This window comes from Anomaloglossus baeobatrachus, chromosome 7, assembly GCF_048569485.1.
Source record: "Anomaloglossus baeobatrachus isolate aAnoBae1 chromosome 7, aAnoBae1.hap1, whole genome shotgun sequence".
NCBI lineage: Eukaryota > Metazoa > Chordata > Amphibia > Anura > Aromobatidae > Anomaloglossus > Anomaloglossus baeobatrachus.
In genome coordinates, this window is record NC_134359.1 from 11391 (window position 1) to 299748 (window position 288358).

Genomic DNA, 288358 nt, shown 5'->3' on the forward strand with positions numbered 1-288358 from the left:
AGGTGTGGGTTGGTGTGTCTGTGCAGGTCATGATGTGAGGTGTGGGTTGGTGTGTCTGTACAGGTCATGATGTGAGGTGTGGGTTGGTGTGTCTGTGCCGGTCATGATGTGAGGTGTGGGTTGGTGTGTCTGTGCCGGTCATGATGTGAGGTGTGGGTTGGTGTGTCTGTGCGGGTCATGATGTGAGGTGTGGGTTGGTGTGTCTGTGCAGGTCATGATGTGAGGTGTGGGTTGGTGTGTCTGTGCGGGTCATGATGTGAGGTGTGGGTTGGTGTGTCTGTGCCGGTCATGATGTGAGGTGTGGGTTGGTGTGTCTGTGCCGGTCATGATGTGAGGTGTGGGTTGGTGTGTCTGTGCCGGTCATGATGTGAGGTGTGGGTTGGTGTGTCTGTGCAGGTCATGATGTGAGGTGTGGGTTGGTGTGTCTGTGCAGGTCATGATGTGAGGTGTGGGTTGGGGTTTGTGATGCTGATGGAGGTCCTGAGGGAAAAGGATGCAGTTCCCTGTAGCACCCTGATGTATTCAGGGGCGCTACAAAGGAACATGTCCGCCACCGGTGGCGGTGGAGCCGGCATCTTATTTACGCACTGGACTACGCCACGCTGTCACACAAATCGCACGTTCTCTGTCCCCCAAACTTCCAAATCCACAACAATAGGGAACATTTCTAGCAAAGCCAAAATTCCTACTCAAATTCAAAGCTCTCCATGCATCCAGCAATTCACTGGCACCACCTGCCTCTATAGCAGGGGTCCCCAAACTATGGCCCGCGGGCTGTATGCGGCCCCTGAGGCCATTTATCCAGCCCCCGCCGCACTTCTGGAAGGGGCCCCTCTTTCACAGGTGGTCAGTGCATCCGCATCCTGTGCTCCTGGCACTGGCGGACATATAGCCGGTGAAACCGGTGTGGCTGTGTAACGGGGTGCCAGGGGTGCCTCGGGGGTTGTAGTCGTGGCCCCTTCTGCTAGGCTTACCCCTGGTTCCGCCGTCACTATGGGGACGGGAGATGTCATGGTGGGGCAGAGTGTGGTGGTGGTGCAGGTGTTGTCCGGCGCACAAACACTCCTCAGGCAGGGTTCAATGCAATGAACAAACATTTCTTTTATTCTTCACAAGGTTCCAAACAAGGCAATAAAGGTGATGATACGCTTCTTTAGCTGGGGGAAGCCTGTCCTTGCGTCCCCTCCAGTGGGGATGTGCCTGACTACTCCTCTTCGCCCGGCTCCCACTTCTGGCTACCCACAGCCCGGACCCACACCGGACTGCTTCACTCTCTGAGGTTCCGCCCGCTCCTGTCCTCTCCGGCTTCCCTGATTTCCAGCTGCCACACTCTGCCCCGGCTCTGCTGCTCCGCTCCCGTCCCCGAAACAACTGCCCTCCTGATCTTTTCCTTCACCACCCTTGCTCTCTCCTCCCCCTTGCTTCTGCCGGCTCCTCCTCCCCACTGTGGTGACAGCCGTCCCACCCGGCCACTAGGGGTGCCCTAACACAATACACATGTATATACAAATAAAACATTTTTATTAATAACATTTCCGGGTTAACTATGCTTCCTTTGTAGGGGGTCTACCCACCCCCTACAGCTGCACAGGGGCCCAGAGGGGTAGGGGCCCATTACAAGCAGGGTCTGACTGGCCTGGCTAGACAGCGTGGGCTCCAGGTCCTTGGCAGGCTTCCTGTGCTTCTTATAGAGGGGTCCGCCACCGGTAACCACGATTGTTTAAACGGGCCTATGGGCCATCAAACATCACTGCTATGCACCGAGCACTGACGTCAGCATACAGCAGTGACATTTAATGGCCGCCGGTCTATAAAAGGTGGCGCATGTTAGCGAGCGGCCTCTGATAGGCTGGCGGCCATTAAACATCACTGCTATGTGCCTGGAGCTGCTATCAGCGCGCGGTGCAGAGACGATTAACGGCCATCTCTGCCTCCCGCTGTGCCGCGGAGGCTGCAATCCACTGCAGAGAGTGAGTGCACACTGATGGTGAGAGAGAGCAGCGTGGGGTGAGTGGACCTCATGGAAAATGGGGGCACAGTGTTAAGAAGAGAAGGAACAATAAAAAGAATTGGGGAACAATATGGAGAGGTAAGAACAGTAAATGTGGCGCCCCGGTGGCCTGGTTGTCACAGTAGTGTTGCCCCCACAGAGGGGTTAATACTAAGCCTGGAAGCAAGTGTGACGGCCTGGCAAAACCAGGTAGTCGCAGAGCCTGCACAAATCCACCAAAATGCAGGCCATTCTTCTCTTTGGCACCAACACAGTCCCCACACAGGTATACACCAGCCAATCAGGCCCTAGTCACCCCTCCCCCCCCCGGACAATGGGAGGGATCGAGGAGAAGAGCTCAGGAGGTGACAGAGAGGAGTGTGGGGCAGTTTGAGCTGTAGTCAGTGGAGAGCTGACAGGAGGGAGTTGGATCTCCCTGGAGAGGGTGGTAGTTGGGGTTGGAGACCCGGACCACTGGACGACTGGACTAGCTACGCTGACTAGATGGTAGTGAGGGCCACAGGCGACGGAGATCTGGTCACGGGGAACCTGAGGTAGAACGGGACAGGGTTGTAGCCCGCCGGTGCCGAGAGCGGGGATCCGGTCCAGAGGCCGTTTCAAGTGGACTTGTCCAGACAAGAGAGACAGACAGAAAGTACAGGAGAATGGGCCCCTGGCTGTATATCAGTGTGTGGGACCTGAATGCCACAGCTGGAGGCTACCGGTCACTGGCAACTTGGTTTTCAATACGGACTGTGTGTGGTTACTGACCCTCCAAATCATCAGCAGCTCATCCAGCACCACGACTCCCAACTGTGAGTTGCCTGTTCCCTGCAATCCCTCTCCATCCTCTGGGCCCCGGGACTACACCTCCCCTACCCGTGGAGGGGATCCCATCTTGCTGCCCCGCTCCATCAGCCCCGGGCACCCCATACCAAGGCAGCGGCGGTGTCACCAACAATCACCACAACCCACAGGTGTCGTCACAGACAAAGACTCTATCCCCTGTAAATATCCCCTTTTCACTTGTGGGCGACGGACGGCTGCGCGAGCCCCGGATCCAGCTGCCACTCGAGCCACAGCCCCTGCCCGCATCCGAGTGCCTCGAGCGCCCCCCCCCCCCCGGTTGTGGTCTGTCCCCCACCCGCGACCCAAGCGAGGGGTCCCTTGGGCAGTAAGTACCTACATTCAACACAGTTCCTACTCCGGGCCAGCAGAGGGAGCTCTAAACCTGGTGTTCTGGGGAGATTCCCAGAAGCTGTGACCTGGGGCAGGACTTAGAGGAGTGACAGTTGGGAGTTGACCATTGGAGAGAGAGGAGTTGGAGCCAGGAGTTTGAGGAGAGCAGACCGGTTTCTCCTGAGGTTGAGGAGCTGAGAGAAGCTCGGCCTACGGGAACGGAGTCTGACAAAGAGGCAAAAAGGAGGAAGACTCTGGGGAGTGGAGCTCAGCCGGCTCACCTCAGTACGGCAGCCATCTTTGGCAGCACTTGTGTCTGTGAACATCTGAAATCTCCAACCACATCCAGACTGACTGGTGCACACTGGCATCACTGGTCACGGCTAGCAGCGACAAATATGGAACCGGACATTGACCATCTCATTAGCCAATAGCAGACCCATAGCTCCCACTGAGCAGGCACATAGCTCCCACTGAGCAGGCCCATTGCTCCCACAGGGGCCCATAGCTCCCACTGAGCAGGCCCATAGCTCCCACAGGGGCCCATAGCTCCCACAGGGGCCCATAGCTCCCACTGAGCAGGCCCATAGCTCCCACAGGGGCCCATAGCTCCCACAGGGGCCCATAGCTCCCACTGAGCAGGCCCATAGCTCCCACAGGGGCCCATAGCTCCCACTGAGCAGGCCCTTATCTCCCATTGAGCAGGCCCATAGCTCCCACAGGGGCCCATAGCTCCCACTGAGCAGGCCCATAGCTCCCACAGGGGCCCATAGCTCCCACAGGGGCCCATAGCTCCCACTGAGCAGGCCCGTAGCTCCCACAGGGGCCCATAGCTCCCACTGAGCAGGCCCATAGCTCCCACAGGGGCCCATAGCTCCCACTGAGCAGGCCCATAGCTCCCACAGGGGCCCATAGCTCCCACTGAGCAGGCCCATAGCTCCCACAGGGGCCCATAGCTCCCACAGGGGCCCATAGCTCCCACTGAGCAGGCCCGTAGCTCCCACAGGGGCCCATAGCTCCCACTGAGCAGGCCCTTATCTCCCATTGAGCAGGCCCATAGCTCCCACAGGGGCCCATAGCTCCCACTGAGCAGGCCCATAGCTCCCACAGGGGCCTATAGCTCCCATTGAAATACTGGTCAGTTTGTTGATTTACATTCCCTTGTTCTTTAGTATTGTATCTGTTCCCGCTTACTTTGTACTTTATAATAGGATATGTGCATTGTGCAGAGGGATTTGTTCATAGCTTCTTCTATAGTCCGGCCTCCAATGGTCTGAAGGACAGTGATCTGGCCCCTGTGTAAAACGTTTGGGGGCCCCTGCTCTGAAGAAATGCCCAAACCTCGGGATGCAGCAGTATGTACACTGGACACAGCAGGCTGCAGCCACACTGACCGACCTTCATAAGAAAGCAAATCCTCCTCCCGAGGCTCCCGGTCAGCCGAATGCTCCAACGTCAACTGAGCAAAGTGCAGAGGGGCACAATACCTGCCGGAGCCCGCCATTATCAGCGAAACAGCTCTACCCATGGCCAAGAACAAGCTTATGTAAAAAGGATTGTAACTGATGAGACCAAGCTTCTGAGCTTGTGAAGTGTAAGGTTCAGGGTTTCCATGGAACTTGGGGTGTTTTTATTCCCCTCATCCAAAATGGAGTCTGTTGCCTCGTCTTGCCCTTGAACTTCCTGTCTGCCCTGCTTAAAATTCCTGTTCCGGGATTTATTCCTTACCTGAGTGTTTTTTGCTGCTGGACTTCTCGCTGGTGCTTGTTCGTTCTGTGCGCCACCTCTTTACTGCTCAGCTGTCTGCAGTCTACGGTGCATTATCCTGATACTGGCTGTGGTTCACCCCTTCAAGGCTTCTAGGAGAAGAGCGCTAGACTACCTTTTCTGTAAGAACTAGATTTTCTGTTTATCAGTATACTTAACCCTGGACCTTGTCCATACGGGCTATGTGCTGGACTTGTGCGGGACTTGGTCTGTCCTGGAAGTACACTGGTAACCGTTTGTTTGCTGTGCGCACTCCTGCATAGGATTCTGACATTCACTTTTTTATTTGCTGTGTGTATTCCTGCATATTATTCTGGACATAACTTCTGGACTCTCATACATTAGTTCTGTGCGCACACCTGCAAATAACTCCTGGACATTCACAACCTGTTGGAGCTGCTGATAAGTCTTCGGCTTTACCCAGAAAGAAAAGATAGGATGTTGAAACTTTCCATTTCTTCCACATACTCTCCACTGATGAAAACACACTTCTTACATCGGTATTCCAAGTTCTGTAAGCCGAGCAAAAAGAAGGATTTCGGTTGTGCCTCAAACCAGGCATCCGTAGCAGCCATGGCATCAGGAATGGTGTGAAATTTGGTCCCTTGATATGTTTCTTCAGGTTTGGAGTATCATAAACTGGGAGAGGAATACAGGTGTAAGCCGCGCTAAAACTTACTTTACTTGTGCAGAAAGGAGTTGTGACTGGCACAACCCCACCAGGTGAGTGTGTGGCGCCCTGGACTAGCCAGGTCGTCACAGGTACTGCAGAACACACACCCCCACCCCGAGACAGGCACATCAGCCAGACACAAAATCCTTGTTGCGTCCCTCCAGGGGCTGATGTCCACACCAGGTGGGGTGGAGCCAGGCGGTTGGCCCCACCCACCGAGGAGTTCACAGTCCTGGAGGCGGGAAAAGGAAGTCAGATCAGTTAGGGAGGTGTTAGGGAGAGGAGTGAAGGAGTGAAAAGGAGTAAACTAACCGTGTCCGGGTGTGTGGCCCGGGCATTAAGAGCAAGGTTGGCAGACGGTGGTGGCCGTCTGCAGGAGAGGCAAATCAACGCGGAACCGTAGGACCGGGGTCGGGCGGTGGCCCGCCGGTACCGAACCGGGGAGCGGAGTGAAGCCAGCACACACCAGCAGGGCCTGCGGACCCCGACCAGGCTTGGAGTCGCCGTTAAGAGGTCAAATCCGTCAGTGACTGGAACCCCAGGGGTTTCCTAACATCCAAGACCCGATAGAAGGCAACCGTCTGACCAGCAAAAGGAAATACAGCTACCGCCACAGCTAGAGTTCCAAGGGCTAGAGCCTGCGGGCAAAAGGGCTCCTCCGGCACATACACACGCTGGGGAGCGGGTTACCGTTGGGAAGCCATCGGGACCGAACATACACAAAGGTGCAGGGAAAGGCAGCCACCACCAACCGTCCGGGAGAAGCCACAGCAGCCGGTTGCGGGACCCGTCCATCCAGCCGTTTGGTTTACCAGAGACTTTGCGTACATTTGTGGCTGAGTGAGTACAACCGTGCCATCCGGCACCGCGCTGCTCAGTCCAGGCGACCCTGCACCTTGCCAGCCCTGCCTCCCCGTCACCCCACCGGACCCCGGGACCACCAACCCCTACCCACAGAGGGGGAAAACAACATCCCAGCTGCTCCCTACCATCGCTCCCGGGATCCCTGTCACCAGCAGCGGTGGTGCCCAACCTCACCACAACCCGTGGGTGGCGTCGCGGACTAAATCCCCCAAACCAACCACCCCTTTCACTCATGGGCAAGGAGCGCCGCTCGAGTCCCCGGATCCGGCCCACCACTCGAGCCACCGAGCAGCCATCGCAGCAGCGCCGGACCCGAGCGTTAGCGAGCGCAGCGCAGTGGCGTCCTCCCCGCCCGCGACAAGTGCATTTCTAGCACTAGACTAAATACCCCATACCGGGTAAGACCCTATTTTGTGGTTTTATTCCACAGTTACATCATCTTCAGGTTTGGAAACAGATGATAGTCGGAGGGAGCTACAGATGATAGTCGTAGGGAGCTAGATCTGGTGAATATTGTGGGTTGTCACCAGCTGGAAGCCCGGCTCTGCCAGTTTTGCCGTGGTCGCTTGTGCAGTGTGAGCGGAGGCATTGTCTTGCAGGAACAAGATTCCTTTGGACAGCTTGCGCACCTTTTGACCTTCAGAGCTGCCTTCAATTGGTCCAAAAGTTCAGTGTAATACCTTGCATTGATGGTGGAACCCTTTTGAAGGTAGTCCACTAGCAACACGCCCTCCTTATCCCAGAACACAGATGCCATCACCTTAGTGGCTGATTTTTGCACCCTGAACTTCTTTGGACGAGGAGAACCACTGTGCCTCCACTTTTTTGACTGCTCCTTGTTTTCAGGGTTCTGCAAATAAATCCAGGTCTCATCCATAGAGACCAGTTAATCCAGGAAGTTCTTATCAGTCTCGAAACGCTGTCAAATGGACGAGGAAGTTTCCATAAGCAACAATCACAAAAATGTGGAAACATATTAGACCGCTCACCTTTACATCCATAGATATATCCGTCAGGAAACAGCAATGCATCCTAACAGTCTATTTCAAGGCCCAAAACCTTCAATATTGTTGTGGACCCTCAGTTTTTTGCGCGCCGGACACTGAAACGCCTGCCATATTGTGTCAAGCAATAATGAACATACTGAGGACCTCGCTGGTCCAGTATATAAAAAATGATCTAAGTATGGTAATACCGAGTCCAAGCCGGACTCCTTCACCACCTATTCAATGGAAGAGCTACACTGTTCACAATAACCATGAGAAATGGAACAGACCATCGGTAAACAAGCCATCATTCCAGAAACCTAACAGGTGAAAAGTCTCCGGATGAACTGGCAGCCACCGAAACGTGGACTCAACGTCAGGCTTTGCCATCAATGACCACTGTCCAGGTCTATGAACCCACTCCACAGCCTTACCAAAATGTCCGTAAACTGACACCAATTCAGGGCTAATTCCATCATTACCCAACGCCTTAGTGTAACGGGGGGCAGGGGGTGCCTTGGGGGTTGCTGTGATGGCCGCTTCATGAGTCAGGCTAACCCCCGGCCCGGCCGTCACTATTGAGACAGGGGTGTTGTTTGTGGGGCAGAGTGTGGATGGCAGAGGCAAGCTGCCAGACGCAGGAAAACACCGCAGACCGGCATCAGACGAACCAAAAGGCATTTTATTGCACGTAACTTCCATACAGTCTTGGTACACAAATCTTGCAGTTTCCAAATCGCAATTCTCGCCGGGGACTTCTCTTATCTCTCTTCAGCGGGCGTTACCCGGATACTCTTGTTTCTTCAACTATTCTCACACTTCGGCTACTACAGGCTATGCCCATAAACTTCTGCTTCTGTATCTATGCTTCTGCGGGTCTTACCCGTGCACTGCTGGTTCTGTATCTATGCTTCTGCGGGTCTTACCCGTGCACTGCTGGTTCTGTATCTATGCTTCTGCGGGTCTTACCCGTGCACTGCTGGTTCTGTATCTATGCTTCCTCGGGTCTTACCCGTGCACTGCTGGTTCTGTATCTATGCTTCCTCGGGTCTTACCCGTGCACTGCTGGTTCTGTATCTATGCTTCTGCGGGTCTTACCCGTACACTGCTGGTTCTGTATCTATGCTTCTGCGGGTCTTACCCGTGCACTGCTGGTTCTGTATCTATGCTTCTGCGGGTCTTACCCGTGCACTGCTGGTTCTGTATCTATGCTTCTGCGGGTCTTACCCGTGCACTGCTGGTTCTGTATCTATGCTTCTGCGGGTCTTACCCGTGCACTGCTGGTTCTGTATCTATGCTTCTGCGGGTCTTACCCGTGCACTGCTGGTTCTCTCTCAAGGCACTTCACCCTTCCTCTCTTTGGCTATCTGCCACGGTCGCTCCACACTCTGCCCCGTTGCTTCTTCTCTCAGCACCAACAGACTCTCTCTACTACTCTCACTCTGCTCCAGAGTCCTCTAACCCTCCCCCTAGGCTGTCCTGCTCCTCCTTCTCCTGTCACTGTTCCTATGGGGACCACCCTCCACCCTGTACCTAATGGGGACCCTGGTTATCACTATAACCACACATAACATCACATCGCTGACCACCCCACTGTGGGGCATCTTCAGGGGGGGAAAACGTCCTTTTCACCAACAGGGGTCCGTCCACCCCTTACATTAGAACAAGACAACAATTAAACAACTTAAGCCTATTAGACTCCTTTTCCGGAATCACTCCCAAAGGTGAAACACATAAGTCAGACAAAAGAGGGGCAGCAAACGTTCCGGCAATCTGGGCAAGTGCCACTTCCTTCTGAAACTTTTCCCTAACCACATTGCCATGCATACGGGCTGAATGCATGTAGCAAATGACTCAACTAAGGCGGCTTTCACACTACGTTTTTTTAACATGCGTCATGAACGTTTTTTTGCTGCAAAAGCAGATCCTGCTTTTACAGCAAAAAAACGCATGTGTTATTTTGCAGGATCCTGTCACTTTAAGTTTATGGGCGGGCATTGGAGTCATGTGATCGGGAGTGAGGGGAATTGAACGTGACAGACTGGGAGCTGGCATCTAACAGCTGTGGAGGCTCGTAACCAAGGTAAACATCGGGTAACTTGCTTGGATACGCGATATTTACATTGGTTACAAGTGTCTGCAGCTGCTAGGAGCCGGGCTCCCTGCACACGTAACCAAGGTAAACATCGGGTAACTAAGACCGCGGTTACTCGATGTTTACCTTGGTTACGAGCGTCCGCCGCTCTCAGGCGGGGGAGAGAGAGGAGAGAGGGAGGGGGAGAGGGACTGATCACCCGAGGCTGGTTTCTGGGCATGCTCAGTAGAGCAAGCAGGATCCTGTCTATCAGCACGCCAGCGATCACATGCGTTTGTGCTGTTTAGTCAGGATCCAGCAATTTGCAGTATTTGGACGCAGCTCAAAAACGCTACAAGTAGCATTTTTGAAAGAAGTTAAAAAACTGCAACTCGCTGGATCCTGACTATAACGCACGCAAACGCAGGTGAACGCAAGTCCATTGCAAATGCATTGAAATGAAAACGCATTTGCACTGGATCCGTTTTTGCGTTAAAAAAACGTTAATGACGAATGTTAAAAAAACGTAGTGTGAAAGCCGCCTAAGGAATTGCGACTGCCAATAGGTGGCTCTAGAGTTTGTCTCCTTCCTCCCTGGAGAAGGAAGAAATCTTAAAACCAAAACTAAAACCTTGGCTCCACACTCTAGCCGCCTCTGTGTCAGGAGATCTACTTAAAAACTGCAGCGTGTGATCTGTTCTCAGCGGAGTCATCACTTTTTGCTGAAGATTGGCTCCACTTCCCCTTTCCTTTCTTAAACACTTGGCGTGGCCGGGGGAAGCCCCCACATCCAGAGCTTAAACTAGCAGGTCGCTCAAAACGACACTCCTCCTCATTAAACTGTCAGCACACGCCTTTACGCGCTCCTGCCGATGATGGCCCTGTATTGGCAGCACCCGCTGAACTCCCGGGAAAGGACAGTGAAGATGACATTGGAGATGTGTCGCCCCCGCGCGAGCAGTTGGGCTGCTCGGATCCAGATCCGCGGTGGCTCGAGAGGACTCCGGACCCGGGGGTCGCACGGCTCCCCAAACCAAGGGAGGTTATGTACAGGGGATAGTGTGGAAAGTTTGTGACGCCACCCGTGGTGCGTGGTAAGGTGGAGTACCACCACTGCAATTGGGAGTACCCGGTGGCGATTGGTGTGGGCAGCTAGGTGTTTAAGCCCTCCACGGGTAGGGGGGATGCCCCGGGACTCGGTGATGGTGACAGAGAGGTGCCGTTGAGACTGTAAGGGTCACTTGCGTACTCACGCAGCCCAATAATGCTGACACCAACAATTGTAGTAAACCAAAGTTCTGAAAACCGCTGCCGCTGAGAGGGAGCATGCCTGGGTCCCGTACCTGTTGGTGTTGCCTGTTAGTCTGTGACCTTTTTCCCATGGCACCTTGTCTTCTGGTTGGTCCCTTTTAGCCTGAAACTAATCGGCACCCGCTCCCCAGTGTGGCTAACTGGGTGAGCTTGCTCTCAGGGTTCAAGGGATTTTCTGGACCGTGTAGTGGGAAAGTCTTATCCCTCTCGTTGCGCTAGTACCCCGATTTTGGAGCGGGTGGAGAACGGATCTTGAAGGCTTCGTCTTCCTCAGGTAAATTGTCAGGACGCCTGAAGCTACTTCCTGACCTAGGGTCCACGTACCCCGTCGTGCCCTGGCCCCTGCCCAGTGATGGCACAAGACCGCCGGCTGTCCTCCTCGACAGTCCGTGCCCCTTGTCACGATCACCTGCGACCAGGGTCCAGCTCCTACCAGGCCCAGACCAACGTCTGCCACCTAGTAGTTCACGGAGCCCAGCTCCTGACCTCTCCTCTTGAGAGTCACCACACTTCTCCTCAACTGAACTGTCTCCTAACACTACTGACCCCCCTTCAACTAACCCCCCCAAGTGGGCGACCCTATTCCACTAAGGCTGTCCACTGGTGGGTGTGGTGCAGACTGTTCCTAGGATTTTAATTAGCCTGTTCTTGGCAACACCAAAGGTGAGGGACCCGTAACCAAGGAGGAGGTGGATATTGCAGAGAAGGGCAGATTGCACAATACCCTGTGACGACCTGATAGGTTAGGGCGTCACAGAGACGCCATTAAGCACAACCACTGGGAATATTCTTGTTGTCCCAAAGCAAACTCGTCCTAACCTCCTTTCTCTGCAGAATCTACTCGCCATACCCCGACATGCCGGACCACCATAAATGTGGTAAGTGTCCCCAATCAATGCTAGGTAACAAAACAATGCTGAGCAATTCTCAGGAGCCATCTCACCAATAACACTAGACACAGAGTAACCACCTGCAGCCACTTATGAAGAGACCGAGGAATAAGGCCATAATAACGCCTCCGCTCCTCCTCGTCTTTCTTGCTCTCATCTGGCTTAACCCAATCCAAATGAAATTTCTCAAGTGGCAACAACAATAAATCGCTACGTATTCGTCCTTCCTTCTCTTATCCCTAAGTTCCTGTGTCAAATGAGCGCCTAAAGGACCATGAAACCATACATACACTTCTCCTCTAGCTCTACCATCCAAATGCACCAACTCAGCAGTGGTGCTCACAGTGGATCCTGCAGCAGTCTAATGGCTGCCGGCGTGTCCGCTGAAACAGCTGCTCTCACCATGGGAACACCACCCTGCATCATGCTACTGGGTCCTGACCCCATCCCTGAGGGAAGCAAACATCTAAACATCCTTACAAACTTCACATCAGTAGGTCTCACTCTACCACCATCACCAGACCTGGACGCCATCTCACCGTCAGCAAAATCCACACCAAACCCTCACTCACAATACTCCTGCGAGGTGCAGTCAAACTATGTGTCTTACCAGGCTAACTATGAAGGGCCCTTGAAATAACCGTGGCATATCCGTCACAAAGATCTCCGCTCCATTCCTCGCTTCCCGATGACATTTGTCCAACTTCACCCGATGCAGATTCAGGTGGCAGGGAAATGTAATGTAGTCAACCCACCGCTTAGTCTGTGATTGTTGATGGACATGGCAGTGATGTGAGGGCTACCCCACTGCATCTGGGTTCTCCTTCTGCCAGTCCCTGCGCCATTGCACAGGCTGCACTTCTGGTCCACAGCCCAGTCACGTGACCCGCCCACTTGCGTCATTCTACTGGCCTTTCGCTGTGACCCCAACGAGGAGGAGGAACCGATCACCTTACTTACCGCCTCCTGAAGACCAGGCTGGCGCTGAAGATTCCTCCCAGAATGACGAACCAACCATACATGTAAAGGCACTACCTGTGGCCCTGAAGGGGCTTCAGATCCTGAGCTGGTCTGGGAAATAATATCCGGGCTCAGTCTGTCAGGAGGCCTGGACATCCTCAAGCTCTGTGGAGGCTTTGGGTTTACAGCCTCCACTGTAACCCAGTGGTCCACTGGCCTCTGCCCCACCAAAGATCAATGAACCTAACTATATATTCCTCCGCATCAGGCACTCCCATCCACCAAGCAGAAAGCCCCAAATCATATCTTACCTCCCTCCCAAGATTTCCACACAAAATACTGACAATGTAAGGGGGTGTAAGGCTCAGCCGCCCCAAACCTGCAGATGCACTGTGTGTAAAGTGTAATGTGTCCATACGGCCTCTAGGGGGCCACAGCACAGTAACTGCTTCCCTGGTACTCTCGGGCTAGGGAGTGTTAATGGTAGGAAGGAGTTTAGATACTAAAAAGGTTAGGAAGACAGGAGCTAGAAGGAGAGCCCCTGAGGGAGAGTAACAGACGGTGTCTGTGGGAGACGTGGTGGAGGAGAACCCTGTTAACTTTAATTTGGTGTGGTTTGTCCGGGCACCAGACACGCAGGGTCCTAGTGAGGAAAGGACTGTCTGAACTGCGTCCCAAGCTGTGGGTAGAGTCCATGCGGCCCAGGTGGTGGTCATTCCCTGCCAGATGCCGAACGAACCCCTCAGTCAGCGGAAGGTCAGTGGGCTCTTAGGGGAAGAGTAGGCCCTGATTAAACTGGAGAGAGGAGTTCTGTCACAGAGGGCCCCGTCATAGCTTCCAGCTAAATCCTTGTGGGTGGGATGAGGGGGGACCGAAAGGAATTTTTGATTCTGCCATATACAATGAAGCTGAGGGAGAGGACAAGGAACTCGAGAGCTCTACCGGAAGCCCGAGTGCCAGGGAAGAGGTCGGGTGGAAAAATAACAAATTCCTGTTGCTATCGGTAACCCTCTCTGGGGTCATGAGTGCGCGCCCGCCTAAGGCACGATGAAAGACTGTACTGGAAGTCTGCAAGGTTGAAGGAACCTGCGAACATGTCAGTGTTTGTGTCGCAGCAAAAGAAAACATGACACCGGGCTGCGCCACAGCCGAACAGTAGGCCCTGCCACGACTACCGAGGTCCCCGACCGCCCCTTCAACAGCACCCTCGTACCCGACCCCTTAATGGCCAAACAGAGCCCAGCACGCCTCCCAAGTAATGAAGCCATCCCCTTCCGGCCCCAGGGGCTGTTGCTTTCTTTGGGTCTCATTCAGACGGCAGCAGTTTTTCTTCTCCAGTTTTCACCTTCAGCTCTTCACCATGGATCGTCTTCATCTCATAGACTTCTGAGTTATTTGTCATCTCCCCAGATTTTTTTATATACAACTTAATGCACAAAAAAATGGCCACATGAACAGTCACATAAACGGTACTGGGCACAGGATTTATCAGTACAAACCAGGGATAGAGGATGGCTGGGAGAATTAGGCCGAAGCGGGAGCAAAGGCGGCTACTCGCACCATAGAGCGAGTGGGAAAATGCCAAAACATGACGGCATCACAGAAGAACCTAGGAGAATAGCATATGGCGGCCATTACTGGTGCTCCAGGGCAGTAATAACAGTATATGGCAGCCATTACTAGTTTACTGGTGCTCCAGGGCAGTTATAACAGCATATGGCGGCCATTACTGGTGCTCCATAGTGGTTATCATGGGTTTGCCACACTGCTCTTTCAGAGGACCACGCTTTGTTCATTGTGTGGATTTCTTGGAAACCTCGGACTTCTGCTTCTGAGATTTGCTGACTCTGGATGGGGAAACTTCTAGGTGGAGCAGAATGAAAGTGACGGCAGCGGATCGGTGTCTCCAGTGTCTTAGTGGTTTCTGGTTCCTGGTGAGAAGAAGTTGCTGCACGAGACTCGAAGTGGAAGGACCAGATTGTAGCTGGGAAGATGCCGGAGATGAGCTCATTCGAGATAAGTGGTAAGAACTCAAAACCATGACACCCAGAGTCACCTGTCCAGGGTATTGTGCTGCAGGACGTTGTCAAGCGATATATTCAGGGTATTGTGGAGGTTGTCAGGTGATGTATCCAGGTAATTGTGGAGGTTGTCGGGTGATGTATCCAGGTTATTGTGTTTGTAGGAGGTTGTCAGGTGATGTATCCAGGGTATTGTGGGAATTGTTGGGTGATGCATCCAGGTTCTTGTGGAGGTTGTCAGGTGATGTATCCAGGGTATTGTGGAGCTTGTCAGGTGATGTATCCAGGTTATTGTGCTGTAGGAGATTGTCGGGTGATGTATCCAGGTAATTGTGGAGGTTGTCGGGGGAAGTATCCAGGTTATTGTGCTGTAGGAAGTTGTCGGGTGATGTATCCAGGTTATTGTGGAGGTTGTCGGTTCATGTATCCAGGGTATTGTGGGAATTGTTGGGTGATGTATCCAGGCTATTGTGGGGGTTGTCAGGTGATGTATCCAGGATATTGTGGGGGTTGTCAGGTGATGCATCCAGGTTCTTGTGGAGGTTGTCAGGCGATGTATCCAGGGTATTGTGGAGCTTGTCAGGTGATGTATCCAGGTTATTGTGCTGTAGGAGGTTGTCAGGTGATGTATCCAGGTTATTGTGCTGTAGGAAGTTGTCGGGTGATGTATCCAGGTTATTGTGGAGGTTGTCGGTTCATGTATCCAGGGTATTGTGGGAATTGTTGGGTGATGTATCCAGGCTATTGTGGGGGTTGTCAGGTGATGTATCCAGGATATTGTGGGGGTTGTCAGGTGATGCATCCAGGTTTTTGTGGAGGTTGTCAGGCGATGTATCCAGGGTATTGTGGAGCTTGTCAGGTGATGTATCCAGGTTATTGTGCTGTAGGAGGTTGTCAGGTGATGTATCCAGGTTATTGTGCTGTAGGAGGTTATCAGTGTTACGAACCGGCGTCGCCATAGCCGCAAGCAGCCTGCTGCGGTTCCTGTTGCGCCCAGGCGCCGGCTGCCGTTCTTGGCCGTGCCTCGGGTCGTCCAGTTGGGTGTTCCTTCCACCACGTCTAAGTGTGGAGAGGCGGCTAGTGCGCATGCGTGCGCCGATTTACCCCAGCCAGAGTCTAAGCCCGGTGTTTTGCCTAGTGAGCATGCTCAGCCTGATTGTGTTATGTCTGAGACTAAGTCCTCAGTTCAGGCTACTGAGCATGCTCCCACAATTAACCCTAACAGCCTCTTTGCACAGGTACTTGGACTTCGTGCTGTGTCTAAGTTCTGGGATGTGCCTACTGAGCATGCTCAAACTGATAGTCTGCTTTCTGAGCCTGTTGCTCAGGCTACTGGGCATGCTCAGGCACTTAGTAAGGACCTCACTGAGCATGTCCGTGAGGTGGCAGGCCCTGATAGGGCAGAGGGTGTCAGGTGTCCTGATGACGTGGCAACTCCGGACTGGCTCGCAGAGGCCCGCCCCTATGATCTGGCACCTCAGTATTGGTCGTCAGACGATGACTGGTGAAGTGTTTGGGGCGTGGCTGCCATGAGGTCATCAATGACGTGGCGGTTCCGGATAGGTCGCATGTGACGTCACTGATGACATGGCACTCTGCTATTGGACCTTGGTGGTTCCACCCTGGGTTTGGGACGGACCCAGGTTATAAAAGGGGCTGGAGACAACATGGAGGTGCGCAGTCTTCACTTTTGCTCAGTCAGAGCACACCTCCACGTTAGAGCCTCATTGCGGCATAAGCCTATGTTGGGAAGCGGTAGGTAGGGTTAGGCGTACGGAGCCTGTCACGCCAAGATTCGTGGCTCGGCACATCAGGGTCAGGCGCCGTGCTTCCCTCCTGCCGTTCCAGTCTTGCTATAGCAGCTATAGCAGCCCAGTGGCGTTAACTGGGCTGCGGCTGCTGTGCTTCCTGTCCGATTGTGCCCCCTATGCACACGGACAACGCACCTGTTGCGCCACCTGTCCGATTGTGCCTCCTACGCACACGGACAACGCACCTGCTGCGCCACCTGTCCGATTGTGCCCCCTACGCACACGGACAACGCACCTGCTGCGCCACCTGTCCGGTTGTGCCCCCTACGCACACGGACAGCGTACCCCAGGACCCCTGTGGAGTTAACAGGGTGTTCCTTATCCTCCTCGGCTTCCCGGTCAACGCTACTGGTGTACCCATCTGGCCTGACGTGTCCTACACACACGTGGCCAGTTGAGAGGTGGCCAGAAACGCTAATCGGAGGACCGCTCGGCCTGACGTGTCCTACACACGTGGCCGACAGGGCGCTTTCGTGGCGGTCTTCCGGTCAACGCTACCTGGTTACCACCCGGCCTGACGTGTTTCCTGCACACGTGGTTGGTGTAGCGCTAGGTGCACCAAAACGCTAATCGGGTTGTCGTCCGGTCTGACGTGTCCCAACACACGTGACCGGTTCCCAGAGTTCCTGGGTTATCTCAGAGCCATCCAGCTCTATAGTCTCCGCCTAACCCTCAGGTGCCAGCAGCTCCTTTGTCATCTGGAGCACGGTGGGCCCCGACTGGCGATTAGGATATATACCCCCTGGTCCTAATCTGCCGGTCCCCCCGTAACAGTAAGACTGCGCCAGGGTCTGGCTGGCATGGCGGAGATGGAGCAGCTACGTCAGTTCATGCTGCAGCTTGATGCCAGAGTGAGGTCTCTGGAGAAGTCTGCTCTTGCTGCTGATATGGATGATGTGGTGGCTCAAGCGGCTGCAATGGTGTCAGTCACCAAGCCTACTCCAACCCTTCCTCACCTCTCGCTGCCCAACAAGTTTACGGGGAACAGCAAGGCATGTAGGGAATTCGTGAACCAGTGCTCAGTCCATCTAGAGCTGTTGGCTGCACGGTTTCCTACAGAGAGGTCGAAGGTGGGGTTTATCATCTCCTTGCTCTCTGATAGAGCACTGGAGTGGGCTACACCATTGTGGGAGAGGAATGACCCCGTAGTACAGGACTCTAAGGAGTTTTTGGAGTCCTTGCGACAAGTGTTCCTGGGGCCTCAGGTCACTCACGACTCGGCCCTACAGCTACTGACTTTGGAGCAGGGGCGTACCTCCTCAAGTCAATATGCTGTGAGTTTCAGGACACTTGCTGCAGAACTGGGGTGGTCAGAGAGGACTCTCATTCCACTGTTCTGGAGGGGATTAGCCTCGCACGTGAAGGACGCATTAGCGTCGCGTGAGGTACCAACTACCCTTGAGGGCCTCATGACTCTGGCTACCCGCATTGACCTGCGGACCTCCGAACGTCAGCTGGAGCGCAGGTCAGAGGGTCGTTCAGCCACTGTAGTGGTCTCTCCTACTGCACCTCCCTTAGAGGACATCTCTGTCCCTATGGACATCGCTAGGGTTGGTGTTGCTAGGTCTTCGAGTCGCAAGGGCATTTCCTGTTTCGCTTGTGGGCAGTATGGTCATTATGCCAACCGTTGCCCAAAGCGTCAGGGTAAGCGACCGCGATTGGTGACCATAGCTGAAGGTAGACTGGACTCTGCGTCATCCATTAGGGTGACGTTTCCCGCGTCCATTTCCTTTAAGGGGTCAACATGGTCCACAAGGGCAAGTGTGGACACAGGTGCTGGGGATAGTTTCATCTCCTCCTCTTTTGCCCGGCGGCATGCCATCCCACTGGTGCAAATGCCAAGGCCAGTGAGAGTCCGTGTATTGGATGGGTCCTTGTTGCCCAAGGTAATTCACCAGCGGACAGTGCCCATTACCCTTGCCATGTCATCTGGGCATAGGGAGACCATTTCATTTCTGGTTCTCCCTAAGGGTGCAGATGATATTCTGCTGGGTATTCCTTGGTTGAAGCAACATTCCCCACATATCGACTGGTCGTCTGGGGTGATTACGCGGTGGAGCGAGTCTTGTAGCTCCCACTGCATGTCTCCATCTTCCGCCCGTCGCTCAGTGGTATCTGTGGCGACTATAGACCATTCGAGTGGGAGGGCCGCTAGAGGGGGGGATACTGTTACGAACCGGCGTCGCCATAGCCGCAAGCAGCCTGCTGCGGTTCCTGTTGCGCCCAGGCGCCGGCTGCCGTTCTTGGCCGTGCCTCGGGTCGTCCAGTTGGGTGTTCCTTCCACCACGTCTAAGTGTGGAGAGGCGGCTAGTGCGCATGCGTGCGCCGATTTACCCCAGCCAGAGTCTAAGCCCGGTGTTTTGCCTAGTGAGCATGCTCAGCCTGATTGTGTTATGTCTGAGACTAAGTCCTCAGTTCAGGCTACTGAGCATGCTCCCACAATTAACCCTAACAGCCTCTTTGCACAGGTACTTGGACTTCGTGCTGTGTCTAAGTTCTGGGATGTGCCTACTGAGCATGCTCAAACTGATAGTCTGCTTTCTGAGCCTGTTGCTCAGGCTACTGGGCATGCTCAGGCACTTAGTAAGGACCTCACTGAGCATGTCCGTGAGGTGGCAGGCCCTGATAGGGCAGAGGGTGGCAGGTGTCCTGATGACGTGGCAACTCCGGACTGGCTCGCAGAGGCCCGCCCCTATGATCTGGCACCTCAGTATTGGTCGTCAGACGATGACTGGTGAAGTGTTTGGGGCGTGGCTGCCATGAGGTCATCAATGATGTGGCGGTTCCGGATAGGTCGCATGTGACGTCACTGATGACATGGCACTCTGCTATTGGACCTTGGTGGTTCCACCCTGGGTTTGGGACGGACCCAGGTTATAAAAGGGGCTGGAGACAACATGGAGGTGCGCAGTCTTCACTTTTGCTCAGTCAGAGCACACCTCCACGTTAGAGCCTCATTGCGGCATAAGCCTATGTTGGGAAGCGGTAGGTAGGGTTAGGCGTACGGTGCCTGTCACGCCAAGATTCGTGGCTCGGCACATCAGGGTCAGGCGCCGTGCTTCCCTCCTGCCGTTCCAGTCTTGCTATAGCAGCTATAGCAGCCCAGTGGCGTTAACTGGGCTGCGGCTGCTGTGCTTCCTGTCCGATTGTGCCCCCTATGCACACGGACAACGCACCTGTTGCGCCACCTGTCCGATTGTGCCTCCTACGCACACGGACAATGCACCTGCTGCGCCACCTGTCCGATTGTGCCCCCTACGCACACGGACAACGCACCTGCTGCGCCACCTGTCCGGTTGTGCCCCCTACGCACACGGACAGCGTACCCCAGGACCCCTGTGGAGTTAACAGGGTGTTCCTTATCCTCCTCGGCTTCCCGGTCAACGCTACTGGTGTACCCATCTGGCCTGACGTGTCCTACACACACGTGGCCAGTTGAGAGGTGGCCAGAAACGCTAATCGGAGGACCGCTCGGCCTGACGTGTCCTACACACGTGGCCGACAGGGCGCTTTCGTGGCGGTCTTCCGGTCAACGCTACCTGGTTACCACCCGGCCTGACGTGTTTCCTGCACACGTGGTTGGTGTAGCGCTAGGTGCACCAAAACGCTAATCGGGTTGTCGTCCGGTCTGACGTGTCCCAACACACGTGACCGGTTCCCAGAGTTCCTGGGTTATCTCAGAGCCATCCAGCTCTATAGTCTCCGCCTAACCCTCAGGTGCCAGCAGCTCCTTTGTCATCTGGAGCACGGTGGGCCCCGACTGGCGATTAGGATATATACCCCCTGGTCCTAATCTGCCGGTCCCCCCGTAACAGTCAGGTGATGTATCCAGGTTATTGTGCTGTAGGAAGTTGTCGGGTGATGTATCCAGGTTATTGTGGAGGTTGTCGGTTCATGTATCCAGGGTATTGTGGGAATTGTTGGGTGATGTATCCAGGCTATTGTGGGGGTTGTCAGGTGATGTATCCAGGATATTGTGGGGGTTGTCAGGTGATGCATCCAGGTTCTTGTGGAGGTTGTCAGGCGATGTATCCAGGGTATTGTGGAGGTTGGCAGGTGATGTATCCAGGTTATTGTGCTGTAGTAGGTTGTCAGGTGATGTATCCAGGTTACTGTGCTGTAGGAGGTTGTCGGGTGATGTATCTAGGTAATTGTGGAGGTTGTCGGGGGAAGTATCCAGGTTATTGTGCTGTAGGAGGTTGTCGGGGGATGTATCCAGGTTATTGTGCTGTAGGAGGATGTCGGGTGATGTATCCAGGTTATTGTGGAGGTTGTCGGGTGATGTATCAAGGTTATTGTGGGGGTTGTCGGGTGATGTATCCAGGCTATTGTGGGGGTTGTCAGGTGGTGTATCCAGGTTTTTGTGCTGGTGGAGGTTGTTGGGTGTTGTATCCAGGATATTGTGGAGGTTGTCGGGTGATGTATCCAGGATATTGTGGAGGTTGTCGGGTGATGTATCAAGGTTATTGTGGGGGTTGTCGGGTGATGTATCCAGGCTATTGTGGGGGTTGTCAGGTGGTGTATCAAGGTTTTTGTGCTGGTGGAGGTTGTCGGGTGTTGTATCCAGGATATTGTGGAGGTTGTCGGGTGATGTATCCAGGATATTGTGGAGGTTGTCGGGTGATGTATTCAGGCTATTGTGGGGGATGTCGGGTGATGTATCCAGGCTATTGTGGGGGATGTCGGGTGATGTATCCAGGTTATTGTGGGGGTTGTCGGGTGATGTATCCAGGGTGTTGTGGAGGTTGTCGGGTGATGTATCCAGGGTGTTGTGGAGGTTGTCGGGTGATGTATCCAGGGTATTGTGGAGGTTGTCGGGTGATGTATCCAGGGTATTGTGGAGGTTGTCGGGTGATGTGATGCATCCAGGGTGTTGTGTAGGTTGTCGGGTGATGTATCCATGGTGTTGTGGAGGTTGTCGGGTGTGGTGGAGGTTGTCGGGTGATGTATCCAGGGTGTTGTGGAGGTTGTCGGGTGATGTATCCAGGGTGTTGTGGAGGTTGTTGGGTGTGGTGGAGGTTGTCGGGTGATGTATCCAGGATATTGTGGAGGTTGTCGAGTGATGTATCCAGGGTATTGTGGGGGTTGTCGGGTGATGTATCCAGGGTGTTGTGGAGGTTGTCGGGTGATGTATCCAGGGTGTTGTGGAGGTTGTCGGGTGATGTATCCAGGATATTGTGGAGGTTGTCGGGTGATGTATCCAGGGTGTTGTGGAGGTTGTCGGGTGATGTATCCAGTGTATTGTGGAGGTGGTCGGGTGATGTATCCAGAGTGTTGTGGGGGTTGTCGGGTGTTGTGGAGGTTGTCGGGTGATGTATCCAGGATATTGTGGAGGTTGTCGGGTGATGTAACCAGGGTATTGTGGTGGTTGTCGGGTGATGTATCCAGGGTATTGTGGAGGTTGTCGGGTGATGTATCCAGGGTATTGTGGAGGTTGTCGGGTGATGTATCCAGAGTATTGTGGGGGTTGTCGGGTATTGTGAAGGTTGTCGGGTGATGTATCCAGGGTATTGTGGAGGTTGTCGGGTGATGTATCCAGAGTATTGTGGGGGTTGTCGGGTATTGTGGAGGTTGTCGGGTGATGTATCCAGGGTATTGTGGAGGTTGTCGGGTGATGTATCCAGGGTATTGTGTAGTGTGATGGTGTGATATTATGGGTTGTGTATCATTTTGTGTAGGTTCATATTTTAGGAGCTTCGCTCCTTTCATTCTGTGTATTCCTTGTCTTGTCTGCAGGGTAATTAGCTCGGCTCAGTTACCGTTTGTTGCAGTGGCGGACATATCGCCGGTTCAGACGGTGCGGTGAACAGGGGCCCGAAGGTTTAGGGGGCCGTTGCTCCCCGGTCAGTAATGAGGGCAGTCTGACCTGTTGTCCGGAGCTCCAGGCTCTGGGAGGCCCCTGATCAGATCGCCCTGATCACACGCTGCATGCCGGGCAGGGAGCGATCCTGCAGCTCCGCACAGTCAGTGCCGGCAGCGGAACACAGGAATCTGTCCTTTGTTCCCTGCCTGGCACTTTCTCTGTGACATACGCGCGCTCTGATGTCATCAATATGTGCCGCCCCCATGCCAGCAGCCGGCGCTGCATGGATCCGGGGCCTACGGTACGGCTCGAGGACTTCCCCGGACCCGGAGGTCTCGCGGTCACTCTGAATAAAAGGGGGACGTATTTATACGGGATTGATTGTAGAATGTCTGTGACGCCACCCATGGTGTGTGGTGAAGTGGGACACCACCGCTGCTGTTGTGGGATACCCAGGGGAGATGTAATGGCAGCCAGATGTTAACCCCTCCATGGGTAGGGATGGTTGCCCCGGGGCCAGGTGTCTCTCTGCAGGGTATGGCAATAGCAGGGGCTTGCACACCCAGATGGACTGAGGGATAGATGGTTACTCACTATTTAAAGAATCACACGAGTCTTTTGGTAAACCAAGGTGCTAGTGGCTGGCCGCCGTGGCCGGTTGTACTCTGGTCCCCCACCCAGGGTGGTGGTCGCTGTCCTTTCCTCTGCACTGTTTTTGTGTATTGTGGGCTGCCTGGTTTGGAACTCAGGAGTCCGCTCCCGGCTTGCTGTGTGCCTAAGGAGCCGTGCCCGCAGACGCAGACGCCCACCAACATTTATTGAACAGGAACTGTTGAGAAAGGTAAAAAGACAATTACAAGCATAACAACCTATGTACATCGAAGTATACTCTAATTCTTCCCTTACGGGAGGCACTTTTTCTTAAACGTTGCACATGTAAAACCGGGATGGGACGGACCGGGTCCTTCTCACCTCACCCACCCAAAACAACCTAGCCCTGGTGCCACCACTAAAACACATTTTGGTACCCCTTGCCCAAGTCCAGGTTAGGTCCGGGTGTTGCCCATACGGGCCGGGTAAAAAGTTCCTTACCCAGCAGTCCTTTTAAGGGCCCTACGTACTGGGGACCCCTGACCCGGAGGGTAGTCACCGGTTTTGGTAGTGACTGGGCCTCTGCCTACTCTACCGCAGGCCCTTCCTCCAATCAGCCTCTCCAGAGACTGCGGCAGGTGAGAAGGTTGGTCTGGGACTATTTACAAGGCCCAAAAGTTTTTGGGTTGGCTTTCCAGTCCAAAGCCACTGTCCATTAACTGTAAACGGGACTTCAACTGTAAACGGTCCCAATGGGGACTTGCATAACTGGGGTAGCAGGGAACCGCTACCTTAACACTCAATCAGGTGAAGTATTCGGTCAATTGGAATTCATCGACATACATACAAGACTATGTACACAGCAAGCGGGCACCACTCACTAAACGTCAGTTTCCCTATATCTGAGGGGTGGCCGTCTCAGGTTGGGACGTGTGGACCGTCTTAGCTCCCTGCTCTCACTGGGAACTAAGGGGGCAGAGTGAATTACGGGTTCCTCTACGCTAGTGTCAGGTACCGCTGGCAGGGATCTACGGGGGCGTGGTGTAGGTGCAAGGGCTTCCCTGGGTGCAGGTGGTGGTGTATTGTTGACAGGCCTCTCTGGCTCCATATCTTGCACGGGTTGTGGGAACATTATCACAGGAACAATCACCGCTCCATTCTGCATAGGCCAGTCGGCCGGGAAGTCACCCATGACAGTGTGGATCACCCCCTTCACTTTCTCCGCATCCTGCATGGGAATGGTAACCCTCTCCGCCATCTTCAGGGGTTCTGAACACTTCTTCAGGTGCTCCCTGGAAATAGTGGTCGTAGTCTTCCCCTGGTCACGACTGACGAGATACGTTTTCTGATTCCCCCCCCCATCCGGCGGGTTGGACAATATAAGGGGTCTTTTCCTACTGGTCATCCAGCTTGTGCAGCCTTCTCTTTCTTTTTAGCACTACATTTCCGGGTTCGAAGGGGGCAGCCTGGGCTCGCCTGTTGAAACGCTGCTCCTGCTTCTCTCTGCTCTGGCGCAGGTTCCTTTCTACGTACTCCTGGATTTGCCTGGAAACAGCTTGCCCTGCTGCAGGTACAGGCGGCCTCTTTCTTTCCACAGCCGCTGTGCCTCCTCGGGGGCAGTGGGTGGTAACCTGGAACCGTTTTGTGAGATCGTCATCTTGACCAACTGGACCGCTGGCTCCTGGTCTTGGGTCCCCTGCCATCCATGGTGAGGTAACGGATCGAAGGTTGCCTGCTGCTAGCCAACGTACAGTTTTTCGTCTTTCCCATCCTCCGGCTGGTGGAACGCGGGTAGTTCAATCTTTTCCAGTTCATCTTCATCCAACCCCCCATCAGGTAGGTGCGGCATCCGTGACAACGCATCCGCATTGGTATTCTTGCAACTGGCTCTGTACTTGATGGTGAAGTCATAGCTCGCTAGCCGGGCCACCCAGCATTATTCCAGGGCTCCTAGCTTCGTCGTGTCTAGGTGGGTCAGAGGGTTATTGTCTGTATAGGCCGTGAACTTCTCAGATGCTAGGTAATGCTTAAATCTCTTCGTTATCGCCCAGACGAGTGCCAAGAACTCCAACTTGAAAGAGCTTTAATTCTCGGGGTTTCTCTCCGTCGTCCGGAGCTTCCTGCTTGCATAAACAATCACCTTCTCCTTGCCATCTTGTATCTGGGACAGGACAGCATCCAAGCCCACATTGCTGGCGTCCGTGTAGAGGATGAATGGGAGGCCATAGTAGGGGTAGGCCAGGATCTCTTCTCCGGTTAGGGCCGACTTCAGCTGCTGAAAGGACTCTTCGTGCTTCTCACCCCAAGTAAACGGGGGCCCAGGAACCCTTTCATTCTTAGTCTGCCCCACCAAGAGGTCTTGCATGGGGGCTGCCATTTGGTGTAGCCCTTGATGAAGCGGCGGTAGTAGCCCACCAGGCCCAGGAACTGCCTCACCTCTTTAACTGTGGTAGGCTTCGGCCAACTCTGGATGGCTGTAATCTTCTCGGGGTCCGGTGTCACACCTTCGGCACTCGCCACATGCCCGAGGTACTGCACTTTGGGCTTCAACAGATGGCACTTGAAGGGCTTCAGCTTCATCCCGTATTTAGAGAGAGCTTCAAATACTTGAGCAAGGTGTTCCAAATGGGCCTCATAGGTCCTGGAGTAGACGATGACGTCATCCAGATATAACAGGACCGTTTCAAAATTCCGATGCCCTAGACAGCACTCCATCAGCCTCTGGAAAGTTCCTGGCGCATTGCACAGCCCGAAGGGCATGCTATTGAACTCGCAGAGACCCATCGGGGTAGCAAAGGCAGTCTTCTCCCGGTCTTCTTCTACACCTGCCAGTAACAGCTGGTAAGATCAAGAGTTGAGAAGTAATTTGCTGTGTGGCCAGCGACTCTTCAATACGGGGAAGAGGGTACGCATCCTTGTGAGTTATCTGGTTAATCTTCCGATAATCCACACACATTCTCATGGTGCTGTCCTTTTTCTTCACCAGAACCAATGGAGCTGCCCAGGGACTGCAACTGCCACGAATTACCCCTGCTTCCTTCATGCTCCTCAACATGTCTTTGGTGCACTGGTAATGCGCAGGTGGTATCGGCCTGTATCTCTCCTTGATGGGTGGATGTGTACCAGCGGGAATGTGGTGCTGGACCCCCTTGATCCTCCCAAAATCTAACGGGTGTTTACTGAATACCTGCTCCTACTCTCGCACTACCCTGTACACCCCTCCCTTGTGGTGCGCAGGTGTAGAGTCGGTGCCTACATGTAACTCCTGACACCATTCCTCCAACTGCTCTGGTGAGTTGTCACTGTCTGGCTGTGATGTAGGGATTGTAGAGGATGCTGCTTGGATGGCATTAGTGTCCACGGTGAATATTTTCGCAATGGTGGCGTAACGGGGCAGGCTAACCTCTTCCTCTCCGCAATTCATCACTCTCACGGGCACTCTTCCCTTTTTGACATCAATCACCCCTCTAGCTGCCATCACTGTGGGCCAGTGTTCTGAAGGCAGAGGCTCCACTACTGCCAGGTAATCTTGCCCTCGGGGACCTACTGCTGCCCTGCACCAAATCATCATCTCACTCCGCGGAGGTACTACTAGAGGCGCCACATCCATGACCCGCACGCTGCGAATTTCTCCACCTGACATGTTCACCTGTTGCCGCTGCAAGAGGGCCCGGATCTCTCGTTGCAGAGCTCTCTGCCAACCCACTCCTGCTGTGGCGACAGTTGCTGCAACAAATGCAGGGTCCGAGTACCCCCTCTGTGCACGGTTTCCGGTCGGGGTCTCCGGTGTCGTTAGCGGTGGGCTCCAACCCTTCTCCGGTTCTCCTCGGATCTGCCGAGACGTCTTCCCGTCTCCTGCTGATGGAGACCACCGTCTGCCACCTAGCCAAGGTGCCAGGGCTCCTACCCTGGCACCGTTCAACTTGAACTTCCTCTGCTGGAGTTACACCTAGCCCCAGCCCACACTCCTCTCAACTTGAACTAATCTGTTTGTTATCCTGCCCCGGGCTGTCTAGACCCCTAGGTGGGTGTTTCCTTACCACCTGGTCCCGCCCACTGGTGTGCCTGTCTTGCCCTAAGGGGGGGTGACTAGGGATTCAGGTCGGCTGTATGTTACCTAGGTGTGAGGGAAGCTGTTATGCGGGGGCCTAATGTGTGACTACCTGGTTTTTCCAGGGCGTCACAAGTACGGCGCACGCATGTGTCATTTGAAGCGTTCCCGGCAGCGCAGCACAGCCAGGACCCGTACAAGCAGCAGCGGGGGCCTACAGGAGAAGCAGCGGTGGGGGCTCCTACAAGAGCACTGGCTGGGGCACCTATAAGAGCAGCAACAGCGGGGGCCAGTAGAGAAGCAGTGGTGGGGGCACCTAGAAGAGCAGCAGCGACGGGGGCCCCTAGAGGAGCAGCAGGACGGTGGCTGGTACAGGAGAAGGAGCGGTGGGTCACCCACAAGAGCAGCAGCGGCCAAGACCACTACAGGAGAAGCAGCGGCGAGGACCTGTACGGAGAGGTGAGGGGTCACTAATAGCCTGAGGAGGGGACAATAAGGAGGGAGAGGTGAGTGGTGACTAATGTTGGTGTAGTGATGTATATTGCAGGTGTATATAGGGGTGTAGTGATGTATATTGCAGGTGTATATAGGGGTGTAGTGATGTATATTGCAGGTGTATATAGGGGTGTAGTGATGTATATTGCAGGTGTATATAGGGGGTGTAGTGATGTATATTGCAGGTGTATATAGGGGGTGTAGTGATGTATATTGCAGGTGTATATAGGGGGTGTAGTGATGTATATTGCAGGTGTATATAGGGGGTGTAGTGATGTATATTGCAGGTGTATATAGGGGTGTAGTGATGTATATTGCAGGTGTATATAGGGGGTGTAGTGATGTATATTGCAGGTGTATATAGGGGTGTAGTGATGTATATTGCAGGTGTATATAGGGGGTGTAGTGATGTATATTGCAGGTGTATATAGGGGGTGTAGTGATGTATATTGCAGGTGTATATAGGGGGTGTAGTGATGTATATTGCAGGTGTATATAGGGGTGTAGTGATGTATATTGCAGGTGTATATAGGGGGTGTAGTGATGTATATTGCAGGTGTATATAGGGGGTGTAGTGATGTATATTGCAGGTGTATATAGGGGGTGTAGTGATGTATATTGCAGGTGTATATAGGGGTGTAGTGATGTATATTGCAGGTATATATAGGGGGTGTAGTGATGTATATTGCAGGTGTATATAGGGGTGTAGTGATGTATATTGCAGGTGTATATAGGGGTGTAGTGATGTATATTGCAGGTGTATATAGGGGGTGTAGTGATGTATATTGCAGGTGTATATAGGGGGTGTAGTGATGTATATTGCAGGTGTATATACGGGGTGTAGTGATGTATATTGCAGGTGTATATGGGGGTGTAGTGATGTATATTGCAGGTGTATATAGGGGGTGTAGTGATGTATATTGCAGGTGTATATAGGGGGTGTAGTGATGTATATTGCAGGTGTATATAGGGGTGTAGTGATGTATATTGCAGGTGTATATAGGGGGTGTAGTGATGTATATTGCAGGTGTATATAGGGGTGTAGTGATGTATATTGCAGGTGTATATAGGGGTGTAGTGATGTATATTGCAGGTGTATAGGGAGTGTAGTGATGTATATTGCATGTATATAGGGGGTGTAGTGATGTATATTGCAGGTGTATATAGGGGGTGTAGTGATGTATATTGCAGGTGTATATAGGGGTGTAGTGATTTATATTGCAGGTGTATATAGGGGGTGTAGTGATGTATATTGCAGGTGTATATAGGGGTGTAGTGATGTATATAGGGGTGTATATAGGGGGTGTAGTGATGTATAGTGCATGTATATAGGGGGTGTACTGATGTATATTGCAGGTGTATATAGGGAGTGTAGTGATGTATATTACAGGTGTATATAAGGGGTGTAGTGATGTATATTGCAGGTGTATATAGGGGGTGTAGTGATGTATATTGCAGGTGTATATAGGGGTGTAGTGATGTATATTGCAGGTGTATATAGGGGGTGTAGTGATGCATATTGCAGGTGTATATAGGGGGTGTAGTGATGTATATTACAGGTGTATATAGGGGGTGTAGTGATGTATATTGCAGGTGTATATAAGGGGTGTAGTGATGTATATTACAGGTGTATATAGGGGGTGTAGTGATGTATATTGCAGGTGTATATAAGGGGGTGTAGTGATGTATATTACAGGTGTATATAGGGGGTGTAGTGATGTATATTGCAGGTATATATAGGGAGTGTAGTGATGTATATTGCAGGTGTATATAGGGGGTGTAGTGATGTATATTACAGGTGTATATAGGGGGTGTAGTGATGTATATTGCAGGTATATATAGGGAGTGTAGTGATGTATATTGCAGGTGTATATAGGGGGTGTACTGATGTATATTACAGGTGTATATGGGGGTATAGGGATGTATATTGCAGGTGTATATAGGGGGTGTAGTGATGTATATTACAGGTGTATATAGGGGGTGTAGTGATGTATATTGCAGGTGTATATAAGGGGGTGTAGTGATGTATATTACAGGTGTATATAGGGGGTGTAGTGATGTATATTGCAGGTATATATAGGGAGTGTAGTGATGTATATTGCAGGTGTATATAGGGGGTGTACTGATGTATATTGCAGGTGTATATAGGGGGTGTAGTGATGTATATTGCAGGTGTATATAGGGGGTGTAGTGATGTATATTGCAGGTGTATATAGGGGGTGTAGTGATGTATATTGCAGGTGTATATAGGGAGTGTAGTGATGTATATTGCAGGTGTATATAGGGGATGTAGTGATGTATATTGCAGGTGTATATAGGGGGTGTAGTGATGTATATTGCAGGTGTATATAGGGGTGTAGTGATGTATATTGCAGGTGTATATAGGGGGTGTAGTGATGTATATTACAGGTGTATATAAGGGGTGTAGTGATGTATATTGCAGGTGTATATAGGGGGTGTAGTGATGTATATTGCAGGTGTATATAGGGGGTGTAGTGATGTATATTGCAGGTGTATATAGGGGGTGTAGTGATGTATATTGCAGGTGTATATAGGGGGTGTAGTGATGTATATTGCAGGTGTATATAAGGGGTGTAGTGATGTATATTGCAGGTGTATATAGGGGATGTAGTGATGTATATTGCAGGTGTATATAGGGGGTGTAGTGATGTATATTGCAGGTGTATATAGGGGTGTAGTGATGTATATTGCAGGTGTATATAGGGGGTGTAGTGATGTATATTGCAGGTGTATATAGGGGGTGTAGTGATGTATATTGCAGGTGTATATAGGGGGTGTAGTGATGTATATTGCAGGTGTATATAAGGGGTGTAGTGATGTATATTGCAGGTGTATATAGGGGGTGTAGTGATGTATATTGCAGGTGTATATAGGGGGTGTAGTGATGTATATTGCAGGTGTATATAGGGGGTGTAGTGATGTATATTGCATGTATATAAGGGGTGTAGTGATGTATATTGCAGGTGTATATAGGGGGTGTAGTGATGTATATTGCAGGTGTATATAGGGGGTGTAGTGATGTATATTGCATGTATATAAGGGGTGTAGTGATGTATATTGCAGGTGTATATACGGGGTGTAGTGATGTATATTGCAGGTGTATATAGGGGGTGTAGTGATGTATATTGCATGTATATAGGGGGTGTACTGATGTATATTGCAGGTGTATATAGGGCGTGTAGTGATGTATATCGCAGGTGTATATGGGGGTGTAGTGATGTATATTGCAGGTGTATATGGGGGTGTAGTGATGTATATTGCAGGTGTATATGGGGGTGTAGTGATGTATATTGCAGGTGTATATGGGGGTGTAGTGATGTATATTGCAGGTGTATAAGGGGTGTAGTGATGTATATTGCAGGTGTATATAGGGGGTGTAGTGATGTATATTGCAGGTGTATATAGGGGGTGTAGTGATGTATATTGCATGTATATAAGGGGTGTAGTGATGTATATTGCAGGTGTATATAGGGGGTGTAGTGATGTATATTGCAGGTGTATATAGGGGGTGTAGTGATGTATATTGCATGTATATAAGGGGTGTAGTGATGTATATTGCAGGTGTATATACGGGGTGTAGTGATGTATATTGCAGGTGTATATAGGGGGTGTAGTGATGTATATTGCATGTATATAGGGGGTGTACTGATGTATATTGCAGGTGTATATAGGGAGTGTAGTGATGTATATCGCAGGTGTATATGGGGGTGTAGTGATGTATATTGCAGGTGTATATGGGGGTGTAGTGATGTATATTGCAGGTGTATATGGGGGTGTAGTGATGTATATTGCAGGTGTATATGGGGGTGTAGTGATGTATATTGCAGGTGTATAAGGGGTGTAGTGATGTATATTGCAGGTGTATATAGGGGGTGTAGTGATGTATATTGCAGGTGTATATAGGGGGTGTAGTGATGTATATTGCATGTATATAAGGGGTGTAGTGATGTATATTGCAGGTGTATATGGGGGTGTAGTGATGTATATTGCAGGTGTATATAGGGGGTGTAGTGATGTATATTGCAGGTGTATATACGGGGTGTAGTGATGTATATTGCAGGTGTATATAGGGGGTGTAGTGATGTATATTGCATGTATATAGGGGGTGTACTGATGTATATTGCAGGTGTATATAGGGAGTATAGTGATGTATATCGCAGGTGTATATAGGGGGTGTAGTGATGTATATTGCAGGTGTATATAGGGGGTGTAGTGATGTATATTGCAGGTGTATATAGGGGGTGTAGTGATGTATATTGCAGGTGTATATAGGGGGTGTAGTGATGTATATTGCAGGTGTATATAGGGGGTGTAGTGATGTATATTGCAGGTGTATATAGGGGGTGTAGTGATGTATATTGCATGTATATAGGGGGTGTAGTGATGTATATTGCAGGTGTATATAGGGGGTGTTGTGATGTATATTGCAGGTGTATATAGGGGTGTAGTGATGTATATTGCAGGTGTATATAGGGGGTGTAGTGATGTATATTACGGGTGTAGTGATGTATATTACAGGTGTATATAGGGGGTGTAGTGATGTATATTGCAGGTGTATATAGGGGGTGTAGTGATGTATATTGCATGTATATAGGGGGTGTAGTGATGTATATTGCAGGTGTATATAGGGGGTGTAGTGATGTATATTGCAGGTGTATATAGGGGGTGTAGTGATGTATATTACGGGGTGTAGTGATGTATATTACAGGTGTATATAGGGGGTGTAGTGATGTATATTGCAGGTGTATATAGGGGGTGTAGTGATGTATATTGCAGGTGTATATAGGGGGTGTAGTAATGTATATTGCAGGTGTATATAGGGGGTGTAGTGATGTATATTGCATGTATATAGGGGTGTAGTGATGTATACTGCATGTATATAGGGGGTGTAGTGATGTATATTGCAGGTATATATAGGGGGTGTAGTGATGTATATTGCAGGTGTATATAGGGGGTGTAGTGATGTATATTGCAGGTGTATATAGGGGGTGTAGTGATGTATATTGCATGTATATAGGGGGTGTAGTGATGTATATTGCAGGTGTATATACGGGGTGTAGTGATGTATATTGCAGGTGTATATAGGGGTGTAGTGATGTATATTGCAGGTGTATATGGGGGTGTAGTGATGTATATTACAGGTGTGTATGGGGGTGTAGTGATGTATATTACAGGTGTATATGGGGGTGTAGTGATGTATATTACAGGTGTATATAGGGGGTGTAGTGATGTATATTGCAGGTGTATATAGGGGGTGTAGTGATGTATATTGCAGGTGTATATAGGGGGTGTAGTGATGTATATTGCAGGTGTATATAGGGGGTGTAGTGATGTATATTGCAGGTGTATATGGGGGTGTAGTGATGTATATTGCAGGTGTATATAGGGGGTGTAGTGATGTATATTGCAGGTGTATATGGGGGTGTAGTGATGTATATTGCAGGTGTATATGGGGGTGTAGTGATGTATATTGCAGGTGTATATAGGGGGTGTAGTGATGTATATTGCAGGTGTATATAGGGGGTGTAGTGATGTATATTGCAGGTGTATATAGGGGGTGTAGTGATGTATATTGCAGGTGTATATAGGGGTGTAGTGATGTATATTGCAGGTGTATATAAGGGGTGTAGTGATGTATATTGCAGGTGTATATAAGGGGTGTAGTGATGTATATTGCAGGTGTATATAGGGGGTGTAGTGATGTATATTACGGGTGTAGTGATGTATATTGCAGGTGTATATAGGGGGTGTAGTGATGTATATTGCAGGTGTATATAGGGGTGTAGTGATGTATATTGCAGGTGTATATAGGGGTGTAGTGATGTATATTGCAGGTGTATATAGGGGTGTAGTGATGTATATTGCAGGTGTATATAAGGGGTGTAGTGATGTATATTGCAGGTGTATATAGGGGGTGTAGTGATGTATATTACGGGTGTAGTGATGTATATTACAGGTGTATATAGGGGGTGTAGTGATGTATATTGCAGGTGTATATAGGGGTGTAGTGATGTATATTGCAGGTGTATATAGGGGTGTAGTTATGTATATTGCATGTATATTGCAGGTGTATATAGGGGTGTAGTGATGTATATTGCAGGTATATATAGGGAGTGTAGTGATGTATATTGCAGGTGTATATAAGGGGTGTAGTGATGTATATTGCAGGTGTATATAGGGGGTGTAGTGATGTATATTGCAGGTGTATATAGGGGGTGTAGTGATGTATATTGCATGTATATAGGGGTGTAGTGATGTATATTGCAGGTGTATATACGGGGTGTAGTGATGTATATTGCAGGTGTATATAGGGGTGTAGTGATGTATATTGCAGGTGTATATGGGGGTGTAGTGATGTATATTGCAGGTGTATATAGGGGGTGTAGTGATGTATATTGCAGGTGTATATAGGGGGTGTAGTGATGTATATTGCAGGTGTATATAGGGGGTGTAGTGATGTATATTGCAGGTGTATATGGGGGTGTAGTGATGTATATTGCAGGTGTATATGGGGGTGTAGTGATGTATATTGCAGGTGTATATAGGGGGTGTAGTGATGTATATTGCAGGTGTATATAGGGGTGTAGTGATGTATATTGCAGGTGTATATAGGGGGTGTAGTGATGTATATTGCAGGTGTATATAGGGGGTGTAGTGATGTATATTACAGGTGTATATGGGGGTGTAGTGATGTATATTGCAGGTGTATATAGGGGGTGTAGTGATGTATATTGCAGGTGTATATAGGGGTGTAGTGATGTATATTGCAGGTGTATATAGGGGTGTAGTTATGTATATTGCAGGTGTATATACGGGGTGTAGTGATGTATATTGCAGGTGTATATAAGGGGTGTAGTGATGTATATTGCAGGTGTATATAGGGGGTGTAGTGATGTATATTACAGGTGTAGTGATGTATATTACAGGTGTATATAGGGGGTGTAGTGATGTATATTGCAGGTGTATATAGGGGGTGTAGTGATGTATATTGCATGTATATAGGGGGTGTAGTGATGTATATTGCAGGTGTATATAGGGGGTGTAGTGATGTATATTGCAGGTGTATATAGGGGTGTAGTGATGTATATTACGGGGTGTAGTGATGTATATTACAGGTGTATATAGGGGGTGTAGTGATGTATATTGCAGGTGTATATAGGGGGTGTAGTGATGTATATTGCAGGTGTATATAGGGGGTGTAGTGATGTATATTGCATGTATATAGGGGTGTAGTGATGTATACTGCATGTATATAGGGGGTGTAGTGATGTATATTGCAGGTATATATAGGGGGTGTAGTGATGTATATTGCAGGTGTATATAGGGGGTGTAGTGATGTATATTGCAGGTGTATATAGGGGGTGTAGTGATGTATATTGCATGTATATAGGGGTGTAGTGATGTATACTGCATGTATATAGGGGGTGTAGTGATGTATATTGCAGGTATATATAGGGGGTGTAGTGATGTATATTGCATGTATATAAGGGGTGTAGTGATGTATATTGCAGGTGTATATAGGGGTGTAGTGATGTATATTGCAGGTGTATATAGGGGGTGTAGTGATGTATATTGCATGTATATAGGGGTGTAGTGATGTATACTGCATGTATATAGGGGGTGTAGTGATGTATATTGCAGGTATATATAGGGGGTGTAGTGATTTATATTGCAGGTGTATATACGGGGTGTAGTGATGTATATTGCAGGTGTATATAGGGGTGTTGTGATGTATATTGCAGGTGTATATGGGGGTGTAGTGATGTATATTACAGGTGTATATGGGGGTGTAGTGATGTATATTGCAGGTGTATATAGGGGGTGTAGTGATGTATATTGCAGGTGTATATAGGGGGTGTAGTGATGTATATTGCAGGTGTATATGGGGGTGTAGTGATGTATATTGCAGGTGTATATAGGGGGTGTAGTGATGTATATTGCAGGTGTATATGGGGGTGTAGTGATGTATATTGCAGGTGTATATGGGGGTGTAGTGATGTATATTGCAGGTGTATATAGGGGGTGTAGTGATGTATATTGCAGGTGTATATAGGGGGTGTAGTGATGTATATTGCAGGTGTATATAGGGGGTGTAGTGATGTATATTGCAGGTGTATATAGGGGGTGTAGTGATGTATATTGCAGGTGTATATAGGGGTGTAGTGATGTATATTGCAGGTGTATATAGGGGTGTAGTGATGTATATTGCAGGTGTATATAGGGGTGTAGTGATGTATATTGCAGGTGTATATACGGGGTGTAGTGATGTATATTGCAGGTGTATATAACGGGTGTAGTGATGTATATTGCATGTATATAGGGGGTGTACTGATGTATATTGCAGGTGTATATAGGGGATGTAGTGATGTATATTACGGGTGTAGTGATGTATATTACAGGTGTATATAGGGGGTGTAGTGATGTATATTGCAGGTGTATATAGGGGGTGTAGTGATGTATATTGCATGTATATAGGGGGTGTAGTGATGTATATTGCAGGTGTATATAGGGGGTGTAGTGATGTATATTGCAGGTGTATATAGGGGGTGTAGTGATGTATATTACAGGTGTATATGGGGGTGTAGTGATGTATATTGCAGGTGTATATGGGGGTGTAGTGATGTATATTGCAGGTGTATATAGGGGGTGTAGTGATGTATATTGCAGGTGTATATAGGGGGTGTAGTGATGTATATTGCAGGTGTATATAGGGGGTGTAGTGATGTATATTGCAGGTGTATATAGGGGGTGTAGTGATGTATATTGCAGGTGTATATAGGGGGTGTAGTGATGTATATTGCAGGTGTATATAGGGGGTGTAGTGATGTATATTGCAGGTGTATATAGGGGTGTAGTGATGTATATTGCAGGTGTATATAGGGGTGTAGTGATGTATATTGCAGGTGTATATAGGGGTGTAGTGATGTATATTGCAGGTGTATATACGGGGTGTAGTGATGTATATTGCAGGTGTATATAAGGGGTGTAGTGATGTATATTGCATGTATATAGGGGGTGTACTGATGTATATTGCAGGTGTATATAGGGGATGTAGTGATGTATATTACGGGTGTAGTGATGTATATTACAGGTGTATATAGGGGGTGTAGTGATGTATATTGCAGGTGTATATAGGGGGTGTAGTGATGTATATTGCATGTATATAGGGGGTGTAGTGATGTATATTGCAGGTGTATATAGGGGGTGTAGTGATGTATATTGCAGGTGTATATAGGGGGTGTAGTGATGTATATTACGGGGTGTAGTGATGTATATTACAGGTGTATATAGGGGGTGTAGTGATGTATATTGCAGGTGTATATAGGGGGTGTAGTGATGTATATTGCAGGTGTATATAGGGGGTGTAGTGATGTATATTGCAGGTGTATATAGGGGTGTAGTGATGTATATTGCAGGTGTATATACGGGGTGTAGTGATGTATATTGCAGGTGTATATAACGGGTGTAGTGATGTATATTGCATGTATATAGGGGGTGTACTGATGTATATTGCAGGTGTATATAGGGGATGTAGTGATGTATATTACGGGTGTAGTGATGTATATTACAGGTGTATATAGGGGGTGTAGTGATGTATATTGCAGGTGTATATAGGGGGTGTAGTGATGTATATTGCATGTATATAGGGGGTGTAGTGATGTATATTGCAGGTGTATATAGGGGGTGTAGTGATGTATATTGCAGGTGTATATAGGGGGTGTAGTGATGTATATTACAGGTGTATATGGGGGTGTAGTGATGTATATTGCAGGTGTATATGGGGGTGTAGTGATGTATATTGCAGGTGTATATAGGGGGTGTAGTGATGTATATTGCAGGTGTATATAGGGGGTGTAGTGATGTATATTGCAGGTGTATATAGGGGGTGTAGTGATGTATATTGCAGGTGTATATAGGGGGTGTAGTGATGTATATTGCAGGTGTATATAGGGGGTGTAGTGATGTATATTGCAGGTGTATATAGGGGGTGTAGTGATGTATATTGCAGGTGTATATAGGGGTGTAGTGATGTATATTGCAGGTGTATATAGGGGTGTAGTGATGTATATTGCAGGTGTATATAGGGGTGTAGTGATGTATATTGCAGGTGTATATACGGGGTGTAGTGATGTATATTGCAGGTGTATATAAGGGGTGTAGTGATGTATATTGCATGTATATAGGGGGTGTACTGATGTATATTGCAGGTGTATATAGGGGATGTAGTGATGTATATTACGGGTGTAGTGATGTATATTACAGGTGTATATAGGGGGTGTAGTGATGTATATTGCAGGTGTATATAGGGGGTGTAGTGATGTATATTGCATGTATATAGGGGGTGTAGTGATGTATATTGCAGGTGTATATAGGGGGTGTAGTGATGTATATTGCAGGTGTATATAGGGGGTGTAGTGATGTATATTACGGGGTGTAGTGATGTATATTACAGGTGTATATAGGGGGTGTAGTGATGTATATTGCAGGTGTATATAGGGGGTGTAGTGATGTATATTGCAGGTGTATATAGGGGGTGTAGTGATGTATATTGCAGGTGTATATAGGGGGTGTAGTGATGTATATTGCAGGTGTATATAGGGGGTGTAGTGATGTATATTGCAGGTGTATATAGGGGGTGTAGTGATGTATATTGCATGTATATAGGGGTGTAGTGATGTATACTGCATGTATATAGGGGGTGTAGTGATGTGTATATATAGGGGGTGTAGTGATGTATATTGCATGTATATAAGGGGTGTAGTGATGTATATTGCAGGTGTATATAGGGGGTGTAGTGATGTATATTGCATGTATATAGGGGTGTAGTGATGTATATTGCAGGTGTATATATGGGGTGTAGTGATGTATATTGCAGGTGTATATAGGGGTGTAGTGATGTATATTGCAGGTGTATATGGGGGTGTAGTGATGTATATTACAGGTGTATATGGGGGTGTAGTGATGTATATTGCAGGTGTATATAGGGGGTGTAGTGATGTATATTGCAGGTGTATATAGGGGGTGTAGTGATGTATATTGCAGGTGTATATAGGGGGTGTAGTGATGTATATTGCAGGTGTATATAGGGGGTGTAGTGATGTATATTACAGGTGTATATGGGGGTGTAGTGATGTATATTGCAGGTGTATATAGGGGGTGTAGTGATGTATATTGCAGGTGTATATAGGGGGTGTAGTGATGTATATTGCAGGTGTATATAGGGGGTGTAGTGATGTATATTGCAGGTGTATATAGGGGGTGTAGTGATGTATATTGCAGGTGTATATGGGGGTGTAGTGATGTATATTGCAGGTGTATATAGGGGGTGTAGTGATGTATATTGCAGGTGTATATAGGGGGTGTAGTGATGTATATTGCAGGTGTATATAGGGGGTGTAGTGATGTATATTGCAGGTGTATATAGGGGGTGTAGTGATGTATATTGCAGGTGTATATAGGGGGTGTAGTGATGTATATTGCAGGTGTATATAGGGGGTGTAGTGATGTATATTGCAGGTGTATATAGGGGTGTAGTGATGTATATTGCAGGTGTATATAGGGGTGTAGTGATGTATATTGCAGGTGTATATAGGGGTGTAGTGATGTATATTGCAGGTGTATATAGGGGTGTAGTGATGTATATTGCAGGTGTATATAAGGGGTGTAGTGATGTATATTGCATGTATATAGGGGGTGTAGTGATGTATATTGCAGGTGTATATAAGGGGTGTAGTGATGTATATTGCAGGTGTATATAGGGGGTGTAGTGATGTATATAAGGGGTGTAGTGATGTATATTACAGGTGTATATAGGGGGTGTAGTGATGTATATTACAGGTGTATATAGGGGGTGTAGTGATTTATATTGCAGGTGTATATAGGGGGTGTAGTGATGTATATTGCAGGTGTATATAGGGGGTGTAGTGATGTATATTGCAGGTGTATATAGGGGGTGTAGTGATGTATATTGCAGGTGTATATAGGGGGTGTAGTGATGTATATTGCAGGTGTATATAGGGGGTGTAGTGATGTATATTGCAGGTGTATATAGGGGGTGTAGTGATGTATATTGCAGGTGTATATAGGGGGTGTAGTGATGTATATTGCAGGTGTATATAGGGGGTGTAGTGATGTATATTGCAGGTGTATATAGGGGGTGTAGTGATGTATATTGCATGTATATAGGGGTGTAGTGATGTATATTGCAGGTGTATATAGGGGGTGTAGTGATGTATATTGCAGGTGTATATAAGGGGTGTAGTGATGTATATTGCAGGTGTATATGGGGGGTGTAGTGATGTATATTGCAGGTGTATATAGGGGGTGTAGTGATGTATATTGCAGGTGTATATAAGGGGTGTAGTGATGTATATTGCAGGTGTATATGGGGGGTGTAGTGATGTATATTGCAGGTGTATATAGGGGGTGTAGTGATGTATATTGCTTGTATATAGGGGGTGTGGTGATGTATATTACAGGTGTATATAGGGGGTGTAGTGATGTATATTGCAGGTGTATATAGGGGGTGTAGTGATGTATATTGCATGTATATAGGGGGTGTAGTGATGTATATTGCAGGTGTATATAGGGGGTGTAGTGATGTATATAAGGGGTATAGTGATGTATATTGCAGGTGTATATAGGGGGTGTAGTGATGTATACTGCAGGTGTATATAAGGGGTGTAGTGATGTATATTGCAGGTGTATATAGGGGGTGTAGTGATGTATATTACGGGGTGTAGTGATGTATATTACAGGTGTATATAGGGGGTGTAGTGATGTATATAGGGGGTGTAGTGATGTATATTGCAGGTGTATATAGGGGGTGTAGTGATGTATATAGGGGGTGTATATAGGGGGTGTAGTGATGTATATAGGGGGTGTATATAGGGGGTGTAGTGATGTATATTGCAGGTGTATATAGGGGGTGTAGTGATGTATATTGCAGGTGTATATAGGGGGTGTAGTGATATATATTGCAGGTGTATATGGGGGTATAGTGATGTATATTGCAGGTGTATATAGGGGGTGTAGTGATGTATATTGCAGGTGTATATAAGGGGTGTAGTGATGTATATTGCAGGTGTATATAGGGGGTGTAGTGATGTATATTGCAGGTGTATATAGGGGGTGTAGTGATGTATATTGCAGGTGTATATAAGGGGTGTAGTGATGTATATTGCAGGTGTATATAGGGGGTGTAGTGATGTATATTGCAGGTGTATATAAGGGGTGTAGTGATGTATATTGCAGGTGTATATAAGGGGTGTAGTGATGTATATTGCAGGTGTATATAGGGTGTGTAGTGATGTATATTGCAGGTGTATATAAGGGGTGCAGTGATGTATATTGCAGGTGTATATAGGGGGTGTAGTGATGTATATTGCAGGTGTATATAGGGGGTGTAGTGATGTATATTGCAGGTGTATATAAGGGGTGTAGTGATGTATATTGCAGGTGTATATAAGGGGTGTAGTGATGTATATTGCAGGTGTATATAGGGGGTGTAGTGATGTATATTGCAGGTGTATATAGGGGGTGTAGTGATGTATATTGCAGGTGTATATAAGGGGTGTAGTGATGTATATTGCAGGTGTATATAGGGGGTGTAGTGATGTATATTGCAGGTGTATATAGGGGGTGTAGTGATGTATATTGCAGGTGTATATAGGGGGTGTAGTGATGTATATTGCAGGTGTATATAGGGGGTGTAGTGATGTATATTGCAGGTGTATATAAGGGGTGTAGTGATGTATATTGCAGGTGTATATAGGGGGTGTAGTGATGTATATTGCAGGTGTATATAGGGGGTGTAGTGATGTATATTGCAGGTGTATATAGGGGGTGTAGTGATGTATATTGCAGGTGTATATAGGGGGTGTAGTGATGTTTATTGCAGGTGTATATAGGGGGTGTAGTGATGTATATTGCAGGTGTATATAGGGGGTGTAGTGATGTATATTGCAGGTGTATATAGGGGGTGTAGTGATGTATATTGCAGGTGTATATAGGGGGTGTAGTGATGTATATTGCAGGTGTATATAGGGGGTGTAGTGATGTATATTGCAGGTGTATATAGGGGGTGTAGTGATGTATATTGCAGGTGTATATAGGGGGTGTAGTGATGTATATTGCAGGTGTATATAGGGGGTGTAGTGATGTATATTGCAGGTGTATATAGGGGGTGTAGTGATGTATATTGCAGGTGTATATAGGGGGTGTAGTGATGTATATTGCAGGTGTATATAGGGGGTGTAGTGATGTATATTGCAGGTGTAGTATATGAGGATTTTGTGAGATATACATACACACACACACACACACACACACACACCGTATTTGTTAAATATTTGGGTGGAAAATGAGGGGCGGTTCTTAAAATCCGAATGTAGCTTACCGGGAGGTGTAGAATGGATGCTATGCTGGCTGCGGTTGGGGCTGTGTGGAGCAGGGAAGAGCGGAGCTTTGCTGGCTGTGTCAGGTAAGATGCCCTGTCAGTGGGGCTGTGCTGGCTGCGGTGGGTGAGATGCTCTGTTGGTGGGGCTGTGCTGGCTGCGGTGGGTGAGATGCTCTGTTGGTGGAGCGGAGCTGTGCTGTCTGCATCGGGTGATATGCTCTGTTGGTGGGGCTGTGCTGGCTGCGGTGGGTGAGATGCTCTGTTGGTGGAGCGGAGCTGTGCTTTCTGCATCGGGTGAGATGCTCTGTTGGTGGGGCTGTGCTGGCTGCGGTGGGTGAGATGCTCTGTTGGTGGAGCGGAGCTGTGCTTTCTGCATCGGGTGAGATGCTCTGTTGGTGGGGCTGTGCTGGCTGCGGTGGGTGAGATGCTCTGTTGGTGGAGCGGAGCTGTGCTGTCTGCATCGGGTGATATGCTCTGTTGGTGGGGCTGTGCTGGCTGCGGTGGGTGAGATGCTCTGTTGGTGGAGCGGAGCTGTGCTGTCTGCATCGGGTGATATGCTCTGTTGGTGGGGCTGTGCTGGCTGCGGTGGGTGAGATGCTCTGTTGGCGGAGCGGAGCTGTGCTGGCTGTGTCGGGTTCTTGTGAATGTAATACCTTCTGGGGTGTATTGTATGGTAGCCTGGATAGCACTTAACACCTCAGCCCCCAGCAAATTCATAGGAGTATTTTCACTAACATTAAGCTTTGTAAGAATTTCCTGGCTATCTTGTAATCTCAGCTTCATCTGTTTTGTCAAGGGAGTTTCAGACACCAATCCCTCCACCCCGACACACTCCACAGTCTCGTGACTCACCAATCCCTCCACCCCGACACACTCCACAGTCTCATCACTCACCAATCCCTCCACCCCGACACACTCCACAGTCTCATCACTCACCAATCCCTCCACCCTGACTCACTCCACAGTCTCGTCACTCACCAATCCCTCCACCCCGACACACTCCACAGTCTCGTCACTCACCAATCCCTCCACCCCGGCACACTCCACAGTCTCGTCACTCACCAATCCCTCCACCCCGACACACTCCACAGCCTCGTCACTCACCAATCCCTCCACCCCGACACACTCCACAGTCTTGTCACTCACCAATCCCTCCACCCCGACACACTCCACAGTCTTGTCACTCACCAATCCCTCCACCCCGACACACTCCATAGTCTCGTCACTCACCAATCCCTCCACCCCGACACACTCCACAGTCTCGTCACTCACCAATCCCTCCACCCCGGCACACTCCACAGTCTCGTCACTCACCAATCCCTCCACCCCGACACACTCCACAGCCTCGTCACTCACCAATCCCTCCACCCCGACACACTCCATAGTCTCGTCACTCACCAATCCCTCCACCCCGACACACTCCACAGTCTCGACACACTCCACAGTCTCGTCACTCACCAGTCCCTCCACCCCGACACACTCCACAGCCTCGTCACTCACCAATCCCTCCACCCCGACACACTCCACAGCCTCGTCACTCACCAATCCCTCCACCCTGACACACTCCACAGCCTCGTCACTCACCAATCCCTCCACCCTGACACACTCCACAGTCTCGTCACTCACCAATCCCTCCACCCCGACACACTCCACAGTCTCGTCAGTAATCATGTCTGGCTTTATCAGGTCTTTATGTACCACAGTGCCGGCTGCCCCAGTGTCAATTAAAAATTCTGCCTCTTTACCCCCTGGCATTGTTAGGGTCGTAAGTAAGGTGGGACAAGGTCCTGAGGGAACGAAAACAGGGTACACATTTGTCACTGGGTTGCCAGTTTCCTAGGTCAGAGGCAAAGGAGGAGGGAAATCAGTCTGCTCCCTCTCCTATTTGGGGTTTTTGCACTGTCTGGCGTAATGTCCATTCTGTCCACAATTCCAGCACTGTACGGTCGCTCGGTCACCTGGTGCCCCCCTCTCTGCTTCCACTGTTTTCCTTGTGCTCTAGCATACATAACTGGTCGCTTGCATTTTGTCAGTTCAACCCCCTTAGCTACTTGCAGAAGGTCTGTTGGGTCGACATTTCTCCACTCAGGTCTGGCTGTCTGTACTGCTTCTCGTAAAAACTTATTCATATCGTTAACGAATATACTCATCAGTATTTTGTCATTAAGGGAGGTTCTGACTTTGTACCCCACGTCTGCCCACTTCAGCTGTAACCTCCAAAAGTACGTCTCTATACTCTCCCCTTCCTGCTGTATTACGTCAGTCAGGGAAAGAGGGAAAGGTTGGTCTTCAGGGTCAGATAACTGTTTTCTTTCCTCACCATCAGAGTAATGTCCAGCTTCCTCCCCAAAACTCAATTCCTTCACTACCTCTGTCTCAGAGTCAGCGTCCTCTGTCATCACATGTGATCTGCTTCGAACAGGATTTAGTGCAATCTGCTTAGGGTGAGTAACATTACACGTAGCACAAGTACCTCTCCAGTCTGGGTTTTTCTGACTACAATGTTTACAAGTCCATTCATCTGGTCTGGGTTTCTGATCATGTGAAAGTGGGGCGGTAGTGTGACGCCCTGGCAAAGCCAGGTTGTCACAGAAAGAGTTAATCCTCCTTGGTAACCTGATCCCACACCGGTGCAGCAGGACAAACCACATCCCCCAGGGTAAGAGAAAAGCAGAGCAGAGGGGAGGGGCTGGAGCAGAGTGTTTGGAGAGGCAGAGGGAAGAGGAGTCTGGAGTTGTAGCTCCCAGGCTGATAGTGAAGCGTGCTCCGAGAGGGCCGGGACAGGCCGTAGTGAGGAAGGGGCCAGAGGTAGCCGGGCAGGGTAGTGGCCCCTCGGTACCTAGGGTGACCCGGATCACTACAGGGGAGTGGATTCCCCGTTCCCGGCTGAGGAGAAGGAGGAAGAGAGTGGAGAGAAAGGCACCTGGCTGCAGGGAAAGAACAGGAGCTGCTGCACCGTGTGTGGGACACTAACACCCCCCGTACCGAAGGCTGCGGACTCCGGCAATTCCTAGTTTACCAGTGACTCTGTGTGAATTACTTGTGAGTACGCCCGTGCCCTCGGGCACCGCACCGCAGCACTGCGCCCTGCTCCCTGCTTACCCCATCACCGGGCCCCGGGACAACCAACCCCCTACCCACGGAGGGGAGAAATAACATCTAGCTGCTCCATACCATCACTCCCGGGATCCTCGTCCAGAGCAGCGGATCCCACAACCCACAACCGTGGGTGGCGTCACGGACAATCTCCCTTACCAAATCCCCTTTTACTGTGGAGCCTGGGATCACAGACCGGGTCACGCCACCATGATACCCACAGAAGTGACCCTGTGGCCCGGATCTGAGTACCCCTGGTCCCCGGGCGACACAGTAGCAGTCACAGTTTTTGCTCTTGGTGCATTAAAACATTTATAATACACTTTACATAACAATAATATAATAATACATCCCACTGTTATTTCTTTACATCCACAATGCTGCACCTCTTCCTTGAATCTGTGCCATTTCTCAACATCCAAACACCCACACTCTGGCATGTCTGCCTTTCTGAGTATTGGTCTGATATTTTTCACAGCTTCCTTGACTTTCCTTTTTTGCACTATCTGTTTGGATGTTTTGGATCCCGCTGGAGCCCCACGCTGCAAACTGAACAAGTTGCCCATGGCTTCAACTTATTCCCACACAGCCCACCTTTCTGCAAATGCCCTCTCAGTGTCCCTGAACCTTGTTAACAGGCCACACTTCTCCTGGCAAGTCAGAATGGGCTCTCAAGTGGTAGCTGGAAGGCTAAATCAGCATTCACTCTCACCTGCTACACTTGCAGGGCGTATTGGGAAGGGTTAAAAAAAAAACACCTCTCTCACCCAATAGACCAGATGACTAAAGCAGGAAGGACCAGGTGTGATAGTTCTCTCACCTGCTAGACCACCTCCATGTAAGTGGGAAGGCCACACTGCTCTCTAAGGCCGGTTTCACACATCCGGCTTTTTGCCGTTTTGCCGGATGCGGCGCTTTCCCGTACAGTTAATACAGTACAATGTCAGCGCTGTAACTTCCGGGTCACATGACAGCATGTGACCGGCGCTTGTTGCGCTGTCATTGTACTGTATTAACTGTACGGGAGAGCGCCGCATCCGGCAAAACGGCAAAAAGCCGGATGTGTGAAACCGGCCTAATCCACTTCAAACCTGATGTGCAGTTGGGTAGTCCATGCTGATCCTTTACAAAGTATTCCAGCAACGAAGGTAAACTAGAGTTAAACCAAAACAATCCTCAGAGCTGACTTCTCACAGAGGGCAGAAAATCGCGCAGCTGTTCACTTGCCCCCCCTCCCAACAGAATGGCAGCAGCGCACAGTTTGTTTAGCAAGAGTCTTATCTCGTCCAGATTCAGCTTTCCAAAACACAATCCTAGCAGAAAATTGAGATTACTTATATACCTTCATAGTACTAATATTCTACTTAAAGGGAAAAACTACTTTGCTATAAAACCTTCATCCCCATTTTGAGGGGAAGAAACACACAATATCTCACTATAAGGACAGATCCCAGGACCACTTGTCTTACTCATTCATTGATTCCAGAAGCATATGTAACAATGCACCTTCCAAGGATCAGTGAACCTCACATGCAAATAAAATTTCCTAAACCGCTCCTGACACTGATGGATAAATACATATGTCAGGTATCCACTCAAATACTCTATATGGCTATGCCCTGTGACATTTCACACCAGGACATCTTTTCACAGTCCACAGTATGACCTATAACCATTAGACTTATACATACATATTATTTCACCAAGTCTCTTATCTCAATTACTTGTCACTTTGTTATTCAGAGGCTTCTCATCAATATACAACAACCTATTGCCTGCCTACTTTATCTAGGCATTAATATGAAACCACTTATGAACACATATCCCTAGACCAGTGTATTGCCCATCAAAGATGCAAAGATGGCCAAAGCAAAACACAAAACACAGCAACACAGCAAATGTAATTATACAGAGACTGTCCCAAATTCCGTGCTATGCAATCTATGCAATCAGTTAATGGACGGACAACAGATTATCTTATTACTCTATATTTCAACTCTCATTCAGACATGCATGAAAAAAAAAAACAATACTCACTGGTGATGCCAGAGTTCTTGAACCGTGTGTACAGCCTTACCTAGAATATTCGGGAAATCAGAGAGAGTGAAATAAAGTGTAAGAATAAAGCTTCTCACCTTGCTGCAGCTGAAATTTCACTGTCTCAAGAGTCCCCAAAACTTTTTCCGAATAGGCTGGTTGGCCACGGCCCCACGTTGGGCGCCAAAAACTGTTGTAGCTGTTCTGTTTTGTCACAAGTCAGCTTATGGGATCACCAGTGAAGTCCTCTGAATTAGGCCTCTTCAGACCTAATCAAGATCGAGCGCTCGGAGAAAAAGACCTACATTCATGTGGGCATGATCAATTTTCTGTTTATTTAGCTAAGGTACAGTTTATTTATACCATTTATAGATCAATGTGATATTGCAAATAAGGCTTCTAGCTGGACTTTACAAGTTGCTCATATGACCTTTAAGTTTTAGCAAAACAAAAATGTAGAGTCATGCACATGAGATAAGAAGAAGATAAGAAGAACATTTAGAGACAATAATAATCCTTGAGCTTGTCTCTTATTCCGAAGGCTCCATGACTTTGAACTACCACCAGATATACTTACTAATAACAATAAAATATCTTTAATAAAGAAATAGAGAAACTATTTAACCCTTCTATATCAGATGCCCTGTCGGTGGGGCTGTGCTGGTTGCGGTGGGTGAGATGCTCTGTTGGTGGGGCGGAGCTGTGCTTTCTGCATCGGGTGAGATGCTCTGTTGGTGGGGCTGTGCTAGCTGCGGTGGGTGAGATGCTCTGTTGGTGCAGCGGAGCTGTGCTTTCTGCATCGGGTGAGATGCTCTGTCGGTGGGGCTGTGCTGGCTGCGGTGGGTGAGATGCTCTGTTGGCGGAGCGGAGCTGTGCTTTCTGCATCGGGTGAGATGCTCTGTCGGTGGGGCTGTGCTGTGTGGAGCAGGGTGGTGCGACGGGTGAGATGCTCTGTCGGCGGTTCGGGGCATTTCTTTAATGCTGACACCACCGGCATCTGAGACTGCAGCCGCACTGCCCTGCCTCACACAGCCGGCCACACAGCAGCCAGCATCGCCCTACTCCAGCACCACTGTCGCCCCCTACAGTAAGACACCACTGGAGTATGATGGACCCCATTTTTTTATTTTTATGTATTTTTTTACCTTTTTATATCTCTAGATTTGGGGTGCGTCTTATAATCCGGTGTGTCTATAAAATGAAAAATACGGTATGTGTATTTGTATGTATAGTGTGTGTGTGTGTGTGTGTGTGTGTATATATATATATATATATATATATATATATATATATATATATATATATAATCTCTAATCTGCAGCTTTGTTGCAATGGAAGAAGGGGGTGGGGGTGGCCCAGGTACAATTTCTTGCACAGGGGCCCCAAGCTGTCAATGCCACTGGTTTGTTGGTGTTTTGTGTAAAGTTAGGTCCAGAAATATTTGGACAGTGACACAAGTTTTGTTATTTTAGCTGTTTACAAAAACATGTTCAGAAATACAATTCTATATATAATATGGGCTGAAAGTGCACACTCCCAGCTGCAATATGAGAGTTTTCACATCCAAATCGGAGAAAGGGTTTAGGAATCATAGCTCTGTAATGCATAGCCGCCTCTTTTTCAAGGGACCAAAAGTAATTGGACAAGGGACTCTAAGGGCTGCAATTAACTCTGAAGGCGTCTCCCTCGTTAACTTGTAATCAATGAAGTAGTTAAAAGGTCTGGGGTTGATTACAGGTGTGTGGTTTTGCATTTGGAAGCTGTTGCTGTGACCAGACAACATGTGGTCTAAGGAACTCTCAATTGAGGTGAAGCAGAACATCCTGAGGCTGAAAAAAAAGAAAAAATCCATCAGAGAGATAGCAGACATGCTTGGAGTAGCAAAATCAACAGTCGGGTACATTCTGAGAAAAAAAGGAATTGACTGGTGAGCTTGGGAACTCAAAAAGGCCTGGGCGTCCACGGATGACAACAGTGGTGGATGATCGCCGCATACTTTCTTTGGTGAAGAAGAACCCGTTCACAACATCAACTGAAGTCCAGAACACTCTCAGTGAAGTAGGTGTATCTGTCTCTAAGTCACCAGTAAAGAGAAGACTCCATGAAAGTAAATACAAAGGGTTCACATCTAGATGCAAACCATTCATCAATTCCAAAAATAGACAGGCCAGAGTTACATTTGCTGAAAAACACCTCATGAAGCCAGCTCAGTTCTGGAAAAGTATTCTATGGACAGATGAGACCAAGATCAACCTGTACCACAATGATGGGAAGAAAAAAGTGTGGAGAAGAAAGGGAACGGCACATGATCCAAGGCACACCACATCCTCTGTAAAACATGGTGGAGGCAACGTGATGGCATGGGCATGCATGGCTTTCAATGGCACTGGGTCACTTGTGTTTATTGATGACATAACAGCAGACAAGAGTAGCCGGATGAATTCTGAAGTGTACCGGGATATACTTTCAGCCCAGATTCAGCCAAATGCCGCAAAGTTGATCGGACAGCGCTTCATAGTACAGATGGACAATGGCCCCAAGCATACAGCCAAAGCTACCCAGGAGTTCATGAGTGCAAAAAAGTGGAACATTCTGCAATGGCCAAGTCAATCACCAGATCTTAACCCAATTGAGCATGCATTTCACTTGCTCAAATCCAGACTTAAGACGGAAAGACCCACAAACAAGCAAGACCTGAAGGCTGCGGCTGTAAAGGCCTGGCAAAGCATTAAGAAGGAGGAAACCCAGCGTTTGGTGATGTCCATGGGTTCCAGACTTAAGGCAGTGATTGCCTCCAAAGGATTCGCAACAAAATATTGAAAATAAAAATATTTTGTTTGGGTTTGGTTTATTTGTCCAATTACTTTTGACCTCCTAAAATGTGGAGTGTTTGTAAAGAAATGTGACAATTCCTACAATTTCTATCAGATATTTCTGTTCAAACCTTCAAATTAAACGTTACAATCTGCACTTGAATTCTGTTGTAGAGGTTTCATTTCAAGTCCAATGTGGTGGCATGCAGAGCCCAACTCGCCAAAATTGTGTCACTGGCCAAAGATTTCTGGACCTAACTGTACATTGTCCTCTTTGCAGGGTAATCACCCCCTGCCGGGCTTTTGTCCCTTAAGCTGGTGTCACACTAAACGACAGCGACAACGACGTCGCTGTTACGTCACCATTTTCGGTGATGTAGCAGTGACCTTGTAAGTCGCTGTTATGATCGCTGCTTAGCTGTCAAACACAGCAGAAACAGCGATCATAACGTCGCTGTGCTACATGCGCAGAGAGCAGGGAGCCGCGCTTAGCGCTGGCTCCTTGCTCTCCTTGCTACAGTACACATCGGGTTAATTAACCCGATGTGTGCTGCAGCCACATGTGCACAGTGCAGGAGCCGGCGCTGGCAGCAAGAGCGGAGGCTGGTAACCAGCGTAAACATCGGGTAACCAGGGAAAGGTCTTCCCTTGGTTACCCGATGTTTACGCTGGTTACAGCTTTCCGCAGCTGCCAGTGCCGGCTCCTGCTCGCTTCATTTCGTCGCTCTCTCGCTGTCACACACAGCGATGTGCGCTTCACAGCGGGAGAGTGACGACCAAAAAATGAAGCTGGACATTCAGCAACGAGCAGCGACCTCACAGCAGGGGCCAGGTCGTTGCTGGATGTCACACACAGCGACAGCGCACAGAAAATGGTGACGTAGCAGCGACGTCGTTGTCGCTGTGTGTGACACCAGCTTAAGTCTGTTGGAGGGGGTATGGAATCCACCCAACCTCTCTGTTTACATGTGGGATTATTCAGTTAAGCTGGGGTCACACTAAACAACAGCGACGTCGCTGTTACGTGACCATTTTCTGTGACGTAGCAGCGACCTTGTAAGTCGCTGTTATGATCGCTGCTTAGCTGTCAAACACAGCAGAAGCAGCGATCATAACGACACGCGTCGCTGTGCTGCAACATGTGCAGAGAGCAGGGAGCCGCGCACACTGAGCGCTGGCTCCCTGCTCTCCTAGCTACAGTACACATCGGGTTAATTAACCCCATGTGTACTGCAGCTACATGTCACAGTGCAGAGAGCAGGGAGCCGCGCGCACTGCTTAGCGCTGGCTCCTTGCTCTCCTAGCTACAGTACACATCGGGTTAATTAACCCCATGTGTACTGCAGCTACATGTCACAGTGCAGGGAGCCGCGCGCACTGCTTAGCGCTGGCTCCTTGCTCTCCTAGCTACAGTACACATCGGGTTAATTACCTGATGTGTACTGCAGCTACATGTGCACAGAGCAGGAGCCGGCGCTGGCAGCGTGAGAGCGGCGGAGGCTGGTAACGAAGGTAAATATCGGGTAACCACCTTGGTTACCCGATGTTTAGCTTGGTTACAGCTTTCCGCAGCTGCCAGTGCCGGCTCCTGCTCGCTTCATTTCGTCGCTCTCTCGCTGTCACACACAGCGATGTGTGCGTCACAGTGGGAGAGCGACGACCAAAAAATGAAGCTGGACATTCAGCAACGAGCGGCGACCTCACAGCAGGGGCCAGCTCGTTGCTGGATGTCACACACAGCGACAGCAACGGGACGTCGCTGCAACGTCACAGAAAATGGTGACGTAGCAGCGACGTCGTTGTCGCTGTGTGTGACACCACCTTTAGTCTGGAGAAGGACAAGAGACAAGCCGGAAGATTCCTCCTCTGGGGAAGAAGCTGCGGCTCACAAGAGAGACTTGCACATTTTTCGCTTACTGGACTGTATGCATGTTACTGGACTATTTTACCCTCTGTATGGTGGATTATGTTATGTTTGATTTGCTTGCAATAAATGCTCTTTGGATTGTTCCATCTCTCGCTCTGTTGATTGTGTGATATGGGAGAAGGACCCGTGACATGGAGGTTGTCGGGGGATGTATCCAGGTTATTGTGGAGGTTGTCGGGTTTAGGGGAGTGAAGTCACCTTGTTGTGGCCGATGGTGGGAGGATGTGACACAGTGTTGCTGTACGGCCGCAGTATGGTATCTGTTCTTGGTGGTTGTTTCTCGATTTCTCCATTTTATTTGCTGTTATTACTTCCTCTTTCTTCTTTTATTACTGTGGTTTCTTGGGCTCCTCGTATTATGTCTTTCTTGTGCTTCTTTTCCTTCTTATGCTGCATGTTGTTATACTTTAGATCTTGATCACGTTAGTTCTTCTCTCACCGGGTTTTGCCCTCGATTTTCAGAATGATGTTCCCTTCTTATATTGCACTGATTACTTTAATTTATTTTGCCTTGTACTTTAGTGTTTTTGCCTTTTGATATGAATATTGCTATTGTTTACCCCTCTAGTTTTCTTGCTCTTTTTACCCCTCTGGCTTTCTTTCTCTTTTTATCCCTCTAATTTTCTTGCTCTTTTTACCCTTGTAGCTTTCTTGCTCTTTTTATCCCTCTAATTTTCTTGCTCTTTTTACCCCTCTGGCTTTCTTGCTCTTTTTATCCCTCTAATTTTCTTGCTCTTTTTACCCCTCTAGTTTTCTTGCTCTTTTTATCCCTCTAATTTTCTTGTTCTTTTTACCCCTGTAGTTTTCTTGCTCTTTTTACCCCTCTAATTTTCTTGCCCTTTTTACCCTCTAGTTTTCTTGCTCTTTTTACCCCTCTAGTTTTCTTGCTCTTTTTACCCCTCTAGTTTTCTTGCTCTTTTTACCCCTCTAGTTTTCTTGCTCTTTTTACCCTCTAGTTTTCTTGCTCTTTTTACCCCTCTAGTTTTCTTGCTCTTTTTACCCCTCTAGTTTTCTTGCTCTTTTTACCCCTCTAGTTTTCTTGCTCTTTTTACCCCTCTAGTTTTCTTGCTCTTTTTACCCTCTAGTTTTCTTGGTCTTTTTACCCCTCTAGTTTTCTTGCTCTTTTTACCCTCTAGTTTTCTTGCTCTTTTTACCCTCTAGTTTTCTTGCTCTTTTTACCCTCTAGTTTTCTTGCTCTTTTTACCCCTCTAGTTTTCTTGCTCTTTTTACCCTCTAGTTTTCTTGCTCTTTTTACCCCTCTAGTTTTCTTGCTCTTTTTACCCCTCTAGTTTTCTTGCTCTTTTTACCCCTCTAATTTTCTTGCTCTTTTTACCCCTCTAATTTTCTTGCTCTTTTTACCCTCTAGTTTTCTTGCTCTTTTTACCCCTCTAGTTTTCTTGCTCTTTTTACCCCTCTAGTTTTCTTGCTCTTTTTACCCTCTAGTTTTCTTGCTCTTTTTACTCCTCTAGTTTTCTTGCTCTTTTTACCCTCTAGTTTTCTTGCTCTTTTTACCCCTCTAGTTTTCTTGCTCTTTTTACCCCTCTAGTTTTCTTGCTCTTTTTACCCTTCTAATTTTCTTGCTCTTTTTACCCCTCTAATTTTCTTGCTCTTTTTACCCTCTAGTTTTCTTGCTCTTTTTACCCTCTAGTTTTCTTGCTCTTTTTACCCCTCTAGTTTTCTTGCTCTTTTTACCCCTCTAGTTTTCTTGCTCTTTTTACCCTCTAGTTTTCTTGCTCTTTTTACCCCTCTAGTTTTCTTGCTCTTTTTACCCCTCTAGTTTTCTTGCTCTTTTTACCCCTCTAATTTTCTTGCTCTTTTTACCCCTCTAATTTTCTTGCTCTTTTTACCCTCTAGTTTTCTTGCTCTTTTTACCCCTCTAGTTTTCTTGCTCTTTTTACCCCTCTAGTTTTCTTGCTCTTTTTACCCCTCTAGTTTTCTTGCTCTTTTTACCCCTCTAGTTTTCTTGCTCTTTTTACCCCTCTAGTTTTCTTGCTCTTTTTACCCCTCTAATTTTCTTGCTCTTTTTACCCCTCTAATTTTCTTGCTCTTTTTACCCTCTAGTTTTCTTGCTCTTTTTACCCTCTAGTTTTCTTGCTCTTTTTACCCCTCTGGCTTTCTTTCTCTTTTTATCCCTCTAATTTTCTTGCTCTTTTTACCCTTGTAGCTTTCTTGCTCTTTTTATCCCTCTAATTTTCTTGCTCTTTTTACCCCTCTGGCTTTCTTGCTCTTTTTATCCCTCTAATTTTCTTGCTCTTTTTACCCCTCTAGTTTTCTTGCTCTTTTTATCCCTCTAATTTTCTTGTTCTTTTTACCCCTGTAGTTTTCTTGCTCTTTTTACCCCTCTAATTTTCTTGCCCTTTTTACCCTCTAGTTTTCTTGCTCTTTTTACCCCTCTAGTTTTCTTGCTCTTTTTACCCCTCTAGTTTTCTTGCTCTTTTTACCCCTCTAGTTTTCTTGCTCTTTTTACCCTCTAGTTTTCTTGCTCTTTTTACCCCTCTAGTTTTCTTGCTCTTTTTACCCCTCTAGTTTTCTTGCTCTTTTTACCCCTCTAGTTTTCTTGCTCTTTTTACCCCTCTAGTTTTCTTGCTCTTTTTACCCTCTAGTTTTCTTGGTCTTTTTACCCCTCTAGTTTTCTTGCTCTTTTTACCCTCTAGTTTTCTTGCTCTTTTTACCCTCTAGTTTTCTTGCTCTTTTTACCCTCTAGTTTTCTTGCTCTTTTTACCCCTCTAGTTTTCTTGCTCTTTTTACCCTCTAGTTTTCTTGCTCTTTTTACCCCTCTAGTTTTCTTGCTCTTTTTACCCCTCTAGTTTTCTTGCTCTTTTTACCCCTCTAATTTTCTTGCTCTTTTTACCCCTCTAATTTTCTTGCTCTTTTTACCCTCTAGTTTTCTTGCTCTTTTTACCCCTCTAGTTTTCTTGCTCTTTTTACCCCTCTAGTTTTCTTGCTCTTTTTACCCTCTAGTTTTCTTGCTCTTTTTACTCCTCTAGTTTTCTTGCTCTTTTTACCCTCTAGTTTTCTTGCTCTTTTTACCCCTCTAGTTTTCTTGCTCTTTTTACCCCTCTAGTTTTCTTGCTCTTTTTACCCTTCTAATTTTCTTGCTCTTTTTACCCCTCTAATTTTCTTGCTCTTTTTACCCTCTAGTTTTCTTGCTCTTTTTACCCTCTAGTTTTCTTGCTCTTTTTACCCCTCTAGTTTTCTTGCTCTTTTTACCCCTCTAGTTTTCTTGCTCTTTTTACCCTCTAGTTTTCTTGCTCTTTTTACCCCTCTAGTTTTCTTGCTCTTTTTACCCCTCTAGTTTTCTTGCTCTTTTTACCCCTCTAATTTTCTTGCTCTTTTTACCCCTCTAATTTTCTTGCTCTTTTTACCCTCTAGTTTTCTTGCTCTTTTTACCCCTCTAGTTTTCTTGCTCTTTTTACCCCTCTAGTTTTCTTGCTCTTTTTACCCCTCTAGTTTTCTTGCTCTTTTTACCCCTCTAGTTTTCTTGCTCTTTTTACCCCTCTAGTTTTCTTGCTCTTTTTACCCCTCTAATTTTCTTGCTCTTTTTACCCCTCTAATTTTCTTGCTCTTTTTACCCTCTAGTTTTCTTGCTCTTTTTACCCTCTAGTTTTCTTGCTCTTTTTACCCCTCTAGTTTTCTTGCTCTTTTTACCCCTCTAGTTTTCTTGCTCTTTTTACCCCTCTAGTTTTCTTGCTCTTTTTACCCTCTAGTTTTCTTGCTCTTTTTACCCCTCTAGTTTTCTTGCTCTTTTTACCCTCTAGTTTTCTTGCTCTTTTTACCCCTCTAATTTTCTTGCTCTTTTTACCCCTCTAGTTTTCTTGCTCTTTTTACCCCTCTAGTTTTCTTGCTCTTTTTACCCTCTAGTTTTCTTGCTCTTTTTACCCCTCTAGTTTTCTTGCTCTTTTTACCCCTCTAGTTTTCTTGCTCTTTTTACCCTCTAGTTTTCTTGCTCTTTTTACCCCTCTAGTTTTCTTGCTCTTTTTACCCCTCTAGTTTTCTTGCTCTTTTTACCCCTCTAGTTTTCTTGCTCTTTTTACCCTCTAGTTTTCTTGCTCTTTTTACCCCTCTAGTTTTCTTGCTCTTTTTACCCTCTAGTTTTCTTGCTCTTTTTACCCTCTAGTTTTCTTGCTCTTTTTACCCCTCTAGTTTTCTTGCTCTTTTTACCCTCTAGTTTTCTTGCTCTTTTTACCCCTCTAGTTTTCTTGCTCTTTTTACCCTCTAGTTTTCTTGCTCTTTTTACCCCTCTAGTTTTCTTGCTCTTTTTACCCCTCTAGTTTTCTTGCTCTTTTTACCCCTCTAGTTTTCTTGCTCTTTTTACCCCTCTAGTTTTCTTGCTCTTTTTACCCTCTAGCTTTCTTGCTCTTTTTAATAGTCTAGTTTCCTTGCTCTTTTTTACCTGTTTAGAGCAGGGTTACCAGGGTTACCATCGCTTTCCTCCTCCTCCTTCTATCACTATTTATATTCCTTCATTTTAAATCCGTGCATCATTCTTCTTTGTGTGAAGTTTTTCCTTCCTCTTTTTATTGTTTTTTTCCCTTTTTCATCAGTGTTAGTTTCTCTTCTGCTTATTTTGCCGATCTTTGTATATTGTTCGTATAGCTTTGCCTTTATTATCGTTACTATATTAGCGTTCCTTTCTCTTTACTGGTTTAGTATTTTTCTTTTTTTGTCCTACCAATATGTTTGAATTATTACGAATTGTTTTAGCGTTGGCATAGAGAAGTTGTGTGTCCGAACCGCAGAGGTTGGGAGGATGTGTGGAGAGGACTTGTGCATTGTCTTGGCTCTGTGTTCTGCAGGTGCCGGCTGTGTCACACAGGAGACGCCGGCTGTGTCACACAGGAGACGCCCACCAGTAACCTCTGTGATTGGAGCTAGCTATCATTGCAGTTATTTAACCCCTAAACTGCTATAGTGAATAGCAAACACGGTATCTAGGTGAAAACACAGGGGGAACCCTCTGAGCAGGCAACGCCATTATGGGAGTCCAATGATTTGTTAAAGAAGCCTTCTATTAATATTTGTTTTAAATCTGTGTATATGTATAAAGTGTAGTGTGAGTGTAAGGCGGGCTTTGCACGCTGCGACATCGGTAACAATGTGTTACCGATGCTGCAGCGATAGTCCCGCCCCCGTCGCACGTTCGATATATAGTGAAAGCTGCCGTAGCGATTATTATCGCTACGGCAGTTTTACATGCACATACCTGCCGTGCGACGTCCCTCTGGCCAGCGACCTGCCTCCTTCCTAAGGGGGGCGGGCCGTGCGGCGTCACAGCGACGTCACACGGCAGGCGGCCAATAGGAGCGGAGGGGCGGAGATGAGCAGGATGTAAACATCCCGCCCACCTCCGTCCTTCTCATTGCAGCCGGCGGCAAGTAAGGTGATGATCCTCGCTCCTGCGGCTTCACACACAGCGATGTGCGCTGCCGCTGGAGCGAAGAACTACATCGTACCTGTCGCACCATCGGCATTATGGAAATGTCGGAGGCTGCAGCGATGATACGATAACGACGCTTTTGCGCTCGTTCATCCTATCAAAAAGGTTTTACACGTTGCGATATCGACTGCGATGCCGGATGTGCGGCACTTTCGATTTGACCCCATCGACATCGCACGTGCAATGTCGCAACGTGCAAAGCCGCCCTAAGAATATATTCACCTACGGCTGCTCTCTCTGGTGTCCAGCGCCGTCCTCCTCTTCTCAGGGACGTCACCACTCTGCAGACTCTCCAGATCGCTCTATTCTCTATCCGTCACCCAAAGTCTCTTTACAATGTAATAAGTCTATGGAGCCTCGCTCTGACGCTCCATAGACTCACACTGTAAAAGCCACATCCAGGTCATGCAGAGCGATCTAGGGAGTCTGCAAAGCAGTGAGGTGACTGAGGAGAGGAGCAGAAGAGTGCTGGACACCGGAGAAGACGTGCAACTACTACTGCAGTATTTCACTAACACATAATTATACGTATACACTTGGGGTTCTGGATCAGTGAACTACCTCCAGAGGATTGTGGCTAATACACATCTAGAAGATAATCCAGTGACCCCCTTGACCTTCAGAATGAGGTATTGGGACACTGGACCAGCTCCTAGATGTTGCCAAGGCGCTGGACAATCCTCTAGTGCTAGTTATTGGGTCACTGTACAATCTCCTGGAGATTACCAGGTCAATGGATCATCTTCTAATGGTTGCCAGATCACACTGCCATTTTAAGGTAATTGGAAGAGCTTCTAGAGGATGATAGGCCAGTGCACGTTTTCTAGAGGTTAATGCGTCATTGGACAATCTTCTAGAAGTTATCACATCAAAATACCACGATCTACAGATTACTAGGCCACAAGACCATGTTTTCAAGGGTATCGGGAGACTGGAGAATTGTACACCGGTTACTGGGTCACTGGTTCATGTATTTGAGAATATCAAGTCACTGGACCATCTGCTAGATATAACTTTGTTATTAGACCAGTGATTACCAGGCCAATAGTAGCTGCTTCAAGACGTTACCAAGCCGATCTCATAGAGGTTTCCATATTCTTAATGTTACCGGGGAACTGCAGCAACGTCTAGAGGTACTAAGGTTACTAGACCAACTTCTGGAGGGTTTAAGGTTACTTTGCAGATACATTCCTACAAATATGGCACCATGTTCTGCCCCTTCCCCCAGGATACCATGAATAGAGACAAAAGCAGAAACAAATGAGTAAGGATCACAAAGAAAAAAATCACCGGCGGAAGAAAATGGGACTTTCTGGGAAGTCTTAAAAGAACAATAATAAGAAACCCAAAACTAAGAAAGAACAATAAGAGTTGTCAGAAAAAAAGGCGACTCCTAATCTCCTGTGAGGGGAATCCACACCCTTAATGGGGAACATTGAAGTCCTAGCAGACATCTCCAGACCTTGTGAGGATTCAGAGGAAATAATAGAAGATATCTCCAGACCTCATCAGGATTCTGGGGCAGTAATAGAAGACATCTCCAGACCTTGTGAGTATTTGGAGGGAATAATAGAAGACGTCTCCAGACCTCGTCAGGATTAGGAGGAGTAATAGAAGACATCTCCAGACCTCATCAGGATTCAGGAGCAGTAATAGAAGACCTCTCCAGACCTCGCCAGGATTCAGGGGCAGTAATAGAAGACATCTCCAGACCTCACCAGGATTCGGGGGTAGTAGTAGAAGACATCTCCAGACCTCATCAGGATTCAGGAGCAGTAATAGAAGACCTCTTCAGGCCTCATCAGGATTAGGGGGTGGTAATAGAAGACATCTCCAGACCTCACCAGGATTCGGGGGTAGTAGTAGAAGACATCTCCAGACCTCATCAGGATTAGGGGGTGGTAATAGAAGACATCTCCAGACCTCATCAGGATTAGGGGGTGGTAATAGAAGACATCTCCAGACCTCGCCAGGATTCAGGGGGAGTAATAGAAGACATCTCCAGTAGTGATGGGTGAAACCCCCCCCCCCCCCCCCCAATGCTCGGCATGGGGAGACTCTCTCACAAGCTTTTTGTAAAGTCAGAGTTCGGGGTCGGAGATAACGCGAATTTGCATCCGAACCACGAGCTTAGACTTTATAGTTATGGGATGGGGCAGGGGGCTGTAAAATATAGAATATAGCTAATAATAAACATTGTGATTATACTTACTGGTCCTGTGATGTGTCCTGCAGACTCGCTATCTCCCGACAGTTTCTGCTTCCGGGTCCGATCATTAATGTCACTGCACTGTTCATCACTAAGCAGTCTTCGGCTTTTTTAAACATTTACACAGTGACGTCAGGGTTCACCCGAGTCCATGGCTTAGCCTCGATTGAACTTTGACTGTCCTGTAAGTGTCAGCCTGCTTCTCGCTCTATAGAGACCTTTGTCTGTGCACAGTGATGAAGCCGAGCTAACAATGCTCTCCCTGTTGACTACGTCTAAGGATTTTTTTTTTATAATAAAGATGGAGTCTCTAAATTTTTTTTTTGTTTTATGTGTTGTTTTTTTTTTTTACTTTTTACTAGAAATTCATGGTGGCCGTGTCTAATTTGGCGTGACACCATGAATTTCGAGCTTAGTACCAGCGGAGAATACAAAGCTGGTATTAACCCCTTTATTACAAAGCATTCCACTGCCATCAGGGCCGCTGGACAAGCCGGTAAAGCATCTGGAAATGGCGCTAAAATACAATGCGCCATTTCTAGGGGTGGCTGCGGGCTGGGGTTTTTAGTGTGGGGGGCCTAGAAAGCTTGGGTCATACCACGCTGAGAATTCCAGCCCCCAGCTGCCTCGCTTTACCTTGGCTGGCAATCAAAAATCAGAAAAGCCAAACTTTTTTTAATTATTTAAATAAATATTTAAAAAAAAATTTCATTAGCTCCCATCATATTTTGATGGCTAGCCAGGTAAAACCAGGAAGCCGGGGGCTGGAATTCTCAATGCAGGGTTTCCCAAGCTGTCTGGGCCTCCCCGACTAGGATTTGCAGCCCCCAGCCACCCTAGAAAATGGCGCATTCCTAGAAGCGCTATTTTCTGGTGCATTACTCAGCTTGTTCAGCGGCCCTGATGGCAGTGACACGCTGGGTAATAATGGGATTAAGGCCAGCTTTCTATTATCGAGAGCAAAATGGACCTAGCGTCACCTATCACAGGTGCTCAGGAGAAAAAAATCTAGTAGAGGTAAAGTAGCTCCGGCACACCGTTAATTTCCCAATTGCAAATCACACATAAAAACGTGAATGTCTCTTTGAATTTTTATTGAAAAAAAAAAAAAGGGGATGATACAGTTGCAGAAAGTCCACCTTTGACAACGTTTCGGCCTTGATCTGGTCGGACAGACTGACTAGTTGAGTAATGATTCCCAATTGTACAAGGAGACGGTACTGGTAGGGACAGTAGGCTGTATTAACACGTTAGTTGTCTAGTGGTGAATAGACTGATTAACTCCTGAGGCAAAGTCGGGGTCCCATCGATATTTCTGGATTTGTTTATAGGGATTCTCTGCGGTATGTGGGTAATGATTAGCTCTGTAAGAGCGTGAGGCCAATCCGTATATGAGTGGCAGAATGCCAAGCAATCCTTGGGCCGGGGTGCTATGTGGCAGGTTGTTTTCCGGAATAGGTGTCAGAAAACGATGCTTGACTTAGCTCAAATGCACATGACAGGGGAATTGGAATGTATGGATAGTGTCCACAAGATAAATGGGATCCAAGGCTCTATACCTCAAATATCTGATATGAACGGATATGTAAAGGGCTTTTGGGTATAGCGGTTTGCTGGGTAAGGAAAACCTATGCCTCTGGTGAGACGCACAGGGCACACAAGCGGCCTCTTCACATCATGCCTGCCTATACATACGCTAAGCCATGGACTCGGGTGAACCCTGAAATCACCGGGAACACATCCGAAAAAAGCTGAAGACAGCAGTGCAGTGAATACCTCCGAAAGTTAATGATCGGACCCGGAAGCAGAAGTGGCCGAAAGACAGCGGGTCTGCAAGAAGTGTCGTTGCACCGGTAAGTATAATCATAATGTGCTTTCTTTTTTTACAGTCCCTAGACCTTAACTGTAACACGGGTTTCCCAGGAAAACCCGTGTTCGGGACTTTGTGCACTGTGTTCGGGACGGGTCCAGAACTTTACAGTTTGGGTTTGCCCATCACTAAACTCCAGACCTCGTTAAGATTCGGAGGGAGCAGTAGAAGACATCTCCAGAACTCGACAGGATTATTACACGTGTTTTCCTTGTAGGACACGGCATTGTATTGTAAACTGCTGTATACGCTGTATCTTCTCCACGGCATTGTATTGTAAACTGCTGTATACGCTGTATCTTCTCCACGGCATTGTATTGTAAACTGCTGTATACGCTGTATCTTCTCCACGGCATTGTATTGTAAACTGCTGTATACGCTGTATCTTCTCCACGGCATTGTATTGTAAACTGCTGTATACGCTGTATCTTCTCCACGGCATTGTATTGTAAACTGCTGTATACGCTGTATCTTCTCCACGGCATTGTATTGTAAACTGCTGTATACGCTGTATCTTCTCCACGGCATTCCGTGAATAACTGGAATCATCATAATCTTCTCTTTTTGTAGATGTGAAGCCACAAAAAACCCAGAAAGATAAATGTACGCAGATATTTCTATTTGTATATCTCACGCTCCTGACAGGAGGATGCATTTACCTGGCTTATAAAGGTAAGAAGCATCATCACATACCCAAACATGTAGGAGCGACGTGAATCTAGACTTCACATATATACACATGCCACCAGAAAGTAACAAAGGAGTGCCACATAAACAGGAAAGCTGACTGGGCCACTGTATGGTACTACACATATCCAGTATACAGGGAGCGCCCCCTAGTGGTGGCTGCAGACAGGATCTTATCATGTATCTCTGTATACAGGGAGCTCCCCCTAGTGGTGGCTGCAGACAGGCTCTTATCATGTATCTCTGTATACAGGGAGCTCCCCCTAGTGGTGACTGCAGACAGGATCTTATCATGTATCTCTGTATACAGGGAGCTCCCCCTAGTGGTGACTGCAGACAGGATATTATCATGTATCTCTGTATACAGGAAGCTCCCCCTAGTGGTGGCTGCAGACAGGATCTTATCATGTATCTCTGTATACAGGGAGCTCCCCCTAGTGGTGGCTGCAGACAGGATCTTATCATGTATCTCTGTATACAGGGAGCTCCCCCTAGTGGTGGCTGCAGACAGGATCTTATCATGTATCTCTGTATACAGGGAGCTCCCCCTAGTGGTGGCTGCAGACAGGATATTATCATGTATCTCTGTATACAGGAAGCTCCCCCTAGTGGTGGCTGCAGACAGGATCTTATCATGTATCTCTGTATACAGGGAGCTCCCCCTAGTGGTGGCTGCAGACAGGATCTTATCATGTATCTCTGTATACAGGGAGCTCCCCCTAGTGGTGACTGCAGACAGGATCTTATCATGTATCTCTGTATACAGGGAGCTCCCCCTAGTGGTGACTGCAGACAGGATCTTATCATGTATCTCTGTATACAGGAAGCTCCCCCTAGTGGTGGCTGCAGACAGGATCTTATCATGTATCTCTGTATACAGGAAGCTCCCCCTAGTGGTGGCTGCAGACAGGATCTTATCATGTATCTCTGTATACAGGGAGCTCCCCCTAGTGGTGGCTGCAGACAGGATCTTATCATGTATCTCTGTATACAGGGAGCTCCCCCTAGTGGTGGCTGCAGACAGGATCTTATCATGTATCTCTGTATACAGGGAGCTCCCCCTAGTGGTGGCTGCAGACAGGATCTTATCATGTATCTCTGTATACAGGGAGCTCCCCCTAGTGGTGACTGCAGACAGGATCTTATCATGTATCTCTGTATACAGGGAGCTCCCCCTAGTGGTGGCTGCAGCCAGGATCTTATCATGTATCTCTGTATACAGGGAGCTCCCCCTAGTGGTGGCTGCAGACAAGGTCTTATCATGTATCTCTGTATACAGGAAGCTCCCCCTAGTGGTGGCTGCAGACAGGATCTTATCATGTATCTCTGTATACAGGGAGCTCCCCCTAGTGGTGGCTGCAGACAGGATCTTATCATGTATCTCTGTATACAGGGAGCTCCCCCTAGTGGTGGCTGCAGACAGGATCTTATCATGTATCTCTGTATACAGGGAGCTCCCCCTAGTGGTGACTGCAGACAGGATCTTATCATGTATCTCTGTATACAGGGAGCTCCCCCTAGTGGTGGCTGCAGACAGGATCTTATCATGTATCTCTGTATACAGGGAGCTCCCCCTAGTGGTGGCTGCAGACAGGATCTTATCATGTATCTCTGTATACAGGGAGCTCCCCCTAGTGGTGGCTGCAGACAGGATCTTATCATGTATCTCTGTATACAGGGAGCTCCCCCTAGTGGTGACTGCAGACAGGATCTTATCATGTATCTCTGTATACAGGGAGCTCCCCCTAGTGGTGACTGCAGACAGGATCTTATCATGTATCTCTGTATACAGGGAGCTCCCCCTAGTGGTGGCTGCAGACAGGATCTTATCATGTATCTCTGTATACAGGGAGCTCCCCCTAGTGGTGGCTGCAGACAGGATCTTATCATGTATCTCTGTATACAGGGAGCTCCCCCTAGTGGTGACTGCAGACAGGATCTTATCATGTATCTCTGCATACAGGGAGCTCCCCCTAGTGGAGGCTGCAGACAGGATCTTATCATGTATCTCTGTATACAGGGAGCTCCCCCTAGTGGTGACTGCAGACAGGATCTTATCATGTATCTCTGTATACAGGGAGCTCCCCCTAGTGGTGGCTGCAGACAGGATCTTATCATGTATCTCTGTATACAGGGAGCTCCCCCTAGTAGTGGCTGCAGACAGGATCTTATCATGTATCTCTGCATACAGGGAGCTCCCCCTAGTGGAGGCTGCAGACAGGATCTTATCATGTATCTCTGTATACAGGGAGCTCCCCCTAGTGGTGGCTGCAGACAGGATCTTATCATGTATCTCTGTATACAGGGAGCTCCCCCTAGTGGTGGCTGCAGACAGGATCTTATCATGTATCTCTGTATACAGGGAGCTCCCCCTAGTGGTGACTGCAGACAGGATCTTATCATGTATCTCTGTATACAGGGAGCTCCCCCTAGTGGTGGCTGCAGACAGGATCTTATCATGTATCTCTGTATACAGGGAGCTCCCCCTAGTGGAGGCTGCAGACAGGATCTTATCATGTATCTCTGTATACAGGGAGCTCCCCCCTAGTGGTGGCTGCACACATCATCTTATCATGTATCTCTGTATACAGGGAGCTCCCCCTAGTGGTGGCTGCAGACAGGATCTTATCATGTATCTCTGTATACAGGGAGCTCCCCCTAGTGGTGACTGCAGACAGGATCTTATCATGTATCTCTGTATACAGGGAGCTCCCCCTAGTGGTGACTGCAGACAAGATCTTATCATGTATCTCTGTATACAGGGAGCTCCCCCTAGTGGTGGCTGCAGACAGGATCTTATCATGTATCTCTGTATACAGGGAGCTCCCCCTAGTGGTGGCTGCAGCCAGGATCTTAGCATGTATCTCTGTATACAGGGAGCTCCCCCTAGTGGTGGCTGCAGACAGGATGTTATCATGTATCTCTGTATACAGGGAGCTCCCCCTAGTGGTGGCTGCAGACAGGATCTTATCATGTATCTCTGTGTACAGGGAGCTCCCCCTAGTGGTGGCTGCAGACAGGATCTTATCATGTATCTCTGTATACAGGAAGCTCCCCCTAGTGGTAGCTGCAGACAGGGTCTTATCATGTATCTCTGTATACAGGGAGCTCCCCCTAGTGGTGACTGCAGACAGGGTCTTATCATGTATCTCTGTATACAGCGAGCTCCCCCTAGTGGTGGCTGCAGACAGGATCTTATCATGTATCTCTGTATACAGGGATCTCCCCCTAGTGGTGGCTGCAGACAGGTTCTTATCATGTACCCCTGTATACAGGGAGCTCCCCCTAGTGGTGGCTGCAGACAGGATCTTATCATGTACCCCTGTATACAGGTAGCTCCCCCTAGTGGAGGCTGCAGACAGGATCTTATCATGTATCTCTGTATACAGGGAGCTCTCCCTAGTGGTGGCTGCAGACAGGATCTTATCATGTATCTCTGTATACAGGGAGCTCCCCCTAGTGGTGGCTGCAGACAGGATCTTATCATGTATCTCTATATACAGGGAGCTCCCCCTAGTGGTGGCTGCAGACAGGATCTTATCATGTATCTCTGTATACAGGGAGCTCTCCCTAGTGGTGGCTGCAGACAGGATCTTATCATGTATCTCTGTATACAGGGAGCTCCCCCTAGTGGTGACTGCAGACAGGATCTTATCATGTATCTCTGTATACAGGGAGCTCCCCCTAGTGGTGGCTGCAGACAGGATCTTATCATGTATCTCTGTATACAGGGAGCTCCCCCTAGTGGTGGCTGCAGACAGGTTATTATCATGTATCTCTGTATACAGGGAGCTCCCCCTAGTGGTGGCTGCAGACAGGATCTTATCATGTATCTCTGTATACAGGGAGCTCCCTCTAGTGGTGACTGCAGACAGGATCTTATCATGTATCTCTGTATACAGGGAGCTCCCCCTAGTGGAGGCTGCAGGCAGGATCTTATCATGTATCTCTGTATACAGGGAGCTCCCCCTAGTGGTGACTGCAGAGAGAATCTTATCATGTATCTCTGTATACAGGGAGCTCCCTCTAGTGGTGGCTGCAGACAGGATCTTACCATGTATCTCTGTATACAGGGAGCTCCCCCTAGTGGTGACTGCAGACAGGATCTTATCATGTATCTCTGTATACAGGGAGCTCCCCCTAGTGGTGGCTGCAGACAGGATCTTATCATGTATCTCTGTATACAGGGAGCTCCCCCTAGTGGTGGCTGCAGACAGGATCTTATCATGTATCTCTGTATACAGGGAGCTCCCCCTAGTGGTGGCTGCAGACAGGATCTTATCATGTATCTCTGTATACAGGGAGCTCCCCCTAGTGGTGGCTGCAGACAGGATCTTATCATGTACCCCTGTATACAGGGAGCTCCCCCTAGTGGTGGCTGCAGACAGGATCTTATCATGTATCTCTGTATACAGGGAGCTCCCCCTAGTGTGGTGTGTAGGAAAATATTCTCAGTTTAGCTCCTTCTATCCATTCTGAATGAGATTTTGAGGAGTTACAGCAGAGGATTTCAGGTATATAAATTCCTTGTGCTGCTTTTGATGTTTTCTAACAGAAATCCATCTGGAGAATGAACTTTCTGCCTTTAGAGAAGGCTTTTGCAGCCTGAGATGTGTTGAGGGGTCTCACACTGTGGAGACTTTTATTGGCGGTACAGAGGAGTCTTTTGTGGAGTCGAGCATGGAGGAAGCGATCCACAGTGAGAACACGACGTTGTTGTCTGCTGGGTCATTCCTGTTGGTTTTAGAAGAGAAGATCCATCTTATTGAAGCCAAGAACATGGAGCTGAACATGAGAATCAGTAACATCACGTCATCACCAGGTAATAATGACGCAGGTGCGGCGGCGTCTGTACCGCGCGGTGCACTCCGCACCTCTCGGTGAGTCACATAGGAGATGGCATCATGTCACGTGCCGCAGTCGGTTTTATTTTAGACCTTGAGACATATGAGCGTAAAATAACCAGAATAATTTTCAGAGCTCCTGTCACGGGGAGGGTCGGAGCAGCTGTAACGTCATTCCTGCGCTTACCCTGAGTACTTCACGTTTTAGTCGGGTTTTCAGCACGTGTGTAATACAACAGGGAAAGATACATCACAGAGGTCTGCACAATATATATATATATACAAATATACAAGCAGCTGGTTTCTTAGTAATGCAGCTATCTAACATGGTGAGAGTCCAGAGCTGCAGATACCAGCAATGCACTCAGAAAGGAGATAAAATGGAGAATGTCCTCAGTCTGTGAGTTATCAGGAAATGGAGGTTTCCTTCCCAGAATGCACCGCAAAAAGAAGGAGAAAAGAAGCCTGAAATAACAAGGCTGGAGCTGACAACGTTTGGTCACTAGAGGAAGGTAAAGTACAACCTAGGAAAGAAACAAATGTCCAAACAATGAAATCCCAGACTATATGCAGAACATTGTCTAGGTAAGAGAGTTCTCATGGCTGGATATGAAGATCTGTCATGGCTGGAGGACTGGCAGAAGTGGTATTTATAGTAGGTTTATATTATGCAAGGCTTATATCATCAAAATGTTATTGCAGGTTGTGATATATGTATATTACAGGGCGACCGGGACGTGATGGGCATCCAGGAGAGAAAGGACCTCCGGGTGAAAGAGGTGAGATGATCTTGGAAGGCAACGATGTGTGCAAAGTAGCCACCAAATGTGGACAAAAGCCATCTCAACCCGGCTCCACACTCCTCTATACACACATTACTTCCTTATAGGACCCCCTGGCCTGAAAGGAGAGGAAGGAATCAGTGGTAAAGTGGGTCTCCCTGGACATCAAGGACCAACTGGACCAAGTGGACATCCCGGGAATCCTGGTGAGAGTCATAGTATGATCCTGTCAGCAGTAGGGCATGGCTCCCAACCCTCCTGGATAGAGCAGGACTGTCCCGGTTTTGGGTCTACGCCCTTCAGTCTTAGGTGTTTGTGGAATGTCCCTCACTGAAAGCGCCTCCTGTCAGGGTAGAAAGAAATGGCAAAGGGATGTGGCCTGAGGTGTGGCTACTGGCATCGTCAAAATGTGCCGCAGCGGCCGCATAGCTTGCCCCTCTTTCTGTACTTTAAAAAGTTGGGTGGTATGGTGGAAGGAGAAGCATTCATACATGGGTGGAGGCGGGGCATCAGCGTGTACAGTAGTTTGTGCAAGGGCAATTATACTATATGAGCCATGGCAAACAAAATAGTGTTTGCAAGGCCATGTAGCTTTTCCAGAGGAGTTTCTGGGCATCTAGACATTCTGCATACCATGTGCAGGCCAGAAACTGTCATGATGTGACCGCAAGTTTTATGCCTGGTCATGGAATGACTTTCGAGAGCGGCGCAACACAGCAAGGACAGCACGGTAGTATCATGCCAGAGGACAGGAGGACCCCAGCAAACAACGCAACACACACACGACACCAGGGTAGTATCATGCCAGAGGACAGGAGGACCCCAGCAAACAACGCAACACACACGCTACACCAGGGTAGTATCATGCCAGAGGAGAGGAGGACCCCGGCAAACAACGCAACATACACGCTACACCAGGGTAGTATCATGCCAGAGGACAGGAGGACCCCAGCAAACAACACAACACACGGTACACCAGGGTAGTATCATGCCAGAGGACAGGAGGACCCCGGCAAACAATACAACACTCGGTACACCAGGGTAGTATCATACCAGAGGAGAGGAGGACCCCGGCAAACAACGCAACACACAGGCTACACCAGGGTAGTATCATGCCAGAGGAGAGGAGGACCCCAGCGAACAACGCAACATACATGCTACACCAGGGTAGTATCATGCCAGAGGAGAGGACAACCCCGGCAAACAACGCAACATACATACTACACCAGGGTAGTATCATGCCAGAGGACATGAGGACCCCGGCAAACAACGCAACACACACGCTACACCAGGGTAGTATCATGCCAGAGGAGAGGAGGACCATGGCAAACAACGCAACATACACGCTACACCAGGGTAGTATCATGCCAGAGGACAGGAGGACCCCAGCAAACAACGCAACACACACACTACACCAGGGTAGTATCATGCCAGAGGAGAGGAGGACCATGGCAAACAACGCAACATACACGCTACACCAGGGTAGTATCATGCCAGAGGAGAGGAGGACCATGGCAAACAACGCAACATACACGCTTCACCAGGGTAGTATCATGCCAGAGGACAGGAGGACCCCGGCAAACAACGCAACACACACGCTACACCAGGGTAGTATCATGCCAGAGGAGAGGAGGACCCTGGCAAACAACACAACACACACGCTACACCAGGGTAGTATCATGCCAGAGGAGAGGAGGACCCCGGCAAACAACACAACACACACGCTACACCAGGGTAGTATCATGCCAGAGGACAGGAGGACCCCAGCAAACAACGCAACACACACGCTACACCAGGGTAGTATCATGCCAGAGGACAGGAGGACCCCAGCAAACAACGCAACACACACGCTACACCAGGGTAGTATCATGCCAGAGGAGAGGAGGACCCCGGCAATCAATGCAACACGCGGTACACCAGGGTAGTATCATGCCAGAGGAGAGGAGGACCCGGCAAACAACGCAACACACAGGCTACACCAGGGTAGTATCATGCCAGAGGAGAGGAGGACCCCAGCAAACAACGCAACACACGGTATACCAGGGTAGTATCATGCCAGAGGAGAACCCCAGCAAACAACGCAACACACACGCTACACCAAGGTAGTATCATGCCAGAGGAGAGGAAGACCCCAGCAAACAACACAACACAACGGTATACCAGGGTAGTATCATGCCAGAGGACAGGAGGACCCCAGCAAACAACGCAACACACGGTATACCAGGGTAGTATCATGCCAGAGGAGAGGAGGACCTCGGCAAACAACACAACACATGGTACACCAGGGTAGTATCATGCCAGAGGAGAGGAGGACCTCGCAAACAATGCAACACACAGGCTACACCAGGGTAGTATCATGCCAGAGGAGAGGAGGACCCCGGCAAACAACGCAACATACAGGCTACACCAGGGTAGTATCATGCCAGAGGAGAGGAGGACCCCAGCGAACAACTCAACATACATGCTACACCAGGGTAGTATCATGCCAGAGGAGAGGAGGACCCCAGCGAACAATGCAACATACATGCTACACCAGGGTAGTATCATGCCAGAGGAGAGGAAGACCCTGGCAAATAATGCAACACACAGGCTACACCAGGGTAGTATCATGCCAGAGGAGAGGAGGACCCCGGCGAACAACGCAACATACATGCTACACCAGGGTAGTACCATGCCAGAGGAGAGGAGGACCCCAGCGAACAACGCAACATACATGCTACACCAGGGTAGTATCATGCCAGAGGAGAGGAGAACCCCAGCGAACAACGCAACATACATGCTACACCAGGGTACTATCATGCCAGAGGAGAGGAGGACCCTGGCGAACAACATAACACACATGCTACACCAGGGTAGTATCATGCCAGAGGAGAGGAGGACCCGGGCAAACAATGCAACACACAGGCTACACCAGGGTAGTATCATGCCAGAGGAGAGGAGAACCCCGGCAAACAACACACAGGCTACACCAGGGTAGTATCATGCCAGAGGAGAGGAGAACCCCGGCAAACAACACACAGGCTACACCAGGGTAGAATCATGCCAGAGGAGCGGAAGACCCCGGCAAATAACACAACACACATGCTACACCAGGGTAGTATCATGCCAGAGGAGAGGAGGACCCGGGCGAACAACGCAACATACAGGCTACACCAGGGTAGTATCATGCCAGAGGAGAGGAGGACCCCAGCAAACAACACAACACACAGGCTACACCAGGGTAGTATCATGCCAGAGGAGAGGAGAACCCCAGCAAACAACACAACATACAGGCTACACCAGGGTAGTATCATGCCAGAGGAGAGGAGAACCCCAGCAAACAACACAACATACAGGCTACACCAGGGTAGTATCATGCCAGAGGAGAGGAGGACCCCAGCAAACAACGCAACACACAGGCTACACCAGGGTAGTATCATGCCAGAGGAGAGGAAGACCCCAGCGAACAACACAACACACAGGCTACACCAGGGTAGTATCATGCCAGAGGAGAGGAAGACCCCGGCAAACAACACAACACACACGCTACACCAGGGTAGTATCATGCCAGAGGAGAGGAAGGCCCAGGCAAATAACACAACACACACGCTACACCAGGGTAGTATCATGCCAGAGGAGAGGAGGACCCCGGCAAACAACGCAACACACAGGCTACACCAGGGTAGTATCATGCCAGAGGAGAGGAGGACCCCGGCAAACAACGCAACACACAGGCTACACCAGGGTAGTATCATGCCAGAGGAGAGGAAGACCCCGGCAAACAACGTAACACACAGGCTACACCAGGGTAGTATCATGCCAGAGGAGAGGAAGACCCCGGCGAACAACGCAACACACAGGCTACACCAGGGAAGTATCATGCCAGAGGAGAGGAGTACCCCCGGCGAACAACGCAATATACATGCTACACCAGGGTAGTATCATGCCAGAGGAGAGGAGGACCCCGGCGAACAACACAACACATGGTACATCAGGGTAGTATCATGTCAGAGGAGAGGAGGACTCCGGCAAACAACGCAACATACATGCTACACCAGGGTAGTATCATGCCAGAGGAGAGGAGGACCCCAGCGAACAACGCAACATACATGCCACACCAGGGTAGTATCATGCCAGAGGAGAGGAGGACCCCAGCGAACAAGGCAACACACAGGCTACACCAGGGTAGTATCATGCCAGAGGAGAGGAGAACCCCGGCAAACAACACACAGGCTACACCAGGGTAGTATCATGCCAGAGGAGAGGAGGACCCCAGCAAACAACACAACACACAGGCTACACCAGGGTAGTATCATGCCAGAGGAGAAGAAGACCCCGGCAAATAACACAACACACATGCTACACCAGGGTAGTATCATGCCAGAGGAGAGGAGGACTCCGGCAAACAACGCAACATACATGCTACACCAGGGTAGTATCATGCCAGAGGAGAGGAGGACCCCAGCGAACAACGCAACATACATGCTACACCAGGGTAGTATCATGCCAGAGGAGAGGAAGACCCCAGCAAACAACACAACATACAGGCTACACCAGGGTAGTATCATGCCAGAGGAGAGGAGGACCCCAGCGAACAACGCAACATACATGCTACACCAGGGTAGTATCATGCCAGAGGAGAGGAGGACCCCAGCGAACAACGCAACATACATGCTACACCAGGGTAGTATCATGCCAGAGGAGAGGAGGACCCCAGCGAACAACGCAACACACACGCTACACCAGGGTAGTATCATGCCAGAGGAGAGGAGGACCCCGGCAAACAACGCAACATACATGCTACACCAGGGTAGTATCATGCCAGAGGAGAGGAGTACCCCGGCGAACAACACACAGGCTACACCAGGGTAGTATCATGTCAGAGGAGAGGAGGACTCCGGCAAACAACGCAACATACATGCTACACCAGGGTAGTATGCCAGAGGAGAGGAGGACCCCAGCGAACAACGCAACATACATGCCACACCAGGGTAGTATCATGCCAGAGGAGAGGAGGACCCCAGCGAACAACGCAACATACATGCCACACCAGGGTAGTATCATGCCAGAGGAGAGGAGGACCCCAGCGAACAAGGCAACACACAGGCTACACCAGGGTAGTATCATGCCAGAGGAGAGGAGAACCCCGGCAAATAACACACAGGCTACACCAGGGTAGTATCATGCCAGAGGAGAGGAGGACCCCAGCAAACAACACAACATACATGCTACACCAGGGTAGTATCATGCCAGAGGAGAAGAAGACCCCGGCAAATAAGACAACACACATGCTACACCAGGGTAGTATCATGCCAGAGGAGAGGAGGACTCCGGCAAACAACGCAACATACATGCTACACCAGGGTAGTATCATGCCAGAGGAGAGGAGGACCCCAGCGAACAACGCAACATACATGCTACACCAGGGTAGTATCATGCCAGAGGAGAGGAAGACCCCAGCAAACAACACAACATACAGGCTACACCAGGGTAGTATCATGCCAGAGGAGAGGAGGACCCCAGCGAACAACACAACATACATGCTACACCAGGGTAGTATCATGCCAGAGGAGAGGAGGACCCCGGCGAACAACGCAACATACATGCTACACCAGGGTAGTATCATGCCAGAGGAGAGGAGGACCCCAGCGAACAACGCAACATACATGCTACACCAGGGTAGTATCATGCCAGAGGAGAGGAGGACCCCGGCGAACAACATAACACACATGCTACACCAGGGTAGTATCATGCCAGAGGAGAGGAGGACCCCAGCGAACAACGCAACATACAGGCTACACCAGGTTAGTATCATGCCAGAGGAGAGGAGGACCCCAGCGAACAACGCAACATACAGGCTACACCAGGGTAGTATCATGCCAGAGGAGAGGAGGACCCCGGCGAACAACGCAACACACAGGCTACACCAGGAACTGATACAACAGTGGGCCTCATGCTAGGCACAGGGGAGCTGGGTCACCTCCTAGCACTCACCTGAGGCTGAACCCTGCACTCCCTAACATCCCTAGGGGGGTCACCCCCCCACCCCATGCATCATCACGTGCCTAGGCCCTCGCTGACTCTAAACTCACCCTGGCTAGTGAAGGACATCAAGATGCTAGTCTCCACACTGCAATAAGTGTCACACGTTGAGAGTCATGGCGGCATCAGACGCTGTTCACACTGCAGACTCTGACACTCCTCACTGTGCCTTTTCTGGGGCTTCTGAGCTGCACAGGCCCGGGCTCCTTAGTGATGGGGCTAGCAGGAGTTATTTTCTGTTAGTGTTGAAAATAAATGTCCTGCGATGAGGCGCAGGAAAGAACGCGATGAGGCACAGGAAAGAACACGATGAGGCGCAGGAAAGAACGCGGTGAGGCGCAGGAAAGAACGCGATGAGGAGCAGGAAAGAACGCGATGAGGCGCAGGACAGAATGCGGTGAGGCACAGGAAAGAACGTGGTGAGGCACAGGAAAGAACGCGATGAGGTGCAGGACAGAACGCGATGAGGAGCAGGAAAGAACGCGATGAGGCGCAGGAAAGAACGCGGTGAGGCGCAGGAAAGAACGCGATGAGGAGCAGGAAAGAACGTGGTGAGGCACAGGAAAGAACGTGGTGAGGCACAGGAAAGAACGCGATGAGGAGCAGGAAAGAACGCGATGAGGAGCAGGAAAGAACGCGATTAGGAGCAGGAAAGAACGCGATGAGGCGCAGGAAAGAACGCGGTGAGGCGCAGGAAAGAACGCGATGAGGAGCAGGAAAGAACGCGATGTGGCGCAGGACAGAATGCGATGGGGTGCAGGAAAGAACGCGATGGGGTGCAGGAAAGAACGCGATGAGGAGCAGGAAACAACGTGATGAGGAGCAGGACAGAACGCGATGAGGCGCAGGAAACAACGCGATGAGGAGCAGGACAGAACGCTATGAGGCGCAGGAAACAACGCGATGAGGATCTGGAAAGAACGCGATGAGGCGCAGGACAGAATGCGATGGGGTGCAGGAAACAACACGATGAGGCGCAGGAAAGAACGCGATGAGGAGCTGTGAGGCAAATCCCGGGATATGAAGATGAATTATGACTCCAGTCATAATCTCTCATCACTCCCTGGCAGTGCCCCCTCCCTTCTTGTTCTCAATGTCCAGTATCTGTGAAGGTGTTACACCTCCATGGCCATGTCCTGTGATATGGAGATGAGGTGGTGTGGGAACAAAGGACACAGGATGACTCCCTGCCGTCACCCTGTAGTAGGAGCTGCTAGCTAGTTAGCAAGGCTATGGAAATAGCCAGACAGAACGACTCCAGTAAAAAAATGGTTCATATCTCGCAAGCCATATTTCCGATAAATATGGCAACCATAAAAATGGTGTCTCTGCATGCGGACGATGCCGGCACACCCTTTTTATGGGAGCAGGACATTGGGAAATGCCCCAGGCGTGATATCAGCCAATGGGGAACTGGCAGACAGGTCATGAGTCCCCTCGTTCTGTAGCTAAATTCATAACTGTCACAATGAGAGCATTGGCGTCCGCCTACGACGCTCCCAGGCAAAGTTATGGCCATATTCCATGTTGTGGATTTTGTCCATAACTCCAGCCAGGGGTGGAGCAGTGCTCCCTCTGAGGTCACGAAGGTAGGAGGGGACCTGGATCTGCCCAGGTTGATAACCCTACTTCGGCCATTTTCCAGTGTTCTTTCGCTGGGGGTCACGTGTAGGAAACATCTGTGGGAAGGATCCTAGAAACCTGGGTACAGCGCCCCCCTGTGGCCAGACGCAACAAGGTAACTGCTGGAACTGTGTATGCCTGTTTGTAACCCATGCTTTGATTGTAACTGTACTCTGACATATGTATATTCTGTAGATTCCCTATTGTATATATTGTAGTTTCTAGTGTGCTTTAGGCTGATTAAATTATATAATTAATCTTGGGCTGTTCTGTTATCTCGATCTTGAATCCCACGTCTGTGTGTTCGGCTAATAGTTACCGTAAATCGGTTGGTGGCAGCGAATTGTGCCAAGGATTATTGTGGGGAGGCCAGTGAGATTCGGGGAGATTTTATATATTCCGCCCGCGGAGGTCGGGGGAATATATACCTTACTCTCACCGGGGACCCTTCAATAATCGGCATAAGTAGTATAGCGGCCTCCTTGCTTATTGTCGGGCAATTCCATAATTGGCCTGACTATAAGAGGGGCGCTAGAGAGCGCGTCACGTGCTCTGTCTGTCGGTCGGGAGGTATAAAGGAGGGGTGACCCCCACTTGTTACCCCCCGATTGTGACGTACTGGTAGCCAGCGCGGGGGATTTCTGAGTGACCCCCCCCGGTGGTTTGTGACATATTGGTGGCATAGCGGTGGGATCGAGATAATAGTGTGTGTGAGTGTGAGACCCATACTCCCAGACACTAAAGACTGCCTGCAGCAGCTGTGGCTGCTGGGGTCTTCAGACTAGCTCAACACTAGAGTGTCAGAGTGCAGATACTGTAAGGTGTGTGGAGGCATCAGGTGTCAGTTCTGTGTCAGTGACCAAAAGTCTGCAAGAATGGCTGATGGCACCAGGAGCAGAGCTATGCAACTGGCCAATGCTAAGGCAGGAGCCGAAGAGAGGGAGGACGGTGCTGTGGACAGCAATGAGGAGGTTGCCCACGAGTCCTCCAGGAGCTCGACGCCAGAAAACCGTTCTGCCGAGGACATTGCGCAACCTGGCACTGCTGGACAAGATGAGGAGGAGCTCACCCAAGGTTCCTCAACGAGCCAGATGCCAGCCCTCCGCTCTGAAAGGGACAGTGAATCACCAGGCTCCGCAGCGTGCCGCAGATCACCACGTGCCATTCCACCGAGCCTGGGAGGCTCGGATAGCCTTCTTCAAATGGCTATGGCCCTTCTCCAGGCTGGAGACCAGAAGGGCTACAAGGAACTCCTGGCAGAGCGCAGGGCAGAGCGGCACGCAGAGCGTGAGGCTGTGGAGCGAGAGCGGCAGGCAGCGCGTGAAGAGCGAGAGCGACAGGCAGACCGTGACTACCAGCTGCAGCTAGCTCAGCTCCGGCCCTCATCAGCCACATGTGACCTTCGAGACACCAAACTTCCAAAGGTCCGTGTTGAGGACTTCCCAGTGCTGGAGAAGGATGGAGACTTGGACTCTTTCTTGACTGCTTTTGAACGGACTTGCTTGCAGCACCATCTGGACAAGGACCAGTGGGCCAAATACCTGACCCCCCGTTTAAGGGGTAAGGCCCTGGATATCCTTGGGGACTTGCCTGCTGAGGCAGATCAGGGCTACGACACCATCAAGCGGGCCCTGATCCAACAGTACAACCTCACTCCAGAGTCCTACCGCAAGAAGTTCCGGAGCCTACAGAAGGGACCAAAGGACTCCTGGGCTGACCACCGGCGGGCACTTGCCCGAGCTGCCGACCACTGGACCCAAGGCCTGCAGCTTTCCACCGGACCGGAGATCCTGGACTTGTTCATCACGGAGCAACTCTTGTGGAACTGCCCTGAGGATCTCCGCCAGTTCATCCGAGACCAGAAGCCAAAGGGGTCCACGGCTACAGCTGCCCTTGCCGATGACTACACCAACAACCGGGCCCCTGAGGCCAGGAGAGCGGCCACCAGCAGCACCTGGAGAGGGGGTAAGATGAATTCTGCGACTGCCCCACCTGCCCCTAGACTGCAGGGGGTGTCCCCCTCAACTCCCCTCTCCAGGCCCGTGGCAGAGCCAAGACGGTGCCACCAGTGCAACCTACCTGGACACTTCAAGGCCATGTGCCCTCAGCGTCCCAAGGCCCCGGCTCCGTCCCCGTCCCAAGGGCCGCCCAAGGTGTATTGTGTGGGTGGGGGTGGTGGTAGGTCCCTGGACAGCTTCCAACCTGTCACCGTCGGCCGGTCTGTGACCATAGGACTGCGAGACAGCGCCTCGGAGGTGACTCTGGTGCGGCCTGAGATGGTGTCCCCCCAAGACTTGATCCCTGGAAAAACCCTCGCTGTCTCCGGGATTGGAGGCACTGACCCGGCGCTGCCTGTTGCTGACATTTATGTGGACTGGGGCGCAGGGCGGGGGGTGAGGGAGGTGGGGGTAACTGATCGGATCCCTGCAAACGTGCTACTTGGGACAGATTTGGGGCAGATAACCTCCCAGTTTGGGCCCCCCCCAAGGGCTGAACCTTCAGCCCGTACTGACATGCCTCCGGACAATGTTAATGTGTTATCTATGAATGATGTAAGGGAGGAGGGAGTGAACTCTGATATTTCTGCTTGCATAGACACCATAGACACACACACAGCTGCAGCTGTGACAGGGGAGGGGGTCAGAGAAAGGTGTGACAATGCCTCTACAAGTAATCAGCCTGTGAGCTGGGATCTGTTGCCCTCTGCAGGGATAAGCAGAGAGCAGGGTGCTGCAGGGGGAGGACCAGTGTGTGGGGTGGGGGCTACCACAGCAAATGTGGGGTCCCCAGAGATTTCACAGCGGGGTTCTGTTGCTGCAGGAGGGGAACAGGCAGGTGAGATTGGGGCCGGTCCAGGAGCGGAAGTGCTCCCAGGTAAGATCTCGGTGCCTGGTTCCCCCACAACCGGGGTGTCAGGAAGCCAGGTAGGTCTGCCTGAACCGGCGACTTGGTCAGGAACGGAGGAGGAGCAGGCACGACCCACGGTCGCAGCGGCTGTGGCCGCTGTCACCCGCAGTGGGAGTGCTGGAAGCCAAGGGGCCTCCCGGAGGTCCGATAGCTCTTCCCCTTCTGACCAAGTGGCAGCTGAGTCAGGTGGAGGCCAGGACACAGGTCCCGGGGTACTGACCGAAGATGTGACAGTCTCGTCGATTCTGGCCGCATCTAGTCAGGGGTTTCAGGCAGCGTTAGAAGCTGACGACAGCCTGAAAGCTCTTAAGGAGCAGGCGGCACAGCCTCCCTCGGACTCGGACCCGGAGCGAGTGGTCTGGGACCAAGGACGGCTGTACCGGGCCACGGTCCAGCAGGGTTCACCGGAGGCGTGGCCCAGGGACCGACAGTTGGTGGTACCCTATCCGTTCCGGACGGAGTTGTTGCGGATCGCACATGAGATTCCGATGGCCGGACACCTAGGGATCGCTAAGGCCAAGGCCAGGTTAAACCAGCATTTCTACTGGCCAAAAATGGGGGCCGATGTGGCTGCCTACTGCCGTTCGTGTGAAACCTGTCAGAGAGTGGGGAAGGCGGGGCCACGCCCCAAAGCCCCACTGGTATCTCTGCCAATCATCGATGAGCCTTTCAGGAGGGTGGCTGTGGATCTGGTCGGCCCGCTGGCCATCCCCAGCAGCTCCGGGAAACGCTTCATACTGACGGTAGTGGACTATGCCACCCGGTACCCAGAAGCAGTGGCCTTGTCATCCATTCGGGCTGACAAGGTGGCCACCGCATTGCTGGAGATTTTCTCCCGAGTGGGTTTTCCCCAGGAAATGCTCACTGACCGGGGGACCCAATTCATGTCCCAGCTGATGGAGGCCCTCTGTAAGCAAGTCCAGGTGCGACATCTGGTGGCCAGCCCGTACCATCCACAGACTAATGGCCTGTGCGAGCGGTTCAATGGCACCTTAAAGCAGATGCTTAAGATGTTGGTCGACTCCCATGGGCGTGACTGGGAGCGGTATCTCCCACACCTGTTATTTGCTTACCGGGAGGTTCCACAGGCCTCAACAGGATTCTCACCGTTTGAGCTCCTGTACGGGCGACGTGTGCGGGGCCCCCTGGCTCTGGTGAAAGAGGCTTGGGAAGGGGATTTGGCCACCCCTGGAGTGTCGGTTATCGAGTATGTCATGCGCTTCCGGGACAAAATGCAGGCCTTGCCGCAACTGGTACACGACAATATGGCTCAAGCCCAGGCCGATCAGAAGCGTTGGTACGACCAGAACGCTTGTGAGAGGACCTACCAAGTGGGTCAAAAGGTGTGGGTACTGGTCCCCGTACCACAGGACAAGCTTCAGGCAGCCTGGGAAGGCCCATACCTCGTGTACCAGCAGCTCAACCCTGTGACGTACCTGGTCACCCTGGACCCTGCCCGTGGAAGGCGGAAGCCCTTCCATGTGAACATGATGAAGGCACATCATGAGCGGGAGGCATGTGCGCTCCCCGTGTGCAACCTGCCCGAGGAGGGAGAAGCGGAAACCCTCTTGGATATACTAGCCCAGGTTAGGGCAGGCGGATCCATTGAGGATGTGGAGGTTGGCCACCAGCTCTTGGAGGACCAACGGTCCCAGCTGTGGGCCACCCTACACCCCTTCCGGGGGTTGTTTACCAACCAGCCCGGAAGGACTGACTTGGCTGTCCATCACGTGGACACTGGGGATCATCCCCCGATCCGGCGTTCAGCATATCGGGTCTCCCTGGAGGTGCAGCAACACATGCGCCAGGAGATTGACGAGATGCTGAAGCTGGGGGTGATCCAGGCATCCAACAGCGCTTGGGCCTCGCCTGTAGTCCTCGTCCCTAAGAAGGACCGAACCACTCGGTTCTGCGTGGACTACAGGGGGCTCAATGCGGTCACGGTCGCCGATGCGTACCCAATGCCACGCATCGATGACCTGCTCGATCAGTTGGCCGGGGCTCAGTACCTGACCATCATGGATCTGAGCCGGGGATATTGGCAGATCCCCCTGACTCGCAAGGCCAGGGAACGCTCTGCCTTTATTACCCCATTTGGACTGTACGAGTCCACGGTGATGCCATTCGGGATGAGGAATGCCCCTGCCACTTTCCAGCGGATGGTCAACACCCTGCTCAAGGGACTTGAAGGGTACGCGGCCGCGTACCTGGATGACATTGCCGTCTTCAGTCCCACCTGGGAGGACCACCTAGAGCATCTAGCACAGGTGCTCAGGCGGATCCACCGGGCAGGTTTGACCATCAAGCCGGGAAAGTGTCAGCTGGCCATGAGCGAGGTCCAGTACCTCGGTCACCGGGTAGGTGGGAGAACACTGAAGCCCGAGCCGGAGAAAGTGGAAGCCATCGCATCCTGGCCCACCCCCAGGACCAAGAAGCAGGTGATGTCCTTCTTGGGGACCGCTGGGTACTATAGGAGGTTTGTTCCATGCTATAGTAGCCTGGCAAAGCCCTTGACGGACCTCACCAAGAAGAAGCTGCCCTCTGCAGTCGATTGGACAATGGACTGCGAGACAGCCTTCCGGGCCCTAAAGGACGCCCTGTCCAGCCCGCCCGTGCTACAGGCAGCCGACTTCACGCAGCCGTTTGTAGTACAGACCGACGCCAGTGACTTCGGCCTCGGTGCGGTGCTCAGCCAGGTGGACTCTGCGAGCCAAGAGCACCCAGTCTTGTACCTGAGCAGGAAGCTGTTACCAAGGGAAGTTGCCTATTCCACGATGGAGAAGGAGTGCCTGGCCATAGTGTGGGCCCTGCAGCGTCTGCAACCCTATCTATACGGGCGCCACTTCATCGTGGAGACGGACCACAATCCCCTCAGCTGGTTGCACACCGTCTCTGGGACGAATGGGCGATTGTTGCGATGGAGCCTTGCGCTCCAGCAATACAACTTCACCATTCGCCACAAAAGGGGCCGTGACCACGGTAACGCAGACGGGCTGTCCCGACAAGGAGAGGTCGCGGACGGGCGCACGGGGGAACACCGGAGTGTGCTGCCCCCTAGCGCCCTCAAAAGGGGGGAGGTGTGAGGCAAATCCCGGGATATGAAGATGAATTATGACTCCAGTCATAATCTCTCATCACTCCCTGGCAGTGCCCCCCTCCCTTCTTGTTCTCAATGTCCAGCATCTGTGAAGGTGTTACACCTCCATGGCCATGTCCTGTGATATGGAGATGAGGTGGTGTGGGAACAAAGGACACAGGATGACTCCCTGCCGTCACCCTGTAGTAGGAGCTGCTAGCTAGTTAGCAAGGCTATGGAAATAGCCAGACAGAACGACTCCAGTAAAAAAATGGTTCATATCTCGCAAGCCATATTTCCGATAAATATGGCAACCATAAAAATGGTGTCTCTGCATGCGGACGATGCCGGCACACCCTTTTTATGGGAGCAGGACATTGGGAAATGCCCCAGGCGTGATATCAGCCAATGGGGAACTGGCAGACAGGTCATGAGTCCCCTCGTTCTGTAGCTAAATTCATAACTGTCACAATGAGAGCATTGGCGTCCGCCTACGACGCTCCCAGGCAAAGTTATGGCCATATTCCATGTTGTGGATTTTGTCCATAACTCCAGCCAGGGGTGGAGCAGTGCTCCCTCTGAGGTCACGAAGGTAGGAGGGGACCTGGATTGCCCAGGTTGATAACCCTACTTCGGCCATTTTCCAGTGGTTCTTCTGCTCGGGGGCCTGGTTGGGAAAGACCTGTGAGGGAGTTCCTGGAAACCTGGTCTACAGCGCCCCCCTGTGGCCAGACGCAACAAGGTAACTGCTGGAACTGTGTATGCCTGTTTGTAACCCATGCTTTGATTGTAACTGTACTCTGACATATGTATATTCTGTAGATTCCCTATTGTATATATTGTAGTTTCTAGTGTGCTTTAGGCTGATTAAATTATATAATTAATCTTGGGCTGTTCTGTTATCTCGATCTTGAATCCCACGTCTGTGTGTTCGGCTAATAGTTACCGTAAATCGGTTGGTGGCAGCGAATTGTGCCAAGGATTATTGTGGGGAGGCCAGTGAGATTCGGGGAGATTTTATATATTCCGCCCGCGGAGGTCGGGGGAATATATACCTTACTCTCACCGGGGACCCTTCAATAATCGGCATAAGTAGTATAGCGGCCTCCTTGCTTATTGTCGGGCAATTCCATAATTGGCCTGACTATAAGAGGGGCGCTAGAGAGCGCGTCACGTGCTCTGTCTGTCGGTCGGGAGGTATAAAGGAGGGGTGACCCCCACTTGTTACCCCCCGATTGTGACGTACTGGTAGCCAGCGCGGGGGATTTCTGAGTGACCCCCCCCGGTGGTTTGTGACAGGAGCAGGAAAGAACGCGATGAGGCGCAGGAAAGAACGCGATGAGGATCTGGAAAGAACGCGATGAGGAGCAGGAAAGAATGCGGTGAGGCGCAGGAAAGAACGTGGTGAGGCACAGGAAAGAACGCGATGAGGAGCAGGAAAGAACGCGATTAGGAGCAGGAAAGAACGCGATGAGGCGCAGGAAAGAACGCGGTGAGGCGCAGGAAAGAACGCGATGAGGAGCAGGAAAGAACGCGATGTGGCGCAGGACAGAATGCGATGGGGTGCAGGAAAGAACGCGATGGGGTGCAGGAAAGAACGCGATGAGGAGCAGGAAACAACGCGATGAGGAGCAGGACAGAACGCGATGAGGCGCAGGAAACAACGCGATGAGGAGCAGGACAGAACGCTATGAGGCGCAGGAAACAACGCGATGAGGATCTGGAAAGAACGCGATGAGGCGCAGGACAGAATGCGATGGGGTGCAGGAAACAACACGATGAGGCGCAGGAAAGAACGCGATGAGGAGCAGGAAAGAACGCGATGAGGCGCAGGAAAGAACGCGATGAGGATCTGGAAAGAACGCGATGAGGCGCAGGACAGAATGCGATGGGGTGCAGGAAAGAACGCGATGAGGCGCAGGAAACAACGCGATGAGGAGCAGGACAGAACGCGATGAGGCGCAGGACAGAACGCGATGAGGTGCAGGAAACAACGCGATGAGGCGCAGGAAACAACATGATGAGGCGCAGGAAAGAACGCGATGAGGAGCAGGAAAGAACGCGATGAGGAGGAGGAAAGCACACGATGAGGCGCAGGAAAGAACGCAATGAGGAGCAGGGAAGAACGTGATGAGGAGCAGGAAAGAACGCGATGAGGAGGAGGAAAGCACACGATGAGGCGCAGGACAGAACGCGATGAGGAGCAGGGAAGAACGTGATGAGGAGCAGGAAAGAACGCGATGAGGAGCAGGAAAGAACGCGATGAGGAGCAGGGAAGAACGCGATGAGGCGCAGGACAGAATGCGGTGAGGCACAGGAAAGAACGTGGTGAGGCACAGGAAAGAACGCGATGAGGAGCAGGAAAGAACGCGATTAGGAGCAGGAAAGAACGCGATGAGGCGCAGGAAAGAACGCGGTGAGGCGCAGGAAAGAACGCGATGAGGAGCAGGAAAGAACGCGATGTGGCGCAGGACAGAATGCGATGGGGTGCAGGAAAGAACGCGATGGGGTGCAGGAAAGAACGCGATGAGGAGCAGGAAACAACGCGATGAGGAGCAGGACAGAACGCGATGAGGCGCAGGAAACAACGCGATGAGGAGCAGGACAGAACGCTATGAGGCGCAGGAAACAACGCGATGAGGATCTGGAAAGAACGCGATGAGGCGCAGGACAGAATGCGATGGGGTGCAGGAAACAACACGATGAGGCGCAGGAAAGAACGCGATGAGGAGCAGGAAAGAACGCGATGAGGCGCAGGAAAGAACGCGATGAGGATCTGGAAAGAACGCGATGAGGCGCAGGACAGAATGCGATGGGGTGCAGGAAAGAACGCGATGAGGCGCAGGAAACAACGCGATGAGGAGCAGGACAGAACGCGATGAGTCGCAGGACAGAACGCGATGAGGTGCAGGAAACAACGCGATGAGGCGCAGGAAACAACATGATGAGGCGCAGGAAAGAACGCGATGAGGAGCAGGAAAGAACGCGATGAGGCGCAGGAAAGAACGCGATGAGGAGGAGGAAAGCACACGATGAGGCGCAGGAAAGAACGCAATGAGGTGCAGGACAGAACGCGATGAGGAGCAGGAAAGAACGCGATGAGGAGCAGGAAAGAACGTGATGAGGAGCAGGAAAGAACGCGATGAGGAGCAGGGAAGAACGCGATGAGGAGCTGGGAAGAACGTGATGAGGAGCAGGAAAGAACGTGATGAGGCGCAGGAAAGAACGCGATGAGGCGCAGGAAAGAACGTGATTAGGAGTAGGACAGAACGCGATGAGGAGCAGGAAAGAACGCGATGAGGCGCAGGAAAGAACGCGATGAGGAGCAGGAAAGAACGCGATGAGGAGCAGGAAAGAACGCGATGAGGTGCAGGAAAGAACGCGATGAGGAGCAGGAAAGAACGCGATGAGGAGCAGGAAAGAACGCGATGAGGTGCAGGACAGAACGCGATGAGGAGCAGGAAAGAACGCGATGAGGCGCAGGAAACAACGCGATGAGGAGCAGGAAAGAACGCGATGAGGGGCAGGACAGAACGCGATGAGACGCAGGAAAGAACGCGATGAGGGGCAGGACAGAACGCGATGAGGAGCAGGAAAGAACGCGATGAGGAGCAGGAAAGAACGCGATGAGGTGCAGGAAAGAACGCGATGAGGAGCAGGAAAGAACGCGATGAGGTGCAGGAAAGAACGCGATGAGGTGCAGGAAAGAACGCGATGAGGAGCAGGAAAGAACGCGATGAGGAGCAGGAAAGAACGCGATGAGACGCAGGAAAGAACGCGATGAGGAGCAGGAAAGAACGCGATGAGGTGCAGGAAAGAACGCGATGAGGAGCAGGAAAGAACGCGATGAGGAGCAGGAAAGAACGCGATGAGGTGCAGGAAAGAACGCGATGAGGAGCAGGAAAGAACGCGATGAGGAGCAGGAAAGAACGCGATGAGGAGCAGGAAAGAACGCGATGAGGAGCAGGAAAGAACGCGATGAGGTGCAGGACAGAACGCGATGAGGAGCAGGAAAGAACGCGATGAGGAGCAGGAAAGAACGCGATGAGGTGCAGGAAAGAACGCGATGAGGAGCAGGAAAGAACGCGATGAGGGGCAGGAAAGAACGCGATGAGGCGCAGGAAAGAACGCGATGAGACGCAGGACAGAACGCGATGAGACGCAGGACAGAACGCGATGAGACGCAGGAAAGAACGCGATGAGGGGCAGGACAGAACGCGATGAGGAGCAGGAAAGAACGCGATGAGGAGCAGGAAAGAACGCGATGAGGTGCAGGACAGAACGCGATGAGGAGCAGGAAAGAACGCGATGAGGAGCAGGAAAGAACGCGATGAGGGGCAGGACAGAACGCGATGAGACGCAGGAAAGAACGCGATGAGGGGCAGGACAGAACGCGATGAGACGCAGGAAAGAACGCGATGAGGGGCAGGACAGAACGCGATGAGACGCAGGAAAGAACGCGATGAGGAGCAGGAAAGAATGCGATGAGGAGCAGGACAGAACGCGATGAGACGCAGGACAGAACGCGATGAGGAGCAGGAAAGAGACTTAAGATTTAAAAATAAATAGATGTATTTTATATAGAATAAAAGTGATTGACAGAAATAAGCGTTCATTGTATGTTGATGAGTTATAGGAAAGGGAAAGTGGCGCTGTCCTCCAGATCACGAGGTGGACTCGATAATAGCCCATTTCTTTGCTAAATCAGTAAACGTTTCTTCTGTCACTTCTCCGTGCTTGGATCATTATTGCATGGGGTCTGCTGAGGCCTCGCACATGCTCCTCATTGGCTATCTTCCTGCAGCCCTCACACCTGCTGCTGCAGCCCTCACACCTGCTGCTGCAGCCCTCACACCTGCTGCTGCAGCGTTGGCCCTCCAGAGTGAAGCCAGCCCCCGTGTCATGTGATGGATATTTATATGGCTACTAGCACCTTTGTCCATTTTAGAGAATCCTGGTACACACATGATGTAAGCCTTGTTCCAGAATTATACCTAAGCAAAGCAACGTCAGCATATATGCACTCAATACAGACTCAAAAAATTCATGATTAGATTTGTTAGATTTAACAGTTAGCCTGCTGGGTACCTTTTGGATTACATGTTGTGGGAGACAGTTACTCCCTGCCTATTTACGATGGAGGAATCTGTGTTCCCATGCTGACTATAGCTTTTGCTAAACCAGTCCGTGTGATGTTGTGTTCCTATTGCTGGTGATTTATTGTGTGCTGCTTGGTATGCTGTGTAAATCCGCTCATCTGATTATTTCCTCCCTACTCTTTACTTCCTCCTTATCATGTATTGTCTTACATCTCCATGTGTGGTAGCCGTGTGATAGAGTTTTGGTTTTCCCATTTGACTATATTTGTGGGTTCACCACTCCTGTCCCAGTCCTCCCCAAGGAAGGGGGAGAGGGGGTATTAGATCAGGGCTGGCCAGGAGCAGGGCAAGGAAGTTGGATCAGACATCATCACCATTAGCCGTATCTCTGGGAGTAGGGACAGCTAGGACCCCTAGCCTAAAGGCTAGTCTAGGAGCCTTGGTCCCCTGTTATCCCCTCTAGCCCCATGACAATAAAAACAACAGGAGGGAGGTAAGACAAATGGGTGGGGAAAGACACAACAATGAGCTCTCCTAGGTTTTTTCAGTAAGGAACTTCACAGCTGCAATAGAAATGACACCACAGCTATGCAGCTCCACATCTGTACACATGGTCAGCAGATGTATGAGCTATAGCCGACATAGGGAGGAGTGAGGGGTGGATATTTATAGTAAAAGGCAGCAGCTGCAGCTGAGGATACGTCTAACTGATAGATCACTGCAGGATTGAAATGCACCTTAATCCCTTCAGTACTGGATGGCATTAAATATGCTCCAACTGAGGGTAAATGGTGAGCGGGCACTAAAGCGGATCTGTGATCCACAATACACTGTGACATTCTTTCTGATCCAGATCCCCCGAGGTCACATCAGGTCGTGCCACACTCCATTATTGTATGCCCTTCTGGTGGCCGCCTGTGCTGCTGCTTGTTTTACATGTGCTTTGACTGAAGTCAGTAGTCACTGACTATTCACTGTTCTTTAGGAATGAAGGGTGAGACGGGAAAACCAGGTCAAGATGGAGGAAAAGGTGAGCCACCTGGAGAAGCTTGGAAATGACAAGGATCCACTTGTGACAGGAATTTAGTTCTGAGAAGATCTGTGTAAGGACCATGCAAATAAAAGGCTCAACACATACAGCAAAGGGCTGTCCAAGGTAGGGTCAGCTCCAAACATGAGAAGCTGAACGCCCAACCGACATCTTTACGGTAAGAGCGGTGCAGGGGTGGAGGACTCGCCTCAGTGGATCCCTACAGGGGAGGAGGATTACCTCTGATATGAATGAATAACGCACAGGAGCACCCCTCCGGAGTTACAAAGGTTTCAGGCTTTAGAAATAACGGGACTGATTTATTGTCACAAAATGTATCAGCGTGTTCTGGTTCTGTCATGTAGGTTCTGTGGGAGCAGCTGGTCTTACTGGGCCTCCTGGTGCACAGGGGCCAAAGGGAAGCAAAGGGGAAATAGGACTGAATGGAAGCCCCGGTAAGAGATAGTCAAATGAAATTGGTGCAAATCCTCCCCTATTACTGCTTCTCCCACTTCTCGCTGCTCCTCCCTTTTACTTTGCTCCAACACTCTCAGTGCTTCTCCTGCCGTTAGTACTCCTTCCTGTCCTCTCAGTGCTCCTCCTGCCGTTAGTACTCCTTCCTGTCCTCTCAGTGCTCCTCCTGCCGTTAGTACTCCTTCCTGTCCTCTTAGTGCTCCTCCTGCCGTTAGTGCTCTTCCCTCTGTCTTAGTGCTCCTCCCTCTGTCTTAGTGCTCCTCCCACTGTTTTAGTGCTCCTCTCTCTGTCTTAGTGCTCCTCCCTCTCTATTAGTGATTCTCCCTCTGTCTTAGTGCTCCTCCCACTGTCTTAGTGCTCCTCTCTCTGTCTTAGTGCTCCTCCCTCTCTATTAGTGATTCTCCCTCTGTCTTAGTGTTCCTTCCTTTCTTAGTACTCCTTCCGCCCTCTTAGTGCTCCTCCCTCTGTCTTAGTGCTCCTCCCTCTGTCTTAGTGCTCCTCCTACCCTCTTAGTTCTCCTCCCTCTCTTAGTGCTCCTTCCTCTCTTAGTGCTCCTCCCACCCTCTTAGTGCTCCTCCCTCTCGCTTAGTGCTCCTCCCTTTGTCTTAGTGCTCCTCCCTTTGTCTTAGTGCTCCTCCCTCTGTCTTAGTGCTCCTCCTGCCCTTAGTGCTCCTCCCTCTGTCTTGGTGCTCCTCCCTCTGTCTTGGTGCTCCTCTCTCTTTCTTGGTGCTCCTCCCTCTGTCTTAGTGCTCCTCCCTCTGTCTTAGTGCTCCTCCTACCCTCTTAGTTCTCCTCCCTCTCTTAGTGCTCCTCTCACTCTTAGTGCTCCTCCCTCTCGCTTAGTGCTCCTCCTACCCTCTTAGTGCTCCTCCCTCTCTTAGTGCTCCTTCCTCTCTTAGTGCTCCTCTCACTCTCTTAGTGCTCCTCCCTCTCGCTTAGTGCTCCTCCTATCCTCTTAGTGCTCCTCCCTTTGTCTTAGTGCTCCTCCCTTTGTCTTAGTGCTCCTCCCTCTGTCTTAGTGCTCCTCCTGCCCTTAGTGCTCCTCCCTCTGTCTTGGTGCTCCTCCCTCTGTCTTGGTGCTCCTCCCTCTGTCTTAGTGCTCCTCCTACCCTCTTAGTTCTCCTCCCTCTCTTAGTGCTCCTTCCTCTCTTAGTGCTCCTCTCACTCTCTTAGTGCTCCTCCCTCTCAGTTAGTGCTCCTCCGACCCTCTTAGTGCTCCTTCCACCCCCTTAGTGCTCTTCCCACCTATTAGCACTCCTCTTGCCCTATTTCTGTCCATCCCTCTCCCCTACTGATTCTCCCACCCTCTTATTGCTGCACCCACCTTCTTACTGGCTCCTTACTTTTACTGGCTCCTCCATCACTCACTCCTCACTCACTCTCACTGACTCTTCACTCACTCTCACTGGCTCCTCACTCACTCTCACTGGCTCCTCCCTCCCTCACTGGCTTCTCCCTCCCTGACTCCTCCCTTCCTCATTGGCTCCTCCGTCCCTCACTGGCTCCTCCCTCACTGGCTCCTCTCTCACTGGCTCCTCCCTCACTGGCTCCTCTCTCACTCACTGACTGCTCCCTCACTGGTTCCTTCCTCCCTCACTGGCTCCTCCCTCCCTCACTGACTCCTCCCTCACTGGCTCCTCACTCTCACTGGCTCCTCCCTCCCTCACTGACTCCTTCCTCACTGGCTCCTCACTCATTCTCACTGGCTCCTCCCTCCCTCACTGACTTCTCCCTCATTGGCTCCTCACTGACTTCTCCCTCACTGGCTCCTCCCTCACTCTCACTGGCTCCTCCCTCACTGGCTCCTCCCTCCCTGGCTCCTCCCTGCCTCCTCCCTCCCTGGCTCCTCCCTCCTTGGCTCCTCCCTCCCTGGCTCCTCACTCACTCTCACTGGCTCCTCCCTCACTGACTGCTCCCTCACTGGTTCCTTCCTCCCTCACTGGCTCCTCCCTCCCTCACTGACTCCTCCCTCACTGGCTCCTCACTCTCACTGGCTCCTCCCTCCCTCACTGACTCCTTCCTCACTGGCTCCTCACTCATTCTCACTGGCTCCTCCCTCCCTCACTGACTTCTCCCTCATTGGCTCCTCTCTGACTTCTCCCTCACTGGCTCCTCACTCACTCTCACTGGCTCCTCCCTCACTGGCTCCTCCCTCCCTGGCTCCTCCCTGCCTCCCTGGCTCCTCCCTCACGGGCTCCTCCCTCCTTGGCTCCTCCCTCCCTGGCTCCTCACTCACTCTCACTGGCTCCTCCCTCACTGACTCCTCCCTCACTGGCTCCTCATGCACTCTCATTGGCTCCTCCCTCCCTCACTGACTTCTCCCTCACTGGCTCCTCACTCACTCTCACTGGCACCTCCCTCCCTGGCTCCTCCATCCCTGGCTCCTCCCTTCCTGGCTCCTCCCTCACTCTCACTGGCTCCTCCCTCACTGACTCCTCCCCCACTGGCTCCTCCCTCCTTTACTGACTTCTCCCTCACTGGCTCCTCACTCACTCTCACTGGCTCCTGTCTCCCTCACTGGCTCCTCCCTCACTGGCTCCTCCCTCCCTGGCTCCTCCCTGGCTCCTCTCTCCTTGGCGTCTCCCTCCCTGGCTCCTCCCTGGCTCCTCCCTCCCTGGCTCCTCCCTCCCTGGCTCCTCCCTCCCTGGCTCCTCTCTCACTCACTGACTCCTCCCTCCCTGGCTCCTCCCTGGCTCCTCTCTCTCTGGCTCCTTCCTGGCTCCTCTCTCTCTGGCTCCTCCCTCCCTTGCTCCTCCCTGGCTCCTCCCTCCCTGGCTCTTCCCTCCCTGGTTCCTTCCTGGCTTCTCTCTGGCTCCCCCCTGGATCCTCCCTCCCTGGCTCCTCTCTGGCTCCTCCATCCCTGGCTTCTTTCTGGCTCCTCCCTGGCTCCTCCCTCCCTGGCTCCTCCCTCCCTTGCTCCTCCCTGGCTCCTCCCTCCCTGGCTCCTCCCTTCCTGGCTCCTTCCTCCCTGGCTCCTCCCTTCCTGGCTCCTCCCTCCCTGGCTCCTCCCTCCCTGGCTCCTCCCTCTCTGGCTCCTCCCTCTCTGGCTCCTCCCTCCCTGGCTCCTCCCTCTCTGGCTCCTCCCTCCCTGGCTCCTCCCTCTCTGGCTCCTCCCTCTCTGGCTCCTCCCTCCCTGGCTCCTCCCTGGTTCCTCCCTGGCTCCTCCCTCCCTAGCTCCTCCCTCCCTGGCTCCTCCCTCTCTGGCTCCTCCCTCTCTGGCTCCTCCCTCTCTGGCTCCTCCCTCTCTGGCTCCTCCCTCCCTGGCTCCTCCCTCTCTGGCTCCTCCCTGGCTGATGCTTCTCATCCCTCCTCTGCAGTTTCCTCCTCTTTTCTCCCCGCTGTTATGGGGATGGGATGGCGCTGGGCGAGGGCGCGGTGCGTGGCAGGAGGTGACGTTGGTGTCGCTCTGCGCTTTGTCTGATTCAGAACATTTTAACCTGGTTTTGTTTTGTCCTGTGAAGGATCACGAGGAAATCCCGGAGAAAATGGAGCAAAGGGGCAGAAAGGTGAATCAGGTAATTGTGCCGCCATATGGAAAGAATCTGCTGTATACCGACGCTATATATTCACCATATATACAGACGCTATACACCATATATACAGACACTATATATACACCTTATATACAGATGCTATATACACACCATATATACAGACACTATATATACACCATATATACAGACACTATATATACACCATATATACAGACACTATATATACACCATATATACAGATGCTATATATACACCTTATATACAAACGCTATATATACACCATATATACAGACACTATATATACACCATATATACAGACGCTATATATACACCATATATACAGACACTATATATACACCATATATACAGACGCTATATATACACCATATATACAGATGCTATATATACACCTTATATACAAACGCTATATATACACCATATATACAGACACTATATATACACCATATATACAGACGCTATATATACACCATATATACAGACGCTATATATACACCATATATACAGACACTATATATACACCATATATACAGACGCTATATATACACCTTATATACAGACGCTATATACACACACCATATATACAGACACTATATACACACCATATATACAGACACTATATATATACAACTTATATACAGACACTATATATACACCATATATACAGACGCTATATATACACCATATATACAGACACTATATATACACCATATATACAGACACTATATCTACACCATATATACAGACACTATATACACACCATATATACAGACGCTATATATACACACCATATATACAGACGCTATATATACACCATATATACAGACACTATATACACACCATATATACAGACGCTATATACACACCATATATACAGACGCTATATATACACCATATATACAGACACTATATACACACCATATATACAGACGCTATATATACACACCATATATACAGACGCTATGTATACACCATATATACAGACGCTATATATACACCTTATATACAGACACTATATATACACCATATATACAGACTCCATATACACCTTATATACAGACACTATATATACACACCATATATACAGACCACACCCCGTAATATTATGCAATATATATTTAAATACATATAAAACAATATTTAATCATCTGTATTTCTAAGTAACAAAATTCAACAGGATTTTTTTGCATGTAAAAATATTTAAATGCTGCAAAGGTTAGTGCCGATCAGCTGTGCCCGCCCGTCTCCTCCGTCCTCAGTATTCAGTGACTGCCCGTCTCCTCCGTCCTCAGTATTCAGTGACTGCCCGTCTCCTCCATCCTCAGTATTCAGTGACCGCCCGTCTCCTCCGTCCTCAGTATTCAGTGACCGCCCGTCTCCTCCATCCTCAGTATTCAGTGACTGCCCGTCTCCTCCGTCCTCAGTATTCAGTGACTGCCCGTCTCCTCCGTCCTCAGTATTCAGTGACTGCCCGTCTCCTCCGTCCTCAGTATTCAGTGACTGTCCGTCTCCTCCGTCCTCAGTATTCAGTGACCGCCCGTCTCCTCCGTCCTCAGTATTCAGTGACTGCCCATCTCCTCCGTCCTCAGTATTCAGTGACTGCCCGTCTTCTCCGTCCTCAGTATTCAGTGACTGCCCGTCTCCTCCATCCTCAGTATTCAGAGACCGCCCGTCTCCTCCGTCCTCAGTATTCAGTGACCGCTCGTCTCCTCCGTCCTCAGTATTCAGTGACCGCTCGTCTCCTCCGTCCTCAGTATTCAGTGACCGCTCGTCTCCTCCGTCCTCAGTATTCAGTGACCGCTCGTCTCCTCCATCCTCAGTATTCAGTGACCGCTTGTCTCCTCCGTCCTCAGTATTCAGTGACCGCCCGTCTCCTCCGTCCTCAGTATTCAGTGACCGCCCGTCTCCTCCGTCCTCAGTATTCAGTGACCGCCCGTCTCCTCTGTCCTCACTATTCAGTGACCGCCCGTCTCTTCCATCCTCAGTATTCAGTGACCGCCCGTCTCCTCTGTCCTCACTATTCAGTGACCGCCCATCTCCTCCATCCTCAGTATTCAGTGACCGCCCATCTCCTCCATCCTCAGTATTCAGTGACCGCCCATCTCCTCCATCCTCAGTATTCAGTGACCGCCCGTCTCCTCCATCCTCAGTATTCAGTGACCGCCCGTCTCCTTTGTCCTCAGTATTCAGTGACCGCCCGTCTCCTCCGTCCTCAGTATTCAGTGACCGCCCGTCTCCTCTGTCCTCACTATTCAGTGACCGCCCATCTCCTCCATCCTCAGTATTCAGTGACCGCCCGTCTCCTCCATCCTCAGTATTCAGTGACCGCCCGTCTCCTCCATCCTCAGTATTCAGTGACCGCCCATCTCCTCCATCCTCAGTATTCAGTGACCGCCCGTCTCCTCCGTCCTCAGTATTCAGTGACCGCCCGTCTCCTCCGTCCTCAGTATTCAGTGACCGCCCGTCTCCTTTGTCCTCAGTATTCAGTGACCGCCCGTCTCCTTTGTCCTCAGTATTCAGTGACCGCCCGTCTCCTCCGTCCTCAGTATTCAGTGACCGCCCGTCTCCTCCGTCCTCAGTATTCAGTGACCGCCCGTCTCCTTTGTCCTCAGTATTCAGTGACCGCCCGTCTCCTCCGTCCTCAGTATTCAGTGACCGCCCGTCTCCTCCGTCCTCAGTATTCAGTGACCGCCTGTCTCCTCCATAACTTCTTCCCATCACTTGTACACAGGGTATGGATAGTGAGGAGTGAGTGTGCTCGGCAATGCTGCTTTCTCCATTGAGTATCATGTGGAGCTTTAGTTCTGGGATTAGAGTGAAGCAGCTTCTTTCAGTGATTGGAGCCATCACATTCCTAGGGTGAGTGCAGGGACTGCTCCTTCAGCTGGACTCTTACACAGCTCTCTACAACTCTCTATTTCTCTCTCTTGCATTTGACTGTCTCACTCAGATATAGCAGAGCTGAAATTGTCCGATGTAGCAGAGCTGAGACTGTCAGATGTAGCAGAGCTGAGACTGTCAGATGTAGCAGAGCTGAAATTGTCAGATGTAGCAGAGCTGAGACTGTCAGATGTAGCAGAGCTGAGACTGTCAGATGTAGCAGAGCTGAGACTGTCAGATGTAGCAGAGCTGAGACTCTCAGATGTAGCAGAGCTGAGACTGTCAGATGTAGCAGAGCTGAAACTGTCAGATTTGGCAGAGCTGAGACTGTCAGATGTAGCAGAGCTGAAACTGTCAGATTTGGCAGAGCTGAGACTGTCAGATGTAGCAGAGCTGAAACTGTCAGATTTGGCAGAGCTGAGACTGTCAGATGTAGCAGAGCTGAGACTGTCAGATGTTGCAGAGCTGAGACTGTCAGATGTAGCAGAGATGAGACTGTCAGATGTAGCAGAGATGAGACTGTCAGATGTAGCAGAGCTGAGACTGTCAGATGTAGCAGAGCTGAGACTGTCAGATGCTGCAGAGCTGAGACTGTCAGATGTAGCAGAGATGAGACTGTCAGATGTAGCAGAGATGAGACTGTCAGATGTAGCAGAGCTGAGACTGTCAGATGTAGCAGAGCTGAGACTGTCAGATGTAGCAGAGCTGAGACTGTCAGATGTAGCAGAGATGAGACTGTCAGATGTAGCAGAGCTGAGACTGTCAGATGTAGCAGAGCTGAGACTGTCAGATGTAGCAGAGCTGAGACTGTCAGATGCTGCAGAGCTGAGACTGTCAGATGTAGCAGAGATGAGACTGTCAGATGTAGCAGAGCTGAGACTGTCAGATGTAGCAGAGCTGAGACTGTCAGATGTAGCAGAGCTGAGACTGTCAGATGTAGCAGAGATGAGACTGTCAGATGTAGCAGAGCTGAGACTGTCAGATGTAGCAGAGCTGAGACTGTCAGATGTAGCAGAGCTGAGACTGTCAGATGCTGCAGAGCTGAGACTGTCAGATGTAGCAGAGATGAGACTGTCAGATGTAGCAGAGATGAGACTGTCAGATGTAGCAGAGCTGAGACTGTCAGATGCTGCAGAGCTGAGACTGTCAGATGTAGCAGAGATGAGACTGTCAGATGTAGCAGAGATGAGACTGTCAGATGTAGCAGAGCTGAGACTGTCAGATGTAGCAGAGATGAGACTGTCAGATGTAGCAGAGCTGAGACTGTCAGATGTAGCAGAGATGAGACTGTCAGATGTAGCAGAGCTGAGACTGTCAGATGTAGCAGAGCTGAGACTGTCAGATGTTGCAGAGCTGAGACTGTCAGATGTAGCAGAGCTGAGACTGTCAGATGTAGCAGAGCTGAGACTGTCAGATGTAGCAGAGCTGAGACAGATGTAGCGTCTTTGACATTCTCAGCTGTACTACATCTGACCGTCTCTGTTCTGCCACATCTGAGTCAGATGTACGTAATGGTAATGGTAATATTATGTTGGGTCTATACAAATATATAAAAAAATGAGAGGTCTACAATATGACCCTCTCAATTAAAAGAGCAAAAACCAAGTATAAAATAAGTATTTTTTATTAATATATGTTTAAAAAAAAAGAGAATAAAATAACAGAAAAGAAGTGAGAGAGGAATAACCGGTGATGGAAGCAAAGTCTCAGGCAGCAATCGCCTAAGGTGCAAATGGCTCTAATGGCAATTCCTGATAGGTGCAAATAGCACAGACGGGGTGATACAAGGAAAGTGATACTTATGCATATCATACATAATGACCTTTACATGTATATACATATGTTATATATATACATATGTTATAGATTTTGTTTCATGGGGTACAAAAAGCTGAGTAAGGTGACACCAGAAAACAATCCTACCACGTTAGAGAAATTATCAGCTGGCTCAACTGATGGCCGATAAAAGGTGTCTCATTACCAAGTGGCCACACAAGAAACATCTCACGACGGGTAAAACCAGTGAGCCGTTTCAAGATCTTTGCAACTTTATTGTTGTAAATCATCCTGATGACATTGGTTACACAAGAATTTCTAAACTACTGAAGATTCCAGTGACTGTTGGGGCCATAATCTGGAAATGAAAAGATCATCATTTCTATCGGCCACAACCAGGTGCTCCCCACAAGATTTCAGACAGAGAGAGAAGAATTATCAGAAGAATTGTCATAGAGTGAAGAATCACCTGTGGAGGCTACAGAAAGACCTGGAATCAGCAAAGACAATTGTTTCATAGAAAACAATAAGTAATGCACTCCTCCTCCATGGCCTATATGCATACTCCTGTATGGACGCCACCACTGCTGAACAAAAAGCAGGTTCAGGGGGGTTTAAAGTTTACTCAACATTTAGACAAGCCTGTGAAATACTGGAAAATAATTTGGTCAGATGAGTCCAAAACTGAACTTTTTGGAGGTCATAATACACATCATGTTTAGAGCCCAAAAGGCAAAATCACTCCCAAAACACCAACACGAGTGAAATGTGGAGGAGGGAACATCCTGGTGTGCGGCTGGTTTTCAGCAGACGGTGCTGGAATCTTCATATTATTATAGGAAGGATGAATGGACTAATGTACTGAGACATTCCTGATAAATATCTGCTGCCATCCACCAGAATGATGGCGTGTGTGTGGAAGAATGGGCCAAAATCCACCTGAGCAATGCAGGGACTAGTGTCTCCATACAGGATGTGAGGAGTGTGTGTGGAAGAATGGGCCAAAATCCACCTGAGCAATGCAGGCGACTAGTGTCTCCATACAGGATGTGAGGAGTGTGTGCGGAAGAATGGCCAAAATCCACCTGAGCAATGCAGGCGACTAGTGTCTCCATACAGGATGTGAGGAGTGTGTGCAGAAGAATGGACCAAAATCCACCTGAGCAATGCAGGTGACTAGTGTCTCCATACAGGATGTGAGGAGTGTGTGCGGAAGAATGGCCAAAATCCACCTGAGCAATGCAGGGACTAGTGTCTCCATACAGGATGTGAGGCGTGTGTGCGGAAGAATGGCCAAAATCCACCTGAGCAATGCAGGCGACTAGTGTCTCCATACAGGATGTGAGGAGTGTGTGCGGAAGAATAGGCCAATATCCACCTGAGCAATGCAGGCGACTAGTGTCTCCATACAGGATGTGAGGAGTGTGTGCGAAAGACTGGGCCAAAATCCACCTGAGCAATGCAGGCGACTAGTGTCTCCATACAGGATGTGAGGAGTGTGTGCAGAAGAATGGCCAAAATCCACCTGAGCAATGCAGGTGACTAGTGTCTCCATACAGGATGTGAGGAGTGTGTGCGGAAGAATGAGCCAAAATCCACCTGAGCAATGCAGGTGACTAGTGTCTCCATACAGGATGTGAGGAGTGTGTGCGGAAGAATGGGCCAAACTCCACCTGAGCAATGCAGGCGACTAGTGTCTCCATACAGGATGTGAGGAGTGTGTGCGGAAGAATGGGCCAAAATCCACCTGAGCAATGCAGGCGACTAGTGTCTCCATACAGGATGTGAGGAGTGTGTGTGGAAGAATGGGCCAAAATCCACCTGAGCAATGCAGGCGACTAGTGTCTCCATACAGGATGTGAGGAGTGTGTGCGGAAGAATGGCCAAAATCCACCTGAGCAATGCAGGCGACTAGTGTCTCCATACAGGATGTGAGGAGTGTGTGTGGAAGAATGGCCAAAATCCACCTGAGCAATGCAGGCGACTAGTGTCTCCATACAGGATGTGAGGAGTGTGTGTGTGGAAGAATGGGCCAAAATCCACCTGAGCAATGCAGGTGACTAGTGTCTCCATACAGGATGTGAGGAGTGTGCGGAAGAATGGGAGAAAATCCACCTGAGCAATGCAGGCGACTAGTGTCTCCATACAGGATGTGAGGAGTGTGTGCTGAAGAATGGACCAAAATCCACCTGAGCAATGCAGGCGACCAGTGTCTCCATACAGGATGTGAGGAATGTGTGTGGAAGAATGGGCCAAAATCCACCTGAGCAATGCAGGCGACTAGTGTCTCCATACAGGATGTGAGGAGTGTGTGCGGAAGAATGGGCCAAAATCCACCTGAGCAATGCAGGCGACCAGTGTCTCCATACAGGATGTGAGGAGTGTGTGTGGAAGAATGGGCCAAAATCCACCTGAGCAATGCAGGTGACTAGTGTCTCCATACAGGATGTGAGGAGTGTGTGCGGAAGAATGGGCCAAAATCCACCTGAGCAATGCAGGCGACTAGTATCTCCATACAGGATGTGAGGAGTGTGTGCGGAAGAATGGGCCAAAATCCACCTGAGCAATGCAGGCGACTAGTGTCTCCATACAGGATGTGAGGAGTGTGTGTGCGGAAGAATGGGCCAAAATCCACCTGAGCAATGCAGGCGACTAGTATCTCCATACAGGATGTGAGGAGTGTGTGCGGAAGAATGGGCCAAAATCCACCTGAGCAATGCAGGCGACTAGTGTCTCCATACAGGATGTGAGGAGTGTGTGCTGAAGAATGGGCCAAAATCCCCTGAGCAATGCAAGCGACTAGTGTCTCCATACAGGATGTGAGGAGTGTGTGCGGAAAAATGGACCAAAATCCACCTGAGCAATGCAGGTGACTAGTGTCTCCATACAGGATGTGAGGAGTGTGTGCGGAAGAATGGGCCAAACTCCACCTGAGCAATGCAGGTGACTAGTATCTCCATACAGGATGTGAGGAGTGTGTGCGGAAGAATGGGCCAAACTCCACCTGAGCAATGCAGGCGACTAGTATCTCCATACAGGATGTGAGGAGTGTGTGCGGAAGAATGGACCAAAATCCACCTGAGCAATGCAGGCGACTAGTGTCTCCATACAGGATGTGAGGAGTGTGTGCGGAAGAATGGACCAAAATCCACCTGAGCAATGCAGGCGACTAGTGTCTCCATACAGGATGTGAGGAGTGTGTGCGGAAGAATGGGCAAAATCCACCTGAGCAATGCAGGTGACTAGTGTCTCCATACAGGATGTGAGGAGTGGGTGCGGAAGAATGGACCAAATCCACCTGAGCAATGCAGGCGACTAGTGTCTCCATACAGGATGTGAGGAGTGTGTGCGGAAGAATGGGCCAAAATCCACCTGAGCAATGCAGGTGACTAGTGTCTCCATACAGGATGTGAGGAGTGTGTGCGGAAGAATGGGCCAAAATCCACCTGAGCAATGCAGGTGACTAGTGTCTCCATACAGGATGTGAGGAGTGTGTGTGCGGAAGAATGGGCCAAAATCCACCTGAGCAATGCAGGCGACTAGTATCTCCATACAGGATGTGAGGAGTGTGTGCGGAAGAATGGACCAAAATCCACCTGAGCAATGCAGGCGACTAGTGTCTCCATACAGGATGTGAGGAGTGTGTGCTGAAGAATGGGCCAAAATCCCCTGAGCAATGCAAGCGACTAGTGTCTCCATACAGGATGTGAGGAGTGTGTGCGGAAAAATGGACCAAAATCCACCTGAGCAATGCAGGTGACTAGTGTCTCCATACAGGATGTGAGGAGTGTGTGCGGAAGAATGGGCCAAACTCCACCTGAGCAATGCAGGCGACTAGTGTCTCCATACAGGATGTGAGGAGTGTGTGCGGAAGAATGGTCCAAACTCCACCTGAGCAATGCAGGCGACTAGTGTCTCCATACAGGATGTGAGGAGTGTGTGCGGAAGAATGGTCCAAACTCCACCTGAGCAATGCAGGCGACTAGTGTCTCCATACAGGATGTGAGGAGTGTGTGCAGAAGAATGGGCCAAAATCCACCTGAGCAATGCAGGCGACTAGTGTCTCCATACAGGATGTGAGGAGTGTGTGCTGAAGAATGGGCCAAAATCCCCTGAGCAATGCAAGCGACTAGTGTCTCCATACAGGATGTGAGGAGTGTGTGCGGAAAAATGGACCAAAATCCACCTGAGCAATGCAGGTGACTAGTGTCTCCATACAGGATGTGAGGAGTGTGTGCGGAAGAATGGGCCAAACTCCACCTGAGCAATGCAGGCGACTAGTGTCTCCATACAGGATGTGAGGAGTGTGTGCGGAAGAATGGTCCAAACTCCACCTGAGCAATGCAGGCGACTAGTGTCTCCATACAGGATGTGAGGAGTGTGTGCGGAAGAATGGACCAAAATCCACCTGAGCAATGCAGGCGACTAGTGTCTCCATACAGGATGTGAGGAGTGTGTGCAGAAGAATGGCCCAAAATCCACCTGAGCAATGCAGGTGACTAGTGTCTCCATACAGGATGTGAGGAGTGTGCGGAAGAATGGGCCAAAATCCACCTGAGCAATGCAGGCGACCAGTTTCTCCATACAGGATGTGAGGAGTGTGCGGAAGAATGGGCCAAAATCCACCTGAGCAATGCAGGTGACTAGTGTCTCCATACAGGAGGTGAGGAGTGTGTGTGCGGAAGAATGGGCCAAACTCCACCTGAGCAATGCAGGCGACTAGTGTCTCCATACAGGATGTGAGGAGTGTGCGGAAGAATGGGCCAAAATCCACCTGAGCAATGCAGGTGACTAGTGTCTCCATACAGGATGTGAAGAGTGTGTGTGGAAGAATGGGCCAAAATCCCCCTGAGCAATGCAGGGACTAGTGTCTCCATACAGAATGTGAGGAGTGTGTGCGGAAGAATGGGCCAAAATCCACCTGAGCAATGCAGGCGACTAGTGTCTCCATACAGGATGTGAGGAGTGTGTGTGGAAGAATGGGCCAAAATCCACCCGAGCAATGCAGGCGACTAGTGTCTCCATACAGGATGTGAGGAGTGTGTGCAGAAGAATGGGCCAAAATCCACCTGAGCAATGCAGGCGACTAGTGTCTCCATACAGGATGTGAGGAGTGTGTGCAGAAGAATGGGCCAAAATCCACCTGAGCAATGCAGGCGACTAGTGTCTCCATACAGGATGTGAGGAGTGTGTGCGGAAGATTGGGCCAAAATCCACCTGAGCAATGCAGGCGACTAGTGTCTCCATACAGGATGTGAGGAGTGTGTGCAGAAGAATGGGCCAAAATCCACCTGAGCAATGCAGGTGACTAGTGTCTCCATACAGGATGTGAGGAGTGTGTGTGGAAGAATGGGCCAAAATCCACCTGAGCAATGCAGGCGACTAGTGTCTCCATACAGGATGTGAGGAGTGTGTGCGGAAGAATGGGCCAAAATCCACCTGAGCAATGCAGGCGACTAGTGTCTCCATACAGGATGTGAGGAGTGTGTGCGGAAGAATGGGCCAAAATCCACCTGAGCAATGCAGGTGACTAGTGTCTCCATACAGGATGTGAGGAGTGTGTGCGGAGGAATGGGCCAAAATCCACCTGAGCAATGCAGGTGACTAGTGTCTCCATACAGGATGTGAGGAGTGTGTGCGGAAGAATGGACCAAAATCCACCTGAGCAATGCAGGCGACTAGTGTCTCCATACAGGATGTGAGGAGTGTGTGCGGAAGAATGGGCCAAAATCCACCTGAGCAATGCAGGCGACTAGTGTCTCCATACAGGATGTGAGGAGTGTGTGCGGAAGAATGGGCCAAAATCCACCTGAGCAATGCAGGTGACTAGTGTCTCCATACAGGATGTGAGGAGTGTGTGCAGAAGAATGGGCCAAAATCCCCCTGAGCAATGCAGGCGACTAGTGTCTCCATACAGGATGTGAGGAGTGTGTGGAAGAATGGGCCAAAATCCACCTGAGCAATGCAGGTGACTAGTGTCTCCATACAGGATGTGAGGAGTGTGTGCGGAAGAATGGACCAAAATCCACCTGAGCAATGCAGGCGACTAGTGTCTCCATACAGGATGTGAGGAGTGTGTGCGGAAGAATGGGCCAAAATCCACCTGAGCAATGCAGGTGACTAGTGTCTCCATACAGGATGTGAGGAGTGTGTGTGTGGAAGAATGGGCCAAAATCCACCTGAGCAATGCAGGTGACTAGTGTCTCCATACAGGATGTGAGGAGTGTGTGCGGAAGAATGGACAAAATCCACCTGAGGAATGCAGGCGACTAGTGTCTCCATACAGGATGTGAGGAGTGTGTGCAGAAGAATGAGCCAAAATCCACCTGAGCAATGCAGGCGACTAGTGTCTCCATACAGGATGTGAGGAGTGTGTGCGGAAGAATGGGCCAAAATCCACCTGAGCAATGCAGGCGACTAGTGTCTCCATACAGGATGTGAGGAGTGTGTGCGGAAGAATGGAACAAAATCCACCTGAGCAATGCAGGTGACTAGTGTCTCCATACAGGATGTGAGGAGTGTGTGCGGAAGAATGGGCCAAAATCCACCTGAGCAATGCAGGTGACTAGTGTCTGCATACAGGATGTGAGGAGTGTGTGCGGAAGAATGGGCCAAAATCCACCTGAGCAATGCAGGTGACTAGTGTCTCCATACAGGATGTGAGGAGTGTGTGTGTGGAAGAATGGGCCAAAATCCACCTGAGCAATGCAGGCGACTAGTGTCTCCATACAGGATGTGAGGAGTGTGTGCGGAAGAATGGACAAAATCCACCTGAGGAATGCAGGCGACTAGTGTCTCCATACAGGATGTGAGGAGTGTGTGCAGAAGAATGAGCCAAAATCCACCTGAGCAATGCAGGCGACTAGTGTCTCCATACAGGATGTGAGGAGTGTGTGCGGAAGAATGGGCCAAAATCCACCTGAGCAATGCAGGCGACTAGTGTCTCCATACAGGATGTGAGGAGTGTGTGCGGAAGAATGGAACAAAATCCACCTGAGCAATGCAGGTGACTAGTGTCTCCATACAGGATGTGAGGAGTGTGTGCGGAAGAATGGGCCAAAATCCACCTGAGCAATGCAGGTGACTAGTGTCTCCATACAGGATGTGAAGAGTGTGTGCAGAAGAATGGACCAAAATCCACCTGAGCAATGCAGGCGACTAGTGTCTCCATACAGGATGTGAGGAGAGTGTGCGGAAGAATGGGCCAAAATCCACCTGAGCAATGCAGGCGACTAGTGTCTCCATACAGGATGTGAGGAGTGTGTGCGGAAGAATGGGCCAAAATCCACCTGAGCAATGCAGGTGACTAGTGTCTCCATACAGGATGTGAGGAGTGTGTGCAGAAGAATGAGCCAAAATCCACCTGTGCAATGCAGGTGACTAGTGTCTCCATACAGGATGTGAGGAGTGTGTGCAGAAGAATGGACCAAAATCCACCTGAGCAATGCAGGCGACTAGTGTCTCCATACAGGATGTGAGGAGTGTGTGCGGAAGAATGGGCCAAAATCCACCTGAGCAATGCAGGCGACTAGTGTCTCCATACAGGATGTGAGGAGTGTGTGCGGAAGAATGGGCCAAAATCCACCTGAGCAATGCAGGCGACTAGTGTCTCCATACAGGATGTGAGGAGTGTGTGCGGAAGAATGGACCAAAATCCACCTGAGCAATGCAGGCGACTAGTGTCTCCATACAGGATGTGAGGAGTGTGTGTGTGGAAGAATGGGCCAAAATCCACCTGAGCAATGCAGGCGACTAGTGTCTCCATACAGGATGTGAGGAGTGTGTGCGGAAGAATGGACAAAATCCACCTGAGCAATGCAGGCGACTAGTGTCTCCATACAGGATGTGAGGAGTGTGTGCAGAAGAATGAGCCAAAATCCACCTGAGCAATGCAGGTGACTAGTGTCTCCATACAGGATGTGAGGAGTGTGTGCGGAAGAATGGGACAAAATCCACCTGAGCAATGCAGGTGACTAGTGTCTCCATACAGGATGTGAGGAGTGTGTGCAGAAGAATGGGCCAAAATCCACCTGAGCAATGCAGGTGACTAGTGTCTCCATACAGGATGTGAGGAGTGTGTGCGGAAGAATGGAACAAAATCCACCTGAGCAATGCAGGTGACTAGTGTCTCCATACAGGATGTGAGGAGTGTGTGCGGAAGAATGGGCCAAAATCCACCTGAGCAATGCAGGTGACTAGTGTCTCCATACAGGATGTGAGGAGTGTGTGCGGAAGAATGGGCCAAAATCCACCTGAGCAATGCAGGCGACTAGTGTCTCCATACAGGATGTGAGGAGTGTGTGCAGAAGAATGAGCCAAAATCCACCTGAGCAATGCGGGTGACTAGTGTCTCCATACAGGATGTGAGGAGTGTGTGCAGAAGAATGGACCAAAATCCACCTGAGCAATGCAGGCGACTAGTGTCTCCATACAGGATGTGAGGAGAGTGTGCGGAAGAATGGGCCAAAATCCACCTGAGCAATGCAGGCGACTAGTGTCTCCATACAGGATGTGAGGAGTGTGTGCGGAAGAATGGGACAAAATCCACCTGAGCAATGCAGGTGACTAGTGTCTCCATACAGGATGTGAGGAGTGTGTGCGGAAGAATGGGCCAAAATCCACCTGAGCAATGCAGGTGACTAGTGTCTCCATACAGGATGTGAGGAGTGTGTGCGGAAGAATGGGCCAAAATCCACCTGAGCAATGCAGGTGACTAGTGTCTCCATACAGGATGTGAGGAGTGTGTGCGGAAGAATGGCCAAAATCCACCTGAGCAATGCAGGCGACTAGTGTCTCCATACAGGATGTGAGGAGTGTGTGCGGAAGAATGGGCCAAAATCCACCTGAGCAATGCAGGTGACTAGTGTCTCCATACAGGATGTGAGGAGTGTGTGCAGAAGAATGAGCCAAAATCCACCTGTGCAATGCAGGTGACTAGTGTCTCCATACAGGATGTGAGGAGTGTGTGCAGAAGAATGGACCAAAATCCACCTGAGCAATGCAGGCGACTAGTGTCTCCATACAGGATGTGAGGAGTGTGTGCGGAAGAATGGGCCAAAATCCACCTGAGCAATGCAGGCGACTAGTGTCTCCATACAGGATGTGAGGAGTGTGTGCGGAAGAATGGGCCAAAATCCACCTGAGCAATGGAGGCGACTAGTGTCTCCATACAGGATGTGAGGAGTGTGTGTGGAAGAATGGGCCAAAATCCACCTGAGGAATGCAGGCGACTAGTGTCTCTATACAGGATGTGAGGAGTGTGTGCAGAAGAATGGGCCAAAATCCACCTGAGCAATGCAGGTGACTAGTGTCTCCATACAGGATGTGAGGAGTGTGTGTGCGGAAGAACGGACCAAAATCCACCTGAGCAATGCAGGCGACTAGTGTCTCCATGCAGGATGTGAGGAGTGTGTGTGCAGAAGAATGGGCCAAAATCCACCTGAGCAATGCAGGCGACTAGTGTCTCCATACAGGATGTGAGGAGTGTGTGCGGAAGAATGGGCCAAAATCCACCTGAGCAATGCAGGTGACCAGTGTCTCCATACAGGATGTGAGGAGTGTGTGCGGAAGAATGAGCCAAAATCCACCTGAGCAATGCAGGTGACTAGTGTCTCCATACAGGATGTGAGGAGTGTGTGCAGAAGAATGGGCCAAAATCCACCTGAGCAATGCAGGTGACTAGTGTCTCCATACAGGATGTGAGGAGTGTGTGCGGAAGAACGGACCAAAATCCACCTGAGCAATGCAGGCGACTAGTGTCTCCATACGGGATGTGAGGAGTGTGTGTGGAAGAATGGGCCAAAATCCACCTGAGCAATACAGGCGATTAGTGTCTCCATACAGGATGTGAGGAGTGTGTGCAGAAGAATGATGTAAAATCCACCTGAGCAATGCAGGTGACTAGTGTCTCCATACAGGATGTGAGGAGTGTGTGCAGAAGAATGGGCCAAAATCCACCTGAGCAATACAGGCGACTAGTGTCTCCATACAGGATGTGAGGAGTGTGTGCAGAAGAATGGGCCAAAATCCACCTGAGCAATACAGGCGACTAGTGTCTCCATACAGGATGTGAGGAGTGTGTGCAGAAGAATGATGTAAAATCCACCTGAGCAATGCAGGTGACTAGTGTCTCCATACAGGATGTGAGGAGTGTGTGCAGAAGAATGGGCCAAAATCCACCTGAGCAATGCAGGGACTAGTGTCTCCATACAGGATGTGAGGAGTGTGTGCAGAAGAATGGGCCAAAATCCACCTGAGCAATGCAGGTGACCAGTGTCTCCATACAGGATGTGAGGAGTGTGTGCGGAAGAATGGGCCAAAATCCACCTGAGCAATGCAGGTGACTAGTGTCTCCATACAGGATGTGAGGAGTGTGTGCAGAAGAATGGGCCAAAATCCACCTGAGCAATGCAGATGACCAGTGTCTCCATACAGGATGTGAGGAGTGTGTGCAAAAGAATGGGCCAAGATCCACCTGAGCAATACAGGCGACTAGTGTCTCCATACAGGATGTGAGGAGTGTGTGCGGCAGAATGGACCAAAATCCACCTGAGGAATGCAGGCGACTAGTGTCTCTATACAGGATGTGAGGAGTGTGTGTAGAAGAATGGGCCAAAATCCACCTGAGCAAAGCAGGCGACTAGTGTCTCCATACAGGATGTGAGGAGTGTGTGCAAAAGAATGGGCCAAGATCCACCTGAGCAATACAGGCGACTAGTGTCTCCATACAGGATGTGAGGAGTGTGTGCGGAAGAATGGACCAAAATCCACCTGAGGAATGCAGGCGACTAGTGTCTCTATACAGGATGTGAGGAGTGTGTGCGGAAGAATGGGCCAAAATCCACCTGAGCAATGCAGGCGACTAGTGTCTCCATACAGGATGTGAGGAGTGTGTGCGGAAGAATGGGCCAAAATCCACCTGAGCAATGCAGGCGACTAGTGTCTCCATACAGGATGTGAGGAGTGTGTGTAGAAGAATGGGCCAAAATCCACCTGAGCAATGCAGGCGACTAGTGTCTCCATACAGGATGTGAGGAGTGTGTGCGGAAGAATGGGCCAAATCCACCTGAGCAACGCAGGTGACTAGTGTCTCCATACAGGATGTGAGGAGTGTGTGCAGAAGAATGGGCCAAAATCCACCTGAGCAATGCAGGGACTAGTGTCTCCATACAGGATGTGAGGAGTGTGTGCGGAAGAATGGGCCAAAATCCACCTGAGCAATGCAGGTGACTAGTGTCTCCATACAGGATGTAAGGAGTGTGTGTGCAGAAGAATGGGCCAAAATCCACCTGAGCAATGCAGGCGACTAGTGTCTCCATACAGGATGTAAGGAGTGTGTGTGCAGAAGAATGGGCCAAAATCCACCTGAGCAATGCAGATGACCAGTGTCTCCATACAGGATGTGAGGAGTGTGTGCGGAAGAATGGGCTAAAATCCACCTGAGCAATGCAGGCGACTAGTGTCTCCATATGGGATGTGAGGAGTGTGTGCGGAAGAATGGGCTAAAATCCACCTGAGCAATGCAGGGACTAGTGTCTCCATACAGGATGTGAGGAGTGTGTGCGGAAGAATGGGCCAAAATCCACCTGAGCATTGCAGGCGACTAGTGTCTCCATACAGGATGTGAGGAGTGTGTGCGGAAGAATGGGCCAAAATCCACCTGAGCAATGCAGGCGACTAGTGTCTCCATACAGGATGTGAGGAGTGTGTGCAAAAGAATGGGCCAAAATCCACCTGAGCAATGCAGGCGACTAGTGTCTCCATACAGGATGTGAGGAGTGTGTGCGGAAGAATGGACCAAAATCCACCTGAGGAATGCAGGCGACTAGTGTCTCCATACAGGATGTGAGGAGTGTGTGCGGAAGAATGGGCCAAAATCCACCTGAGCAATGCAGGTGACTAGTGTCTCCATACAGGATGTGAGGAGTGAGTGCGGAAGAATGGACCAAAATCCACCTGAGCAATGCAGGCGACTAGTGTCTCCATACAGGATGTGAGGAGTGTGTGCGGAAGAATGGACCAAAATCCACCTGAGCAATGCAGATGACTAGTGTCTCCATACAGGATGTGAGGAGTGTGTGTGCGGAAGAATGGGCCAAAATCCACCTGAGCAATGCAGGTGACTAGTGTCTCCATACAGGGTGTGAGGAGTGTGTGTAGAAGAATGGGCCAAAATCCACCTGAGCAATGCAGGCGACTAGTGTCTCCATACAGGATGTGAGGAGTGTGTGCGGAAGAATGGGCCAAAATCCACCTGAGCAATGCAGGGACTAGTGTCTCCATACAGGATGTGAGGAGTGTGTGCGGAAGAATGAGCCAAAATCCACCTGAGCAATGCAGGGACTAGTGTCTCCATACAGGATGTGAGGAGTGTGTGTGCGGAAGAATGGGCCAAAATCCACCTGAGCAATGCAGGTGACTAGTGTCTCCATACAGGGTGTGAGGAGTGTGTGTAGAAGAATGGGCCAAAATCCACCTGAGCAATGCAGGCGACTAGTGTCTCCATACAGGATGTGAGGAGTGTGTGCGGAAGAATGGACCAAAATCCACCTGAGGAATGCAGGCGACTAGTGTCTCCATACAGGATGTGAGGAGTGTGTGCGGAAGAATGGGCCAAAATCCACCTGAGCAATGCAGGCGACTAGTGTCTCCATACAGGATGTGAGGAGTGTGTGCGGAAGAATGGGCCAAAATCCACCTGAGCAATGCAGGCGACTAGTGTCTCCATACAGGATGTGAGGAGTGTGTGCGGAAGAATGGGCCAAAATCCACCTGAGCAATGCAGGCGACTAGTGTCTCCATACAGGATGTGAGGAGTGAGTGCGGAAGAATGGACCAAAATCCACCTGAGCAATGCAGGCGACTAGTGTCTCCATACAGGATGTGAGGAGTGTGTGCGGAAGAATGGACCAAAATCCACCTGAGCAATGCAGATGACTAGTGTCTCCATACAGGATGTGAGGAGTGTGTGTGGAAGAATGGACCAAAATCCACCTGAGCAATGCAGGCGACTAGTGTCTCCATACAGGGTGTGAGGAGTGTGTGTAGAAGAATGGGCCAAAATCCACCTGAGCAATGCAGGCGACTAGTGTCTCCATACAGGATGTGAGGAGTGTGTGCGGAAGAATGGGCCAAAATCCACCTGAGCAATGCAGGGACTAGTGTCTCCATACAGGATGTGAGGAGTGTGTGCGGAAGAATGAGCCAAAATCCACCTGAGCAATACAGGCAGATCAGCCTGGTGTATTTAGAAGAGCAGTTTCTGCCTGGCGGCCGCCGGTGTTACGTGTTTCATGCTGCTTCTGAAGATGGCTGGGAGTTTTCCTGTCAGTTTCTCCCATTTTTATTCTGTGCCTGAATCTACTCCAGATAAGTTTACTAGTTTCTGTTCTTAATTGCTGAAATTGCACTTAAGGGTGTTTCTGCTTATTCCATTCTGTTCTGTGTTTTGGTTTCTTCTTTGTGAGGATCTGTCTCTGCTTTTGTGAGTAGGGCAGTTCCTCCAGCAAGAAAGGGAGCTTGCTCCCTGTTCATGTGTGGATTATTTGCACTTTAGAATATTATTTGTTCTGTGATTTCGTTCCTTTCCATTATATCTGCAGTTCTGTCTAAAGTGTCTGGCACAAGAGTACCTGATATAGTGGGGGAGAGACCGTGTGGTCTCAGTATTTTTTATTATCAGGAGTTTGGTATTTTTTCATGGTTTTTTGCTGGCCGCAATTAGTTTTCTGTCCTGTCCTGTTCTATCTAGTAAGTCGGGCTTCACCTTTGCTGATCTATATTTTCTATCTGTGTATTGTGATTTCTTAGGTCACCGGTGTTGCATGTTGGGGCTTGCTATTTCTTTGGGGACTGCTCCGAGGCAAGTTATGATTCCTCATTTCTATCTTTGAGGTGTAGCAAGTTTCTCAGGCAGTGACGAGGTGTCTAGGTGTGTTAGGAACATGCCACTGCTACTTCTAGTGTTGTCCGATAGGGAATTGCAGTCAGACGATTTTCTTATTTATTTAGTTTTGCCAAAATCTCAATCACATTGGCCAAAAGCCTGAGGGGAACGTGTTCTGTCTGACTGGTCTGAGGGGTAAGAGCTTGGCCATAATTTCATAATGTGAAAGGTCTCCACTGCGCCTTCCCAGAAGAGCCCCCTTCCCACAGTGAGGCATGGTGGGGGCAGCGTTGAGCTCGAGAGCTTCAGTTATGGGGGAGGGAATAATGAACAGAAGAAATATCAGTCAATATTGAAAGAAAACCTTCTGGCCTCTGCTAAAAAGCTGAAGATGAAGACAACCCTAAGTGACCTCTAAATACCGGCCTCACCAGAAGAAGATGGAGGCTCTTAAACAGTCAAGCCCAGACCTGGGTCAAAGGAGAATTCTGTGGTGACCTGAAGAGGGCGCTGTACACAGAAGACCCCGCAATCATTATTATTAGAGCACTATTAATGGAGCTGTACATGTAAATGTGGATACACACAATATACATACATTACAATGAGAAAATAAGACGCACACACTGGTGCAGATCGGTGGCAGCGGAAAGGGTTAATTGCTGTGCAGTAAGGATGAGTGCTGGATCCTCCTGAACATCTTGAAGATCCAGCACTCATCCTTATGGCACAGTAATTAACCCTTTCCACTCCTACCAGCTACCACAAAGTATCCCTGATACTGGGGCCGCAGCGGCTGATTTCCATGATTTCCCAGTGGTTGTGTCTGACCCCCCGCCCCCCCCAGGTTCGGAGTCTCTGACACCACCTGAGACTTTATACAGTAATGTGTTTTTTCCTTTGGGCATGCACAGGATTAATGTGAGCTTTCTGTCCCCCAGCAGGGGGTGCTGTTATTCCGATTTCATTGTGGAGCTTGGCTGGGGCGGGAGGAGGTGTCCTGGGAGCTGCTCCTGTCCTGTGTTGTTTGCTGTGGAAGTAGCCATGTTGTCTAGTTACTTTCTCCTTGCCCTAGTTACCTCCTGGGCACCTTTTGCAGTCCCCTGGTGTTTGCTTTTGTGTGTGAGTTTTGTTGTCTCCCCTGTCTGTGTTGTTTGTCGGTGGGGTTTTGTGACTACTGTCCCGACCCGAGCCTTGGATGTAGGGTGTTACATCAGGGTCTTGGACTGGAGACAGGGACACACTGGGGGCCCAGACCTCAGTACCATTGTGCGTACCTCTGGATTGAGGGTCAGCTCAGGGTTATACCTACTCTGAGGGCGAGTGCAGGGGTTCCTATCTAGTCACATCTCAGTCACCAGGGTGAAACCTATCCAGACTGGTACAGATGGGAGAGGGCCCTGCCTTTACAGGCTTAAAGTCTACAGGATAAAGGGGAAGGAGACTGAAGGTAGAGGGTTGCCGCCACTCCAGCAGTGCTGAGGCAGCGTCTCCGGTAGTGCTGAGGCGGCAGCTCCAGCAGTACTTATGAGATGATAGTGGGGTCATTGTAAGATTCTTACAGAGCACAGTGGTGGCTCTCTCCTTCTTACAGAGCACGGTGCTGGCTCTCTCCTTCTTACAAAGCGCGGTGCTGGCTCCCGCCTTCTTACAGAGCACAGTGGTTGCTCTCGTGTTCTTACAGAGGATGGTGGTGGCTCTCTCCTTCTTACAGAGCGCGGTGGTGGCTCTTGTCGTCTTACAGAGTGTGGTGGTGGCTCTCTTCTTACAGAGCACGGTGGTGGCTCTCTCCTTCTTACAGAGCACGGTGCTGGCTCTCTCCTTCTTACAAAGCGCGGTGCTGGCTCCCGCCTTCTTACAGAGCACAGTGGTTGCTCTCGTCTTCTTACAGAGGATGGTGGTGGCTCTCGCCTTCTTACAGAGCGCAGTGGTGGCTCTCTCCTTCTTACAGCGCACGGTGGTGGCTCTTGTCGTCTTACAGAGTGTGGTGGTGGCTCTCTTCTTACAGAGCACGGTGGTGGCTCTCGCCTTCTTACAGAGCACGGTGGTGGCTCTCTCCTTCTTACAGAGCACGGTGGTTGCTCTCTTCATCTTACAGAGCACGGTGATGGCTCTCGCCTTCTTACAGAGGGCGGTGGTGGCTCTCTCCTTCTTACAGAGCGCGGTGGTGGCTTTCTGCCTCTTACAGAGCGCGGTGGTGGCTCTCTGCCTCTTACAGAGCACGGTGGTGGCTCTCTCCTTCTTACAGAGCGCGGTGGTGGCTCTCTTCTTCTTACAGAGCGCGGTGGTGGCTCTCTCCTTCTTACAGAGCGCGGTGGTGGCTCTCTCCTTCTTACAGAGCGCGGTGGTGGCTCTCTCCTTCTTACAGAGCGCGGTGGTGGCTCTCTCCTTCTTACAGAGCACGGTGGTGGCTCTCGCCTTGTTACAGAGCACGGTGGTGTCTCTCACCTTCTTACAGAGCACGGTGGTGGCTCTCTCCTTCTTACAGAGCACGGTGGTGGCTCTCGACTTCTTACAGAGCGCGGTGGTGGCTCTCTCCTTCTTACAGAGCGTGGTGGTGGCTCTCGTCTTCTTACAGAGCACGGTGGTGGCTTTCGCCTTCTTACAGAGCACGGTGATGGCTCTCGCCTTCTTACAGAGCGTGGTGGTGGATCCCGTCTTCTTACAGAGCGCAGTAGTTGCTCTCGCCTTCTTACAGAGGACGGTGGTGGCTCTCTCCTTCTTACAGAGCACGGTGGTGGCTCTTGCCTTCTTACAGAGCACGGTGGTGGCTCTCTTCTTCTTACAGAGCACGGTGGTGGCTCTCGCCTTCTTACAGAGCACGGTGGTGGCTCTCCTTGTTACAGAGCATGGTGGCGGCTCTCATCTTCTTATAGAGTGCGGTGGTGGCTCTCGCCTGCTTACAGAGCACAGTGGTGGCTCTCGTCTTCTTACAGAGCGCGGTGGTGGCTCTCGTCTTCTTACAAAGCACGGTGGTGGCTCTCGTCTTCTTACAGAGCGCGGTGGTGGCTCTCGTCTTCTTACAGAGCGCGGTGGTGGCTCTCTCCTTCTTACAGCGCACGGTGGTGGCTCTCACCTTCTTACAGAGCACGGTGGTGGCTCTCATCTTCTTAAAGAGCACGGTGGTGGCTCTCGTCTTCTTACAGAGCACGGTGGGGGTTCTCTCCTTCTTACAGAGCACGGTGGTGGCTCTCGTCTTCTTACAGAGCGCGGTGGTGGCTCTCGTCTTCTTACAGAGCGCGGTGGTGGCTCTCTCCTTCTTACAGCGCACGGTGGTGGCTCTCGTCTTCTTACAGAGCGCGGTGGTGGCTCTCGTCTTCTTAAAGAGCGCGGTGGTGGCTCTCTCCTTCTTACAGCGCACGGTGGTGGCTCTCACCTTCTTACAGAGCACGGTGGTGGCTCTCACCTTCTTAAAGAGCACGGTGGTGGTTCTCTCCTTCTTACAGAGCGCGGTGGTGGCTCTCGCCTTCTTACAGAGCGCGGTGGTGGCTCTCGCCTTCTTACAGAGCGCGGTGGTGGCTCTCGCCTTCTTACAGAGCGCGGTGGCGGCTCTCTCCTTCTTACAGAGCACGGTGGTGGCTCTCGCCTTCTTACAGAGAACGGTGGAGGCTCTCGCCTTGTTGCAGAGCACGGTGGTGGCTCTCGTCTTCTTACAGAGCGCGGTGGCGGCTCTCGTCTTCTTACAGAGCGCGGTGGCGCTTCTCGCCTTGTTACAGAGCACGGTGGTGGCTCTCGTCTTCTTACAGAGCACGGTGGTGGCTCTCGCCTTCTTACAGAGCACGGTGGTGGCTCTCGCCTTCTTACAGAGCACGGTGGCGGCTCTCGTCTTCTTACAGAGCAAGGTGGTGGCTCTCTTCTTCTTACAGAGCACGGTGGCAGCTCTCGCCTTCTTACACAGCGCGGTGGTGGCTCTCGTCTTCTTATAGAGAGCGGTGGCGGCTCTCGTCTTGTTACAGAGCACGGTGGCGGCTCTCGTCTTCTTACAGAGCACGGTGGCGGCTCTCGTCTTCTTACAGAGCACGGTGGTGGCTCTCGCCTTGTTACAGAGCACGGTGGGGGTTCTCGCCTTCTTACAGAGCGCGGTGGTGGCTCTCGTCTTCTTACAGAGCGCGGTGGTGGCTCTCGTCTTCTTACAGAGCGCAGTGGTTGCTCTCGCCTTCTTACAGAGGACGGTGGTGGCTCTCTCCTTCTTACAGAGCACGGTGGTGGCTCTCGCCTTCTTACAGAGCACGGTGGTGGCTCTCGCCTTCTTACAGAGCACGGTGGTGGCTCTCTTCTTCTTACAGAGCACGGTGGTGGCTCTCTCCTTCTTACAGAGCACGGTGGTGGATCTCCTTGTTACAGAGCATGGTGGCGGCTCTCGTCTTCTTACAGAGTGCGGTGGTGGCTCTCGCCTGCTTACAGAGCACAGTGGTGGCTCTCTCCTTCTTACAGAGCACGGTGGTGGCTCTCACCTTCTTACAGAGCACGGTGGTGGCTCTCACCTTCTTAAGGAGCACGGTGGTGGTTCTCTCCTTCTTACAGAGCGCGGTGGTGGCTCTCGTCTTCTTACAGAGCGCGGTGGTGGCTCTCGCCTTCTTACAGAGCGCGGTGGCGGCTCTCTCCGTCTTACAGAGCACGGTGGTGGCTCTCGCCTTCTTACAGAGAACGGTGGAGGCTCTCGCCTTGTTGCAGAGCACGGTGGTGGCTCTCGCCTTCTTACAGAGCACGGTGGTGGCTCTCGTCTTCTTACAGAGCACGGTGGTGGTTCTCGCCTTCTTACAGAGCACGGTGGTGGCTCTCGCCTTCTTACAGAGCACGGTGGTGGCTCTCGCCTTCTTACAGAGCACGGTGGTGGCTCTCGCCTTCTTACAGAGCACGGTGGTGGCTCTCGCCTTCTTACAGAGCACGGTGGTGGCTCTCTCCTTCTTACAGCGCACGGTGGTGGCTCTCGTCTTCTTACAGAGCGCGGTGGTGGCTCTCTCCTTCTTACAGCGCACGGTGGTGGCTCTCACCTTCTTACAGAGCACGGTGGTGGCTCTCACCTTCTTAAAGAGCACGGTGGTGGCTCTCGTCTTCTTACAGAGCACGGTGGGGGTTCTCTCCTTCTTACAGAGCACGGTGGTGGCTCTCGTCTTCTTACAGAGCGCGGTGGTGGCTCTCGTCTTCTTACAGAGCGCGGTGGTGGCTCTCTCCTTCTTACAGCGCACGGTGGTGGCTCTCACCTTCTTACAGAGCACGGTGGTGGCTCTCACCTTCTTAAAGAGCACGGTGGTGGTTCTCTCCTTCTTACAGAGTGCGGTGGTGGCTCTCGCCTTCTTACAGAGCGCGGTGGTGGCTCTCGCCTTCTTACAGAGCACGGTGGTGGCTCTCTCCTTCTTACAGAGCACGGTGGTGGCTCTCGCCTTCTTACAGAGAACGGTGGAGGCTCTCGCCTTGTTGCAGAGCACGGTGGTGGCTCTCGCCTTTTTCCAGAGCACGGTGGGGGCTCCCGTCTTCTTACAGAGCGCAGTGGTTGCTCTCTCCTTCTTACAGAGCGCGGTGGCGGCTCTCGTCTTCTTACAGAGCGCGGTGGCGCTTCTCGCCTTGTTACAGAGCACGGTGGTGGCTCTCGCCTTCTTACAGAGCACGGTGGTGGCTCTCGCCTTCTTACAGAGCACGGTGGTGGCTCTCGCCTTCTTACAGAGCACGGTGGCGGCTCTCGTCTTCTTACAGAGCAAGGTGGTGGCTCTCTTCTTCTTACAGAGCACGGTGGCAGCTCTCGCCTTCTTACACAGCGCGGTGGTGGCTCTCGTCTTCTTATAGAGAGCGGTGGCGGCTCTCGTCTTGTTACAGAGCACGGTGGCGGCTCTCGTCTTCTTACAGAGCACGGTGGCGGCTCTCGTCTTCTTACAGAGCACGGTGGCGGCTCTCGTCTTCTTACAGAGCACGGTGGTGGCTCTCGCCTTGTTACAGAGCACGGTGGGGGTTCTCGCCTTCTTACAGAGCGCGGTGGTGGCTCTCGTCTTCTTACAGAGCGCGGTGGTGGCTCTCGTCTTCTTACAGAGCGCAGTGGTTGCTCTCGCCTTCTTACAGAGGACGGTGGTGGCTCTCTCCTTCTTACAGAGCACGGTGGTGGCTCTCGCCTTCTTACAGAGCACGGTGGTGGCTCTCGCCTTCTTACAGAGCACGGTGGTGGCTCTCGCCTTCTTACAGAGCACGGTGGTGGCTCTCTTCTTCTTACAGAGCACGGTGGTGGCTCTCGCCTTCTTACAGAGCACGGTGGTGGATCTCCTTGTTACAGAGCATGGTGGCGGCTCTCGTCTTCTTACAGAGTGCGGTGGTGGCTCTCGCCTGCTTACAGAGCACAGTGGTGGCTCTCACCTTCTTACAGAGCACGGTGGTGGCTCTCACCTTCTTACAGAGCACGGTGGTGGCTCTCACCTTCTTAAGGAGCACGGTGGTGGTTCTCTCCTTCTTACAGAGCGCGGTGGTGGCTCTCGTCTTCTTACAGAGCGCGGTGGTGGCTCTCGCCTTCTTACAGAGCGCGGTGGCGGCTCTCTCCGTCTTACAGAGCGCAGTGGTTGCTCTCTCCTTCTTACAGAGCGCGGTGGCGGCTCTCGTCTTCTTACAGAGCACGGTGGTGGCGCTTCTCGCCTTGTTACAGAGCACGGTGGTGGCTCTCGCCTTCTTACAGAGCACGGTGGTGGCTCTCGCCTTCTTACAGAGCACGGTGGTGGCTCTCGCCTTCTTACAGAGCACGGTGGTGGCTCTCTCCTTCTTACAGAGCGCGGTGGTGGCTCTCGCCTTCTTACAGACCACGGTGGTGGCTCTCGCCTTCTTAGAGAGCGCGGTGGCGGCTCTCTCCGTCTTACAGAGCGCAGTGGTTGCTCTCTCCTTCTTACAGAGCGCGGTGGCGGCTCTCGTCTTCTTACAGAGCACGGTGGTGGCGCTTCTCGCCTTGTTACAGAGCACGGTGGTGGCTCTCGCCTTCTTACAGAGCACGGTGGGGGCTCTCGCCTACTTACAGAGCACGGTGGTGGCTCTCTCCTTCTTACAGAGCACGGTGGTGGCTCTCGCCTTCTTACAGAGCACGGTGGGGGTTCTCGCCTTCTTACAGAGCGCGGTGGTGGCTCTCGCCTTCTTACAGACCACGGTGGTGGCTCTCGCCTTCTTACAGAGCACGGTGGCGGCTCTCGTCTTCTTACAGAGCAGGGTGGTGGCTCTCTTCTTCTTACAGAGCACGGTGGCAGCTCTCGCCTTCTTACACAGCGCGGTGGTGGCTCTCTTTCTTACAGAGCACGGTGGCGGCTCTCGTCTTCTTACAGAGCACGGTGGTGGCTCTCGCCTTGTTACAGAGCACGGTGGTGGCTCTCGCCTTGTTACAGAGCACGGTGGTGGCTCTCGCCTTCTTACAGAGCACGGTGGTGGCTCTCGCCTTCTTACAGAGCACGGTGGTGGCTCTCGCCTTGTTACAGAGCACGGTGGTGGCTCTCGCCTTCTTACAGAGCGCGGTGGTGGCTCTCGTCTTCTTACAGAGCGCGGTGGTGGCTCTCGTCTTCTTACAGAGCGCGGTGGTTGCTCTCGCCTTCTTACAGAGCACGGTGGTGGCTCTCGCCTTCTTACAGAGCACAGTGGCGGCTCTCTCCTTCTTACAGAGCACGGTGGTGGCTCTCGCCTTCTTACAGAGCGAGGTGGTGTCTTTCCTTGTTACAGAGCATGGTGGCGGCTCTCACCTTCTTACAGAGCACGGTGGTGGCTCTCTCCTTCTTACAGAGCACGGTGGTGGCTCTCACCTTCTTACAGAGCACGGTGGTGGCTCTCACCTTCTTAAAGAGCACGGTGGTGGTTCTCTCCTCCATACAGAGCGCGGTGGTGGCTCTCGTCTTCTTACAGAGCGCGGTGGCGGCTCTCTCCTTCTTACAGAGCACGGTGGTGGCTCTCGTCTTCTTACAGAGCACGGTGGAGGCTCTCACCTTCTTACAGAGCACGGTGGTGGCTCTCTCCTTCTTACAGAGCACGGTGGTGGCTCTCACCTTCTTACAGAGCACGGTAGTGGCTCTTGTCTTCTTACAGAGCGCGGTGGTGGCTCTCGTCTTCTTACAGAGCGCGGTGGTGGCTCTCATCTTCTTACAGAGCACGGTGGTGGCTCTCGTCTTCTTACAGAGCACGGTGGTGTCTCTAACCTTCTTACAGAGCACAGTGGTGGCTCTCGCCTTCTTACAGAGCACAGTGGTGGCTCTCGCCTTCTTACAGAGCGCGGTGGTGTCTTTCCTTGTTACAGAGCACGGTGGTGGCTCTCGTCTTCTTATAGAGCGCGGTGGCGGCTCTCGTCTTCTTACAGAGCACAGTGGTAGCTCTCTCCTTCTTACAGAGCACGGTGGTGGCTCTCACCTTCTTACAGAGCACGGTGGTGGCTCTCACCTTCTTACAGAGCACGGTGGTGGCTCTCACCTTCTTACAGAGCACGGTGGTGGCTCTCGTCTTCTTACAGAGCGCGGTGGCGGCTCTCTCCTTCTTACAGAGCACGGTGGTGGCTCTCGTCTTCTTACAGAGCACGGTGGAAGCTCTCACCTTCTTACAGAGCACGGTGGTGTCTCTCACCTTCTTACAGAGCACGGTGGTGTCTCTCACCTTCTTACAGAGCACAGTGGTGGCTCCCGTCTTCTTACAGAGCACAGTGGTTGCTCTCTCCTTCTTACAGAGCGCGGTGGCGGCTCTCGTCTTCTTACAGAGCGCGGTGGCGCTTCTCGCCTTGTTACAGAGCACGGTGGTGGCTCTCGCCTTCTTACAGAGCACGGTGGTGGCTCTCGCCTTCTTACAGAGCACGGTGATGTCTCTCGCCTTCTTACAGAGCACGGTGGTGGCTCTCGTCTTCTTACAGAGCACGGTGGTGGCTCTCTCCTTCTTACAGAGCACGGTGTTGGCTCTCGCCTTCTTACAGAGCAGGGTGGTGGCTCTCTTCTTCTTACAGAGCACGGTGGCAGCTCTCGCCTTCTTACACAGCGCGGTGGTGGCTCTCTTTCTTACAGAGCACGGTGGTGGCTCTCGTCTTCTTATAGAGCGCGGTGGCGGCTCTCGTCTTCTTACAGAGCACGATGGCGGCTCTCGTCTTCTTACAGAGCGCGGTGGTGGCTCTCGTCTTCTTACAGAGCGCGGTGGTTGCTCTCGCCTTCTTACAGAGCACGGTGGTGGCTCTCACCTTCTTACAGAGCACAGTGGCGACTCTCTCCTTCTTACAGAGCACGGTGGTGGCTCTCGACTTCTTACAGAGCGCGGTGGTGTCTTTCCTTGTTACAGAGCATGGTGGCGGCTCTCACCTTCTTACAGAGCGCGGTGGTTGCTCTCGCCTTCTTACAGAGCACGGTGGTGGCTCTCACCTTCTTACAGAGCACAGTGGCGGCTCTCTCCTTCTTACAGAGCACGGTGGTGGCTCTCGTCTTCTTACAGAGCGCGGTGGTTGCTCTCGCCTTCTTACAGAGCACGGTGGTGGCTCTCACCTTCTTACAGAGCACAGTGGCGGCTCTCTCCTTCTTACAGAGCGCGGTGGTGGTTCTCGTCTTCTTACAGAGCGCGGTGGTGGCTCTCTCCTTCTTACAGAGCACGGTGGTGGCTCTCACCTTCTTACAGAGCACGGTGGTGGCTCTCACCTTCTTACAGAGCACGGTGGTGGCTCTCGTCTTCTTACAGAGCACGGTGGAGGCTCTCACCTTCTTACAGAGCACGGTGGTGGCTCTCGTCTTCTTACAGAGCATGGTGGGGGTTCTCGTCTTCCTACAGAGTGCAGTGGTGGCTCCCGCCTTCTTACAGAGCGCGGTGGTGGCTCTCGTCTTCTTACAGAGCACGGTGGTGGCTCTCTCTTTCTTACAGAGTGCGGTGGTGGCTCTCTCCTTCTTACAGAGCACGGTGGTGGCTCTCTCCTTCTTACAGAGCGCGGTTGTGGCTCTCGTCTTCTTACAGAGCACGGTGGAGGTTCTCGCCTTCTTACAGAGCGCGGTAGTGGCTCTCGTCTTCTTACTTAGCACAGTGGGGGTTCTCGTCTTCTTACAGAGCACGGTGGTGTCTCTCTCCTTCTTACAGAGAGCGGTGGGGGTTCACGCCTTCTTACAGAGCACGGTGGTGGCTCTCGCCTTGTTACAGAGCACCGTGGGGGTTCTCGCCTTCTTACAGAGCGCGGTGGTGGCTCTCGTCTTCTTACAGAGCGCGGTGGTGGCTCTCTCCTTCTTACAGAGCACGGTGGTGGCTCTCTCCTTCTTACAGAGCGCGGTTGTGGCTCTCGTCTTCTTACAGAGCACGGTGGAGGTTCTCGCCTTCTTACAGAGCGCGGTAGTGGCTCTCGTCTTCTTACTTAGCACGGTGGGGGTTCTCGTCTTCTTACAGAGCACGGTGGTGTCTCTCTCCTTCTTACAGAGAGCGGTGGTGGTTCTCGCCTTGTTACAGAGCGCGGTGGTGGCTCTCGTCTTCTTACAGAGCGCGGTGGTGGCTCTCTCCTTCTTACAGAGCACGGTGGGGGTTCACGCCTTCTTACAGAGCACGGTGGGGGTTCACGCCTTCTTACAGAGCACGGTGGTGGCTCTCGCCTTGTTACAGAGCACGGTGGGGGTTCTCGCCTTCTTACAGAGCGCGGTGGTGGCTCTCGTCTTCTTACAGAGCGCGGTGGTGGCTCCCGCCTTCTTACAGAGCGCGGTGGTGGCTCTCGCCTTCTTACAGAACACGGTGGTGGCTCTCGCCTTCTTACAGAGCATGGTGGCGGCTCTCGTCTTCTTACAGAGCACGGCGGTGGCTCTCTTCTTCTTACAGAGCACGGTGGCAGCTCTCGCCTTCTTACACAGCGCGGTGGTGGCTCTTTCTTTCTTACAGAGCACGGTGGTGGCTCTCGTCTTCTTACAGAGCGCGGTGGTGGCTCTCTCCTTCTTACAGAGCACGTTGGTGGCTCTCTCCTTCTTACAGAGCATGGTGGTGGTTCTCGTCTTCTTACAGAGCGCGGTGGTGGCTCTCGTCTTCTTACAGAGCACAGTGGCGACTCTCTCCTTCTTACAGAGCACGGTGGGGGTTCTCGCCTTCTTACAGAGCGCGGTGGTGGCTCTCGTCTTCTTACAGAGCACGTTGGTGGCTCTCTCCTTCTTACAGAGCATGGTGGTGGTTCTCGTCTTCTTACAGAGCGCGGTGGTGGCTCTCGTCTTCTTACAGAGCACAGTGGCGACTCTCTCCTTCTTACAGAGCACGGTGGGGGTTCTCGCCTTCTTACAGAGCGCGGTGGTGGCTCTCGTCTTCTTACAGAGCATGGTGGGGGTTCTCGTCTTCCTACAGAGTGCAGTGGTGGCTCCCGCCTTCTTACAGAGCGCGGTGGTGGCTCTCGTCTTCTTACAGAGCGCGGTGGTGGCTCTCTCTTTCTTACAGAGTGCGGTGGTGGCTCTCTCCTTCTTACAGAGCGCGGTTGTGGCTCTCATCTTGTTACAGAGCACGGTGGAGGTTCTCGCCTTCTTACAGAGCGCGGTGGTGGCTCTCTCCTTCTTACAGAGCACGGTGGTGGCTCTCGTCTTCTTACTTAGCACGGTGGGGGTTCTCGTCTTCTTACAGAGCACGGTGGTGTCTCTCTCCTTCTTACAGAGAGCGGTGGTGGTTCTCGCCTTCTTACAGAGCATGGTGGGGGTTCTCGCTTTCTTACAGAGCGCGGTGGTGGCTCTCGTCTTCTTACCGAGCGCGGTGGTGACTCTCGTCTTCTTACAGAGTGCGGTGGTGGCTCCCGCCTTCTTACAGAGCGCGGTGGTGGCTCTCGTCTTCTTACAGAGCGCGGTGGTGGCTCTCTCCTTCTTACAGAGTGCGGTGGTGGCTCTCTCCTTCTTACAGAGCGCGGTTGTGGCTCTCGTCTTCTTACAGAGCACGGTGGAGGTTCTCGCCTTCTTACAGAGCGCGGTGGTGGCTCTCGTCTTCTTACAGAGCACGGTCGGGGTTCTTGTCTTCTTACAGAGCACGGTGGTGGCTCTCTTCTTCTTACAGAGAGCGGTGGTGGTTCTCGCCTTCTTACAGAGCGCGGTGGTGGCTCTCGTCTTCTTACAGAGCACGGTGGCGGCTCTCGTCTTCTTACAGAGCGCGGTGGTGGCTCTCGCCTTCTTACAGAGCACGGTGGTGGCTCTCGCCTTGTTACAGAGCACGGTGGGGGTTCTCGCCTTCTTACAGAGCGCGGTGGTGGCTCTCGTCTTCTTACAGAGCGCGGTGGTGGCTCCCGCCTTCTTACAGAGCGCGGTGGTGGCTCCCGCCTTCTTACAGAGCGCAGTGGTGGCTCCCGCCTTCTTACAGAGCGCGGTGGTGGCTCTCTCCTTCTTACAGAGCGCGGTTTTGGCTCTCGTCTTCTTACAGAGCACGGTGGGGGTTCTCGCCTTCTTACAGAGCGCGGTGGTGGCTCTCGTCTTCTTACAGAGCATGGTGGGGGTTCTCGCTTTCTTACAGAGCGCGGTGGTGGCTCTCGTCTTTTTACAGAGCGCGGTGGTGACTCTCGTCTTCTTACAGAGTGCGGTGGTGGCTCCCGCCTTCTTACAGAGCGCGGTGGTGGCTCTCGTCTTCTTACAGAGCGCGGTGGTGGCTCTCTCCTTCTTACAGAGTGCGGTGGTGGCTCTCTCCTTCTTACAGAGCGCGGTTGTGGCTCTCGTCTTCTTACAGAGCACGGTGGAGGTTCTCGCCTTCTTACAGAGCGCGGTGGTGGCTCTCGTCTTCTTACAGAGCACGGTCGGGGTTCTCGTCTTCTTACAGAGCACGGTGGTGGCTCTCTCCTTCTTACAGAGAGCGGTGGTGGTTCTCGCCTTCTTACAGAGCGCGGTGGTGGCTCTCGTCTTCTTACATAGCACGGTGGGGGTTCTCGCCTTCTTACAGAGCGTGGTGGTGGCTCTCGTCTTCTTACAGAGCGCGGTGGTGGCTCTCGTCTTCTTACAGAGTGCGGTGGTGGCTCCCGCCTTCTTACAGAGCGCGGTGGTGGCTCTCGTCTTCTTACAGAGCGCGGTGGTGGCTCTCTCCTTCTTACAGAGCGCGGTGGTGGCTCTCTCCTTCTTACAGAGCGCGGTTGTGGCTCTCGTCTTCTTACAGAGCGCGGTGGTGGCTCTCGTCTTCTTACAGAGCACGGTGGCGGCTCTCGTCTTCTTACAGAGCGCGGTGGGGGCTCTCGTCTTCTTACAGAGCGCTGTGGTGGCTCTCGTCTTCTTACAGAGCGCGGTGGTGGCTCTCGTCTTCTTACAGAGTGCGGTGGTGGCTCCCGCCTTCTTACAGAGTGCGGTGGTGGCTCTCGTCTTCTTACAGAGCGCGGTGGTGGCTCTCTCCTTTTTACAGAGTGCGGTGGTGGCTCTCGTCTTCTTACAGAGCACGGTGGTGGCTCTCTCCTTGTTACAGAGCGCGGTGGTGGCTCTCTCCTTGTTACAGAGCACGGTGGTGGCTCTCTCCTTTTTACAGAGTGCGGTGGTGGCTCTCGTCTTCTTACAGAGCGCGGTGGTGGCTCTCTCCTTGTTACAGAGCACGGTGGGGGTTCTCACCTTCTCACAGAGCGCGGTGGTGGCTCTCTCCTTCTTACAGAGCACGGTGGTGGCTCTCGTCTTCTTACAGAGCACGGTGGTGGCTCTCGTCTTCTTACAGAGGACGGTGGTGGCTCTCGTCTTCTTACAGAGCACGGTGGGGGTTCTCACCTTCTTACAGAGCACGGTGGTGGCTCTCGTCTTCTTACAGAGGACGGTGGTGGCTCTCCTCTTCTTACAGAGCACGGTGGGGGTTCTCACCTTCTTACAGAGCGCGGTGGTGGCTCTCTCCTTCTTACAGAGCACGGTGGGGGTTCTCGTCTTCTTACAGAGCACGGTGGGGGTTCTCACCTTCTTACAGAGCGCGGTGGTGGCTCTCTCCTTCTTACAGAGCGCGGTGGTGGCTCTCTCCTTCTTACAGAGCACGATGGTGGCTCTCGCCTTCTTACAGAGCACGGTGGTGGCTCTCGCCTTCTTACAGAGCACGGTGGTGGCTCTCGCCTTCTTACAGAGCACGGTGGTGGCTCTCGTCTTCTTACAGAGGACGGTGGTGGCTCTCCTCTTCTTACAGAGCACGGTGGGGGTTCTCACCTTCTTACAGAGCGCGGTGGTGGCTCTCTCCTTCTTACAGAGCACGGTGGGGGTTCTCGTCTTCTTACAGAGCACGGTGGGGGTTCTCACCTTCTTACAGAGCGCGGTGGTGGCTCTCTCCTTACAGAGCGCGGTCGTGGCTCTCTCCTTCTTACAGAGCACGGTGGTGGCTCTCTCCTTCTTACAGAGCGCGGTGGTGGCTCTCGCCTTGTTACAGAGCACGGTGGTGGCTCTCGCCTTCTTACAGAGCACGGTGGTGGCTCTCGCCTTCTTACAGAGCACGGTGGTGGCTCTCGCCTTCTTACAGAGCACGGTGGTGGCTCTCGCCTTCTTACAGAGCACGGTGGTGGCTCTCGTCTTCTTACAGAGGACGGTGGTGGCTCTCGTCTTCTTACAGAGCACGGTGGGTGTTCTCACCTTCTTACAGAGCGCGGTGGTGGCTCTCTCCTTTTTACAGAGCACGGTGGGGGTTCTCACCTTCTTACAGAGCGCGGTGGTGGCTCTCTCCTTACAGAGCGCGGTGGTGGCTCTCTCCTTCTTACAGAGCACGGTGGTGGCTCTTGTCTTCTTACAGAGGACGGTGGTGGCTCTCGTCTTCTTACAGAGCACGGTGGGGGTTCTGACCTTCTTACAGAGCACGGTGGTGGCTCTCTCCTTCTTACAGAGCACGGTGGGGGTTCTCGTCTTCTTACAGAGCGCGGTGGTGGCTCTCTCCTTCTTACAGAGCGCGGTGGTGGCTCTCTCCTTCTTACAGAGCGCGGTGGTGGCTCTCTCCTTCTTACAGAGCACGGTGGTGGCTCTCGCCTTCTTACAGAGCACGGTGGTGGCTCTCGCCTTCTTACAGAGCACGGTGGTGGCTCTCGCCTTCTTACAGAGCACGGTGGTGGCTCTCGTCTTCTTACAGAGGACGGTGGTGGCTCTCGTCTTCTTACAGAGCACGGTGGGGGTTCTCACCTTCTTACAGAGCGCGGTGGTGGCTCTCTCCTTCTTACAGAGCACGGTGGGGGTTCTCGTATTCTTACAGAGCACGGTGGGGGTTCTCACCTTCTTACAGAGCGCGGTGGTGGCTCTCTCCTTCTTAAAGAGCGCGGTGGTGGCTCTCTCCTTCTTACAGAGCACGGTGGTGGCTCTCGTCTTCTTACAGAGCACGGTGGTGGCTCTCGCCTTCTTACAGAGCACGGTGGTGGCTCTCGCCTTCTTACAGAGCACGGTGGTGGCTCTCGCCTTCTTACAGAGCACGGTGGTGGCTCTCGTCTTCTTACAGAGCACGGTGATGGCTCTCGCCTTCTTACACAGCGCGGTGGTGGCTCTCTCCTTCTTACAGAGCACTGTGGTGGCTCTCGCCTTCTTACAGAGCGCGGTGGTGGCTCTCTCCTTCTTACAGAGCGCGGTGGTGGCTCTCGTCTTCTTACAGAGCACGGTGGGGGTTCTCGCCTTCTTACAGAGCACGGTGATGGCTCTCGCCTTCTTACAGAGCACGGTGGTGGCTCTCGTCTTCTTACAGAGCACGGTGGGGGTTCTCGCCTTCTTACAGAGCGCGGTGGTGGCTCTTGTCTTCTTACAGAGCACGGTGGTGGCTCTCTCCTTCTTACAGAGCACGGTGGTGGCTCTCGTCTTCTTACAGAGCGCGGTGGTGGCTCTCATCTTCTTACAGAGCACGGTGGTGGCTCTCGTCTTCTTACAGAGCACTGTGGGGGTTCTCTCCTTCTTACAGAGCACGGTGGTGGCTCTCTCCTTACAGAGCGCGGTGGTGGCTCTCGCCTTCTTTCAGAACACGGTGGTGGCTCTCGTCTTCTTACAGAGCGCGGTGGTGGCTCTCATCTTCTTACAGAGCACGGTGGTGGCTCTCGTCTTCTTACAGAGCACGGTGGTGGCTCTCGTCTTCTTACAGAGCACGGTGGTGGCTCTCGCCTTCTTACAGAGCACGGTGGTGGCTCTCGTCTTCTTACAGAGCGCGGTGGTGGCTCTCGTCTTCTTACAGAGCACGGTGGTGGCTCTCGCCTTCTTACAGAGCGCGGTGGTGGCTCTCTTCTTCTTACAGAGCGCGGTGGTGGCTCTCTCCTTCTTACAGAGCACGGTGGCGGCTCTCGTCTTCTTACAGAGCGCGGTGGTGGCTCTCGTCTTCTTACAGAGCGCGGTGGTGGCTCTCTCCTTCTTACAGAGTACGGTGGTGGCTCTCGTCTTCTTACAGAGCGCGGTGGTGGCTCTCATCTTCTTACAGAGCGCGGTGGTGGCTCTCTCCTTCTTACAGAGCACGGTGGTGGCTCTCTCCTTCTTACAGAGCACGGTGGTGGCTCTCGTCTTCTTACAGAGCGCGGTGGTGGCTCTCATCTTCTTACAGAGCACGGTGGTGGCTCTCGTCTTCTTACAGAGCGCGGTGGTGGCTCTCATCTTCTTACAGAGCGCGGTGGTGGCTCTCGTCTTCTTACAGAGCACGGTGGTGGCTCTCTCCTTCTTACAGAGCGCGGTGGTGGCTCTCATCTTCTTACAGAGCACGGTGGTGGCTCTCTCCTTCTTACAGAGCGCTGTGGTGGCTCTCGTCTTCTTACAGAGCGCGGTGGTGGCTCTCGTCTTCTTACAGAGTGCGGTGGTGGCTCCCGCCTTCTTACAGAGTGCGGTGGTGGCTCTCGTCTTCTTACAGAGCGCGGTGGTGGCTCTCTCCTTTTTACAGAGTGCGGTGGTGGCTCTCGTCTTCTTACAGAGCACGGTGGTGGCTCTCTCCTTGTTACAGAGCGCGGTGGTGGCTCTCTCCTTGTTACAGAGCACGGTGGTGGCTCCCGTCTTCTTACAGAGCACGGTGGTGGCTCTCTCCTTCTTACAGAGCGCGGTGGTGGCTCTCTCCTTCTTACAGAGCGTGGTGGTGGCTCTCGCCTTCATACAGAGCACGGTGGGGGTTCTCCTCTTCTTACAGAGCACGGTGGTGGCTCTCACCTTCTTACAGAGCACGGTGGTGGCTCTCGTCTTCTTACAGAGCGCGGTGGTGGCTCTCGCCTTCTTACAGAGCGCGGTGGTGGCTCTCGCCTTCATACAGAGCACGGTGGGGGGTTCTCCTCTTCTTACAGAGCACGGTGGTGGCTCTCTCCTTCTTACAGAGCGCGGTGGTGGCTCTCGTCTTCTTACAGAGCACGGTGGTGGCTCTCTCCTTGTTACAGAGCACGGTGGTGGCTCTCTCCTTCTTACAGAGCACGGTGGTGGCTCTCGTCTTCTTACAGAGCACGGTGGTGGCTCTCGTCTTCTTACAGAGGACGGTGGTGGCTCTCGTCTTCTTACAGAGCACGGTGGGGGTTCTCACCTTCTTACAGAGCACGGTGGTGGCTCTCGTCTTCTTACAGAGGACGGTGGTGGCTCTCGTCTTCTTACAGAGCACGATGGGGGTTCTCACCTTCTTACAGAGCGCGGTGGTGGCTCTCTCCTTCTTACAGAGCACGGTGGGGGTTCTCGTCTTCTTACAGAGCACGGTGGGGGTTCTCACCTTCTTACAGAGCGCGGTGGTGGCTCTCTCCTTCTTACAGAGCGCGGTGGTGGCTCTCTCCTTCTTACAGAGCACGATGGTGGCTCTCGCCTTCTTACAGAGCACGGTGGTGGCTCTCGCCTTCTTACAGAGCACGGTGGTGGCTCTCGCCTTCTTACAGAGCACGGTGGTGGCTCTCGTCTTCTTACAGAGGACGGTGGTGGCTCTCGTCTTCTTATAGAGCACGGTGGTGGCTCTCACCTTCTTACAGAGCGCGGTGGTGGCTCTCTCCTTCTTACAGAGCACGGTGGGGGTTCTCGTCTTCTTACAGAGCACGGTGGGGGTTCTCACCTTCTTACAGAGCGCGGTGGTGGCTCTCTCCTTCTTACAGAGCGCGGTCGTGGCTCTCTCCTTCTTACAGAGCACGGTGGTGGCTCTCTCCTTCTTACAGAGCGCGGTGGTGGCTGTCGCCTTGTTACAGAGCACGGTGGTGGCTCTCGCCTTCTTACAGAGCACGGTGGTGGCTCTCGCCTTCTTACAGAGCACGGTGGTGGCTCTCGCCTTCTTACAGAGCACGGTGGTGGCTCTCGCCTTCTTACAGAGCACGGTGGTGGCTCTCGTCTTCTTACAGAGGACGGTGGTGGCTCTCGTCTTCTTACAGAGCACGGTGGGGGTTCTCACCTTCTTACAGAGCGCGGTGGTGGCTCTCTCCTTCTTACAGAGCACGGTGGGGGTTCTCGTCTTCTTACAGAGCACAGTGGGGGTTCTCACCTTCTTACAGAGCGCGGTGGTGGCTCTCTCCTTACAGAGCGCGGTGGTGGCTCTCTCCTTCTTACAGAGCACGGTGGTGGCTCTCGCCTTCTTACAGAGCACGGTGTTGGCTCTCGCCTTCTTACAGAGCACGGTGGTGGCTCTCGTCTTCTTACAGAGGACGGTGGTGGCTCTCGTCTTCTTACAGAGCACGGTGGGGGTTCTGACCTTTTTACAGAGCGCGGTGGTGGCTCTCTCCTTCTTACAGAGCACGGTGGGGGTTCTCGTCTTCTTACAGAGCACGGTGGGGGTTCTCACCTTCTTACAGAGCGCGGTGGTGGCTCTCTCCTTCTTACAGAGCGCGGTGGTGGCTCTCTCCTTCTTACAGAGCACGGTGGTGGCTCTCGCCTTCTTACAGAGCACGGTGGTGGCTCTCGCCTTCTTACAGAGCACGGTGGTGGCTCTCGCCTTCTTACAGAGCACGGTGGTGGCTCTCGCCTTCTTACAGAGCACGGTGGTGGCTCTCGTCTTCTTACAGAGGACGGTGGTGGCTCTCGTCTTCTTACAGAGCACGGTGGGGGTTCTCACCTTCTTACAGAGCGCGGTGGTGGCTCTCTCCTTCTTACAGAGCACGGTGGGGGTTCTCATTTTCTTACAGAGCACGGTGGGGGTTCTCACCTTCTTACAGAGCGCGGTGGTGGGTCTCTCCTTCTTACAGAGCGCGGTGGTGGCTCTCTCCTTCTTACAGAGCACGGTGGTGGCTCTCGCCTTCTTACAGAGCACGGTGGTGGCTCTCGCCTTCTTACAGAGCACGGTGGTGGCTCTCGTCTTCTTACAGAGCACGGTGGTGGCTCTCGTCTTCTTACAGAGCACGGTTGTGGCTCTCGCCTTCTTACAGAGCACGGTGGTGGCTCTCGTCTTCTTACAGAGCACGGTGATGGCTCTCGCCTTCTTACAGAGCGCGGTGGTGGCTCTCTCCTTCTTACAGAGCACTGTGGTGGCTCTCGCCTTCTTACAGAGCGCGGTGGTGGCTCTCTCCTTCTTACAGAGCGCGGTGGTGGCTCTCGTCTTCTTACAGAGCACGGTGGGGGTTCTCGCCTTCTTACAGAGCGCGGTGGTGGCTCTCGTCTTCTTACAGAGCACGGTGGTGGCTCTCTCCTTCTTACAGAGCGCGGTGGTGGCTCTCGTCTTCTTACAGAGCGCGGTGGTGGCTCTCATCTTCTTACAGAGCACGGTGGTGGCTCTCGTCTTCTTACAGAGCACGGTGGGGGTTCTCTCCTTCTTACAGAGCACGGTGGTGGCTCTCTCCTTACAGAGCGCGGTGGTGGCTCTCGCCTTCTTTCAGAACACGGTGGTGGCTCTCGTCTTCTTACAGAGCGCGGTGGTGGCTCTCATCTTCTTACAGAGCACGGTGGTGGCTCTCGTCTTCTTACAGAGCACGGTGGTGGCTCTCGTCTTCTTACAGAGCACGGTGGTGGCTCTCGCCTTCTTACAGAGCACGGTGGTGGCTCTCGTCTTCTTACAGAGCGCGGTGGTGGCTCTCGTCTTCTTACAGAGCACGGTGGTGGCTCTCTCCTTCTTACAGAGCACGGTGGTGGCTCTCACCTTCTTACAGAGCACGGTGGTGGCTCTCGCCTTCTTACAGAGCACGGTGGTGGCTCTCGCCTTCTTACAGAGCACGGTGGTGGCTCTCGCCTTCTTACAGAGCACGGTGGTGGCTCTCGTCTTCTTACAGAGCGCGGTGGTGGCTCTCATCTTCTTACAGAGCGCTGTGGTGGCTCTCATCTTCTTACAGAGCGCGGTGGTGGCTCTCATCTTCTTACAGAGCACGGTGGTGGCTCTCTCCTTCTTACAGAGCGCGGTGGTGGCTCTCATCTTCTTACAGAGCGCGGTGGTGGCTCTCGTCTTCTTACAGAGCACGGTGGTGGCTCTCGCCTTCTTACAGAGCACGGTGGTGGCTCTCTCCTTCTTACAGAGCGCGGTGGTGGCTCTCATCTTCTTACAGAGCACGGTGGTGGCTCTCTCCTTCTTACAGAGCACGGTGGTGGCTCTCGTCTTCTTACAGAGCGCGGTGGTGGCTCTCATCTTCTTACAGAGCACGGTGGTGGCTCTCGTCTTCTTACAGAGCGCGGTGGTGGCTCTCTCCTTCTTACAGAGCGCGGTGGTGGCTCTCGTCTTCTTACAGAGCACGGTGGGGGTTCTCGCCTTCTTACAGAGCACGGTGATGGCTCTCGCCTTCTTACAGAGCACGGTGGTGGCTCTCGTCTTCTTACAGAGCACGGTGGGGGTTCTCGCCTTCTTACAGAGCGCGGTGGTGGCTCTCGTCTTCTTACAGAGCACGGTGGTGGCTCTCTCCTTCTTACAGAGCACGGTGGTGGCTCTCGTCTTCTTACAGAGCGCGGTGGTGGCTCTCATCTTCTTACAGAGCACCCTGGTGGCTCTCGTCTTCTTACAGAGCACGGTGGTGGCTCTCGTCTTCTTACAGAGCGCGGTGGTGGCTCTCATCTTCTTACAGAGCGCTGTGGTGGCTCTCATCTTCTTACAGAGCGCGGTGGTGGCTCTCATCTTCTTACAGAGCACGGTGGTGGCTCTCTCCTTCTTACAGAGCACGGTGGTGGCTCTCGTCTTCTTACAGAGCGCGGTGGTGGCTCCCGCCTTCTTACAGAGCACGGTGGTGGCTCTCTCCTTCTTACAGAGCGCGGTGGTGGCTCTCGTCTTCTTACAGAGCACGGTGGTGGCTCTCGCCTTCTTACAGAGCACGGTGGTGGCTCTCGCCTTCTTACAGAGCATGGTGGTGGCTCTCATCTTCTTACAGAGCACGGTGGTGGCTCTCTCCTTCTTACAGAGTACGGTGGTGGCTCTCGTCTTCTTACAGAGCGCGGTGGTGGCTCTCATCTTCTTACAGAGCGCGGTGGTGGCTCTCTCCTTCTTACAGAGCACGGTGGTGGCTCTCTCCTTCTTACAGAGCACGGTGGTGGCTCTCGTCTTCTTACAGAGCGCGGTGGTGGCTCTCATCTTCTTACAGAGCACGGTGGTGGTTCTCGTCTTCTTACAGAGCGCGGTGGTGGCTCTCATCTTCTTACAGAGCGCGGTGGTGGCTCTCGTCTTCTTACAGAGCACGGTGGTGGCTCTCTCCTTCTTACAGAGCGCGGTGGTGGCTCTCATCTTCTTACAGAGCACGGTGGTGGCTCTCTCCTTCTTACAGAGCACGGTGGTGGCTCTCTCCTTCTTACAGAGCGCGGTGGTGGCTCTCATCTTCTTACAGAGCACGGTGGTGGCTCTCTCCTTCTTACAGAGCACGGTGATGTCTCTCGTCTTCTTACAGAGGACGGTGGTGGCTCTCTCCTTCTTACAGAGCGCGGTGGTGGCTCTCATCTTCTTACAGAGCACGGTGGTGGCTCTCTCCTTCTTACAGAGCACGGTGGTGGCTCTCGTCTTCTTACAGAGCGCGGTGGTGGCTCTCATCTTCTTACAGAGCACGGTGGTGGCTCTCGTCTTCTTACAGAGCGCGGTGGTGGCTCTCTCCTTCTTACAGAGCGCGGTGGTGGCTCTCGTCTTCTTACAGAGCACGGTGGGGGTTCTCGCCTTCTTACAGAGCACGGTGATGGCTCTCGCCTTCTTACAGAGCATGGTGATGGCTCTCGCCTTCTTACAGAGCGCGGTGGTGGCTCTCGTCTTCTTACATAGCACGGTGGGGGTTCTCGCCTTCTTACAGAGCGCGGTGGTGGCTCTCGTCTTCTTACAGAGCACGGTGGTGGCTCTCTCCTTCTTACAGAGCACGGTGGTGGCTCTCGTCTTCTTACAGAGCGCGGTGGTGGCTCTCATCTTCTTACAGAGCACGGTGGTGGCTCTCGTCTTCTTACAGAGCACGGTGGTGGCTCTCGTCTTCTTACAGAGCACGGTGGTGGTTCTCTCCTTCTTACAGAGCGCGGTGGTGGCTCTCGCCTTCTTACAGAACACGGTGGTGGCTCTCGTCTTCTTACAGAGCGCGGTGGTGGCTCTCATCTTCTTACAGAGCACGGTGGTGGCTCTCGTCTTCTTACAGAGCACGGTGGTGGCTCTCGTCTTCTTACAGAGCACGGTGGTGGCTCTCGCCTTCTTACAGAGCACGGTGGTGGCTCTCGTCTTCTTACAGAGCGCGGTGGTGGCTCTCGTCTTCTTACAGAGCACGGTGGTGGCTCTCTCCTTCTTACAGAGCACGGTGGTGGCTCTCGCCTTCTTACAGAGCACGGTGGTGACTCTCGCCTTCTTACAGAGCACGGTGGTGGCTCTCACCTTCTTACAGAGCACGGTGGTGGCTCTCGTCTTCTTACAGAGCGCGGTGGTGGCTCTCATCTTCTTACAGAGCGCGGTGGTGGCTCTCATCTTCTTACAGAGCACGGTGGTGGCTCTCTCCTTCTTACAGAGCACGGTGGTGGCTCTCGTCTTCTTACAGAGCGCGGTGGTGGCTCCCGCCTTCTTACAGAGCACGGTGGTGGCTCTCTCCTTCTTACAGAGCGCGGTGGTGGCTCTCGTCTTCTTACAGAGCACGGTGGTGGCTCTCGCCTTCTTACAGAGCACGGTGGTGGCTCTCTCCTTCTTACAGAGCACGGTGGTGGCTCTCGCCTTCTTACAGAGCACGGTGGTGACTCTCGCCTTCTTACAGAGCACGGTGGTGGCTCTCACCTTCTTACAGAGCACGGTGGTGGCTCTCGTCTTCTTACAGAGCGCGGTGGTGGCTCTCATCTTCTTACAGAGCGCGGTGGTGGCTCTCATCTTCTTACAGAGCACGGTGGTGGCTCTCTCCTTCTTACAGAGCACGGTGGTGGCTCTCGTCTTCTTACAGAGCGCGGTGGTGGCTCCCGCCTTCTTACAGAGCACGGTGGTGGCTCTCTCCTTCTTACAGAGCGCGGTGGTGGCTCTCGTCTTCTTACAGAGCACGGTGGTGGCTCTCGCCTTCTTACAGAGCACGGTGGTGGCTCTCGCCTTCTTACAGAGCATGGTGGTGGCTCTCATCTTCTTACAGAGCACGGTGGTGGCTCTCTCCTTCTTACAGAGGACGGTGGTGGCTCTCTCCTTCTTACAGAGCACGGTGGTGGCTCTCGTCTTCTTACAGAGCGCGGTGGTGGCTCTCATCTTCTTACAGAGCGCGGTGGTGGCTCTCTCCTTCTTACAGAGCACGGTGGTGGCTCTCTCCTTCTTTCAGAGCACGGTGGTGGCTCTCGTCTTCTTACAGAGCGCGGTGGAGGCTCTCACCTTCATACAGAGCACGGTGGTGGCTCTCGTCTTCTTACAGAGCACGGTGGTGGCTCTCATCTTCTTACAGAGCACGGTGGTGGCTCTCGTCTTCTTACAGAGCGCGGTGGTGGCTCTCGCCTTCATACAGAGCACGGTGGTGGCTCTCATCTTCTTACAGAGCACGGTGGTGGCTCTCGTCTTCTTACAGAGCGCGGTGGTGGCTCTCATCTTCTTACAGAGCGCGGTGGTGGCTCTCGTCTTCTTACAGAGCACGGTGGTGGCTCTCTCCTTCTTACAGAGCGCGGTGGTGGCTCTCATCTTCTTACAGAGCACGGTGGTGGCTCTCTCCTTCTTACAGAGCACGGTGGTGGCTCTCTCCTTCTTACAGAGCACGGTGGTGGCTCTCGTCTTCTTACAGAGCGCGGTGGTGGCTCTCATCTTCTTACAGAGCACGGTGGTGGCTCTCGTCTTCTTACAGAGCACGGTGGTGGCTCTCTCCTTCTTACAGAGCACGGTGGGGGTTCTCGTCTTCTTGCAGAGCACGGTGGTGGCTCTCTCCTTCTTACAGAGCACGGTGGGGGTTCTCGTCTTCTTACAGAGCACGGTGGGGGTTCTCATCTTCTTACAGAGCGCGGTGGGGGCTCTCGTCTTCTTACAGAGCACGGTGGTGGCTCTCGTCTTCTTACAGAGCGCGGTGGGGGCTCTCGTCTTCTTACAGAGCACGGTGGTGGCTCTCTCCTTCTTACAGAGCACGGTGGTGGCTCTCGTCTTCTTACAGAGCGCGGTGGTGGCTCTCTTCTTCTTACAGAGCACGGTGGTGGCTCTCGTCTTCTTACAGAGCGCGGTGGTGGCTCCCGCCTTCTTACAGAGCGCGGTGGTGGCTCTCGTCTTCTTACAGAGCGCGGTGGTGGCTCCCGCCTTCTTACAGAGCGCGGTGGTGGCTCTCGTCTTCTTACAGAGCACGGTGGTGGCTCTCGTCTTCTTACAGAGCGCGGTGGTGGCTCTCTCCTTCTTACAGAGCACGGTGGGGGTTCTCGTCTTCTTACAGAGCACGGTGGGGGTTCTCACCTTCTTACAGAGCACGGTGGTGGCTCTCGTCTTCTTACAGAGCACGGTGGTGGCTCTCGTCTTCTTACAGAGCGCGGTGGTGGCTCCCGCCTTCTTACAGAGCGCGGTGGTGGCTCTCGTCTTCTTACAGAGCACGGTGGGGGTTCTCGTCTTCTTACAGAGCACGGTGGTGGCTCTCGTCTTCTTACAGAGGACGGTGGTGGCTCTCGTCTTCTTACAGAGCACGGTGGGGGTTCTCACCTTCTTACAGAGCACGGTGGTGGCTCTCGTCTTCTTACAGAGCGCGGTGGTGGCTCTCTCCTTCTTACAGAGCACGGTGGGGGTTCTCGTCTTCTTACAGAGCACGGTGGGGGTTCTCACCTTCTTACAGAGCACGGTGGTGGCTCTCGTCTTCTTACAGAGCACGGTGGTGGCTCTCGTCTTCTTACAGAGCGCGGTGGTGGCTCCCGCCTTCTTACAGAGCGCGGTGGTGGCTCTCGTCTTCTTACAGAGCACGGTGGGGGTTCTCGTCTTCTTACAGAGCACGGTGGTGGCTCTCGTCTTCTTACAGAGGACGGTGGTGGCTCTCGTCTTCTTACAGAGCACGGTGGGGGTTCTCACCTTCTTACAGAGCACGGTGGTGGCTCTCGTCTTCTTACAGAGCGCGGTGGTGGCTCTCTCCTTCTTACAGAGCACGGTGGGGGTTCTTGTCTTCTTACAGAGCACGGTGGTGGCTCTCTCTTTCTTACAGAGCACGGTGGGGGTTCTCGTCTTCTTACAGAGCACGGTGGGGGTTCTCGCCTTGTTACAGAGCACGGTGGGGGTTCTCACCTTCTTACAGAGCACGGTGGTGGCTCTCGTCTTCTTACAGAGCACGGTGGTGGCTCACGTCTTCTTACAGAGCACGGTGGTGGCTCTCGTCTTCTTACAGAGCACGGTGGTGGCTCTCGTCTTCTTACAGAGCACGGTGGTGGCTCTCGTCTTCTTACAGAGCACGGTGGTGGCTCTCGTCTTCTTACAGAGCGCGGTGGTGGCTCCCGCCTTCTTACAGAGCACGGTGGTGGCTCTCGTCTTCTTACAGAGCACGGTGGTGGCTCTCGTCTTCTTACAGAGCGCGGTGGTGGCTCTCGTCTTCTTACAGAGCACGGTGGTGGCTCTCGTCTTCTTACAGAGCGCGGTGGTGGCTCTCGTCTTCTTACAGAGCACGGTGGTGGCTCTCTCCTTCTTACAGAGCACGGTGGTGGCTCCCGCCTTCTTACAGAGCACGGTGGGGGTTCTCGTCTTCTTACAGAGCACGGTGGTGGCTCTCGTCTTCTTACAGAGCACGGTGGTGGCTCTCTCCTTCTTACAGAGCACGGTGGTGGCTCTCGTCTTCTTACAGAGCGCGGTGGTGGCTCCCGCCTTCTTACAGAGCACGGTGGTGGCTCTCACCTTCTTACAGAGCACGGTGGTGGCTCTCGTCTTCTTACAGAGCACGGTGGTGGCTCTCGTCTTCTTACAGAGCGCGGTGGTGGCTCCCGCCTTCTTACAGAGCGCGGTGGTGGCTCTCGTCTTCTTACAGAGCACGGTGGGGGTTCTCGTCTTCTTACAGAGCACGGTGGTGGCTCCCGCCTTCTTACAGAGCACGGTGGTGGCTCTCGTCTTCTTACAGAGCACGGTGGTGGCTCTCGTCTTCTTACAGAGCACGGTGGTGGCTCTCGTCTTCTTACAGAGCACGGTGGTGGCTCTCACCTTCTTACAGAGCACGGTGGTGGCTCTCGTCTTCTTACAGAGCACGGTGGTGGCTCTCGTCTTCTTACAGAGCGCGGTGGTGGCTCCCGCCTTCTTACAGAGCGCGGTGGTGGCTCTCGTCTTCTTACAGAGCACGGTGGGGGTTCTCGTCTTCTTACAGAGCACGGTGGGGGTTCTCACCTTTTTTCAGGGCACGGTGGTGACTTTCACCTTTCGGTCTGTTCTGGGATATTTCTCGTACCTTTCTGCTGTAAAGAGCCGCACATGGACCTTGGTCAGTCATTCAGGGTAGATCTGCGGCTACAAATGTGATCCCCTTCACCCAGTGTGAACAGAAGGGGCAGCCACCGGAGACGGGGCCCAAAAATAAGGTACAGAAGGGGTTAAATAATTGAGGAGCTGATAGAAAGACTTAGCTGGTTAATCGTCGGAGGATGATGGCGCAGACCTCATGATATGGCCGCAGGTGTGAGACGGCCCCAGATGGTTCTTATTGGTTGGATTATTTAAATGATTGCCATGACCTGGACTTTCGCGAGGGTGTGTAGACTTTTTATACTGACTGCACAATATCTCTTCTTCGATTTCTTTGCTTCAGGTTCAACAGGACAGAAAGGAGATGATGGGGTCAGTAAGGTCGGCCCCCAAGGACCATCCGGACCTCCCGGAAGAGAGGGTGAGAACCGGACCACCAAGGAACCAGACATTACACATCCTTTACTCCGGACCACCAGGAATGCAACAATAATAATATTCACACATATATATATTTATATATATCACCATTCTGCTAAGATACAGTGTAACAGCAGAAGAGTGAGTGCAGCTCTGGAGGATAGGATATGATGTAACAGCAGAAGTGTGAGTGCAGCTCTGGAGGATAGGATATGATGTAACAGCAGAAGTGTGAGTGCAGCTCTGGAGGATAAGACATGATGTAACAGCAGAAGAGTGAGTGCAGCTCTGGAGGATAAGACATGATGTAACAGCAGAAGAGTGAGTGCAGCTCTGGAGGATAAGACATGATGTAACAGCAGAAGAGTGAGTGCAGCTCTGGAGATAAGACATGATGTAACAGCAGAAGAGTGAGTGCAGCTCTGGAGGATAAGATATGATGTAACAGCAGAATAGTGACTGCAGCTCTGGAGGTGACTTGAGGATAAGACACGATATAACAGCAGAAGAGTGAGTGCAGCTCTGGAGGATAAGATATGATGTAACAGAAGAATAGTGAGTGCAGCTCTGGAGGATAAGATATGATGTAACAGCAGAATAGTGACTGCAGCTCTGGAGGTGACTGGAGGATAAGACACGATGTAACAGCAGAATAGTGACTGCATCTCTGGAGGTGACTGGAGGATAAGACACGATGTAACAGCAGAAGAGTGAGTGCAGCTCTGGAGGATGAGACATATAAGACATGATGTAACAGCAGAATAGTGACTGCAGCTCTGGAGGTGACTGGAGGATAACACATGATGTAACAGCAGAATAGTGACTGCAGCTCTGGAGGATAAGACATGATGTAACAGCAGAATAGTGACTGCAGCTCTGGAGGATAAGACATGATGTAACAGCAGAATAGTGACTGCAGCTCTGGAGGATAAGACATGATGTAACAGCAGAATAGTGAGTGCAGCTCTGGAGGATAAGACATGGTGTAACAGCAGAATAGTGAGTGCAGCTCTGGAGAATAAGACACAATGTAACAGTAGAGTAGTGACTGCAGCTCTGGAGGATAAGACACGATGTAACAACAGAATAGTAAGTACAGCTCTGGAGATGACTGGAGGATAAGACACAATGTAACAGCAGAATAGAGACTGCAGCTCTGGAGGTGACTGGAGTATAAGACATGATGTAAGAGCAGAATAGTGAGTGCAGCTGTGGAGGTGATTGGAGGATAATACATGATGTAAGAGCAGAATAGTGACTGCATCTCTGGAGGTGACTGGAGGATAAGACATGATGTAACAGCAGAATAGTGACTACAGCTCTGGAGGTGACTGGAGGATAAGACATGATGTAACAGCAGAATAGTGACTGCAGCTCTGGAGGTGACTGGAGAATAAGACATGATATAACAGCAGAATAGTGAGCGCAGCTCTGGAGGATGAGACATGATGTAACAGCAGAATAGTGAGTGCAGCTCTGGAGGATAAGACGCGATGTAAGAGCAGAATAGTGAGTGCAGCTCTGGAGGTGACTGGAGGATAATACATGATGTAAGAGCAGAATAGTGACTGCAGCTGTGGAGGTGACTGGAGGATAAGACATGATGTAACAGCAGAATAGAGAGTGCAGCTCTGGAGGTGACTGGAGGATAATACATGATGTAAGAGCAGAATAGTGACTGCAGCTCTGGTGGTGACTGGAGGATAAGACATGATGTAACAGCAGAATAGTGACTGCAGCTCTGGAGGTGACTGGAGGATAAGACATGATATAACAGCAGAATAGTGAGTGCAGCTCTGGAGGTGACTGGAGGATAAGACATGATGTAACAGCAGAATAGTGACTGCAGCTCTGGAGGTGACTAGAGGATAAGACATGATATAACAGCAGAATAGTGAGTGCAGCTGTGGAGGTGACTGGAGGATAAGACATGATGTAACAGCAGAATAGTGACCGCAGCTCTGGATGTGACTGGAGGATAAGACATGATATAACAGCAGAATAGTGAGTGCAGCTCTGGAGGATAAGACGTGATGTAACAGCAGAATAGTGACCGCAGCTCTGGATGTGACTGGAGGATAAGACATGATATAACAGCAGAATATTGAGTGCAGCTCTGGAGGATAAGACGTGATGTACATGACATATCTGAATCTTTTCTGCTCCGCAGGTGTGAAGGGAGAGCCTGGGCAGCGGGGGCAGGACGGTCAGAAAGGTGATATGTGTTGGTAGATTCTGGTCTGATTATGATGTCACTGTATGTGGTTGTGACATCACGGTCAGGCGCCATGTATGTACTCTGCAGCTCTCTGTATTATTCCTCTTATCACAGGTGTCGCAGGATCCTCCGGAATCCCAGGAAATCCGGGGCTGCAAGGAGCAACGGGGCAGAAAGGAAGCAAGGGGGACACGGGGGGCTCCGGGGCAGCAGGTGAGGAAAGAGGAATGACAGGAGGGACAACAGAGGGACTGCACCACTGATCCGCTGCTGTTACCGGCTAAGTTCACACTTCCGTTGTTTTGCATCAGTCACAATCCGTTGCCTTGAGGAATTACGGTATCCTGCAAAATATTTTGCAGGAATCTTGTTTTTTCCCATAGGCTTCTATTAGTGACGGATTGTGACTGATGATGCTGCGTTGCATCCGCTGCGTCGCGGTCAGTCATTTTTTAACTGACCGCCGGGCGGGAGCAACGCAGCCTGTAACGTTTTTTGAGCAGCGCGATCCGTAGGATTTCGCTGCGCATGCGCTCTCTGGCTCCCCACCCCCGTAACCAGGATAAACATCAGGTAACCAAGCAATGCGCTTTGGTTAGTTACCCGATATTTACAGTTGTTAAGGGGGCGGGGAGCCAGCGCTAAGCTGGTATCCAAGATAAATATCGGGTAACCAAGCAAATACCTGATATTTAACCTGGATACAGTGTGCAAGGAGGCCGACACTTCACCACTTGGCTCCGCCCCCTCCCGCACTCCGCATGTGTGTACACTCACACTCACACACTTGTCCCCAGCCCTGCAGTCCCCGCGGCACTGACGTCCTGAGCTCCACGGCCCCGTTCGGCTCCGCCCCCTCCCGCACTCTGCATGTACACACGCATGTAGACACACACACACACACCTGTCCCCAGCCATGCAGACTGCGGCACTGACGTCCTCAGCTCCGCCCCCGAACTCCGCCCCCCGCACACAACGGAGTCCGACAAAGAAATTATTTTCTTTGTCACCGTTGTCATCCGTTGTACAACGCATCAGTCACATGCGTCAAGCAACGCATGTGACTGATGCAAAACAACGGGGGTGTAGCTCCAGTATACGGTACTATCCGGCTGCAGGGGGCACGTCAAAAATGAATCAAGTCCAGAATCTCCAAGGTAAGAAAGACAGACTGCAGTCAGCGGCTGCGCCGGTAATATTCATTCCAAAGATAGGTGCGGGATAAAATAGGCGAGAGGAGACCTGGATGCGGGTCCCTCACAGAGCACGACGGCCGTTTCGCCTGCCAATCAGGCTTCCACGGGTCCACATGTGGGGACGTAAAGACACTCCTTAAGGCCTGAATCACACATCCGTGAAACACGTGCGTGTTTGGTCCATTCCGTGTATACTGGAGACACGGCCAAACGTGCACCAATGTTATTGTATGATAAAAGCTCCACGTGCGTTTTTGATGCATGTCCGTTTGTCCGTGTCCGTGATCCGTACCTGTGTGCGTTTTGCACGGAAGCATGTCCGTTTTCTGCACGCAACACGCAGCAAGGACCCAATGAAAGTCAATGGGTCTGTGCTCACGTCCGAGTGACACGGACGCATCTCTGTTTGCTCCCTGTACGTTTTGTGCTTTTTTCATGTGATGTCGGTCTTTTTTCTTTTTCTGTTTCGTTCTCTCCCTCAGTCCGTCGGTCAATCTCCCTGAGTCCGTCGGTCGGTCTCTCTGTCTTATCTGTCCCTCTCTCACAGTCTGTCGGTCAGTTCCCCCCCTCTCTCATAGTTACCGTTCCCCGATCTCCAGCGCGGCGCTGCACGGCTGTTATAAAAACTTCGGCGGCTTTTACTATTTTGAAAAAGCCGGCCGCTCATTAATCAATCTCGTATTCCCTGCTTTCCCCGCCCACCGGCGCCTGTGATTGGTTGCAATGGGGAGATAAGGTATGCACACCAGTGACTATGTAAGGGGAATACATGGAATAGCAGAAACTGCTGTGTGAATACTGACATGAAAAATCCAATAGCTATATGCAAGAGTGAATATGTGAAAAATGGAATCTGCATTACTGCCATGAACATATGAATCAAGAGAATAGCTTGATTCATACCCCGACCCCGACAAAGCCTCCATGTCCGGCGTAATCCACGGACCTCCAGCGTCGCTTCCAGCTCTGCTGCATGCAGGTAACAGGAGCAGCAGAATACACCGCCGCTCCTGTCAGCTCCACGCAGCTAATGAGATGAGTAGCGCGATCAGCTGAGCTGTCACTGAGGTTACCCGCGGCCACCGCTGGATCCAGCGGTGGCCGCGAGTTACCTGACTGACAGCAGCTGATCGCGCTACTCACCTCAGTTGCTGTGTGGAGGTGACAGGAGCGGCGGTGTATTCTGCTGCTCCTGTCACCTGCATGCAGCAGAGCTGGAAGCGACGCTGGAGGTCCGTGGATTACGCCGGACATGGAGGCTTTGTCGGGGTTAATAAATTGGTAATGAGGGAATTTGTTAGTGTTTTTTATTTCTAATAAAGGATTTTTTCAGGTGTGTGTTTATTTACTGTAATTTACAGATTAATCATGGAAGGTATCTCGGGGAGACGCCTGACATGATTAATCTAGGATTTAGTGGCAGCTATGGGCTGCCAATAACTCCTTATTACCCCGATTTGCCAACGCACCAGGGTAAATCGGGAAGAGCCGGGTACAGTCCCAGAACTGTCGCATATAATGTATGCGGCAATTCTGGGCGGCTGCTGACTGATATTGTTAGGCTGGGGGGCTCCCCATAACGTGGGGCTCCCCATCCTGAGAATACCAGCCTGCAGCCGTATGGCTTTATCTAGCTGGTATTAAAATGGGGGGACCGCACGCCGGTTTTTTTAATTATTTATTTATTTATTTTACTGCACAGTATAGACACGCCCACCGGCGGCTGTGATTGGGTGCAGTGATACAGCTGTCACTCAGCGTGGTGGGCGTGTCTCACTGCAACCAATCTCAGGCGCCGGTGGGCGGGGTAAGCAGGGAATACGAGATTGTTTAATGAGCGGCCGGCTTTTTCAAATTAGAAAAAGCCGCCAGAGCAGTGTGAATGCCGTGCAGCGCCGATGATCGGGGATCGGTGAGTATGAGAGAGGGGGGGACACTTCAGTCACTCGGGGGATTAGCGGTCACCGGTGAATCCTTCACAGGTGACCGCTAATCAGTACATGGCACACAGACAGAGCCGCGGCATGACTATGAAGTCGGGTGAAGTTCACCCGAGTTCATTCTCATCCCGCTACTCTGTCTTCCGACATGTAGTAACAACATTTTGCATCACACACGTACATTTCACACGGACAACACATACACATGTCAGTTATTTCACTCACGCACACACGGACATTCCACACGCACATACGACTAGCATATGGGATACACACGCAGGCCACACATACCATAAAAATGGACCTAAAAAACGGAAAACGGACCCGAAAAACGGTCCGTTATACACGGACGTGGTTTTCACGGATGTGTGTTTCAGGCCTAAAAAGGAGTGCATCCAGGTCACGTCATCACCACAATTAAAACAGGAGGAATACATTTTCTTATATTTAAATTACATCAAGACAGACTTGATACATTAAAACATGTATAAATAAATACAGTGAAAAATGCTTAAAATCACATAAAGACAAATAGAGGATATAGTGCAACATTATATACACATGTGCTACAAAAACGTGTTACAAAAACACTGTTACATCATTGCGGTCGTTTAGTTCCAATTCCCCCCGGGCTCTATACTGGATTATTAGCCTGGCCTCCCTTTGTAACAGTAACTTGTGTAGATCACCCCTTGAAAGGGGAGCGTGACCCTTGTCAGGCCAACGAGGCGCAAGATGTTAGTGTTGCCTCCGTGTTCCTCCCGTATATGTTCAATCAGTCTTGTAGAACCTTTCCCGTGTGGATGGAGTTATAGTGCTCTCTGAAGCGCAGGGTGTTGGCGTTGCCTCCGTGTTCCTCCCGTATATGTTCAATCAGTCTTGTAGAACCTTTCCCGTGTGGATGGAGTTATAGTGCTCTCTGAAGTGCAGGGTGTTGGCGTTGCCTCCGTGTTCCTTCTTTATATGTTCAATCAGTCTTGTAGAGCCTTTCCCGTGTGGATGGAGTTATAATGCTCTCTGAAGTGCAGGGTGTTGGCGTTGCCTCCGTGTTCCTTCTTTATATGTTCAATCAGTCTTGTAGAGCCTTTCCCGTGTGGATGGAGTTATAGTGCTCTCTGAAGTGCAGGGTGTTGGCGTTGCCTCCGTGTTCCTCCCGTATATGTTCAATCAGTCTTGTAGAACCTTTCCCGTGTGGATGGAGTTATAGTGCTCTCTGAAGTGCAGGGTGTTGGCGTTGCCTCCGTGTTCCTTCTTTATATGTTCAATCAGTCTTGTAGAGCCTTTCCCGTGTGGATGGAGTTATAGTGCTCTCTGAAGCGCAGGGTGTTAACGTTGCCTCCGTGTTCCTCCCGTATATGTTCAATCAGTCTTGTAGAGCCTTTCCCGTGTGGATGGAGTTATAGTGCTCTCTGAAGTGCAGGGTGTTGGCGTTGCCTCCGTGTTCCTCCCGTATATGTTCAATCAGTCTTGTAGAGCCTTTCCCGTGTGGATGGAGTTATAGTGCTCTCTGAAGCGCAGGGTGTTGGCGTTGCCTCCGTGTTCCTCCCGTATATGTTCAATCAGTCTTGTAGAACCCTTGCCCGTGTGGATGGAGTTATAGTGCTCTCTGAAGCGCAGGGTGTTAGCGTTGCCTCCGTGTTCCTCCCGTATATGTTCAATCAGTCTTGTAGAACCCTTGCCCGTGTGGATGGAGTTATAGTGCTCTCTGAAGCGCAGGGTGTTGGCGTTGCCTCCGTGTTCCTCCCGTATATGTTCAATCAGTCTTGTAGAACCCTTGCCCGTGTGGATGGAGTTATAGTGCTCTCTGAAGTGCATGGTGTTAACGTTGCCTCCGTGTTCCTTCTTTATATGTTCAATCAGTCTTGTAGAACCCTTGCCCGTGTGGATGGAGTTATAGTGCTCTCTGAAGCGCAGGGTGTTAGCGTTGCCTCCGTGTTCCTCCCGTATATGTTCAATCAGTCTTGTAGAGCTTTTCCCGTGTGGATGGAGTTATAGTGCTCTCTGAAGCGCAGGGTGTTAGCGTTGCCTCCGTGTTCCTCCCGTATATGTTCAATCAGTCTTGTAGAGCCTTTCCCGTGTGGATGGAGTTATAGTGCTCTCTGAAGCGCAGGGTGTTAGCGTTGCCTCCGTGTTCCTCCCGTATATGTTCAATCAGTCTTGTAGAACCTTTGCCCGTGTGGATGGAGTTATAGTGCTCTCTGAAGCGCAGGGTGTTGGCGTTGCCTCCATGTTCCTCCCGTATATGTTCAATCAGTCTTGTAGAACCTTGCCCGTGTGGATGGAGTTATAGTGCTCTCTGAAGTGCAGGGTGTTAGCGTTGCCTCCGTGTTCCTCCCGTATATGTTCAATCAGTCTTGTAGAGCCTTTCCCGTGTGGATGGAGTTATAGTGCTCTCTGAAGCGCAGGGTGTTAGCGTTGCCTCCGTGTTCCTCCCGTATATGTTCAATCAGTCTTGTAGAACCTTTCCCGTGTGGATGGAGTTATAGTGCTCTCTGAAGTGCAGGGTGTTAGCGTTGCCTCCGTGTTCCTCCCGTATATGTTCAATCAGTCTTGTAGAACCTTTCCCGTGTGGATGGAGTTATAGTGCTCTCTGAAGTGCAGGGTGTTAGCGTTGCCTCCGTGTTCCTCCCGTATATGTTCAATCAGTCTTGTAGAACCCTTGCCCGTGTGGATGGAGTTATAGTGCTCTCTTAAGCGCAGGGTGTTAGCGTTGCCTCCGTGTTCCTTCTTTATATGTTCAATCAGTCTTGTAGAGCCTTTCCTGTGTGGATGGAGTTATAGTGCTCTCTGAAGCGCAGGGTGTTAGCGTTGCCTCCGTGTTCCTTCTTTATATGTTCAATCAGTCTTGTAGAACCCTTGCCCGTGTGGATGGAGTTATAGTGCTCTCTGAAGTGCAGGGTGTTAGCGTTGCCTCCGTGTTCCTTCTTTATATGTTCAATCAGTCTTGTAGAGCCTTTCCCGTGTGGATGGAGTTATAGTGCTCTCTGAAGCGCAGGGTGTTAGCGTTGCCTCCGTGTTCCTCCCGTATATGTTCAATCAGTCTTGTAGAACCTTTCCCGTGTGGATGGAGTTATAGTGCTCTCTGAAGTGCATGGTGTTAGCGTTGCCTCCATGTTCCTCCCGTATATGTTCAATCAGTCTTGTAGAGCCTTTCCCGTGTGGATGGAGTTATAGTGCTCTCTGAAGTGCATGGTGTTAGCGTTGCCTCCGTGTTCCTCCCGTATATGTTCAATCAGTCTTGTAGAACCTTTCCCGTGTGGATGGAGTTATAGTGCTCTCTGAAGCGCAGGGTGTTAGCGTTGCCTCCGTGTTCCTCCCGTATATGTTCAATCAGTCTTGTAGAACCTTTCCCGTGTGGATGGAGTTATAGTGCTCTCTGAAGCGCAGGGTGTTAGCGTTGCCTCCGTGTTCCTCCCGTATATGTTCAGTCAGTCTTATAGAGCCTTTCCCGTGTGGATGGAGTTATAATGCTCTCTGAAGTGCAGGGTGTTGGCGTTGCCTCCGTGTTCCTTCTTTATATGTTCAATCAGTCTTGTAGAACCTTTCCCGTGTGGATGGAGTTATAATGCTCTCTGAAGTGCAAGGTGTTAGCGTTGCCTCCGTGTTCCTCCCGTATATGTTCAATCAGTCTTGTAGAACCCTTGCCCGTGTGGATGGAGTTATAGTGCTCTCTGAAGCGCAAGGTGTTAGCGTTGCCTCCGTGTTCCTCCCGTATATGTTCAATCAGTCTTGTAGAACCTTTCCCGTGTGGATGGAGTTATAGTGCTCTCTGAAGCGCAGGGTGTTAGCGTTGCCTCCGTGTTCCTCCCGTATATGTTCAATCAGTCTTGTAGAGCCTTTCCCGTGTGGATGGAGTTATAGTGCTCTCTGAAGTGCATGGTGTTAACGTTGCCTCCGTGTTCCTTTTTTATATGTTCAATCAGTCTTGTAGAACCTTTCCCGTGTGGATAGAGTTATAATGCTCTCTGAAGTGCATGGTGTTAGCGTTGCCTCCGTGTTCCTCCCGTATATGTTCAATCAGTCTTGTAGAACCCTTGCCCGTGTGGATGGAGTTATAGTGCTCTCTGAAGCACAGGGTGTTAGCGTTGCCTCCGTGTTCCTCCCGTATATGTTCAATCAGTCTTGTAGAGCCTTTCCCGTGTGGATGGAGTTATAATGGTTATAATGCTCTCTGAAGCGCAGGGTGTTAGCGTTGCCTCCGTGTTCCTCCCGTATATGTTCAATCAGTCTTGTAGAACCCTTGCCCGTGTGGATGGAGTTATAGTGCTCTCTGAAGCGCAGGGTGTTAGCGTTGCCTCCGTGTTCCTCCCGTATATGTTCAATCAGTCTTGTAGAACCCTTGCCCGTGTGGATGGAGTTATAGTGCTCTCTGAAGTGCAAGGTGTTAACGTTGCCTCCGTGTTCCTCCCGTATATGTTCAATCAGTCTTGTAGAACCTTTCCCGTGTGGATGGAGTTATAGTGCTCTCTGAAGTGCATGGTGTTAGCGTTGCCTCCGTGTTCCTCCCGTATATGTTCAATCAGTCTTGTAGAACCTTTCCCGTGTGGATGGAGTTATAGTGCTCTCTGAAGCGCAGGGTGTTAGCGTTGCCTCCGTGTTCCTTCTTTATATGTTCAATCAGTCTTGTAGAACCTTTCCCGTCTGGATGGAGTTATAGTGCTCTCTGAAGCACAGGGTGTTAGCGTTGCCTCCATGTTCCTCCCGTATATGTTCAATCAGTCTTGTAGAACCTTTCCCGTGTGGATGGAGTTATAGTGCTCTCTGAAGCGCAGGGTGTTAGCGTTACCTCCGTGTTCCTCCCGTATATGTTCAATCAGTCTTGTAGAACCCTTGCCCGTGTGGATGGAGTTATAGTGCTCTCTGAAGCGCAGGGTGTTGGCGTTACCTCCGTGTTCCTCCCGTATATGTTCAATCAGTCTTGTAGAACCTTTGCCCGTGTGGATGGAGTTATAGTGCTCTCTGAAGCGCAGGGTGTTAGCGTTACCTCCGTGTTCCTCCCGTATATGTTCAATCAGTCTTGTAGAACCCTTGCCCGTGTGGATGGAGTTATAGTGCTCTCTGAAGCGCAGGGTGTTAGCGTTACCTCCGTGTTCCTCCCGTATATGTTCAATCAGTCTTGTAGAACCCTTGCCCGTGTGGATGGAGTTATAGTGCTCTCTGAAGCGCACATAGAGGCATCTTATGGTTTTACCAATATAAAACCTTCCACATGGGCAAAGAGTCACGGAGGCAACGCTAACACCCTGCGCTTCAGAGAGCACTATAACTCCATCCACACGGGAAAAGGCTCTACAAGACTGATTGAACATATACGGGAGGAACACGGAGGCAACGCTAACACCCTGCGCCTCGTTGGCCTGACAAGGGTCACGCTCCCCTCTCAAGGGGTGATCTACACAAGTTACTGTTACAAAGGGAGGCCAGGCTAATAATCCAGTATAGAGCCCGGGGGGAATTGGGACTAAACGACCGTAATGATTTAATAGTGTTTTTGTAACACGTTTTTGTAGCACATGTGTATATAATGTTGCACTATATCCTCTATTTGTTTTTATGTGATTTTAAGCATTTTTCACTGTATTTATTTATACATGTTTTAATGTATCAAGTCTGTCTTGAAGTCTGTCTCTTTAAATATAAGAGAATTTATTCCTCCTGTTGTAATTGTGGTGATGACGTGACCTGGATGCGCTCCTTTTTAAGGAGTGTCTTTACGTCCCCACATGTGGACCCGTGGAAGCCTGATTGGCAGGCGAAACGGCCGTCGTGCTCTGTGAGGGACCCGCATCCAGGTCTCCTCTCGCCTATTTTATCCTGCACCTATCTTCGGAATAAAAATTACCGGCACAGCCGCTGACTGCAGTCTGTCTTTCTTACCTTGGATACTCAATGTTATGTGTGATAGGTGTGAGGTGGATCCATCATACAGTAATCACCAGTGCAGCAATGTGGGGGAAAAGGCGCATAGATCTATAAATGATAAGCTGTGTATAAAGTGTGATCTCAATGTAGATCTCCAGGATCTGACAGTATGGAGAGATAAGCGGGCTTTACACGTTGCGACATCGCTACTGATATATCGTCGGGGTCACGTCATTAGTGATGCACATCCGGTGCCGGTAGCGACGTCACAACGTGTAAATCCTCGGTGCGACGATGAACGAGCACAGAAGCGTACAATATCGCTGATCTGTGTAACGTCGTTCATTTCCATAATGTCGAGTTGACCGCAGATACGATGTTGTTCGTCGTTCCTGCAGCTCCACTCATCGCTGTGTGTGAAGCCGCAGGAGCGACAAACATCTCCTTACCTGCACCCGCCGTCCACCGGCAATGCGTAAGGGAGAAGGTGGGCGGGATGTTATGTCCCGTTCATCTCCGCCCCTCCGCTGCTATTGGCCGGCCGTCTGGTGACGTTGCGGTGATGGCGCGGTGACGCCGAACGCACCTCCCCCTTGAAGGAGAGATTGTTCGGCGGTCACAGCGACGTCACTGACAAGATATGTGCGTGTGATGCTGCCGTAGCGATAATGTTCGCTACAGCAGCAATCACCACATATCACATGTGCGACGGGGGCGGGAGCTATCGCGCTCGACATCGCTAGCCGATGCTAGCGATGTTGCAGCGTGTAAAGCCCTCCTAAGAGTGACAATAGACAATCCAAACAGTCAGTCAGAATAATGCTAAAGGGAACACACAGCATCCCAATGCGCGTTTCACACGGTGCTTCCGTAGGAGAATATGTATGACATCTGTTCTCCTGCCAGTCTTTCTATATCTAAAGGGATCACACAACATCCCGCTGCACATTTTGCACACAGTGCTTCCTTAGGGCAATATGTTTGACATCTGCTCTCCTACCAGTCTTTATATATTTAAAGGGCTCACACATCTCGATGCACGTTTCGCACACAGTACTTCCTCAGGGCAATATGTTTGACATCTACTCTCCTGCCAGTCTTAATATATCTAAAGGGATCACACAACATCCTGATGCACGTTTTGCACACAGTGCTTCCTCAGGGGAATATGTATGACACCTTCTCTCCTAACGGTCTTTATATATCTAAAGGGATATCCATATGTTGCAATCAAGTGGTGCATGTAACGCCAGTTCTTCACCAATCACCACCGCTCCCCCGTTACCAGTCTTCAGTCCGCCCACATGCGTGCTGGTTCCAGAATACCCCTGTACTTGTGAGTTCCTCCATGCACAATAGAGACACTTTCACCTGTCATGTGCTGCCAGCTGAGCTTAATTGGGCCATATGAAGAGCCCTTTACATATACGGTCTTGGGCGAAAGTATTGGCCCCCCTAAAACTGTTCCAGAGAATGAGGTATTTCTCCTATTCTCATTATTACGATTACACACGATTTCTCACTCGTTTATTTCCTTTGTGTATTGCAGGGGTGGGGAACCTTTTTTCTGCCGGGGCCATTTGGAAATTTCTACTAACCTTCGGGGGCCGCTCAAAATTGTCAATGTTTAAATGACCCTGCTATATTTGGTGAAACAATTAATTAACTCACCCCTACTGTGGCGGCCGGAGCGGCTTCTCTTTGGTGCGGCTGTGATGTTTGGTGATACTAATCATGTTTCTTCTCACAGCTACTTTTTCAGGTTTGTCTCCATCTGGAGCACAATCAACTCTTTGTGATAATAAGATTGGTAAATCATATACATCACATAACAGACGCTGTATATACATCACAGGAGACGCTGGAGGTACATATCACATAGGAGACACTGGAACTGCTGTATATACATCACAGGAGACGCTGGAGGTACATATATCACATAGGAGACACTGGAACTGCTGTATATACATCACAGGAGACGCTGGAGGTACATATCACATAGGAGACACTGGAACTGCTGTATATACATCACAGGAGACGCTGGAGGTACATATATCACATAGGAGACACTGGAACTGCTGTATATACATCACAGGAGACGCTGGAGGTACATATCACATAGGAGACACTGGAACTGCTGTATATACATCACAGGAGACGCTGGAGGTACATATATCACATAGGAGACCCTGGAACTGATGTATATACATCACAGGAGACGCTGGAGGTACATATATCACATAGGAGACACTGGAACTGCTGTATATACATCACAGGAGACGCTGGAGGTACATACAGTCATATGAAAAAGTTTGGGCACCCCTATTAATGTTACCCTTTTTTCTTTATAACAATTTGGGTTTTTGCTATTTCAGCTTCATATATCTAATAACTGATGGACTGAGGAATATTTCTGGATTGAAATGAGGTTTATTGTACTAACAGAAAATGTGCAATCCGCATTTAAACAAAATTTGACCGATGCAAAAGTATGGGCACCCTTATCAATTTCTTGATTTGAACACTCCTAACTACTTTTTACTGACTTACTAAAGCACTAAATTGGTTTTGTCACCTCATTGAGCTTTGAACTTCATAGGCAGGTGTATCCAATCATGAGAAAAGGTATTTAAGGTGGCCACTTGCAGGTTGTTCTCCTATTGGAATCTCCTATGAAGAGTGGCATCATGGGCTCCTCAAAACAACTCTCAAATGATCTGAAAACAAAGATTATTAAGCATAGTTGTTCAGGGGAAGGTACAAAAAGTTGTCTCAGAGATTTAAACTGTCAGTTTCCACTGTGAGGAACATAGTAAGGAAATGGAAGAACACAGGTACAGTTCTTGTTAAGCCCAGAAGTGGCAGGCCAAGAAAAATATCAGAAAGGCAGAGAAGAAGAATGGTGAGAACAAGGACAATCCACAGACCACCTCCAAAGACCTGCAGCATCATCTTGCTGCAGATGGTGTCAATGTGCATCGCTCAACAATACAGCGCACGTTGCACAAGCAGAAGCTGTATGGGAGAGTGATGCGAAAGAAGCCGTTTCTGCAAGCACGCCACAAACAGAGTCGCCTGAGGTAAAGCACATTTGTACAAGCCAGTTACATTTTGGAAGAAGGTCCTGTGGACTGATGAAACAAAGATTGAGTTGTTTGGTCATACAAAAAGGCGTTATGCATGGAGGCAAAAAACACGGCATTCCAAGAAAAGCACTTGCTACCCACAGTAAAGTTTGGTGGAGGTTCCATCATGCTTTGGGGCTGTGTGGCCAATGCCGGCACCGGGAATCTTGTTAAAGTTGAAGGTCGCATGGATTCAACTCAGTATCAGCAGATTCTTGACAATAATGTGCAAGAATCAGTGACGAAGTTGAAGTTACGCAGGGGATGGATATTTCAGCAAGACAATGATCCAAAACACCGCTCCAAATCTACTCAGGCATTCATGCAGAGGAACAATTACAATGTTCTGGAATGGCCATCCCAGTCCCCAGACCTGAATATCATTGAAAATCTGTGGGATGATGTGAAGCGGCGGTCCATGCTCAGCGACCATCAAACTTAACTGAAATGGAATTGTTTTGTAAACAGGAATGGTCAAATCTACCTTCATCCAGGATCCAGGAACTCATTAAAAGCTACAGGAAGCGACTAGAGGCTGTGATTTCTGCAAAAGGAGGATCTACAAAATATTAATGTCACTTTTATGTTGAGGTGCCCATACTTTTGCACCGGTCAAATTTTGTTTAAATGCGGATTGCACATTTTCTGTTAGTACAATAAACCTCATTTCAATCCAGAAATATTCCTCAGTCCATCAGTTATTAGATATATGAAACTGAAATAGCAAAAACCCAAATTGTTATAAAGAAAAAAGGTAACATTAATAGGGGTGCCCAAACTTTTTCATATGACTGTATATCACATAGGAGGCACTGAGACTGCTGTATATACATCACAGGAGGGGCTGGGGCTACAGTATATACATCACAGAAGGAGCTGAGGGCTACAGTATATACATCACAGGAAAGGCTGGGGGTTACAGTATATACATCACAGGAGGGGCTGGGGGCTACAGTATATACATCACAGGAGAGGCTGGGGTTACAGTATACACATCACAGGAGGGGCTGGGGTTACAGTATACACATCACAGGAGGGGCTGGGGTTACAGTATATACATCACAGGAGGGGCTGGGGGCTACTATATACATCACAGGAGGGGCTGGGTGTTACAGTATATACATCACAGTAGGTGCTGGGGGTTACAGTATATACATCACAGGAGGGGCTGGGGGTTACAGTATATACATCACAGGAGAGGCTGGCGGATACAGTAGATACATCACAGGAGAGGCTGGCGGATACAGTAGATACATCACAGGTGGGGCTGGCGGTTACAGTATATACATCCCAGGAGGGGCTGGGGGTTACAGTATATACATCACAGGAGGGGCTGGGGATACAGTATATACATCACAGGAGGGGCTGGGGATACAGTATATACATCACAGGAGGGGCTGGGGGCTACAGTATATACATCACAGGATGGGCTGGGGGTTACAGTATACACATCACAGGAGGAGCTGGGAGTTACAGTATATACAGCACAGGAGGGGCAGGGGGCTACAGTATATACATCACAGGAGGGGCTGGGGGTTACAGTATACACATCACAGGAGGGGCTGGGGATTACAGTATATACAGCATAGGAGGGGCTGGGGGTTACAGTATATACATCACAGGAGGGGATGGGGGCTACAGTATATATATATATATATATATATATATATATCACAGTAGGTGCTGGGGGTTACAGTATATATATCACAGTAGGTGCTGGGGGTTACAGTATACACATCACAGGAGGGGCTGGGGGTTACAGTATATATATATATCACAGTAGGTGCTGGGATTACAGTATATACATCACAGGAGGAGCTGGGGCTACAGTTTATACATCACAGAAAGAGCTGAGGGCTACAGTATATACATCACAGGAAAGGCTGGGGGTTACAGTATATACATCACAGGAGGGGCTGGGGGTTACAGTATATACATCACAGTAGGTGCTGGGGGTTACAGTATATACATCACAGGAGGGGCTGGGGGTTACAGTATATACATCACAGGAGAGGCTGGCGGATACAGTAGATACATCACAGGAGGGGCAGGGGGCTACAGTATATACAGCACAGGAGGAGCTGGGGTTACAGTATATACATCACAGGAGGGGCTGGGGGTTACAGTATACACATCACAAGAGGGGCTGGGGGTTACAGTATATGCATCACAGGAGGGGCTGGGGATACAGTATATACATCACAGGAGGGGCTGGGGGCTACAGTATATTCATCACAGGAGGGGCTGGGGGCTACAGTATATACATCACAGGAGGGGCTGGGAGTTACAGTATATACATCACAGGGGGGCTGGGGGTTACAGTATACACATCACAAGAAGGGCTGGGGGTTACAGTATATGCATCACAGGAGGGGCTGGGAGTTACAGTATATACATCACAGGAGGGGCTGGGAGCTACAGTATATACATCACAGGAGGGGCTGGGGATACAGTATATGCATCACAGGAGGGGCTGGGGATACAGTATAAACATCACAGGAGGGGCTGGGGGCTACAGTATATTCATCACAGGAGGGGCTGGGGGCTACAGTATATACATCACAGGAGGGGCTGGGAGTTACAGTATATACAGCACAGGAGGGGCTGGGAGTTACAGTATATACATCACAGAAGGGGCTGGGAGCTACAGTATATACATCACAGGAGGGGCTGGGAGTTACAGTATATACATCACAGGAGGGGCTGGGAGCTACAGTATATACATCACAGGAGGGGCTGGGGATACAGTATATACATCACAGGAGGGGCTGGGGGTTACAGTATACACATCACAGGAGGGGCTGGAGGTTACAGTATATACAGCACAGGAGGGGCAGGGGGTTACAGTATACACATCACAGGAGGGGCTGGGAGTTACAGTATATACATCACAGGAGGGGCAGGGGGCTACAGTATATACATCACAGGAGGGGCTGGGGGTTACAGTATACACATCACAGGAGGGGCTGGGAGTTACAGTATATACATCACAGGGGGGGCAGGGGGCTACAGTATATACATCACAGGAGGGGCTGGGGGTTACAGTATACACATCACAGGAGGGGCTGGGGGTTACAGTATACACATCACAGGAGGGGCTGGAGGTTACAGTATACACATCACAGGAGGGGCTGGGGGTTACAGTATATACATCACAGGAGGGGCAGGGGGCTACAGTATATACATCACAGGAGGGGCTGGGGGTTACAGTATATACATCACAGGAGGGGCTGGGAGTTACAGAATATACATCACAGGAGGGGCTGGGAGTTACAGTATATACATCACAGGGGGGGCAGGGGGCTACAGTATATACATCACAGGAGGGGCTGGGAGTTACAGTATATACATCACAGGGGGGGCAGGGGGCTACAGTATATACATCACAGGAGGGGCTGGGGGTTACAGTATACACCACAGGAGGGGCTGGGGGTTACAGTATATACATCACAGGAGGGGCAGGGGGCTACAGTATATACATCACAGGAGGGGCTGGGGGTTACAGTATATACATCACAGGAGGGGCTGGGGGTTACAGAATATACATCACAGATGGGGTTGGGAGTTACAGTATATACATCACGGGGGGGCAGGGGGGTACAGTATATACATCACAGGAGGGGCTGGGGGTTACAGTATACACATCACAGGAGGGGCTGAGGGTTACAGTATATACATCACAGGAGGGGCTGGGGGTTACAGTATATACATCACAGGAGGGGCTGGGGGTACAGTATATACAGCACGGGAAGGGCTGGGGGCTACAGTATATACATCACAGGAGAGGCTGGGGGCTACAGTATATACATCACGGGAGCGGCTGGGGGTTACAGTATATACATCACAGTAGGTGCTGGGGGTTACAGTATATACATCACAGTAGGTGCTGGGGGTTACAGTATATACATCACAGGAGGGGCTGGGGGTTACAGTATATACATCACAGGAGAGGCTGGCGGATACAGTATATACATCACAGGAGGGGCTGGGGGTTACAGTATATACATCACAGGAGGGGCTGGCTGTTACAGTATATACATCACAGGGGGGCAGGGGGCTACAGTATATACATCACAGGAGGGGCTGGGGGTTACAGTATACACATCACAGGAGGGGCTGGGGCTTACAGTATATACAGCACAGGAGGGGCTGGGGGTTACAGTATATACATCACAGTAGGTGCTGGAGGTTACAGTATATACATCACAGGAGGGGCTGGGGATTACAGTATATACAGCACAGGAAAAGCTGGGGGCTACAGTATATACATCACAGGAGGGGCTGGGGGCTACAGTATATACATCACAGGAGCGGCTGGGGGTTACAGTATATACATCACAGTAGGTGCTGGGGGTTACAGTATATACATCACAGGAGGGGCTGGGGGTTACAGTATATACATCACAGGAGAGGCTGGCGGATACAGTATATACATCACAAGAGGGGCTGGGGGTTACAGTATATACATCACAGGAGGGGCTGGCGGTTACAGTATATACATCACAGGGGGGCAGGGGGTTACAGTATACACATCACAGGAGGGGCTGGGGGTTACAGTATATACATCACAGTAGGTGCTGGGGGTTACAGTATATACATCATAGTAGGTGCTGGGGTTACAGTATATACATCACAGGAGGGGCTGGGGGTTACAGTATATACATCACAGGAGCGGCTGGGGGTTACAGTATATACATCACAGTAGGTGCTGGGGGTTACAGTATATACATCACAGGAGGGGCTGGGGGTTACAGTATATACATCACAGGAGAGGCTGGCGGATACAGTATATACATCACAGGAGGGGCTGGGGGTTACAGTATATACATCACAGGAGGGGCTGGCTGTTACAGTATATACATCACAGGGGGGCAGGGGGCTACAATATATACATCACAGGAGGGGCTGGGGGTTACAGTATACACATCACAGGAGGGGCTGGGGCTTACAGTATATACAGCACAGGAGGGGCTGGGGGTTACAGTATATACATCACAGTAGGTGCTGGAGGTTACAGTATATACATCACAGGAGGGGCTGGGGGTTACAGTATATACAGCACAGGAAAAGCTGGGGGCTACAATATATACATCACAGGAGGGGCTGGGGGCTACAGTATATACATCACAGGAGTGGCTGGGGGTTACAGTATATACATCACAGTAGGTGCTGGGGGTTACAGTATATACATCACAGGAGGGGCTGGGGGTTACAGTATATACATCACAGGAGAGGCTGGCGGATACAGTATATACATCACAGGAGGGGCTGGGGGTTACAGTATATACATCACAGGAGAGGCTGGCGGATACAGTATATACATCACAAGAGGGGCTGGGGGTTACAGTATATACATCACAGGAGGGGCTGGCGGTTACAGTATATACATCACAGGGGGGCAGGGGGCTACAGTATATACATCACAGGAGGGGCTGGTGGTTACAGTATACACATCACAGGAGGGGCTGGGGGTTACAGTATACACATCACAGGAGGGGCTGGGGGTTACAGTATATACATCACAGGAGGGGCTGGGGGTTACAGTATATACATCACAGGAGGGGCTGGAGGCTACAGTATATACATCACAGGAGGGGCTGGGGATACAGTATATACATCACAGGAGGGGCAGGGGGCTACAGTATATACATCACAGGAGGGGCTGGAGGCTACAGTATATACATCACAGGAGGGGCTGGGGATACAGTATATACATCACAGGAGGGGCAGGGGATACAGTATATACATCACAGGGGAGGCTGGGGGCGACAGTATATACATCACAGGGGAGGCTGGGGGCGACAGTATATACATCACAGAGGAGGCTGGAGGCTATAGTATATACAGCACAGGAGGGGCTGGGGGTTACAGTATATACATCATAGGAGGGGCTGGGGATACAGTATATACATCACAGGGGAGGCTGGGGGCGACAGTATATACATCACAGAGGAGGCTGGAGGCTATAGTATATGCATCACAGGAGGGGCTGGGGCATAGACATTACTGGAGGCATAGACATTTCTGGGGAGCATACTCATTGATGAGGGGCATACACATTACTGGGGGATATACACATTACTAGGGGTGCATACACATTACTGGGGGGCCTGAGAGACTTAGACATCATTGGGAGGCATACTGCTCTGGGGGTGGTTCATGCAGATCTTGGGGGCCCACACTGCTCTGGGGTGGCTTATACAGGTCTGGTGGGGCCCACACTGCTCTGGGGTGGCTCATATAGGTCTGGGGGCCCATACCGCTCTGGGGGTGGCTCATACAGGTCTGGGGGCCCATACCGCTCTGGGGGTGGCTCATACAGGTCTGGGGGCCCATACCACTCTGGGGGTGGCTCATACAGGTCTGGGGGCCCATACCGCTCTGGGGGTGGCTCATACAGGTCTGGGGGCTCATACTGCTCTGGGGGTGGCTCATACAGGTCTAGTGGCCCATACAGCTTAGGGGGAAGTGAGGAGGTGCACATACAGCTCTGTGCCTGCTTCCTGGTGATGCTGCGGTGCGGCTCCTCTCTCTCTTCATCTGTGGGACAGGAGTGAATTTCATGCTAGCTCCGCCCGCAAATGAACTTCAATGCAAATGCACCCAGCACAGCGCTCAGCAGTGAACACTGTTGGAGCAAGTGCAGGGCTGGCAGCCAAGAAAGTGCTGCGCCGGCCTGAGAACTGTGGTCCTCGGAACTCGCCCTGGGACCACAGAACTGATCCCTGCCTCTGACACCGGTGAATGGGCCCCCACGGTGGTCCAGGGCCCTGGCATTTGCCTGGGTGTGCCGTGTTCTGACGCCGCCCTGTATGGGCCCACGCCCATTTAGAATAAATACTGTAGCCTTCCGAGCAGACCCTGCTGCTGTTAGAATCAGTTCTACTCTGGCCAGCCTGGTGGAAGGAGCTGCTGAGGTTTTCTCCTGTGCCCATCCGTCTGCTACTTTAGAGTCCGTCTGCTTCGGTGAAGTTTGGTGTTTTGTATTCTTCTGTTTATTCCCCCCGTTTTGTTTTTTTTTTCCTCCGTGTTTATTAGTTTAGTTGTGAGTCTAGTGAACTCGTCGGCCTACTCACTAGGCATGGTTAGGTGAGTGCCAGCGGGGAGTTCAAGGTATCTTGCACGCCAACAGGTTGAAAGAACCTGTATAGGGACGCTAGGGAGCTGAGGAGTCAGCTTGAGGTGAGTGCCGGAGGTGCCACCTGTCCCATTCCCCCGCGGCAGTGACATACATTGTATCGTGACCCCTTTCTGTGGTATTTTTTGGTAGTGTGTCAGACGCCCGTTGGTCTGATTGTGTGTGTCATGCGTTACATACGAGCATCTTCTATTCCGTACGTGACATTACAGTTGTTAAAATATATCAACAATCTCAAGGTTACATGTCCATATCCAGAGATCTTGATGTTCCTGTGTCCACGGTGCACAACATAATCCAAACGTTTAGAACCCATGGCACTGCAGCTGCAGCTAATCTCCCTGGATGTGGATGGCAGAGAAATACTGATGAAAGGCTGTAGCGCAGGATAGTCCGGATGGTGGAAAAGCCCCAATCAACATTCAGAGAAATTCAAGCCATCCTCCAGCTCAGGGGCATCAATGTCAGCGCAAACTATCCATCCACATCTGAATGACCTGAAACACTACGAAGGAGACCCCAGAGGACCCCACTGTCGACACCGAGACAGAAAAAAAGCCAAAATGTACGTGAGGAACCAAAATCCTTTTGGGAAAGTATCTTTTGGACAGATGAGACCAAGGTAGAGCTTTATGGTAAAGCCATCATTCTACTGTTTACCGAAAATGGAATGAGGCTACAAACTAAAGAGCACAGCACCAATAGGCACATATGGTGGAGGGCAGAGAGGTTTGGGGGTGTTTTGCTGCCTCTGATTGTGTGCATGACATTAAATCTGAATATACCAGAGGATTCTGGGTGACAATGTAGAGCCCAGGGTCAGAAAGCCGGATATAGTTCTAGGTCAGGGGCAGGGCCGTATTTACCACTAGGCACCTGTGGTCCGGTGCCTGGGGCGGCGCTATGCGGGGGGGGCGGCGCCTTCTAGCAGCAAAAAAAAATATTTTTTTTTTTTACCTATCCCACTAAATCCGCAGTCTTTTCGCGGCGGGGGGGGGGGGGTGTTGGGCGCACGGGCGCCCCTCTATTGATTTGTATGTATCCGCGTCTTTAAAGCGGATACAAATACACTGCAGGCAACGGGCACAGGGAGCTGATTGAACTCGGAACTGCCGACAGCTGCATTTCCGGGGTCACAACACGCGCGCTCCAATCAGCTTCTTGCCAAGAGCTGGGGCATCCAAACCTGTGCAGAGCTCACAGCAGGCACCAGTGTGACGTCTGGAGGATAATCACCGGGTCCGGAGCAGGTAATAAGCTGTCTATATGTGAAGGGGGGGCTTTACTGCTAACTGTATGTGATGGGGGGGAGGGGCGCACTGCATACTCAGAAATGCCTGTGCTTACTGCTAATTGTATGTGATGGGGGGAGGGGCGCACTGCATACTCAGAAATGCCTGTGCTAACTATATGTGATGGGGGGAGGGTGCACTGCATACTCAGAAATGCCTGTGCTATCTGTATGTGATGGGGGGGAGGGGCGCACTGCATACTCAGAAATGCCTGTGCTTACTGCTAATTGTATGTGATGGGGGGAGGGGCGCACTGCATACTCAGAAATGCCTGTGCTATCTGTATGTGATGGGGGGAGGGGCGCACTGCATACTCAGAAATGCCTGTGCTTACTGCTAATTGTATGTGATGGGGGGAGGGGCGCACTGCATACTCAGAAATGCCTGTGCTAACTATATGTGATGGGGGGAGGGGCGCACTGCATACTCAGAAATGCCTGTGCTTACTGCTAATTGTATGTGATGGGGGGAGGGGCGCATTGCATACTCAGAAATGCCTGTGCTATCTGTATGTGATGGGGGGACGGGCGCACTGCATACTCAGAAATGCCTGTGCTTACTGCTAATTGTATGTGATGGGGGGAGGGGCGCACTGCATACTCAGAAATGCCTGTGCTAACTATATGTGATGGGGGGAGGGTGCACTGCATACTCAGAAATGCCTGTGCTATCTGTATGTGATGGGGGGGAGGGGCGCACTGCATACTCAGAAATGCCTGTGCTTACTGCTAATTGTATGTGATGGGGGGAGGGGCGCACTGCATACTCAGAAATGCCTGTGCTAACTATATGTGATGGGGGGAGGGGCGCACTGCATACTCAGAAATGCCTGTGCTTACTGCTAATTGTATGTGATGGGGGGAGGGGCGCATTGCATACTCAGAAATGCCTGTGCTATCTGTATGTGATGGAGGGAAGGGTGCACTGCATACTCAGAAATGCCTGTGCTTACTGCTAATTGTATGTGATGGGGGGAGGGGCGCACTGCATACTCAGAAATGCCTGTGCTATCTGTATGTGATGGAGGGAAGGGTGCACTGCATACTCAGAAATGCCTGTGATAACTATATGTGATGGGGGAGGGGTGCACTGCATACTCAGAAATGCCTGTGCTATCTGTATGTGATGGGGGGGAGGGGCGCACTGCATACTCAGAAATGCCTGTGCTATCTGTATGTGATGGGGGGGAGGGGCGCACTGCATACTCAGAAATGCCTGTGCTATCTGTATGTGATGGGGGGAGGGGCGCACTGCATACTCAGAAATGCCTGTGATAACTATATGTGATGGGGAGGGGAGCACTGCATACTCAGAAATGCCTGTGCTATCTGTATGTGATGGGGGGGAGGGGCGCACTGCATACTCAGAAATGCCTGTGCTTACTGCTAATTGTATGTGATGGGGGGAGGGGCGCATTGCATACTCAGAAATGCCTGTGCTATCTGTATGTGATGGGGGGAGGGGTGCACTGCATACTCAGAAATGCCTGTGCTATCTGTATGTGATGGGGGGAGGGGTGCACTGCATACTCAGAAATGCCTGTGCTAACTGTATGTGATGGGGGGAGGGGTGCACTGCATACTCAGAAATGCCTGTGCTATCTGTATGTGATGGGGGAGGGGTGCACTGCATACTCAGAAATGCCTGTGCTATCTGTATGTGATGGGGGGGAGGGGCGCACTGCATACTCAGAAATGCCTGTGCTATCTGTATGTGATGGGGGGGAGGGGCGCACTGCATACTCAGAAATGCCTGTGCTATCTGTATGTGATGGGGGAGGGGCGCACTGCATACTCAGAAATGCCTGTGATAACTATATGTGATGGGGGAGGGGTGCACTGCATACTCAGAAATGCCTGTGATAACTATATGTGATGGGGGGGAGGGGCGCACTGCATACTCAGAAATGCCTGTGATAACTATATGTGATGGGGGGAGGGGCGCACTGCATACTCAGAAATGCCTGTGCTATCTGTATGTGATGGAGGGAAGGGTGCACTGCATACTCAGAAATGCCTGTGCTATCTGTATGTGATGGGGGGGAGGGGCGCACTGCATACTCAGAAATGCCTGTGCTATCTGTATGTGATGGGGGGAGGGGCGCACTGCATACTCAGAAATGCCTGTGATAACTATATGTGATGGGGGGAGGGGTGCACTGCATACTCAGAAATGCCTGTGCTATCTGTATGTGATGGGGGGAGGGGTGCACTGCATACTCAGAAATGCCTGTGCTATCTGTATGTGATGGGGGGAGGGGTGCACTGCATACTCAGAAATGCCTGTGCTAACTGTATGTGATGGGGGGAGGGGTGCACTGCATACTCAGAAATGCCTGTGCTATCTGTATGTGATGGGGGAGGGGTGCACTGCATACTCAGAAATGCCTGTGCTATCTGTATGTGATGGGGGGAGGGGTGCACTGCATACTCAGAAATGCCTGTGCTATCTGTATGTGATGGGGGAGGGGTGCACTGCATACTCAGAAATGCCTGTGCTATCTGTATGTGATGGGGGGAGGGGCGCACTGCATACTCAGAAATGCCTGTGATAACTATATGTGATGGGGGGAGGGGTGCACTGCATACTCAGAAATGCCTGTGCTATCTGTATGTGATGGGGGGAGGGGTGCACTGCATACTCAGAAATGCCTGTGCTATCTGTATGTGATGGGGGGAGGGGTGCACTGCATACTCAGAAATGCCTGTGCTATCTGTATGTGATGGGGGGAGGGGTGCACTGCATACTCAGAAATGCCTGTGCTAACTGTATGTGATGGGGGGAGGGGTGCACTGCATACTCAGAAATGCCTGTGCTATCTGTATGTGATGGGGGAGGGGTGCACTGCATACTCAGAAATGCCTGTGCTATCTGTATGTGATGGGGGGAGGGGTGCACTGCATACTCAGAAATGCCTGTGCTATCTGTATGTGATGGGGGGAGGGGCGCACTGCATACTCAGAAATGCCTGTGATAACTATATGTGATGGGGGGAGGGGTGCACTGCATACTCAGAAATGCCTGTGCTATCTGTATGTGATGGGGGAGGGGTGCACTGCATACTCAGAAATGCCTGTGCTTACTGCTAATTGTATGTGATGGGGGGAGGGGCGCACTGCATACTCAGAAATGCCTGTGCTAACTGTATGTGATGGGGGGAGGGGAGAGCCTAGAATGTATGGGCTCCTTACAGGTTAGTTGATGATCGTTGCGATGTTTCTTTTTGTCCACTATAATCATGCAAGGGGAGGCTGGGGGGAGAGAGGCTGAGGCTGGGGGAGGCTGGGAAGAGAGACAGGCTGGGAAGAGAAAGAGGCTGAGGCTGGGGGGAGGCTGGGAAGAGAGAGAGAGGCTGAGGCTGGGAAGGGAGAGAGGCTTAGGCTGGGGGGAGGCTGGGAAGAGAGAGAGGCTGAGGCTGGGGGGAGGCTGGGAAGAGAGGCTGAGGCTGGGGGGAGAGAGGCTGAGGCTGGGGGAGAGGGAGGCTGGGGGGAGAGAGACACTGAGGCTGGGGGGAGAGAGAGGCTGAGGCTGGGGGGAGAGAGGCTGAGGCTGGGGGAGAGGGAGGCTGGGGGGAGAGAGAGGCTGAGGCTGGGGGGAGAGAGAGGCTGAGGCTGGGGGGAGAGAGGCTGAGGCTGGGGGGAGAGAGGCTGAGGCTGGGGGGAGAGAGGCTGGGGGGAGAGAGAGGCTAAGGCTGGGGGGTGAGAGAGGCTGGGGGGAGAGAGGCTGAGGCTGGGGGGTGAGAGAGGCTGGGGGGAGAGAGGCTGAGGCTGGGGGGAGAGAGAGGCTGAAGCTGCGGGGGAGGCTGGGGGAGAGAGAGGCTGAGAGGAGAGAGGCTGATGCTGAGGGAGGCTGGGGGGAGAGGGAGGCTGGGGGGAGAGAGAGGCTGAGGCTGGGGGGGAGGCTGGGGAGAGAGAGAGGCTGAGGCTGGGGGGGAGAGGGAGAGGCTGAGGCTGGGAGGAGAGAGGCAGATGCTGGGGGAGGCTGGGAGGAGAGAGGCTGGTGCTGAGGGAGGCTGATGCTGAGGGAGGCTGATGCTGAGGGAGGCTGATGCTGGGGGAGGCTGGGAGGGGGAGGGGAGGGTTGGAGGAGGGAAGCTGATGCTGAGGGAGACTTGGAGGAGGGAGGCTGAGGGAGGAGGGAGGCTGATGCTGGGGGAGGCTGGGAGGAGGGAGGCTGATGCTGGGGGAGGTTGAGAGGAGGGAGGCTGATGCTGGGGGAGGCTGGGAGGAGGGAGGCTGATGCTGGGGGAGGTTGGGAGGAGGGAGGCTGATGCTGGGGGAGATTGAGAGGAGGGAGGCTGATGCTGGGGGAGGCTGGGAGGAGGGAGGCTGATGCTGGGGGAGGTTGGGAGGAGGGAGGCTGATGCTGAGGGATGTTGGGAGGAGGGAGGCTGATGCTGGGGGAGGCTGGGAGGAGGGAGGCTGGGGGAGGCTGATGCTGGGAGGGGGAAGGTGAGGCTTGGAAGAGGGAGGCTGATGTTGAGGGAGGCTGGGAGGAGGGAGGCTGATGCTGGGGGAAGCTGGGAGGGTGAGGTTTGGAGGAGGGAGGCTGATGCTGAGGGAGGCTGATGCTGGGGGAGGCTGGGAGGAAGGAGGCTGATGCTGGGGGAGGCTGGGAGGAAGGAGGCTGATGCTGGGGGAGCCTGGGAGGAAGGAGGCTGATGCTGGGGGAGCCTGGGAGGAGGGAGGCTGTTGCTGGGGGAGGCTGGGAGGAGGGAGGCTGATGCTGGGGGAGGCTGATGCTGAGGGAGGCTGATGCTGAGGGAGGCTGATGCTGGGGGAGGCTGATGCTGGGGGAGGGGGAGGCTTGGAGGAGGGAAGCTGATGCTGAGGGAGACTTGGAGGAGGGAGGCTGAGGGAGGAGGGAGGCTGATGCTGGGAGGAGGGAGGCTGATGCTGGGGGAGGCTGAGGGAGGAGGGAGGCTGATGCTGGGAGGAGGGAGGCTGATGCTGGGGGAGGCTGAGGGAGGAGGGAGGCTGATGCTGGGAGGAGGGAGGCTGATGCTGGGGGAGGCTAGGAGGAGGGAGGCTGATGCTAGGAGGAGGGAGGCTGATGCTGGGGGAGGCTGGGAGGAGGGAGGCTGATGCTGGGGGAGGCTGATGCTGAGGGAGGCTGATGCTGAGGGAGGCTGATGCTGGGGGAGGCTGGGAGGGGGAGGGTGAGGCTTGGAGGAGGGAAGTTGATGCTGAGGGAGACTTGGAGGAGGGAGGCTGAGGGAGGAGGGAGGCTGATGCTGGGGGAGGCTGGGAGGAGGGAGGCTGATGCTGGGGGAGGCTGGGAGGAGGGAGGCTGATGCTTGGGGAGGCTGGGAGGAGGGAGGCTGATGCTGGGGGAAGCTGGGAGCAGGGAGGCTGATGCTGGGGGAGGCTGGGAGGAGAGAGGCTAATGCTGGAGGAGGCTCATGCTGGGGGAGGCTGGGAGGAGAGAGGCTGATGCTGGAGGAGGCTCATGCTGGGGGAGGATGGGAGGAGAGAGGCTGATGCTGGGGTAAGCTGGGAGCAGGGAGGCTGATGCTGAGGGAGGCTGGGGGGAGAGAGCCTGAAGCTGGGGGAGGCTGGGGGGAGAAAGGCTGATGCTGGGGGAGGCTGGGGGGAGAGAGGCTGATGCTGAGGGAGAGGCTGCTGCTGGAGGCGGGGGGAGAGAGGCTGCTGCTGGGGGAATGGGAGAGAGGGGCCAATGCTAGAGACAGAGGACAAGGGTTGAGGGATAGAGCAATGACAATATCGATGGGGGGGAGTGTAAGGACTCAGAATAAGAGGGGGGCAGCATTAGGAGCTCATTATGGAGAAGGGGCAGCATGTGTGGGCTCAGTATGGAGTGGAGCAATGTAGGGGAGTCAATATCAAGAGTGGGGTAGTGTGTGTGTGTGTGTGTGTGTGTGTGTGTGTGTGTGTGTGTGTCTCAGCATAAGCGTTAGTGTGGTGGTCTTAGTATGATGAATGGGGCAGCATGGAGGTGTCATTATGGAAAAGAGGAAGGCAGCATTAGGAGCTCATGGAGAGGGGCAGCATGCACGGGACACTGTGAGGAGGGGGCAGCATGCATGGGACATTGTGAGGAGGGGGAAGCATGCATGGGACACTGTCAGGAGGGGGCAGAATGCATGGGACATTGTGAGGAGGGGGCAGCATGCATGGGACATTGTGAGAAGGGGGCAGCATGCATGGGACATTGGGAGGAGGGGGCAGCATGCATGGGACACTGTGAGGAGGGGGCAGCATGCATGGGACACTGTCAGGAGGGGGCAGCATGCATGGGACATTGTGAGGAGGGGGCAGCATGCATGGGACATTGTGAGGAGGGGGCAGCATGCATGGGACACTGTGAGGAGGGGCAGCATGCATGGGACATTGTGAGGAGGGGGCAGCATGCATGGGACATTGTGAGGAGGGGGAGCATGCATGGGACACTGTCAGGAGGGGGCAGCATGCATGGGACATTGTGAGGGGGGGCAGCATGCATGGGACATTGTGAGGAGGGGGCAGCATGCATGGGACATTGTGAGGAGGGGGCAGCATGCATGGGACATTGTGAGGAGGGGGCAGCATGCATGGGACATTGTGAGGAGGGGGCAGCATGCATGGGACATTGTGAGGAGGGGGCAGCATGCATGGGACATTGTGAGGAGGGGGCATCATGCATGGGACACTGTGAGGAGGGGGCAGCATGCATGGGACATTGTGAGGAGGGGGCAGCATGCATGGGACATTGTGAGGAGGGGGCAGCATGCATGGGACATTGTGAGGAGGGGGCAGCATGCACGGGACATTGTGAGGAGGGGGCAGCATGCACGGGACACTGTGAGGAGGGGGCAGCATGCACGGGACACTGTGAGGAGGGGGCAGCATGCATGGGACATTGTGAGGAGGGGGCAGCATGCATGGGACATTGTGAGGAGAGGGCAGCATGCATGGGACATTGTGAGGAGGGGGCAGCATGCACGGGACACTGTGAGGAGGGGGCAGCATGCACGGGACATTGTGAGGAGGGGGCAGCATGCATGGGACATTGTGAGGAGGGGGCAGCATGCATGGGACATTGTGAGGAGGGGGCAGCATGCATGGGACACTGTCAGGAGGGGGCAGCATGCATGGGACATTGGGAGGAGGGGCAACATGCATGGGACATTGTGAGGAGGGGGCAGCATGCATGGGACATTGTGAGGTGGGGGCAGCATGCATGGGACATTGTGACGAGGGGGCAGCATGCATGGGACATTGTGACGAGGGGGCAGCATGCATGGGACATTGTGACGAGGGGGCAGCATGCATGGGACACTGTGAGGAGGGGGCAGCATGCAGGGGACATTGGGAGGAGGGGCAACATGCATGGGACATTGTGAGGAGGGGGCAGCATGCAGGGGACATTGTGAGGAGGGGGCAGCATGCATGGGACACAGTGAGAAGGGGCAGCATGCATGGGACACTGTGAGAATGGGCAGCATGCATGGGACATTGTGAGGAGGGGGCAGCATGCATGGGACACAGTGAGAAGGGGCAGCATGCATGGGACACTGTGAGAAGGGGGCAGCATGCATGGGACATTGTGAGGAGGGGGCAGCATGCATGGGACACTGTGAGAAGGGGGCAGCATGCATGGGACATTGTAAGGAGGGGCAGCATGCATGGGACATTGTGAGGAGAGGGCAGCATGCATGGGACACTGTGAGGAGGGGGCAGCATGCATGGGACATTGTGAGGAGGGGGCAGCATGCATGGGATATTTTGAGGAGGGGGCAGCATGCATGGGACATTGTGAGGAGGGGGCAGCATGCATGGGACACTGTCAGGAGGGGGCAGCATGCATGGGACATTGTGAGGGGGGGCAGCATGCATGGGACATTGTGAGGAGGGGGCAGCATGCATGGGACACTGTCAGGAGGGGGAAGCATGCATGGGACACTGTCAGGAGGGGGAAGCATGCATGGGACACTGTCAGGAGGGGGCAGCATGCATGGGACACTGTCAGGAGGGGGCAGCATGCATGGGACATTGTGAGGAGGGGGCAGCATGCATGGGACATTGTGAGGAGGGGGCAGCATGCATGGGACATTGTGAGGAGGGGGCAGTATGCATGGGACACTGTGAGGAGGGGGCAGCATGCATGGGACACTGTGAGGAGGGAGCAGCATGCATGGGACATTGTGAGGAGGGGGAAGCATGCATGGGACATTGTGAGGAGGGAGCAGCATGCATGGGACATTGGGAGGAGGGGGCAGCAAGCATGGGACATCGTGAGGAGGGGGCAGCATGCATGGGACACTGAGGAGGGGGCAGCATGCATGGGACACTGTGAGGAGGGAGCAGCATGCATGGGACATTGTGAGGAGGGGGAAGCATGCATGGGACATTGTGAGGAGGGGGCAGCATGCATGGGACACTGTGAGGAGGGGGAAGCATGCATGGGACATTGTGAGGAGGGAGCAGCATGCATGGGACACTGTGAGGAGGGGGCAGCATGCATGGGACACTGTGAGGAGGGGGCAGCATGCATGGGACACTGTGAGGAGGGGGAAGCATGCATGGGACATTGTGAGGAGGGAGCAGCATGCATGGGACATTGGGAGGAGGGGGCAGCAAGCATGGGACATCGTGAGGAGGGGGCAGCATGCATGGGACACTGTGAGGAGGGAGCAGCATGCATGGGACATTGTGAGGAGGGGGAAGCATGCATGGGACATTGTGAGGAGGGGGCAGCATGCATGGGACACTGTGAGGAGGGGGAAGCATGCATGGGACATTGTGAGGAGGGAGCAGCATGCATGGGACACTGTGAGGAGGGGGCAGCATGCATGGGACATTGTGAGGAGGGGGAAGCATGCATGGGACACTGTGAGGAGGGGGCAGCATGCATGGGACACTGTGAGGAGGGGGCAGCATGCATGGGACACTGTGAGGAGGGGGAAGCATGCATGGGACACTGTGAGGAGGGGGAAGCATGCATGGGAGATTGTGAGGAGGGGGCAGCATGCATGGGACATTGTGAGGAGGGGGGCAGCATGCATGGGACATTGTGAGGAGGGGGCAGCATGCATGGGACATTGTGAGGAGGGGGCAGCATGATGTGAGGACAATGTGCAGATCATATTTCATAATTGAGGAAGGTGTGGTGGGTATAATTTATAAGGGAGGGCAGTGTGTAGTTTATTAGGGGCAGTGTGACAGTCGCAGTATATAAGTGGGGACGGTGGGAATATTTTATACTCCTGCTATGTTTTGATGTGCCTGTGGTGATCCCCATTGGGGGGGGGTTAGTGCCCTTCGTTTCTCATTGATACTTTTTAAAGTGTTTTACAAAGTAGATTTGCCTTAAACAGATGTCGAGTGCGAAAACTCAGTGTTACGTTGTCACTAAGGGGCGCGACCACTTAAAGTGCCTAGGGCAGCACGAAGGCAAAATACAGCCCTGGTCAGGGGTCTCCAGCAGGACAATGACCCCAAACACTTCAAGAAGCCCCAGAAATGGATGGAAGCAAAGCGCTGGAGAAATCTGAAGAGGCCGCAATGAGTCCGGAGCTAAACCCCATTGTCTCCTATGGAGAGATCTGAAGATTGGGAGAAGAGGAGAGGAGAGGAGAGGAGAGGAGATGCCTTCAGATATGAGAGACCTGGAGACGTTTATAAACTGGATCATTTTATGGGATAAATACTTCATTTTCTGGAACAATTTCAAGGGCATGAATACTTTCGGCCAAAAGAGTATAGAGACCGGCAGGCGAGCGGGTGTCACACGTATCCCCCCGAGGAAGCACTGTGTGTGAAACGGCATCAGAGTGCTCTGTGGCCCCTACCACATTACTATGGCTAACTGTGACTTGGATTGTCCTAGAGGGTGATTGGTGACGGGGGGAGCGGTGGTGATTGGTGATGGGGGGTGCGGTGGTGATTGGTGACGGGGGGAGCGGTGGTGATTGGTGACGGGGGGGAGCGGTGGTGATTGGTGACGGGGGGAGCGGTGGTGATTGGTGACGGGGGGTGCGGTGGTGATTGGTGACGGGGGGTGCAGTGGTGATTGGTGACGGGGGGAGCGGTGGTGATTGGTGACGGGGGGAGCGGTGGTGATTGGTGACGGGGGGAGCGGTGGTGATTGGTGACGAGGGGTGCGGTGGTGATTGGTGACGGGGGGAGCGGTGGTGATTGGTGATGGGGGGAGCGGTGGTGATTGGTGACGAGGGGTGCGGTGGTGATTGGTGACGGGGGGAGCGGTGGTGATTGGTGACGGGGGGGAGCGGTGGTGATTGGTGACGGGGGGTGCGGTGGTGATTGGTGACGGGGGGAGCGGCGGTGGTGATTGGTGACGGGGGGAGCGGTGGTGATTGGTGACGGGGGGAGCGGTGGTGATTGGTGACGGGGGGAGCGGCGGTGGTGATTGGTGACGGGGGGAGCGGTGGTGATTGGTGACGGGGGGAGCGGTGGTGATTGGTGACGGGGGGGAGCGGTGGTGATTGGTGACGGGGGGGAGCGGTGGTGATTGGTGACGGGGGGAGCGGTGGTGATTGGTGACGGGGGGAGCGGCGGTGGTGATTGGTGACGGGGGGAGCGGCGGTGGTGATTGGTGACGGGGGGAGCGGTGGTGATTGGTGACGGGGGGAGCGGTGGTGATTGGTGACGGGGGGGAGCGGTGGTGATTGGTGACGGGGGGAGCGGTGGTGATTGGTGACGGGGGGAGCGGTGGTGATTGGTGACGGGGGGAGCGGTGGTGATTGGTGACGGGGGGGAGCGGTGGTGATTGGTGACGGGGGGAGCGGTGGTGATTGGGGACGGGGGGAGCGGTGGTGATTGGGGACGGGGGGAGCGGTGGTGATTGGTGACGGGGGGAGCGGTGGTGATTGGTGATGGGGGAGCCGTGGTGATTGGTGACGGGGGAGCGGTGGTGATTGGTGACGGGGGTGCGTGGTGATTGGTGACGGGGGGAGCGATGGTGATTGGTGACGGGGGGAGCGATGGTGATTGGTGACGGGGGGAGCGGTGGTGATTGGTGACGGGGGGAGCGGTGGTGATTGGTGACGGGGGGAGCGGTGGTGATTGGTGACGGGGGGAGCGGTGGTGATTGGTGACGGGGGGTGCGGTGGTGATTGGTGACGGGGGGTGCGGTGGTGATTGGTGACGGGGGGAGCGGTGGTGATTGGTGACGGGGGGAGCGGTGGTGATTGGTGACGGGGGGAGCGGTGGTGATTGGTGACGGGGGGAGCGTGGTGATTGGTGACGGGGGAGCGGTGGTGATTGGTGACGGGGGAGCGGTGGTGATTGCTGACGGGGGGTGCGGTGGTGATTGGTGACGGGGGGAGCGGTGGTGATTGGTGACGGGGGGTGCGGTGGTGATTGGTGACGGGGGGTGCGGTGGTGATTGGTGACGGGGGGAGCGGTGGTGATTGCTGATGGGGGGAGCGGTGGTGATTGGTGATGGGGGGAGCGGTGGTGATTGGTGACGGGGGGAGCGGTGGTGATTGGTGATGATTGGTGACTGGGGGAGCGGTGGTGATTGGTGACGGGGGGAGCGGTGGTGATTGGTGACTGGGGGAGCGGTGGTGATTGGTGATGATGGTGACTGGGGGAGCGGTGGTGATTGGTGATGATTGGTGACGGGGGGTGCGGTGGTGATTGGTGACGGGGGGAGCGATGGTGATTGGTGACGGGGGAGCGATGGTGATTGGTGACGGGGGGAGCGGTGGTGATTGGTGACGGGGGGAGCGGTGGTGATTGGTGACGGGGGAGCGGTGGTGATTGGTGACGGGGGGAGCGGTGGTGATTGGTGACGGGGGGTGCGGTGGTGATTGGTGACGGGGGGTGCGGTGGTGATTGGTGACGGGGGGAGCGGTGGTGATTGGTGACGGGGGGAGCGGTGGTGATTGGTGACGGGGGGGAGCGGTGGTGATTGGTGACGGGGGGAGCGGTGGTGATTGGTGACGGGGGGAGCGGTGGTGATTGCTGACGGGGGGTGCGGTGGTGATTGGTGACGGGGGGAGCGGTGGTGATTGGTGACGGGGGGTGCGGTGGTGATTGGTGACGGGGGGTGCGGTGGTGATTGGTGACGGGGGGAGCGGTGGTGATTGCTGACGGGGGGAGCGGTGGTGATTGGTGATGGGGGGAGCGGTGGTGATTGGTGACGGGGGGAGCGGTGGTGATTGGTGACTGGGGGAGCGGTGGTGATTGGTGATGATTGGTGACTGGGGGAGCGGTGGTGATTGGTGACGGGGGGAGCGGTGGTGATTGGTGACTGGGGGAGCGGTGGTGATTGGTGATGATTGGTGACTGGGGGAGCGGTGGTGATTGGTGATGATTGGTGACGGGGGGAGCGGTGGTGATTGGTGACGGGGGGTGCGGTGGTGATTGGTGACGGGGGGTGCGGTGGTGATTGGTGACGGGGGGAGCGGTGGTGATTGGTGACGGGGGGGTGCGGTGGTGATTGCTGACGGGGGGAGCGGTGGTGATTGCTGACGGGGGGAGCGGTGGTGATTGCTGACGGGGGGAGCGGTGGTGATTGCTGACGGGGGGAGCGGTGGTGATTGGTGACGGGGGGAGCGGTGGTGATTGGTGACGGGGGGAGCGGTGGTGATTGGTGACGGGGGGAGCGGTGGTGATTGCTGATGGGGGGTGCAATGGTGATTGGTGACGGGGGGAGCGGTGGTGATTGGTGATGGGGGTAGCGGTGGTGATTGGTGACGGGGGGAGCGGTGGTGATTGGTGACGGGGGGAGCGGTGGTGATTGGTGACGGGGGTGCGGTGGTGATTGGTGACAGGGGGTGCGGTGGTGATTGGTGACGGGGGGAGCGGTGGTGATTGGTGACGGGGGGAGCGGTGGTGATTGGTGACGGGGGGAGCGGTGGTGATTGGTGACGGGGGGAGCGGTGGTGATTGGTGACGGGGGGAGCGGTGGTGATTGCTGACGGGGGGTGCGGTGGTGATTGGTGACGGGGGGTGCGGTGGTGATTGCTGACGGGGGGTGCGGTGGTGATTGCTGACGGGGGGTGCGGTGGTGATTGCTGACGGGGTGTGCGGTGGTGATTGGTGACGGGGGGAGCGGTGGTGATTGGTGACGGGGGGTGCGGTGGTGATTGCTGACGGGGGGAGCGGTGGTGATTGCTGACGGGGGGAGCGGTGGTGATTGCTGACGGGGGGAGCGGTGGTGATTGCTGACGGGGGGAGCGGTGGTGATTGCTGACGGGGGGAGCGGTGGTGATTGCTGACGGGGGGAGCGGTGGTGATTGGTGATGGGGGAGAGCGGTGGTGATTGGTGACGGGGGAGCGGTGGTGATTGGTGACGGGGGAGCGGTGGTGATTGGTGACGGGGGAGCGGTGGTGATTGGTGACGGGGGGAGCGGTGGTGATTGGTGATGGGGGGGAGCGGTGGTGATTGGTGATGGGGGGGGAGCCCTCTCCCCTCTCTTGCCCCCAGGGTCACACGCTCCATGGAGCCCTCTCCCCTCTCTGGCCCCGGAGGTACACACTCCATGGAGCCCTCTCCCCTCTCTGGCCCCGGAGGTACACGCTCCATGGAGCCCTCTCCCCTCTCTGGCCCCGGTGGTACACACTCCATGGAGCCCTCTCCCCTCTCTGGCCCCCGGAGGTACACGCTCCATGGAGCCCTCTCCCCTCTCTCTGGCCCCGGAGGTACACGCTACATGGAGCCCTCTCCCCTCTCTGGCCCCGGAGGTACATGCTCCATGGAGCCCTCTCCCCTCTCTGGCCCCAGAGGTACACGCTCCATGGAGCCCTCTCCCCTCTCTGGCCCCCGGAGGTACACCCTCCATGGAGCCCTCTTCCCTCTTTGGCCCCCGGAGGTACACGCTCCATGGAGCCCTCTCCCCTCTCTGGCCCCCGGAGGTACACGCTCCATGGAGCCCTCTCCCCTCTCTGGCCCCGGAGGTATACGCTACATGGAGCCCTCTCCCCTCTCTGGCCCCGGAGGTACATGCTACATGGAGCCCTCTCCCCTCTCTGGCCCCAGAGGTACACCCTCCATGGAACACTCTCCCCTCTCTGGCCCCGGAGGTACACGCTCCATGGAGCCCTCTCCCCTCTCTGGCCCCGGAGGTACACGCTCCATGGAGCCCTCTCCCTTTCTAGCCCCCAGGTACACGCTCCATGGAGCCCTCTCCCCTCTCTGGCCCCGGAGGTACACGCTCCATGGAGCCCTCTCCCCTCTCTGGCCCCGCAGGTACACACTCCATGGAGCACTCTCGGCTCTCCGGCCCCCGGAGGTACACGCTCCATGGAGCACTCTCGGCTCTCCGGCCCCCGGAGGTACACGCTCCATGGAGCACTCTCCCCTCTCTGGCCCCGGAGGTACATGCTCCATGGAGCACTCTCCCCTCTCAGGCCCCCGGAGGTACACACTCCATGGAGCCCTCTCCCCTCTCTGACCCCCAGGTACACGCTCCATGGAGCACTCTCCCCTCTCTGGCCCCGCAGGTACACGCTTCATGGAGCCCTCTCCCCTCTCTGGCCCCCGGAGGTACACGCTCCATGGAGCACTCTCCTCTCTCTGGCCCCAGAGGTACACAATCCATGGAGCCCTCTCCCCTCTCTGGCCCCAGAGGTACACAATCCATGGAGCCCTCTCCCCTCTCTGGCCCCCAGAGGTACACGCTCCATGGAGCACTCTCCCCTCTCTGGCCCCCAGAGGTACACGCTCCATGGAGCACTCTCCCCTCTCTGGCCCCAGAGGTACACAATCCATGGAGCACTCTCCCCTCTCTGGCCCCCGGAGGTACACGCTCCATGGAGCACTCTCCCCTCTCTGGCCCCAGAGGTACACAATCCATGGAGCACTCTCCCCTCTCTGGCCCCCGGAGGTACACGCTCCATGGAGCACTCTCCCCTCTCTGGCCCCAGAGGTACACAATCCATGGAGCACTCTCCCCTCTCTGGCCCCAGAGGTACACAATCCATGGAGCACTCTCCCCTCTCTGGCCCCCGGAGGTACACGCTCCATGGAGCACTCTCGGCTCTCCGGCCCCCGGAGGTACACGCTCCATGGAGCACTCTCGGCTCTCCGGCCCCCGGAGGTACACGCTCCATGGAGCACTCTCCCCTCTCTGGCCCCGGAGGTACACACTCCATGGAGCCCTCTCCCCTCTCTGACCCCCAGGTACACGCTCCATGGAGCACTCTCCCCTCTCTGGCCCCGCAGGTACACGCTTCATGGAGCCCTCTCCCCTCTCTGGCCCCCGGAGGTACACGCTCCATGGAGCACTCTCCTCTCTCTGGCCCCAGAGGTACACAATCCATGGAGCCCTCTCCCCTCTCTGGCCCCAGAGGTACACAATCCATGGAGCACTCTCCCCTCTCTGGCCCCAGAGGTACACAATCCATGGAGCACTGTATTGGAGTAGCCTCGCTTTTGACATTTTTGCATCAGAAGATGATGTCTTTTGTGAAAGTATTCTTGCTGGAGCAATTCCTCCCACCTCTCAGATTTGGCCCTTTTGGAATAGCCTTTCCAAGGGAGTTGGGTGCCAGCGGCTCCAATGAAGGACACTGCTGGTGGCCAAAGGTTTTTCTATAGACATCTATGTGCACAATGCTACCAGGATCCAGGCAGACACGAAAATGAAGAGCAGGTGAGGAGAGGCGGGGAGTCTGGCCAAGGTTACCGAAGATTGTAACTAAAGGGAGAAAAGTGTCACCATCTGATGTTTCCTCCGGTGCAGGAATCTCCGGAACGCCTGGAAGTAAAGGACAGAAAGGTGAAGAAGGTAATACACAATGTGCCCCCCCCCCCGAGCTATATCCTCACCCCCCCCGTGAGCTCTGCTATATCCTCACACCCACTCTGTGAGCTCTGCTATATCCTAACTCCCCACCCATGAGCTCTGCTATATCCTCACTCCCCACCCATGACCTCTGCTATATCCTAACTCCCCACCCGTGAGCTCTGCTATATCCTAACTCCCCACCCGTGACCTCTGCTATATCCTAACTCCCCCACCCGTGAGCTCTGCTATATCCTAACTCCCCACCCGTGAGCTCTAAATCCTCACACCCCACCCGTGACCTCTGCTATATCCTCACACCCACCCGGTGAGCTCTGCTATATCCTCACACCCACCCTGTGAGCTCTGCTAAATTCTCACACCCCAACCTGTGAGCTCTGCTAAATCCTCACACCCCACCTGTGAGCTCTGCTAAATCCTCACACCCCGTGAGCTCTGCTAAATCCTCATACCCCACCTGTGAGCTCTGCTAAATCCTCACACCCCACCTGTGAGCTCTGCTAAATCCTCACACCCACCCCATGATCTCTGCTAAATCCTCACACCCACCCCATGATCTCAGCTAAATCCTCACACCCACCCAGCACATGAGTTCTGCTACAGGTGCGTCTCAGTCAATTAGAATATCAACAAAAAGATAATTTCTTTCAGTAATTCAATACAAAACGGGAAACACAAATATTATATAGAGTCATTACACACAGAGGGATCTATTCCTATATATTATATAGTCATTACACACAGAGGGATCTATTCCTATATATTATATAGTCATTACACACAGAGGGATCTATTCCTATATATTATATAGAGTCATTATACACAGAGGGATCTATTCCTATATATTATATAGAGTCATTACACACAGAGGGATCTATTCCTATATATTATATAGAGTCATTACACACAGAGGGATCTATTCCTATATATTATATAGTCATTACACACAGAGGGATCTATTCCTATATATTATATAGAGTCATTATACACAGAGGGATCTATTCCTATATATTATATAGAGTCATTACACACAGAGGGATCTATTCCTATATATTATATAGAGTCATTACACACAGATTAATAGATCCCTCTGTGTGTAATGACTATATAATATATAGGAATAGATCCCTCTGTGTGTAATGACTATATAATATATAGGAATAGATCCCTCTGTGTATAATGACTCTATATAATATATAGGAATAGATCCCTCTGTGTGTAATGACTCTATATAATATATAGGAATAGATCCCGCTGTGTGTAATGACTATATAATATATAGGAATAGATCCCTCTGTGTGTAATGGCTCTATATAATATATAGGAATAGATCCCTCTGTGTGTAATGACTCTATATAATATATAGGAATAGATCCCTCTGTGTGTAATGACTCTATATAATATATAGGAATAGATCCCTCTGTGTGTAATGACTCTATATAATATATAGGAATAGATCCCTCTGTGTGTAATGACTCTATATTATATTTGTGTCACTTCTGTAAGGAACCACTGAAATAAATTCACTTTTTAATGATCTTCTAATTTATTGAGATGCATTTGTATGTCTTCACACCCACCCCGTGAGCTCTGCTATATCCTCACACCCCACACGTGAGCTCTGCTATATCCTCACACCCCACACGTGAGCTCTGCTATATCCTCACACCCCACACGTGAGCTCAGCTATATCCTCACACTCCACACGTGAGCTCTGCTATATCCTCACACCCCACACGTGAGCTCTGCTATATCCTCACACTCCACACGTGAGCTCTGCTATATCCTCACACCCCACACGTGAGCTCTGCTATATCCTCACACTCCCACACGTGAGCTCTGCTATATCCTCACACCCCACACGTGAGCTCTGCTATATCCTCACACTCCACACGTGAGCTCTGCTATATCCTCACACCCCACACGTGAGCTCTGCTATATCCTCACACCCCACACGTGAGCTCTGCTATATCCTCACACCCCACACGTGAGCTCTGCTATATCCTCACACCCCACACGTGAGCTCTGCTATATCCTCACACCCCACACGTGAGCTCTGCTATATCCTCACAACCCCACACGTGAGCTCTGCTATATCCTCACAACCCCACACGTGACTGCTATATCCTCACACCCCACACATGATCTCTGCTATATCCTCACACTCCACACATGATCTCTGCTATATCCTCACACCCCACACATGATCTCTGCTATATCCTCACACCCCACACGTGAGCTCTGCTATATCCTCACACCCCGCTCAGGTATAACCTCACACCCCACACATGAGCTCTGCTATGTCCTCACACCCCACACATGAGCTCTGCTATATCTTCACACCCCACACATGAGCTCTGCTATATCCTCACATCCAGCTCAGTATATCCTCACACCCCACACATGAGCTCTGCTATATCTTCATACCCCACACATGATCTCTGCTATATCCTCACACCCCGCTCAGGTATATCCTCACACCTCACACATGAGCTCTGCTATGTCCTCACACCCCACACATGATCTCTGCTATATCCTCACACCCCGCTCAAGTATATCCTCACACCCCACACATGAGCTCTGCTATATCCTCACACCCCGCTCAAGTATATCCTCACACCCCACACATGATCTCTGCTATATCCTCACACCCCGCTCAAGTATATCCTCACACCCCACACATGAGCTCTGCTATATCCTCACACCCCGCTCAGGTATATCCTCACACCCCACACATGAGCTCTGCTATATCCTCACACCCCGCTCAGGTATATCCTCACACCCCACACATGAGCTCTGCTATATCCTCACACCCCACACATGAGCTCTGCTATATCCTCACACCCCACACATGAGCTCTGCTATATCCTCACACCCCGCTCAGGTATATCCTCACACCTCACACATGAGCTCTGCTATATCCTCACACCCCACACATGAGCTCTGCTATATCCTCACATCCAGCTCAGTATATCCTCACACCCCACACATGAGCTCTGCTATATCCTCACACCCCGCTCAAGTATATCCTCACACCCCACACATGAGCTCTGCTATATCCTCACACCCCGCTCAGGTATATCCTCACACCCCACACATGAGCTCTGCTATATCCTCACACCCCGCTCAGGTATATCCTCACACCCCACACATGAGCTCTGCTATATCCTCACACCCCGCTCAGGTATATCCTCACACCCCAACACGTGAGCTCTGCTATATCCTCACACCCCACACGTGAGCTCTGCTATATCCTCACACTCCACACGTGAGCTCTGCTATATCCTCACACCCCACACGTGAGCTCTGCTATATCCTCACACCCCACACGTGAGCTCTGCTATATCCTCACACCCCACACGTGAGCTCTGCTATATCCTCACACCCCACACGTGAGCTCTGCTATATCCTCACACCCCGCTCAGGTATATCCTCACACCCCACACATGAGCTCTGCTATATCCTCACACCCCGCTCAGGTATATCCTCACACCCCACACATGAGCTCTGCTATATCCTCACACCCCGCTCAGGTATATCCTCACACCTCACACATGAGCTCTGCTATGTCCTCACACCCCACACATGATCTCTGCTATATCCTCACACCCCGCTCAGGTATATCCTCACACCTCACACATGAGCTCTGCTATGTCCTCACACCCCACACATGATCTCTGCCATATCCTCACACCCCGCTCAGGTATATCCTCACACCCCACACATGAGCTCTGCTATTGTGAAGCCCCACAGGTGTAGTGTCGGTGCATTACCTTCAGGGACTCCACGCAGCTGGTGCTGGTCACAGGTAGGGAATCTTCGGTTTTGATCGTGACGCCACTCTCAGTATTGCGGTCAGTGGGGACCGCCACTGCAGGTTGAGGGTCGCCTGGGGCTGATGGTGAGTGCAGTCAGTTGTAATAGCCTCCTGAGAGTGAGGCAAGCCCCAGGGCCCGATGTAGGTGCGTAGTACCACAAGGCGCAGAATAACTCCACACAGGCAGAATGTCTTTCAGGGTTTTTACTCACATTTGATGGCAGGGTGAGTAACCCGGGCGTAGCTGGGATGAACCAGGCGGGAACCAGGTATCCCTCAGGCTGACTTTATGAGGGTGACTACTGACTCGCCTTCCTTAGCCCTTGGTGGTTTGGGGTGACCCCGACTTTGAGTCCCTATGGGGGTCACCCAGGGAAGATGCTGCAGCCTCTCTCCCCTTCGTTTGCCGTTTGCTTGTCGCCTGGACCAGGCCACTCCAGCTGCTTGCCTCCTGTGAGCTATGGGCCCTAACTGTGGCTACGTGGCTGCGGCTTTTTGTGGTGTTGTGGCGTGGGCTTTGAGAGCCCCACACCGGCAGGTTTAGCAAAAGAAAGCTGGATCTATCTCCGCTTCGGGATCTGCCGCCCGTTTGGGCCTGGTACTCTCTAGCAGTCTCCTTACTTCCCACTCCGTGCTCTCTCTTTAGCTGAAGATGGATTTCGGGTAGCACTCCTAGTTGACCGTTCTCCCCCGTCAGTAGCCACTGCGCGGACGCTGTCAGACTGCAACAGCCCCACAGGTCTGCTCCTCACTGAGCCCTATGGAGTTCTCCTCTAACTGACTCACTGCCCCTCCTCTCCTGTTCTTGCCTACGCCACCTAGCAACCAGACTCTCCACCACACCCCTTGAGAGGAGATGGAGGCTTTTGGCCCCCTCCACTATTCCAGTGAAGGTCAAGGCTTTTCCCCCTCCTGGGATCCCCAGGGGTCCTCTCATGGGTACATGTGTGAGAGCTGATTACTATGCGCCTGTGTACCACACCCCGGTCAGCCTTCTGGATTACCTGTATTGTACTGTCCCCAGCATGGGTGCAGTACTCAGTGGTGCCTGACCAGGTCAGGGGCGCCACACTATGTCCTCACACCCCACACATGAGCTCTGCTATATCCTCACATCCAGCTCAGTATATCCTCACACCCCACACATGAGCTCTGCTATATCCTCACACCCCGCTCAAGTATATCCTCACACCCCACACATGATCTCTGCTATATCCTCACACCCCGCTCAAGTATATCCTCACACCCCACACATGATCTCTGCTATATCCTCACCCCCCGCTCTACTATATCCTCACCCCCTGCTCTGCTATATCCTCACCCCCCGCTCAGGTATATCGTCACGCGGTGCTAATCCTGTATGTGATACTAACATGTGCTGTAGTGCTTCTGATCCGGGGTTGGGGGCCGGGACCCTCGGGCTCAGCTGCTTCCGGGGCTCTTTCTCATTTAGATTCATTTTTCAGGAATGAGAGGATCCGCAGGAGCGAAGGGTGACACTGGGAGTCCAGGTGAGATCTCTGATCATGGCTTTCTACATGCTGGATCCGGGGAGCCCTTCACCTTGGAGCCCCACTGCCATGTGTCCTGTATACCCTGTGTGGTGTCAGTATACACCGGGGGCCCATTACTCCGGGGCCCCACTGCCATATGTCCTGTATACCCTGTGTGGTGTCAGTATACACCGGGGGCCCATTACTCCGGGGCCCCACTGCCATGTGTCCTGTATACCCTGGGTGGTGTCAGTATACACCGGGGGCCCATTACTCCGGGGCCCCACTGCCATGTGTCCTGTATACCCTGTGTGGTGTCAGTATACACCGGGGGCCCATTACTCCGGGGCCCCACTGCCATGTGTCCTGTATACCCTGGGTTGTGTCAGTATACACCGGGGGCCCATTACTCCGGGGCCCCACTGCCATGTGTCCTGTATACCCTGGGTGGTGTCAGTATACACTGGGGACCCATTACTCCGAGGCCCCACTGCTATCTATGTGTCCTGTATACCCCGGGTGGTGTCAGTATACACTGGGGGCTTATTACTTCGGGGCCCCACTGCCATGTGTCCTGTATACCCCGGGTGGTGTCAGTATACACTGGGGGCCCATTATTCCGGGGTACCACTGCCATGTGTCCTGTATACCCCGGGTGGTGTCAGTATACACTGGGGGCCCATTACTCCGGGGTACCACTGCCATGTGTCCTGTATACCCTGGGTGGTGTCAGTATACACTGGGGGCCCATTACTCCGTGGCCCCACTGCCATGTGTCCTGTATACCCCGGGTGGTGTCAGTATACACTGGGGGCCCATTACTCCGGGGCCCCACTGCCATGTGTCCTGTATACCCCGGGTGGTGTCAGTATACACTGGGGGCCCATTACTCCGGGGGTACCACTGCCATGTGTCCTGTATACCCTGGGTGGTGTCAGTATACACCGGGGGCCCATTACTCCGGGGCCCCACTGCTATCTATGTGTCCTGTATACCCCGGGTGGTGTCAGTATACACTGGGGACCCATTACTCCGGGGCCCCACTGCCATGTGTCCTGTATACCCTGGGTGGTGTCAGTATACACTGGGGACCCATTACTCCGGGGCCCCACTGCCATGTGTCCTGTATACCCCGGGTGGTGTCAGTATACACTGGGGACCCATTACTCCGGGGCCCCACTGCCATGTGTCCTGTATACCCTGGGTGGTGTCAGTATACACTGGGGACCCATTACTCCGGGGCCCCACTGCCATATGTCCTGTATACCCTGTGTGGTGTCAGTATACACCGGGGGCCCATTACTCCGGGGCCCCACTGCCATGTGTCCTGTATACCCTGGGTGGTGTCAGTATACACCGGGGGCCCATTACTCCGGGGCCCCACTGCCATGTGTCCTGTATACCCTGGGTGGTGTCAGTATACACTGGGGACCCATTACTCCGAGGCCCCACTGCTATCTATGTGTCCTGTATACCCCGGGTGGTGTCAGTATACACTGGGGGCTTATTACTTCGGGGCCCCACTGCCATGTGTCCTGTATACCCCGGGTGGTGTCAGTATACACTGGGGGCCCATTATTCCGGGGTACCACTGCCATGTGTCCTGTATACCCCGGGTGGTGTCAGTATACACTGGGGGCCCATTACTCCGGGGTACCACTGCCATGTGTCCTGTATACCCTGTGTGGTGTCAGTATACACCGGGGGCCCATTACTCCGGGGCCCCACTGCCATGTGTCCTGTATACCCCGGGTGGTGTCAGTATACACTGGGGACCCATTACTCCGGGGCCCCACTGCCATGTGTCCTGTATACCCTGGGTGGTGTCAGTATACACTGGGGACCCATTACTCCGGGGCCCCACTGCCATATGTCCTGTATACCCTGTGTGGTGTCAGTATACACCGGGGGCCCATTACTCCGGGGCCCCACTGCCATGTGTCCTGTATACCCTGTGTGGTGTCAGTATACACCGGGGGCCCATTACTCCGGGGCCCCACTGCCATGTGTCCTGTATACCCTGGGTGGTGTCAGTATACACCGGGGGCCCATTACTCCGGGGCTCCACTGCCATGTGTCCTGTATACCCTGTGTGGTGTCAGTATACACCGGGGGCCCATTACTCCGGGGCCCCACTGCCATATGTCCTGTATACCCTGGGTGGTGTCAGTATACACTGGGGCCCATTACTCCGGGGCCCCACTGCCATGTGTCCTGTATACCCTGTGTGGTGTCAGTATACACCGGGGGCCCATTACTCCGGGGCCCCACTGCCATGTGTCCTGTATACCCTGTGTGGTGTCAGTATACACCGGGGGCCCATTACTCCGGGGCCCCACTGCCATATGTCCTGTATACCCTGGGTGGTGTCAGTATACACTGGGGGCCCATTACTCCGGGGCCCCACTGCCATGTGTCCTGTATACCCTGGGTGGTGTCAGTATACACCGGGGGCCCATTACTCCGGGGCCCCACTGCTATATGTCCTGTATACCCTGTGTGGTGTCAGTATACACTGGGGGCCCATTACTCCGGGGTACCACTGCCATGTGTCCTGTATACCCTGGGTGGTGTCAGTATACACTGGGGGCCCATTACTCCGGGGCCCCACTGCCATGTGTCCTGTATACCCTGGGTGGTGTCAGTATACACTGGGGGCCCATTACTCCGGGGCCCCACTGCCATGTGTCCTGTATACCCTGGGTGGTGTCAGTATACACTGGGGGCCCATTACTCCGGGGCCCCACTGCCATGTGTCCTGTATACCCTGGGTGGTGTCAGTATACACTGGGGGCCCATTACTCCGGGGCCCCACTGCCATGTGTCCTGTATACCCCGGGTGGTGTCAGTATACACTGGGGGACCATTACTCCGGGGTACCACTGCCATGTGTCCTGTATACCCTGGGTGGTGTCAGTATACACTGGGGGCCCATTACTCCGTGGCCCCACTGCCATGTGTCCTGTATACCCCGGGTGGTGTCAGTATACACTGGGGGCCCATTACTCCGGGGCCCCACTGCCATGTGTCCTGTATACCCCGGGTGGTGTCAGTATACACTGGGGGCCCATTACTCCGGGGTACCACTGCCATGTGTCCTGTATACCCTGGGTGGTGTCAGTATACACCGGGGGCCCATTACTCCGGGGCCCCACTGCTATCTATGTGTCCTGTATACCCCGGGTGGTGTCAGTATACACTGGGGACCCATTACTCCGGGGCCCCACTGCCATGTGTCCTGTATACCCTGGGTGGTGTCAGTATACACTGGGGACCCATTACTCCGGGGCCCCACTGCCATGTGTCCTGTATACCCTGGGTGGTGTCAGTATACACTGGGGGCCCATTACTCCGGGGCCCCACTGCCATGTGTCCTGTATACCCTGGGTGGTGTCAGTATACACTGGGGACCCATTACTCCGGGGCCCCACTGCCATGTGTCCTGTATACCCCGGGTGGTGTCAGTATACACTGGGGACCCATTACTCCGGGGCCCCACTGCCATGTGTCCTGTATACCCTGGGTGGTGTCAGTATACACTGGGGACCCATTACTCCGGGGCCCCACTGCCATGTGTCCTATATACCCTGGGTGGTGTCAGTATACACTGGGGACCCATTACTCCGGGGCCCCACTGCCATGTGTCCTGTATACCCCGGGTGGTGTCAGTATACACTGGGGACCCATTACTCCGGGGTACCACTGCCATGTGTCCTGTATACCCTGTGTGGTGTCAGTATACACTGGGGGCCCATTACTCCGGGGCCCCACTGCCATGTGTCCTGTATACCCCGGGTGGTGTCAGTATACACTGGGGGCCCATTACTCCGGGGTACCACTGCCATGTGTCCTGTATACCCTGGGTGGTGTCAGTATACACCGGGGGCCCATTACTCCGGGGCCCCACTGCTATCTATGTGTCCTGTATACCCCGGGTGGTGTCAGTATACACTGGGGACCCATTACTCCGGGGCCCCACTGCCATGTGTCCTGTATACCCTGGGTGGTGTCAGTATACACTGGGGACCCATTACTCCGGGGCCCCACTGCCATGTGTCCTGTATACCCCGGGTGGTGTCAGTATACACTGGGGACCCATTACTCCGGGGCCCCACTGCCATGTGTCCTGTATACCCTGGGTGGTGTCAGTATACTCCGGGGCCCCACTGCTATCTATGTGTCCTGTATACCCCGGGTGGTGTCAGTATACACTGGGGGCCCATTACTCCGGGGTACCACTGCCATGTGTCCTGTATACCCTGGGTGGTGTCAGTATACACTGGGGACCCATTACTCCGGGGCCCCACTGCCATGTGTCCTGTATACCCCGGGTGGTGTCAGTATACACTGGGGACCCATTACTCCGGGGCCCCACTGCCATGTGTCCTGTATACCCTGGGTGGTGTCAGTATACACTGGGGACCCATTACTCCGGGGCCCCACTGCCATATGTCCTGTATACCCTGTGTGGTGTCAGTATACACCGGGGGCCCATTACTCCGGGGCCCCACTGCCATGTGTCCTGTATACCCTGGGTGGTGTCAGTATACACCGGGGGCCCATTACTCCGGGGCCCCACTGCCATGTGTCCTGTATACCCTGGGTGGTGTCAGTATACACTGGGGACCCATTACTCCGAGGCCCCACTGCTATCTATGTGTCCTGTATACCCCGGGTGGTGTCAGTATACACTGGGGGCTTATTACTTCGGGGCCCCACTGCCATGTGTCCTGTATACCCCGGGTGGTGTCAGTATACACTGGGGGCCCATTATTCCGGGGTACCACTGCCATGTGTCCTGTATACCCCGGGTGGTGTCAGTATACACTGGGGGCCCATTACTCCGGGGCCCCACTGCCATGTGTCCTGTATACCCTGGGTGGTGTCAGTATACACTGGGGGCCCATTACTCCGGGGCCCCACTGCCATGTGTCCTGTATACCCTGTGTGGTGTCAGTATACACCGGGGGCCCATTACTCCGGGGTACCACTGCCATGTGTCCTGTATACCCTGTGTGGTGTCAGTATACACTGGGGGCCCATTACTCCGGGGCCCCACTGCCATGTGTCCTGTATACCCTGGGTGGTGTCAGTATACACCAGGGGCCCATTACTCCGGGGCCCCACTGCCATGTGTCCTGTATACCCTGGGTGGTGTCAGTATACACTGGGGGCCCATTACTCCGGGGCCCCACTGCCATGTGTCCTGTATACCCTGGGTGGTGTCAGTATACACTGGGGGCCCATTACTCCGGGGCCCCACTGCCATGTGTCCTGTATACCCTGGGTGGTGTCAGTATACACTGGGGGCCCATTACTCCGGGGCCCCACTGCCATGTGTCCTGTATACCCTGGGTGGTGTCAGTATACACTGGGGACCCATTACTCCGGGGCCCCACTGCTATCTATGTGTCCTGTATACCCCGGGTGGTGTCAGTATACACTGGGGGCCCATTACTCCGGGGTACCACTGCCATGTGTCCTGTATACCCCGGGTGGTGTCAGTATACACTGGGGGCCCATTACTCCGGGGCCCCACTGCCATGTGTCCTGTATACCCTGGGTGGTGTCAGTATACACTGGGGACCCATTACTCCGGGGCCCCACTGCCATATGTCCTGTATACCCTGTGTGGTGTCAGTATACACTGGGGGCCCATTACTCCGGGGCCCCACTGCCATGTGTCCTGTATACCCTGGGTGGTGTCAGTATACACTGGGGGCCCATTACTCCGGGGCCCCACTGCCATGTGTCCTGTATACCCAAGGTGGTGTCAGTATACACTGGGGGCCCATTACTCCGGGGCCCCACTGCCATGTGTCCTGTATACCCCGAGTGGTGTCAGTATACACTGGGGACCCATTACTCCGGGGCCCCACTGCTATCTATGTGTCCTGTATACCCCGGGTGGTGTCAGTATACACTGGGGGCCCATTACTCCGGGGCCCCACTGCCATGTGTCCTGTATACCCCGGGTGGTGTCAGTATACACTGGGGACCCATTACTCCGGGGCCCCACTGCCATGTGTCCTGTATACCCCGAGTGGTGTCAGTATACACTGGGGACCCATTACTCCGGGGCCCCACTGCTATCTATGTGTCCTGTATACCCCGGGTGGTGTCAGTATACACTGGGGGCCCATTACTCCGGGGCCCCACTGCTATCGATGTGTCCTGTATACCCCGGGTGGTGTCAGTATACACTGGGGGCCCATTACTCCGGGGCCCCACTGCCATGTGTCCTGTATACCCCGAGTGGTGTCAGTATACACTGGGGACCCATTACTCCGGGGCCCCACTGCTATCTATGTGTCCTGTATACCCCGGGTGGTGTCAGTATACACTGGGGGCCCATTACTCCGGGGCCCCACTGCCATGTGTCCTGTATACCCTGTGTGGTGTCAGTATACACCGGGGGCCCATTACTCCGGGGCCCCACTGCCATGTGTCCTGTATACCCTGTGTGGTGTCAGTATACACCGGGGGCCCATTACTCCGGGGCCCCACTGCCATGTGTCCTGTATACCCTGTGTGGTGTCAGTATACACCGGGGGCCCATTACTCCGGGGCCCCACTGCCATGTGTCCTGTATACCCTGGGTGGTGTCAGTATACACCGGGGGCCCATTACTCCGGGGCTCCACTGCCATGTGTCCTGTATACCCTGTGTGGTGTCAGTATACACCGGGGGCCCATTACTCCGGGGCCCCACTGCCATATGTCCTGTATACCCTGGGTGGTGTCAGTATACACTGGGGCCCATTACTCCGGGGCCCCACTGCCATGTGTCCTGTATACCCTGTGTGGTGTCAGTATACACCGGGGGCCCATTACTCCGGGGCCCCACTGCCATGTGTCCTGTATACCCCGGGTGGTGTCAGTATACACCGGGGGCCCATTACTCCGGGTCCCCACTGCCATGTGTCCTGTATACCCTGGGTGGTGTCAGTATACACCGGGGGCCCATTACTCCGGGGCCCCACTGCTATATGTCCTGTATACCCTGTGTGGTGTCAGTATACACTGGGGGCCCATTACTCCGGGGTACCACTGCCATGTGTCCTGTATACCCTGTGTGGTGTCAGTATACACTGGGGGCCCATTACTCCGGGGCCCCACTGCCATGTGTCCTGTATACCCTGGGTGGTGTCAGTATACACTGGGGGCCCATTACTCCGGGGCCCCACTGCCATGTGTCCTGTATACCCAGGGTGGTGTCAGTATACACTGGGGGCCCATTACTCCGGGGCCCCACTGCCATGTGTCCTGTATACCCCGAGTGGTGTCAGTATACACTGGGGACCCATTACTCCGGGGCCCCACTGCTATCTATGTGTCCTGTATACCCCGGGTGGTGTCAGTATACACTGGGGGCCCATTACTCCGGGGCCCCACTGCCATGTGTCCTGTATACCCTGGGTGGTGTCAGTATACACTGGGGGCCCATTACTCCGGGGCCCCACTGCCATGTGTCCTGTATACCCTGGGTGGTGTCAGTATACACTGGGGACCCATTACTCCGGGGCCCCACTGCTATCTATGTGTCCTGTATACCCCGGGTGGTGTCAGTATACACTGGGGACCCATTACTCCGGGGCCCCACTGCCATGTGTCCTGTATACCCTGGGTGGTGTCAGTATACACTGGGGACCCATTACTCCGGGGCCCCACTGCTATCTATGTGTCCTGTATACCCCGGGTGGTGTCAGTATACACTGGGGGCCCATTACTCCGGGGCCCCACTGCCATGTGTCCTGTATACCCCGGGTGGTGTCAGTATACACTGGGGGCCCATTACTCCGGGGTACCACTGCCATGTGTCCTGTATACCCTGTGTGGTGTCAGTATACACCGGGGGCCCATTACTCCGGGGTACCACTGCCATGTGTCCTGTATACCCCGGGTGGTGTCAGTATACACTGGGGGCCCATTACTCCGGGGCCCCACTGCTATGTGTCCTGTATACCCCGGGTGGTGTCAGTATACACTGGGGGCCCATTACTCTGGGGCCCCACTGCCATGTGTCCTGTATACCCTGGGTGGTGTCAGTATACACTGGGGGCCCATTACTCCGGGGCCCCACTGCCATGTGTCCTGTATACCCTGGGTGGTGTCAGTATACACTGGGGACCCATTACTCCGGGGCCCCACTGCCATGTGTCCTGTATACCCTGTGTGGTGTCAGTATACACTGGGGGCCCATTACTCCGGGGCCCCACTGCCATGTGTCCTGTATACCCCGGGTGGTGTCAGTATACACTGGGGACCCATTACTCCGGGGCCCCACTGCTATCTATGTGTCCTGTATACCCCGGGTGGTGTCAGTATACACTGGGGGCCCATTACTCCGGGGCCCCACTGCCATGTGTCCTGTATACCCTGTGTGGTGTCAGTATACACTGGGGGCCCATTACTCCGGGGCCCCACTGCCATGTGTCCTGTATACCCTGGGTGGTGTCAGTATACACTGGGGACCCATTACTCCGGGGCCCCACTGCTATCTATGTGTCCTGTATACCCCGGGTGGTGTCAGTATACACCGGGGGCCCATTACTCCGGGGTACCACTGCCATGTGTCCTGTATACCCTGTGTGGTGTCAGTATACACCGGGGGCCCATTACTCCGGGGCCCCACTGCCATGTGTCCTGTATACCCTGGGTGGTGTCAGTATACACTGGGGGCCCATTACTCCGGGGCCCCACTGCCATGTGTCCTGTATACCCTGGGTGGTGTCAGTATACACCGGGGGCCCATTACTCCGGGGTACCACTGCCATGTGTCCTGTATACCCTGTGTGGTGTCAGTATACACTGGGGGCCCATTACTCCGGGGCCCCACTGCTATGTGTCCTGTATACCCCGGGTGGTGTCAGTATACACTGGGGGCCCATTACTCCGGGGCCCCACTGCTATGTGTCCTGTATACCCCGGGTGGTGTCAGTATACACTGGGGGCCCATTACTCTGGGGCCCCACTGCCATGTGTCCTGTATACCCTGGGTGGTGTCAGTATACACTGGGGGCCCATTACTCCGGGGCCCCACTGCCATGTGTCCTGTATACCCCGGGTGGTGTCAGTATACACTGGGGGCCCATTACTCCGGGGCCCCACTGCTATGTGTCCTGTATACCCCGGGTGGTGTCAGTATACACTGGGGGCCCATTACTCCGGGGCCCCACTGCTATGTGTCCTGTATACCCCGGGTGGTGTCAGTATACACTGGGGGCCCATTACTCCGGGGCCCCACTGCCATGTGTCCTGTATACCCCGGGTGGTGTCAGTATACACTGGGGGCCCATTACTCCGGGGCCCCACTGCCATGTGTCCTGTATACCCTGGGTGGTGTCAGTATACACTGGGGACCCATTACTCCGGGGCCCCACTGCCATGTGTCCTGTATACCCCGGGTGGTGTCAGTATACACTGGGGGCCCATTACTCCGGGGTACCACTGCCATGTGTCCTGTATACCCTGGGTGGTGTCAGTATACACTGGGGGCCCATTACTCCGGGGCCCCACTGCCATGTGTCCTGTATACCCTGGGTGGTGTCAGTATACACTGGGGACCCATTACTCCGGGGCCCCACTGCCATGTGTCCTGTATACCCCGGGTGGTGTCAGTATACACTGGGGGCCCATTACTCCGGGGCCCCACTGCCATGTGTCCTGTATACCCTGTGTGGTGTCAGTATACACCGGGGGCCCATTACTCCAGGGTACCACTGCCATGTGTCCTGTATACCCTGTGTGGTGTCAGTATACACTGGGGGCCCATTACTCCGGGGCCCCACTGCCATGTGTCCTGTATACCCCGGGTGGTGTCAGTTTACACTGGGGGCCCATTACTCCGGGGTACCACTGCCATGTGTCCTGTATACCCTGTGTGGTGTCAGTATACACTGGGGACCCATTACTCCGGGGTACCACTGCCATGTGTCCTGTATACCCTGTGTGGTGTCAGTATACACCGGGGGCCCATTACTTCGGGGCCCCACTGCCATGTGTCCTGTATACCCTGTGTGGTGTCAGTATACACTGGGGGCCCATTACTCCGGGGCCCCACTGCCATGTGTCCTGTATACCCTGGGTGGTGTCAGTATACACTGGGGACCCATTACTCCGGGGCCCCACTGCCATGTGTCCTGTATACCCTGGGTGGTGTCAGTATACACTGGGGACCCATTACTCCGGGGCCCCACTGCTATGTGTCCTGTATACCCCGGGTGGTGTCAGTATACACTGGGGACCCATTACTCCGGGGCCCCACTGCTATGTGTCCTTTATACCCCGGGTGGTGTCAGTATACACTGGGGACCCATTACTCCGGGGCCCCACTGCTATGTGTCCTGTATACCCTGGGTGGTGTCAGTATACACTGGGGACCCATTACTCCGGGGCCCCACTGCCATGTGTCCTGTATACCCCGGGTGGTGTCAGTATACACTGGGGGCCCATTACTCCGGGGTACCACTGCCATGTGTCCTGTATACCCTGTGTGGTGTCAGTATACACCGGGGGCCCATTACTCCGGGGCCCCACTGCCATGTGTCCTGTATACCCTGGGTGGTGTCAGTATACACTGGGGACCCATTACTCCGGGGCCCCACTGCCATGTGTCCTGTATACCCCGGGTGGTGTCAGTATACACTGGGGGCCCATTACTCCGGGGCCCCACTGCCATGTGTCCTGTATACCCCGGGTGGTGTCAGTTTACACTGGGGGCCCATTACTCCGGGGTACCACTGCCATGTGTCCTGTATACCCTGTGTGGTGTCAGTATACACTGGGGACCCATTACTCCGGGGTACCACTGCCATGTGTCCTGTATACCCTGGGTGGTGTCAGTATACACCGGGGGCCCATTACTTCGGGGCCCCACTGCCATGTGTCCTGTATACCCTGTGTGGTGTCAGTATACACTGGGGGCCCATTACTCCGGGGCCCCACTGCCATGTGTCCTGTATACCCTGGGTGGTGTCAGTATACACTGGGGACCCATTACTCCGGGGCCCCACTGCCATGTGTCCTGTATACCCTGGGTGGTGTCAGTATACACTGGGGACCCATTACTCCGGGGCCCCACTGCCATGTGTCCTGTATACCCTGGGTGGTGTCAGTATACACTGGGGACCCATTACTCCGGGGCCCCACTGCCATGTGTCCTGTATACCCTGGGTGGTGTCAGTATACACCGGGGGCCCATTACTCCGGGGCCCCACTGCTATGTGTCCTGTATACCCCGGGTGGTGTCAGTATACACTGGGGACCCATTACTCCGGGGCCCCACTGCTATGTGTCCTTTATACCCCGGGTGGTGTCAGTATACACTGGGGACCCATTACTCCGGGGCCCCACTGCTATGTGTCCTGTATACCCCGGGTGGTGTCAGTATACACTGGGGACCCATTACTCCGGGGCCCCACTGCTATGTGTCCTGTATACCCCGGGTGGTGTCAGTATACACTGGGGACCCATTACTCCGGGGCCCCACTGCTATGTGTCCTTTATACCCCGGGTGGTGTCAGTATACACTGGGGGCCCATTACTCCGGGGCCCCACTGCCATATGTCCTGTATACCCTGTGTGGTGTCAGTATACACTGGGGGCCCATTACTCCGGGGCCCCACTGCCATGTGTCCTGTATACCCTGTGTGGTGTCAGTATACACTGGGGACCCATTACTCCGGGGCCCCACTGCCATGTGTCCTGTATACCCTGTGTGGTGTCAGTATACACCGGGGGCCCATTACTCCGGGGCCCCACTGCCATGTGTCCTGTATACCCCGGGTGGTGTCAGTATACACTGGGGGCCCATTACTCCGGGGTACCACTGCCATGTGTCCTGTATACCCCGGGTGGTGTCAGTATACACTGGGGACCCATTACTCCGGGGCCCCACTGCCATGTGTCCTGTATACCCTGGGTGGTGTCAGTATACACTGGGGGCCCATTACTCCGGGGCCCAACTGCCATGTGTCCTGTATACCCTGTGTGGTGTCAGTATACACTGGGGACCCATTACTCCGGGGCCCCACTGCCATGTGTCCTGTATACCCTGTGTGGTGTCAGTATACACCGGGGGCCCATTACTCCGGGGCCCCACTGCCATGTGTCCTGTATACCCCGGGTGGTGTCAGTATACACTGGGGGCCCATTACTCCGGGGTACCACTGCCATGTGTCCTGTATACCCCGGGTGGTGTCAGTATACACTGGGGACCCATTACTCCGGGGCCCCACTGCCATGTGTCCTGTATACCCTGGGTGGTGTCAGTATACACTGGGGGCCCATTACTCCGGGGCCCCACTGCCATGTGTCCTGTATACCCTGGGTGGTGTCAGTATACACTGGGGGCCCATTACTCCGGGGCCCCACTGCCATGTGTCCTGTATACCCTGGATGGTGTCAGTATACACTGGGGGCCCATTACTCCGGGGCCCCACTGCCATATGTCCTGTATACCCTGTGTGGTGTCAGTATACACTGGGGGCCCATTACTCCGGGGCCCCACTGCCATGTGTCCTGTATACCCCGGGTGGTGTCAGTATACACTGGGGGCCCATTACTCCGGGGCCCCACTGCCATGTGTCCTGTATACCCCGGGTGGTGTCAGTATACACTGGGGGCCCATTACTCCGGGGCCCCACTGCCATGTGTCCTGTATACCCTGGGTGGTGTCAGTATACACTGGGGACCCATTACTCCGGGGCCCCACTGCCATGTGTCCTGTATACCCTGGGTGGTGTCAGTATACACTGGGGGCCCATTACTCCGGGGCCACAATTTCACATGTCTTCTGTTCCCTCCTCAGGGGGAAAAGGACTTCCTGGGGTAAAAGGAGAACGTGGTGTTCCTGGCGCTCCAGGCGCAAAGGGCGAGATGGGGTCCCCCGGCCAGCAAGGTAAGATCCCCCCCATACCTGAGAACAGCAATAATAGCCAATCACAGCGGGTAGAGACCCACTATCCTCCATGGGGGGCAGAGAGGGGTCGGCTGGGGGCGAGCACAGGAGCTTTTACTTGTGTCTTCTCCTCACAGGCTCCAACATTGTGCGAATCATTGGGGGGAGTCGAGGTCGTGTGGAAGTCAAACACAACGGAGAGTGGGGAACCATCTGTGATGACAGCTGGGACATGAACGATGGGAAAGTAGTGTGCCGCATGCTGGGGTACGCCAGGGTGGTGACCACCTTCACCGCCACTGCAGGTGAGCACACAGCTGCTGAAGACCATTCCAACCAGACTACAAAGGGTGTAAGGGGATACAGGCAGCCAACCCGCCATTACTGGGCAATCCACCGGCCACGTGTATCTGCAGAGCGGGGACCCACCTGCTTCACCATTCTGTGACCCGCGGAGTAGAGACTCCACACACCTAGTGATGGGTGAGGGTGCTCCATCCAGTATCCTTGTGCTCGGGCGCCATGCTCCACCAAACACGCAGGGACTGTCTGCCAATCACAGTTATGTCACATGTTAGCTCCCAGCATTACTGTCAATGGCCGCCGCATCACGTCATCAGGTCTACATGAGATACGGTGATGCCATGCTCAGCGCACTATACCTGTACATTCCCCCACACACAGTATGAAGTCGTCTCAGTACATTCCCCCCACACACAGTATGATGCCCCCACAGTACATTCCCCCCACACACAGTATGATGTCCCCACAGTACATTCCCCCCCACACACAGTATGATGTCATCACAGTACATTCCCCCATACACAGTATGAAGTCGTCTCAGTACATTCCCCCCACACACAGTATGATGTCCCCACAGTACATTCCCCCCACACACAGTATGATGTCCCCACAGTACATTCCCCCCCACACACAGTATGATGTCATCACAGTACATTCCCCCATACACAGTATGATGTCCTCACAGTACATTCCCTCACACACAGTATGATGTCCTCACAGTACATTCCCCCACACACAGTATAATGTCCTCACAGTACATTCCCCCCCACACAGTATGATGTCCTCACAGTACATTCCCCCCCACACAGTATGATGTCCTCACAGTACATTCCCCCCCACACAGTATGATGTCATCACAGTACATTCCCCCATACACAGTATGATGTCCTCACAGTACATTCCCTCACACACAGTATGATGTCCTCACAGTACATTCCCTCACACACAGTATGATGTCCTCACAGTACATTCCCCCACACACAGTATGATGTCCTCACAGTACATTCCCCCACACACAGTATGATGTCCTCACAGTACATTCCCCCATACACAGTATGATGTCCCCACAGTACATTCCCCCCACACACAGTATGATGCCCTCACAGTACATTCCCCCCACACACAGTATGATGCCCTCACAGTACACTCCCCTCACACACACAATATTTTCCCCACAGTACATTCTTCCCACACACAGTATGATGTCCCCACAGTACATTTCCCCCACACACAGTATAATGTCCTCACAGTACATTCCCCCACACACAGTATGATGTCCTCACTGTACATTCCTCCACACACAGTATGATGTCTTCACAGTACATTCCTCCACACACAGTATGATGTCTTCACAGTACATTTCCTCCACACACACAGTATAATGTCCTCACAGTACATTCCCCCACACACAGTATGATGTCCTCACAGTACATTCCCCCACACACAGTATGATGTCTTCACAGTACATTCCCCCACACACAGTATGATGTCCTCACAGTACATTCCCCCACACACAGTATGATGTCCCCACAGTATATTCCCCTCACACACAGTATGAAGTCGTCTCAGTACATTCCCCCCACACACAGTATGATGTCCTCACAGTACACTCCCCTCACACACACAATATTTTCCCCACAGTACATTCCCCCACACACAGTATGATGTCCTCACAGTTCACTCCCCTCACACACACAATATTTTCCCCACAGTACATTCTTCCCACACACAGTATGATGTCCTCACAGTACATTACCCCCACACACAGTATGATTTCCCCACAGTACATTCCCCCCACACAGTATGATGTCCCCACAGTACATTCCCCCACACACAGTATGATGTCCCCACAGTACATTCCCCCACACACAGTATGATGTCCTCACAGTACATTCCCCCCACACACAGAATGATGCCCCCACATTACATCCCCCCCCACGCAGTATGATGTCCTCACAGTACATTCCCCCCACACACAGTATGATGTCCTCACAGTACATACCCCCCACACACAGTATGATGTCCCCACAGTACATTCCCCCCAACGTAGTATGATGACCTCACAGTATATTCCCCCCACACACAGTATGATGTCCCCATAGTACATTCCCCCACACCCACATTATAATGTCCTCACAGTACATTTCCCCCCCACACACAGTATGATGTCTGCACGTATGATGTCTGCACAGTACATTCCCCCCACACACAGTACATTCCCCCATACACAGTATGATGTCCCCACAGTACATACCCCCACACACAGTATGATGTCCTCACAGTACATTTCCCCCCACGTAGTATGATGACCTCACAGTATATTCCCCCCACACACAGTATGATGTCCCCATAGTACATTCCCCCACACCCACATTATGATGTCCTCACAGTACATTTCCCCCCCACACACAGTATGATGTCTGCACGTATGATGTCTGCACAGTACATTCCCCCCACACACAGTACATTCCCCCATACACAGTATGATGTCCCCACAGTACATTCCCCTCACACACAGTATGATGTCCTCACAGTACATTCCCCTAACACACAGTATGATGTCCTCACAGTACATCCCCCCCCCCACAGTATGATGTCCCCACAGTACATTCCCCCCAGACACAGTATGATGTCCCCACAGTACATTCCCCACACACACAGTATGATGTCCTCACAGTACATTCCCCCCACACACAGTATGATGTCCCCACAGTACATATCCCCACACACAGTATGATGTCCCCACAGTACATTCCCCCACACACAGTATGATGTCCTGACAGTACATTCCCCCTATGTACAGTATGATGTCCTCACAGTACATTCCCCCATACACAGTATGATGTCCTCACAGTACATTCCCCTCACACACAGTATGATGTCCTCACAGTACATTACCCCCCCACACAGTATAATGTCCTCACAGTACATTCCCCCCCCACACAGTATAATGTCCTCACAGTACATTCCCCCCACACACAGTATGAAGTCTTCACAGTACATTCCCCCACACACAGTATGATGTCCTCACAGTACATTCCCCCCACTCACAGAATGATGCCCCCACATTGCATTCCCCCCCACACAGTATGATGTCCTCACAGTACATTCCCCCCACACAAAGTATGATGTCCTCACAGTACATTACCCCCACACACAGTATTATTTCCCCACAGTACATTCCCCCACTCACAGAATGATGCCCCCACAGTACATTCTCCCACACACAGTATGATGTCCTCACAGTACATTCCCCCCACACACAGTATGATGTCCTCACAGTACATACCCCCACACACAGTATGATGTCCCCACAGTACATTCCCCCACACAAACATTATGATATCCTCACAGTACATTCCCCCCACTCACAGAATGATGCCCCCACATTGCATTCCCCCCCACACAGTATGATGTCCTCACAGTACATTCCCCCCACACACAGTATGATGTCCCCACAGTACATCCCCCCACACACACATTATGATGTCCTCACAGTACATTTCCCCCCCACGCAGTATGATGACCTCACAGTACATTCCCCACACACACAGTACATTCCCCCATACACAGTATGATGTCCCCATAGTACATTCCCCTCACACACAGTATGATGTCCTCACAGTACATTCCCCTCACACACAGTATGATGTCCCCACAGTACATTCCCCCACACACAGTATGATGTCCTCACAGTACATTCCCCCCACACACAGTATGATGTCCTCACAGTACATTCCCCCCACACACAGTATGATGTCCCCACAGTACATTCCCCCACACACAGTATGATGTCCTCACAGTACATTCCCCCCACACACAGTATGATGTCCCCACAGTACATTCCCCCACACACAGTATGATGTCCTCACAGTACATTCCCCACACACACAGTATGATGTCCCCACAGTACATTCCCCCACACACAGTATGATGTCCTCACAGTACATTCCCCCCACACACAGTATGATGTCCCCACAGTACATTCCCCCACACACAGTATGATGTCCTCACAGTACATTCCCCCCACACACAGTATGATGTCCCCACAGTACATTCCCCCACACACAGTATGATGTCCTCACAGTACATTCCCCCCACACACAGAATGATGCCCCCACAGTACATTCCCCCACACAAACATTATGATGTCCTAACAGTACATTTCCCCCCACGTAGTATGATGACCTCACAGTATATTCCCCCCACACACAGTATGATGTCCCCATAGTACATTCCCCCACACACACATTATGATGTCCTCACAGTACATTTCCCCCACACACACAGTATGATGTCTGCACAGTACATTCCCCCCACACACAGTACATTCCCCCATACACAGTATGATGTCCCCACAGTACATTCCCCTCACACACAGTATGATGTCCTCACAGTACATTCCCCTAACACACAGTATGATGTCCTCACAGTACATTCCCCCCCACATAGTATGATGTCCCCACAGTACATTCCCCACACACACACTATGATGTCCCCACAGTACATTCCCCTCACACACAGTATGATGTCCTCACAGTACATTCCCCTAACACACAGTATGATGTCCCCACAGTACATTCCCCCCACACACAGTATGATGTTCTCACAGTACATTACCCCACTCAAAGTATAATGTCCTCACAGTACATTCCCCCCACACACAGTATAATGTCCTCACAGTACATTCCCCCCACACACAGTATGAGGTCTTCACAGTACATTCCCCCACACACAGTATGATGTCTTCACAGTACATTCCCCCACACACAGTATGATGTCCTCACAGTACATTCCCCCACACACAGTATGATGTCCTCACAGTACATTCCCCCCACACACAGAATGATGCCCCCACATTACATACCCCCACACACAGTATAATGTCCCCACAGTACATTCCCCCACACACAGTATGATGTCCTGACAGTACATCCCCCCTATGTACAGTATGATGTCCTCACAGTACATTCCCCCATACACAGTATGATGTCCTCACAGTACATTCCCCTCACACACAGTATGATGTCCTCACAGTACATTACCCCACACAAAGTATAATGTCCTCACAGTACATTCCCCCCACACACAGTATAATGTCCTCACAGTACATTCCCCCCCCACACAGTATGAGGTCTTCTAAGTACATTCCCCCCACAGACAGTATGATGTCCTCACAGTACATTCCCCCACACACAGTATGATGTCTTCACAGTACATTCCCCCACACACAGTATGATGTCCCCACAGTACATTCCCCCGCACACAGTATGATGTCCTCACAGTACATTCCCCCCACACACAGAATGATGCCCCCACATTACATTCCCCCCACACACAGTATGATGTCCTCACAGTACATTCCCCCCACACACAGTATGATGTCCTCACAGTACATTCCCCCCACACACAGTATGATGTCCCCACAGTACATTCCCCCACACAAACATTATGATGTCCTAACAGTACATTTCCCCCCACGTAGTATGATGACCTCACAGTATATTCCCCCCACACACAGTATGATGTCCCCATAGTACATTCCCCCACACACACATTATGATGTCCTCACAGTACATTTCCCCCACACACACAGTATGATGTCTGCACAGTACATTTCCCCCACACACAGTATGATGTCCTCACAGTACATTCCCCTCACACACAGTATGATGTTCTCACAGTACATTCCCCTCAAACACAGTATGATGTCCTCACAGTACATTCCCCCCACACACAGTACATTCCCCCATACACAGTATGATGTCCTCACAGTACATTCCCCTCACACACATTATGATGTCCTCACAGTACATTCCCCTCACACACAGTATGATGTCCTCACAGTACATTCCCCTCACACAGTATGATGTCTGCACAGTACATTCCCCCCACACACAGTACATTCCCCCATACACAGTATGATGTCCTCACAGTACATTCCCCTCACACACAGTATGATGTCCTCACAGTACATTCCCCCCACACACAGTATGATGTCCTCACAGTACATTCCCCCCACACACAGTATGATGTCCCCACGGTACATTCCCCCCACACACACTATGATGTCCTCACAGTACATTCCCCCCATTCACAGTATGATGCCCCCACATTACATTCCCCCCACACACAGTATGATGTCCTCACAGTACATTCCCCCCACACACAGAAAGATGTCCCCACAGTACATTCCACACACACACACATTATGATGTCCTCACAGTACATTTCCCCCCCACACAGTATGATGACCTCACAGTACATTCCCCCCACACACAGTATGATGTCCCCACAGTACATTCCCTTACACACAGTATGATTTCCTTACAGTACATTCCCCCCACACACAGTATGATTTCCTTACAGTACATTCCCCCCATTCACAGTATGATGTCCTCACAGTACATTCCCCCCACACACAGTATGATGTCCCTACAGTACATTCCCCCACACACACATTATGATGTCCTCACAGTACATTCCCCCACACACACAGTATGATGACCTCACTGTACATTTCGCCACACACAGTATGATGTCCCCACAGTATATTCCCCCCACACACAGTATGATGTCCCCACAGTACATTCCCCCCACACACAGTATGATGTCCCCACAGTACATTCCCCCACACACACATTATGATGTCCTCACAGTACATTCCCCCCACACACAGAATGATGTCTGCACAGTACATTCCCCCCACACACAGTATGATGTCCCCACAGCACATTCCCCCACACAGTATGATGTCCTCACAGTACATTTCCTCCACACACAGTATGGTGACCCCACAGTACATTTACCCCACACACAGTATGATGTCCCCACAGTACATTTCCCCTACACACAGTATGATGTCCCCACAGAACATTCCCCCACACACAGTATGATGTCCCCACCGTACATTCCCCCACACACAGTATGATGTCCCCACAATACTTTCCCCACACACAGTATGATGTCCCCACAGTACATTCCCCCACACACAGTATGATGTCCCCACAGTACATTCTCCCACACACAATGTTTTCCCCACAGTACATTCCCCCCACACACAGTATGATGTCCCCACAGTACATTCCCCCACACACAGTATGACGTCCCCACAGAACAAAATAATAATGAATTTGGGTCATACCCCTTACCTCCTGGGACAGTCTTGCTAGATTCCAGTTGCTTGGGAAGTTGGGTAATACCCCTGACATCCTGGGATAGTCCTGCTTGTTTTTGGTTGGTTGGGAAGTTGGGTCATATCCCTGACCTCATGGGAAAGTCCTGCTTGATTCGGGTTTGTTGGGAAGCAGGGTCTTACCCATGACCTCCTGGGACAACCTTGCTGGATTCGGGTTGTTTGGGAAGTTGGGTCATACCCCTTATGTGCCGCCCCGTGCTCGGCGGTAGCCGAGCTGCTCGGGTCCGGACCTTCAGTGGGTGGTTCGAGGGTCTCCGAACCTGGGGGTCCCACGGTCACTCCGATTTAAAAGGGGTTGGCGGTTTGGGGATGTAGGTGTACGGCCGGAGCCGTGTTTAAGTTCATGACGCCACCCATGGGATGTGGTGAAGGTTGACACCACCGCTGCAGTTACGGGGCTTCCGGGGGAGATGTTGCGCAGAAAGTTGTTAACTCCTCCGTGGGATGGTGGCCCCGGGACCCGTTGGGGGGGTAGTTGGGCGGTGCAGGGAGATGGGCGGCTGGAGGGCACTGATGTACTCACTATTAGTAAACACACACGAGTCTCTGGTAAACCAGAGCCGGCTGCAGTCTGGTCCCCCACCCGGTTGGTGGTCTCTGCCTTTCTCCTGCACCTGTTTGTGTGATGGTGGACTACCTGCGCTTGTAACTACAGGAGTCCGCTCCCCGGCTTGTGGTCGCCTAAGGAACCCTTTGCCCGCAGACACTGACCCGTGGGATCTCACTGCCGTTGTGGTGGCTTTCTATCCCCCTCATTGGGCTGTTGTCATCAGTCGGGACTTTGGGTGGGACAGAACCTATAGTCCTGGCCGCAATCAGTTAATTAGCTAGCCCCCAGTAGCTTCTGGACCTAGCTTCAGGGTCTGAGTACCCCCCTTTGTGCTCCAGTTTCCGAGTCGGTTCCCCGGGTCGGTACCGGCGGGTCACTACCCTGTCCCGGTCCACCACGGTTCCACCGAGCTGTCTTCCCGGCTCCTGCAGGCAGAGGCCTCCGTCTGCCTCCTAGCCAAAGGCGCCCGGGCTTCTACCCTGGCACCTGTCAGTCTGCTACAGGCCTGTCACACAGGCCTGACCTCCTCCACTGAACTTGCCAAATCAACAACTGTCTTTTCCCACCTCAGGCCATCCGAACTCCTCGGTGGCCGTGTCCAACCGCCTAGCTCCGCCCGCTGGTGTGTCCATCAAGCACTGAGGGGGGTGATTAGGGTTTAAATGTTTGGCTGCTGTCACCTTGTTAGGGGACTGGTGTAATGCGGGGCCCTATCTGTGACTACCTGGTCCGGCCAGGGCGTCATACTTACATCCTAGGACAGTCCTGCTAGATTTGGGCTAGTTGGGAAGCTGGGTCTTACCCATGACCTCCTGGGACAGCCTTGCTGGATTTGGGTTTGTTGGAAAGTTGGGTCATACCACTGACCTCCTGGGACAGTCCTGCTGGATTCGGGTTGGTTGGGAAGTTAGGTCATACTCATGACCTCACGGGAAAGTCCTGCTGGATTCCGGTTTGTTGAGAAGTTGGGTCATACCCCTGACCTCCTGGAACAGCCTTGCTGGATTCGGATTGGTTGGGAAGTTGGGTCATACCCCTGACCTCCTGTGAGAGCCTTGCTGGATTCCGGTTAGTTGGGTAGTTGGGTCATACCCTTGACTTCCTGGAACAGTCCTGCTGTATTTAGATTGGTTGGGAAGTTGGGTCATACCCCTAACCTCCTGGGACAGTCCAGCTAGATTCGGGTTGGTTCGGCAGTTGGGTCATACCCCTGACCTCCGAGGATAGTCCTGCTAGATTCGGGTTGGTTGGGAAGTTGGGTCATACTCATGACCTCACGGGAAAGTACTGCTGGATTCCGGTTTGTTGAGAAGTTGGGTCATACCCCTGACCTCCTGTGACAGCCTTGCTGGATTCGGATTGGTTGGGAGGTTGGATCATACCCCTGACCTCCTGTGACAGCGTTGCTGGATTCTGGTTAGTTGGGTAGTTGGGTCTTACCCCTGACCTCCTGGGAAAGTCCTGCTGGATTTGGGTTTGTTGGGAAGCTGGGTCTTACCCATGACCTCCTGGGACAGCCTTGCTGGATTTGGGTTTGTTGGGAAGTTGCGTCATACCCCTGACCTCCTGGGACAGTCCTGCTGGATTCGGATTAGTTGGGAAGTTGGGTCATACCCCTGACCTCCTGTGAGAGCCTTGCTGGATTCCGGTTAGTTGGGTAGTTGGGTCATACCCCTGACTTCCTGGAACAGTCCTGCTGGATTTAGATTGGTTGGGAAGTTGGGTCGTACCCCTAACCTCCTGGGACAGTCCAGCTAGATTCGGGTTTGTTCGGAAGTTGAGTCATACCCCTGACCTCCGGGGATAGTCCTGCTAGATTCGGGTTGGTTGGGAAGTTGGGTCATACCCCTGACCTCCTGGACAGCCTTGCTGGATTCGGATTGGTTGGGAGGTTGGGTCATACCCCTGACCTCCTGGGACAGTCCTTCTGGATTCGGGTTTGTTGGGAAGCTGGGTCTTACCCATGACCTCCTGGGACAGCCTTGCTGGATTTGGGTTTGTTGGGAAGTTGGGTCATACCCCTGACTTCCTGGAACAGTCCTGCTGGATTTAGATTGGTTGGGAAGTTGGGTCATACCCCTAACCTCCTGGGAAAGTCCTGCTTGATTCGGGTTTGTTGGGAAGCTGGGCCTTACCCATGACCTCCTGGGACATCCTTGCTGGATTCGTGTTGGTTGGGAAGTTGGGTCATACTCATGACCTCACGGGAAAGTACTGCTGGATTCCGGTTTGTTGAGAAGTTGGGTCATACCCCTGACCTCCTGGGACAGCCTTGCTGGATTCGGATTGGTTGGGAGGTTGGGTCATACCCCTGAACTCCTGGGACAGTCCTGCTGGATTCGGGTTTGTTGGGAAGCTGGGTCTTACCCATGACCTCCTGGGACAGCCTTGCTGGATTTGGGTTTGTTGGGAAGTTGGGTCATACCCCTGACCTCCTGGGATAGTCCTGCTAGATTCGGGTTGGTTGGGAAGTTGGGTCATACCTCTGACCTCCTCGATAGTCCTGCTGGATTCGGGTTGGTTGGGAAGTTGGGTCATACCCCTGACCTCCGGGGATAGTCCTGCTGGATTCGGGTTGGTTGAGAAGTATGCTGGTGAGATGCTGCTGTACTACAAGCTGACCTCCTGCAGCAGCCCGGGCTCCCCAGATTAGATTTGGGAAGGGCTCATATGACTGGGGACATGACCCATGCTTTTTTTCATTCAGGAACTGGAAAGATCCTATTGGACGACGTTGACTGCTCCGGAAATGAAGCCAGTCTCCTGGACTGTAGAAAGTCAAACTGGGAAGCGCATAACTGCAGCCACAGCGAGGACGCCGGCGTGGAGTGTGCCTGAGAGACTACGGAAGACCTACAACCCCGTCTTAAAGGGATATTCCCACAAACACAACTATTTTCACGAGTAAATGCATGATTCCTATTAATACAGTGTGCAGCTGGTGTCTGTCGCTTCCCATCTCTATTTACCCCTTGGAGCAGCCGGCGTCCTATCATTATCTGCTAAAACTACATTTCCCAGCAGCACTTACTGCAGCCCCTCCCCCTCCAATGTGCTCTTCATAAGCTCCGCCTCCCATTCAGAAAAAATGAGTTCACACTCAGGCTAAGTGAAATCATACCTGCAACAGAATATATATATATATCCTGCATATATACTGTGAGCTGATACTGACATGAATTTCTCACCAGATGTCAGTAACAACCCATCCAATCCACTCAGGAAAGAAATCACCAGAGACATCCATCAATGATGTGTAATAATGAGAGACATCAGAGGGAAAAGTACTGAACACGCTACTGACATGTATGTAATACTTGGTACATTCTCCTTTGTGATAAAGCTCCAGACACATCCTGTATGGAGACACTAGTCACCTGCATTGCTCAGGTGGATTTTGGCCCATTCCTCCGCACACACTCCTCACATCCTGTATGGAGACACTAGTCGCCTGCATTGCTCAGGTGGATTTTGGCCCATTCTTCCGCACACGCTCCTCACATCCTGTATGGAGACACTAGTCACCTGCATTGCTCAGGTGGATTTTGGCCCATTCTTCCGCACACACTCCTCACATCCTGTATGGAGACACTAGTCGCCTGCATTGCTCAGGTGGATTTTGGCCCATTCTTCCGCACACACTCCTCACATTCTGTATGGAGACACTAGTCACCTGCATTGCTCAGGTGGATTTTGGCCCATTCTTCCGCACACACTCCTCACATTCTGTATGGAGACACTAGTCACCTGCATTGCTCAGGTGGATTTTGGCCCATTCTTCCGCACACACTCCTCACATCCTGTATGGAGACACTAGTCGCCTGCATTGCTCAGGTGGATTTTGGCCCATTCTTCCACACACACTCCTCACATCCTGTATGGAGACACTAGTCACCTGCATTGCTCGGGTGGATTTTGGCCCATTCTTCCGCACACACTCCTCACATCCTGTATGGAGACACTAGTCGCCTGCATTGCTCAGGTGGATTTTGGTCCATTCTTCCGCACACACTCCTCACATCCTGTATGGAGACACTAGTCGCCTGCATTGCTCAGGTGGATTTTGGCCCATTCTTCCACACACACTCCTCACATTCTGTATGGAGACACTAGTCGCCTGCATTGCTCAGGTGGATTTTGGCCCATTCTTCCGCACACACTCCTCACATCCTGTATGGAGACACTAGTCGCCTGCATTGCTCAGGTGGATTTTGGCCCATTCTTCCGCACACACTCCTCACATCCTGTATGGAGACACTAGTCGCCTGCATTGCTCAGGTGGATTTTGGCCCATTCTTCCGCACACACTCCTCACATTCTGTATGGAGACACTAGTCACCTGCATTGCTCAGGTGGATTTTGGCCCATTCTTCCGCACACACTCCTCACATCCTGTATGGAGACACTAGTCACCTGCATTGCTCGGGTGGATTTTGGCCCATTCTTCCGCACACACTCCTCACATCCTGTATGGAGACACTAGTCGCCTGCATTGCTCAGGTGGATTTTGGCCCATTCTTCCACACACACTCCTCACATCCTGTATGGAGACACTAGTCGCCTGCATTGCTCAGGTGGATTTTGGCCCATTCTTCCACACACACTCCTCACATCCTGTATGGAGACACTAGTCACCTGCATTGCTCAGGTGGATTTTGGCCCATTCTTCTGCACACACTCCTCACATCCTGTATGGAGACACTAGTCACCTGCATTGCTCAGGTGGATTTTGGCCCATTCTTCTGCACACACTCCTCACATCCTGTATGGAGACACTGGTCACCTGCATTGCTCAGGTGGATTTTGGCCCATTCTTCCGCACACACTCCTCACATCCTGTATGGAGACACTAGTCACCTGCATTGCTCAGGTGGATTTTGGCCATTCTTCCGCACACACGCCTCACATCCTGTATGGAGACACTAGTCACCTGCATTGCTCAGGTGGATTTTGGCCCATTCTTCCGCACACACGCCTCACATCCTGTATGGAGACACTAGTCACCTGCATTGCTCAGGTGGATTTTGGCCCATTCTTCCGCACACACTCCTCACATCCTGTATGGAGACACTAGTCGCCTGCATTGCTCAGGTGGATTTTCTACCATTCTTCCGCACACACTCCTCACATCCTGTATGGAGACACTAGTCGCCTGCATTGCTCAGGTGGATTTTGGTCCATTCTTCCGCACACACTCCTCACATCCTGTATGGAGACACTAGTCACCTGCATTGCTCAGGTGGATTTTGGCCATTCTTCCGCACACACTCCTCACATCCTGTATGGAGACACTAGTCACCTGCATTGCTCAGGTGGATTTTGGCCATTCTTCCGCACACACTCCTCACATCCTGTATGGAGACACTAGTCACCTGCATTGCTCAGGTGGATTTTGGCCCATTCTTCCGCACACACTCCTCACATCCTGTATGGAGACACTAGTCGCCTGCATTGCTCAGGTGGAGTTTGGCCCATTCTTCCGCACACACTCCTCACATCCTGTATGGAGACACTAGTCGCCTGCATTGCTCAGGTGGATTTTGGCCCATTCTTCCGCACACACTCCTCACATCCTGTATGGAGACACTAGTCGCCTGCATTGCTCAGGTGGATTTTGGCCATTCTTCCGCACACACTCCTCACATCCTGTATGGAGACACTAGTCACCTGCATTGCTCAGGTGGATTTTGGCCATTCTTCCGCACACACTCCTCACATCCTGTATGGAGACACTAGTCACCTGCATTGCTCAGGTGGATTTTGGCTCATTCTTCCGCACACACTCCTCACATCCTGTATGGAGACACTGGTCACCTGCATTGCTCAAGTGGATTTTGCTCCATTCTTCCGCACACACTCCTCACATCCTGTATGGAGACACTAGTCACCTGCATTGCTCAGGTGGATTTTGGTCCATTCTTCCGCACACACTCCTCACATCCTGTATGGAAACACTAGTCGCCTGCATTGCTCAGGTGGATTTTGGCCCATTCTTCCGCACACACACTCCTCACATCCTGTATGGAGACACTAGTCACCTGCATTGCTCAGGTGGATTTTGGCCCATTCTTCCGCACACACTCCTCACATCCTGTATGGAGACACTAGTCACCTGCATTGCTCAGGTGGATTTTCTCCCATTCTTCCGCACACTCCTCACATCCTGTATGGAGACACTAGTCGCCTGCATTGCTCAGGTGTATTTTGGCCCATTCTTCCGCACACACACTCCTCACATCCTGTATGGAGACACTAGTCGTCTGCATTGCTCAGGTGGATTTTGGCCCATTCTTCCGCACACACTCCTCACATCCTGTATGGAGACACTAGTCGCCTGCATTGCTCAGGTGGATTTTGGCCCATTCTTCCACACACACTCCTCACATCCTGTATGGAGACACTAGTCGCCTGCATTGCTCAGGTGGATTTTGGCCCATTCTTCCACACACACTCCTCACATCCTGTATGGAGACACTAGTCGTCTGCATTGCTCAGGTGGATTTTGGCCCATTCTTCCGCACACACTCCTCACATCCTGTATGGAGACACTAGTCACCTGCATTGCTCAGGTGGATTTTGGCCATTCTTCCGCACACACTATTCACATCCTGTATGGAGACACTGGTCACCTGCATTGCTCAGGTGGATTTTGGCCCATTCTTCTGCACACACTCCTCACATCCTGTATGGAGACACTAGTCACCTGCATTGCTCAGGTGGATTTTGGCCCATTCTTCCGCACACACTCCTCACATCCTGTATGGAGACACTAGTCGCCTGCATTGCTCAGGTGGATTTTGGCTCATTCTTCTGCACACACTCCTCACATCCTGTATGGAGACACTAGTCACCTGCATTGCTCAGGTGGATTTTGGTCCATTCTTCCGCACACACTCCTCACATCCTGTATGGAGACACTAGTCGCCTGCATTGCTCAGGTGGATTTTGGCCATTCTTCCGCACACACTCCTCACATCCTGTATGGAGACACTAGTCACCTGCATTGCTCAGGTGGATTTTGGTCCATTCTTCCGCACACACTCCTCACATCCTGTATGGAGACACTAGTCGCCTGCATTGCTCAGGTGGATTTTGGCCATTCTTCCGCACACACTCCTCACATCCTGTATGGAGACACTGGTCACCTGCATTGCTCAGGTGGATTTTCTCCCATTCTTCCGCACACTCCTCACATCCTGTATGGAGACACTAGTCGCCTGCATTGCTCAGGTGTATTTTGGCCCATTCTTCCGCACACACTCCTCACATCCTGTATGGAGACACTAGTCACCTGCATTGCTCAGGTGGATTTTGGCCCATTCTTCCACACACACTCCTCACATCCTGTATGGAGACACTAGTCGCCTGCATTGCTCAGGTGGATTTTGGCCCATTCTTCTGCACACACTCCTCACATCCTGTATGGAGACACTAGTCACCTGCATTGCTAAGGTGGATTTTGGCCCATTCTTCCGCACACACTCCTCACATCCTGTATGGAGACACTAGTCGCCTGCATTGCTCAGGTGGATTTTGGCCATTCTTCCGCACACACTCCTCACATCCTGTATGGAGACACTAGTCGCCTGCATTGCTCAGGTGGATTTTGGCCCATTCTTCCACACACACTCCTCACATCCTGTATGGAGACACTAGTCGCCTGCATTGCTCAGGTGGATTTTGGCCCATTCTTCCACACACACTCCTCACATCCTGTATGGAGATACTAGTCACCTGCATTGCTCAGGTGGATTTTGGCCCATTCTTCCGCACACAGTCCTCACATCCTGTATGGAGACACTAGTCGCCTGCATTGCTCAGGTGGATTTTGGCCCATTCTTCCGCACACACTCCTCACATCCTGTATGGAGACACTAGTCACCTGCATTGCTCGGGTGCATTTTGGCCCATTCTTCCGCACACACTCCTCACATCCTGTATGGAGACACTAGTCGCCTGCATTGCTCAGGTGGATTTTGGTCCATTCTTCCGCACACACTCCTCACATCCTGTATGGAGTCACTAGTTTCCTGCATTGCTCAGGTGGATTTTGGCCATTCTTCCGCACACACTCCTCACATCCTGTATGGAGACACTAGTCACCTGCATTGCTCAGGTGAATTTTGGTCCATTCTTCCGCACACACTCCTCACATCCTGTATGGAGACACTAGTCGCCTGCATTGCTCAGGTGGATTTTGGCCATTCTTCCGCACACACTCCTCACATCCTGTATGGAGACACTAGTCGCCTGCATTGCTCAGGTGGATTTTGGCCCATTCTTCCACACACACTCCTCACATCCTGTATGGAGACACTAGTCACCTGCATTGCTCGGGTGCATTTTGGCCCATTCTTCCGCACACACTCCTCACATCCTGTATGGAGACACTAGTCACCTGCATTGCTCAGGTGGATTTTGGCCCATTCTTCTGCACACACTCCTCACATCCTGTATGGAGACACTAGTCATCTGCATTGCTCAGGTGGATTTTGGCTCATTCTTCCGCACACACTCCTCACATCCTGTATGGAGACACTAGTCACCTGCATTGCTCAGGTGGATTTTGGCCATTCTTCCGCACACACGCCTCACATCCTGTATGGAGACACTAGTCGCCTGCATTGCTCAGGTGGATTTTGGCCCATTCTTCCGCACACACTCCTCACATCCTGTATGGAGACACTAGTCGCCTGCATTGCTCAGGTGGATTTTCTCCCATTCTTCCGCACACACTCCTCACATCCTGTATGGAGACACTAGTCGCCTGCATTGCTCAGGTGGATTTTGGTCCATTCTTCCGCACACACTCCTCACATCCTGTATAGAGACACTAGTCGCCTGCATTGCTCAGGTGGATTTTGGCCCATTCTTCCGCACACACTCCTCACATCCTGTATGGAGACACTAGTTACCTGCATTGCTCAGGTGGATTTTGGCCATTCTTCCGCACACACTCCTCACATCCTGTATGGAGACACTAGTCACCTGCATTGCTCAGGTGGATTTTCTCCCATTCTTCCGCACACACTCCTCACATCCTGTATAGAGACACTAGTCACCTGCATTGCTCAGGTGTATTTTGGCCCATTCTTCCACACACACTCCTCACATCCTGTATGGAGACACTAGTCACCTGCATTGCTCAGGTGTATTTTGGCCCATTCTTCCACACACACTCCTCACATCCTGTATGGAGACACTAGTCGCCTGCATTGCTCAGGTGGATTTTGGCCCATTCTTCCACACACACTCCTCACATCCTGTATGGAGACACTAGTCGCCTGCATTGCTCAGGTGTATTTTGGCCCATTCTTCCACACACACTCCTCACATCCTGTATGGAGACACTAGTCGCCTGCATTGCTCAGGTGGATTTTGGCCCATTCTTCTGCACACACTCCTCACATCCTGTATGGAGACACTAGTCACCTGCATTGCTAAGGTGGATTTTGGTCCATTCTTCCGCACACACTCCTCACATCCTGTATGGAGACACTAGTCGCCTGCATTGCTCAGGTGGATTTTGGCCATTCTTCCGCACACACTCCTCACATCCTGTATGGAGACACTAGTCGCCTGCATTGCTCAGGTGGATTTTGGCCCATTCTTCCACACACACTCCTCACATCCTGTATGGAGACACTAGTCGCCTGCATTGCTCAGGTGGATTTTGGCCCATTCTTCTGCACACACTCCTCACATCCTGTATGGAGACACTAGTCACCTGCATTGCTAAGGTGGATTTTGGTCCATTCTTCCGCACACACTCCTCACATCCTGTATGGAGACACTAGTCGCCTGCATTGCTCAGGTGGATTTTGGCCATTCTTCCGCACACACTCCTCACATCCTGTATGGAGACACTAGTCGCCTGCATTGCTCAGGTGGATTTTGGCCCATTCTTCCACACACACTCCTCACATCCTGTATGGAGACATTAGTCGCCTGCATTGCTCAGGTCGATTTTGGCCCATTCTTCCACACACACTCCTCACATCCTGTATGGAGACACTAGTCGCCTGCATTGCTCAGGTGGATTTTGGCCCATTCTTCCACACACACTCCTCACATCCTGTATGGAGACACTAGTCGCCTGCATTGCTCAGGTGGATTTTGGCCCATTCTTCTGCACACACTCCTCACATCCTGTATGGAGACACTAGTCACCTGCATTGCTAAGGTGGATTTTGGTCCATTCTTCCGCACACACTCCTCACATCCTGTATGGAGACACTAGTCGCCTGCATTGCTCAGGTGGATTTTGGCCATTCTTCCGCACACACTCCTCACATCCTGTATGGAGACACTAGTCGCCTGCATTGCTCAGGTGGATTTTGGCCCATTCTTCCACACACACTCCTCACATCCTGTATGGAGACATTAGTCGCCTGCATTGCTCAGGTCGATTTTGGCCCATTCTTCCACACACACTCCTCACATCCTGTATGGAGATACTAGTCACCTGCATTGCTCAGGTGGATTTTGGCCCATTCTTCCGCACACAGTCCTCACATCCTGTATGGAGACACTAGTCGCCTGCATTGCTCAGGTGGATTTTGGCCCATTCTTCCGCACACACTCCTCACATCCTGTATGGAGACACTAGTCACCTGCATTGCTCGGGTGCATTTTGGCCCATTCTTCCGCACACACTCCTCACATCCTGTATGGAGACACTAGTCGCCTGCATTGCTCAGGTGGATTTTGGTCCATTCTTCCGCACACACTCCTCACATCCTGTATGGAGTCACTAGTTTCCTACATTGCTCAGGTGGATTTTGGCCATTCTTCCGCACACACTCCTCACATCCTGTATGGAGACACTAGTCACCTGCATTGCTCAGGTGGATTTTGGTCCATTCTTCCGCACACACTCCTCACATCCTGTATGGAGACACTAGTCGCCTGCATTGCTCAGGTGGATTTTGGCCATTCTTCCGCACACACTCCTCACATCCTGTATGGAGACACTAGTCGCCTGCATTGCTCAGGTGGATTTTGGCCCATTCTTCCACACACACTCCTCACATCCTGTATGGAGACATTAGTCGCCTGCATTGCTCAGGTCGATTTTGGCCCATTCTTCCACACACACTCCTCACATCCTGTATGGAGACACTAGTCGCCTGCATTGCTCAGGTGGATTTTGGCCCATTCTTCCACACACACTCCTCACATCCTGTATGGAGACACTAGTCGCCTGCATTGCTCAGGTGGATTTTGGCCCATTCTTCTGCACACACTCCTCACATCCTGTATGGAGACACTAGTCACCTGCATTGCTAAGGTGGATTTTGGTCCATTCTTCCGCACACACTCCTCACATCCTGTATGGAGACACTAGTCGCCTGCATTGCTCAGGTGGATTTTGGCCATTCTTCCGCACACACTCCTCACATCCTGTATGGAGACACTAGTCGCCTGCATTGCTCAGGTGGATTTTGGCCCATTCTTCCACACACACTCCTCACATCCTGTATGGAGACACTAGTCACCTGAATTGCTCAGGTCGATTTTGGCCCATTCTTCCACACACACTCCTCACATCCTGTATGGAGATACTAGTCACCTGCATTGCTCAGGTGGATTTTGGCCCATTCTTCCGCACACAGTCCTCACATCCTGTATGGAGACACTAGTCGCCTGCATTGCTCAGGTGGATTTTGGCCCATTCTTCCGCACACACTCCTCACATCCTGTATGGAGACACTAGTCACCTGCATTGCTCGGGTGCATTTTGGCCCATTCTTCCGCACACACTCCTCACATCCTGTATGGAGACACTAGTCGCCTGCATTGCTCAGGTGGATTTTGGTCCATTCTTCCGCACACACTCCTCACATCCTGTATGGAGTCACTAGTTTCCTACATTGCTCAGGTGGATTTTGGCCATTCTTCCGCACACACTCCTCACATCCTGTATGGAGACACTAGTCACCTGCATTGCTCAGGTGGATTTTGGTCCATTCTTCCGCACACACTCCTCACATCCTGTATGGAGACACTAGTCGCCTGCATTGCTCAGGTGGATTTTGGCCATTCTTCCGCACACACTCCTCACATCCTGTATGGAGACACTAGTCGCCTGCATTGCTCAGGTGGATTTTGGCCCATTCTTCCACACACACTCCTCACATCCTGTATGGAGACACTAGTCACCTGCATTGCTCGGGTGCATTTTGGCCCATTCTTCCGCACACACTCCTCACATCCTGTATGGAGACACTAGTCACCTGCATTGCTCAGGTGGATTTTGGCCCATTCTTCTGCACACACTCCTCACATCCTGTATGGAGACACTAGTCATCTGCATTGCTCAGGTGGATTTTGGCTCATTCTTCCGCACACACTCCTCACATCCTGTATGGAGACACTAGTCACCTGCATTGCTCAGGTGGATTTTGGCCATTCTTCCGCACACACGCCTCACATCCTGTATGGAGACACTAGTCGCCTGCATTGCTCAGGTGGATTTTGGTCCATTCTTCCGCACACACTCCTCACATTCTGTATGGAGACACTAGTCGCCTGCATTGCTCAGGTGGATTTTGGTCCATTCTTCCGCACACACTCCTCACATCCTGTATGGAGTCACTAGTTTCCTGCATTGCTCAGGTGGATTTTGGCCATTCTTCCGCACACACTCCTCACATCCTGTATGGAGACACTAGTCACCTGCATTGCTCAGGTGGATTTTGGTCCATTCTTCCGCACACACTCCTCACATCCTGTATGGAGACACTAGTCGCCTGCATTGCTCAGGTGGATTTTGGCCATTCTTCCGCACACACTCCTCACATCCTGTATGGAGACACTAGTCGCCTGCATTGCTCAGGTGGATTTTGGCCCATTCTTCCACACACACTCCTCACATCCTGTATGTGGACACTAGTCACCTGCATTGCTCGGGTGCATTTTGGCCCATTCTTCCGCACACACTCCTCACATCCTGTATGGAGACACTAGTCACCTGCATTGCTCAGGTGGATTTTGGCCCATTCTTCTGCACACACTCCTCACATCCTGTATGGAGACACTAGTCATCTGCATTGCTCAGGTGGATTTTGGCTCATTCTTCCGCACACACTCCTCACATCCTGTATGGAGACACTAGTCACCTGCATTGCTCAGGTGGATTTTGGCCATTCTTCCGCACACACGCCTCACATCCTGTATGGAGACACTAGTCGCCTGCATTGCTCAGGTGGATTTTGGTCCATTCTTCCGCACACACTCCTCACATTCTGTATGGAGACACTAGTCGCCTGCATTGCTCAGGTGGATTTTGGTCCATTCTTCCGCACACACTCCTCACATCCTGTATGGAGACACTAGTCGCCTGCATTGCTCAGGTGGATTTTGGCCATTCTTCCGCACACACTCCTCACATCCTGTATGGAGACACTAGTCGCCTGCATTGCTCAGGTGGATTTTGGCCCATTCTTCCGCACACACTCCTCACATCCTGTATGGAGACACTAGTCGCCTGCATTGCTCAGGTGGATTTTGGCCCATTCTTCCACACACACTCCTCACATCCTGTATGGAGATACTAGTCACCTGCATTGCTCAGGTGGATTTTGGCCCATTCTTCCGCACACAGTCCTCACATCCTGTATGGAGACACTAGTCGCCTGCATTGCTCAGGTGGATTTTGGCCCATTCTTCCGCACACACTCCTCACATCCTGTATGGAGACACTAGTCACCTGCATTGCTCGGGTGCATTTTGGCCCATTCTTCCGCACACACTCCTCACATCCTGTATGGAGACACTAGTCGCCTGCATTGCTCAGGTGGATTTTGGTCCATTCTTCCGCACACACTCCTCACATCCTGTATGGAGACACTAGTCGCCTGCATTGCTCAGGTGGATTTTGGCCATTCTTCCGCACACACTCCTCACATCCTGTATGGAGACACTAGTCACCTGCATTGCTCGGGTGCATTTTGGCCCATTCTTCCGCACACACTCCTCACATCCTGTATGGAGACACTAGTCCCTGCATTGCTCAGGTGGATTTTGGCCCATTCTTCCGCACACACTCCTCACATCCTGTATGGAGACACTAGTCCCTGCATTGCTCAGGTGGATTTTGGCCCATTCTTCCGCACACACTCCTCACATCCTGTATGGAGACACTAGTCCCTGCATTGCTCAGGTGGATTTTGGTCCATTCTTCCGCACACACTCCTCACATCCTGTATGGAGACACTAGTCCCTGCATTGCTCAGGTGGATTTTGGCCCATTCTTCTGCACACACTCCTCACATCCTGTATGGAGACACTAGTCGCCTGCATTGCTCAGGTGGATTTTGGCCATTCTTCTGCACACACTCCTCACATCCTGTATGGAGTCACTAGTTTCCTGCATTGCTCAGGTGGATTTTGGCCATTCTTCCGCACACACTCCTCACATCCTGTATGGAGACACTAGTCACCTGCATTGCTCAGGTGGATTTTGGTCCATTCTTCCGCACACACTCCTCACATCCTGTATGGAGACACTAGTCGCCTGCATTGCTCAGGTGGATTTTGGCCATTCTTCCGCACACACTCCTCACATCCTGTATGGAGACACTAGTCGCCTGCATTGCTCAGGTGGATTTTGGCCCATTCTTCCGCACACACTCCTCACATCCTGTATGGAGACACTAGTCACCTGCATTGCTCAGGTGGATTTTGGCTCATTCTTCTGCACACACTCCTCACATCCTGTATGGAGACACTAGTCACCTGCATTGCTCAGGTGGATTTTGGTCCATTCTTCCGCACACACTCCTCACATCCTGTATGGAGACACTAGTCGCCTGCATTGCTCAGGTGGATTTTGGCCATTCTTCCGCACACACTCCTCACATCCTGTATGGAGACACTAGTCACCTGCATTGCTCAGGTGGATTTTCTCCCATTCTTCCGCACACTCCTCACATCCTGTATGGAGACACTAGTCGCCTGCATTGCTCAGGTGTATTTTGGCCCATTCTTCCGCACACACTCCTCACATCCTGTATGGAGACACTAGTCACCTGCATTGCTCAGGTGGATTTTGGCCCATTCTTCCGCACACACTCCTCACATCCTGTATGGAGACACTAGTCACCTGCATTGCTCAGGTGGATTTTGGTCCATTCTTCTGCACACACTCCTCACATCCTGTATGGAGACACTAGTCGCCTGCATTGCTCAGGTGGAGTTTGGCCCATTCTTCCGCACACACTCCTCACATCCTGTATGGAGACACTAGTCACCTGCATTGCTCAGGTGGATTTTGGCCCATTCTTTTGCACACACTCCTCACATCCTGTATGGAGACACTAGTCAACTGCATTGCTCAGGTGGATTTTGGCTCATTCTTCTGCACACACTCCTCACATCCTGTATGGAGACACTAGTCACCTGCATTGCTCAGGTGGATTTTGGCCCATTCTTCCGCACACAGTCCTCACATCCTGTATGGAGACACTAGTCGCCTGCATTGCTCAGGTGGATTTTGGCCCATTCTTCCGCACACACTCCTCACATCCTGTATGGAGACACTAGTCACCTGCATTGCTCGGGTGCATTTTGGCCCATTCTTCCGCACACACTCCTCACATCCTGTATGGAGACACTAGTCGCCTGCATTGCTCAGGTGGATTTTGGTCCATTCTTCCGCACACACTCCTCACATCCTGTATGGAGTCACTAGTTTCCTGCATTGCTCAGGTGGATTTTGGCCATTCTTCCGCACACACTCCTCACATCCTGTATGGAGACACTAGTCACCTGCATTGCTCAGGTGGATTTTGGTCCATTCTTCCGCACACACTCCTCACATCCTGTATGGAGACACTAGTCGCCTGCATTGCTCAGGTGGATTTTGGCCATTCTTCCGCACACACTCCTCACATCCTGTATGGAGACACTAGTCGCCTGCATTGCTCAGGTGGATTTTGGCCCATTCTTCCACACACACTCCTCACATCCTGTATGGAGACACTAGTCACCTGCATTGCTCGGGTGCATTTTGGCCCATTCTTCCGCACACACTCCTCACATCCTGTATGGAGACACTAGTCACCTGCATTGCTCAGGTGGATTTTGGCCCATTCTTCTGCACACACTCCTCACATCCTGTATGGAGACACTAGTCACCTGCATTGCTCAGGTGGATTTTGGTCCATTCTTCCGCACACACTCCTCACATCCTGTATGGAGACACTAGTCGCCTGCATTGCTCAGGTGGATTTTGGCCATTCTTCCGCACACACTCCTCACATCCTGTATGGAGACACTAGTCGCCTGCATTGCTCAGGTGGATTTTGGCCCATTCTTCCACACACACTCCTCACATCCTGTATGGAGACACTAGTCACCTGCATTGCTCGGGTGCATTTTGGCCCATTCTTCCGCACACACTCCTCACATCCTGTATGGAGACACTAGTCGCCTGCATTGCTCAGGTGGATTTTGGCTCATTCTTCCGCACACACTCCTCACATCCTGTATGGAGACACTAGTCACCTGCATTGCTCAGGTGGATTTTGGCCATTCTTCCGCACACACGCCTCACATCCTGTATGGAGACACTAGTCGCCTGCATTGCTCAGGTGGATTTTGGTCCATTCTTCCGCACACACTCCTCACATTCTGTATGGAGACACTAGTCGCCTGCATTGCTCAGGTGGATTTTGGTCCATTTTTCCGCACACACTCCTCACATCCTGTATGGAGTCACTAGTTTCCTGCATTGCTCAGGTGGATTTTGGCCATTCTTCCGCACACACTCCTCACATCCTGTATGGAGACACTAGTCACCTGCATTGCTCAGGTGGATTTTGGTCCATTCTTCCGCACACACTCCTCACATCCTGTATGGAGACACTAGTCGCCTGCATTGCTCAGGTGGATTTTGGTCCATTCTTCCGCACACACTCCTCACATCCTGTATGGAGACACTAGTCGCCTGCATTGCTCAGGTGGATTTTGGCCCATTCTTCCACACACACTCCTCACATCCTGTATGGAGACACTAGTCGCCTGCATTGCTCAGGTGGATTTTGGCCCATTCTTCCACACACACTCCTCACATCCTGTATGGAGATACTAGTCACCTGCATTGCTCAGGTGGATTTTGGCCCATTCTTCCGCACACAGTCCTCACATCCTGTATGGAGACACTAGTCGCCTGCATTGCTCAGGTGGATTTTGGCCCATTCTTCCGCACACACTCCTCACATCCTGTATGGAGACACTAGTCACCTGCATTGCTCGGGTGCATTTTGGCCCATTCTTCCGCACACACTCCTCACATCCTGTATGGAGACACTAGTCGCCTGCATTGCTCAGGTGGATTTTGGTCCATTCTTCCGCACACACTCCTCACATCCTGTATGGAGACACTAGTCGCCTGCATTGCTCAGGTGGATTTTGGCCATTCTTCCGCACACACTCCTCACATCCTGTATGGAGACACTAGTCCCTGCATTGCTCAGGTGGATTTTGGCCCATTCTTCCGCACACACTCCTCACATCCTGTATGGAGACACTAGTCCCTGCATTGCTCAGGTGGATTTTGGTCCATTCTTCCGCACACACTCCTCACATCCTGTATGGAGACACTAGTCCCTGCATTGCTCAGGTGGATTTTGGCCCATTCTTCTGCACACACTCCTCACATCCTGTATGGAGACACTAGTCGCCTGCATTGCTCAGGTGGATTTTGGTCCATTCTTCCGCACACACTCCTCACATCCTGTATGGAGACACTAGTCGCCTGCATTGCTCAGGTGGATTTTGGCCATTCTTCTGCACACACTCCTCACATCCTGTATGGAGTCACTAGTTTCCTGCATTGCTCAGGTGGATTTTGGCCATTCTTCCGCACACACTCCTCACATCCTGTATGGAGACACTAGTCACCTGCATTGCTCAGGTGGATTTTGGTCCATTCTTCCGCACACACTCCTCACATCCTGTATGGAGACACTAGTCGCCTGCATTGCTCAGGTGGATTTTGGCCATTCTTCCGCACACACTCCTCACATCCTGTATGGAGACACTAGTCGCCTGCATTGCTCAGGTGGATTTTGGCCCATTCTTCCGCACACACTCCTCACATCCTGTATGGAGACACTAGTCACCTGCATTGCTCAGGTGGATTTTGGCTCATTCTTCTGCACACACTCCTCACATCCTGTATGGAGACACTAGTCACCTGCATTGCTCAGGTGGATTTTGGTCCATTCTTCCGCACACACTCCTCACATCCTGTATGGAGACACTAGTCGCCTGCATTGCTCAGGTGGATTTTGGCCATTCTTCCGCACACACTCCTCACATCCTGTATGGAGACACTAGTCACCTGCATTGCTCAGGTGGATTTTCTCCCATTCTTCCGCACACTCCTCACATCCTGTATGGAGACACTAGTCGCCTGCATTGCTCAGGTGTATTTTGGCCCATTCTTCCGCACACACTCCTCACATCCTGTATGGAGACACTAGTCACCTGCATTGCTCAGGTGGATTTTGGCCCATTCTTCCACACACACTCCTCACATCCTGTATGGAGACACTAGTCACCTGCATTGCTCAGGTGGATTTTGGTCCATTCTTCTGCACACACTCCTCACATCCTGTATGGAGACACTAGTCGCCTGCATTGCTCAGGTGGAGTTTGGCCCATTCTTCCGCACACACTCCTCACATCCTGTATGGAGACACTAGTCACCTGCATTGCTCAGGTGGATTTTGGCCCATTCTTTTGCACACACTCCTCACATCCTGTATGGAGACACTAGTCAACTGCATTGCTCAGGTGGATTTTGGCTCATTCTTCTGCACACACTCCTCACATCCTGTATGGAGACACTAGTCACCTGCATTGCTCAGGTGGATTTTGGTCCATTCTTCCGCACACACTCCTCACATCCTGTATGGAGACACTAGTCGCCTGCATTGCTCAGGTGGATTTTGGCCCATTCTTCTGCACACACTCCTCACATCCTGTATGGAGACACTAGTCGCCTGCATTGCTCAGGTGGATTTTGGCCCATTCTTCTGCACACACTCCTCACATCCTGTATGGAGACACTAGTCACCTGCATTGCTCAGGTGGATTTTGGCTCATTCTTCTGCACACACTCCTCACATCCTGTATGGAGACACTAGTCACCTGCATTGCTCAGGTGGATTTTGGTCCATTCTTCCGCACACACTCCTCACATCCTGTATGGAGACACTAGTCACCTGCATTGCTCAGGTGGATTTTCTCCCATTCTTCCGCACACTCCTCACATCCTGTATGGAGACACTAGTCGCCTGCATTGCTCAGGTGTATTTTGGCCCATTCTTCCGCACACACTCCTCACATCCTGTATGGAGACACTAGTCACCTGCATTGCTCAGGTGGATTTTGGCCCATTCTTCCGCACACACTCCTCACATCCTGTATGGAGACACTAGTCACCTGCATTGCTCAGGTGGATTTTGGTCCATTCTTCTGCACACACTCCTCACATCCTGTATGGAGACACTAGTCGCCTGCATTGCTCAGGTGGAGTTTGGCCCATTCTTCCGCACACACTCCTCACATCCTGTATGGAGACACTAGTCACCTGCATTGCTCAGGTGGATTTTGGCCCATTCTTTTGCACACACTCCTCACATCCTGTATGGAGACACTAGTCAACTGCATTGCTCAGGTGGATTTTGGCTCATTCTTCTGCACACACTCCTCACATCCTGTATGGAGACACTAGTCACCTGCATTGCTCAGGTGGATTTTGGTCCATTCTTCCGCACACACTCCTCACATCCTGTATGGAGACACTAGTCGCCTGCATTGCTCAGGTGGATTTTGGCCCATTCTTCTGCACACACTCCTCACATCCTGTATGGAGACACTAGTCGCCTGCATTGCTCAGGTGGATTTTGGTCCATTCTTCCGCACACACTCCTCACATCCTGTATGGAGACACTAGTCGCCTGCATTGCTCAGGTGGATTTTGGCCATTCTTCCGCACACACTCCTCACATCCTGTATGGAGACACTAGTCGCCTGCATTGCTCAGGTGGATTTTGGCCCATTCTTCCACACACACTCCTCACATCCTGTATGGAGACACTAGTCGCCTGCATTGCTCAGGTGGATTTTGGCCCATTCTTCCACACACACTCCTCACATCCTGTATGGAGATACTAGTCACCTGCATTGCTCAGGTGGATTTTGGCCCATTCTTCCGCACACAGTCCTCACATCCTGTATGGAGACACTAGTCGCCTGCATTGCTCAGGTGGATTTTGGCCCATTCTTCCGCACACACTCCTCACATCCTGTATGGAGACACTAGTCACCTGCATTGCTCGGGTGCATTTTGGCCCATTCTTCCGCACACACTCCTCACATCCTGTATGGAGACACTAGTCGCCTGCATTGCTCAGGTGGATTTTGGTCCATTCTTCCGCACACACTCCTCACATCCTGTATGGAGACACTAGTCGCCTGCATTGCTCAGGTGGATTTTGGCCATTCTTCCGCACACACTCCTCACATCCTGTATGGAGACACTAGTCACCTGCATTGCTCGGGTGCATTTTGGCCCATTCTTCCGCACACACTCCTCACATCCTGTATGGAGACACTAGTCCCTGCATTGCTCAGGTGGATTTTGGCCCATTCTTCCGCACACACTCCTCACATCCTGTATGGAGACACTAGTCCCTGCATTGCTCAGGTGGATTTTGGTCCATTCTTCCGCACACACTCCTCACATCCTGTATGGAGACACTAGTCCCTGCATTGCTCAGGTGGATTTTGGCCCATTCTTCTGCACACACTCCTCACATCCTGTATGGAGACACTAGTCGCCTGCATTGCTCAGGTGGATTTTGGTCCATTCTTCCGCACACACTCCTCACATCCTGTATGGAGACACTAGTCGCCTGCATTGCTCAGGTGGATTTTGGCCATTCTTCTGCACACACTCCTCACATCCTGTATGGAGTCACTAGTTTCCTGCATTGCTCAGGTGGATTTTGGCCATTCTTCCGCACACACTCCTCACATCCTGTATGGAGACACTAGTCACCTGCATTGCTCAGGTGGATTTTGGTCCATTCTTCCGCACACACTCCTCACATCCTGTATGGAGACACTAGTCGCCTGCATTGCTCAGGTGGATTTTGGCCATTCTTCCGCACACACTCCTCACATCCTGTATGGAGACACTAGTCGCCTGCATTGCTCAGGTGGATTTTGGCCCATTCTTCCGCACACACTCCTCACATCCTGTATGGAGACACTAGTCACCTGCATTGCTCAGGTGGATTTTGGCTCATTCTTCTGCACACACTCCTCACATCCTGTATGGAGACACTAGTCACCTGCATTGCTCAGGTGGATTTTGGTCCATTCTTCCGCACACACTCCTCACATCCTGTATGGAGACACTAGTCGCCTGCATTGCTCAGGTGGATTTTGGCCATTCTTCCGCACACACTCCTCACATCCTGTATGGAGACACTAGTCACCTGCATTGCTCAGGTGGATTTTCTCCCATTCTTCCGCACACTCCTCACATCCTGTATGGAGACACTAGTCGCCTGCATTGCTCAGGTGGATTTTGGCCCATTCTTCCGCACACACTCCTCACATCCTGTATGGAGACACTAGTCACCTGCATTGCTCAGGTGGATTTTGGTCCATTCTTCTGCACACACTCCTCACATCCTGTATGGAGACACTAGTCGCCTGCATTGCTCAGGTGGAGTTTGGCCCATTCTTCCGCACACACTCCTCACATCCTGTATGGAGACACTAGTCACCTGCATTGCTCAGGTGGATTTTGGCCCATTCTTTTGCACACACTCCTCACATCCTGTATGGAGACACTAGTCAACTGCATTGCTCAGGTGGATTTTGGCTCATTCTTCTGCACACACTCCTCACATCCTGTATGGAGACACTAGTCACCTGCATTGCTCAGGTGGATTTTGGCCCATTCTTCCGCACACAGTCCTCACATCCTGTATGGAGACACTAGTCGCCTGCATTGCTCAGGTGGATTTTGGCCCATTCTTCCGCACACACTCCTCACATCCTGTATGGAGACACTAGTCACCTGCATTGCTCGGGTGCATTTTGGCCCATTCTTCCGCACACACTCCTCACATCCTGTATGGAGACACTAGTCGCCTGCATTGCTCAGGTGGATTTTGGTCCATTCTTCCGCACACACTCCTCACATCCTGTATGGAGTCACTAGTTTCCTGCATTGCTCAGGTGGATTTTGGCCATTCTTCCGCACACACTCCTCACATCCTGTATGGAGACACTAGTCACCTGCATTGCTCAGGTGGATTTTGGTCCATTCTTCCGCACACACTCCTCACATCCTGTATGGAGACACTAGTCGCCTGCATTGCTCAGGTGGATTTTGGCCATTCTTCCGCACACACTCCTCACATCCTGTATGGAGACACTAGTCGCCTGCATTGCTCAGGTGGATTTTGGCCCATTCTTCCACACACACTCCTCACATCCTGTATGGAGACACTAGTCACCTGCATTGCTCGGGTGCATTTTGGCCCATTCTTCCGCACACACTCCTCACATCCTGTATGGAGACACTAGTCACCTGCATTGCTCAGGTGGATTTTGGCCCATTCTTCTGCACACACTCCTCACATCCTGTATGGAGACACTAGTCATCTGCATTGCTCAGGTGGATTTTGGCTCATTCTTCCGCACACACTCCTCACATCCTGTATGGAGACACTAGTCACCTGCATTGCTCAGGTGGATTTTGGCCATTCTTCCGCACACACGCCTCACATCCTGTATGGAGACACTAGTCGCCTGCATTGCTCAGGTGGATTTTGGTCCATTCTTCCGCACACACTCCTCACATTCTGTATGGAGACACTAGTCGCCTGCATTGCTCAGGTGGATTTTGGTCCATTCTTCCGCACACACTCCTCACATCCTGTATGGAGTCACTAGTTTCCTGCATTGCTCAGGTGGATTTTGGCCATTCTTCCGCACACACTCCTCACATCCTGTATGGAGACACTAGTCACCTGCATTGCTCAGGTGGATTTTGGTCCATTCTTCCGCACACACTCCTCACATCCTGTATGGAGACACTAGTCGCCTGCATTGCTCAGGTGGATTTTGGTCCATTCTTCCGCACACACTCCTCACATCCTGTATGGAGACACTAGTCGCCTGCATTGCTCAGGTGGATTTTGGCCCATTCTTCCACACACACTCCTCACATCCTGTATGGAGACACTAGTCGCCTGCATTGCTCAGGTGGATTTTGGCCCATTCTTCCACACACACTCCTCACATCCTGTATGGAGATACTAGTCACCTGCATTGCTCAGGTGGATTTTGGCCCATTCTTCCGCACACAGTCCTCACATCCTGTATGGAGACACTAGTCGCCTGCATTGCTCAGGTGGATTTTGGCCCATTCTTCCGCACACACTCCTCACATCCTGTATGGAGACACTAGTCACCTGCATTGCTCGGGTGCATTTTGGCCCATTCTTCCGCACACACTCCTCACATCCTGTATGGAGACACTAGTCGCCTGCATTGCTCAGGTGGATTTTGGCCATTCTTCTGCACACACTCCTCACATCCTGTATGGAGTCACTAGTTTCCTGCATTGCTCAGGTGGATTTTGGCCATTCTTCCGCACACACTCCTCACATCCTGTATGGAGACACTAGTCACCTGCATTGCTCAGGTGGATTTTGGTCCATTCTTCCGCACACACTCCTCACATCCTGTATGGAGACACTAGTCGCCTGCATTGCTCAGGTGGATTTTGGCCATTCTTCCGCACACACTCCTCACATCCTGTATGGAGACACTAGTCGCCTGCATTGCTCAGGTGGATTTTGGCCCATTCTTCCGCACACACTCCTCACATCCTGTATGGAGACACTAGTCACCTGCATTGCTCAGGTGGATTTTGGCTCATTCTTCTGCACACACTCCTCACATCCTGTATGGAGACACTAGTCACCTGCATTGCTCAGGTGGATTTTGGTCCATTCTTCCGCACACACTCCTCACATCCTGTATGGAGACACTAGTCGCCTGCATTGCTCAGGTGGATTTTGGCCATTCTTCCGCACACACTCCTCACATCCTGTATGGAGACACTAGTCACCTGCATTGCTCAGGTGGATTTTCTCCCATTCTTCCGCACACTCCTCACATCCTGTATGGAGACACTAGTCGCCTGCATTGCTCAGGTGTATTTTGGCCCATTCTTCCGCACACACTCCTCACATCCTGTATGGAGACACTAGTCACCTGCATTGCTCAGGTGGATTTTGGCCCATTCTTCCACACACACTCCTCACATCCTGTATGGAGACACTAGTCACCTGCATTGCTCAGGTGGATTTTGGTCCATTCTTCTGCACACACTCCTCACATCCTGTATGGAGACACTAGTCGCCTGCATTGCTCAGGTGGAGTTTGGCCCATTCTTCCGCACACACTCCTCACATCCTGTATGGAGACACTAGTCACCTGCATTGCTCAGGTGGATTTTGGCCCATTCTTTTGCACACACTCCTCACATCCTGTATGGAGACACTAGTCACCTGCATTGCTCAGGTGGAGTTTGGCCCATTCTTCCGCACACACTCCTCACATCCTGTATGGAGACACTAGTTGCCTGCATTGCTCAGGTGGATTTTGGCCCATTCTTCCACACACACACTCCTCACATCCTGTATGGAGACACTAGTCACCTGCATTGCTCAGGTGGATTTTGGCCCATTCTTCCGCACACACTTCTCACATCCTGTATGGAGACACTAGTCACCTGCATTGCTCAGGTGGATTTTGGCCCATTCTTCCGCACACACTCCTCACATCCTGTATGGAGACACTAGTCGCCTGCATTGCTCAGGTGGATTTTGGCCCATTCTTCCGCACACACTCCTCACATCCTGTATGGAGACACTAGTCGCCTGCATTGCTCAGGTGGATTTTGGTCCATTCTTCTGCACACACTCCTCACATCCTGTATGGAGACACTAGTCATCTGCATTGCTCAGGTGGATTTTGGCCCATTCTTCCACACACACTCCTCACATCCTGTATGGAGACACTAGTCACCTGCATTGCTCAGGTGGATTTTGGCCCATTCTTCCACACACACTCCTCACATCCTGTATGGAGACACTAGTCTCCTGCATTGCTCAGGTGGATTTTGGCCCATTCTTCCACACACACTCCTCACATCCTGTATGGAGACACTAGTCACCTGCATTGCTCAGGGGGATTTTGGCCCATTCTTCCGCACACACTCCTCACATCCTGTATGGAGACACTAGTCACCTGCATTGCTCAGGTGGATTTTGGCCCATTCTTCTGCACACGCTCCTCACATCCTGTATGGAGACACTAGTCACCTGCATTGCTCAGGTGGATTTTGGCCCATTCTTCTGCACACACTCCTCACATCCTGTATGGAGACACTAGTCGCCTGCATTGCTCAGGTGGATTTTGACCCAATCTTCCACACACACTCCTCACATCCTGTATGGAGACACTAGTCGCCTGCATTGCTCAGGTGGATTTTGGCCCATTCTTCTGCACACACTCCTCACATCCTGTATGGAGACACTAGTCACCTGCATTGCTCAGGTGGATTTTGGCCCAATCTTCCACACACACTCCTCACATCCTGTATGGAGACACTAGTCGCCTGCATTGCTTAGGTGGATTTTGGCCCATTCTTCCGCACACACTCCTCACATCCTGTATGGAGACACTAGTCCCTGCATTGCTCAGGTGGATTTTGGTCCATTCTTCTGCACACGCTCCTCACATCCTGTATGGAGACACTAGTCACCTGCATTGCTCAGGTGGATTTTGGCCCATTCTTCTGCACACACTCCTCACATCCTGTATGGAGACATTAGTCGCCTGCATTGCTCAGGTGGATTTTGGCCCATTCTTCTGCACACACTCCTCACATCCTGTATGGAGACACTAGTCACCTGCATTGCTCAGGTGGATTTTGGCCATTCTTCCGCACACACTCCTCACATCCTGTATAAAGACACTAGTCACCTGCATTGCTCAGGTGGATTTGGCCCATTCTTCCGCACACACTCCTCACATCCTGTATGGAGACACTAGTCACCTGCATTGCTCAGGTGGATTTTGGTCCATTCTTCTGCACACACTCCTCACATCCTGTATGGAGACACTAGTCGGCTGCATTGCTCAGGTGGATTTGGCCCATTCTTCCGCACACACTCCTCACATCCTGTATGGAGACACTAGTCGCCTGCATTGCTCAGGTGGATTTTGGTCCATTCTTCCACACGCACTCCTCACATCCTGTATGGAGACACTAGTCACCTGCGTTGCTCAGGTGGATTTTGGCCCATTCTTCCGCACACACTCCTCACATCCTGTATGGAGACACTAGTCCCTGCATTGCTCAGGTGGATTTGGCCCATTCTTCCGCACACACTCCTCACATCCTGTATGGAGACACTAGTCACCTGCATTGCTCAGGTGGATTTTGGTCCATTCTTCCACACGCACTCCTCACATCCTGTATGGAGACACTAGTCGCCTGCATTGCTCAGGTGGATTTTGGCCCATTCTTCCGCACACACACTCCTCACATCCTGTATGGAGACACTAGTCACCTGCATTGCTCAGGTGGATTTTGGTCCATTCTTCCACACACACTCCTCACATCCTGTATGGAGACACTAGTCGCCTGCATTGCTCAGGTGGATTTTGGCCCATTCTTCCGCACACACTCCTCACATCCTGTATGGAGACACTAGTCGTCTGCATTGCTCAGGTGGATTTTGGTCCATTCTTCCGCACACACTCCTCACATCCTGTATGGAGACACTAGTCGCCTGCATTGCTCAGGTGGATTTTGGCCCATTCGTCTGCACACACTCCTCACATCCTGTATGGAGACACGAGTCACCTGCATTGCTCAGGTGGATTTTGGCCCATTCTTCTGCACACACTCCTCACATCCTGTATGGAGACACGAGTCACCTGCATTGCTCAGGTGGATTTTTGCCCATTCTTCCGCACACACTCCTCACATCCTGTATGGAGACACTAGTCGCCTGCATTGCTCAGGTGGATTTTGGCCCATTCTTCCGCACACTCCTCACATCCTGTATGGAGACACTAGTCACCTGCATTGCTCAGGTGGATTTTGGCCCATTCTTCCACACACACTCCTCACATCCTGTATGGAGACACTAGTCGCCTGCATTGCTCAGGTGGATTTTGGCCCATTCTTCTGCACACACTCCTCACATCCTGTATGGAGACACGAGTCACCTGCATTGCTCAGGTGGATTTTTGACCATTCTTCCGCACACACTCCTCACATCCTGTATGGAGACACTAGTCCCTGCATTGCTCAGGTGGATTTTGGTCCATTCTTCCGCACACACTCCTCACATCCTGTATGGAGACACTAGTCCCTGCATTGCTCAGGTGGATTTTGGCCCATTCTTCCGCACACACTCCTTACATCCTGTATGGAGACACTAGTCCCTGCATTGCTCAGGTGGATTTTGGCCCATTCTTCCACACACACTCCTCACATCCTGTATGGAGACACTAGTCGCCTGCATTGCTCAGGTGGATTTTGGCCCATTCTTCCGCACGCACTCCTCACATCCTGTATGGAGACACTAGTCACCTGCATTGCTCAGGTGGATTTTGGCCCATTCTTCCGCACACACTCCTCACATCCTGTATGGAGACACTGGTCACCTGCATTGCTCAGGTGGATTTTGGCCCATTCTTCCGCACACACTCCTCACATCCTGTATGGAGACACTAGTCGCCTGCATTGCTCAGGTGGATTTTGGCCCATTCTTCCGCACACACTCCTCACATCCTGTATGGAGACACTAGTCGCCTGCATTGCTCAGGTGGATTTTGGTCCATTCTTCCACACACACTCCTCACATCCTGTATGGAGACACTAGTCGCCTGCATTGCTCAGGTGGATTTTGGACCATTCTTCCGCACACACTCCTCACATCCTGTATAGAGACACTAGTCACCTGCATTGCTCAGGTGGATTTTGGCTCATTCTTCCGCACACACTCCTCACATCCTGTATGGAGACACTAGTCGCCTGCATTGCTCAGGTGGATTTTGGCCCATTCTTCTGCACACACTCCTCACATCCTGTATGGAGACACTAGTCACCTGCATTGCTCAGGTGGATTTTGGCCCATTCTTCCGCACACACTCCTCACATCCTGTATGGAGACACTAGTCACCTGCATTGCTCAGGTGGATTTTGGCCCATTCTTCCGCACACACTCCTCACATCCTGTATGGAGACACTAGTCGCCTGCATTGCTCAGGTGGATTTTGGCCCATTCTTCCGCACACACTCCTCACATCCTGTATGGAGACACTAGTCGCCTGCATTGCTCAGGTGGATTTTGGCCCATTCTTCCGCACACACTCCTCACATCCTGTATGGAGACACTAGTCACCTGCATTGCTCAGGTGGATTTTGGCCCATTCTTCCGCACACACTCCTCACATCCTGTATGGAGACACTAGTCGCCTGCATTGCTCAGGTGGATTTTGGTCCATTCTTCCGCACACACTCCTCACATCCTGTATGGAGACACTAGTCATCTGCATTGCTCAGGTGGATTTTGGCCCATTCTTCCACACACACTCCTCACATCCTGTATGGAGACAGTAGTCACCTGCATTGCTCAGGTGGATTTTGGTCCGTTCTTCCGCACACACTCCTCACATCCTGTATGGAGACACTAGTCACCTGCATTGCTCAGGTGGATTTTGGCCCATTCTTCCACACACACTCCTCACATCCTGTATGGAGACACTAGTCACCTGCATTGCTCAGGTGGATTTTGGCCCATTCTTCCACACACACTCCTCACATCCTGTATGGAGACACTAGTCGCCTGCATTGCTCAGGTGGATTTTGGCCCATTCCTCCGCACACACTCCTCACATCCTGTATGGAGACACTAGTCACCTGCATTGCTCAGGTGGATATTGGTCCATTCTTCCGCACACACTCCTCACATCCTGTATGGAGACACTAGTCGCCTGCATTGCTCAGGTGTATTTTGGCCCATTCTTCCGCACACACTCCTCACATCCTGTATGGAGACACTAGTCGCCTGCATTGCTCAGGTGGATTTTGGCCCATTCTTCCGCACACACTCCTCACATCCTGTATGGAGACACTAGTCGCCTGCATTGCTCAGGTGGATTTTGGCCCATTCTTCCGCACACACTCCTCACATCCTGTATGGAGACACTAGTCGCCTGCATTGCTCAGGTGGATTTTGGTCCATTCTTCCGCACACACTCCTCACATCCTGTATGGAGACACTGGTCACCTGAATTGCTCAGGTGGATTTTGGCCCAATCTTCCACACACACTCCTCACATCCTGTATGGAGACACTAGTGGCCTGCATTGCTCAGGTGGATTTTGGCCCATTCTTCTGCACACACTCCTCACATCCTGTATGGAGACACTAGTCGCCTGCATTGCTCAGGTGGAGTTTGGCCCATTCTTCCACACACACTCCTCACATCCTGTATGGAGACACTAGTCGCCTGCATTGCTCAGGTGGATTTTGGCCCATTCTTCTGCACACACTCCTCCCATCCTGTATGGAGACACTAGTCGCCTGCATTGCTCAGGTGGATTTTGGCCCATTCTTCCGCACACACTCCTCACATCCTGTATGGAGACACTAGTCGCCTGCATTGCTCAGGTGGATTTTGGCCCATTCTTCCGCACACACTCCTCACATCCTGTATGGAGACACTAGTCGCCTGCATTGCTCAGGTGGATTTTGGCCCATTCTTCCGCACACACTCCTCACATCCTGTATGGAGACACTAGTCGCCTGCATTGCTCAGGTGGATTTTGGTCCATTCTTCCACACACACTCCTCACATCCTGTATGGAGACACTGGTCACCTGAATTGCTCAGGTGGATTTTGGCCCAATCTTCCACACACACTCCTCACATCCTGTATGGAGACACTAGTCGCCTGCATTTCTCAGGTGGATTTTGGCCCATTCTTCCACACACTCCTCACATCCTGTATAGAGACACTAGTCACCTGCATTGCTCAGGTGGATTTTGGCCCATTCTTCCGCACACACTCCTCACATCCTGTATGGAGACACTAGTCACCTGCATTGCTCAGGTGGATTTTGGCCCATTCTTCCACACACTCCTCACATCCTGTATAGAGACACTAGTCACCTGCATTGCTCAGGGGGATTTTGGCCCATTCTTCCGCACACACTCCTCACATCCTGTATGGAGACACTAGTCGCCTGCATTGCTCAGGTGGATTTTGGTCCATTCTTCTGCACACACTCCTCACATCCTGTATGGAGACACTAGTCGCCTGCATTGCTCAGGTGGAGTTTGGCCCATTCTTCCACACACACTCCTCACATCCTGTATGGAGACACTAGTCGCCTGCATTGCTCAGGTGGATTTTGGCCCATTCTTCTGCACACACTCCTCCCATCCTGTATGGAGACACTAGTCGCCTGCATTGCTCAGGTGGATTTTGGTCCATTCTTCTGCACACGCTCCTCACATCCTGTATGGAGACACTAGTTACCTGCATTGCTCAGGTGGATTTTGGCCCATTCTTCTGCACACACTCCTCACATCCTGTATGGAGACATTAGTCGCCTGCATTGCTCAGGTGGATTTTGGCCCATTCTTCTGCACACACTCCTCACATCCTGTATGGAGACACTAGTCGCCTGCATTGCTCAGGTGAATTTTGGCCCATTCTTCTGCACACACTCCTCACATCCTGTATGGAGACACTAGTCTCCTGCATTGCTCAGGTGGATTTTGGCCCATTCTTCTGCACACACTCCTCACATCCTGTATGGAGACACTAGTCGCCTGCATTGCTCAGGTGGATTTTGGCCCATTCTTCCACACACACTCCTCACATCCTGTATGGAGACACTAGTCACCTGCATTGCTCAGGTGGATTTTGGCCATTCTTCCGCACACACTCCTCACATCCTGTATGGAGACACTAGTCACCTGCATTGCTCAGGTGGATTTGGCCCATTCTTCCGCACACACTCCTCACATCCTGTATGGAGACACTAGTCACCTGCATTGCTCAGGTGGATTTTGGTCCATTCTTCTGCACACACTCCTCACATCCTGTATGGAGACACTAGTCGCCTGCATTGCTCAGGTGGATTTTGGTCCATTCTTCCACACGCACTCCTCACATCCTGTATGGAGACACTAGTCCCTGCATTGCTCAGGTGGATTTTGGTCCATTCTTCTGCACACACTCCTCACATCCTGTATGGAGACACTAGTCCCTGCATTGCTCAGGTGGATTTGGCCCATTCTTCCGCACACACTCCTCACATCCTGTATGGAGACACTAGTCCCTGCATTGCTCAGGTGGATGTTGGCTCATTCTTCTGCACACACTCCTCACATCCTGTATGGAGACACTAGTCACCTGCATTGCTCGGGTGGATTTTGGCCCATTCTTCCGCACACACTCCTCACATCCTGTATGGAGACACTAGTCACCTGCATTGCTCGGGTGGATTTTGGCCCATTCTTCCGCACACACTCCTCACATCCTGTATGGAGACACTAGTCGCCTGCATTGCTCAGGTGGATTTTGGCCCATTCTTCCGCACACACTCCTCACATCCTGTATGGAGACACTAGTCACCTGCATTGCTCAGGTGGATTTTGGTCCATTCTTCCACACGCACTCCTCACATCCTGTATGGAGACACTAGTCGCCTGCATTGCTCAGGTGGATTTTGGCCCATTCTTCCGCACACACACTCCTCACATCCTGTATGGAGACACTAGTCACCTGCATTGCTCAGGTGGATTTTGGTCCATTCTTCCACACACACTCCTCACATCCTGTATGGAGACACTAGTCGCCTGCATTGCTCAGGTGGATTTTGGCCCATTCTTCCGCACACACTCCTCACATCCTGTATGGAGACACTAGTCGTCTGCATTGCTCAGGTGGATTTTGGTCCATTCTTCCGCACACACTCCTCACATCCTGTATGGAGACACTAGTCGTCTGCATTGCTCAGGTGGATTTTGGTCCATTCTTCCGCACACACTCCTCACATCCTGTATGGAGACACTAGTCGTCTGCATTGCTCAGGTGGATTTTGGTCCATTCTTCCGCACACACTCCTCACATCCTGTATGGAGACACTAGTCGTCTGCATTGCTCAGGTGGATTTTGGTCCATTCTTCCGCACACACTCCTCACATCCTGTATGGAGACACTAGTCGCCTGCATTGCTCAGGTGGAGTTTGGCCCATTCTTCCGCACACACTCCTCACATCCTGTATGGAGACACGAGTCACCTGCATTGCTCAGGTGGATTTTTGCCCATTCTTCCGCACACACTCCTCACATCCTGTATGGAGACACTGGTCACCTGCATTGCTCAGGTGGATTTTTGCCCATTCTTCCGCACACACTCCTCACATCCTGTATGGAGACACTAGTCACCTGCATTGCTCAGGTGGATTTTGGCCCATTCTTCCGCACACACTCCTCACATCCTGTATAGAGACACTAGTCGCCTGCATTCCTCAGGTGGATTTTGGCCCATTCTTCCACACACACTCCTCACATCCTGTATGGAGACACTAGTCGCCTGCATTGCTCAGGTGGATTTTGGCCCATTCTTCCGCACACACTCCTCACATCCTGTATGGAGACACTAGTCGCCTGCATTGCTCAGGTGGATTTTGGCCATTCTTCCGCACACACTCCTCACATCCTGTATGGAGACACTAGTCGTCTGCATTGCTCAGGTGGATTTTGGCCCATTCTTCTGCACACACACTCCTCACATCCTGTATGGAGACACTAGTCACCTGCATTGCTCAGGTGGATTTTTGCCCATTCTTCCGCACACACTCCTCACATCCTGTATGGAGACACTAGTCACCTGCATTGCTCAGGTGGATTTTGGCCAATTCTTCTGCACACACTCCTCACATCCTGTATGGAGACACTAGTCACCTGCATTGCTCAGGTGGATTTTGGCCCATTCTTCTGCACACACACTCCTCACATCCTGTATGGAGACACTAGTCACCTGCATTGCTCAGGTGGATTTTTGCCCATTCTTCCGCACACACTCCTCACATCCTGTATGGAGACACTAGTCACCTGCATTGCTCAGGAGGATTTTGGCCCATTCTTCCGCACACACTCCTCACATCCTGTATGGAGACACTAGTCCCTGCATTGCTCAGGTGGATTTTGGCCCATTCTTCCACACACACTCCTCACATCCTGTATGGAGACACTAGTCCCTGCATTGCTCAGGTGGATTTTGGCCCATTCTTCCACACACACTCCTCACATCCTGTATGGAGACACTAGTCGCCTGCATTGCTCAGGTGGATTTTGGCCCATTCTTCCGCACGCACTCCTCACATCCTGTATGGAGACACTAGTCACCTGCATTGCTCAGGTGGATTTTGGCCCATTCTTCCGCACACACTCCTCACATCCTGTATGGAGACACTGGTCACCTGCATTGCTCAGGTGGATTTTTGCCCATTCTTCCGCACACACTCCTCACATCCTGTATGGAGACACTAGTCACCTGCATTGCTCAGGTGGATTTTGGCCCATTCTTCCGCACACACTCCTCACATCCTGTATAGAGACACTAGTCGCCTGCATTCCTCAGGTGGATTTTGGCCCATTCTTCCACACACACTCCTCACATCCTGTATGGAGACACTAGTCGCCTGCATTGCTCAGGTGGATTTTGGCCCATTCTTCCGCACACACTCCTCACATCCTGTATGGAGACACTAGTCGCCTGCATTGCTCAGGTGGATTTTGGCCATTCTTCCGCACACACTCCTCACATCCTGTATGGAGACACTAGTCGTCTGCATTGCTCAGGTGGATTTTGGCCCATTCTTCTGCACACACACTCCTCACATCCTGTATGGAGACACTAGTCACCTGCATTGCTCAGGTGGATTTTTGCCCATTCTTCCGCACACACTCCTCACATCCTGTATGGAGACACTAGTCACCTGCATTGCTCAGGTGGATTTTGGCCAATTCTTCTGCACACACTCCTCACATCCTGTATGGAGACACTAGTCACCTGCATTGCTCAGGTGGATTTTGGCCCATTCTTCTGCACACACACTCCTCACATCCTGTATGGAGACACTAGTCACCTGCATTGCTCAGGTGGATTTTTGCCCATTCTTCCGCACACACTCCTCACATCCTGTATGGAGACACTAGTCACCTGCATTGCTCAGGAGGATTTTGGCCCATTCTTCCGCACACACTCCTCACATCCTGTATGGAGACACTAGTCCCTGCATTGCTCAGGTGGATTTTGGCCCATTCTTCCACACACACTCCTCACATCCTGTATGGAGACACTAGTCCCTGCATTGCTCAGGTGGATTTTGGCCCATTCTTCCACACACACTCCTCACATCCTGTATGGAGACACTAGTCGCCTGCATTGCTCAGGTGGATTTTGGCCCATTCTTCCGCACGCACTCCTCACATCCTGTATGGAGACACTAGTCACCTGCATTGCTCAGGTGGATTTTGGCCCATTCTTCCGCACACACTCCTCACATCCTGTATGGAGACACTGGTCACCTGCATTGCTCAGGTGGATTTTGGCCCATTCTTCCGCACACACTCCTCACATCCTGTATGGAGACACTAGTCGCCTGCATTGCTCAGGTGGATTTTGGCCCATTCTTCCGCACACACTCCTCACATCCTGTATGGAGACACTAGTCGCCTGCATTGCTCAGGTGGATTTTGGTCCATTCTTCCACACACACTCCTCACATCCTGTATGGAGACACTAGTCGCCTGCATTGCTCAGGTGGATTTTGGACCATTCTTCCGCACACACTCCTCACATCCTGTATAGAGACACTAGTCACCTGCATTGCTCAGGTGGATTTTGGCTCATTCTTCCGCACACACTCCTCACATCCTGTATGGAGACACTAGTCACCTGCATTGCTCAGGTGGATTTTGGCCCATTCTTCCGCACACACTCCTCACATCCTGTATGGAGACACTAGTCACCTGCATTGCTCAGGTGGATTTTGGCCCATTCTTCCGCACACACTCCTCACATCCTGTATGGAGACACTAGTCATCTGCATTGCTCAGGTGGATTTTGGCCCATTCTTCCACACACACTCCTCACATCCTGTATGGAGACACTAGTCACCTGCATTGCTCAGGTGGATTTTGGCCCATTCTTCCACACACACTCCTCACATCCTGTATGGAGACACTAGTCACCTGCATTGCTCAGGTGGATTTTGGCCCATTCTTCCGCACACACTCCTCACATCCTGTATGGAGACACTAGTCGCCTGCATTGCTCAGGTGGATTTTGGCCCATTCCTCCGCACACACTCCTCACATCCTGTATGGAGACACTAGTCGCCTGCATTGCTCAGGTGGATTTTGGCCCATTCCTCCGCACACACTCCTCACATCCTGTATGGAGACACTAGTCACCTGCATTGCTCAGGTGGATTTTGGCCCATTCCTCCGCACACACTCCTCACATCCTGTATGGAGACACTAGTCACCTGCATTGCTCAGGTGGATATTGGTCCATTCTTCCGCACACACTCCTCACATCCTGTATGGAGACACTAGTCACCTGCATTGCTCAGGTGTATTTTGGCCCATTCTTCCGCACACACTCCTCACATCCTGTATGGAGACACTAGTCGCCTGCATTGCTCAGGTGGATTTTGGCCCATTCTTCCGCACACACTCCTCACATCCTGTATGGAGACACTAGTCGCCTGCATTGCTCAGGTGGATTTTGGTCCATTCTTCCGCACACACTCCTCACATCCTGTATGGAGACACTAGTCGCCTGCATTGCTCAGGTGTATTTTGGCCCATTCTTCCGCACACACTCCTCACATCCTGTATGGAGACACTAGTCGCCTGCATTGCTCAGGTGGATTTTGGCCCATTCTTCCGCACACACTCCTCACATCCTGTATGGAGACACTAGTCGCCTGCATTGCTCAGGTGGATTTTGGCCCATTCTTCCGCACACACTCCTCACATCCTGTATGGAGACACTAGTCGCCTGCATTGCTCAGGTGGATTTTGGCCCATTCTTCCGCACACACTCCTCACATCCTGTATGGAGACACTAGTCGCCTGCATTGCTCAGGTGGATTTTGGCCCATTCTTCCGCACACACTCCTCACATCCTGTATGGAGACACTAGTCGCCTGCATTGCTCAGGTGGATTTTGGTCCATTCTTCCACACACACTCCTCACATCCTGTATGGAGACACTGGTCACCTGAATTGCTCAGGTGGATTTTGGCCCAATCTTCCACACACACTCCTCACATCCTGTATGGAGACACTAGTGGCCTGCATTGCTCAGGTGGATTTTGGCCCATTCTTCTGCACACACTCCTCACATCCTGTATGGAGACACTAGTCGCCTGCATTGCTCAGGTGGAGTTTGGCCCATTCTTCCACACACACTCCTCACATCCTGTATGGAGACACTAGTCGCCTGCATTGCTCAGGTGGATTTTGGCCCATTCTTCTGCACACACTCCTCCCATCCTGTATGGAGACACTAGTCGCCTGCATTGCTCAGGTGGATTTTGGCCCATTCTTCCGCACACACTCCTCACATCCTGTATGGAGACACTAGTCGCCTGCATTGCTCAGGTGGATTTTGGCCCATTCTTCCGCACACACTCCTCACATCCTGTATGGAGACACTAGTCGCCTGCATTGCTCAGGTGGATTTTGGCCCATTCTTCCGCACACACTCCTCACATCCTGTATGGAGACACTAGTCGCCTGCATTGCTCAGGTGGATTTTGGTCCATTCTTCCACACACACTCCTCACATCCTGTATGGAGACACTAGTCACCTGCATTGCTCAGGTGGATTTTGGCCCAATCTTCCACACACACTCCTCACATCCTGTATGGAGACACTAGTCACCTGCATTGCTCAGGTGGATTTTGGCCCATTCTTCCACACACTCCTCACATCCTGTATAGAGACACTAGTCACCTGCATTGCTCAGGGGGATTTTGGCCCATTCTTCCGCACACACTCCTCACATCCTGTATGGAGACACTAGTCGCCTGCATTGCTCAGGAGGAGTTTGGCCCATTCTTCCACACACACTCCTCACATCCTGTATGGAGACACTAGTCGCCTGCATTGCTCAGGTGGATTTTGGCCCATTCTTCTGCACACACTCCTCCCATCCTGTATGGAGACACCAGTCGCCTGCATTGCTCAGGTGGATTTTGGCCCATTCTTCTGCACACACTCCTCACATCCTGTATGGAGACACTAGTCACCTGCATTGCTCAGGTGGATTTTGGCCATTCTTCCGCACACACTCCTCACATCCTGTATGGAGACACTAGTCGCCTGCATTGCTCAGGTGGATTTTGGTCCATTCTTCCGCACACACTCCTCACATCCTGTATGGAGACACTAGTCGCCTGCATTGCTCAGGTGGATTTGGCCCATTCTTCTGCACACACACTCGTCACATCCTGTATGGAGACACTAGTCACCTGCATTGCTCAGGTGGATTTTGGTCCATTCTTCCGCACACACTCCTCACATCCTGTATGGAGACACTAGTCGCCTGCATTGCTCAGGTGGATTTTGGTCCATTCTTCCGCACACACTCCTCACATCCTGTATGGAGACACTAGTCGCCTGCATTGCTCAGGTGGATTTTGACCCATTCTTCTGCACACACACTCCTCACATTCTGTATGGAGACACTAGTCGCCTGCATTGCTCAGGTGGATTTTGGCCCATTCTTCTGCACACACTCCTCACATCCTGTATGGAGACACTAGTCGCCTGCATTGCTCAGGTGGATTTTGGCCCATTCTTCCGCACACACTCCTCACATCCTGTATGGAGACACTAGTCACCTGCATTGCTCAGGTGGATTTTGGCCCATTCTTCCGCACGCACTCTTCACATCCTGTATGGAGACACTAGTCACCTGCATTGCTCAGGTGGATTTTTGCCCATTCTTCCGCACACACTCCTCACATCCTGTATGGAGACACTAGTCACCTGCATTGCTCAGGTGGATTTTGGTCCATTCTTCCGCACACACTCCTCACATCCTGTATGGAGACAGTAGTCGCCTGCATTGCTCAGGTGGATTTTGGCCCATTCTTCCGCACACACACTCCTCACATCCTGTATGGAGACACTAGTCACCTGCATTGCTCAGGTGGATTTTGGCCCATTCTTCCACACGCACTCCTCACATCCTGTATGGAGACACTAGTCGCCTGCATTGCTCAGGTGGATATTGGTCCATTCTTCCGCACACACTCCTCACATCCTGTATGGAGACGATAGTCGCCTGCATTGCTCAGGTGTATTTTGGCCCATTCTTCCGCACGCACTCCTCACATCCTGTATGGAGACACTAGTCGCCTGCATTGCTCAGGTGGATTTTGGCCCATTCTTCCGCACACACTCCTCACATCCTGTATGGAGACACTAGTCGCCTGCATTGCTCAGGTGGATTTTGGCCCATTCTTCCGCACACACTCCTCACATCCTGTATGGAGACACTAGTCGCCTGCATTGCTCAGGTGGATTTTGGTCCATTCTTCCACACACACTCCTCACATCCTGTATGGAGACACTGGTCACCTGAATTGCTCAGGTGGATTTTGGCCCAATCTTCCACACACACTCCTCACATCCTGTATGGAGACACTAGTGGCCTGCATTGCTCAGGTGGATTTTGGCCCATTCTTCTGCACACACTCCTCACATCCTGTATGGAGACACTAGTCGCCTGCATTGCTCAGGTGGAGTTTGGCCCATTCTTCCACACACACTCCTCACATCCTGTATGGAGACACTAGTCGCCTGCATTGCTCAGGTGGATTTTGGCCCATTCTTCTGCACACACTCCTCCCATCCTGTATGGAGACACTAGTCGCCTGCATTGCTCAGGTGGATTTTGGCCCATTCTTCCGCACACACTCCTCACATCCTGTATGGAGACACTAGTCGCCTGCATTGCTCAGGGGGATTTTGGCCCATTCTTCCGCACACACTCCTCACATCCTGTATGGAGACACTAGTCGCCTGCATTGCTCAGGTGGAGTTTGGCCCATTCTTCCACACACACTCCTCACATCCTGTATGGAGACACTAGTCGCCTGCATTGCTCAGGTGGATTTTGGCCCATTCTTCTGCACACACTCCTCCCATCCTGTATGGAGACACTAGTCGCCTGCATTGCTCAGGTGGATTTTGGCCCATTCTTCTGCACACACTCCTCACATCCTGTATGGAGACACTAGTCACCTGCATTGCTCAGGTGGATTTTGGCCATTCTTCCGCACACACTCCTCACATCCTGTATGGAGACACTAGTCGCCTGCATTGCTCAGGTGGATTTTGGTCCATTCTTCCGCACACACTCCTCACATCCTGTATGGAGACACTAGTCGCCTGCATTGCTCAGGTGGATTTGGCCCATTCTTCTGCACACACACTCGTCACATCCTGTATGGAGACACTAGTCACCTGCATTGCTCAGGTGGATTTTGGTCCATTCTTCCGCACACACTCCTCACATCCTGTATGGAGACACTAGTCGCCTGCATTGCTCAGGTGGATTTGGCCCATTCTTCTGCACACACACTCGTCACATCCTGTATGGAGACACTAGTCACCTGCATTGCTCAGGTGGATTTTGGTCCATTCTTCCGCACACACTCCTCACATCCTGTATGGAGACACTAGTCGCCTGCATTGCTCAGGTGGATTTTGGCCCATTCTTCTGCACACACACTCCTCACATTCTGTATGGAGACACTAGTCGCCTGCATTGCTCAGGTGGATTTTGGCCCATTCTTCTGCACACACTCCTCACATCCTGTATGGAGACACTAGTCGCCTGCATTGCTCAGGTGGATTTTGGCCCATTCTTCCGCACACACTCCTCACATCCTGTATGGAGACACTAGTCACCTGCATTGCTCAGGTGGATTTTGGCCCATTCTTCCACACGCACTCTTCACATCCTGTATGGAGACACTAGTCACCTGCATTGCTCAGGTGGATTTTTGCCCATTCTTCCGCACACACTCCTCACATCCTGTATGGAGACACTAGTCACCTGCATTGCTCAGGTGGATTTTGGTCCATTCTTCCGCACACACTCCTCACATCCTGTATGGAGACAGTAGTCGCCTGCATTGCTCAGGTGGATTTTGGCCCATTCTTCCGCACACACACTCCTCACATCCTGTATGTAGACACTAGTCACCTGCATTGCTCAGGTGGATTTTGGCCCATTCTTCCACACACACTCCTCACATCCTGTATGGAGACACTAGTCGCCTGCATTGCTCAGGTGGATTTTGGCCCATTCTTCTGCACACACTCCTCACATCCTGTATGGAGACACGAGTCACCTGCATTGCTCAGGTGGATTTTTGCCCATTCTTCCACACACACTCCTCACATCCTGTATGGAGACACTAGTCGCCTGCATTGCTCAGGTGGATTTTTGCCCATTCTTCCGCACACACTCCTCACATCCTGTATGGAGACACTAGTCACCTGCATTGCTCAGGTGGATTTTGGCCCATTCTTCCACACACACTCCTCACATCCTGTATGGAGACACTAGTCGCCTGCATTGCTCAGGTGGATTTTGGCCCATTCTTCTGCACACACTCCTCACATCCTGTATGGAGACACTAGTCGCCTGCATTGCTCAGGTGGAGTTTGGCCCATTCTTCCACACACACTCCTCACATCCTGTATGGAGACACTAGTCGCCTGCATTGCTCAGGTGGATTTTGGCCCATTCTTCTGCACACACTCCTCCCATCCTGTATGGAGACACTAGTCGCCTGCATTGCTCAGGTGGATTTTGGCCCATTCTTCTGCACACACTCCTCACATCCTGTATGGAGACACTAGTCACCTGCATTGCTCAGGTGGATTTTGGCCATTCTTCCGCACACACTCCTCACATCCTGTATGGAGACACTAGTCGCCTGCATTGCTCAGGTGGATTTTGGTCCATTCTTCCGCACACACTCCTCACATCCTGTATGGAGACACTAGTCGCCTGCATTGCTCAGGTGGATTTGGCCCATTCTTCTGCACACACACTCGTCACATCCTGTATGGAGACACTAGTCACCTGCATTGCTCAGGTGGATTTTGGTCCATTCTTCCGCACACACTCCTCACATCCTGTATGGAGACACTAGTCGCCTGCATTGCTCAGGTGGATTTGGCCCATTCTTCTGCACACACACTCGTCACATCCTGTATGGAGACACTAGTCACCTGCATTGCTCAGGTGGATTTTGGTCCATTCTTCCGCACACACTCCTCACATCCTGTATGGAGACACTAGTCGCCTGCATTGCTCAGGTGGATTTTGGCCCATTCTTCTGCACACACACTCCTCACATTCTGTATGGAGACACTAGTCGCCTGCATTGCTCAGGTGGATTTTGGCCCATTCTTCTGCACACACTCCTCACATCCTGTATGGAGACACTAGTCGCCTGCATTGCTCAGGTGGATTTTGGCCCATTCTTCCGCACACACTCCTCACATCCTGTATGGAGACACTAGTCACCTGCATTGCTCAGGTGGATTTTGGCCCATTCTTCCACACGCACTCTTCACATCCTGTATGGAGACACTAGTCACCTGCATTGCTCAGGTGGATTTTTGCCCATTCTTCCGCACACACTCCTCACATCCTGTATGGAGACACTAGTCACCTGCATTGCTCAGGTGGATTTTGGTCCATTCTTCCGCACACACTCCTCACATCCTGTATGGAGACAGTAGTCGCCTGCATTGCTCAGGTGGATTTTGGCCCATTCTTCCGCACACACACTCCTCACATCCTGTATGTAGACACTAGTCACCTGCATTGCTCAGGTGGATTTTGGCCCATTCTTCCACACACACTCCTCACATCCTGTATGGAGACACTAGTCGCCTGCATTGCTCAGGTGGATTTTGGCCCATTCTTCTGCACACACTCCTCACATCCTGTATGGAGACACGAGTCACCTGCATTGCTCAGGTGGATTTTTGCCCATTCTTCCACACACACTCCTCACATCCTGTATGGAGACACTAGTCGCCTGCATTGCTCAGGTGGATTTTTGCCCATTCTTCCGCACACACTCCTCACATCCTGTATGGAGACACTAGTCACCTGCATTGCTCAGGTGGATTTTGGCCCATTCTTCCACACACACTCCTCACATCCTGTATGGAGACACTAGTCGCCTGCATTGCTCAGGTGGATTTTGGTCCATTCTTCCGCACACACTCCTCACATCCTGTATGGAGACACTAGTCACCTGCATTGCTCAGGTGGATTTTGGTCCATTCTTCCGCACACACTCCTCACATCCTGTATGGAGACACTAGTCGCCTGCATTGCTCAGGTGGATTTTGGCCCATTCTTCTGCACACACTCCTCACATCCTGTATGGAGACACTAGTCGCCTGCATTGCTCAGGTGGATTTTGGCTCATTCTTCTGCACACACTCCTCACATCCTGTATGGAGACACTAGTCGCCTGCATTGCTCAGGTGGATTTTGGCTCATTCTTCTGCACACACTCCTCACATCCTGTATGGAGACACTAGTCGCCTGCATTGCTCAGGTGGATTTTGGCCCATTATTCTGCACACACTCCTCACATCCTGTATGGAGACACTAGTCGCCTGCATTGCTCAGGTGGATTTTGGCTCATTCTTCCGCACACACTCCTCACATCCTGTATGGAGACACTAGTCGCCTGCATTGCTCAGGTGGATTTTGACCCATTCTTCCGCTCACACTCCTCACATCCTGTATGGAGATACTAGTCACCTGCATTGCTCAGGTGGATTTTGGCCCATTCTTCCGCACACACTCCTCACATCCTGTATGGAGACACTAGTCGCCTGCATTGCTCAGGTGGATTTGGCCCAATCTTCCGTACACACTCCTCACATCCTGTATGGAGATACTAGTCACCTGCATTGCTCAGGTGGATTTTGGCCCATTCTTCCGCACACACTCCTCACATCCTGTATGGAGACACTAGTCCCTGCATTGCTCAGGTGGATTTTGGGCCATTCTTCTGCACACACTCCTCACATCCTGTATGGAGACACTAGTCGCCTGCATTGCTCAGGTGGATTTTGGCCCATTCTTCCGCACACACTCCTCACATCCTGTATGGAGACACTAGTCACCTGCATTGCTCAGGTGGATTTGGCCCATTCTTCCGCACACACTCCTCACATCCTGTATGGAGACACTAGTCACCTGCATTGCTCAGGTGGATTTTGGTCCATTCTTCCGCACACACTCCTCACATTCTGTATGGAGACACTAGTCACCTGCATTGCTCAGGTGGATTTTGGCCCATTCTTCCACACACACTCCTCACATCCTGTATGGAGACACTAGTCATCTGCATTGCTCAGGTGGATTTTGGCCCATTCTTCCACACACACTCCTCACATCCTGTATGGAGACACTAGTCACCTGCATTGCTCAGGTGGATTTTGGCCATTCTTCCGCACACACTCCTCACATCCTGTATGGAGACACTAGTCACCTGCATTGCTCAGGTGGATTTTGGTCCATTCTTCCGCACACACTTCTCACATCCTGTATGGAGACACTAGTTGCCTGTATTGCTCAGGTGGATTTTGGCCCATTCTTCTGCACACACTCCTCACATCCTGTATGGAGACACTAGTCACCTGCATTGCTCAGGTGGATTTTGGCCCATTCTTCCACACACACTCCTCACATCCTGTATGAAGACACTAGTCGCCTGCATTGCTCAGGTGGATTTTGGCCCATTCTTCCGCACACACTCCTCACATCCTGTATGGAGACACTAGTCACCTGCATTGCTCAGGTGGATTTTGGCCCATTCTTCCGCACACACTCCTCACATCCTGTATAGAGACACTAGTCGCCTGCATTGCTCAGGTGGATTTTGGCTCATTCTTCTGCACACACTCCTCACATCCTGTATGGAGACACTAGTCACCTACATTGCTCAGGTGGATTTTGTCCCAATCTTCTGCACACACTCCTCACATCCTGTATGGAGACACTAGTCACCTGCATTGCTCAGGTGGATTTTGGTCCATTCTTCCGCACACACTCCTCACATCCTGTATGGAGACACTAGTCCCTGCATTGCTCAGGTGGATTTTGGTTCATTCTTCCGCACACACTCCTCACATCCTGTATGGAGACACTAGTCGCCTGCATTGCTCAGGTGGATTTTGTTCCATTCTTCCGCACACACTCCTCACATCCTGTATGGAGACACTAGTCGCCTGCATTGCTCAGGTGGATTTTGGCCCATTCTTCCACTCACACTCCTCACATCCTGTATGGAGATACTAGTCACCTGCATTGCTCAGGTGGATTTTGGCCCATTCTTCCGCACACACTCCTCACATCCTGTATGGAGATACTAGTCACCTGCATTGCTCAGGTGGATTTTGGCCCATTCTTCCGCACACACTCCTCACATCCTGTATGGAGACACTAGTCCCTGCATTGCTCAGGTGGATTTTGGGCCATTCTTCTGCACACACTCCTCACATCCTGTATGGAGACACTAGTCGCCTGCATTGCTCAGGTGGATTTTCGTCCATTCTTCCGCACACACTCCTCACATCCTGTATGGAGACACTAGTCGCCTGCATTGCTCAGGTGGATTTGGCCCATTCTTCCGCACACACTCCTCACATCCTGTATGGAGACACTAGTCACCTGCATTGCTCAGGTGGATTTTGGTCCATTCTTCCGCACACACTCCTCACATCCTGTATGGAGACACTAGTCACCTGCATTGCTCAGGTGGATTTTGGCCCTTCTTCCGCACACACTTCTCACATCCTGTATGGAGACACTAGTTGCCTGTATTGCTCAGGTGGATTTTGGCCCATTCTTCTGCACACACTCCTCACATCCTGTATGGAGACACTAGTCGCCTGCATTGCTCAGGTGGATTTTGGGCCATTCTTCCGCACACACTCCTCACATCCTGTATGGAGACACTAGTCACCTGCATTGCTCAGGTGGATTTTGGCCCATTCTTCCACACACACTCCTCACATCCTGTATGGAGACACTAGTCACCTGCATTGCTCAGGTGGATTTTGGTCCATTCTTCCGCACACACTCCTCACATCCTGTATGGAGACACTAGTCACCTGCATTGCTCAGGTGGATTTTGGCCCATTCTTCCGCACACACTCCTCACATCCTGTATGGAGACACTAGTCACCTGCATTGCTCAGGTGGATTTTGGCCCATTCTTCTGCACACTCCTCACATCCTGTATGGAGACACTAGTCGCCTGCATTGCTCAGGTGGATTTTGGCCCATTCTTCCGCACACACTCCTCACATCCTGTATGGAGACACTAGTCACCTGCATTGCTCAGGTGGATTTTTGCCCATTCTTCCACACACACACTCCTCACATCCTGTATGGAGACACTAGTCACCTGCATTGCTCAGGTGGATTTTGGCCCATTCTTCCGCACACACTCCTCACATCCTGTATGGAGACACTAGTCACCTGCATTGCTCAGGTGGATTTTGGCCCATTCTTCTGCACACTCCTCACATCCTGTATGGAGACACTAGTCGCCTGCATTGCTCAGGTGGATTTTGGCCCATTCTTCCGCACACACTCCTCACATCCTGTATGGAGACACTAGTCACCTGCATTGCTCAGGTGGATTTTGGCCCATTCTTCTGCACACACTCCTCACATCCTGTATAGAGACACTAGTCACCTGCATTGCTCAGGTGGATTTTGGCCCATTCTTCCGCACACACTCCTCACATCCTGTATGGAGACACTAGTCGCCTGCATTGCTCAGGTGGATTTTGGCCCATTCTTCCGCACACACTCCTCACATCCTGTATGGAGATACTAGTCACCTGCATTGCTCAGGTGGATTTTGGCCCATTCTTCCGCACACACTCCTCACATCCTGTATGGAGACACTAGTCGCCTGCATTGCTCAGGTGGATTTTGGCCCATTTTTCCGCACACAGACTCCTCACATCCTGTATGGAGACACTAGTCGCCTGCATTGCACAGGTGGATTTTGGCCCATTCTTTTGCACACACTCCTCACATCCTGTATGGAGACACTAGTCGCCTGCATTGTTCAGGTGGATTTTGGCCCATTCTTCTTTCCACCACTCCTCACATCCTGTATGGAGACACTGGTCGCCTGCATTGCTCAGGTGGATTTGGGCCATTCTTCCGCACACACTCCTCACATCCTGTATGGAGACACTAGTCACCTGCATTGCTCAGGTGGATTTTGGCCCATTCTTCCGCACACACTCCTCACATCCTGTATGGAGACACTAGTCACCTGCATTGCTCAGGTGGATTTTGGACCATTCTTCCGCACACACTCCTCACATCCTGTATGGAGACACTAGTCGCCTGCATTGCTCAGGTGGATTTTGGCCCATTCTTCCACACACACTCCTCACATCCTGTATGGAGACACTAGTCCCTGCATTGCTCAGGTGGATTTTGGTCCATTCTTCCACACACACTCCTCACATCCTGTATGGAGACACTAGTCGCCTGCATTGCTCAGGTGGATTTTGGCCCATTCTTCCGCACACACTCCTCACATCCTGTATGGAGACACTAGTCACCTGCATTGCTCAGGTGGATTTTGGCCCATTCTTCTGCACACACTCCTAACATCCTGTATGGAGACACTGGTCACCTGCATTGCTCAGGTGGATTCTGGCCCATTCTTCCGCACACACTCCTGACATCCTGTATGGAGACACTAGTCACCTGCATTGCACAGGTGGATTTTGGCCCATTCTTCCGCACACACTCCTCACATCCTGTTTGGAGACACTAGTCACCTGCATTGCTCAGGTGGATTTTGGACCATTCTTCTGCACACACACTCCTTACATCCTGTATGGAGACACTAGTCGCCTGCATTGCTCAGGTGGATTTTGGCCCATTCTTCCGCACACACTCCTCACATCCTGTATGGAGACACTAGTCACCTGCATTGCACAGGTGGATTTTGGCCCATTCTTCCGCACACACTCCTCACATCCTGTATGGAGACACTAGTCACCTGCATTGCTCAGGTGGATTTTGCCTCATTCTTCTGCACACACTCCTCACATCCTGTTTGGAGACACTAGTCGCCTGCATTGCTCAGGTGGATTTTGGCCCATTCTTCCGCACACACTCCTCACATCCTGTATAGAGACACTGGTCGCCTGCATTGCTCAGGTGGATTTTGGTCCGTTCTTCCGCACACACTCCTCACATCCTGTATGGAGACACTAGTCGCCTGCATTGCCCAGGTGGATTTTGGCCCATTCTTCCGCACACTCCTCACATCCTGTATGGAGACACTAGTCGCCTGCATTGCCCAGGTGGATTTTGGCCCATTCTTCCGCATGCACTCCTCACATCCTGTATGGAGACACTAGTCACCTGCATTGCTCATGTGGATTTTGGCCCATTCTTCTGCACACACTCCTCACATCCTGTATGGAGACACTAGTCGCCTGCATTGCCCAGGTGGATTTTGGCCCATTCTTCCGCACACTCCTCACATCCTGTATGGAGACACTAGTCACCTGCATTGCCCAGGAGGATTTTGGCCCATTCTTCCGCATGCACTCCTCACATCCTGTATGGACACACTAGTCCCTGCATTGCTCAGGTGGATTTTGGTCCGTTCTTCCGCACACACTCCTCACATCCTGTATGGAGACACTAGTCCCTGCATTGCTCAGGTGGATTTTGGTCTGTTCTTCCGCACACACTCCTCACATCCTGTATGGAGATACTAGTCGCCTGCATTGCTCAGGTGGATTTTGGTCTGTTCTTCCGCACACACTCCTCACATCCTGTATGGAGACACTAGTCACCTGCATTGCTCAGGTGGATTTTGGCCCATTCTTCCACACACACTCCTCACATCCTGTATGGAGACACTAGTCGCCTGCATTGCTCAGGTGGATTTTGGCCCATTCTTCCGCACACGCTCCTCACATCCTGTATGGAGACACTAGTCGCCTGCATTGCTCAGGTGGATCTTGGACCATTCTTCCGCACACACTCCTCACATCCTGTATGGAGACACTAGTCGCCTGCATTGCTCAGGTGGATTTTGGCCCATTCTTCCGCACACACTCCTCACATCCTGTATGGAGACACTAGTCGCCTGCATTGCTCAGGTGGATTTTGGTCTGTTCTTCCACACACTCCTCACATCCTGTATAGAGACACTAGTCACCTGCATTGCTCAGGGGGATTTTGGCCCATTCTTCCGCACACACTCCTCACATCCTGTATGGAGACACTAGTCGCCTGCATTGCTCAGGAGGAGTTTGGCCCATTCTTCCACACACACTCCTCACATCCTGTATGGAGACACTAGTCGCCTGCATTGCTCAGGTGGATTTTGGCCCATTCTTCTGCACACACTCCTCCCATCCTGTATGGAGACACCAGTCGCCTGCATTGCTCAGGTGGATTTTGGCCCATTCTTCTGCACACACTCCTCACATCCTGTATGGAGACACTAGTCACCTGCATTGCTCAGGTGGATTTTGGCCATTCTTCCGCACACACTCCTCACATCCTGTATGGAGACACTAGTCGCCTGCATTGCTCAGGTGGATTTTGGTCCATTCTTCCGCACACACTCCTCACATCCTGTATGGAGACACTAGTCGCCTGCATTGCTCAGGTGGATTTGGCCCATTCTTCTGCACACACACTCGTCACATCCTGTATGGAGACACTAGTCACCTGCATTGCTCAGGTGGATTTTGGTCCATTCTTCCGCACACACTCCTCACATCCTGTATGGAGACACTAGTCGCCTGCATTGCTCAGGTGGATTTTGGTCCATTCTTCCGCACACACTCCTCACATCCTGTATGGAGACACTAGTCGCCTGCATTGCTCAGGTGGATTTTGACCCATTCTTCTGCACACACACTCCTCACATTCTGTATGGAGACACTAGTCGCCTGCATTGCTCAGGTGGATTTTGGCCCATTCTTCTGCACACACTCCTCACATCCTGTATGGAGACACTAGTCGCCTGCATTGCTCAGGTGGATTTTGGCCCATTCTTCCGCACACACTCCTCACATCCTGTATGGAGACACTAGTCACCTGCATTGCTCAGGTGGATTTTGGCCCATTCTTCCGCACGCACTCTTCACATCCTGTATGGAGACACTAGTCACCTGCATTGCTCAGGTGGATTTTTGCCCATTCTTCCGCACACACTCCTCACATCCTGTATGGAGACACTAGTCACCTGCATTGCTCAGGTGGATTTTGGTCCATTCTTCCGCACACACTCCTCACATCCTGTATGGAGACAGTAGTCGCCTGCATTGCTCAGGTGGATTTTGGCCCATTCTTCCGCACACACACTCCTCACATCCTGTATGGAGACACTAGTCACCTGCATTGCTCAGGTGGATTTTGGCCCATTCTTCCACACGCACTCCTCACATCCTGTATGGAGACACTAGTCGCCTGCATTGCTCAGGTGGATATTGGTCCATTCTTCCGCACACACTCCTCACATCCTGTATGGAGACACTAGTCGCCTGCATTGCTCAGGTGTATTTTGGCCCATTCTTCCGCACGCACTCCTCACATCCTGTATGGAGACACTAGTCGCCTGCATTGCTCAGGTGGATTTTGGCCCATTCTTCCGCACACACTCCTCACATCCTGTATGGAGACACTAGTCGCCTGCATTGCTCAGGTGGATTTTGGCCCATTCTTCCGCACACACTCCTCACATCCTGTATGGAGACACTAGTCGCCTGCATTGCTCAGGTGGATTTTGGTCCATTCTTCCACACACACTCCTCACATCCTGTATGGAGACACTGGTCACCTGAATTGCTCAGGTGGATTTTGGCCCAATCTTCCACACACACTCCTCACATCCTGTATGGAGACACTAGTGGCCTGCATTGCTCAGGTGGATTTTGGCCCATTCTTCTGCACACACTCCTCACATCCTGTATGGAGACACTAGTCGCCTGCATTGCTCAGGTGGAGTTTGGCCCATTCTTCCACACACACTCCTCACATCCTGTATGGAGACACTAGTCGCCTGCATTGCTCAGGTGGATTTTGGCCCATTCTTCTGCACACACTCCTCCCATCCTGTATGGAGACACTAGTCGCCTGCATTGCTCAGGTGGATTTTGGCCCATTCTTCCGCACACACTCCTCACATCCTGTATGGAGACACTAGTCGCCTGCATTGCTCAGGTGGATTTTGGCCCATTCTTCCGCACACACTCCTCACATCCTGTATGGAGACACTAGTCGCCTGCATTGCTCAGGTGGATTTTGGCCCATTCTTCCGCACACACTCCTCACATCCTGTATGGAGACACTAGTCGCCTGCATTGCTCAGGTGGATTTTGGTCCATTCTTCCACACACACTCCTCACATCCTGTATGGAGACACTAGTCACCTGCATTGCTCAGGTGGATTTTGGCCCATTCTTCCACACACTCCTCACATCCTGTATAGAGACACTAGTCGCCTGCATTGCTCAGGGGGATTTTGGCCCATTCTTCCGCACACACTCCTCACATCCTGTATGGAGACACTAGTCGCCTGCATTGCTCAGGTGGAGTTTGGCCCATTCTTCCACACACACTCCTCACATCCTGTATGGAGACACTAGTCGCCTGCATTGCTCAGGTGGATTTTGGCCCATTCTTCTGCACACACTCCTCCCATCCTGTATGGAGACACTAGTCGCCTGCATTGCTCAGGTGGATTTTGGCCCATTCTTCTGCACACACTCCTCACATCCTGTATGGAGACACTAGTCACCTGCATTGCTCAGGTGGATTTTGGCCATTCTTCCGCACACACTCCTCACATCCTGTATGGAGACACTAGTCGCCTGCATTGCTCAGGTGGATTTTGGTCCATTCTTCCGCACACACTCCTCACATCCTGTATGGAGACACTAGTCGCCTGCATTGCTCAGGTGGATTTGGCCCATTCTTCTGCACACACACTCGTCACATCCTGTATGGAGACACTAGTCACCTGCATTGCTCAGGTGGATTTTGGTCCATTCTTCCGCACACACTCCTCACATCCTGTATGGAGACACTAGTCGCCTGCATTGCTCAGGTGGATTTTGGTCCATTCTTCCGCACACACTCCTCACATCCTGTATGGAGACACTAGTCGCCTGCATTGCTCAGGTGGATTTTGGCCCATTCTTCTGCACACACACTCCTCACATTCTGTATGGAGACACTAGTCGCCTGCATTGCTCAGGTGGATTTTGGCCCATTCTTCTGCACACACTCCTCACATCCTGTATGGAGACACTAGTCGCCTGCATTGCTCAGGTGGATTTTGGCCCATTCTTCCGCACACACTCCTCACATCCTGTATGGAGACACTAGTCACCTGCATTGCTCAGGTGGATTTTGGCCCATTCTTCCGCACACACTCCTCACATCCTGTATGGAGACACTAGTCACCTGCATTGCTCAGGTGGATTTTGGTCCATTCTTCCGCACACACTCCTCACATCCTGTATGGAGACAGTAGTCGCCTGCATTGCTCAGGTGGATTTTGGCCCATTCTTCCGCACACACACTCCTCACATCCTGTATGTAGACACTAGTCACCTGCATTGCTCAGGTGGATTTTGGCCCATTCTTCCACACACACTCCTCACATCCTGTATGGAGACAGTAGTCGCCTGCATTGCTCAGGTGGATTTTGGCCCATTCTTCCGCACACACACTCCTCACATCCTGTATGGAGACACTAGTCCCTGCATTGCTCAGGTGGATTTTGGCCCATTCTTCCACACACACTCCTCACATCCTGTATGGAGACACTAGTCGCCTGCATTGCTCAGGTGGATTTTGGCCCATTCTTCTGCACACACTCCTCACATCCTGTATGGAGACACGAGTCACCTGCATTGCTCAGGTGGATTTTTGCCCATTCTTCCACACACACTCCTCACATCCTGTATGGAGACACTAGTCGCCTGCATTGCTCAGGTGGATTTTTGCCCATTCTTCCGCACACACTCCTCACATCCTGTATGGAGACACTAGTCACCTGCATTGCTCAGGTGGATTTTGGCCCATTCTTCCACACACACTCCTCACATCCTGTATGGAGACACTAGTCGCCTGCATTGCTCAGGTGGATTTTGGTCCATTCTTCCGCACACACTCCTCACATCCTGTATGGAGACACTAGTCGCCTGCATTGCTCAGGTGGATTTTGGCCCATTCTTCTGCACACACTCCTCACATCCTGTATGGAGACACTAGTCGCCTGCATTGCTCAGGTGGATTTTGGCTCATTCTTCTGCACACACTCCTCACATCCTGTATGGAGACACTAGTCGCCTGCATTGCTCAGGTGGATTTTGGCTCATTCTTCTGCACACACTCCTCACATCCTGTATGGAGACACTAGTCGCCTGCATTGCTCAGGTGGATTTTGGCCCATTATTCTGCACACACTCCTCACATCCTGTATGGAGACACTAGTCGCCTGCATTGCTCAGGTGGATTTTGGCTCATTCTTCCGCACACACTCCTCACATCCTGTATGGAGACACTAGTCGCCTGCATTGCTCAGGTGGATTTTGACCCATTCTTCCGCTCACACTCCTCACATCCTGTATGGAGATACTAGTCACCTGCATTGCTCAGGTGGATTTTGGCCCATTCTTCCGCACACACTCCTCACATCCTGTATGGAGACACTAGTCGCCTGCATTGCTCAGGTGGATTTGGCCCAATCTTCCGTACACACTCCTCACATCCTGTATGGAGATACTAGTCACCTGCATTGCTCAGGTGGATTTTGGCCCATTCTTCCGCACACACTCCTCACATCCTGTATGGAGACACTAGTCCCTGCATTGCTCAGGTGGATTTTGGGCCATTCTTCTGCACACACTCCTCACATCCTGTATGGAGACACTAGTCGCCTGCATTGCTCAGGTGGATTTTGGCCCATTCTTCCGCACACACTCCTCACATCCTGTATGGAGACACTAGTCACCTGCATTGCTCAGGTGGATTTGGCCCATTCTTCCGCACACACTCCTCACATCCTGTATGGAGACACTAGTCACCTGCATTGCTCAGGTGGATTTTGGTCCATTCTTCCGCACACACTCCTCACATTCTGTATGGAGACACTAGTCACCTGCATTGCTCAGGTGGATTTTGGCCCATTCTTCCACACACACTCCTCACATCCTGTATGGAGACACTAGTCATCTGCATTGCTCAGGTGGATTTTGGCCCATTCTTCCACACACACTCCTCACATCCTGTATGGAGACACTAGTCACCTGCATTGCTCAGGTGGATTTTGGCCATTCTTCCGCACACACTCCTCACATCCTGTATGGAGACACTAGTCACCTGCATTGCTCAGGTGGATTTTGGTCCATTCTTCCGCACACACTTCTCACATCCTGTATGGAGACACTAGTTGCCTGTATTGCTCAGGTGGATTTTGGCCCATTCTTCTGCACACACTCCTCACATCCTGTATGGAGACACTAGTCACCTGCATTGCTCAGGTGGATTTTGGCCCATTCTTCCACACACACTCCTCACATCCTGTATGAAGACACTAGTCGCCTGCATTGCTCAGGTGGATTTTGGCCCATTCTTCCGCACACACTCCTCACATCCTGTATGGAGACACTAGTCGCCTGCATTGCTCAGGTGGATTTTGGCCCATTCTTCCGCACACACTCCTCACATCCTGTATAGAGACACTAGTCACCTGCATTGCTCAGGTGGATTTTGGCCCATTCTTCCGCACACACTCCTCACATCCTGTATAGAGACACTAGTCGCCTGCATTGCTCAGGTGGATTTTGGCTCATTCTTCTGCACACACTCCTCACATCCTGTATGGAGACACTAGTCACCTGCATTGCTCAGGTGGATTTTGGCCCATTCTTCCGCACACACTCCTCACATCCTGTATAGAGACACTAGTCGCCTGCATTGCTCAGGTGGATTTTGGCTCATTCTTCTGCACACACTCCTCACATCCTGTATGGAGACACTAGTCACCTACATTGCTCAGGTGGATTTTGTCCCAATCTTCTGCACACACTCCTCACATCCTGTATGGAGACACTAGTCACCTGCATTGCTCAGGTGGATTTTGGTCCATTCTTCCGCACACACTCCTCACATCCTGTATGGAGACACTAGTCCCTGCATTGCTCAGGTGGATTTTGGCCCATTCTTCCGCACACACTCCTCACATCCTGTATGGAGATACTAGTCACCTGCATTGCTCAGGTGGATTTTGGCCCATTCTTCCGCACACACTCCTCACATCCTGTATGGAGACACTAGTCCCTGCATTGCTCAGGTGGATTTTGGGCCATTCTTCTGCACACACTCCTCACATCCTGTATGGAGACACTAGTCGCCTGCATTGCTCAGGTGGATTTTCGTCCATTCTTCCGCACACACTCCTCACATCCTGTATGGAGACACTAGTCGCCTGCATTGCTCAGGTGGATTTGGCCCATTCTTCCGCACACACTCCTCACATCCTGTATGGAGACACTAGTCACCTGCATTGCTCAGGTGGATTTTGGTCCATTCTTCCGCACACACTCCTCACATCCTGTATGGAGACACTAGTCACCTGCATTGCTCAGGTGGATTTTGGCCCTTCTTCCGCACACACTTCTCACATCCTGTATGGAGACACTAGTTGCCTGTATTGCTCAGGTGGATTTTGGCCCATTCTTCTGCACACACTCCTCACATCCTGTATGGAGACACTAGTCGCCTGCATTGCTCAGGTGGATTTTGGGCCATTCTTCCGCACACACTCCTCACATCCTGTATGGAGACACTAGTCACCTGCATTGCTCAGGTGGATTTTGGCCCATTCTTCCACACACACTCCTCACATCCTGTATGGAGACACTAGTCACCTGCATTGCTCAGGTGGATTTTGGTCCATTCTTCCGCACACACTCCTCACATCCTGTATGGAGACACTAGTCACCTGCATTGCTCAGGTGGATTTTGGCCCATTCTTCCGCACACACTCCTCACATCCTGTATGGAGACACTAGTCACCTGCATTGCTCAGGTGGATTTTGGCCCATTCTTCTGCACACTCCTCACATCCTGTATGGAGACACTAGTCGCCTGCATTGCTCAGGTGGATTTTGGCCCATTCTTCCGCACACACTCCTCACATCCTGTATGGAGACACTAGTCACCTGCATTGCTCAGGTGGATTTTTGCCCATTCTTCCACACACACACTCCTCACATCCTGTATGGAGACACTAGTCACCTGCATTGCTCAGGTGGATTTTGGCCCATTCTTCCGCACACACTCCTCACATCCTGTATGGAGACACTAGTCACCTGCATTGCTCAGGTGGATTTTGGCCCATTCTTCTGCACACTCCTCACATCCTGTATGGAGACACTAGTCGCCTGCATTGCTCAGGTGGATTTTGGCCCATTCTTCCGCACACACTCCTCACATCCTGTATGGAGACACTAGTCACCTGCATTGCTCAGGTGGATTTTGGCCCATTCTTCTGCACACACTCCTCACATCCTGTATAGAGACACTAGTCACCTGCATTGCTCAGGTGGATTTTGGCCCATTCTTCCGCACACACTCCTCACATCCTGTATGGAGACACTAGTCGCCTGCATTGCTCAGGTGGATTTTGGCCCATTCTTCCGCACACACTCCTCACATCCTGTATGGAGATACTAGTCACCTGCATTGCTCAGGTGGATTTTGGCCCATTCTTCCGCACACACTCCTCACATCCTGTATGGAGACACTAGTCGCCTGCATTGCTCAGGTGGATTTTGGCCCATTTTTCCGCACACAGACTCCTCACATCCTGTATGGAGACACTAGTCGCCTGCATTGCACAGGTGGATTTTGGCCCATTCTTTTGCACACACTCCTCACATCCTGTATGGAGACACTAGTCACCTGCATTGCTCAGGTGGATTTTGGACCATTCTTCCGCACACACTCCTCACATCCTGTATGGAGACACTAGTCGCCTGCATTGTTCAGGTGGATTTTGGCCCATTCTTCTTTCCACCACTCCTCACATCCTGTATGGAGACACTGGTCGCCTGCATTGCTCAGGTGGATTTGGGCCATTCTTCCGCACACACTCCTCACATCCTGTATGGAGACACTAGTCACCTGCATTGCTCAGGTGGATTTTGGCCCATTCTTCCGCACACACTCCTCACATCCTGTATGGAGACACTAGTCACCTGCATTGCTCAGGTGGATTTTGGACCATTCTTCCGCACACACTCCTCACATCCTGTATGGAGACACTAGTCGCCTGCATTGCTCAGGTGGATTTTGGCCCATTCTTCCACACACACTCCTCACATCCTGTATGGAGACACTAGTCCCTGCATTGCTCAGGTGGATTTTGGTCCATTCTTCCACACACACTCCTCACATCCTGTATGGAGACACTAGTCGCCTGCATTGCTCAGGTGGATTTTGGCCCATTCTTCCGCACACACTCCTCACATCCTGTATGGAGACACTAGTCACCTGCATTGCTCAGGTGGATTTTGGCCCATTCTTCTGCACACACTCCTAACATCCTGTATGGAGACACTGGTCACCTGCATTGCTCAGGTGGATTCTGGCCCATTCTTCCGCACACACTCCTGACATCCTGTATGGAGACACTAGTCACCTGCATTGCACAGGTGGATTTTGGCCCATTCTTCCGCACACACTCCTCACATCCTGTTTGGAGACACTAGTCACCTGCATTGCTCAGGTGGATTTTGGACCATTCTTCTGCACACACACTCCTTACATCCTGTATGGAGACACTAGTCGCCTGCATTGCTCAGGTGGATTTTGGCCCATTCTTCCGCACACACTCCTCACATCCTGTATGGAGACACTAGTCACCTGCATTGCACAGGTGGATTTTGGCCCATTCTTCCGCACACACTCCTCACATCCTGTATGGAGACACTAGTCACCTGCATTGCTCAGGTGGATTTTGCCTCATTCTTCTGCACACACTCCTCACATCCTGTTTGGAGACACTAGTCGCCTGCATTGCTCAGGTGGATTTTGGCCCATTCTTCCGCACACACTCCTCACATCCTGTATAGAGACACTGGTCGCCTGCATTGCTCAGGTGGATTTTGGTCCGTTCTTCCGCACACACTCCTCACATCCTGTATGGAGACACTAGTCGCCTGCATTGCCCAGGTGGATTTTGGCCCATTCTTCCGCACACTCCTCACATCCTGTATGGAGACACTAGTCGCCTGCATTGCCCAGGTGGATTTTGGCCCATTCTTCCGCATGCACTCCTCACATCCTGTATGGAGACACTAGTCACCTGCATTGCTCATGTGGATTTTGGCCCATTCTTCTGCACACACTCCTCACATCCTGTATGGAGACACTAGTCGCCTGCATTGCCCAGGTGGATTTTGGCCCATTCTTCCGCACACTCCTCACATCCTGTATGGAGACACTAGTCACCTGCATTGCCCAGGAGGATTTTGGCCCATTCTTCCGCATGCACTCCTCACATCCTGTATGGACACACTAGTCCCTGCATTGCTCAGGTGGATTTTGGTCCGTTCTTCCGCACACACTCCTCACATCCTGTATGGAGACACTAGTCCCTGCATTGCTCAGGTGGATTTTGGTCTGTTCTTCCGCACACACTCCTCACATCCTGTATGGAGATACTAGTCGCCTGCATTGCTCAGGTGGATTTTGGTCTGTTCTTCCGCACACACTCCTCACATCCTGTATGGAGACACTAGTCACCTGCATTGCTCAGGTGGATTTTGGCCCATTCTTCCACACACACTCCTCACATCCTGTATGGAGACACTAGTCGCCTGCATTGCTCAGGTGGATTTTGGCCCATTCTTCCGCACACGCTCCTCACATCCTGTATGGAGACACTAGTCGCCTGCATTGCTCAGGTGGATCTTGGACCATTCTTCCGCACACACTCCTCACATCCTGTATGGAGACACTAGTCGCCTGCATTGCTCAGGTGGATTTTGGCCCATTCTTCCGCACACACTCCTCACATCCTGTATGGAGACACTAGTCGCCTGCATTGCTCAGGTGGATTTTGGTCTGTTCTTCCGCACACACTCCTCACATCCTGTATGGAGACACTAGTTACCTGCATTGCTCAGGTGGATTTTGGTCCATTCTTCCGCACACACTCCTCACATCCTGTATGGAGACACTAGTCGCCTGCATTGCTCAGGTGGATTTTGGCCCATTCTTCCGCACACACTCCTCACATCCTGTATGGAGACACTAGTCACCTGCATTGCTCAGGTGGATTTTGGCCATTCTTCCGCACACACTCCTCACATCCTGTATGGAGACACTAGTCACCTGCATTGCTCAGGTGGATTTTGACCCATTCTTCCACACACACTCCTCACACTCTGTATGGAGACACTAGTCGCCTGCATTGCTCAGGTGGATTTTGGCCATTCTTCCGCACACACTCCTCACATCCTGTATGGAGACACTAGTCGCCTGCATTGCTCAGGTGGATTTTGGCCATTCTTCAGCACACACTCCTCACATCCTGTATGGAGACACTAGTCGCCTGCATTGCTCAGGTGGATTTTGGTCCATTCTTCCGCACACACTCCTCACATCCTGTATGGAGACACTAGTCCCTGCATTGCTCAGGTGGATTTTGGCCCATTCTTCCGCACACACTCCTCACATCCTGTATGGAGACACTAGTCACCTGCATTGCTCAGGTGGATTTTGGCCCATTCTTCCGCACACACTCCTCACATCCTGTATGGAGACACTAGTCGCCTGCATTGCTCAGGTGGATTTTGGCCCATTCTTCCGCACACACTCCTCACATCCTGTATGGAGACACTAGTCGCCTGCATTGCTCAGGTGGATTTTGGACCATTCTTCCTCACACACTCCTCACATCCTGTATGGAGACACTAGTCACCTGCATTGCTCAGGTGGATTTTGGCCCATTCTTCCTCACACACTCCTCACATCCTGTATGGAGACACTAGTCCCTGCATTGCTCAGGTGGATTTTGGCCCATTCTTCCGCACACACTCCTCACATCCTGTATGGAGACACTAGTCACCTGCATTGCTCAGGTGGATTTTGGTCCATTCTTCCACACACACTCCTCACATCCTGTATGGAGACACTAGTCGCCTGCATTGCTCAGGTGGATTTTGGCCCATTCTTCCGCACACGCTCCTCACATCCTGTATGGAGACACTAGTCGCCTGCATTGCTCAGGTGGATCTTGGACCATTCTTCCGCACACACTCCTCACATCCTGTATGGAGACACTAGTCGCCTGCATTGCTCAGGTGGATTTTGGTCCATTCTTCCGCACACACTCCTCACATCCTGTATGGAGACACTAGTCGCCTGCATTGCTCAGGTGGATCTTGGACCATTCTTCCGCACACACTCCTCACATCCTGTATGGAGACACTAGTCGCCTGCATTGCTCAGGTGGATCTTGGACCATTCTTCCGCACACACTCCTCACATCCTGTATGGAGACACTAGTCGCCTGCATTGCTCAGGTGGATCTTGGACCATTCTTCCGCACACACTCCTCGCATCCTGTATGGAGACACTAGTCGCCTGCATTGCTCAGGTGGATTTTGGCCCATTCTTCCGCACACACTCCTCACATCCTGTATGGAGACACTAGTCACCTGCATTGCTCAGGTGGATCTTGGCCCATTCTTCCGCACACACTCCTCACATCCTGTATGGAGACACTAGTCGCCTGCATTGCTCAGGTGGATTTTGGCCCATTCTTCCGCACACACTCCTCACATCCTGTATGGAAACACTAGTCACCTGCATTGCTCAGGTGGATCTTGGCCCATTCTTCCGCACACACTCCTCACATCCTGTATGGAGACACTAGTCGCCTGCATTGCTCAGGTGGATTTTGGCCCATTCTTCCACACACACACTCCTCACATCCTGTATGGAGACACTAGTCACCTGCATTGCTCAGGTGGATTTTGGCCCATTCTTCTGCACACACACTCCTCACATCCTGTATGGAGACACTAGTCACCTGCATTGCTCAGGTGGATTTTGCCCCATTCTTCTGCACACACTCCTCACATCCTGTTTGGAGACACTAGTCGCCTGCATTGCTCAGGTGGATTTTGGCCCATTCTTCCGCACACACACTCCTCACATCCTGTATGGAGACACTAGTTACCTGCATTGCTCAGGTGGATTTTGGCCCATTCCTCTGCACACACTCCTCACATCCTGTATGGAGACACTAGTCGCCTGCATTGCTCAGGTGGATTTTGGTCCGTTCTTCCGCACACACTCCTCACATCCTGTATGGAGACACTAGTCGCCTGCATTGCCCAGGTGGATTTTGGCCCATTCTTCCGCACACTCCTCACATCCTGTATGGAGACACTAGTCGCCTGCATTGCCCAGGTGGATTTTGGGCCATTCTTCCGCATGCACTCCTCACATCCTGTATGGAGACACTAGTCCCTGCATTGCTCAGGTGGATTTTGGTCCGTTCTTCCGCACACACTCCTCACATCCTGTATGGAGACACTGGTCGCCTGCATTGCTCAGGTGGATTTTGGTCCATTCTTCCACACACACTCCTCACATCCTGTATGGAGACACTAGTCACCTGCATTGCTCAGGTGGATTTTGGTCCATTCTTCCGCACACACTCCTCACATCCTGTATGGAGACACTAGTCGCCTGCATTGCTCAGGTGGATTTTGGCCCATTCTTCTGCACACACTCCTCACATCCTGTATGGAGACACTGGTCACCTGCATTGCTCAGGTGGATTTTGGTCCATTCTTCTGCACACACTCCTCACATCCTGTATGGAGACACTAGTCGCCTGCATTGCTCAGGTGGATTTTGGTCCATTCTTCCGCACACACTCCTCACATCCTGTATGGAGACACTAGTCGCCTGCATTGCTCAGGTGGATTTTGGTCCATTCTTCCGCACACACTCCTCACATCCTGTATGGAGACACTAGTCCCTGCATTGCTCAGGTGGATTTTGGTCTGTTCTTCCGCACACACTCCTCACATCCTGTATGGAGACACTAGTCACCTGCATTGCTCAGGTGGATTTTGGCCCATTCTTCCGCACACACTCCTCACATCCTGTATGGAGACACTAGTCGCCTGCATTGCTCAGGTGGATTTTGGTCTGTTCTTCCGCACACACTCCTCACATTCTGTATGGAGACACTAGTCACCTGCATTGCTCAGGTGGATTTTGGTCCATTCTTCCGCACACACTCCTCACATCCTGTATGGCGACACTAGTCACCTGCATTGCTCAGGTGGATTTTGGCCCATTCTTCCGCACACACTTCTCACATCCTGTATGGAGACACTAGTCGCCTGCATTGCTCAGGTGGATTTTTGCCCATTCTTCCGCACACGCTCCTCACATCCTGTATGGAGACACTAGTCCCTGCATTGCTCAGGTGGATTTTGTCCCATTCTTCTGCACACACTCCTCACATCCTGTATGGAGACACAAGTCGCCTGCATTGCTCAGGTGGATTTTGTCCCATTTTTCTGCACACGCTCCTCACATCCTGTATGGAGACACTGGTCACCTGCATTGCTCAGGTGGATTTTGTCCCATTCTTCTGCACACGCTCCTCACATCCTGTATGGAGACACTAGTCACCTGCATTGCTCAGGTGGATTTTGTCCCATTCTTCTGCACACGCTCCTCACATCCTGTATGGAGACACTAGTCACCTGCATTGCTCAGGTGGATTTTGGCCCATTCTTCCGCACACACTCCTCACATCCTGTATGGAGACACTAGTCGCCTGCATTGCTCAGATGGATTTTGGCCCATTCTTCTGCACACACTCCTCACATCCTGTATGGAGACACTAGTCACCTGCATTGCTCAGGTGGATTTTGGCCCATTCTTCCACACACACTCCTCACATCCTGTATGGAGACACTGGTCCCTGCATTGCTCAGGTGGATTTTGTCCCATTCTTCCGCACACACTCCTCACATCCTGTATGGAGACACTAGTCACCTGCATTGCTCAGGTGGATTTTGGCCCATTCTTCCACACACACTCCTCACATCCTGTATGGAGACACTAGTCACCTGCATTGCTCAGGTGGATTTTCTCCCATTCTTCTGCACACACTCCTCACATCCTATATGGAGACACTAGTCGCCTGCATTGCTCAGGTGGATTTTGGCCCATTCTTCCGCACACACTCCTCACATCCTGTATAGAGACACTAGTCACCTGCATTGCTCAGGTGGATTTTGGCCCATTCTTCCGCACACACTCCTCACATCCTGTATGGAGACACTAGTCGTCTGCATTGCTCAGGTGGATTTTGGTCCGTTCTTCCGCACACACTCCTCACATCCTGTATGGAGACACTGGTCACCTGCATTGCTCAGGTGGATTTTGGCCCATTCTTCCGCACACACTCCTCACATCCTGTATGGAGACACTAGTCGTCTGCATTGCTCAGGTGGATTTTGGTCCGTTCTTCCGCACACACTCCTCACATCCTGTATGGAGACACTGGTCGCCTGCATTGCTCAGGTGGATTTTGGCCCGTTCTTCCGCACACACTCCTCACATCCTGTATGGAGACACTAGTCGTCTGCATTGCTCAGGTGGATTTTGGTCCGTTCTTCCGCACACACTCCTCACATCCTGTATGGAGACACTAGTCGCCTGCATTGCTCAGGTGGATTTTGGCCCGTTCTTCTGCACACACTCCTCACATCCTGTATGGAGACACTAGTCGCCTGCATTGCTCTGGTGGATTTTCTCCCATTCTTCTGCACACACTCCTCACATCCTGTATGGAGACACTAGTCACCTGCATTGCTCAGGTGGATTTTGGCCCATTCTTCTGCACACACTCCTCACATCCTGTATGGAGACACTAGTCGCCTGCATTGCTCAGGTGGATTTTGGGCCATTCTTCTGCACACACTCCTCACATCCTGTATGGAGACACTAGTCCCTGCATTGCTCAGGTGGATTTTGGCCCATTCTTCTGCACACACTCCTCACATCCTGTATGGAGACACTAGTCACCTGCATTGCTCAGGTGGATTTTCTCCCATTCTTCTGCACACACTCCTCACATCCTATATGGAGACACTAGTCGCCTGCATTGCTCAGGTGGATTTTGGCCCATTCTTCCGCACACACTCCTCACATCCTGTATGGAGACACTAGTCACCTGCATTGCTCAGGTGGATTTTGGCCCATTCTTCCGCACACACTCCTCACATCCTGTATAGAGACACTAGTCACCTGCATTGCTCAGGTGGATTTTGGCCCATTCTTCCGCACACACTCCTCACATCCTGTATGGAGATACTAGTCACCTGCATTGCTCAGGTGGATTTTGGCCCATTCTTCCGCACACACTCCTCACATCCTGTATGGAGACACTAGTCCCTGCATTGCTCAGGGGGATTTTGGCCCATTCTTCCGCACACACTCCTCACATCCTGTATGGAGACACTAGTCACCTGCATTGCTCAGGTGGATTTTGGCCCATTCTTCCGCACACACTCCTCACATCCTGTATGGAGACACTAGTCGCCTGCATTGCTCAGGTGGATTTTGGGCCATTCTTCTGCACACGCTCCTCACATCCTGTATGGAGACACTAGTCCCTGCATTGCTCAGGTGGATTTTGGCCTATTCTTCCGCACACACTCCTCACATCCTGTATGGAGACACTAGTCGCCTGCATTGCTCAGGTGGATTTTGGCCCATTCTTCCGCACACGCTCCTCACATCCTGTATGGAGACACTAGTAACCTGTATCCCGGCTCCTGCTGCGGGAAGTGGACGGCGATCCTCTATGATTATGACCTCTAAGGGGTCTACGATGGAGAGCTGACGATCCTGGCTCGGCTGACCCCACGTGTGATGAGTGCCTTGCTTCTACCTGCGGTTAGCTTACTGGCCGGATGTGCGATGGATGGATTGCAGGTGTTGGCAGGGGGGGTAAATCTAAAGGTTGGATTGGATTTCTTACTGTTGTAGCTGTAGGTTGGAGCATGGGGGTGTCAGGGGTAACGATGGATCCTCTTCTCCATGGAACTCCGTGTTCTTGCTAGGGTCAGATTGGGGAAGCTGCCCATGGTAGTCCCTGCATTCCTGGTGTGAGTCAGAGTGTGCTGATCCCTCCGCTGAAGAGCTTCTGCTTTCTGATGCTCCCATAATGTGGCCTGGCTGCTGATGTGAGATAAGAGGGCAGTGGAGATTGCTGGCTGGAGGGTGGGTCGGAGGCTTCTGCAGACCACCACATTCGCTTTGTAATGAATGCGAACGCTGGGCAGGAAATGCAGTTATAAAGCATATTTGTTTATGGCTGCATTTCCCTTTAAATTTTCCGCTTTTACTTTTACTGACATCCTTTCCGGTCTGGGGCCCCAAAACCGGAAGTGCCGTATAGTCACATGGTCGCCGCGTCACAGGAAGTGACGTGGCAGCCATGGTTACAGGACGTGACACCGCGTGTAACGGTGTGTCACAGGGTCGCCATGGTTATCGGATGTGAAACAGCCTCTGCATGGAGCGGTAAGCAACATGAGGGCCGCGTAATCCGGGGTGATGCAGCGTGCCTGGGGGAGGAGCGCTGCGTTGTGGTGGCGAACGTGATGCCAGGATGGGGGCAGCATTCCTCAGGGGAGAGGGGAGCAGCTCTGCGTGGCGTGGACGAACGCGATGCCAGGTGGGGGGCAGCATGCCTGGGTGGAGGGGGAGCAGCGCTGTGCGATGTGTGCGAACGCGATGCCCGGTGGGGCGGGGGATCGGGGGCCTGGGGTGAGAGCGGACCGGACCTTCCGGAGGGGGATTACATACAGGCCATGGAGGGAGAGTGCATACAGGCCATGGAGGGAGAGCACATACAGGCCATGGAGGAGGAGAGCATACAGGCCATGGAGGGGGAGTGCATACAGGCCATGGAGGGGGAGTGCATACAGGCCATGGAGGGGGAGTGCATACAGGCCATGGAGGGGGAGTGCATACAGGCCATGGAGGGGGAGTGCATACAGGCCATGGAGGGGGAGTGCATACAGGCCATGGAGGGGGGGTGCATACAGGCCATGGAGGGGGAGTGCATACAGGACAAGGAGGGGGGGTGCATACAGACCATGGAGGGGGAGTGCATACAGGCCATGGAGGAGGAGAGCATACAGGACATGGAGGGGGAGTGCATACAGGCCATGGAGGAGGAGTGCATACAGGCCATGGAGGAGGAGCGCATACAGGCCATGGAGGGGGAGCGCATACAGACCATGGAGGGGGGGTGCATACATGCCATGGAGGGGGAGTGCATACAGGCCATGGAGGGGGGGTGCATACAGGCCATGGAGGAGGAGTGCATACAGGCCATGGAGGGGGAGTGCATACAGGCCATGGAGGAGGAGTGCATACAGGTCATGGAGGAGGAGTGCATACAGGTCATGGAGGGGGAGTGCATACAGGCCATGGAGGAGGAGTGCATACAGGCCATGGAGGAGGAGTGCATACAGGTCATGGAGGGGGAGTGCATACAGGTCATGGAGGGGGAGTGCATACAGGCCATGGAGGAGGAGTGCATACAGGTCATGGAGGGGGAGTGCATACAGGCCATGGAGGAGGAGAGCATACAGGACATGGAGGAGGAGTGCATACAGGCCATGGAGGGGGAGAGCATACGGGCCATGGAGGAGGAGTGCATACAGGCCATGGAGGAGGAGTGCATACAGGTCATGGAGGGGGAGTGCATACAGGCCATGGAGGAGGAGAGCATACAGGACATGGAGGAGGAGTGCATACAGGCCATGGAGGGGGAGAGCATACAGGCCATGGAGGGGGAGAGCATACAGGCCATGGAGGAGGAGTGCATACAGGCCATGGAGGAGGAGTGCATACAGGCCATGGAGGAGGAGTGCATACAGGCCATGGAGGAGGAGCGCATACAGGCCATGGAGGAGGAGCGCATACAGGCCATGGAGGAGGAGCGCATACAGGCCATGGAGGAGGAGCGCATACAGGCCATGGAGGGGGAGCGCATACAGGCCATGGAGGGGGAGCGCATACAGGCCATGGAGGGGGAGCGCATACAGGCCATGGAGGGGGAGTGCATACAGGCCATGGAGAAGAGCATACAGGCCATGGAGGAGGAGCGCATACAGGCCATGGAGGAGGAGCGCATACAGGCCATGGAGGAGGAGCGCATACAGGCCATGGAGGAGGAGAGCATACAGGCCATGGAGGAGGAGTGCATACAGGCCATGGAGGGGGGGTGCATACAGGCCATGGAGGGGGAGTGCATACAGGCCATGGAGGGGGAGTGCATACAGGCCATGGAGGAGGAGCGCATACAGGCCATGGAGGGGGGGTGCATACAGGCCATGGAGGGGGAGTGCATACAGGCCATGGAGGAGGAGTGCATACAGGCCATGGAGGAGGAGTGCATACAGGCCATGGAGGGGGGGTGCATACAGGCCATGGAGGAGGAGTGCATACAGGTCATGGAGGAGGAGAGCATACAGGCCATGGAGGGGGAGCGCATACAGGCCATGGAGGAGGAGAGCATACAGGCCATGGAGGGGGAGTGCATACAGGCCATGGAGGGGAGTGCATACAGGACATGGAGGAGGAGTGCATACAGGCCATGGAGGGGGAGTGCATACAGGTCATGGAGGAGGAGAGCATACAGGCCATGGAGGGGGAGTGCATACAGGCCATGGAGGAGGAGTGCATACAGGTCATGGAGGAGGAGTGCATACAGGCCATGGAGGAGGAGTGCATACAGGCCATGGAGGAGGAGTGCATACAGGTCATGGAGGAGGAGAGCATACAGGCCATGGAGGGGGGAGAGCATACAGGCCATGGAGGAGGAGTGCATACAGGCCATGGAGGGGGAGTGCATACAGGTCATGGAGGAGGAGCGCATACAGGCCATGGAGGAGGAGAGCATACAGGCCATGGAGGGGGAGAGCATACAGGCCATGGAGGAGGAGTGCATACAGGCCATGGAGGGGGAGTGCATACAGGTCATGGAGGAGGAGCGCATACAGGCCATGGAGGAGAAGCGCATACAGGTCATGGAGGGGGAGTGCATACAGGCCATGGAGGAGGAGCGCATACAGGCCATGGAGGGGGAGCGCATACAGGCCATGGAGGAGGAGAGCATACATGCCATGGAGGAGGAGCGCATACAGGCCATGGAGGAGGAGTGCATACAGGTCATGGAGGGGGAGTGCATACAGGTCATGGAGGAGGAGAGCATACAGGCCATGGAGGGGGAGTGCATACAGGCCATGGAAGAGGAGTGCATACAGGTCATGGAGGAGGAGTGCATACAGGCCATGGAGGAGGAGTGCATACAGGTCATGGAGGAGGAGTGCATACAGGCCATGGAGGAGGAGTGCATACAGGCCATGGAGGAGGAGTGCATACAGGCCATGGAGGAGGAGTGCATACAGGCCATGGAGGGGGGAGAGCATACAGGCCATGGAGGGGGGAGAGCATACAGGCCATGGAGGGGGGAGAGCATACAGGCCATGGAGGGGAGAGCATACAGTCCATGGAGGAGAGCATACAGGCCATGGAGGGGGAGTGCATACAGGCCATGGAGGAGGAGAGCATACAGGTCATGGAGGAGGAGAGCATACAGGCCATGGAGGGGGAGCGCATACAGGCCATGGAGGAGGAGAGCATACAGGCCATGGAGGGGGAGTGCATACAGGCCATGGAGGGGAGTGCATACAGGACATGGAGGAGGAGTGCATACAGGCCATGGAGGGGGAGTGCATACAGGTCATGGAGGAGGAGAGCATACAGGCCATGGAGGGGGAGTGCATACAGGCCATGGAGGAGGAGTGCATACAGGTCATGGAGGAGGAGTGCATACAGGCCATGGAGGAGGAGTGCATACAGGCCATGGAGGAGGAGTGCATACAGGTCATGGAGGAGGAGAGCATACAGGCCATGGAGGGGGGAGAGCATACAGGCCATGGAGGAGGAGTGCATACAGGCCATGGAGGGGGAGTGCATACAGGTCATGGAGGAGGAGCGCATACAGGCCATGGAGGAGGAGAGCATACAGGCCATGGAGGGGGAGAGCATACAGGCCATGGAGGAGGAGTGCATACAGGCCATGGAGGGGGAGTGCATACAGGTCATGGAGGAGGAGCGCATACAGGCCATGGAGGAGAAGCGCATACAGGTCATGGAGGGGGAGTGCATACAGGCCATGGAGGAGGAGCGCATACAGGCCATGGAGGGGGAGCGCATACAGGCCATGGAGGAGGAGAGCATACATGCCATGGAGGAGGAGCGCATACAGGCCATGGAGGAGGAGTGCATACAGGTCATGGAGGGGGAGTGCATACAGGTCATGGAGGAGGAGAGCATACAGGCCATGGAGGGGGAGTGCATACAGGCCATGGAAGAGGAGTGCATACAGGTCATGGAGGAGGAGTGCATACAGGCCATGGAGGAGGAGTGCATACAGGTCATGGAGGAGGAGTGCATACAGGCCATGGAGGAGGAGTGCATACAGGCCATGGAGGAGGAGTGCATACAGGCCATGGAGGAGGAGTGCATACAGGCCATGGAGGGGGGAGAGCATACAGGCCATGGAGGGGGGAGAGCATACAGGCCATGGAGGGGGGAGAGCATACAGGCCATGGAGGGGAGAGCATACAGTCCATGGAGGAGAGCATACAGGCCATGGAGGGGGAGTGCATACAGGCCATGGAGGAGGAGAGCATACAGGTCATGGAGGAGGAGAGCATACAGGCCATGGAGGGGGAGTGCATACAGGTCATGGAGGAGGAGCGCATACAGGCCATGGAGGGGGAGCGCATACAGGCCATGGAGGAGGAGCGCATACAGGCCATGGAGGGGGAGCGCATACAGGCCATGGAGGAGGAGTGCATACAGGCCATAGAGGGGGAGCGCATACAGGCCATGGAGGAGGAGTGCATACAGGTCATGGAGGAGGAGTGCATACAGGCCATAGAGGGGGAGTGCATACAGGCCATGGAGGAGGAGTGCATACAGGCCATGAAGGAGGAGTGCATACAGGCCATGGAGGGGGAGTGCATACAGGCCATGGAGGGGGAGTGCATACAGGCCATGGAGGGGGAGTGCATACAGGCCATGGAGGGGGAGTGCATACATGCCATGGAGGAGGAGAGCATACAGGCCATGGAGGGGGAGCGCATACAGGCCATGGAGGGGGAGCGCATACAGGCCATGGAGGGGGAGCGCATACAGGCCATGGAGGAGGAGAGCATACAGGCCATGGAGGGGGAGTGCATACAGGCCATGGAGGAGGAGAGCATACAGGCCATGGAGGGGGAGCGCATACAGGCCATGGAGGGGGAGCGCATACAGGCCATGGAGGAGGAGAGCATACAGGCCATGGAGGGGGAGTGCATACAGGCCATGGAGGGGGAGTGCATACAGGCCATGGAGGAGGAGAGCATACAGGCCATGGAGGGGGAGTGCATACAGGCCATGGAGGAGGAGTGCATACAGGCCATGGAGGGGGAGTGCATACAGGCCATGGAGGGGGAGTGCATACAGGCCATGGAGGGGGAGTGCATACAGGCCATGGAGGAGGAGAGCATACAGGCCATGGAGGGGGAGTGCATACAGGCCATGGAGGAGGAGTGCATACAGGCCATGGAGGGGGAGTGCATACAGGCCATGGAGGGGGAGCGCATACAGGCCATGGAGGGGGAGCGCATACAGGCCATGGAGGGGGAGAGCATACAGGCCATGGAGGGGGAGAGCATACACGCCATGGAGGGGGAGCGCATACAGGCCATGGAGGGGGAGCGCATACAGGCCATGGAGGGGGAGTGCATACAGGCCATGGAGGGGAGTGCATACAGGCCATGGAGGAGGAGAGCATACAGGCCATGGAGGGGGAGTGCATACAGGCCATGGAGAAGGAGACCATACAGGCCATGGAGGGGGAGTGCATACAGGCCATGGAGGGGAGTGCATACAGGCCATGGAGGAGGAGTGCATACAGGTCATGGAGGGGGAGTGCATACAGGCCATGGAGGGGGAGTGCATACAGGCCATGGAGGGGAGTGCATACAGGCCATGGAGGAGGAGCGCATACAGGCCATGGAGGGGGAGCGCATACAGGCCATGGAGGGGGAGCGCATACAGGCCATGGAGGAGGAGCGCATACAGGCCATGGAGGGGGAGTGCATACAGGCCATGGAGTGGGAGTGCATACAGGACATGGAGGAGGAGAGCATACAGGCCATGGAGGGGAGCGCATACAGGCCATGGAGGAGGAGAACATACAGGCCATGGAGGAGGAGTGCATACAGGTCATGGAGGGGGAGTGCATACAGGTCATGGAGGAGGAGAGCATACAGGCCATGGAGGGGGAGTGCATACAGGCCATGGAGGAGGAGAGCATACAGGCCATGGAGGGGGAGTGCATACAGGCCATGGAGGAGGAGTGCATACAGGCCATGGAGGAGGAGTGCATACAGACCATGGAGGAGGAGTGCATACAGGCCATGGAGGAGGAGTGCATACAGGTCATGGAGGAGGAGAGCATACAGGACATGGAGGAGGAGTGCATACAGGACATGGAGGAGGAGAGCATACAGGTCATGGAGGAGGATTGCATACAGGACATGGAGGAGGATTGCATACAGGTCATGGAGGAGGATTGCATACAGGTCATGGAGGAGGAGAGCATACAGGACATGGAGGAGGAGTGCATACAGGACATGGAGGAGGAGAGCATACAGGCCATGGAGGAGGAGAGCATACAGGACATGGAGGGGGAGAGCATACAGGCCATGGAGGAGGAGAGCATACAGGTCATGGAGGAGGATTGCATACAGGTCATGGAGGAGGAGTGCATACAGGCCATGGAGGAGGAGTGCATACAGGCCATGGAGGAGGAGTGCATACAGGCCATGGAGGGGGAGTGCATACAGGTCATGGAGGAGGAGCGCATACAGGCCATGGAGGAGGAGAGCATACAGGCCATGGAGGAGGAGAGCATACAGGCCATGGAGGAGGAGAGCATACAGGCCATGGAGGAGGAGCGCATACAGGCCATGGAGGGGGAGCGCATACAGGCCATGGAGGAGGAGAGCATACAGGCCATGGAGGGGGAGCGCATACAGGCCATGGAGGAGGAGTGCATACAGGCCATGGAGGAGGAGCGCATACAGGCCATGGAGGAGGAGTGCATACAGGTCATGGAGGGGGAGTGCATACAGGTCATGGAGGAGGAGTGCATACAGGCCATGGAGGAGGAGTGCATACAGGTCATGGAGGAGGAGAGCATACAGTCCATGGAGGAGAGCATACAGGCCATGGAGGGGGAGTGCATACAGGCCATGGAGGAGGAGAGCATACAGGTCATGGAGGAGGAGAGCATACAGGCCATGGAGGGGGAGTGCATACAGGTCATGGAGGAGGAGCGCATACAGACCATGGAGGAGGAGAGCATACAGGCCATGGAGGGGGAGTGCATACAGGTCTTGGAGGAGGAGTGCATACAGGCCATGGAGGGGGAGTGCATACAGGCCATGGAGGAGGAGAGCATACAGGCCATGGAGGGGGAGCGCATACAGGTCATGGAGGGGGAGCGCATACAGGCCATGGAGGGGGAGTGCATACAGACCATGGAGGGAGGAGTGCATACAGGTCATGGAGGGGGAGTGCATACAGGCCATGGAGGAGGAGAGCATACAGGCCATGGAGGAGAGCATACAGGCCATGGAGGAGGAGAGCATACAGGCCATGGAGGAGGAGTGCATACAGGCCCATGGAGGAGGAGAGCATACAGGCCATGGAGGAGGAGTGCATACAGGCCATGGAGGAGGAGCGCATACAGGCCATGGAGGGGGAGTACATACAGGTCATGGAGGGGGAGTGCATACAGGCCATGGAGGGGGAGAGCATACAGACCATGGAGGAGGAGTGCATACAGGTCATGGAGGGGGAGTGCATACAGGCCATGGAGGAGGAGAGCATACAGGCCATGGAGGAGGAGTGCATACAGGCCATGGAGGAGGAGCGCATACAGGTCATGGAGGGGGAGTGCATACAGGCCATGGAGGGGGAGCGCATACAGGTCATGGAGGGGGAGTGCATACAGGTCATGGAGGAGGAGCGCATACAGGTCATGGAGGAGGAGAGCATACAGGCCATGGAGGAGAAGTGCATACAGGCCATGGAGGAGAGCATACAGGCCATGGAGGGGGAGTGCATACAGGCCATGGAGGAGGAGAGCATACAGGCCATGGAGGGGGAGTGCATACAGGCCATGGAGGAGGAGTGCATACAGGTCATGGAGGAGGGAGTGCATACAGGTCATGGAGGGGGAGCGCATACAGGTCATGGAGGGGGGAGCGCATACAGGTCATGGAGGGGGAGTGCATACAGGTCATGGAGGGGAGTGCATACAGGCCATGGAGGAGGAGAGCATACAGGCCATGGAGGGGGAGTGCATACAGGCCATGGAGGAGGAGAGCATACAGACCATGGAGGAGGAGAGCATACAGGCCATGGAGGAGGAGTGCATACAGGCCATGGAGGAGGAGAGCATACAGACCATGGAGGAGGAGAGCATACAGGCCATGGAGGGGGAGTGCATACAGGCCATGGAGGAGAGCATACAGGCCATGGAGGAGGAGTGCATACAGGCCATGGAGGAGGAGTGCATACAGGTCATGGAGGAGGGGAGTGCATACAGGTCATGGAGGGGGAGCGCATACAGGTCATGGAGGGGGAGTGCATACAGGTCATGGAGGGGAGTGCATACAGGCCATGGAGGAGGAGAGCATACAGGCCATGGAGGGGGAGTGCATACAGGCCATGGAGGAGGAGAGCATACAGACTATGGAGGAGGAGAGCATACAGACTATGGAGGAGGAGAGCATACAGGCCATGGAGGAGGAGTGCATACAGGCCATGGAGGAGGAGCGCAAACAGGTCATGGAGGAGGAGAGCATACAGGTCATATAGTAGGAGTGCATACAGGCCATGGAGGAGGAGAGCATACAGGCATGGAGGAGGAGTGCATACAGCCATGGAGGAGGAGCGCATACAGGCCATGGAGGAGTGCATACAGGCCATGGAGGAAGAGCGCATACAGGCCATGGAGGAGGAGAGCATACAGGCCATGGAGGAGGAGAGCATACAGGCCATGGAGGGGGAGTGCATACAGGTCATGGAGGGGGAGTGCATACAGGTCATGGAGGAGGAGCGCATACAGGCCATGGAGGAGGAGAGCATACAGGCCATGGAGGGGGAGTGCATACAGGCCATGGAGGAGGAGTGCATACAGGTCATGGAGGGGGGGAGCGCATAAAGGCCATGGAGGAGGAGAGCATACAGGCTATGGAGGGGAGTGCATACAGGCCATGGAGGGGGAGCGCATACAGGCCATGGAGGAGGAGAGCATACAGGCCATGGAGGGGGAGTGCATACAGGCCATGGAGGAGGAGTGCATACAGGTCATGGAGGGGGGGAGCGCATAAAGGCCATGGAGGAGGAGAGCATACAGGCTATAGAGAGGGAGCGTATACAGGCCATGGAGGGGGGAGTGCATACAGGTCATGGAGGGGGAGTGCATACAGGTCATGAGGGGGAGCGCATACGGGCCATGGAGGGGGAGTGCATACAGGCCATGGAGGAGGAGAGCATACAGGCCATGGAGGAGAGCATACAGGCCATGGAGGAGGAGTGCATACAGGCCATGGAGGAGAGCATACAGGCCATGGAGGGGGAGTGCATACAGGCCATGGAGGAGGAGAGCATACAGGCCATGGAGGAGGAGTGCATACAGGCCATGGAGGAGAGCATACAGGCCATGGAGGGGGAGTGCATACAGGCCATGGAGGAGGAGAGCATACAGGTCATGGAGGAGGAGTGCATACAGGCCATGGAGGGGGAGAGCATACAGGCCATGGAGGAGGAGTGCATACAGGCATGGAGGAGGATTGCATACAGGCCATGGAGGAGGAGAGCATACAGGCCATGGAGGGGGAGTGCATACAGGTCATGGAGGAGGAGCGCATACAGGCCATGGAGGGGGGAGCGCATACAAGTCATGGAGGGGGAGCGCATACAGGCCATGGAGGAGGAGAGCATACAGGCCATGGAGGAGGAGTGTATACAGGTCATGGAGGGGGAGTGCATACAGGCCATGGAGGGGGAGAGCATACAGACCATGGAGGAGGAGAGCATACAGGCCATGGAGGGGGAGTGCATACAGGCCATGGAGGAGGAGCGCATACAGGTCATGGAGGGGGAGTGCATACAGGTCATGGAGGGGGAGTGCATACAGGTCATGGAGGAGGAGCGCATACAGGTCATGGAGGAGGAGAGCATACAGGCCATGGAGGAGGAGCGCATACAGGCCATGGAGGGGGAGTGCATACAGGTCATGGAGGGGGAGTGCATACAGGTCATGGAGGAGGAGCGCATACAGGTCATGGAGGGGGAGTGCATACAGGCCATGGAGGGGGAGTGCATACAGGCCATGGAGGAGGAGAGCATACAGACCATGGAGGAGGAGAGCATACAGGCCATGGAGGAGGAGTGCATACAGGCCATGGAGGAGGAGAGCATACAGACCATGGAGGAGGAGAGCATACAGACCATGGAGGAGGAGAGCATACAGGCCATGGAGGGGGGAGTGCATACAGGCCATGGAGGAGAGCATACAGGCCATGGAGGAGGAGTGCATACAGGCCATGGAGGAGGAGAGCATACAGGTCATGGTGGGGGAGTGCATACAGGCCATGGAGGAGGAGTGCATACAGGCCATGGAGGGGGAGAGCATACAGGCCATGGAGGTGGAGTGCATACAGGTCATGGAGGAGGGAGTGCATACAGGTCATGGAGGGGGAGCGCATACAGGTCATGGAGGGGGAGTGCATACAGGTCATGGAGGGGGAGTGCATACAGGCCATGGAGGAGGAGAGCATACAGGCCATGGAGGGGGAGTGCATACAGGCCATGGAGGAGGAGAGCATACAGACCATGGAGGAGGAGAGCATACAGGCCATGGAGGAGGAGAGCATACAGGCCATGGAGGAGGAGAGCATACAGGCCATGGAGGGGGAGCGCATACAGGTCATGGAGGGGGAGTGCATACAGGTCATGGAGGAGGAGCGCATACAGGTCATGGAGGAGGAGAGCATACAGGCCATGGAGGAGAAGTGCATACAGGCCATGGAGGAGAGCATACAGGCCATGGAGGGGGAGTGCATACAGGCCATGGAGGAGAGCATACAGGCCATGGAGGGGGAGTGCATACAGGCCATGGAGGAGGAGTGCATACAGGTCATGGAGGAGGGAGTGCATACAGGTCATGGAGGGGGAGCGCATACAGGTCATGGAGGGGGAGCGCATACAGGTCATGGAGGGGGAGTGCATACAGGTCATGGAGGGGGAGTGCATACAGGCCATGGAGGAGGAGTGCATACAGGCCATGGAGGAGGAGTGCATACAGGCCATGGAGGAGGAGAGCATACAGGCCATGGAGGAGGAGAGCATACAGGCCATGGAGGAGGAGTGCATACAGGCCATGGAGGGGGAGTGCATACAGGCCATGGAGGAGGAGAGCATACAGGTCATGGAGGGGGAGTGCATACAGGCCATGGAGGAGGAGTGCATACAGGTCATGGAGGAGGGAGTGCATACAGGTCATGGAGGGGGAGCGCATACAGGTCATGGAGGGGGAGCGCATACAGGTCATGGAGGGGGAGTGCATACAGGTCATGGAGGGGGAGTGCATACAGGCCATGGAGGAGGAGTGCATACAGGCCATGGAGGAGGAGTGCATACAGGCCATGGAGGAGGAGAGCATACAGGCCATGGAGGAGGAGAGCATACAGGCCATGGAGGAGGAGTGCATACAGGCCATGGAGGGGGAGTGCATACAGGCCATGGAGGGGGAGTGCATACAGGTCATGGAGGAGGAGCGCATACAGGCCATGGAGGGGGGAGCGCATACAGGTCATGGAGGGGGAGTGCATACAGGCCATGGAGGAGGAGAGCATACAGGCCATGGAGGAGGAGCGCATACAGGTCATGGAGGGGGAGTGCATACAGGCCATGGAGGAGGAGAGCATACAGGCCATGGAGGGGGAGTGCATACAGGCCATGGAGGAGAGCATACAGGCCATGGAGGGGGAGTGCATACAGGCCATGGAGGGGGAGTGCATACAGGCCATGGAGGAGGAGAGCATACAGGCCATGGAGGAGGAGTGCATACAGGTCATAGAGGAGGGAGTGCATACAGGCCATGGAGGAGGAGTGCATACAGGCCATGGAGGAGGAGAGCATACAGGCCATGGAGGGGGAGCGCATACAGGCCATGGAGGAGGAGAGCATACAGGCCATGGAGGGGGAGTGCATACAGGCCATGGAGGAGGAGAGCATACAGTCCATGGAGGAGGAGTGCATACAGGCCATGGAGGAGCGCATACAGGCCATGGAGGAGGAGCGCATACAGGTCATGGAGGAGGAGAGCATACAGGCCATGGAGGAGGAGTGCATACAGGCCATGGAGGAGGAGAGCATACAGGCCATGGAGGAGGAGCGCATACAGGCCATGGAGGGGGAGCGCATACAGGTCATGGAGGAGGAGAGCATACAGGTCATGGAGGGGGAGTGCATACAGGCCATGGAGGAGGAGAGCATACAGGCCAAGGAGGAGGAGCGCATACAGGCCATGGAGGAGGAGCGCATACAGGCCATGGAGGAGGAGAGCATACAGGCCATGGAGGAGGAGAGCATACAGGCCAAGGAGGAGGAGCGCATACAGGCCATGGAGGAGGAGCGCATACAGGCCATGGAGGAGGAGAGCATACAGGCCATGGAGGAGGAGAGCATACAGGCCATGGAGGGGGAGTGCATACAGGCCATGGAGGGGGAGAGCATACAGGCCATAGAGGGGGAGTGCATACAGGCCATGGAGGGGGAGTGCATACAGGCCATGGAGGGGAGCGCATACAGGCCATGGAGGGGGAGTGCATACAGGCCATGAAGGAGGAGTGCATACAGGCCATGGAGGGGGAGTGCATACAGGCCATGGAGGAGGAGAGCATACAGGCCATGGAGGGGGAGTGCATACAGGCCATGGAGGGGGAGTGCATACAGGCCATGGAGGGGGAGTGCATACAGGCCATGGAGGAGGGAGTGCATACAGGTCATGGAGGAGGAGAGCATACAGGCCATGGAGGGGGGAGTGCATACAGGCCATGGAGGGGGAGTGCATACAGGCCATGGAGGGGGAGTGCATACAGGCCATGGAGGAAGAGTGCATACAGGCCATGGAGGAGGAGAGCATACAGGCCATGGAGGGGGAGTGCATACAGGCCATGGAGGAGGGAGTGCATACAGGTCATGGAGGAGGAGAGCATACAGGCCATGGAGGAGGAGTGCATACAGGCCATGGAGGGGGAGTGCATACAGGCCATGGAGGGGGAGTGCATACAGGCCATGGAGGAAGAGTGCATACAGGCCATGGAGGAAGAGTGCATACAGGCCATGGAGGAGGAGAGCATACAGGCCATGGAGGGGGAGTGCATACAGGCCATGGAGGGGGAGAGCATACAGTCCATGGAGGGGGAGAGCATACAGTCCATGGAGGGGGAGTGCATACAGGTCATGGAGGGGGAGCGCATACAGGCCATGGAGGAGGGAGTGCATACAGGCCATGGAGGAGGAGTGCATACAGGCCATGGAGGGGGAGCGCATACAGGTCATGGAGGGGGAGTGCATACAGGTCATGGAGGAGGAGTGCATACAGGTCATGGAGGGGGAGTGCATACAGGTCATGGAGGGGGAGTGCATACAGGTCATGGAGGGGGAGTGCATACAGGTCATGGAGGAGGAGTGCATACAGGTCATGGAGGGGGGGGAGCGCATAAAGGCCATGGAGGAGGAGAGCATACAGGCTATAGAGAGGGAGCGTATACAGGCCATGGAGGGGGAGTGCATACAGGTCATGGAGGGGGAGCGCATACAGGCCATGGAGGGGAGTGCGTACAGGCCATGGAGGAGGAGTGCATACAGGTCATGGAGGGGGAGTGCATACAGGCCATGGAGGGGAGTGCGTACAGGCCATGGAGGAGGAGTGCATACAGGTCATGGAGGGGGAGCGCATACAGGCCATGGAGGGGAGTGCGTACAGGCCATGGAGGAGGAGTGCATACAGGTCATGGAGGGGGGGAGCGCATAAAGGCCATGGAGGAGGAGAGCATACAGGCTATAGAGAGGGAGCGTATACAGGCCATGGAGGGGGAGTGCATACAGGTCATGGAGGGGGAGCGCATACAGGCCATGGAGGGGAGTGCGTACAGGCCATGGAGGAGGAGTGCATACAGGCCATGGAGGGGGAGTGCATACAGGCCATGGAGGGGGAGTGCATACAGGTCATGGAGGGGGAGTGCATACAGGTCATGGAGGAGGAGTGCATACAGGTCATGGAGGGGGGGGAGCGCATAAAGGCCATGGAGGAGGAGAGCATACAGGCTATAGAGAGGGAGCGTATACAGGCCATGGAGGGGGAGTGCATACAGGTCATGGAGGGGGAGCGCATACAGGCCATGGAGGGGAGTGCGTACAGGCCATGGAGGAGGAGTGCATACAGGCCATGGAGGGGGAGTGCATACAGGTCATGGAGGAGGGGAGCATACAGGTCATGGAGGAGGAGAGCATACAGGCCATGGAGGAGGAGAGCATACAGGCCATGGAGGAGGAGAGCATATAGGTCATGGAGGAGGAGTGCATACAGGCCATGGAGGGGGAGTGCATACAGGCCATGGAGGAGGAGAGCATACAGGCCATGGAGGAGGAGTGCATACAGGTCATGGAGGGGGAGTGCATACAGGTCATGGAGGGGGAGTGCATACAGGCCATGGAGGAGGAGCGCATACAGGCCATGGAGGGGGAGTGCATACAGGTCATGGAGGGGGAATGCATACAGGTCATGGAGGGGGAGTGCATACAGGCCATGGAGGAGGAGAGCATACAGGCCATGGAGGGGGAGGGCATACAGGCCATGGAGGAGGAGAGCATACAGGCCATGGAGGGGGAGTGCATACAGGCCATGGAGGAGGAGTGCATACAGGCCATGGAGGAGGAGCGCATACAGACCATGGAGGAGGAGTGCATACAGGCCATGGAGGGGGAGTGCATACAGGTCATGGAGGGGGAGTGCATACAGGCCATGGAGGAGGAGCGCATACAGGCCATGGAAGGGGAGTGCATACAGGCCATGGAGGGGGAGTGCATACAGGCCATGGAGGAGGAGAGCATACAGGCCATGGAGGAGGAGCGCATACAGGCCATGGAGGGTGAGTGCATACAGGCCATGGAGGAGGAGTGCATACAGGCCATGGAGGGGGAGGGCATACAGGCCATGGAGGGGGAGTGCATACAGGCCATGGAGGAGGAGAGCATACAGGCCATGGAGGAGGAGTGCATACAGGCCATGGAGGGGGAGTGCATACAGGCCATGGAGGGGGAGCGCATACAGGCCATGGAGGGGGAGAGCATACAGGCCATGGAGGTGGAGTGCATAAAGGCCATGGAAGAGGAGAGCATACAGGCCATGGAGGGGGAGTGCATACAGGCCATGGAGGAGGAGAGCATACAGGCCATGCAGGAGGAGTGCATACAGGCCATGGAGGAGGAGAGCATACAGGCCATGGAGGGGGAGTGCATACAGGCCATGGAGGGGGAGTGCATACAGGTCATGGAGGAGGAGTGCATACAGGCCATGGAGGGGGAGTGCATACAGGCCATGGAGGGGGAGTGCATACAGGCCATGGAGGAGGAGCGCATACAGGCCATGGAAGAGGAGAGCATACAGGCCATGGAGGGGGAGTGCATACAGGCCATGGAGGAGAGCATACAGGCCATGGAGGAGGAGAGCATACAGGCCATGGAGGAGAGCATACAGGCCATGGAGGAGGGAGTGCATACAGGCCATGGAGGGGGAGTGCATACAGGCCATGGAGGAGAACATACAGGCCATGGAGGGGGAGTGCATAAAGGCCATGGAAGAGGAGAGCATACAGGCCATGGAGGGAGAGTGCATACAGGCCATGGAGGAGGAGAGCATACAGGCCATGGAGGGGGAGTGCATACAGGCCATGGAGGAGAGCATACAGGCCATGGAGGAGGAGAGCATACAGGCCATGGAGGAGAGCATACAGGCCATGGAGGAGGGAGTGCATACAGGCCATGGAGGGGGAGTGCATACAGGCCATGGAAGAGGAGAGCATACAGGCCATGGAGGGGGAGTGCATACAGGCCATGGAGGAGAGCATACAGGCCATGGAGGAGGAGAGCATACAGGCCATGGAGGAGAGCATACAGGCCATGGAGGAGGGAGTGCATACAGGCCATGGAGGGGGAGTGCATACAGGCCATGGAGGGAGAGTGCATACAGGCCATGGAAGAGGAGAGCATACAGGCCATGGAGGGGGAGTGCATACAGGCCATGGAGGAGAGCATACAGGCCATGGAGGAGGAGAGCATACAGGCCATGGAGGAGAGCATACAGGCCATGGAGGAGGGAGTGCATACAGGCCATGGAGGGGGAGTGCATACAGGCCATGGAGGAGAACATACAGGCCATGGAGGGGGAGTGCATACAGGCCATGGAGGGGGAGTGCATACAGGCCATGGAGGGGGAGAGCATACAGGCCATGGAGGAGGAGTGCATACAGGCCATGGAGGAGGATTGCATACAGGCCATGGAGGAGGAGCGCATACAGGCCATGGAGGAGGAGAGCATACAGGCCATGGAGGGGGAGTGCATACAGGCCATGGAGGGGGAGTGCATACAGGCCATGGAGGAGGAGAGCATACAGGCCATGGAGGAGGAGCGCATACAGGCCATGGAGGAGGAGAGCATACAGGCCATGGAGGGGGAGTACATACAGGCCATGGAGGGGGAGCGCATACAGGCCATGGAGGGGGGAGTGCATACAGGCCATGGAGGAGGAGAGCATACAGGCCATGGAGGAGGAGAGCATACAGGCCATGGAGGGGGAGTGCATACAGGTCATGGAGGGGGAGTGCATATAGGTCATGGAGGAGTAGTGCATACAGGCCATGGAGGGGGAGTGCATACAGGCCATGGAGGGGGAGCGCATACAGGCCATGGAGGGGGAGTGCATACAGGCCATGGAGGGGGAGTGCATACAGGTCATGGAGGAGGAGCGCATACAGGCCATGGAGGGGGAGCGCATACAGGTCATGGAGGGGGAGTGCATACAGGCCATGGAGGAGGAGCGCATACAGGCCATGGAGGGGGGGTGCATACAGGCCATGGAGGAGGAGAGCATACAGGCCATGGAGGAGGAGTGCATACAGGCCATGGAGGGGGAGTGCATACAGGCCATGGAGGAGGAGTGCATACAGGCCATGGAGGGGGAGTGCATACAGGCCATGGAGGGGGGGTGCATACAGGCCATGGAGAGGGAGTGCATACAGGCCATGGAGGGGGAGCGCATACAGGCCATGGAGGAGGAGCGCATACAGGCCATGGAGGGGGGGTGCATACAGGCCATGGAGAGGGAGTGCATACAGGCCATGGAGGGGGAGCGCATACAGGCCATGGAGGTGGAGTGCATACAGGCCATGGAGAGGGAGTGCATACAGGCCATGGAGGGGGAGCGCATACAGGCCATGGAGGGGGGGTGCATACAGGCCATGGAGAGGGAGTGCATACAGGCCATGGAGGGGGGAGAGCATACAGGCCATGGAGGTGGAGTGCATACAGGCCATGGAGGGGGGGTGCATACAGGCCATGGAGAGGGAGTGCATACAGGCCATGGAGGGGGAGCGCATACAGGCCATGGAGGAGGAGCGCATACAGGTCATTGAGGGGGGAGTGCATACAGGTCATGGAGGAGGAGTGCATACAGGCCATGGAGGGGGAGTGCATACAGGCCATGGAGGGGGGAGAGCATACAGGCCATGGAGGGGGGAGCGCATACAGGCCATGGAGGGGGGAGTGCATACAGGCCATGGAGGAGGAGAGCATACAGGCCATGGAGGGGGAGCGCATACAGGCCATGGAGGGGGAGTGCATACAGGCCATGGAGGGGGAGTGCATACAGGCCATGGAGGAGGAGTGCATACAGGTCATGGAGGAGGAGTGCATACAGGCCATGGAGGAGGAGAGCATACAGGCCATGGAGGGGGAGTGCATACAGGTCATGGAGGGGGAGTGCATACAGGCCATGGAGGAGGAGAGCATACAGGCCATGGAGGAGGAGTGCATACAGGCCATGGAGGGGGAGTGCATACAGGCCATGGAGGAGGAGCGCATACAGGCCATGGAGGAGGAGAGCATACATGCCATGGAGGGGGGAGTGCATACAGGCCATGGAGGAGGAGAGCATACAGGCCATGGAGGAGGAGAGCATACAGGCCATGGAGGGGGAGTGCATACAGGCCATGGAGGGGGAGTGCATACAGGTCATGGAGGGGGAGTGCATACAGGTCATGGAGGGGGAGTGCATACAGGCCATGGAGGGGGAGTGCATACAGGCCATGGAGGGGGAGTGCATACAGGCCATGGAGGGGGAGTGCATACAGGTCATGGAGGGGGAGTGCATACAGGCCATGGAGGGGGAGTGCATACAGGTCATGGAGGGGGAGTGCATACAGGTCATGGAGGAGGAGTGCATACAGGTCATGGAGGAGGAGCGCATACAGGCCATGGAGGGGGAGCGCATACAGGTCATGGAGGGGGAGTGCATACAGGTCATGGAGGGGGAGTGCATACAGGTCATGGAGGGGGAGTGCATACAGGCCATGGAGGGGGAGTGCATACAGGCCATGGAGGGGGAGTGCATACAGGTCATGGAGGGGGAGTGCATACAGGTCATGGAGGAGGAGTGCATACAGGTCATGGAGGAGGAGCGCATACAGGCCATGGAGGGGGAGCGCATACAGGCCATGGAGGGGGAGCGCATACAGGCCATGGAGGGGGAGTGCATACAGGCCATGGAGGAGGAGCGCATACAGGCCATGGAGGTGGAGTGCATACAGGCCATGGAGGGGGGGTGCATACAGGCCATGGAGGGGGAGTGCATACAGGCCATGGAGGGGGAGCGCATACAGGCCATGGAGGAGGAGCGCATACAGGTCATTGAGGGGGGACTGCATACAGGTCATGGAGGAGGAGTGCATACAGGCCATGGAGGGGGAGCGCATACAGGCCATGGAGGGGGAGTGCATACAGGCCATGGAGGGGGGAGAGCATACAGGTCATGGAGGAGGAGTGCATACAGGACATGGAGGGGGAGCGCATACATGCCATGGAGGGGGAGTGCATACAGGCCATGGAGGGGGAGTGCATACAGGTCATGGAGGAGGAGTGCATACAGGCCATGGAGGAGGAGTGCATACAGGTCATGGAGGGGGGAGTGCATACAGGTCATGGAGGAGGAGTGCATACAGGTCATGGAGGGGGGAGTGCATACAGGTCATGGAGGAGGAGTGCATACAGGACATGGAGGGGGAGCGCATACATGCCATGGAGGGGGAGTGCATACAGGCCATGGAGGAGGAGCGCATACAGGCCATGGAGGGGGAGTGCATACAGGCCATGGAGGAGGAGTGCATACAGGTCATGGAGGAGGAGTGCATACAGGCCATGGAAGAGGAGAGCATACAGGCCATGGAGGAGGAGTGCATACAGGTCATGGAGGAGGAGTGCATACAGGCCATGGAGGAGGATTGCATACAGGCCATGGAGGAGGAGTGCATACAGGCCATGGAGGGGAGTGCATACAGGCCATGGAGGGGAGTGCATACAGGCCATGGAGGAGGAGCACATACAGGCCATGGAGGAAGAGTGCATACAGGCCATGGAGGGGGAGTGCATACAGGCCATGGAGGAGGAGAGCATACAGGTCATGGAGGGGGAGTGCATACAGGCCATGGAGGAGGAACGCATACAGGCCATGGAGGAGGAGAGCATACAGGCCATGGAGGGGGAGTGCATACAGGCCATGGAGGGGGGGTGCATACAGGCCATGGAGGGGGAGTGCATACAGGCCATGGAGGGGGAGTGCATACAGGCCATGGAGGGGGGGTGCATACAGGCCATGGAGGGGGGGTGCATACAGGCCATGGAGGGGGAGTGCATACAGGCCATGGAGGGGGGGTGCATACAGGCCATGGAGGGGGGGTGCATACAGGCCATGGAGGGGGAGCGCATACAGGCCATGGAGGAGGAGAGCATACAGGCCATGGAGGGGGAGTGCATACAGGCCATGGAGGGGGAGTGCATACAGGCCATGGAGGAGGAGTGCATACAGGCCATGGAGGGGGAGTGCATACAGGTCATGGAGGAGGAGTGCATACAGGTCATGGAGGAGGAGTGCATACAGGTCATGGAGGAGGAGTGCATACAGGCTATGGAGGAGGAGAGCATACAGGTCATGGAGGGGGGAGCGCATACAGTCCATGGAGGAGGAGAGCATACAGGCCATGGAGGGGGAGTGCATACAGGCCATGGAGGGGGAGTGCATACAGGCCATGGAGGAGGAGTGCATACAGGCCATGGAGGGGGAGTGCATACAGGCCATGGAGGAGGAGAGCATACAGGCCATGGAGGAGGAGTGCATACAGGCCATGAAGGGGGAGTGCATACAGGCCATGGAGGAGGAGAGCATACAGGCCATGGAGGGGGAGTGCATACAGGCCATGGAGGAGGAGAGCATACAGGCCATGGAGGAGGAGAGCATATAGGCCATGGAGGAGGAGAGCATACAGGCCATGGAGGGGGAGTGCATACAGGCCATGGAGGAGGGAGTGCATACAGGCCATGGAGGAGGAGAGCATACAGGCCATGGAGGAGGAGAGCATACAGGCCATGGAGGGGGAGTGCATACAGGCCATGGAGGAGGAGAGCATACAGGCCATGGAGGAGGAGAGCATACAGGCCATGGAGGGGGAGAGCATACAGGTCATGGAGGAGAGCATACAGGCCATGGAGGAGGAGCGCATACAGGCCATGGAGGAGGAGTGCATACAGCCCATGGAGGAGGAGAGCATACAGGCCATGGAGGGGGAGAGCATACAGGCCATGGAGGAGGAGTGCATACAGGCCATGGAGGAGGAGTGCATACAGCCCATGGAGGAGGAGAGCATACAGGCCATGGAGGGGGAGAGCATACAGGCCATGGAGGGGGAGAGCATACAGGCCATGGAGGAGGAGAGCATACAGGCCATAGAGGGGGAGTGCATACAGGCCATGGAGGAGGAGAGCATACAGGCCATGGAGGGGGAGTGCATACAGGCCATGGAGGAGGAGAGCATACAGGCCATGGAGGAGGAGAGCATACAGGCCATGGAGGGGGAGAGCATACAGGTCATGGAGGAGGAGAGCATACAGGCCATGGAGGAGGAGAGCATACAGGTCATGGAGGGGGAGTGCATACAGGCCATGGAGGGGGAGTGCATACAGGCCATGGAGGAGGAGAGCATACAGGTCATGGAGGGGGAGTGCATACAGGCCATGGAGGAGGAGCGCATACAGGCCATGGAGGAGGAGTGCATACAGGCCATGGAGGAGGAGCGCATACAGGCCATGGAGGGGGAGTGCATACAGGCCATGGAGGGGGAGTGCATACAGGCCATGGAGGGGGAGTGCATACAGGCCATGGAGGGGGAGTGCATACAGGCCATGGAGGAGGAGTGCATACAGGCCATGGAGGGGGAGTGCATACAGGTCATGGAGGAGGAGTGCATACAGGTCATGGAGGAGGAGTGCATACAGGTCATGGAGGAGGAGTGCATACAGGCCATGGAGGGGGAGTGCATACAGGCCATGGAGGGGGGGAGCGCATAAAGGCCATGGAGGAGGGGAGCATACAGGTCATGGAGGGGGGAGCGCATACAGTCCATGGAGGAGGAGAGCATACAGGCCATGGAGGGGGAGAGCATACAGGCCATGGAGGGGGAGTGCATACAGGCCATGGAGGGGGAGTGCATACAGGCCATGGAGGAGGAGAGCATACAGGCCATGGAGGGGGAGTGCATACAGGCCATGGAGGGGGAGTGCATACAGGCCATGGAGGAGGAGAGCATACAGGCCATGGAGGGGGAGTGCATACAGGCCATGGAGGAGGAGAGCATACAGGTCATGGAGGGGGGAGCGCATACAGTCCATGGAGGAGGAGAGCATACAGGCCATGGAGGGGGAGAGCATACAGGCCATGGAGGGGGAGAGCATACAGGCCATGGAGGGGGAGTGCATACAGGCCATGGAGGGGGAGTGCATACAGGCCATGGAGGGGGAGTGCATACAGGCCATGGAGGAGGAGTGCATACAGGCCATGGAGGGGGAGTGCATACAGGTCATGGAGGAGGAGTGCATACAGGTCATGGAGGAGGAGTGCATACAGGTCATGGAGGAGGAGCG

The 288358-nt window shown here is 52.6% G+C and overlaps 1 protein-coding gene across 2 annotated transcripts; it reads left to right on the top strand.

The window, feature by feature from the left end:
* Positions 1 to 14626: 14626 nt before the first annotated feature.
* On the top strand, positions 14627 to 204446 carry MARCO (macrophage receptor with collagenous structure). 2 transcript variants are annotated; one of them, XM_075318730.1, is made up of 16 exons: positions 14627 to 14717; positions 61845 to 61946; positions 66517 to 66783; positions 67531 to 67584; positions 67695 to 67793; positions 87299 to 87343; positions 87709 to 87798; positions 91279 to 91332; positions 136713 to 136790; positions 138960 to 139004; positions 139122 to 139220; positions 175213 to 175257; positions 180559 to 180603; positions 193396 to 193485; positions 193623 to 193790; positions 204244 to 204446. In XM_075318730.1, exons 1-16 carry the CDS (start codon positions 14687 to 14689, stop codon positions 204372 to 204374), a joined length of 1443 nt encoding a protein of 480 aa, XP_075174845.1. In that variant the 5' UTR covers positions 14627 to 14686; the 3' UTR covers positions 204375 to 204446. The 2 variants fall into 2 exon arrangements, with proteins under 2 accessions (XP_075174845.1, XP_075174846.1); XM_075318731.1 differs by lacking the exons at positions 67531 to 67584; positions 67695 to 67793.
* Positions 204447 to 288358: the final 83912 nt, after the last annotated feature.

Excerpts from the sequence above, each read along its gene's own strand:
- MARCO (XM_075318730.1), top strand. The coding sequence starts at position 14,687 with ATGCCGGAGATGAGCTCATTCGAGATAAGTG. Across the intron at positions 139,221-175,212 it reads GGGGGGCTCCGGGGCAGCAG|GAATCTCCGGAACGCCTGGA; the intron begins GTGAGGAAAGAG and ends CCTCCGGTGCAG. Across the intron at positions 180,604-193,395 it reads GGGTGACACTGGGAGTCCAG|GGGGAAAAGGACTTCCTGGG; the intron begins GTGAGATCTCTG and ends TTCCCTCCTCAG.